The sequence below is a fragment of the Chiloscyllium punctatum genome, chromosome 10 (assembly GCF_047496795.1).
Source record: "Chiloscyllium punctatum isolate Juve2018m chromosome 10, sChiPun1.3, whole genome shotgun sequence".
NCBI lineage: Eukaryota > Metazoa > Chordata > Chondrichthyes > Orectolobiformes > Hemiscylliidae > Chiloscyllium > Chiloscyllium punctatum.
This window is the reverse complement of record NC_092748.1, coordinates 34,216,337-34,500,106: the sequence shown is the minus strand read 5'-3', so window position 1 is coordinate 34,500,106 and position 283,770 is coordinate 34,216,337. Positions and strand designations below refer to the sequence as shown.

General features: G+C 39.8%; 6 protein-coding genes across 20 annotated transcripts; 2 read left to right on the top strand and 4 right to left on the bottom strand.

The window, feature by feature from the left end:
* Positions 1–41,918: 41,918 nt before the first annotated feature.
* Positions 41,919–87,273, bottom strand: vps16 (VPS16 core subunit of CORVET and HOPS complexes). 2 transcript variants are annotated; one of them, XM_072578880.1, is made up of 24 exons: positions 87,126–87,273; positions 80,962–81,047; positions 80,741–80,838; positions 80,005–80,133; positions 79,062–79,206; positions 77,898–78,013; positions 76,458–76,580; positions 75,798–75,853; positions 74,608–74,697; positions 73,626–73,720; positions 72,043–72,119; positions 70,895–71,026; positions 68,520–68,647; positions 65,324–65,359; positions 64,875–64,983; positions 62,705–62,839; positions 57,342–57,450; positions 55,977–56,074; positions 52,995–53,102; positions 50,011–50,088; positions 49,219–49,388; positions 45,710–45,806; positions 45,505–45,608; positions 41,919–42,909 (listed from the first exon to the last, which is right to left on the bottom strand). In XM_072578880.1, the coding sequence occupies exons 1-24, from the start codon at positions 87,173–87,175 to the stop codon at positions 42,765–42,767; spliced, it is 2,514 nt and encodes an 837-aa protein (XP_072434981.1). In that variant the 5' UTR covers positions 87,176–87,273; the 3' UTR covers positions 41,919–42,764. The 2 variants fall into 2 exon arrangements, with proteins under 2 accessions (XP_072434981.1, XP_072434982.1); XM_072578881.1 differs by lacking the exon at positions 62,705–62,839.
* A 7,097-nt stretch (positions 87,274–94,370) lies between these two features.
* LOC140482027 (cyclin-dependent kinase 2-like) lies at positions 94,371–121,240 on the bottom strand. 10 transcript variants are annotated; one of them, XM_072578877.1, is made up of 8 exons: positions 121,089–121,225; positions 114,244–114,338; positions 109,444–109,521; positions 107,561–107,681; positions 103,769–103,939; positions 102,656–102,757; positions 99,764–99,967; positions 94,375–97,615 (listed from the first exon to the last, which is right to left on the bottom strand). In XM_072578877.1, the coding sequence occupies exons 3-8, from the start codon at positions 109,515–109,517 to the stop codon at positions 97,511–97,513; spliced, it is 777 nt and encodes a 258-aa protein (XP_072434978.1). In that variant the 5' UTR covers positions 109,518–109,521; positions 114,244–114,338; positions 121,089–121,225; the 3' UTR covers positions 94,375–97,510. The 10 variants fall into 10 exon arrangements, 8 of the variants coding, with proteins under 8 accessions (XP_072434980.1, XP_072434975.1, XP_072434976.1 ...); XM_072578874.1 differs by lacking the exons at positions 114,244–114,338; positions 121,089–121,225 and adding an exon at positions 120,513–120,665 and having other exon boundaries at positions 94,374–97,615; XM_072578873.1 differs by lacking the exon at positions 114,244–114,338 and having other exon boundaries at positions 103,769–103,924; positions 121,004–121,240.
* A 3,093-nt stretch (positions 121,241–124,333) lies between these two features.
* Positions 124,334–160,200, bottom strand: dnajb11 (DnaJ heat shock protein family (Hsp40) member B11). Its single transcript, XM_072578871.1, has 10 exons — positions 159,934–160,200; positions 159,498–159,654; positions 149,657–149,754; positions 148,998–149,130; positions 141,215–141,357; positions 139,481–139,563; positions 134,377–134,434; positions 133,305–133,416; positions 129,220–129,379; positions 124,334–126,215 (listed from the first exon to the last, which is right to left on the bottom strand). Exons 1-10 carry the CDS (start codon positions 159,996–159,998, stop codon positions 126,151–126,153), a joined length of 1,074 nt encoding a protein of 357 aa, XP_072434972.1. The 5' UTR covers positions 159,999–160,200; the 3' UTR covers positions 124,334–126,150.
* Positions 160,201–160,490: 290 nt separating this feature from the next.
* On the top strand, positions 160,491–196,702 carry tbccd1 (TBCC domain containing 1). 4 transcript variants are annotated; one of them, XM_072578868.1, is made up of 8 exons: positions 160,491–160,729; positions 175,864–175,961; positions 177,469–177,806; positions 182,475–182,624; positions 189,377–189,743; positions 192,001–192,187; positions 193,247–193,744; positions 195,475–196,702. In XM_072578868.1, exons 3-8 carry the CDS (start codon positions 177,471–177,473, stop codon positions 195,602–195,604), a joined length of 1,668 nt encoding a protein of 555 aa, XP_072434969.1. In that variant the 5' UTR covers positions 160,491–160,729; positions 175,864–175,961; positions 177,469–177,470; the 3' UTR covers positions 195,605–196,702. The 4 variants fall into 4 exon arrangements, with proteins under 4 accessions (XP_072434969.1, XP_072434967.1, XP_072434968.1 ...); XM_072578866.1 differs by lacking the exon at positions 160,491–160,729 and adding an exon at positions 173,306–173,461; XM_072578867.1 differs by lacking the exon at positions 160,491–160,729 and adding an exon at positions 173,527–173,699.
* Positions 196,703–200,516: 3,814 nt separating this feature from the next.
* LOC140482024 (gamma-crystallin S-like) lies at positions 200,517–209,773 on the top strand. Its single transcript, XM_072578865.1, has 3 exons — positions 200,517–200,632; positions 206,653–206,895; positions 208,494–209,773. Exons 1-3 carry the CDS (start codon positions 200,624–200,626, stop codon positions 208,764–208,766), a joined length of 525 nt encoding a protein of 174 aa, XP_072434966.1. The 5' UTR covers positions 200,517–200,623; the 3' UTR covers positions 208,767–209,773.
* Positions 209,774–211,797: 2,024 nt separating this feature from the next.
* lcmt2 (leucine carboxyl methyltransferase 2) lies at positions 211,798–243,203 on the bottom strand. Of its 2 annotated transcripts, XM_072578863.1 has the most exons (14): positions 243,091–243,203; positions 240,105–240,229; positions 232,964–233,045; positions 232,104–232,293; positions 231,220–231,376; positions 230,138–230,327; positions 229,675–229,782; positions 228,317–228,404; positions 225,114–225,374; positions 222,912–223,136; positions 221,135–221,232; positions 219,437–219,624; positions 218,496–218,631; positions 211,798–213,201 (listed from the first exon to the last, which is right to left on the bottom strand). In XM_072578863.1, the coding sequence occupies exons 1-14, from the start codon at positions 243,190–243,192 to the stop codon at positions 213,046–213,048; spliced, it is 2,106 nt and encodes a 701-aa protein (XP_072434964.1). In that variant the 5' UTR covers positions 243,193–243,203; the 3' UTR covers positions 211,798–213,045. The 2 variants fall into 2 exon arrangements, with proteins under 2 accessions (XP_072434964.1, XP_072434965.1); XM_072578864.1 differs by lacking the exon at positions 240,105–240,229 and having other exon boundaries at positions 243,091–243,202.
* Between the last annotated feature and the right edge of the window lie 40,567 nt (positions 243,204–283,770).

Below are 283,770 nucleotides of genomic sequence, written 5' to 3'. Positions count from 1 at the left end.
TTCTGTTTCTCACAAGAGTGTGTCTGGGTGGGATGCTCTTCAGAGGATTGGTCTGTACTTAATGGGCCAAATTGCCTCCTTCCATGAGAACATGAAAAGCAGGAGTAGGCCATCTGGCTCATTGAGCCTGCTCTGCCATTTAATACGATCATGGCAGATCTTTTCATGGACTCAGTTCCACTTAGGTGCCCACTCACCATAACTCTTAATTCCTTTACTGTTCAAAAATTTACCCTTCATTGTTCAGTATTTCCCAGGAGCTGAAAAACTACGCCATGTTCTTCGTGACCTGCAACTCATTATCAGTGAGGATGAGCACCTCACCAAGACTTTTCCCATACCTCCACTACTTGCCTTTAAACCACCGCCAAACCTCAAACAGATCATTGTTCTTAGCAAGCTGCCCAGCTCTCGGGACAACACCATACAACTCTATCATGATAGGCACTGCAAGACGTGTCAGAGTGTGGACACAGATACCACCATTACGTGTGGGGATACCTCCCACCTTGTATATGGCAGGTACTCATGTGATTCAGCCAACATTGTCTATCTTATACATTGCAGGCAAGGATGCCCTGAGGCATAGTACATTGGGAAAACCGAGCAAAGGCTACAAAGGATGAATGGGCACCGCACAACAATTAACAAACAATACATTAATTCATGTATTGCTGGATGTCGGAGTGCATCTGGGAAAATTAACAAACAATGAAATTCACAACTGACCTTGGAGGAACCTGTTTGGGAGAGGTCACAGCACAGAGACAGGTAAGTGAATATTTTTAAGTGTGGCCTTGGAACCGAGCTATCAGTCTGTAGTAGTGAGTAGAGTGGGTTCTTTTTTGATTATATGTTTATTGAGATATGTCTCTTGATTAAACTTAAAACTATATGTCATAAGTATTAAGTTAGCTTGGAGCAGTGTTTTGTAGAGGAATAAAACAATGCTATTTTCTGGTTCTGCAGATTGGAAGAAGCAAAAATGGCCCTTAGTAGAGTGATATGTTCTTCTTGTCAGATTTGGGAGTCTAGGGAGAGTTTACATGTTACTGCAGATTATATCTGCAATAAATGCCGATGGTTGCGAATCCTATCAGATCAAATGGATCGGCAATGAGGAATTTACAAGGGCAAGGGGGTGTGATGGATGGCAGTTAAAGGAAGGGAGAAAAGTTGCAGATACAGTCACATGGATCAGTTAACTCCAGAAAAGGCAAGGGAGGTGGCAGGTGGTGCAGGAATCTTCTGTAGCTATCCCCATTTCAAACAAGTCTGCTGTTTCGGAAAATGTAGGGGTTAATGGATTATCAGGGAAATGTAGCATGAGTAACCAAGTATTGAGGCTGGCTCTAATGCAATGAGGGGTACGTTGGGTTCCAGAGATCAATTGTATTTGATGATTCTCTAGTCCCAGTCACAGACAGACGTTTCTGTGACCAGCAGCAAAAAATCAGAATGGTGTGTTGCCTTCCTGTTGCCAGGATCAAGGATGTCTCAGAGAGGTTGCAGAATGTTCTCAAGGGGGAGCGGGCCGAGCAGGAAGTTATTGTACACATTGCAACCAAACACATGGGAATGGAAAATGACGCGATTCTGAGGGGAGAATATAGAGAGTTATGCAGGGATTTAAAAAGGAAGTCCTCGAGAGTAGTAATATCTGGAATACTCCTGGTGCTATGAGCTAGTGAGGGTAGGAATAGGAGAATAGAGCAGATGAATGCATGGCTGAGGAGCTGGTGTATGGGAGAAGGGTTCACATTTTTGGATGATCGGAATCTCTTCTGGAGTAGAAGTGACCTGTACAAGAAGGACAGATTGCACCTGAATTGGAAGGGGACTCATATACTGGCAGGGAGAAATGCTAGAGCTGTTTGGGAGGATTTAAACTATTAAGGTGTGGAGTGGGACCCAGGGAGATAGTGGGGAAAGAGATCAATCTGAGACTGGTACAGTTGAGAAAAGAAATGAGTCAAACAGTCAGGGCAGGCAGGGACAAAGCAGAGAACAAGGTAGGACTGATAAATTAAACTGCATTTATTTCAATGCAAGGAGCCCAACAGGCAAGGCAGATGAACTCAGGACAAGGTTAGGAACATGGGACTGGGATATCATAGCAATTACGGAAACATTAGATGAACAGGACTGGCAGTAAATGTTCCAGGATACAAATGCTACAGGAAGGACAGAAATGGAGGCAAGAGAGGAGGGGGAGTAGCGTTTTTGATAAGGGATAGCATGACAGCTGTACTGAGGGAGGGTATTCCCAGAAATATATCCAGGGAAGTTATTTGGGTGGAACTGAGAAATAAGAAAGGGCTGAATCACTTCATTGGGATTGTATTATAGACCCCTAATAGTCAGAGGGAAATTGAGAAACAAATTTGTAAGGAGATCTCAGTTATTTGTAAGAATAATAGGGTGGTTATGTTCAGGGATTTTAACTTTCCAAACGTAGACTGGGACTGGCATAGTGTTAAGGGCTTAGATGGAGAGGAAGTTGTTAAGCATGTACAAGAAAACTTTTCTGATTCAGAATGTGGATGTACGTACTAGAGAAAGTGCAAAATGTGACCTACTCTTGAGAAATAATGCAGGGCAGGTGACTGAGGTGTCAGTGGGGGAGCACTTTGGGGCAGTGACCATAATTCTATAAGTTTTAAAATAGTGATGGAAAAAGATAGACCAGATCGAAAAGTTGAAGTTCTAAATTGTACAAAGGCCAATTTTGACGGTATTAGGCAAGAACTTTCAAAAGCTGATTGGGAACAGATGTTCACAGGTAAAGGGATGGATGGAAAATGGGAAGCCTTCAGAAATGAGATAACAAGAGTGTAGACACAGTATATTCCTGTTAGGGTGAAAGGAAAGACTGGTAGGTCTGGGAATGTTGGATGATGAAAAAAATTGAAGGTGTGGTTAAGAAAAAGAAGGAGGCATATGTCTGACATGGACAAGAGAGATTGAGTGAATCCTTAGAAGAGTATAAAGACAGTAGGAGTATACTTAAGAGGGAAATCAGGAGGGCGAAAAGGGGACATGAGATAGCTTTGGCAAATAGGGTTGAGAAGAATCCAAAGGGTTTTTACAAATACATTGTGGTCAAAAGGGGCCCTATTCTCTCCTTAGTTACCCTCAAAGATCAGCAAGGCTGACTGTGTATGGAAGCACCAGCGATGGGGGAGATACTAAATGAGTATTTTGCATCAATATTTACTGTGGAAAAGGACATGGAAGATATAGAATGTAGGGAAATAAATGGTGACTTCTTGAAAAATGTCCATATTACAGAGGAGGAAGTGCTGGATGCCTTGAAATGCATAAAGGTGAATAAATCCCCAGGACCTGATCAGGTGTAAGCTAGATCAGGTGGGAAGCTAGAGAAGTGATTACTGGGCCTCGAACTGAAATATTTATTGATAGTCACAGGTGAGGTGCCGAAAGACTGGAGGTTGGCTAACGTGGTGCCACTGTTTAAGACGCGTGGTAAGGACAAGACAGGGAAATATAGACCAGTGAGCCTGATGTCAGTGATGGGCAAGTTGTTGGAGGGAATCCTTTGGGACAGTAGGTATATGTATTTGGAAAGGCAAGAACTGATTAGGGACAGTCAACATGGTTTTGCTCATGGGAAATCACATCTCTCGAACTTGATTGAGTGTTTTGAAGAAGTAACAAAGACGATTGATGAGGGCAGATCGGTAGACGTGATCTATATGGATTTCAGCAAGGCATTCAACAAGGTTCCCCATGGGAGACTGGTTAGCAAGGTTAGATCTCATGGAATACAGGGAGAACTAGCCATTTGGATGCAGAACTGGCTCAAAGGTAGAATACAGAGGGCGGTGATGGAGGGTTGTTTTTCAGACTGGAGGCCTGTGATCAGTGGAGTGCCACAAGGATCGGTGCTGGCTTCACTACTTTTCGTCATTTATATAAATGATTTGGATGTGAGCTTAAGAGGTACACATGGAGTTAGTAAGTTTGCAGATGACACCAAAATTGGAGGTGTAGTGGACAGCGAAGAGGGTTACATCAGATTACAACAGGATCTTGATCAGATGAGCCAATGGGCTGAGGAGTGCCAGATGGAGTTTAATTTAGATAAATGCAAGGTGCTGCATTTTGGGAAAGCAAATCTTAACAGGACTTATACACTTAATGGTAAGGTCCGAGCGAGTGTTGCTGAACAAAGAAGCCTTGGAGTCCAGGTTCATAGCTCCTTGAAAGTAGAGTGGCAGGTAGATAGGATAGTGAAGAAGGCGTTTGGTATACTTTCCGTTATTGGTCAGAGTATTGAGTACAGGAATTGGGAGGTCATGTTGCGGCTGTACAGGACATTGGTTCGGCCACTTTTGGAATATTGTGTGCAATTCTGGTCTCCTTCCTATCAGAAGGGTGTTGTGAAACTTGAAAGGGTTCAGAAAAGATTTACAAGGATGTTGCCAAGGTTGGAGGATTTGAGCTATCGGGAGAGGTTGAATAGTCTGGGGCTGTTTTCCCTGGAGTGTCGGATGCTGAGGGGTGACTTTGTAGTGGTTTATAAAATCATGGGGCATGGATAGGATAAATAGACAAAGTCTTTTCCCTGGGGTAGGGGAGTCCAGAACTAGAGGGCATAGGTTTAGGGCGAGAGGGGAAAGATATAAAAGGGACCTAAGGGGCAACTTTTTCATGCAGAGGGTGGTGCGTGTGTGGAATGGGCTGCCAGAGGAAGTGGTGGAGGCTGGTACAATTGCAACATTCAAAAGGCATCTGGATGGGTATATGAATAGGAAAGGTTTGGAGGGATATGGGCTGCGTGCTGGCAAGGTAGGACTAGATTGGGTTGGGATATCTGGTTGGCATGGACGAATTGAGCCGAAGGGTCAGTTTCTGTGCTGTATATCTCTGTGACTCTGTGACTGTATAATTATGAGTCACCCACATTGCTGTGGATCTAGAGGCACATGTTTACCAGACCTGGTCAGGACAGCAGTTTCCTTCACTGAAGTGCATAAGTGAACCAGATGTGTTTTTTTTTCAAACAAGAACTGACAATTGTTTCATGACTCTTAATTCCAGCTTTTCATCGGATTCAAAATACACCATGTACCATGAGGATTTGAACCCAAGTCTCCAGAATATAACTCCAGAATATCTCAATAATACCACTTTGCTATCACCTTCCCAAAATTCTGGAATATTCTCCCCAGTTCAAGAACAAGTTAAGAATAATAAACATATATCTGAATTATAAATTGATGATCATTTGGGCATAATTTATACAGCAACCTACCCTCCCAGACTATATATGGTTCATTACTGCTGACCTCAAGTGTTTCCATCAGCAACACAGTAAAAATGAATCCTGTGCACTGCGTGCAGAGCAAATATTAACTAGTATTTTCCTCAACACACAGGATTTCTGATGCCAAATGGTTATGTTACATCACTCGCAAGGTTGCAAAAGTGAAATGAAAGTTCCAATAGCTTCAAACTTAAATATTCAGCTGACTTTATCCTGCAGCACAGTGTTGAAGCTTTACTGCAACATTGTTTGAGCTAACCTCGGTTATCTGATTGCAGAAATCCACAACAGTAGAATAATAAATTGGCAAACTTGTAATTTAGTTTTCTGTTTGATGTATGATACCTTCTTTAGTCAGACTAGTTAAGTGAGGGAATTAACCAACAAACCTGTCAGCAGCCTGAAAACTACACAGTTATGTTTCCTTCAACAGAAATATTTCAATTGGTTGTGGGAGTCACTGTGGATGGCTGGATATTAATCTGACGCTGGTGTGAGTCTCAGGGTCTATTTTGTGGAGGTTAAACAAGTTTAAAAAAACACCAAATAAGGAACTTGGCAGTAAATTGGCATCTTCCACATTTAACTGTTGTGCCTTTCTGTTATTTGTCATTTGAAGTGAAGATGACCACATTCATTGCCTGGGCTGTTTGGTTGGGTTCCAGGTAGTATGTAGCTGTTTGCTGAGGTCAACGAGGATCTGGAAGGTTCTGCTGCACATAGGACACAATAGAACAAATCTTTAAATATCAGATAGGTTTCCAGTTTAAGACTTCTCTCCTTGTTTTTTTACCCATCTGCCTCTGATTCTCACCTGCTTTCAAAGGAGGAAGCACATTTCTTTTAATTTTGTTGTGCTAAGTGCAGCAATCCTGGATGGGTTTATCCCAGGACTCCACATCTATATCAAAACTCCCCCAAGGGAACCCTTCAGGGTGTCCTTATATCACTTCCTTTGTCTATCATGAGAGCGGATCCCTAACCCAAGCTCTCCATTAAACATTCCCCCTCGTAATTGAGTGTGGAAGCATTCCGGTTACACGACCATGATCAATGTCATGCTTGTTACTAAATATGTAGAAAGTCTCATTGGAACAGGAAGTTTTGAGATTTAAATGAACAGAAAAGATAACTGACTGCATCTTTGACCCTGGATTCTGGTTTTAACTGCCAGAACATTCCTGGGCTACTCGAAACTTGTCAGACAACACAGGAGCAGAGGAGGATTGACAGGGCTGACTTCATTGACAGGATGGAAATCCTTTAAATACTGAGTGAAGACTGATGCTTCTTTGCCTAAATGAAATACATTTGCTCACAGGGCTTGTTCTGATGTGGACTTTCCCTGCTTTCCAGAATATCTCCAAGACATTGAAGGTTATTCCTGTGAGCTTGCACTGCAGCTTATGCAGCAGGAGGGGCAATCTGCCATGGGTGTCTAAGGAAATAAGGCAGGCTATCAAAGTGAAAGAGAAGGCATACAAAGTGGCCAAAAACAGCAGGAATCTAGAATATTGGGAAAACTTTAAGGTCAACAGAAAGCCACAAAAAGAGCTATAAAGAAAAGAAATATAGAGTGTGAGAAAAAACTAGCACAGAATATAAAGACAGAAAGCAAAAGTTTCTATAAATATATAAATCAAAGAAGGGTGGCTAAAGTAAATGTTGGTCCTTTAGAGGATGAGGAGGGGCAGTTAGTTATGGAATATGATGAAATGGCTGAGGCATTGAACAGGTACTTTGCGTTGGTCTTCACAATGGTCTTATCATACTAACAACATGCCAGTAAGTGACGAAGAGACGAGGGTAGGTCAGGACCTGGAAACAATTATTATTATGGAAGAGTTAATGTTGGATATGGTAATGGAGCTAAGGATAGATAAGTCCCTGGCCCTGATGGAATGCATCCCATGGTACTAAAAAAGATGGCGGGAGAAATAGCAGGTGGACTGGTGGTAATTCTCAAAAATTCGCTTGACTCTGGGGCAATCCCATCAGTTTGGAAAATAGCAAATGTGACACCACTGTTTTAAAAGGGAAGCAGACAAAAGATGGGGAATTATAGACCAGTGAGCTTAACCTGTCATGGGGAAGATGCTTGAGTCTGATATCAAGGAAGAAATAGCAGTGCATCTCGAAAGAAATTAGAACTTAGAATATAGAAAAGTACAGCCCAGAACCGGCCCTTGGCCCATGATATTGGGCTGAGCATTAATCCTAATGTAAAGTAAAATAATTTAACCTACGCACCCCTCAATTCACTGCTATCCATGTGCATGTCCATCAGTCGCTTAAATATCCCTAATGACTCTGCTTCCACCACGACTGCTGGCAATGCATTCCATGAATTCACAACTCTCTGCGTAAAGAACCTTCCTCTGACGCCCCCTCTACACCTTTCTCCTAAAATCTTAAAACTATGACCACTCATGCCAGTCAATCCTGTCCTGGGGAAAAATCTCTGGCTATTGACTCTATTCATTCCTCTCATTATCTTGTATACCTCGATCAGGTCACCTCTCTTCCTCCTCCTCTCCAGAGAGAAACGTCGAGCTTAAAATTGTCCCATTGTACAGATGCAGCATGGGTTCATGAAGGGTAGGTCATGCTTCACAAATCTTTTGGAATTCTATGAAGACATTACAAGCAGGGTGAACAATGGAGACCCAGTGGATGTGGTGTACCAGATTTCCAAATGGCCTTTTACAGTGTGCTGCACATGAGGCTGCTGCATAAGATAAGGATGCATGGTGTTAAGGGTAGAGTATTAGCGTGGATAGTGAATTGGTTGACTAACAGGAAGCAAAGAGTGGGGATAAATGAGTGCTATTCTGGCTAGCAATCAGTGACTAGTGGTGTGCCTCAGGGATCAGTGTTGGGACCACAATTATTTACAACTTATATCGATGATTTGGAGTTGGGAACCCGTGTACGGTGTCAAAATTTGCTAACGACACTAAGATGAGTAGCAGAGCAAAGTGTGCAGATGACTGTGAAACTTTGCAGAGGAACATAGATACATTGAGTGAGTGGGCAAGGTCTGGCAGTTGGATTACAATGTTAGTAAATGTGAAGTCATACATTTAGGTAGGAATAACAGCAAAATAAATTATTACATGAATAGTAAAAAATTGCAGCATGCTGATTTGCAGAGGGACCTTGGTGTCCTTGTGCATGAATCACAGAGAGTTGGACTGCAGATACAACAAGTCATTAGGAAGGCAAATGGAATTTTGTCCTTCATTGCTAAAGGGGTTGAGTTTAAAAGCAGGGAGGTTATGTTACAGCTGTACAAGGTGCTAATGAGGCCACACCTGGAGTACTGTGTGCAGATTTGGTCTCCTTACTTCAGAAAAGATGTACTGGCACTGGAGGGGATGCAGAGGAGGTTCACTAGGTTGATTCTGGCATTGAGGGGGTTGGTTCATGAGGAGAGACTGAGTAGACTGGGGTTATATTCATTGGAATTCAGAAGAATGAGGTGGGATCTTATGGAAACATATAAAATTATGAAGGGAATCGATAAAATAGAAATAGATAGGTTGTTTCCACTGGTGGGTGAGACTAAGACAAGAGGGCGCGGCCTCAAGGTTAGAGGAAGCAGATTTAGAACTGAACTTAAAAGGAACTTCTTCACCCAGAGGGTCGTTAATCTATAGAATTCCTTGCCCAGGGAAGTAGTTGACGCTATTTCAGGAATTGCTTTTAAAGCTAAGATACATTTTTGAAAAGTAAAGGAACTAAGGGATTTGGTGAAAACGCAGGTAAGTGGAGCTGAGTCCATGAAAAGATCAACCATGATCTTACTGAGCGATGGAGCAGGCTCAAAGGGCTGATCGGCCTACTCCTGCTCCTAGTTCTCATGTTCTTATGTTCATTGGAGGGAGGGAATGGAGGGAATGAGTATTAAAAGTGGTGAAAAGGATGCTGGTTTGGGTGGTGTTGAACTTCTTGAGTGTTGTCAGAGTTGTACTCATCCTGACAAGTAAGACCATTCCAACACAATCCTGATTGGTATATTACAATTAGTGAATTGACTGTCAGGAGCAATGTTCACTTTAAGTTGTTCAGCTGCACAATCACTGGGATGTCCTGTGCACTCCGATCAGCATACTGACACACTGGCTTCCACTTCTAGAAACTACTCCCTGTGCACAGATCTTGGAAGTTCACATTGCAGCAAAAGAATTACAGGGAGCATAATTCTGGGGGTAAGATACTTAATGAATGGCAGGACAGCACAAATCTCAGAGGAACAGAGGGATCTTGGGGTGCTTGTTCTCAGATCTCTAAAGAAGGCAGCACAGGTTAATAGGGTAGTTACAAAGGCATACGACACACTTTCCTTTATCAGTTGAGGCACATAAAAAACAGGGAGATTATGTTGGAGCTATACAGAACATTGGGTTAGGGAACAGCTGGCATACTGTTTGCAGTTCTAGTACCACACTACATAAGGATGTGATTGCATGGAGGGAGTGCAAAGATTCACCGGGATTTTGCATGAAATAGAGCATTCCAACTATGAAGAAAGGCTGGATAAGTTTGGCTTGTTTTCGTTGGAGCAGAGGAGGTTGAGGAGGGAACCTGATTGAGGTTTATAAGAATATGAGGGGCATGGAAACATGGATAGGAAACAGTTGTTCCCCTTGGTTGAAGGGAAAAGGACAAGGTCACTTTTAAAGTGACCAAGGGTTTAGAGGGAATTTGTGGAAACCATCTTTGATCCAAAGAGTGATGGGGCTCTGGAATGCACTGGTTTTGTGTGTTGGGGGTGGGGGGTGGGAATAACTGAAGCAGGTAACCACACAACCTTCAAAAAGTTGGATGAGCATTTGAAGTTTCATAACATTTAAAGCTATGGGTCTAGTGTGAGAAAGTGGGACTAGTGTAGGGAGTAATGCATTTTCGGCTGGACAGATTCAATGAGCCAAACAATCTATTCTGTACTATATGATTCTCTGACCCCATAAGTTCTGAAGAATTCCAAACACCTGACTTGCTTTTTTAAGTTCATTATTTATGATTTTTCTGATTAAGTTCTGGTTAATTGAATGTCAAGAGGAGGTGGTTAAATTCTCTCCATTTGTCATAGCAGTTGACTAAGACAAATGATTTTTCAAGCCATTAACCACCAATTCAACAACATTTTAATTGATGCCTTATTGTTTGAAATTCATCAAAGGAGAATTAAACTTGACCCCAAGTGAAGGAAGGTAGCAGAGGTAATTGAGAAAGTGGTTAAAATGACATGAATGATCCTGGATTTTATCATTTAAAGCACTGAGTACAAAAGGTATGAAGTTATGATGAACTTTCATGAAATGGTGATTTGGCCGCATGTGAAGTAATGTGTCCAATTCTAGGCACCACACCTTTGGAAGAATATAAAGGATTTAAAGTTGATGCTGAAAACATTTATGAGATTGGTTTCAGGAATTAGAAACCTGAGTTTTGTGGATAGATTGGAGAAGCTATGGTTGTTCTCAAAGAGAAAGGGAGTTTGGGAGGAGATTTGATAATATTCAAAAATCACTTGAGGTTTCAAGAAAATAAATAGAAATTATTGTTATTGCTGGAATGATCTACCGCATGTAAGACTAGTTAATAAAGTAAGAGACTATGGTGTTAGAGGTAGTATATTGGCATGGATTAAGTATTGGCTAACTAATAGAAGACAGACAGTTGGGATAATAGAAGTATTTTCATGACCATAGCCTCTAAATAATGGAGTGTCACAAAAATAAGCGCTGAGGCCTCAATTATTCATAATATGTGTGAATGCCTTGGATGAGAATATTGGATATATTTTAGCCAATTTTGCAAATGTCACAAAAATGGGTGGGAAGACAAGTGATGAGAGTGACACAAATAGTCTGCAGAGAGAGATATAGACCAGTTAAGTGAGTTGGCAAAAAGTTGGGAGGTGGAACATAATGTGGGAAGATGTGATGTTATGCACTTTGGCATAAGAATAGAGGAGCTGAATATTATTTAAACGGAGAAACACTGCAGAAAGCCACAACACATAGATTTGGGAGCCCTTGTGTATAAATCACAAAAAGCTAGAATACAACCTCAGCAGAACTGGAATGTTTATTTCAAAGCAAAAATAGGGAAGTCTTGCTGAAAGTATACAAGGCACAAGTTAGATTACCCATGGAATACTATGAACAGTTTTAGACTCCTTATCTAAGGAGAGATACATTGGCAATGGAGGCAGTGCATTGAAAGCTCACTAGGTAGATCCTGGGTATATAGGAATTGTCTTATGAGGAGAGTTTGTGTAGTTTTAGCCTGTATTCATTGGAGTGTACATGAATAGGGGCAATCTTGTTAAAACATACAATTTTCTTTGTGGCCTTGACAGTGAAAGACTATTTTCCTTTGTGGGACAATCTAGGAACAGAGGGCATAATTGCAGAGAAAGGATTCACATATTTAAAACAACGATAAGAATGAATTTCTGATGGATCTGTGGAATTCATTTCTTGCAGAGATTTGTAGTGAGTGGGCCATTATATATATTTAAGACTGACTTGCACAATTTTGAATCAGAAAGGGAATCAAGGGTTATGGGAAAAAGGCAAGAAAGTGGAGTTGAACATTATCAGATCAGCCAGGATCTCATTGTTGGAGTAGATTCAATTGGCTGAATGGTCTACTTTCATCATATTCCTATGGTCTTAAGCGATTAGGATTGGGAATGGACTACTTGAGAGTATGGTGGAAGTAGATGCAATCATAGCTTTCAAAAGGAATTGGATAGTCCTTAAGAGAGAAACGAAAATGCAGGGATAAAGTGAAAGGGTGGAAAACTGACACTACCAAGCTACTCCTCTAGAAAATCAGCACAGACACACATGATGGGTCAATTGGCCTCCTTCCTTCAGTAACTAATCTAATATGAGGCTTCATGTTATGCTGCAGTCATTTGGTTATTGTTGCTATGACAATACTTGTGAATTGCTACAAAGATGTTGTTTAGCAAATTAGCACCCATGTTCAACATGTTGCTTGATCTCTTTTTGGATATACTTCTAATAATTACACTAGGGAGCATGCTTCCAACTGAGCTATCAAAAGCCTCATAAAGTTTTGAATGTTTTATTCACTTTTCTGTGAGAAGAGTTCTAACTTTAGCCACATACTCGCTTGCATGACCAACAGGATGGACTATTTGAACCACTGCCATTTCCCCCTTCACATATCAGTAATACTGTTTGTTGTTTATCTCTAATTGTGCTTCTTTTTTATATCAAATTATCCTAACAATTTTATTTGAAGACAACCATTAGTCACAATTTCTCTTCCTCTGTCTTTTCTCATATTGCCAGTGTGTCTAGAGAAACAAACATATGATATAATTTACTGCTGTTTTCTCATATTTTTGCACTGTCCTCAGGACATGTTGCATCTGAGACCTCAATCACTTCCTTGAAGACTTTCAGTTTATCAACATTGATCTGCCGGCCAAGAAGGCCATTGGATGCAGGGGTTGAGCATCAGTATGTTGTCATGGGCGACAATTAGATTCAACCACTCTTCTTCCTGCCTTCCGTCACCTCCCCCTGCCCCTATTCCCTTGTCCCTGACACCGCCTGGTCAATTCTGACACACTGGTCTGCAGAACCACTCTCTAAAGGACTAATAGTTTTCTGAACTCTTCATTCCAGTTTCCAAAGATTGCACCTCATTCATCTCAGCTACCTTCCCGTGGAAAAACCTGAAAGTGGAGCTGACTTCCTTTCAGGTGGTTCACCATCTCTCCATTTTTTTCTGTGACTGGTGTACAGACACTCACTGTGTTGTTAGGAACAAAGTTCCAGGATTTGGTCCCAGAGAAGAAACATCAATAGAATGACTTGTAGGAGAACTGGCTGAGGGGCAGCAGTGTATTGGAAGGCAGGAAGCCAAGTGGCAGTTCTGAACCTCAGCTGAAAAGTTTGCAATAAACTGTCAGGAGACACCGACAATGTGCAAGGTGCAGGTGAAATTTAGCATACAAAACTACGGTAGTAAAGGTGGAAGGACAAGTGGACAGAAAAGTAACTAAAATATAATAAGAGTATAGCGTACAAGAGTAAGGAGGTTGTGCCGAACTTGACTGGGTCAAAATTCCCTCTTAAAACATTATTATGCTTCTGTCTATCGCATATGCATTACAGTGGTTCAAGAAGATGGATCACTTTCTTAAGGACAATAAGGAACAGACAATAAATGCTGGGCCAGCCAGTGATGTCAATGTCTCACAAATGAATGAAAAAACATACAACTTCAGTTTCAACTTCAGAATATAGCATCTGATTCTAGGCAGTGCTCTTTAGGAAGAGTGTTAAAGCTGTGGAGAGAGTGCAGAAGAGATGTACAAGAATATTTCTAGGGATAAGGAACTTCAGTTATGAAGTTAGGCTGAAGAAATTGAAACTATTTTGTCTGAAATTGAGATAAGATAGTCATGTTCAAAATCATGACTCATCCAGACAGAGTAGGTAGGGAGAAACTATTTCAACTTGAGACATATTCAAAATGAGACAACACAGATTTAAAGTAATTGGCAAATGAAAAAAAAAAGATATGAGAGAAAAAATATTTCATGTAGTGAGTAGTTCAGGTCTTTAATGTGTTGCCTGAGAATGTGGTGCAGAATTGTTCAATCAGGGCTTTGACAAGGGAGTTAAACTATCATATGAGGAAAGAACAAAATCCAGGGTTACAGGGAGAAGGGAGACGAATGGCATTAAGTGATTTTTCCACCTGGAAAGGCAGCACAGACACAATGGGCAGAATGATTTCTTTCTGTGACAATTCTGTGGCATAAACAGCACTTTGAGTCTTGTAAGGTTCAGTAAGTAAAGATTTATTCAAGCACATGCTAGGAACAAGTTCTTCGGGTAACCCAGAAGAATGTCTCAAAAATACAAAGATTTTAGTGTAGTTTATAATTCTCAATTGAATACAGGCCTCCCTTTCATCTCAATCTCATACCTGGATCTCTTGCTTTCTGCGGCATCCCACCCTTTAGTTCCGCTGACTTCCTTGTTCTTTATAGCAATGGATATTTCTTATAATTGAAATTAAGCATATTTACCACTAAGAGTACCATGCACATTAATTTAAATGCCAATTGTGTTCATGCTATTGTCCCTATATCAGTGCTTCCTCCTGTTGGGTCTAGTCAGAACCCTCTGAGCTAGGAATGCCATCCACTTAAATATACCACTAGAAGGATTTCCAGGTATTTGTCTGTACCCGGCAGCCGTTGTTGACTCCATAAAGAAACAGAACAGTATAACCTCACAATCCTTTAATTAATTTGCATTTCACTGCAACTCTTTTTTTCCTTTTTGAGAATTGTAATAACACAATCTAATTCCTACGCAGATTAAAACCCAGAGATTCACAATTTACTTTACAAAATAGCAGTCACAGACTTAGCGCCTACCTGGGTGCTCAGAGCATCACTGCTTTGCCTATAAGTGGTCACACAACCAAGCAGTCCTCAGTCAAGATAGGGGGTGGTAGACATCTTTCTATAGTCTGCATGAGAAGCATTCAGAAGCAGAAAGTTTGCCTCACTAATTTGTGACATGAATTGTCTTATGAGGAAAGGTTGGGCAGGCTAGGCTTGTATCCGCTGGAGTTTAGAACAGAAGAAGTGACATGATTGAAACGTATAAGATTCTGAGGGGTCTTGACAGGATAATGGAGAGACTGTTTCCTCTTATCGAAGGATAAAAAACTAGGGGTCATTTATAAAAAAAAGGGTTGCCATTTAAAATATAAATGAGAGCAATGTTTTTTCTCAGAGTTGTGACCCTTTAGACCTCTGTTCTTGAAAAAACAGTAGAAACTGAGTCTTTAAATACTTTTAATGCCAAAATGGATAACTTCAAAGGTGCTTGGGAATAAAGATTTAAGGTTACAAGTAGATCAGCCATGATTTTATTTAATGGTGGAATAGTTTCAAGAGGCTGAATGGTTTACTGCTACTCCTTATTCAGATTTCCATGCACCAATAATACTTATTCTCATTCATTCCTCTTCATAGTAACAGCATTTTTGCCTTTGAAGAAATGTTCTCTAAACTACTAACCAACAACAGCCTTTTACAGCCAGAATTGAAAAAGGTCTTTGAGTTTTCATTGATAGACCTCACATTTTCTCTACCTCAGAGTTTCAGACTTTTTAAAATCTCCTCTTCCCTTTTCATCGTTCCTCACCCTTGTCTGGAGCTCATGGTGCATCCCAGCCTTGCTCTATCATTTGATTTAGGGTCTTTTTTATTTTTAATCTGCCAAAAATTCAGTGTTGTTCAATGTAAGGTTCTTCTTTGTCATAACTAATGTTATGTTTATAATCTGATCATTCTTTCTTCAATAAACAGTCTCTCCTGTTGTACTGTACTGGCTCTGTTTCCAGAAAATGGTCTCCCCCATTTTACCCAATGATCATTGGTCAACTCACTTTAGTTTGTTCTGAGAACAATCACAAAGGTATCTTCTTGTTGACCCAAGGAGCCAAACCAAGATAGTGGTGCCATATCATTTCTATTAACCACATCCACAGACCCATTCTCTGGTTTGGATTTTCAAATCAGCCTATTGGCAGTCCATTCAAATGTTGACCTCTTTGTCGAATGGATGGTAAAATTAGGGTACTCACTTGTCCTTTGATGTTAATGTGATGTTGATTTTACAAGGACCCTGCTCAAAGCACCAAATTATAGTGGCATAAACAGCTGCTTTGTATTTCATGAGGTTCAGCCACCAAATATTCATCTAAGCAGATTCTGGGGACCAGGGGTCTCCCTGATTTCACAGAAGAAATTCTCAATTTCTTTTTGATTTTTGATCCTATATTTGGGAATAAGTTATTAATTTGTTTTAAAACATTGTTTTCTTCTGCTGTTTTTTTTCTGTATCTTTGTATTTTACTTGATTTGATTGTAAAGCCTATCTTAATGACAGGATTGGCTTAAATGAGTAAAAATATTTGACAAATGAATGAATGAATGAATGGAACAGAGGAAGAGAAGTTATAACTTCTGCTGAATCCAATACACTGCAATGTATTATCACAGTAGAAAATGAACATGAAACTAAGATGCAATATGCTAGAGTAATTCCTGAGGAAGGGCTTCTGTCCGATTCTCCTGCTCCTCAGATGCTGCCTGACCTGTTGTGCTTTTCCAGTACCACACTCTCGACTCTAATCTCCAGCATCTGCAGTCCTTACTTTTGCCTAATATGTTAGTGTACTGAATCCAATAACAGGGCTTTCGTGGATATCAAAAATGATTGAACTCAGGAATATGGCAGAATTAGGAGAAAATACTCTGGAGGTGTTGTAGTTAATCAGTCTTCATTGGTAGGAAGATAGAAAAAGGAGTGGGTCATTTAGTCCATCAAGCCTGATCCATGTTTAACACGATTATAGCTAATTGAACACTTTAATGTCTTTTAACCACATATCACCATTACCCTTCACACTACTGGAAATCAGAAATCTAACAATCTCTACCTTAAAGATACTCAAAGACTGGACTTCCACAATCCTTTGGTTTAGAGATTGCCAAAGACTCACAACCCTCTGAGCAAATAAAAATACTTGCCACTTCAGTCCTAAATGGTACCCTGCTTATTTTTATTTTGTGTCACCAATCACTGGGGGCGTCTTTCAGTACAGAATGAGAATACAACAGCTTTCTTTGGTAACAATGACAGCTTGCATTGTAGCATCATTTCTTGACTCTCAATTTTTTAGACATTTAGCTTTTCCTTTGGAACTCATATAAGTAATTAGTCTTCCATCTGTAATGAGTTTACTTCCACCGTGCAGAAGTTTTATTGACCGCTTTGACCTGTTGTGTTGTGGAGAATCGTATTGGATAGGGATACGGTAAAGCGAACCTCTGGAACTGAATTTTCTACGTTTCCACAAAAAGATAATCGAATGCTGAGATTGTATGCTCCCTTATTGGCCTGGATACACGTTTTGGACTTATAGGATTTCCCTTCTTCATAAACTGCCTATATATCTGCCTCCTCACCGTTTATACAGAGCATATAGATATGTGTATTTCTATATCTGTTTGCGAATGCATTTGTATAAATCTGTAGTCAAGTATTAACAATTAAAATATTTGTAATCTAAGCACAGAGAGCACAATGTTTTATATTTGGTATATTGTTCCTTAACATCAGTTTGCAAATGTTTAGGTTTTGTACCACAGAGTCATACAGCACAGAAACAGACCCTTCTGTCCAACTTGCCTATGCTGACCAGATATCCTAAACTGATGTAATCCAATTTGCCAGCATTTGGCCAATATACCCCTAAGGGTTATCTCTCTAATCCTTTCTTATTCGTGTACACATCCAGATGCCTTTTAAATGTTGTAATTGTATCCACCTCCGCCACTTCCTATGGCAGCTTGTTCCATACATGGACCCCTCTCTATGTGGAAAAATTGCCCTTCACTTGAGTAAAAAGGATCTGAGCAAAAGCAGAATGGATCAATTTGACAATGGATCAGCATGTCTACTGATGAAGAATCAACTCTGTTGTCCTGGTTCTCTGAAGTAGCCCTGAAGAACATAGTAAAAAGTGAGGACTGCAAAAGTGATTTTGATGTCACAATGCATATTAAATTCATTGATGTGTGGACGGAGGGGGATAAAGGTAAGGCCTTTGATGAAGGGCTTTTGCCCGAAACATCGATTTTCCTGCTCCTCGGATGCTGCCTGACCTGATATGCTTTTCCAGCACCACTCTGATCTAAACTCTGAAGAACATAGTAGTCCTTGAACTGTAACCTGAAGAGAAATATTGTTCCCAGCAGAGATGAGGTAGAGGTCAAATAGGCATAGCTTCAGGTGTCTGAGGAGGTGAGGAGTGTGGTGCCTTGCTCACAGATACAGGTACTCAATAGATTCAAAGATATGATCAGAACAGATGCCTCATTCAAATGCCAATTCCACACTCTGATCTCACTGTCCTTATGCACAATGGTCCGCAAACCAACGCATGTTACTCCTCCACCCACTCCTCTCACATAAGTCACATCCTCATTTAAACAACACTGACATTCACCCTTATTCCAATGACATCTCATCGCTATCTTGCCACAAATATTGTCATCCCATTCATTCAACATATTCCATCTAATATTCATTATCTCATGTGGTTGCCACCGCCAAACCATTATCACACGATGCCTGGAGGAGGAACACCTCATTCTGCCTTGGTCCCTGCAACCACACAGGATAAATATAGATTTCAACAGCTTCCTCATTTCCCCTTCCCCCTCACATTATCCCAGTCCCAAGCCTCCAACAAAGCACCGCCCTGCAGACCTGCCCATCACTCCCCTCCTGACCTATCACCTTCTCCCTCATCTTCATCCACCTATCGCTTTCTCAGCTACCTTTCCTCAAACTCCACCACCTCCCACTTATTTTAGTCCTGACAAGCATCATTCCTGATGAAGGGCTAATGCCCGAAACATCGATTCTCCTGCTCCTCGGATGCTATGCTTTTCCAGCACTTCACTCTCGACTCTGATCTCCAGCATCTGCAGTCCTCACTTTCTCCTGGGAGGATGATGAAGGAAGGGCTGACTCTTCAGTCATTATTACCCTGACCACCCAGCAGAAAGTTATCAAGGAGATCGGCAAGGTGAAGAGCTACATGGCCATTGGAGATGAAGAGATAATAGCCTCTCAGAAAACCAGTGGCCCAACAGGACATCATTCTGCAACTCGACGCACCATAAACACTCATATTAATGTGATGAATTTAAGGAATTTTGTCCAGTAGTAAGTGAGCTAATCAAGCATAGCCTGTTTAAAGGTCTCAGGCAGGAACATTAACTAAAGAAAACAGCATTATGCAAATGCATTGTCAAGAAAACCCCCATTTAAAATATTCCAATTGGGCAAGGAATTTTAGCATGGAGAAGGAGTGACCATTTATTGAGTTTTGACTGTTTGTGAGGTTGTAGTTGGGATAAAAGGGTTGAACCTTTGTTTCATTTATTTGCAATTGCACAATTTCAAATAGTTCTTGTATATTGTAATATAGTTCATGGGCTTTTCTTTTCTTTGAAATAAACTTTTCTGTTCTTTTGTTAAGAATACATTAGCAGCCTATTGGGAATATTTTCAGTGACTGACCACCACACGAAACATATAGCAAATATAATTGATCAGTCCAGGTTTCACTCTGGGATCTGACCTATTTGGTGTTACTATAACAATCTCTGTGAAATGATTAACTGTCTGCATGGAGCATCAGATCTGAGGGTAACTATGCCTAGGCCGGCTTTGACTAGTAGGCTGCATACAGCTGGAGTTTCCATGATTCTCACAACTTGATCAATTGATTGATACCTTATTGATGCTGAGTCAATAGATAAAGTCATGAACTATTCTCTTTTTCTGCACTCATGTGACCTATACGTACCTGGTCTACCATATCAAATTGAAAAGTATGGCACTGGAAAAGCACAGCAGGTCAGGTAGCATCCAAGGAGCAAGAGAGTCAATGTTTCAGGCATAAGTCCTTCATCAGGACTGATGCCTGAAACATCGATTCTCCTACTTTAAGACTTTTCTCCTTGTTTTTTACTCATCTGCCACTTATTTGCACTTGATTTCAAAACAGGAAGTGCATTTCTTTTAATTTTGTTGTGCTAAGTGCAACAATCCTGGATGGGTTTATCCCAGGACTCCACATCTATATCAAAACTCCCCCAAGGGAACCCTGTCCTTATATCACTTCCTTTGTCTATCATGAGAGCGGATCCCTAACCCAAGCTCTCAATTGAACATTCCCCCTCGTAATTGAGTGTGGAAACACTCTGGTTACACGACCATGATCAATGTCATGCTTGTTACTAAATATGTACAACGTCTCATCGGAACAGGAAGTTTTGAGATTTAAATGAACAGAAAAGATAACTGACTGCATCTTTGACCCTGGATTCTGGTTTTAACTGCCAGAACATTCCTGGGCTACTCGAAACTTGTCAGACAACACAGGAGCATAGGAGGATTGACAGGGCTGACTTCATTGACAGAATGGAAATCCTTTAAATACTGAGTGAAGACTGATGCTTCTTTGCCTAAATGAAATACATTTGCTCACAGGGCTTGTTCTGATGTGGACTTTCCCTGCTTTCCAGAATATCTCCAAGATCTTGAAGGTTATTCCTGTGAGCTTGCACTGCAGCTTATGCAGCAGGAGGGGCAAGGCAAACAAGAGCATAACTTGCCTACTCATCAACCTCCTGCTGCTCCACAGGACAGAAGGGTAAAGAGTGTCACTATACAGGAGGCAATCTTCCAACAAAGGGCCTGCATCCAAAGGATCAGCTGTCTGGACACAACTGAGCACCATATGTTCAGAATGCTCAAGTTTTCAATGCAATACATTGTGAACCTTCTTAAAAGAGACCTTTCAAGTGGACCGTGTGGAACCGCATTGCCAGTGACAGTTAATGTATGTACAATCCTGAACTTTTGTCTTTGGGCGCTTCCAAGGACCTCTTGGTGTAATCTAAAGGATTCACAATCGGTTATGCACAAGTGCATCTCCGAGGTGACCAATGCTATCTGTTTACCGGACAGAGTTGCCAATTCTATCCATTTTGCTACTGGTGAGTACAGTCAGAAAACCTTTCATTTGCTGCGATGGCTTGGTTGAATTCCAATATGTGCAAAGAATGAAAGATTGGGCCCATGTGAGGATCGGGGCACCTTAAATCAATAGCACTTCACCATTTAAAAGGCAAAATTTAATTCCACTTGAAGAATGAGCAGCTGGCATATAACCACCTGAAGAGAATCTTGCATGTATGTCCAAGATATCTCACAGATTTTCCAATCTCCAACCAGACTTGGAGACAAGAGCTACCCTCTAGCTAATAACACTTATGAGGAGAGCTACCACTGATGCCAAGGACGTTGAATGGCCATTGAACATGTCGTTGGGCTACTGAAACTGTATTCAAGTAGCTGGACAGATCAGTGGATGGCATTATGAAGTGCCTACACCAGAAAGAACATTCTTGCTCAGGGACCTGCTCAGTGTGTTCAGGCCATTGCTGCTGCTGCTGCTGCTGCTGATCTTTTTGAGCATTTACAGCATATCATCAAAAGCAGGTTCAGAATGTGTTGTGCTTGGCTATAACCCAGGCATTTGAGATTGACACGAAGATTATCTTCTAGCACAAGTTCAATAATATCTGCTTGTAGGTCTGGAGGAATGTTTTTGGACTTAGCAGGGTTTGAAAGTTAGTAAAGAGCATCTGGAATAGTCATCAATGAACTTGACTTGTATTGCATTTCTAATTAGACCCTTAGATCTTCACAAACTGTTATTTGAATTGTGGAGGCTCACTTGTGTGTGGCTTCTGATAGATCATTTCCAATAGTAATGGTTCAAATCATGTATGAATCAATGAATCATACAATGCTTCCTCAGTAAGTCCATGTGGAACTAGGTAAGAGCAATAACTGCAGATGCTGGAAACCAAATACTGGATTAGTGGTGCTGGAAGAGCACAGCAGTTCAGGCATGAAGGGCCTTTGCCCGAAATGTCGATTTCGCTGCTCCTTGGATGCTGCCTGAACTGCTGTGCTCTTCCAGCACCACTAATCCACCATGTGGAACTATTCCTTTTCAAAACCTAGAACAAGTCATTGCAAGTTGAATAGTTTTCCTAATCTGTCATATAAACTTTACAACCAAATGCAACAGGCTTGTCATCCCATAAAAGACATGCTTCAAGGTGTTTCTGAGCTTTGTCTCCTTCCAACATGGTTAGCCTAGAACATAATATTGAACAACACATTGATAAAGATGGATGATAAAGCAGTTTAACTTATTGGGAAATATGCAGGTAATCGTTCAGCTAGACATATGGTGTCTCTGTGGAGAAGAACCTCTCAATGAGGAAAGACTTTGGTCACAAAGTTTGAAATACATTGGAATAAAATCTTGAAGAAACCAAGACACCTTCGTAACTCACCTTTGTCTTGTGGTGGAGGTCTTCTATTTTGTTCGGATCATGCTCAATACACTTATGAGCAGCATTATCGGAAAAAATAATTTGGCTCATGTTGATTTGATAACTTTCTGTTGAAAACAAGACAATGCTCCCTTCCCATTGTCATGAGCTGATGAGGGTTTGTATCATGTTTAGTTATTCTGAGGATTGCAATGTCATCTGTGACACGGGGCCAGCCAAGTAGATTCTTAATGATATGTCTCATAGGTTGCTGGGATATGTCTTGGCTGCCAGATAATCTGGAGAAATGATCCCAACCAAAATATGTTGTAAATATTTTTAGTTCCTGTGACTCTGGGGAAAGTTATATGGGTCATGTGAATTTTTGCAATTGAGTTTGAAATAATGTTTGGTATCAGAGTGCTTGAAATTAAGCTCTTCCAGGCTAGGAATCTTGTGTGGGCATCTCTTTCATGCAGTATTCAATTGTTTCAGAGGTAAACATGCTTTTGTAGTGCCAACTTTCCTCAGAATGTATGGTAGAGTTGCAAGTACCATGCATGACTGTGTGGATTATATTATTTTATACCATAAAATCCAGTTCTATTTTGAGTTTGTCCTGAATGTGAATTACTGTACTTACAATGATGGTCGATGCTGAGTTGAGCATTGTCTTTCAGAAGTACCATTTGCATAACATTTAAAATTGTGAATAGAATTAGACCTGTCTCGGTAAGGTTAGTGATAGAGTCATAGGGATGTACAGCACAGAAACAGACTCTTCAGTCTAACTCATCCATGCTGATCAGATAAACCTAAACTATTCTAGTATCATTTGCCAGTGTTTGGTCTATATCCCTCGAAACCCTTCCTATTCATACACCCATCCAGATGGCTTTTAAATGTTGCAATTGTACCAGCCTCCACCACATCCTCTGGCAGCTCATTCCATACACACACCACCCTCTGTGTGAAAAAGTTGCCCCTTTATGATCCTTTTAAATCTTTCCCCTCTCACCCTAAACCTATGCCCTCAGGTTCTGGACTCCCCCACCCCAGGGAAAAGACCTTGTCTATTTACCCTATTCATGCCCCTTATGATTTTATAAACCTCTATAAGGTCACCCCTCAGTCTCTGATACACTGCGGAAAACAGCTCCAGCCTTTCAGCCTCTTCCTCTACCTCAAACCCTCCAAGCCTGGGAACATTCTTGTAAATCTTTTCTGAACCCTTTTAAGTTTCACAACATCCTTCCTATAGGAGGTCATGGATAGACTCAAGGTTGCAATCTGGAATCAATGCTGTTGGAAATATTATTAGTGAATTTGAGTGAATTATGAGTGAATTTTCTGGAGGATCAATAATCCCCGATCCAGTTGTTTTAACAATATAAAAGGTTTTCAGTGTTCATCCTGCGAAGTCATATTGACATTTAAGATGAATAATGCCAATGAATACAATCTGTTTTAAGCAGTTAACTTACATTAAGGAGGCTACACCATATTGTGCCTTTTTTCTGAGTGCAATGTTTTGAGATGCGTAAAGGGTATTTGTAAAGCAACAATTTTAAAGTAGCCATAATAAAAAAGAGACAAGGGAAGAAACAAGCTATCAATACAAAGATAAGGAAAACATTACACAGAAATACAGACACAATTTTGGCAATGGCATTCCATTGATATTCTGTCAGAATTTCAGTTATTTAAAGAAAGGATATATCTTTATAAATCAACTTATAGCTGATAAAGAAACATAGGCAAACTCATCAGGGAAATGAAATATTAAGTAGACTAAACTCTGCTATTCGTATTGATGATCATAATGATCTTGACAAAATTTTCCAGTTTTTATAAAGATATTTTAATGTTCAAATCAATTTCAAGATTTACAGGTTTGTGTTTACGCTATACACACAAGAGCCAGGTGAAACAATTGAATCAAGCACACCATGGCTTCTCTTTTTGTAAATGAGAGAGTGTACTTACAAATGCTCATCCTTCATAGTGGTCATTATGCTTCTGTACAGGTTGTGGTACTTTGGTCTTGGCTGTTTGCTGCAAACTTCAGCCCTAAACTTATGTAGGTGGTGAAAGAGAGGGAAAAAGAACTCTACACAACTGTTGCTGCTGCTTGCAATAATCTTCTCAGCCTTTAGTACAAACCAGCTGCTATACCTTTTAGTGTTCACTCAAGGCCACCGCGATGGTTTCTTGGATCAAACATCATTGTCTGGACGATATGGTCTGTGTGCTTCCCCATATGTTAGCCATGTACACTTACCCTGAATACCAAGTTTTTTGATGCAGATTCTTGAAGCTTACTAACATAACTGTTTGCACTATTATAAAAGCTCAGACTTAAAAATAGTACACATACTGTTCTTATAGACCAGATTGAACCCCTTCAAAATATCTCAAGTAGATAGCCTAGACCTTAACTTTTATCTTATTTAAAGACAAGTGTAAGATGCTGTGAACCAGATGTAATTCAATTGGTTACACTATTAGGTTTTAAGTAAAGCATGTTATTCTTACACTATGATTATAATACAAACAAAAGAAAGAAGAATTGGTATAACTTTAACTCTATTGGAAAACTGAATAGAATATTTGTTTTTATTTACTACTAAACCACAACTGTTCCAATATAGTAACATTCCATAAATACTCTCTTGCCAAAGGTAAAGTCAGCAAAACAGTTTGTTTCACATGCAATTCTGGCAGCAGAAAGAGAACCCAAGCTTTTAACTTTGGCCAAGAGAGATGTATAGCTGCTTCAACAACCAATTTCAAACCCTCAACAACTACTAAAAGCTAAACTAAAACCCTGGTTCTGCGGGAGCCTGACTCCACCCATTCCTGCTGCTTCCATTGTTACAATTTTTAAAATAAACTCCCAAGGCCTCACAATTGTTTCAGACATATTACTGGCAATGTAAATGTTGCAATGCTAACACCAAACTCAAGGTCTCTTTCTCAATTGCGGAACATTTCTGTTGATGAATATTCAACCTTCTGGGAAAAATGTCCAATAAGTTTTTCTATCTTCTCATCACCTTCTTGTAAGATTAAAGCAGCAATACCTACATCACTGCAGCAATAGCCACCTTGAATGGCTTTGCATAATTAGTTGTGACTAACACTGGGATGGTGGTTAACACAGCTTCTAAGCTGTGAAATGCCTTCCGACATTCTTCCATCCACTGAAAAGTTCTGCACTACTTCAATAAGTCGGTCAGTGGAGCAACCATGCTGCTAAAATTTGGCATATATTTTTGACAAAAAAATCACTCAGTCCCAGGAATTGTAGTGCTTCTCTCTTTACTGATGTAATGGAAAATTCCCCAATAACCTTTGTCTTCACATTCTGTAGGGTCACCTGTCCATGCCCAATAGCATAGCCTAGGAACTGACTTGGGGTTTTGCAAACGCAGTCTAAGCCAGGTTTCTCATCAAGCCCGGCTTCTTAAGTCCACTGAGCAATTCCGATAGATGATCCAAATGTTCTTTCAATATGTAACTAAAAATCACTAGATCTTCTATGTACACCACACAATTCAGTAATCCTGAAACAACTTAATTAGTTAGTCTTTGAAATGTGAGTCTAGATTAGAGTGGTGCTGGAAAAGCACAGCAGGTCAGGCAGCATCCGAGGAGCAGGAAAATTGGCGTTTCAGGCAAAAGCCCTTCATCAGGAATAGCTCTTCATCATCTATTCCAGATGAAGGGCTTTTGCCCGAATCGTCAATTTTCCTGCTCCTCGGATGCTGCCTGACCTGCTGTGCTTTTCCAGCACCACTCTAATCTAGACTCTGGTTGCCAGCATCTGCAGTCCTTGTTTTTACCTAGACTTTGAAATGTGGCTGGTGTGTTTTTCATACCAAATGGAATAACTGTAAACTGGTAAAATCCATCCGGTATCACAAAAGCTGAAGTTTACTTCGCTGTCTCAGATGAAGGTACTTTAGTAAGTCCAGCTTTGAAATATAAATTGCTCATCCCACCTTCTCAATACAGTCTTCCAGCCATAGAATAGGATTCAAATCAGATTTTGTAACTGCATTGTCTTTGCCGTAATCAATTCACAAATGTTGGGTTCCATTTGGTTAAGGCACCATCACTATGCGTGAGCATCATTCGCTGCAACATGCCTCAATTATATTGTCTTTGAGCATGCCTTCAATCTGTTTTTCAACATGTGCCAATTTTAGAGGGTTAAGTCCATAAGAATATTGCTTAATTGGAACAGTTTTTCCTATCTCTATATCATGCATAAACATGTAAGTACTTCCCAGCTTATTCCCACATATCTCTCCATGTGATTGTAATAACTCTTTCAGGTAATTTCAATTTTCATCTGTAGGTTAACTGAGTAATTTATCCTAATTTTTGAGATCTTCTTCATTATGCAATTTAATTTGAGGAATATCAAACACAAATTTTACTGAATTTGACTCTTCACTTCAAGTTGGAACAAATATCACAGTCTCGGTTTGCTTTCCTTCCCTATTAAAATACCATTTGAGAATATTCACCTGACATGCTCTGTGAGTTTTCATTCTATTTGATGTTCTTATCAAATAATTCACCCCACTCAGTTTTCTCTCAATTTGATAAAATCCAGTAGACCTTGCTTTTAAAGGTTCACCTATCACTGGTAAATTACAGACATTTTATTTCCACTAGCAAAACTGCAAATATTTGTTTTCTTGTTTCCTTCCTTTTTCATCACATGCTGTGTTAGTTCCAAGTGCTGTCTAGCCCATGGACCCACTCTATTTAATCTTTCCCTAAAATTTTACATATATTCCAAATATGTTGTCACTGAACTCAGACTTATCAATTTTTGCTTAATTAATTTTGATGGTCCTCTCATCTGATGTTCAAAAACTAATTTATATGGACTGAATTTAGTTGATTCATAAGGTGCATCCTTAATTGCAAAAAGTATGAATAGAATTCCTTTATCCCAATTCTCTTGATAGTCATGAATAAAAGCCCTCAATTGGTCTTTAAAATTTAATGCCATCATTCTAAGGGCTCTTTGTCATTCTGGATGGTATGCAGTTGATTTAAATTGCAGTATTCCTAAGTTATGCATTACTTCCTTGAATAATTTTGATGTAAAATTTGACCCTTGATCTGATTGTATATCTGTGGGTAGTCCATATCTGGTTAAAAAAAACCTTCTACAATACTTTGAGCCATGATATTGCATAATGGAATGCCCTGCAGAAATCTAGTAGACATATCCATTATGGTCAACAAATATTGATTCCCAATTTTTATTTTAGGGAGGGGTCCTGCACAATTAATTAAGCCTTTTGTAAAAGGGTTTCAATTGCTGGATTAAGTGTTAATGGTGCTGGTTTTACCACTACCTAAGGTTTTCCTATTATCTGACATGTGTGACATGTCTGGTAAAATGTAACCACATCTCTAGGCAGTCCAGACCAATAAAAATGTTCTTGTATTTTGGCTTGAGTTTTCCTTGCTCCAAAATGACCTACTGAGACCTCAGGTGTTATCTATAACACTCCTTTCTATAACAAACTGATAATACGATTTGATGAACTTCTACTTATTTTTCATCTGCCTGAATACGTAATGGTCTCCATTTCCTCATCAAGGCTTCATTTTTGGGATAGTAACATTCTGGAATACACTCAGATTCTTCCTCTGTGTATACTTTTGTTACAACTCCTTTATTTTTTTCAACTTGTTGTTGTGATTCAGCTAGCTTCTCTGAACTAAAAAATATCCACTTTGTCCTTCACTTGCATTTTTGTTTCTCAACCATTTGATCAAACATAGTTTCTGATAACTGAACTTCAACTTCCTTATCGTTATTCTTTGATTTTTCCTCCTGCTTCAATCTGTAGCTTTGTAACCTTGTTACCACACTGTGAGGAAACATCCCATAACATCCCATTGTATCATCTTGCTTGCCTGACTTTCCACTGGCTTTCAACCACATTAGTCATCAGTCCTGCCTGTGATCCAGTGTCACTAAGCTGGTCTCTTTTTTCTAAAAGCTGTTCCTTTTCAGAGGCATCGTAAAACGGGCCGGGCTCTGATTAGACTAGTTTGGTACAGAGATGAAAAGCATTCTGAGAGGCCTTTTGTTTATATGTAAACAGATGAGACTTCAGGCCAAAGTGGTCATGTTTTAGAAGTGACCTGTATAATGGAAGGGGTGTGGTCAGCTCTCTAGCTGAGCAGAACGGTTCAGTCCAGAATTAGTTGGGATTTCAGCAGTTGACGGTGTGAACACACTCTTTCTCTCCTTCTGTCCTTCTAACGTCAATCTGTAAGCATCTGTTCCATGTTTTATTATGTTTTAAGGGGGTTTGCTTAGTGGGACTGTAGTGTATATTTGGAACAGCATAATTAAGTCTAGTTTGGATAGACTGAGTTCTGTAGGGGTTCTTTATTCTGTTCTTTGTGTTTCATTGTATAATTTTGAGAATAAATTTTTGTCTGTTTTAAAACCTGGTAGTCAACCTAGCTAACTTACTCTAGGCAATTTTCACTGTACACTTACCAAATCAAATTGCAAAGTTATGGCCTGGACTGCCCATTTACAAATGTTTTGAGTGGTCTGGCCTAATCAATAACATTCAGCTATATCATTCCTGAGGATAACCTGTATCTCTGGAACACAGAATTTCTCTATGACTCCAACCAACACTCCATCATGTTTCACCGGACTTTTCAACCTCAACTTATACAATAGAACAGTGTTCTTCTTACCACAAATTCCACATATTACCACCTTTCTGGCAATACTTCTTCCAAAGTACATACCTCCTCATCTCTCACCACCAAACATTGACTTACTCCTGTACCTTTAAACTTTTAATTTCTTTACCTGCTCATCCTTATACATATGAACAAACCTTACCCACACAGGTAAATTCCTCAAAGAGATCTGGTACTTCTTTTATCAACCAACTCCTGACCAGGCTCTACATTCTTTTGCAGCTCCTTATCTTCTACTGGGATCTCCTTTAGTACTTTAATATACCCCACTGGCTTACCTTGTTTTATCCGTCCATTCTCCCATTGCTTTTGTTAAACCACCAAAACTGCGACTTTGTGGGTTCTACTGTATTACAATGAAAACACTTGAGTTTTTTTTTACTTCTCTCCCCCCTTCATGGATTCCTTTCTAACCTGTAACAAACTATCTTTATATCTTCAACGAGATCACCTTTTCCTTTACTGTCAGTTTCCCCCAATTTCTATCCCGAACAAATTGAAATTGTTGTAGGAAACCAAATTTTGATTTATGAAGTACTTCATAACGATCTTTCTCTGCTGCTAATATTTCAGTTATAACACTCTGCTCTTCATATGAGTTCTCATTATTTTTGGGAAGTGATTTTTTGAACTCCTCCAAAATAACAGTCACTCCAAGAGAATCATATGTTTGATCTATTTTCAACACCCTTCTCCACTTATCCAAGTGACTTTGTTTGATCTTTTCAAACTCAATGTAATGAGGTCAAATACCGATTGACCAGATTCCATCTTTAGATTCCTAAATCATTGTCTGTAGGTGTTTGGCACTAGTTCATGTGCACTTAAGATGGCTTTTTACATTCATCATACTCCCCAGATACTTCTTCTGATAGCGATGAAAATACCTCACTTGCTCTACCTACCAACTTTATTTGAATTAATAATAACCATTTAGTTACCGGCCTATTCATGCTGCTTCTATTAAAAGTTATTCTATTAACTGTTAAAATAAGGGCTTCACAAGCTACTTTATTGACTTGGATGAGACAGCTCCGCTAAAAACCTTACCAAAGAAAAAGGACAAAATACACAGCTTAAAGTCAGCATCGTCACACTATGCTTGCTAATTTTACACCTACATTGTATGACTAATACTACACATGGCTGACTGTAATTGCTACACATTGCACTGACCTGACTGCAGCATGAGTACGGAAGGTGAGGCTGGAACATCAGATGATGTAATATAATTGAACTATTTAGTATGATTTCTGGGATCCTGGCAACAGGAAAGTTCAAAAGTTTTAATACTGTCCCTGTGCAATTACGCATCAAAGTTTCATCCAAGTGCTTTAATATCATAAAGACAAAATAACTTCTGTCTACAACAAAATCGTGATGAGTCAAATTGCAGAGAAATCAGCCAGAAATGATAGTGAAAGAGAGCTTTTTAGCTGAGGAGTGCCTATGTAACCCAATCTACCTATAAACATGATTTATATTAAATAAAATCTCTAATGAAAATACGGTAGATAGTAAATATGTCTTTATTTCTTGCACACATTAGAATGGCCTGATCTTGTACAGTAAAAGTCATATTAGAAATATTAGGAGTTAGTTCTAGAAAACCTCTAACCTTTTTCTCTAAAAGTGTATTATCTTTGGTCACTGATGTTAGATGCACAGGGTAGTTGACTGTGATGATACTAATCTTCTTTAATTCCGTTGATATATTTTGTCCACTTTTCTGATCCACAGCTCAGGCCATCGGGATGGTTCTATTAGCCTCACACAGTTTGGGTAGCATCTTGATATTTGCAAAGTAACATGGCTTCTTGGCCTTTCCCACCACCAGAAGCATCAACTTTTCAGTGCTATCCATGTTGCCGCAGTGACACATTCCTTTCTCCATTTACTATCAATACATTTTTACCTTTAATCATGAAACAGCAGTATGGTTTCACCTGAATTAAAATGGTGTATATTATGTGGGACCTGGCAAAACCATTTTGTAGTGAATCATCTGCTATTGCTGCCATAAGTGTTGCACCTCTACCATCTGCCATGTGGAAGACGTGCAGGACAGGGGGGTGGACACCTGCCTCATCAGCCTGGACCAGGAGAAAGCCTTTGACAGGATATCGCATACATATATGAGGGATGTCCTCTCCAAAATGGGCTTTGGGGAGGGAATCGGAAATTGGATCAGACTGCTCTACACCAACATTGTCAGTGCAGTCTCAATCAATGGGTGGGAATCAGATAGCTTCCCTGTAAGATCTGGAGTCAGGCAGGGATGCCCCCTCTCACCCGCCTTGTTTGTGTGTTGCATAGAGCCATTTGCTGAATCCATCAGGAAGGATGCGAGCCTGAGAGGGGTGACTATTCCTGGCAGCGGGGGCCTGCAGGTTAAGGCCTCCCTGTACATGGATGACGTCACTGTTTTCTGCTCGGATCCGCTGTCCGTGCACAGACTCGTGTGCATCTGTGACCAGTTCGAACGGGCTTCGGGGGCCAAGGTAAACCGAGGCAAGAGCGAGGCCATGCTCTTCGGGAACTGGGCCGACCAATCCTCTATCCCCTTCACCGTCAGGACTGACCACCTGAAGGTGCTGGGTATTTGGTTCGGGGGGGCTGGGGCGTGCACCAAGACCTGGGAGGAGCGGATCAGGAAGATGAGACAGAAACTAGGCAGATGGGGGCAACGGTCACTCTCCATCGCGGGAAAAAACCTGGTCATCAGGTGTGAGGTACTCTCAGTATTGCTATATGTGGCACAGGTCTGGCCTATCCCCAGGACCTGTGCCACCGCAGTCACCCGAGCCATCTTCTAATTCATTTGGAGATCAAAGATGGACCGGGTCCGAAGAGACTCTATGTACAAAGACCGGTGCAATGGGGGAAAAAACACGCCCAATGCCACCCTCACCCTGATGGCCACCTTTGTGTGTGGCTGCATCAAGCTGTGCGTGGATCCCCGGTACGCAAACACCAAGTGTCACTACGTACTGAGGTTCTACCTGTCCCCGGTGTTGCGAAGGATGGGCCTGGCCTCGCTGCCGCGGAACGCTCCGAGTAGTTGGACTGTTCCGTATCACCTGTCCTTCGTGGAGAAATTTATGAGGAAAAACACCTTTGACCACAAGTCCATCAGGAAGTGGTCAGTACGTAGCGTCCTTGAGACCCTTCGGGAAAAGGAGAGGGCGGATCCTGTCGAGCGGTTCCCTGAGCAGACTGTCAAAGCCATTTGGCAGAATGCCTCATCGCCAGAACTTTCCAACAAGCACCAAGACGTGGCTTGGCTGGTGGTGAGAAGGGCTCTGCCTGTGAGATCCTTTATGCACGCCCGGACTCTCTGCCGCACCGCACGCTGCCCTCGAAGTGGCTGCGGGGGGGACGAGACTGTCACACACCTCCTTCTGGAATGTGCCTATGCAGAGGAAGTCTGGAGAGGAATGCAGTGGTGCTTGTCGAGGTTCGTCCCGAGCAGCGCCGTGATGCGGGACTCCGTGCTCTACGGCCTGTTCCCTGGGACTCACACCGAGACGAACATTAACTGCGCCTGGAGGATCATCAACTCGGTGAAGGACGCTCTCTGGGCGGTCCGAAACCTGTTGATCTTCCAGCTGAAGGAGTTGACCCCGACCGAGTGTTGCAGACTGGCACATTCCAAGGTCCAAGACTACGTGCTGAGGGACGCACTGAAGCTTGGGGCAGCTGCTGCCAAGGCGCGGTGGGGAAAGACCACCGTGTAAGATCGGCCTGCCTAAAGAAGAACAGGGGGCCCATGCGGACGTTTTTTTGGGCTCTGCTGATGCCTCAGCCAAATAGATGTATATGTACAAGATTGAAAAATGCACAGGATTATAAATGCGAATGACAAGGATAAATGCGAATCTGTGTTTGTAAATATGGACATATGTATGGCATGATCAAATGTACAGACCATAAAATCATTCTATGAATAAAGTATATTTTTGAAATTAAAAAAAATCTGCCATGTGGAAGACGATGCCATCTGAATTGGTCCAGCTATCTCTCACTGCAGGTGAGTTACTTGTGGCCTAGTCTTTTTGCCAGGGTGACTCTCCTTTCCTGTAGGATTGGACTGGAGGTGGAAACTGTCTGTTTGGCTGCCTTGAACCACATTGACAGAGTTTTATTTAACATCAGGATAGGTGATCATTCTCATCTCTTCCTTGCTGGAGAAAATGCCTGCTTGTCAAAATATTCCAAGAATGTTCAGTTTATGCTTCAGAATAGTTGACAAATTTAAGATTGGCATTTTTTAGCAATGTCCGCTTTCTATTTTCTACTTGTTTAAAGCGTCAACTTTAATTTTCTCACATATTTGATCAAACTTGCAGGATTTGATTAATCTTCCTGTCGAGTGACAGCTCGCCCAGAGCTTTGTGATTTTGCATTCCAATGTGATCGACCATCATACCATTTGGTTGATATAGTCATATGATCAGCTTGCACAAGTTCAACTAATCCAAATTACCCATCTGGTGTTTTGACTTACCACAGGAATTATTTTATTGGATTTACTATTGAATTCCAGCAGCAATAGTTGAGAACTTCAACATGACTTTTGGTTTTGGTTATCTGCATTTAACTCATTGCAGTTTCACTGTATACAATAACTGAAGCAATTATAGAAAGAAAGACATGCAAGTTATTATTTCCAAAGGGCATCGCAAATTGCTTTACAGAAATTGAAGCACTTTTGAAGGGTATTCATTGTTTTAGGAAACTTTGTAGAAGGTTCAGTTCTGAGTACATTAGCTGTGATGTGGTCCAGACTCAGAACCTCTGCCACACTACAATTATCAGACCCTAACTTAATCTTTTGACCCTATATCTTTCCTTTCCCAAAGACCCCCTACTTCCATCTCTATAAAATCACCTGAATCAGAATTTCATTTTCTTTGTCTGCTGCCAAATCCTGTTTCTTTCTCAACTCCAGATTTTGCCACATCCAATGTATTTTTAGCAGATGCCCTTCACACTAGTTAAATATCAGTTAACACCCAAAACCTGTTATAAACCAAGTCTACTCAGCTTTGATCTGTGGGCTTCAAATCTTAAACACTTGAAATTTAAAGTGCTCATCCCCTCGCTTTCTCTATAATCTTTACCAGTTCTACAACTCTGAGAATTGCCCATAGTGTTAGGTGAAGGGATAAATGTAGGGGAATGGGTCTGGGTGGGTTGTGCTTCGGCGGGTCGGTGTGGACTTGTGGGAAGAAGGGCCTGTTTCCACACTGTAAGCAATTTAATCTAAAAAAAGTCTAAATGGTGGCCTTTTGCATCAACCAGTTCCTTCAACCATTAATGCCCTCGACACTAAGCTCTGGAACTACCTCCCTAAACTGCTCTTTCTCCTCTTTTCCTTTAAGATATTTTTAAAACCCATCTCTTTGACCAAATATTTCATCACAAATTGATCAAAAATCTTCTTCTTTGGCTTAGTATGTGAAGTTTCTTGGGATCTTCTGCAGTGTTAAATAGCAGTTACAAAGTTTTGACTAAAGCTGGTGCCTCAACCTTCATAAAAAAGTAATCACAAGTAAGTCATGGCATTGTATGATCTCATATATCAATGTACCAGAATTGTGTTTCAAAATACCAACATTAGATGTGATTCCACAACTGGACAATATTTGTTGAATACTCCTGAGTGTGTAAAGAATTATGCTGACAACCAATCTATTAGTATTGACAAGGTGGGTTCACAGTGTGGCGTAATTGCATGTATAAAATACTATGCAAATTAATAGACGGGACCAAGTTCTTTGCAAACAGAAATAACATATACACACACTGCACCTGTTTCAACCTCACAGAATAAATTGCAATTATTTGCTAGTTCATTTCTCAGGATAATACCTTGACCAATCAAAGCCTAATAACAAACTGTCAATCAACATTAACTGGTACATTCTTCATAGCAACACCATACCCATCTATAAGAACTCCCCTCTCATCCAATGTAAATATTGTTTTCCCCTTAAATTGGTTGAAAACTTGAGGGGTGTAAGACGAAAACTCTTTCCAGCAATACTCAAAATAGATTTAAGAATGACTTTACTAAATTTTAATACATGGTAAATGTGATTTTTTTTCCAATAAAAAGTTCCCAACAATTACATATTGAATTTCACTCTGGTCTTTCTTTCATTGCAATTGATAAAATTCAAAATGTGATGTGTCTGTCCTCATGGCTTCAAAAATACCATCACCATTTAAAGATTTTTCTAGTTAATATTCTCCTATGTTCAACATCATTAATTACTTCCATAAGTCAACCTCCCCTACAAACTATAATGCATCCTTTACTTTCCAATTTACAATTGAACAATAGCATGATCTAGGGATCATAAAAGAAATTGCTTCATATATAAATTAGTAATGCAATGCGGACTGAAAAGCAGTATAAAGCATTCCCCTATGTTCCTCCATTATGAAAATTAGTAAATTACTTACCATGGGCTCACCTCTCTAATTTTTCATGGAGTTATGGTCATATAGTACAGAAACAGACCCTTTGGTCCAACTTATCATATCTACCAGGTTCTCCAAGCTAAAGTAGTCCCATTTGCTTGCATTTGGCCCATATCCCTCTGTTCAAGTATCTGTTCAAATGTTTTTTAAACGTTGTAACTGTTTCTGCACTTACCACTTCCTCTGGCAAAGTTCAGTCAACATACGAACCACCCTCTGCGTGAAAAACTGGCCCCTCAGGTCTCTTTTATATCTTTCCTCTCTCACCTTAAACCTATGCCCTCTAGTTTTGAGCTTGCCCATTAATCTTGACCTTTGCAATTCACCTTATCTATGCCCATCAAGATTTTATAAGGTCATGTCTATAAGGTCACCCCTCAATCTCCTACACTCCAGTCAAATAAAAGTCCCAGCCTATCCAGCTCATCTAACTCAAACCCTCCAGTCCCAATAACATCCTTGAAAATCTTTTCTGCACTGTCTCTAATGCAATAATGCCCTTCCTATAAAAGGGCAACCAGAACTCTACACACAACTCCAAAAGTGCCTAATCCATGTCCTGTACAAATTCAACATGATGTCCCAACCCCTATACTCAGTAGTCTGGGCAATGAAGGCATGCATGCCAAATGTCTTCTTTACCAACCTGCAATGCAACTTTCAAGGAACTATGTGCCGGAACCCCTAGGTGTCTCTGTTCTACTCTGCTCTCCCCAGGGCCCTACCATTAACCGTACAAGTCCTGTTCATGTTTGTCTTATCAAAATGCAACACCTTGCATATATCTAAATTAAACACCATTTACCAATCCTCGGTCCAGTTGATCAAGACCCTTTTGTACTCTTAGATAACCTTCTTCACTGTCCACTATACCACCAATTTTGGCGTCATCCACAAACTTATGAACTACACTTCCTATATTATCAATGAAATCATTTATATATATGACAAACAATGTGAGCCCAGCACCGGTCCCTGTGGAACACCACTGGTCACAGGCCTCCAGTCCGAAAAACAATCGTTCACCACCATCTTCGGTATTCTACTGTCAAGTCAATTTTGTATCCAATTGGCAAGCTCTTCTTGAATCCCATGTGATCTAACTTTACTCACCAGTCTACCATGCTGAACCTTGTCAAAGAACTTGCTAAAGTCCACATAGACAACATCTACCACTCTGCTCTTATCTATTTTATTGGTCGCATCCTCAAAACACTTAATTGTGAGGCACAATTTCCCATTTTCAATGGCAAGTTGGCCCTTAAACACATTGAGTTACCTATTGCAATGAGAACACAGTTAACCCAGATGAACAATGGGGGGAGACAAAGAAAGGTTTGGAGAGGAAGAACTTACCTCAATGAACTGCTTTCTTTAATAGTAAGTTGCAAAGGAACAAGCAATGATGGTGTTAAGGGGAAGAAGAATGCAAAAAACCAGGGTCAGAGGAATTGAAGTACTGAAAATTGCAGATCTGCTGTTGGAAGAGATAAATATAGCAACAGGAAGCCCTCAAAGTGACTTCAACATGTAAGAAAAAGACCCAAGTTAGAGGTATAGTATTTTACACAAAGGTATATTAGATTGAACTCACTGTTCAGCTTAAAAACTTGTTACACAGCACTTCTAACACAAGACCTCTGGTAAGTCCATCTGGCAGTGGGTTCAGGACATTCCCAACAATGATGAGAGAGGAGTCTGGGCCTTTGCCTGCAAGTCATACTCAGATGAATGGCAGGCTAAATTCCGGCTGGTCTATGAGATCATTCTTTCAACTTTGGCACAGGACCCCATATGTGTGAGAAAGCCACTGCAGCATTGATAGGGCTGGGTCTGCTTTAGTTGTTTCCAGCATCTAATAGACTACATTGTAGCAGTTTGATACAACTTGCTAGAATATTTCAGAGTATACTGTCACATTATTGTGAATCCAGAGTTCCAGGCTAAGGCTGACAGATTTCCTTCTCTGAAACGTATTACTGTTTTATGTGCTCACCATTGCTGAGATCAGTTTTATATTCCAACTTATTGTAATTACCTGAATTTAAATTTCCTAGCTGACATCATAGGATTTAAAAGCAAGTCTTTGAAGCAGTGATCCAGATCTCTAGATTGCTAGAATTACGTAGAAAATTCAGGGAGAAAGTAAAAAAGGAGATAAGAAAGACAAAGAGGTGTGAGAAAAGACTAGTAATTAGGCAAGGAATGTCTATATGTCTTCTGCAGGCATATGATTAATAAAAGGGTAGCAACCGGGGGTGGGGGGGGGGGGGGGGGGGAAGAGTTGCATTCAACTCCTGAATAATTAAGTCATCAATGAAAAGAGGTGGTAATTGAGGAGAGCTAAACATTGTTAGAGGTATTAGAGGAATGGCCGTCTATTGAAGATTGCTAAGTAACCAGCACTAGATGGGATCCATCCAAGGATTTTGAGATAATGGCAATAATCTTTCAATCCTCCTTAGATATGAGAACATTCTTGAAGACTCAAGAATTACAAACGTCTTTTTGACAAAGCTGCAGCACATTTTTACGCACTTTTAAGTTTTAATGAAACATCCTAAAGGCTTTATAGGAACATTACAAGACAAAAAGGTATTAGGTGAGATGACTAAAGGCTTGTTTAAAGAGCTAGATTTTGAAAAGTGTCTTTAAAATGTATGGTGACAAAATGGCAGAGTAATTGTGGTTAGAAATGTACAAGAAACCAGAAATTACAAGACCATATCAACAGAAGAGGAGCAAGAGTAGTTCATTCAACTCCTCGAGCCTACTCCACTATTCAATATGAACATGGCAGATCATCAAGCTCGATACCTTAATCCTGCTTTCCCCTGAATCTCTTGATCACAATAGCTATACTGCCGACACTTTGAAAGCTCAATATTTTGACTTTCTGTGATAAGTAAATTTCACAGGTCCACCACTCTCTGGGTGAAGAAATTTCTTACCTCAGCCCGAAAAAATTTACCTTCTCTCGATAAACTATGACCCCTGGTTCTGGACTTTGCCACATTGGGAACATCTTTCCTGCATGTAATCTTTCTCGTCCTATTAGAATTTTGCAGGTTTCTATGAAATCACCTCTCATTCTTCTAATCTCCAAAGAATACAATCCTGAACAACTTTATCTCTCCCCATTCTTCAATCCTGCTATCTTAACAATCAATTTGGTAAGTCTTTGCTGTAGTCACCCTATAGCAAGAACGTCCTTTCTAAGCTGAAGAGATCAAAACTGCACACAATATTCCTGGTGTGGCTTCTCCAATGCCTTACACAATATCAGCAAGATATCAGTGTTCCTTTATTTGAATTGTCTCAGTATGAAGGCCAACATACTGTTTGACTTTACTGCCTGCTGCATCTGTGTGCTTACTTTCAGTGACTAGTGCACAAAGACATGCACGTCTTACTGAACATACCCCTCTCTCAAATTACAGCCAGTCAAATAATATTTTGGTAGCAACAAGAGGATGGCAAACTGGATAAGCTCACATTTATCCATATTATACTCCATTATGCACTTGTCCACTCACTCAGCCTGCCATAATCACACTGCAACATCTCTGTATCCATATCACGGCTCACCCTTCCATCCAGCTTTTTGTCATCTGCAAATTTTGAGACATTATGTATAGTTCCCTCATGTAAATCATTAAACTTATGGGACTTTGTCAAGTTTTCTGAATGTCCAATAAACACACCCACTGACTTCCCTGAATAACTCTACGAGTTATATCCTCAAAGTCGTCCAATACATTTGTCAAGCATGAATTCTCTTTTGTAAATCCACACTGTGTCTGATTCTACCAATGCTTTCAAAGTGCTCTGGGACAAAATCTTTGATAATGGACTCTGGCACCTTCACTATTGATGTCAGACTCACTGGTCTACAACTCTGTATTCTCTCTACTTCCCTTTTCAAATACTGGGGTTGCTTTACTACCCTCCAATTTGTAGAAACTGTTCAAGAGATTGAAGGATCTGAAAACATGACCACTAATGCATACAGCATTTCTAGCATCACTTCCTTAGGTGCTCTGCGAAGTAGAATATCAGGATAATCCAGACCATGGGGATTTATCAGCCTTCAATCCCATCACTTTCTCTAACACCATTTCTTTACTAAAACTGATTCGCATAGTCCCTTCCTCTCACTTCACCAGGTTCGCCATCATTTCTGGTACATTATTCATGTCCTCCTTTGTGAAGGCAGAAGTATTAATTTAGTTCATCAGCTATTCCTTGTTCTCCATTAAAAATTGCCCTGTTTCTGACTATAAGGGACCTACATTAGTTTTCACCACTCTTTTTCTCTTTACATACCTATAGAAACTGCATCAGTTATATTTCCACAAGTTTACTCTCATACAGATATCTCTGACGACTCTTACTTTTAAGTAATGATCCCTAATTCTAGATTTTCCTACAGTTTCCCATGCACCTGTTAATACCCATTAGAAATTTGCAAGTTTTAACCAAGCTATCTCTTATTCTTCCAAGGTCCAGCAGATTCAAGCCTAGCCTTCAGAAGACAACTCAACCACTCCAGACATTAGTCTAGTCAACCTTCTCTAAGCTGCTTCCAAAGCATTTACTTCTTCTTTAAATAAGGAACTATACATAGCACTCACGTGATCGCATTTTGAGTAGCTTTCCTATTTATTTGCTGTACCCGCATATTAACATTGGCAATTTATGCTCTAGGATACCCAGATATCTTTGCATCTGAACTCTGAAATCTCTCATCCATCAGATTTTTTTAATGCTACCTGCCAATGGAGTTTCACACTTCTCACATTATTTTCTATTTGCTAGGTATTTGCCAAACATTTACCATATATAGACCTCTTATAGCCCTACATCGTCTTCACAACTTACTTTCTGACTGATCCTCATGGTATCAGCAAATTTAGCAATCTTCTTCATCCAAGTAATTTTTATAAATTGTTAAACGTTGAGGCACCAGCACTGATCCTGTCATACCACTAGTTACATTTTGCCAACCTGAGAACATACGTTTATGCTTACTGTTACCTATTACCTAGCCAATCTTTTAATCAAGCCATATGTTACATCAATTCTACGAGCATTATTTTCCACAAATAGGGTTCCACAGGAGTCTGTGCTGGGATTCAATCTTTTATGATATATTTTAATGACTAAGATGAGGGAAACCAAGGCTAAATTTGCAGGTGACACAAACATGGTTTCCTACCTATGTTGTGAAGATATACTAAAGATGCAGACTCTCATGGATAATGTCAGTTGGCAAACTCTTGCAGATGGGGGTATAATGTGGGCAAATTTGAAGTTTTCAATTTGACTGCAAGAACAAAAATATCACTATTACCTAAATGATGAAAGACTGCAGAAATCTGGGCTGTAGTCTAATTTAGATATTCTAATGCCCAAGTTAACATGCAGGTATAGCATATAATCAAAGCGGGTTCTTTGATGCTGTTCTTTTATAGGACAGAAACTGATCATAAAAATAAGGATGTAATGCTTCAGTTATGCAGAGCATTTGTAGTGAGATCACAGTTTGAATACATTGTGCAGTTTTGGTTGATTATTTATCCATTTTGTTTTCTAAATCAACTTATTCAGGGCTGTTAATACATACCTCTGGAGCAGGAGGGATTTGAACTTGGGCCTCTTCGTCCAGAGGAAGGGATAGTAACTCTGCACCACAACAGCCTGGTACAATTATTTAAGCAAGGATATAACTATGTTGCAGCTGTTCAGAGCAGGTTTACTTGTTTGATACCTGGAATGAGTGGGTTGTCCCACAAGGAAAGATGTAGACTGAGCTTGTTTTCATTGCAGACTAAGAGTGGGGAGGTGATTTGATTGAAGTGTGTCAGATTCCATATGCTCTTAATAAAAGGGTGTGACATAGAAAGTATGCTTTCTCCTGTGGCTAAAACAATTTTAAAATTAGAGGGTCACCATTTTAGATGAGAGGATTTTTTTTTCCTCTGAGGGTGCTGAGACTTTGGAACTCTGTCTCAGAAAGCAGTGGAGCCAGAATATTTTTAAGACAGAGATAGATTGATTCTTGTTCGGCAAAATGAATCAAAAGGTACCAGATGTAGTTTGGAATGTGGGAATTCAGCCATGATCCTATTGAATGGTAGAGCAGACTTGAAGCAACAAATGATTTACTCCTGCTCACATGTCATATGTTCTAGTCAACAATGCATTTCAACTATAAACATGTACCCAATCATAGACAAAACTGTGGTCTTGCATTAACTTGAAGTTGCCCTCTGCTCACTGCTGAACCCAGGCATTTATTTTAATCAGCTGGAAACACTGAATTATTTTACACTCTTTTGATACAAAACTAAAAGACAAGAGTTATGTGGCAATATGTGCAATCATAGTGACAGAAAAATGTTTATTCAAATGGTTCCTTCATAATTACAGTAGAATAACTAACATACAAAAGTCTCTTATAACTGCAGTACTCCTCTCTTCATTGGATTGTCTGTCGTTATTTATTTACGAGTCAGTGCCATTGATGATTAAGCTGTTAAATACAATATAAGTTGTGTTTTACAAGCAAAATATCCTTGGTTTAGAGGCCTCTAATCAACTGGAATGAGTAAAGACGGTTATTAACCAAGTGAATTTCTTCAGGGACATGGCTAATATGCCACCATGTACTCTCCAAATGAAAGCAATATTCAATGAAGAAAAGAAGCAAATATAACAGTGCAGAGATATGTGATTTCTTTTACAATTGACACTTTTTACTTCTGTATGTGTTTCTCCAGATTTTGCAGAAATATGAAATTGTAATAATTTTGGTTACACTTTTAATCAACAAATATACCGCAAGTCCATGAAGAAATCTATAGTTTTAAACCAGAATAAATACAAACGTAATTAATGCACATTTAATCTCATTCATACTTCACTCATTTTTTTTGTTAACAGAGTAATGCAGTAATTTACATATCAGTGCAGTTCTGAAATTAAGTATCAGATTTAAAAATAATATTTTATCACAAGAAAACTTAAGCTAAAGTATTTCAATCTTTTCAGATTTCATTAATTTACCATTTTAGTACTCCTGTCCACGTGAGCATCTGTATGTCAAACATAACTGTACACAAGACTAGCAATAAACATCCTTAAACATATTTTAATATAATTAGAGAACATGATCAGACACTGAACTGGTCACCTTTGAAAAGTACTTTACTTCTTTAAAATCTGAGCTTTTGCTCGATTAATTTTTTCCACAATTGACTGATCAGTAGCTGCTGTACATTTTGAAAGAATAATGTTCAACTCGTTTTCATTCTTGCGTTCTGTTGCGGTTTCCACAGCTTGTTCTAGGTCTCTGTGTTAGTGAAAGTATAAAATAGATTAGAATGACATCAGGGAAACAATTCAGATGCTAACTGAAAGCCAAAATAACCATCCGTTTAAAGAATAAAAGTTGGTAATTTATAATAAGAACTGAAATGTTTAAAACATATGGCTGGTCAGTCAGTTCTTGGAAGAAAGGATGGGCTTATATTTTTTTAAGAGAACTCTAGTGAAAGTTATCCCTTGAAACGTTTTTGGATAAAATCCAGATCTATGGCTACATCTTACTAAAACTTTACAGCTGCCTATATGCCTATCTACAATACCTGAAATTCCAATGTCGCGTCTGTCAACTTCAACTATTAGAAATTCTTATTCTCCATTTATAATGGATATTTTATAATTAGTTATATGCCTTGGCAACGTGGGCAAAAGGAACTTATAAGCTATGGTTTCTGTCTAGCAACTTAAAAGTTTAGGGTTCAAATTCCATGATGGCAGGTTGGGACACAAATTCAATAATTCTGTTAATTTGTGGGTTTTAAACAGATAAAATGACTACAGAGGTAGTCCATGTTCAAATATAAGATCTGGACAATATCCAGGATTGGGCTTACAAGTGGCAAGTAACATTTGTGCCATAAAAATGCCAGGCAATGACCATCGCCAAAATGAGTCAATTTAACGACAATCTCTTGACATTCAATGGCATTACCATCAATGCATCCCCCACTACCAACTTCCTGGAGGGTTACCACTGACCAGAAACCTAACTGGATTAGCCACGTACAGTGGCTATAGGAGCAGGTCAGAAGCTGGAATATTGCAAATAAGTGACTCACCTGTCCACCATCTACAAAGCACAAGTCAGAAGTGTCATAGAATACACCTCATTTGCCTGGATGGGTGCAGCTCCAATACCACAAGAAGCTTGAAGTCATCCAGGACAAAGCAACCCCTTAATTATCACCACATCCACTCAATCACTTCCCCCCATCACTAACGTTCAGTAGCAGCAGTGTGTACCATCTGCAAGATGCACTGCAGAAATTCACCAAAGTTCCTCAGACAGTACCTTCCAAATTCACAACTACTTCCATCTCGAAGAACAAGGGCAACAGATGTATGGGAACACCGCCACCTGTGAGTCCCCTTCCAAGCCATCCCCCATCCTGACTTTGAGATATATCTCAACTCCTTGATTGTCACTGGGGCAAAATACTGGAAATCCCTCCCTAATAGCACCGTGGGTCAACCCACAGCACATGGCCTGCAGTGGTTCAAGAAGGCAGCTCACTATCACCTTCTCAAGGGCAACTAGGGATGGGCAAAAACTGCTGGCCAGCCAGCAACATCCATGTCGCATGAGAGGATAATAAAGTTGCCGCTGCATGGCTGTAAAAACCAAACTGGTTTATCATTGAACCTTGGGTATAAAAAGCTATTGTCATTATTTACTGTGGCAAAAACTACGACATCATGCAGTTGATCTTTAATGCCCTCCAGAAAAATAGAGCTGAGCAATAAACACATCTTACTCAATAATCAAATAAAACTTGGAATCTACTGCCAAAAATTGAAGAAACTTTCTGAATGTAATTCTTAAATGTTTAATTTGTTTATTGAATTTTCCACTGACCAAAAAAGGATCAAACAAAATAAAAATTAAACAAAATTACATTTCTGAGTAGTATTGCCAGATTTATCCACCGGATGAATTTGTTAAATAACTAGAGAAATTTTTACTTGACATCCTTAGTTATTGCCAAAAGTTAAGTTCCCTTCCTAATAGCACAATGCGTATACCTACACCCTAAGAACTATAGGGATTCAAGGTAACTCACCATCAAGAGTGCACAGTGATGGGCATCAAATCCTGGTTTATCCCATAAACAATGTGAAGGAAATGTGCTGTGTATCCAATTTTTTAGAAGGCACAAGTACCGCTCAGTTAGTTGTATTGTCACTTTTTAAAATTTCTAGCAGGTAGATGTCAGAGGTTTTAGAATCATAGAGGTTTTAGAGCATGAAAGAACATCATCCGTACAGTAATCACTTGAAAAAAATCAAATTAGTTCCACCCACTGTAAATCCTTTGTTTTCATGTTTATTAATGTTTTATTTATATTTCGGAAACTCAAGATCAGCTGTGATCACACTGAATCACTGAACAGGCTCAACCGGCCAAATGATTACTCCTGCCCCTATTTGTGCTTCTGCTTTCTTGAAGTGTATGAAAGAAAAACGTAATTACTATTTTCATACTTGTAAAGTTTACTTTATGTTCATAAAGTGCAGCAAGCACAAGAGTTGGGACAATTAAAACAGACACAGACAAGAGACTGAAAGGAACAGAGACAAAAGGATTCCAGTTCGACACAAAAACCTCAGTGTTTGGAAGGAAATGGAAAAGAGAATTAAAACATACTTGTCAATTTGGAATAGCTTTAGTGCTTAAAAATAACCAACCCTATGTCCGTTAACCTCGCAAAGCATACCTAAGTATGTCACAAAAGACAATTAATATAAGGTTTTGAAGGTGCCAGAAAGTTATAGCAGAGGGATCAGGGAAAACCACCGAAAGGTTTAGAATGATAAAGGTTGCAGTAAAATTCTTTCCACTTACCCAACCATAATATATCCTTTCACTTTCTGCTCTGGACTGACCTTTGCTACATATTTCTTAGCTTCATATTTGTTACGATGCTTTACACAGATTTCAACAAAAGGCTGGCAAATGAAAAAAAATTTAAAGCTTTAGAAATGCTAAACAAAAATTAGCAAATAAACATGTAAATACTACGTAGCGTTCAGGATCATAGAACACATACCATATATCCTATTGGGGATTTTTTGCTTTTAGAAAATTTCTCAAGTTCCTCCCAGTCTTGTTTCTCTGCCAGTGCAGAAATCTTCAGCCACCAAAACCTGAACATCATAAAAACAGTTGTTATCTCTCAAGGATTAGAATTTTTTCCTCGGAACATTCAAAATAAAACACTTTAAAGTATGTTGCCTGTTTTCAGAGCTGAGAGATACAGTGGCATCTCCTGAATTTTTAGAATCTATTTGTTGACAAAGTGTGGACTAAGCGAGCATTTATTGCCCAATCACTGTTCCCCATGAAAAGCTGCTTTTTTGAACAACTGAAATTCCAAAGTAGCGACAACCACACGTTTTGAGGAATGTAGTTCCAGGACTTCAATCCAATGACAATGAAGAAACAGCAATAGAATTCTAAGGCAGAATGCTGTGCACATTGGAGGGAAACTTGCAAATGGTGATGCTCCAATGTGTCCACAGTCCTTATCTTTGTTGATGGGACAAGCCATGGATTTGGAGGGTGCTGTCAAAGGGTTTCAGCGTGTTGTTGCAGTGCATCTTACAGATCATACACACTGCTGTTACCATAAAATGGTGGAGGAATTTAAAGCTTGAGGATGGAATGCCATTCTTGTAGCCTGCTTCTAGATGACGTCAAGTTGTAGTAATCCAGGCAAGTGAGCCTTGAATATGGCAGATAGGGGTTGGGAGTCAGAAAGCAAGTTACTCGCCACAGCATTCCCAGGCTTGGAGCTGCTATTGTAGCCACAGTATTTGTAAGCTGAACTAGTTAAGTATTTGGTCAATGATAACTGCCAGGATGTCAATAGTAGGGGATTCAGTGATGGCAATGACATCTCAAGGGAGGATAGTTGGACTCTGTCTTGTTGGAGATAGTTATTACTTAGCACCTATGTGATGCAAGTATTATGTGCCACCAATGAGACCAAGACTGGATATTGCCCAGTTCCTGCTGCTTTTCGACATGTACTGCTTCAGTATTTGAGGAATCACAAATGGTAAACATTGTGCAATTACATGAACATCTCCACTTTTGACCTTATATTGGAGGGAAGATCATTGATGAAGCAGCTGAAGATGGTTGGGCCTCAGATACCACTACCACTCAGATACCACAAACTTCAGTCAACTACTTTGATTCATTATTGTCAGATGTACTGAGATACAGTGAAATTATTATTTTAGGTGCTCTACGGGTAGATTGTTCCAGATAAAGTGCATCAGGTAGTACAGAATAGTGTTACAGCCACAGAGAAGGTGCGGATGGGGGGGGGGGGGGGGGGGGGGGCGGGGGGAGGAGGAGGAGAAGGAGAAGAGGGCAACATTAACATTTGTCAGGATCATTCACTGTTCTTTAATCTATTCATATATGCATTTGAACTTTTATATCTTCTGCCCAATGGAAGAGGGTGGAAGAGAATAGAACCAGGGTGGGAGGGATCTTTGATTATGTTCGTTGCTTTCCTGAGGCAGCAAAAAGTACAGATGGAAGGTTGGTTTGCATGATGGACTGAGTTGTGTTCACAACATGTGTTCTTGTCACACCACGCTGTGCTGTGCACCCAGATAGGATGTTTTCTATGGTGCATCTATAAAAATTGGTAAGAATCTTTGTGGACATTCTGAATTTCCTCAGCCTCCTGATGAATTAAAGGCATTGTGGTGCTGCCTTAATATGAAGAGCAACCTCGCTCATCTCTTTTATTTATGTTTGGTGCAAGGCTGTGAGGAGGTCAGGAGCAGGGTAGCTTGGCAGAATGCAAAACTTGTATTGGAGAAGCAGCTGCTGAGTAAAATACAGCCACCAATCCATCATTGAATCTAGTGTTTGTAGCTGTTCTGAAACAGTTTGGTTAGGGATGCGTCAAGTTCTGGACCACAAACTTTCTTTACTATTGTAGGTTCAAATCAATAAGCTTTTGTGTTTATCAAAATCAAAATTTATCAGCATGAATGCTGCATTAACAGAGGAACAGCAATGATTTTAAAATCAGTCTAAACAGGTAGACCTAAAGATGCTCCTTAGATTGTGTCCATTCTTAACACTGCAACAGTATTATTTCTCAAAACTAGTTAAAAGTGCAAACTACTTTTCCTATTTCTGGAACTTAATTAACATATTTGCTTCTCTCTCTCTCTCACAAAGGCTTTTACACTCTGTCTTTTGAATGATCACTACTTTACAGTTGAAATATTATGCGTAGCTTGCTGCAAATACATTTGTGAAATAATGAAAGAACTACGTAGTTTTTATAACAACACTTGTAAAGACACGTGAGTCTTCCTTCTGACTGCACTGCAGTGTTTTGGGTTTCAGGTATATTGCAAATGGATCAGTCAAGCTTCTCTGCACATGAGAAAGAGAAATTTTTTTAAATGTTCTAGCGTGTGCACCTTCTAGGCAGCAATTATCATGGCTCTCATTTCTAATATTCAATATTAAGGTGGATACTCAAGCTTCCTCTGGAGTACCTTGTGTATCCAACCCTGCAATCCTCATTTCTCACATGCCTTCTGGCAAAAGGTCATCGATCGGAAACATTATATTGATCCAAATTTTGCAGTTGTAATGAAAGTTGAGATCATCAACAATCACCATCATCACAACTGAGATACAGATGGTAACTTCTGGTACTCACACCAGCGCAAAGAAAAATGGTGTTTTCAGTTATTCTCTGCTCCACTGCAAGGTGTATTGTTGAAGCGCCGAGGGTGGAAATCTACAGAAATCTCCTGAACTGACATTAACATTTTAGACTCTAATTTTGCTGCGAAAACCCAATGTAAAAAGTTATGCATAATTGAATTAACTTTAATTGGGTCATTAACAGTGTATGAGTCATAATTATTCCTGAACAATCTTTCAGGAATCAAAGAAAAACAAATTTTACCTTTGCAGAATGTTGAATTTCTCCATTAAACTTCTATAATACAAATAGCTTTTTAAAAAAAAGATTGATATTTCAGCTTCTATTATAACCTATGTGTATGTTCCACTCTTTATTTCATTTTCTGTAAAATGACTAAAAAGTGAAGGATAATCACTTCCCAGTTTACACTCTAAGAATCTTCAATGTGACTGAGTGGTTAGTCTGTTTGATGTCCACTGTGGGATACTGGAAACTCACTATTGTTTGGGCCAGAATCAAATTATTGTCAGGACAGGCAAAATCTTTTGCTACAGGAATCACTAGAGCTGTGAGCACTTTGCTTCGAGACTAGGTGAGCATGCTGTGATTTCATTCATCACTCTAAAATCTAAGCTACTAATTTCTTTTGTTGCCGAATCCATTCGTTCCGGCATTTTCTGTTAATATATCAGATTCCCAGTATCCCACTACGTGCTATCATTTTACACTTGTTAAATTTTACACGGAACTGTTGGTGTATTTTATCCTGTTCAAACTTAAAATTCTAAAAAAAAATTCACTGTATAAATTGCTGCAACGATCTTAATGAACAATTTCAATGAGAACTACAAACAATTTGATCATACCTTTTGTCAGGAATTTTGAAGTCTTTGTAAAGTTGTTCAGCCTGTTTATGCTTGCTGTCCAGTAACAGTGCTTGAACAGTATCATGTAAGGATAAGTCTAAATATGTTTTACCAGATTCTTTCTGCAATCGAAACTGGTATCGCAACAATTTTATCTGTTCTTCTGTGATCTAGAATTTGATAGAGAAGTCAGTTTACATACACAACCATATTTTTGTTTGTAACTGTCACAATAAGGAGGCTTTTTCTGCAAATTAGCTCCACAAACTGAGAGGTGCAGGGCCATGAAGCGATTTAAATACAGGATTGAGAACATTTAAAGTTGTGTGGGATCAGCAGCCAATCAACAACCATGAAATAACCATAAAATCCATTTAAGTAAATATTTAAGTGATACTTTATTCATGATACTGATGGTTAACGGGCCTTAGAAAGTTGTTAAATGGCACATTGTGCAATGCAATAATAGAACACTGAAGCAATGATTTCTCTCATAATAGACTCCTGTCTTCAGCTGTATCATCTGTTTTTTTTGGGGGAGTGCGGATTGAGGTGAAAGAAAGAGGAATGTCCACAGCCTCTCACACCTGGAAGAAAATAAAAACTTAAGAAGGCATAAAGAATGTGCAAGAAGCTACATAGTAACCACAGTGCAAATTGCACGGCAGGTTTTGGTTTGAATTGTGCCGTCACAACGGCAGCAGTGGTGACTTTTTAAACTTTATGGCATTTGGACAAAGTCTGGCATAGTGTCACAGTGCTGAATATGATATTTGCCATTTCTTCACGTACCTTGGCAGCAAATTCATTCTTGGCTTTATTGTATTCATCCACAGCACTCTGCAAAGCAGCTACTCGTCCCTCGATTGTCTGATAAGCAAAGTGAGACAATTTAAAACCTGAAAAAGGAGGCTGCAATTTAAAATTTTTTTAAAAATCAATGATAAGAGACCATTTCAAAAACTAGAACATTGATAATTGACAAAGGATGCAAATTTGATAGAATAAATTACATTAACCACATTCATGCTTATCAAATGGTCAGCAACTTGACATGGTGACATGTAATTTGCATAGATCTCAGCTGCTTACTAAAACAGATTTTCGAGCAGTGACAATTTTTTTTTGCACAAGGGTGCAACTGTAACCTGTTTTGTATCAGCACACTTGGTCAGCCATTATCAATTCCACCACTGGAGAAGGATAATATAAGCATTAATACAAATACTATGGCGAATATAAACGTTGCAGAATGCACTGATATATAATTTTCGGTTGTGTGATATATTTATAAATATAATCCTGTGGAAAACAGGCAGATGGATGCTGGTTTGCAGCAGAGTCCTTCTGGAACAGTGACTAACTTCAACATTTATCACAACATCTGTAACTGCAAACCTCTAGAAAGATGTTTATACTGTTGGGCTGAAGGCAAGTGGTGTGAATATTTACGCTATGGTTTCAGTTCAGAAAACAACAGTGCAGAAGCAGGAGGAGTTCAAGGAACCAGTCATTTCAAGTGAAGTATTTAATTGTGAATTTTCCAAACCAGGGTAGTTTGGTTAGAAATTTACAGGTTATTAGCATTTTGAAAATATAGGCACAGATATATGAAAAGTTCATTTGAAGAGGCCTGAGAAGAACTCATGGAATTGTCTCCAAAGAATTTGGCAAAGAAAATGTAAGAAGTCAGTAGAAATTTTAGTTGAGTTAGGGATATAATTTCTCTAGACTTGAGTCTAGAGAAATTATAATGGATATTGTTGTGGAGAAAAGGTTGAAGGCTTATTTTGCCATGTATTTGAGATCTAACATGTTCTGTATTTAAATAGTTTGCTGGTTTTTCAGTTTTTGTGCAATAAGTTCTGTTTTGTTTCTAAAGAAAATCTGCAGCCTTGTGTGAATATGTTTCAGTGGCTAACCATCATGTTAACTAACTAAACAAAATAAACATATGATCTACCATTGTTTCAATGTGGGATCTGACTTGATCAGTAGCATTATCAGTTGAGAGGCTAACTATCAATAGGATTAACAAATAAACCAAACAGCTACGTTAAGCAATCTTTACTCCACATCAGACAAGTGAATGTGAAATTAACCAGTTTAATCGTTACCTTCAATTACAGTTGCTATCCTTTGTGCACTCAAACTAACAACTTTCTAAAAGGTCATTGCCAGACTGTCATGCAACTCTAATTTCAAATCACAACCTATGCTGCACAGATTTGAAAAAAAAATCATGCAATGACTAATGCATATTAGTCAGTAAACTAAACAATCATTGCTTTAATTCAATTTGGCATTGAAATTGATGGTTATTTAAATAAAACCCAGGTGAAATCCAGCCCACTTAATTCAAAGTACTTTACATTAAGGCCTAACTTAACATGAATCAAAGTGTCAGTAATTGAACATATTTTTTTCTGAAATTTTAATAAAAACAATACTCAGCCTGAGAATTACAACATTTTGGTTTTAACACCAATTTCCAGCAGATTTTTGGAGTCAAAAAAAAGTTCACCAAATGTGCTAGGCTCATTTCAACAGGAGTTGAATGCGTGTTGCTGGAAAAGCACAGCAGGTCAGACAGCATCTGAGGAACAGGAAAATCGACGTTTCGGACTGAAGCTCTTCATCAGGAATGAGGCTGGGAGTCTTGGGTTGAAGAAATAAATGGGGGTGGGGGGTGAAGAGATAAATGGGGGGGTGAAGACATAAATGGGGGGGTTGAAGAGATGAATGGGGGGGGTGAAGAGATGAATGGGGGGGTGGGAGGATGGTGGGGCTAGGGAGAAGGTAGCTAGGAGTGCAATAGTTGGATGTGGGTAAAGGTGATAGGTCAGAGAGGAGGGTGGAGCGGATAGGTGGGAAGGAAGATTGACAGGTGAGACAGGTCGTGAAAGCAGTGCTGAGCTGGAAGGAAACCATTAGGGTAGCTCTGTGTCGAGTTTTAATTCATGCTAACCAGAGAAATCCACAGCACTACAGGTACTGACTATGGTGGAGAGCAAGGACCCCAGCAAACCTTAAGTCACTCAGGTGGAAAATCTCTTCACTGGCTGAAAAAATACCTAGCACTCAGAAGGTGATTGTGGTTGTTAGGGGCCAATTATCTCAACATAAGTTCAAGGTGGCAGTTGGCCACAAGGCAGTGACAGGTCATAACATCATAGTCTTGATGCTTCAACCCCATGCAAGATGTATTCTTGTTAAAGCATCTAACCTGATCATTTGTGTCTGGGTGATATTGTTTCTCAATGCTTATGATTCTAGTGGCCAAGAAAGAGAGAGAGAGAGATGTCAGAGAGACAGAAAAATAAATTTACAATAGAGACTAAGAATGAGGGAGAGAAAAGGGAAACTGATAGAAATTAATGCAGAGTAAGACACAAAGGAGTGACTTTGAGTCACTCAGTTGGAAGAGAATTGTTTGTTTCAATTCAATAATTCAATTTGTTTTCACTGGAATTACTCTACAATTTGACTTAGTTAATATTGAATAAAAAATGGCCCATACTACAATGTAGGGCATTCACCAGCTGCATCAAAATAATCTGACTCATTATTTCCAAAGGTATGGGCATCCCTGATGGACGGGATGTGACCCCCCATTTCTATAGCTTTTGTGTACCTTGGCAGAGTCATCATTGTTTGCACATGCAGATGCTGCTGCGTAAGCGATCTTTACCAAATCCTCGCTGGTCATTAAGAAATTAAACTTTGGTTTGGAAAGGCCACACTGGATGCCATTGGATGGGGTATTTTGCCCTTACCGTTTCATTAGAGTAACTGGAACGCACATAGAAGTTCCCAAGCTCTTGGTGGTTGTCATCCTGGTTGAATAGGTCTTTGAGCGTCTCTGGTTCTTGGTGCTTACAAAACTGTGGGCATTAGGATAAAAACATAATATTGCAGATGCTGGAAACCTGAAACAATACACAGAGTGCTGCAGAAACTCAGCAGGTCTGACAGTTTCTGTGGAGAGAAAATGAGTTAATGTTTCAAATCTGATATGATTCCTCTTCAGCCTTGAAATGTTAACTGTTTCTCTCAGCATAGATGTTGTCAGACCAGCTGAGTTTGTTTCTGTGTTTGTTTGTGGACAAGCATTCACTAATCAAAGGCCTTCACAAGTAAAAACATTTACTATGTATTGAATACGAAATATTCAATATTTATACTACATGAATTAGAAATATTCTCTTATCATTGAACAGACAAAACAAAATGGAAACTATGAGATCTTTGTTAAAACCACAACATTTTGGTTCGAAGTAGAGAATCAAACGGCCAGAACATCTACAGGGTAAGGGTCAAAAATTGTAAAATTAAAAGCTACACAATCCTATCAGTATAACAATAACTGGGAACACTAAAAAAGAATTTCACCAAAGACCTTTCTACACTTTTATGGCTATTCTACAAAGTGTGATTATAAATAAACTAAGTTAACCATGAATGATAGTTTATCTACTAATCCTACAAAATTACAATACTTTTAATTAATTTGATTTGATTGAATGTGATTTATCATTGTCACATGTATCTAGGTACAATGAAAAGTTTTGTGCGCAGTATAGGCAGATCATAGTATACAAAGACTATTTTGGTAACGGAAACAGAGTGAAGATTATGATGTTACAGCTGTAGAGAAAGTGCACAAAAGACCAAGATCAACATTAAATTTAAAATTTGAGAAGTCTATTCAGAAGGCTAATAACAGCGAGGAACAAGCTGTATTTGGATCTAGTGGTACTTGTATACAAACTTTTATATTTTCTGAGGGTAATTTTTACTGTACCTAGATACACGTGACAATAATAAATCACATTCAATCAAATCAAATTAATTAAAAGTGATAGGGGAAAGATTTAAAAGGGACCTAAGGGGCAACCTTTTAATGCAGAGGGTGGTGTGTGTATGGAATGAGCTGCCAGAGGAAGTGGCGGAGGCTGGTACAATTATAATATTTAAAAGGCATCTGGATCAGTATATGAACAGGAAGTGTTTAGAGGGATATGGGTCAAAGGCTGGCAAAGAAGACTAGATTAATTTAGGATATCTAGTCAGCATGGACAAGTTGGACTGAAGGGTCTGTTTCCATGCTGCACAGCTCTATGACTCTAAGTAGAGACATTGTTGTGCTTTCTTGACCATTGCTATTTAGTATTGGTAAGAAAATAACTCAGGTGGTGCAATTTGCTCACTAGTGATTGTGTACCTATCACTGTTAGTTACGAATCAAAACACTTGGTGCCTGTGTCAATGGTGAAGGTAGCAAGTGAGCTGGGGTTGGGGTGTGAAGCAAATGACAGGTGAATACAACTGCGGGACAAGGGGAAAAGAGACAGAAAAAATAAAAACTTTACCCTAAAGCATGTACATGACAGATATTTTGCCATGATTTCCTTGACAAAATAATATTTACCCATAACAGTCCAATCATTATCCTGGCGGTTTAATCAAACCAACCCAAGGGACAGGAGGCAAACTACTGAGTGCCAGAAGGGTACTATATGAAACTGAACTTGTAGACTCAATCCAGTCATACTTTACACTATAAACTACTTTTTCACACCCTCAGCAAAATGCCTTTGAGTGGTGTTTGTGGGAAACAAAAAATACAAACACTGATGCAAGTAAGGAAGGCACCCCGAAGATTGGAATTAAGCTATATTGCTGGGCCAGATGGAATGCTTCTCTCACCTTTCCTGGATGAGTGCAGCTCCAACAACACTCAAGAAGTTAGACATCATCCAGGACAAAACAGCCTGCTTCATTGGCACCACATCCAAAAAACATTTACTTCCCCCATCTCTGACATTCAATTGCAGCAGCGTGTACCATCGACAAGATTAGATTAGATTAGATTAGATTAGATTACTTACAGTGTGGAAACAGGCCCTTCGGCCCAACAAGTCCACACTGCCCCGCCAAAGCGTACCCACCCATACCCCTACATCTACATCTACATCTACATCTACCCCTTACCTAACACTATGGGCAATTTAGCTTGGCCAATTCACCTAACCTGCACATCTTTGGACTGTGGGAGAAAACCGGAGCACCCGGAGGAAACCCACGCAGACACGGGGAGAACGTGCAAACTCCACACAGTCAGTCGCCTGAGGTGGGAATTGAACCCGGGTCTGTGGGGCAGCAGTGCTAACCACTGTGCCACCGTGCCGCCCAAGATGCACTGCAGAAATTCAAAGTCTCCTTAGACAGCATCTTCCAAACCCAAAATCAATTTCATTTAGATGGACAAGGACAATGATACATGGGAACAGCACCTTCTGCAAGATCTCCTCCAAGTCAGTCACTACCCTGACTTGGAAATGTGTTATCATTTCTTCACACTGGGTCAAAATCCTGCAACTGCCTTCCCTAATGGCACTGTGGGTCTACATACAGCACAGGGACTGCAACATATCCAGAAAGCAGCTCATCACCACCTTGTATTGGGCATCTAAGGATAGGAAATAATTACTGGCCCAACCAGCGATGCTCACATCCCGCAAAATAAAGAATAAAACAGCTATTGAAAATTATCTTATGCTACACCACGATTTTATGCATTGCTCCTGACATTAGACATAAGTACCCCTTTCCTTTCACCTTCATTCCAAAAGAAAATAGTAATAAAAAATTCCAAGAATACAACATTTAGAACCAGCAAGAAATAGCTAACACATGTAAAAATGTACTCAATTTCCAGAAATGACAAAATGCATAATATGGCATAAAGCTGATACCTGACGATAAAGACTTAGTGCAACTGGTTGATTCTGAAGTGTCATAAAGAAATCTCCCCTGTTCATCTCATTCTTCAAGTATGTCACAACAGTATACACTGAAATGCAGATAAGTACAACTCATCAGGAAAGGAATCAAATTCAGCAGTGCAGTTTTAAACATATTGACACTCCTTAACAACATAAATTGAATTTATCAAGTCATTCCTTCCGCGCCAAGAAACATTTAATTTAGCTGTCTAAAATATACATAGAACAATAATTTAATTTTCATAAACTTCGAATCTCCCAGATGCAGGAATTTGTATTGCTGCATGTACATCTGAATCTCATCCCAAACACTAATTACATTCAAAAGCCTCTTCAGAAACCAAAAGTAAATTTAGGGTCGACTATCTCCCTTTGCAGGTACTCAGAATTTTGCACTACATGCATTAACGAAAAGATTTGCAACTAGAACTCACCTCCTCTACATTTCACTTAAAACTAATTCCGGGTCCATGGAAATAAATCAAGGTTAAGCAACTGTTATATTGGTAGTAAGTGGATAATTTTGACCCTGATCACAATAATTGAATAAGGCATCAGTAAGACTGTCAGACAATTGCAAGTCCCACATTCAAAAGCATTGGCTCTTAAAAATAAAATGCCTCCAGCGACACAATGATCCAAGCAGCTGCTCTCCCCAAGAGCTCAGGACCAAATGGAGATTTTTGAAAAAAAGTGCTACCACAAAACAGTGAAAAAATTCTCCTCTTCTCCCAAAGGATGACCAGTCAAGAAACTGATAACTATTCCAAAACTATGGCAAATTGCATGCTGCTCCATTTTACCCTGCAAAATGTCCTTAGGTAACACATTGTCAGTTAGTTAAGTTCAGAACTTCTAGTTTTGTGTAGGTGAGAGTGCTGAATAAAGCATTAACCTGGTTTACTGACCTGTCCAATGCAACCTATCCCAGTGGTCCTGTTTTGGCTCAAAATGAAGGTACCCAGCTACAATGATTAAAATATGCTCCTCCCAGGATCCTACTGATTTTAGGATAGTGTGCACTGTACTTACAAATATAAATTAACTAACCAAGCCTTTGCAGCCTGTTTGCCACATTAGTCAAATAAAATCTCTTTCTGTTACTTCCTCATATTCTCCTCCTATTCAAAATAGAATTGAAAGGACAGAATTTATGGACAAAGTCTTTTCCCAAAAGCAGGATAGCCAACCATATTGACAAGTTTCTAGGAATGATCTCAGACATGAAAATTCGACTGTGATGATGAACAAATGAAAAAAATGTCCCAATATAATCAGGCGTCAGTTAAATGTGACAGTTGTTAGGTTTCACTTTTATTACAATATTTCAGTTACCTAAATCACTGTCTCCACTTTCTATTGCTTTAAGTAATGCTAACTGACTCCTTTTCATCTTCAACAGCAAGGGCACCTGCTCACCAGACCTTGGTTCGTACTCTAAAAGCTAGAACAAAGCAGAAATTATATATCTTCCAGAAATAATGTCAACCTTATTTTTCTCTTAGTACAGTTCCACATTAAATAAAGTAACAAATCTGTACATTGTAATAATGTGGAAATAAAAAATTACACTATATTTTGTTATATATTAGATCACAAACACCATCAAAGTAAGTTAACATTTGTCACTGTTAATTGTGCAAAAATCACACAGCAATTTTAAGTGAGAATAGATACATATTTAGACATGAAAATCCAGTGTTACCACCTAACCTACACTGCTCAGTATTAGCTGCCTGACTCACCTTTCAAATTCATTAAACAACATGATGTTCCTGTACTTGCATAGTGGATGCAAAATAAACTCCATATGTTTCAGTCTATCCTTTTCAATAGCATGTTAAGTTTAAATTATTGCCAAACAATCGTCTTGAAACAAAACATTTACTTTATCCATTTGGATTCTTACTCATCCTAGTATTTATTCAGAATGGTTCTTTTTAGTTTTACCTTTAATTCAGTCTTTCCTTTTATTTCACTTTATTGTGATTAACATTTTAATATATTATTATTTTGAAACTTGGACTCAAGACAGGAGGAAGAATAAATATTGGTTTTCGATCCTGAAGATTTCTTTTAAAAATAAAGGGTCATAAAGTTCTTCTGTACAGTGAACAAAGACAACTTAACAGGAAAGAACATGGAAGAACTTAAATGACTAGCAAGCTAACTTGGGAGCTACTTGATGAGGTGTACAGAGTTGAACGTTTATGATATCAGAAAAACAAATGGCCAGGGGTCACTCACAGTTTCAGTTGAGAAGTTCCTAACACTCAATTGAGAGAGTTTTATACCAGCAGGCCAGTTCAGTGTGCGGCAGTCTAAGCTTTCAAAGCTAGAAAGGTTTCACAAAACTGTTTTAGCAGTTCAAAAAGACAGAATTTTTCTAAAAAATTCATTTAGGAAATGTCAGTGATATCTAGTAGAATAATAGAGAGAATTAACAAAAGAAAATATGTGAGACCTCGTGAGTTAAGTAACAAAGCTGAAGAGTGAAGATTATATTTGGTGGGCTGAGAGTTTGTAATGAATACTGCTGGGAAAAAGGTTCAATTTTTCTTTTTACTGTTATGAAAAAAATCTTTCCAAACTGTCTTATATGTGCATACTTTGTACTTTTTCCCCTGTTTGGTGTAGTAAATTTATGACCCGCGTTAAAACTATACTGGAAGCCTCAGGTGAGCATGTGCAGCGAATGATCAACACGTTTACCAAACAAAAAAAACTGATGATCTAACAAGTCAGGTTACACTCTGGGTTCTGATGTGTTCAGTACTAACATCAGCTGTAATCTTAACACAGAAACTGATGTAACTTTGAGTTCACTACTCTAAACTTATAGTTTCTTGGTCTGACTTGACACTGCTTTTTAATGATTCTTCAACTGAAGTTGTTAGTAGGAAGTTACAATTGTTTACCCTGCTCATAAAGGTTCAAATTACCCTGCAGAAGGATGTTGGATTATTCAGACTTTCCATTAACAGCAATTTGCCATGCAAAAGCACATGTAAATCAACAACAATGAGGGTAAATATAGCAAATAGTGGATGTTTATTCATTAGCCACAGAAATGTTTGGGCTAATAAAACCTTAATGTTATTTCAACTTTGTTTGTGGCACTAACTTCACTATCATATGTGCACATTTATTGTCAAACTTCCCTTTGTTATGAATTCCTACATCTAATTGTATAATCCATTTTCTCAGATAAATTTAACATGCTGGTCATACATCACAGACAGTCTGGAATGGCTTTCTGTAGGCTGTACCATCTCAGCTGAAAGGTTACAGTTATAGTTCGATGGCTCTTTGCTAACTTAAAACCCTGTTTTTAAAATTATAGTTCTTAATATGCTTTCAGTTGAGTGCAGCAAACTGGGAAAGGAGCTTAGCAGAAAAGACAGGTGACGAATAATGGTAGAGGTTTAGGAAAATAGTTCATGACTCACAGTAAAGATACATATTAGTCAAGGAAAAGATTTCGAGGAAGAAGGTAAACATCCATGGCTAACCAAGTTATAGACAGTAGCAAATTGGAAGATTAAGCATACAACTTGGCAAAGATGAACAGCTCACCAGGGGATTGGTTAAGTTTTAAAAGCCACCAGAAGTTGCCAAACAAAAATGGAGAAAATAAACTTTAATGGTAAACTAGCAAGTAATAACAAAACAAATAGCAAGAGCTTCTTTGAATAAATAAGAAGAGAGGACAAAATGAACAGTGGACCCCTTAGAAAATGAGACTGAAGAAATAATAATCAAAAATCAGGAAATGAAATAAGAGTTGAATAAATACTTTGTATCAATCATCAACCTAGCAGAAAATAATAACATTTCAAAAATACTATATGATCAAAAGACAAAAGGAGGAGAGAAAAGTTTAAGGAAACTAAATGGGGCTAAAGACTGATAAGTCCCCTGGACCAGAAGGGCTCCATTCTAAGATATTAAAGGAGGATGCACTGGTAGTAATCATCGAAGGACCTTTAGATTCTGAAAAAGGCCAGAGGATTGGAAAACAGCCAACAAAATACTTTAATTCAAAAAAGGAAGGAGAAAAGAAAAAGCAAATAACAATAGGCCAGTTAGCGTAATATCTGTCATTGGGAGGATATGGGAGTCTATTATAAAAGAAGTAATAGCAGTGCATTTAGAAATATAATCAAGCAGATTCAACATGTCTTCATAAAAAGAATATTATTCTGACAAATGTATAAGAAGGGAATAGACAGGATAGATGAAAAGGAACCAACAGACATAAAATACATGAGTTTCCAAAAGGTGTTAAGTTGCCATACCCAAGGCTACATAATAAGATCCCATGGTGTTGAAAGTAGTATAATATGAATAAAGAATTGGCAAACTAATAGAAATCAGAGTTGGGATGGGGAGAGGTACTTTTTAGCATGGAAACCCATAATTAACTAGTGGAGTGTCACAGGGATCAGTGCTGGGGACACAATCATTTACAATACATGTTAATAACTTGATGAACGAAGTGAATGCACCATAGTCGAGTGAAAATAAAAATAGTGGGAATATGGGGGTACATATGCATATGTCACAAAAAAACATACACTTCAACAGGTTATAGGGAAGGCAAATGCAATATGGGCCTTTATTTCAATGGGAATGGAGTATAAAAATAGGAAGTATTGCTAAAACTATACAAGGCACTGGTTAGACCTCAACTAGAATACTATGCTAAAAAAATCATACAGCACCAGGTTATAGTCCAACAGGTTTAATTGGATTTGGAGATGCCGGTGTTGGACTGGGGTGTACAAAGTTAAAAATCACACAACACCAGATTATAGTCCAATAGGTTTAATTGGAAGCACACTAGCTTTCGAAGCGACGCTCCTTCATCAGGTGATTGTGGAGGGCTCGATCGTAACACAGAATTTATAGCAAAAACTTACAGTGTGATGTAACTGAAATTAAACATTGAAAAATTGATTGTCTGTTAAGCCTTTCATCTATTATAATACAGTGATAGTTTCACTTCTTTCATGTGTAAATCACAAAACCTTTTTTTAAAAGTTGCATTCTCGGGTTAGCTGTTAACAATGGTGATAGCTAGACAATATGTTGAAGGTCTTGGCCCCCTGTGTTCTCTGTCTATGCCACGATGTTTAGATTGATTCTAATCTAAAAAGTGAGATAACAGAGTTTTACATAAATTCATGCAGTTTTTGAGCTCAGAGTTCTACATGAATGCATGCAGTTTTTGAGCAAAGTGCAATGTAACTCTGCAAGTACAAATTCACCCCACAAAATATATGTGTGCATGTGGGTCTTTGTCTGTCTGTGTGTGAGTGTCTGTCTGGGGTGGGGGTTGTGAGTGTGAGAAAGTGTGTGTGTGTGTATGTGTGTAGTGAGTGCAGAGTGTCTTAAGTCTGTGAGGGGTTGCATGTGAGTGTGTGTGTCTATAACACACACACACACACACTCTCAACCCCCACCCCAGACAGACAGACATACACAGACAAAGACCAACATGCACACATATATTTTGTGGGGTGAATTTGTACTTGTAGAATTACATTGTACTTTGCTCAAAAACTGCATGAATTTATGTAAAACTCTGTTATCGCACTTTTTAGATTAGAATCAATCTAAACATCATGGCATAGTCAGAGAACACAGGGGGCTAACACCTTCAACATATTGTCTAGCAGCTAACCCGAGAATGCAACTTTTAAAAAAGGTTTTATGATTTACACATGAAAGAAGTGAAACTACACTGTATTCTAACAGATGAAAGGCTTAACAGACAATCAATTTTTCAATGTATAATTTCAGTTACATCACACTGTAAATTTTTGCTGTAAATTCTGTGTTACGATCGAGCCCTCCACAATCACCTGATGAAGGAGCATCGCTCCGAAAGCTAGTGTACTTCCAATTAAACCTGTTGGGCTATAACCTGGTGCTGTGTGATTTTTAAACTTTGTACACCCCAGTCCAACACCGGCATCTCCAAATCATAGAATACTATGAACAGTTTTGGGTCCTTTACTCAAGGATTCATATACTGGTATTGAAAGCAGCACAGAGAAAGTTCACAAGGTTGATCCCAGGAATGGAGGGAATTTCTTATGAAGAAGGTTGAATACATTGACCAATAGAGTTCAGTAGATCTACTGAAACATAAGATTCTTCAGGGGCTTGACAAGGTAGTTACTGAGAAATTGTTTTCTTTTGAGGGACAGAGTAGGTCCAGATGGCATGATCTTAGGTTAAGGAGTTGCCCATTTGGTGATGAGGAGAATTTTTTTCTCTTATTGGATAGTGGATTTGAAAATTTTTTACACTGAGAGAATATAGAAACCATGTCATTAAATATATTCAAGGCTGAGATAGATTTTTAATGAATAAGAAAATCAAGGGAAAGCAAATGGAATTGAGGGTTATCAGATCAGCTGTGATCTCACTGAATTGCAGATCAGACTTGATGAGCCGAATACCCTACTTCTTTGCTATGGTCTTACTTCGAGGGTTATCAGATCAGTAACTATCTATAAACATGTCCCATCTATTGATAAAGTGCTAAATTTAGTAGTCAGTCTGCCTGTCTGTCAGAATTTTGCAGAATTCCTTACTACAAGGTGCTTTGCAAGATATGCAGTGAATAGCTAACAGTTTTAAAATAGGGAATTATAACGAAGTTAGAGAAAAGATTGAATTGCATTCACCTTGATCGCTAGCTCTATTCTACCACATTCATAAGCCTTAGCAGCAATTTCAGAATAGGAAATACCAGGAGTGTCCCCAAGTTTGTGGTTGATTGCACGAGCAATGCTGTCATCAGGCTCGTCCTTCTGCTGAACCTGTGGATTAAAGATGGATAGAGGGCAATTGCTCATTGAAGGGCAATGCTTACACAAATCCCTTCCAAGTTATGTGTCCATTGCAGCACATGGCAAAGAGACTAATTAGCAAAGTTGTTTCCGAATAATGTATATGTTCAGGACTGTTGGGACGTTCACTAAAGAATTAAAATTACTCTGAATATTTACATTCTAACAATTAGAAACAAACTTGAAAAAGCCTGTATAATCTAAGCAAGTCAAGCAGCATTTGTGGAGAAAAGCAAAGCGAACGTTTCAGCTCCGTGACTACTTCAGACCCATCCCATGATGGAGTGAAGATGGAGTGAAGTTTTCCTTCTTTCTGATTGCAGAAGAGGTAGTGGGTGCCACTTCTGCTCTCAAGTGTGGGAACTAGCGAAATGCAAAAGTATAGGTAATGTGCCTGAGAGAAATGTGAAATAATCCAGCAAAGCTTTCCACTGGGGAAAGGGAGAGTCAGTTGAGAATGCAGCAGGTATAGGCAGGTATAACACAGCCTCTTGGACAAATAGGGACCTCTTCATGACGGACACATTTTACAGAATTAAAATTTCACCATCTGTTGTAATGATACTTGAACCCAAGTTCTTAGAACATTACCTAGATACCTGGGTTAATAGCCCATCAATACCATTAGGTAGTCACCTTTTTGATAACTATTCACTAGGTTGCACAGGGGAAATGTAACTGCAGTCCTGGCTCTTGGATGTCAAAAATGTTCTGTTGCTTAAAGTTTGGGTCTCAGATATAAAATACCATAGGTCAATAATATTTTGATGACTTTGGTAAGCTTACTCTGATTGATGGAGGTATTGTTATTCACCCCTTAATGCTGACTGACAGGTACAAACTGTGTTTAAATTTTATATCAGGTTGATTGACTTTGATCGGTCAGACCATTGCTGAGAAATGAACCACCAGCCAACAGTTTGATGAGTTGAATCAGACACAGTATGCACGTGCATGTTATTTCTGTCTGCAAAGTGCAGGGCTCTGAGCGTTAATACATGTAGCTTCCGTTATATGCAAGCGCACCACATTGTAAGCCCAACTGACAATCCTAAATTGGTTGTCAGCATAATCTTTCACCCACTCAGGATTATCCAGCATATGTTGTCCAACTGTAGAATTGAATTTAATGTTGGACACTGTGTTAAAGGTCTTGGAAGCGAGTTGCTTAGGTATTGGCAGTACCTAGCTTGTTGTGAACAGCCAAAAGATATGCTGTTTGATATGATCAGCCAATTGGACAAACAACCTACATGTCTGGCATCACACCAGCAGTGAAATTCATATACTACATTATGCACTGAATATTCAGGGCCCTCTTCATTACAGATAAAAAGAACACAACTGATTCAACTCAACATGATAGGTGACAGTTTTGTGCTGATTCATTTCTCAGGGCAATATCAATCAAGCCTGATAGTTAACTGTCAGCATGAACGGTACATTCTCCATGACAATGCCTCCACTTGATAATTAGCACTCTCCTCTCACACAGTATAAGTATGGGTTTTCCCCTTGAATTGGTATTCTTGTGAATTATCCTAAGGAGTGCAAGACATTCAGCTTTAACAAAATTTGTACTTTTCAGGTATACTCAAGTTCTGCACTACCAACCGACTCTTTAAAATGACCAGTGCAGGCTTAGCAAGCTGTTGAAAGCTGCATGACCATAAATAATAGAGATATTTAATTTCAATGGAGAAAGTGAGGACTGCAGATGCTGAAGATCAGAGCTGAAAATGTGTTGCTAGAAAAGCGCAGGTCAGGCAGCATCCAAGGAACAGGAGAATCGACGTTTCGGGCATAAGCCCTTCTTCAGGAAAGATTCCTGAAGAAGGGCTTATGACCGAAACGTCGATTCTCCTGTTCCTTGGATGCTGCCTGACCTGCTGCGCTTTTCCAGCAACACATTTTCAACTCAGTATTTAATTTCAATGAAGTGTAAAGATAAAGGAGATTTCTGATCACCTATTCCTGAGGAGAGAAACAAGGTTGTACCAGTTACCTTATAACAGGCCCAGTGAGCCAAGATCCGACTTGCTCCCTGCAATTCTGATATTTTCATGTATTTACAAATCCTTATTGCAAGAGGGTACAATCTACGCAAAATTAATCTGAGGAAAGGAAAAAAATAAATTGGACTGAAACCATACCATTCCCTAATAACATGTTGATAATTACAGAAATATCATATGCTACAAAGTGGTCAAATGTAGAACTGTATTCAACTATATGATATGACTTTGGTTAGCTATATCTCTGCGAAAACATTTGTAAAGTATAATAATTTTATTCCAATGTATTGTTATACATTGAACAGCCAGCTCAGCAGCAAATCTGAAGAAAGCTGTGATTAAAATTAATCAGCCACTATTTCCTTACAGCAAACAGGCTCACTGCACTTTTGAAGCAAATCATTCTAAATATAAACATGTTGAGTACTTTTCAAGATACCTGTCTATTAGAATTTCAATAGTGAGCTGTTTATATCTAAAATGATAAGTTGAGGAAAATTTGAAAAAAATATTCTTACCAGCTTTAATTTATAAAACTCACCCAAAACAAGAGGCTCTGAACAAATTATATTAAATACCATGAGTTTAGCACATATTAAAGATCGATAGATGAAACAAAAGAGAACCAAATGTAACAGATAACACCCCTTCACAAAATTCCAAAATCAGAGATATTCCACAGTTACATCCTGTTGAAAAGTGAGACATGTTACTAAACTGTTCATCATGCACTTAAGAGAAATGCAAGAAAGCAAACTTTAAAATAATCACAACAATTTATTCTACCGGAGTGATGAATAATTGGCAAGTCAACACTAACTGGCTGAGATGTTGCCATGAAGAATAAGAACTCTGACTCATGTTTTTTAGATATGCTTATGAATGCATGTCACTTATAAATGGGTACATTACAAAATCAACTGATTATCTTAAATTGTCTAATAGCATAGCCATTAGAGAACTCATGACTGATCAGCAAGTGCTTCCCAAATATAGAATCACATGAACAATATTTTTCGCTTCGTTATTAAATTAGCATAATCCAATATTCTCCTATTGCTGTTCTTCATAATAACTGGCAAAATACCAAAAACCTCAAAATATTAATGCTGTCAGCCCACATCAACAATTCTGATGTCTCATTACTACTGTTAAACGAAGAAAACACAAATAATTTCAATGCTATGACCTAATCTAGAGGATGAAATGACAGCTTTCTTCAATTGCTCATTTAAAAGGTCAATTAAATCAATCACAATCTTCCAAACACATACTCAAGTGATGGAAATCCATGAAATGTAAATTTTGCTTTATAACAGCTCTATATCGTGAGCTCATCAAAATATAAATTTCTTACAAATTTTGTTCAACTGGATGCTTTGCTTTTTTATTATCCTTGCTGATATCACTTATAGTATACTTCCTCCTAATGGTAAGACTAGATGCTTTGGAACATTACATTCTCCCAGACCATCAGCCTCATGATGGTGATCAGCGTATAGAAGCTTGGGTCCTAGACATCCTGAACGGTCAGGTCTTCACCCAAAAACAAACTCAATACATATCAATTAGCTCAGCAGCTTGCAGACTTTACCTACCAAAGGGAAACAACATCAAATGACAATCAAGACTGGCATGAAAGGCTAAGACCTGCAAATGAAAACAGTAAATGTTGCTATTACAGCGACAAGACTGCTCTATAACCTCTTATAATTCAAAATTTAACTTTGAATTTTTGATTCCATCTTGAAAATAACTTCTATTCTAATTGCCAAGCTGGGAATTTGCGTTGCAGACATTTCGTCCCCTGTCTAGGTGACATCCTCAGTGCTTGGGAGCCTCCTGCAAAGCGCTTCTGTGATGTTTCCTCCGGCATTTATAGTGCTTTGTCTCTGCCGCTTCCAGTTGTCAGTTCCAGCTGTCCGCTGCAGTGAGAACAGCCAGGGAATTCCTAGAAGCATGGCACTCATCCACAGATTCTATCAACAAACACATCGACCTGGACCCAATATACGGCCACTGCAGCGGACAGCTGGAACTGACAACCGGAAGTGGCAGAGACAAACCACTATCAATGCCGGAGGGAACAACACAGAAGCGCTTCACAGGAGGCTCCCAAGCACTGAGGATGTCACCTAGATAGGGGACGAAACGTCTGCAACACAAATTCTGTGAACAGAACCACAACGAGCACCCGAGCTACAAATCTTCTCACAAACTTTGAACTTCTATTCTAAATAAGGAATAAAAATTCTAGTAGGAATGATAACGAATGAAAATTGACAGATAATACATATATTTACAAACTTACAAAATAGAAGCAAAGATAGACTTCAACCCCTTGAGACTACGCTGTGATTTAATAAGATTATTTGTTTTGCACATTCCCAGCTACCCCTAATAACCTTTGATACCCTGGCTTGGACTGCTGCCTCCACTTCACTGTTTGTAAGAACTGTAAATCTGAACTTTATTTCTTTATTTTTCTAATTTATTCCGAAGAACGTGTACCTCGGTATCTCTGTACCTAAAATGAGGCTGTAAGTGGCAACTTTGCAAACTTTTCACTATATCCATGTGAGTACATGTGACAATGAACTTATATCTTGTTTTCTGCCTCCCTCCCTTTTTGAATTGAGGAGTTATATTTCCTACTTCACAGTCTGATGGAACCTTTCCTGAACCTGGGGAATTTTAGAAAATAAACACTTATGCATTTACATTGAGTCCTTGTTAATTGCAGATTCGCTACTGGTGGATCTGCAAACTCATGAGGGCAGGCTCAGATCCGATCTTTTATTTTTCTCAGACTCATCTGGTCTGATCATTTGGTCCATCACAGTAGACAGGAGAGTTACATAGTAGTGGTGTCTGCCTTTCTGTTATTTGCGGGAAATTCATGCCCCTATCCTACAGATAATGAAAATTTGGTGTTCCACCCCATTACCCATCGCTTTTAAAACCCTAGAGTGCAGTCCATCTGAAACCAGAAATTGGTCAGCCTACAGGTCCATAAGTTTGCTTGGTACCACTTCTCTGGTGATTTTAGATTCACTAAGTTTCTTCTTCTCCGTTTCACCTGATTTACAGCTATTATTGCATTGTATCCTTTACAGTGAAGACAGAAGCAAAATATTTGCTCATTTTATCCTCTACTTCCTTATTATCTATTATTAACTCCCCATTTCCATTTTCTAAAAGGTCCAACACTCTCATTACTTACTGGTTTTCTCAAGTATCTGTAGAAACTCTTGCTATTGTTTTTATATTTGTAGCTACATTCCTATCATGCTTTTAATTTCTTCATCCAGATTGAGATTTTAGTTATTCTCTGTTTTTAATATTCTGACCTATCACCTAATTTGCCATTCACCATTATGCAAATAATGGTGTTTTCCTAGAATCTGATATTTTTCTTAATAACTTTAGTTAACCACTGATGGTGGGTCCTCTCTGTCGAATTTTTAAATTTCTGCTTGTGAATTTTCAGACTATAACATATCTAATTAAATAAATAACTGGAAACGAAATAACAATCTTTTGTTAAAACATATGCAGATCCAAAAATGCCACATGTTTCATTAAAATCATTGTGCGACTAAACCACTCCAGTCATAGATCACATACAAGGATACTGGGGATAAGTAAGAGGAATGCCAACAATATAGTCTCGCATTGCATTCAATACACGTAGATCGCGGGCCATCTTCACAAATGTATCTGGTGGAAAGTTGCTGATGAAGCATTTTCCAAAAGAGGCTGCCTGTGAACAAAGTAAACAGCACCAAGCTCAGTATATATTGCACACTTTAACTTAAATTTAACACCTCTCATTTTGAGATTAAAGAAATAAATATGAAAGGCTTCTGAAATTTCAACCACCTCAGGGCCACAGAAGAAAAATATTTTGAAACAATACTCTTTGTTGGATAATCCTAAATTGATGCCACTATCCACATAACATGATGACATTATTTTCTAAGGCATGAAAATAAATTATTAACTTTATTATACCCTTATCAATATTCTCCTACTCAAGTGCTAATTTCTTACTGATGTACCCAATTATAACTACCTATGGTACTTTATTCAAAATAACTATCCTTAATTTGTGAATGTAATTGATGAATTTTGGCAGAGTTTAACTTACGTGAGTATCTCTACAGTAGCTGTCAATTTATGGATATTGAAATTCACCGGAGTATGTTACTTGTCATTCATGTAAAAGGAACTAGACATGAAATAGGAATGGAACATGGAACCCAAGTCCCCGTTAAACTCTGCACCCGCCAAGCAACTCAAAAGTTACCACACAAGCCAAGCACAGGTAGCCCTTTAAACTACAATGCATATATAGTTGTGAAAAAAAATTCAAGTGGCTGCACGCTTAAGCAAATCAATGACATAATCCAAAAGAATTTTGGAATTTATGTTACCAGTGAAATTTCTGGTTTGACATCTTATAATCATCTTAACGAGTTCATTCATTGATCAGAGAAATGCTTTATTCCAATAGTTTTCACTACCTCGCATTTGCGTGACTTTCTGCAAATTTACATATTTCTTTGCAGTCTTTAAAAATAATGAACCATGTCATGAGTTAACTTCAGAAAGGATGCCAGCTGCCCAAAGCAAAGTAAGGACCGTGATTACTGCTGAAATCTTTCCATTTAATATATAAAAGACCATGTTCATAAAAGACAGAAGTCAAATGACAGGCTCACAGAAACCCAAAATCCATATGGAACCCTTAGGATCTGAGAACACTCTAACCTGCTTTCTACTGTTACCTTCAGTTCAATAATGTTGATAATAAATAAGTTCATAGTTATTAATTTGCACATCAGAAATTAAAATTCCATGCTTGATTCAAAACTTTATGAGAACAAAACATGCATTGCTTCAAGAATACTGTTAATCTTATTAAAGTAGAACCAAAAGTTCACAATTGCCTAACTTCAAAGGTTTCATATGTAAATTTGGAAAGTCTACTAAGGCTGGATGATTTGAGCTTTAAAAACAAGAATGAAAATTTCCCCTTATTCAGTCACATATTTCCACCTAAATCATTTATAGGATTACTTGCAAAACCTGTGCATTAAAAACTGATGAAAAGGTGGCATTGGGAAGGCTACACTTTTACAAGTTGATAAGTTACCAAGATGGATGAGGTTCATCCTAGAATAATACGGAAAGCAAAGGCGGAAATTATGAAGTATTAGTCATAGTCTTCCAATTCCGTTTGGATACAGGGTAATGCCCAAAGACTGGAGAATTAGAAATATTATACACTGTCCCGGAACAGCACAAGAGGAAGCATGTCCCCCTGATTAGCGTGAGGGGAAACGAGTCCTGGAGATCCACGAGAGGAAAAGTGAGTCCCAGAGCAGCACAACTTACCTTGGTGTAGCTAAGTGTCTGACGGAGCAGACTGGAGGCTTTGAGTACAGCGAGACTGGGGCCTGGGACGGGAGGTCATATCATGTGCTCACTCAGCTGCTGCAATGTAATGTTGATCTGAAATTCATTACTGGACTGTAGTATCAATCCTTTAGCTATGTTATAACTATCTTGCTTCTAACTTTTTTTTAAAAAACACTAAGCAATGCTACTACTTTTCCGTTTAGTCCTCTTTTGTATCCAAGATTTGTACCTAGGTACTTGTGTCTAAGATGGCGCCATTAGAGGCAGCTATTGTAAAAACTTTTCACTGTACTCCTGTACCGGAGTGGATGCAACAATAAAGGATAGTCTATTCTACATTGTTCAAAAAAAGTAATATTGTTGCAAGAATAAACTCAACCTCTGCAGGTCAGTCAGCTTGACCCACAGCGGTGAGGAGACTTTTAGATACAAACTTCCAGGGTAAAATTAAGTTACTTGAACAAATGTGAATTGATAAAGTAAAGCCAGCAAATATTTTTCAAGGCATATCATGGTTAACCAAATTGATTGAGTTATTTGATTTCCTTTTAGTATATCTGCAAGATGTGTATTATTCCATTCTTACCCTCAGCAGAGACTTCTGCATCTCAGGTTCATATTCATTGCCTGCTGCCTCAATACACTGCTGCACAGCTTCAAACAAAAGGTTTTGCTCTTTGATCTCTCGTAAATACTCATCTGCCTTCTGACTCTCTTTCTATGAATAAAAATTAGGATTACATTTAATTTAACAGACAAAAAAATGACATTCTCTCCAAACATTTTTTCACAAGTTAATTCCAGCAAGATGTAAATAAAAATGCAACTTTTTTCCTCCAAAGAAGTGTCAAACCCCATTAATTCAAGGACATTATTTCATAATCCTGATCTCTCAAACCAGCTCCAAGGATTCAGGTTTGGTGCCAATTCTTAAAATGGAGCTTCAGACATAGCTGATCTTTATTTCACTTCACAAGTAAAAACCATCTGGCACAGACTGAGCTGAACCAAATAGAGAAATCGCACAAAGAACATGGGTTCAGTGTTTGGGGCACTTCTCAAAAAGGTACATATCATTTAAGTCAGTTCAGCATTAAGATTTCTAAACCACCCCCTCTGCCTGCATTCTGAACAGGAGGCATACAAAAGGATGCAAAAAAATAAAATTACAGCAGAAAGCGCCAGCCTTGGCATAGATACAGAGCATGCATTTGCCTGTGCTGTGGAGACTAAATCTAGGGAATGTTTCAGAAATATTGTTGCTGAATTGAGGTTTGGGTGGCCCTTATTTACTTACTGAGCAACAGGTTTGGGAAATCAATTTGCAATTCTGGTGGAGTCCTAGCAAAGAGTAGACAGCCCTGCTCAACACACATGAACACCTGGAAATGGAATTCCTGAGCATGCGGCCAACTCGATTGGAGGCAAATGGTGGAGTGGAGGATGAAAGAGGAAATTTTAGAGATAGAAGGGGTGAGTTCATGGAGTATTTAAGCAAAAGTGAACACTTTAAAAGCAATCATTCATCAAGATTAGGGTGATGGGGATAAAAGGGATTGGTCTATTATGGGATATGACAGGGGAGTTCTGGATTCCTTGAAGTTTACAGTGAAAGATAAAACATTCATGCATCAAATCCTCATTGTTTCTTTAACTTTGATCTGTCAAAATAGACAGTTTTGATTATTGAGCAATTATTCTATATGTAAAAGTAGAGACAACAGGACAACATACCTCATACTCTTTATGAGCTTCCAGCAGAAGTGCACCAGGTGCCATTGAGGCAATTTTGAAAATATCTTGACAAGCAGCTAAATGCAAAGCCAAAATTCAATCACAAGAGGTTAGTAGAATCATGTATCTATCACCAAATGATATTTAAAGAGATGCCAGCACCCCAAGTTAAAATGGTTACCTAATTCTAGAAGCATGAATATCTGCTCTGAAATGTTTCAAACCATGTGATTTTTTTTAAAGAAAGGGCATTTCTGATGAGTTGCTTATGAAATATACTGCCTACTTTGCCCAACATAACCTAGCAACAGATTGGCTCACACTTTTGAAGTTGCTAGTAAGCCATAGTATCAGCAATAATTTATACTTACATAGCATCATTATCATAATGTCCTTCCCTGCTTCACAGGGGTCTTATAAAACAATATATAACATCAAGTCAATAAAGAAACATCAGAGCAGATGACCAAAGGCTTGGTCAAAGTAGGGTTTAAGATGGACCTTAAAGAAAAAAGCAACATAGAGGGGCAAACAGGTGAAGGGAAAGTTATCCAAAGTTTGAGACATAGACAACAGATGACACAACCACTAATGGTGGAGCAATTTGGAATGCTCAAGAGACCAGAGTTGGGAGGAAAATATAACTCATATCAGAGGATAGTACACAAAAAGGGAAGGACACCAAGAATGGGAATTTTGGAATTAAGACCTTGTATGACTGGATGAAAATGTGGGTCAGCAAGCACAGAGATGATGTGGGACTTGTGCGGGGTATGGCACAGGCAAAAGAGCTTTTGAACACCTCAAATTTACTAAGGATAAAAATGGGAGAAAAGCCATGACTTCATTGGAATAACCAAGTTTTGAGGTAATGATGGCATGGAAAAGAGTCATAGTGTGCTTAGACTGGAAATGACCCTCCAGAAAGTGACATTGCCAGAGTCTTGTCTGGTAATCTTTACACCAATTACAGTGTAAATTTAATTACACATGGGGTACCAAGGATAATTTAGAAGCTTAAGATAGAGACATAAATTATGTTTTGAAATAACAGAAAATGCTAGAAATACAAATTAGGTCTGGAAGAATCGGAGAGATAAAATTTGAATAGCGTTCCAAACGAAGAACGTACATTACTCAAAACATTTTTTTTACATCTTACTGCTCTCCAGAAGTTGCATTTTTCCAGTATTTTGTTTCTATTAGAACGTTCCAGGATTACAAATAGTACACTTGCAAAGTTAGAGTACAAATATCTAATACCACCACTTTAAGGGTAGATTTCCTACAGGGTAGGAACAGGCCCTTTGGCCCAACAAGTCCACACCGACCCTCTAAAGAGTAACCCACCCAGACCCATTTCCCTCTGACTAATGCACTATAGGCAATCCACCTGAACTGCACATCTTTGGACTGTGGGAGGAAACCGGAGCACCCAGAGAAAACCCAGGCAGACATGGGGAGAATGCGCAAACTCTACACAAAATCGCCAGAGGCTGGAATCGAACCCAGCTCCCTGCACTGTGAGGCAGCAGTGCTGCCCATTACTGAATCATTTTTTACTGAATAAGTGCAGAACTTACGTGGGACTTCATGTAGAAATTCATGATTAGAAGAACTAATGATTCGAACACCATCGATCTCAGGCACTAAGTGAACATCCTCATCTTGATAAAATCTGAACTTCAGTTAAAGATTTAATTTTAAATGTTTAAAACACAACATTTATGGATTGTACAATGGACAGAAGGGCAAAACAAAAGTGACTGCAAACAAATACTTACTTTTCAGTAAGACAGCGACTGACCACTTTACTTGACAGCAAAGTAGATCCAACACAGATTATCATTCTCAATTTTTATTAAAATGTAAGAAAGAGGACGAGACCATTCAGCCCCTCAAGCCTGCTCTGCCTTTCAATACAGCGATGGTTGACCTTACATGTCAATTCCATTTTCTCACTTGCTTCCCATTCATTTTGAGTCCTGAAGAGACCATAATCTGTACATTTCATCCTTGTGTATATTCAGGAATGGATACTCGGGATAACCCAGAACATTTTTTGTTTCAACTTCATTTTTCTCAAGTCTTTGATTTTACCTTTGTCTCACTTTCCTGTTTTAGAGATAGAAACTTACTGCAACCATTTTGCAATAGCAGTTATGTTTTGTTGATTTTGTTCTGTCCTAGAACAACAGTATAGTGCTCACGTTTTTAAGCATGAAAAATGATAATGAGATTTCAACAATGATTTCTCCATGACTCGAATCAACGTTGTTCCACAAGAGAAAACACTGTTGCAGACATTTTTCTTGCTTCCTTCACACCAATCCTAAAAGTGTTCACTCTCAAAGACAAGTTCTAACAAAACTCTGGTGCTGAAATCACATGCAATTTCTGGAAAGTTGTGCTGATAAAGGTGAGAGTGTGGAATGGCTCATTGCTGTACGTCTTTGGACTTTCGTACTGACCTGATGGCCTATTATGGTCCTTTTGATACTATATTCTGACAGCAGAAGGTATTTATGATTATAGGAATCAATCCTAGTCACAAGATAAGGATACTTAATGGTCTCCTTTGTTTTCCCCGTTATAACAAGTAGTTTATCCCAAATACCAACTACAGTAGGATTGTCGCTTTTTGGTCTATCACACCTAAAAATGGAAAGGGAAAGGTTACCAAAATCAAGATGCATCTTCTGTTCTTTCACATGTGCAAACATTGTTAAATAAGGGGACTTTTAGGACTTACTCACCACTAGTTTACCATATTACAAAACACTGCACATCGCACTAGCAAAGATATTATTAAAGGCAGATACAAGCCCTTTCCTGCATAACTGTAAGTACCTACATTTTATTTGTAAATTGATATGATGAGAGAAAATGAAACAGTTTTTAAAAGATTTTAATGCACTTTGAATATAACTCAAAATTAGCTATTGAGAGGGAAGATTCAGCAAGGTTATTTGACTAATAAATTTCTGAAAGCCATCCCAGGGCTAATGAGGATTTTCACTAGAAGTATTAATGGAATGCAAACTTTGGGTCTGTGTCACTTTTACTCGGAGTAAATAACGTCAATAAAATAGATGTACACTAGTCTCTCCTGCTATTAAACAATCAGAACATTCCTAATGTCACCCTTCTCTCTAGAGCTCCTTCCCTCTGAGCATAGGGACATAACAGGCGGCGGCGGCGGCGGAGGAGGAGGAGGAGGAGGAGGAGGAGGGGGGGGGAGGGGGGGGGGAGGGGGGGGGAGGAGGCTGTCAAGCCTTAAGGCTGTTTTGCCATTCAATAATATCATGGCTAACGATCCTGTGGCTTTAACTCTACTTTCCTGCTTGACCCAGTGACCCTTGGCTCCCTTATAGAACTAAAATCTCTCACTTAGCCTTCAATATATTCAATGGCCCAGCCTCCCACGCTTTCTGAGAAAGAGGATTCCGAAGATTTGTGACCCTTAAATCGATTGCATTTCTCATCTGTTATAAATGGGAGATTCCTTATTTTTAAACTACACACCCCTAATTTCATCCTCCCATCCCTGACAAGAAGTATCTTTTCAGCATCTCCTTTTTTGGCAAGTGTTCTTTTAGAAAGTAACTTTGCTCTGTTTAGGAAATGAACCTGGGTTACTTATTCGGTTACTGGCAAATTTAGATATTCTCTACTATCCACAATTGTCTCATGTTGACATTAAAAAAAATGTGAAACTTAAATTCATTTGAATCAAAGCTACAACAACCACTTACCAGACAAACTGCTTAGGTGCTGTTTTGAAGTTTGTCTCAACTACACACAATTTGTCCTGGAAACAAAGCACTACACGTTTTAAATATTTAATACAGAAAACAAATTCAGTTTTCATAGCTTTGTACATCTAGATAAAAAGCGGCTACAATAAACATTATATAAGCACCACCCTTTTCAATCCCAAGAAGCTTCCCATCTTCCTCCCCATAATGTTTGAGTTCATCTAAAATTCAAATTCAATCCTCAATTCAAAAGTAGTCATTTCAGTTTTCAAATTCTTCCATGACTTTGCTCCCTCTTCATACATTCCTCCAACTCTGCAAACCTTCAAGATCTCTGCAAACTTCCACTTTGGGTCTCATGCACATTCCAGATTCTAATCTATCCACCAGCACACTTCAATTGTCTAAGCATGAAACTCAGATTCTCCCTGCCTCCTCAAACCAAATTTTTCATCATTTATTCTTTTTATTTTCTCTTATGGCTTGATCTCTGATTTCATTATCAAATGCTCCTGTGAAACGTGCAATTTTTAAAAGCTTTACATAAATAAAAGTTGTTGCAAAATGTTAAAATTATTATGTTAACCAATTAATTCATTTGCTCAGGTTACAGCAACTAAAACTTTATTACAATCAAGATTAGACTGTTCACATTACCTTGAATGATGAAGAACCCATCCAAATGTTACCAGCGTCTGTAAATAGAGCAAGCTTTTTATAATTGAATGAAACAGCAATTTGGGTAAATCCACAGACTTGCGGTCCAAGGCCAGGTGGAATCTATAAAAGAAAAAGATTTTTTTTAAATTAGTCAAATACCAATCAATATTTTTTTCCCTATTCCCTAAGAATGCAGAGACCTCATGCCTCTACTCCTCTTAACTGTTGTGATCTGTAAAAGTGTATCTGTTTCATCAGTACAGTCACCATTAAGATTAGAAAGTTACGTTTCTAATCTTAATGGTCTATGTTATATGAATTCATGTCTAAATATATAATTGGCTGTGCTACCAGGACTGCTTAGAAGGAGGCAATCTTAAGTTCTATGACTTTCCTAAATTGTTATCTGAAGTTTAGTAGACTGAACTATAACACATCAATTGGTTTAGGTTGATTCAGAAGAATCATGGAAACAAGTACTTCTTATTCCTACTTCCATTAATAACCATTAGATTTAGCAATGATCCAGCGGTAGCACTCTTGCCTTGAAGTCTGAGGTCATACGTTCAACCAAAAACGCTAGGCTGAGCCCCATGTTGAGTAAGTGCTGCAAGGTCTGAGGTGCTGCCTTGCAGATGCATTGTTAAACCAACACGCCTACTACCCTCTCAGGTGAGGGTAAACGATCCCAGGACATTAACTGAGGAGTACGGAATTTGCCCAGTGTCTTGGTCAACATTTATCTTTCAATCAATATGAACCAGATTATCCAATCGTCATATTCCAGTTAATGGAAACTTGCTGTGTGCAAATTAGCTTGAAAAGTACCTCACTGATTAGAATGTACTTTGATATGTCCTGAATCATGAAAGATGCTATGTAAAAATATCTTTCTTTTGTGCATATAGAGATGAGAAGGAATTAATAAAGTTATATTTATTGTACTTAAACTTTTAAAACTTTCCAATGGTCAATTAATTGCTTCTAACTGTCATCACTGTTACTTTGTAGGAAATTATTTTAAAATAGTAACGTTTAAAATAGAATCTTATTTGACTTACAAATCAGGAATCACAGTTACCACTGAGTATTTTCCTACATGTACATCTACCATGTTTCCTCTTCACAGCAGTCATTGCACATTCTACAGTCTTAAGGAGTTGTGAGTTTACCCTAATGATCTGTCATACCTCACTTCATGTTATGCTACATTAACTAGATATAGGGTGCTGCACCATTTGACAGCATCTCACTTCTTCAGGTCAATACACATACTAGTAAACTGTAACCATCTGACAAGTCGGAGTTTCCTATTGCTTGTTACTTAGTGTTAATGTGCCGATTTCTGAATAGACTTCACACTGTACTTTGTTTCTTGTATGAAATGAACTAACTGTTCAGTACTTGTTATTGCAATCAGGCAGATTTTATGCTCACCACAGATGTGCAGGAAGCGTTATCTAAGACATATACATCCTTCCCAGTAGCAAGAACAATTTTGGGTTGTCGATCTTGCATCAATACAGCCCAGCACGTTGGTGGGCGCAGCAATCCTGTTAGGGATGGAAAAGAAGCATAATACAATACTTATTGGTATATTTTCTATCAAAATTCCATCACCCTGTAATAGTTTGTCCTCTTTCATATCCTCTCATGATAATGGTCAAGCATTACATGTCAATATTGCTTGGCCAAATGGTATTACATTAGAAATATTTAAACCAAAAAATCAAAGCTGGCAAAGACAGTAATCACATCTAGCCTTTCTTGCTAATCTATCAGTTGCGTATTATAATGTGTCACTCTTCAAAACGTTTCTTTAATTTTGCTTTGGATCTCCTCCCTTGGTAGGTTGTTCGAAAAATCAACTCCTTTCAATATTTATTTGCAATCTTGCTGATTGTATATAATCTGAGTGTATCAATTTTACACTTGTATCAATTTCTATTAATACCGCAGTGAAGTACCCCTTTCTGTCACATACGAAAGAATGTCAATCATCAGTTTTTGGACCAGCACTGAATGTGCAGCAGTGCTCAATTATAGAAATGAAGAAAGATCATAAGAAATAAGAGTGGGAGGAAGTTATTCAGCCCTCTGAATATATTTATAATAGGATGACAGAACTCAGTTTTCTGCACAACTCATTTTTTCTAATGTAATATCAAGCCATTAATTTAAATCTCATGCACCTCCATTTAAATTACTCTCGAAAAGCAGAATCATAACTCCATTATGGGCTAAGAGACATTTTGGAGTGAATTTCACAATGGACATACCAGGCAGATTTACAACGATATAAACATTTTAGATGGTTAAAAAAAATGGGTAAAATGACATTATTAAGCTGTTGATAATATCACAAGTTGTCAGTAAAAAACAATAAATTCAATTGCACATCTTAACTGTCAACCCTCCAAAGGGGGTTGAATTTTCTATATAGACAATGATAATCTCAACAGATTTCATATAAATTATGGAAGTAGATGACATACTGTAAGAACAAATGTCCTACTTCTAATGTTTACATAAATCAGTAGCCTGGTTGAGAACTGTTACCCTGCAACAACTTAATTCCGTAACTGAACATCGAATATTTACCTGGAACTTCAGGAAATCGTCGGAGTTTGAGGTCGTCTATATTTGTGGCAAGTGTGAATCTAAAAGCACCAGTTAATATAACAACTCCTGAGCCATAAGCAGTGGGGAATACTTTGGCATCCACAACTCGGTTCTGTAACACTTCCTTCAAAATGGAGGCAAAAAGTTAATTATGTTACTAAGCTAGCAGACCTGTGACATGCAAGTCAACTCAACAATAAAACTCATTTTGGAGCTCACACTGGAAGGACAGCACTAAGTTCTTTGGCAAAGGCAGCAATGACTATTAGCTACAGGGAGACAAGCTGTGCAACAGAGAAAGATACTTAAATGCTATATCTGTGCAGAGAAAAGAAGTTATTTTCAACTAATATATCTCGACGTTTTCATTCATTATAAAAACTGTTTGAAATTTCAACCAAAGATCACGCATTAAAAACAATGTATTGTGCTCATGACAAGGGAAATAATGGTTGGTGAATGAATAGTTTACTAAACCATCACCATCAAGCCTGTCAGATTGCAGAAAGTTGCTTGGTTTGAAGCTTTCATATACCTGAGACCATGGCAACATTTCACAGTTATTTAAAATAATCTTAAATCTCTCTCATGTTTTCAACTGAGGGTTAAAATTTAGTGCAGATACTGCGAAGATGTCCTACTTTTCCTTGAAGAGAGTGATGAGATCTTTCCGGGCACTGGAATAACATTTCTCAGAGAGCTTATCTGAAATGTATTAACTGCCAGGATGATATTTTCCAAAAGGATAATCAATCTCCCAATTAACTTTCTTTTTTCATTTTTTGAAAGTGTTGTTGCATCATCATGAAGTAGAGCTTCATGAGTATCAAGCACACTCCACAACATAGGTAAACCAGCCAAATTGCAAATTCTTCTACAGGATGGTCTTATTTGTACAGTATAACTTTTGAAATGAACTCACATTTCCCATGCTGAAGTGCCTCTTAAATGTGCCAAAAATATCATGGATGAGAACAGTTCCATCGTCTTGTATACAGAGTAGATCCTCATTGGTAGTCCACCCAATGTGAACCACCTGACCACTTTTCCACTGTAGGGATGAAAAAAATACAGAAAGTGAAAGCATTATTCATTTCAAATTTATATGTTAGCTTTACTACACAAACAAAAGAACATAAATCGTGGTACGAGGTCACCTTGGCCAGTGTAAATGTTTTGCTGTACATATCCATCAACACCACTCACTGGTTATTTGTTTTTATACAACTACTCAACTTTAGTGCATACAACATTGCAGAAAAAAGATGGGCACTCATAGCCAGTTAAGAGATCAAGTGTTTCCTCAAATTTGTGACAAGGCTGACCTAATTAGTAACTTATAAATAAAAGGTATCCAGCAATACCTACCTCACTCTCGACTTGTATTAAGCTGCAACTTAATATTTCTAACCTGCACATTTTGTTTTTGGAAAGATTATTTCAGCATGGTTTAGATTATTCACGTGAGCTACTCTTGTCATTTTGAAGATCGGTCCTTGGACTTGAAATGCTAACTGTCCATCCTCTTAAGATGCTGCCAGTCCTAATTATAGCATTTCAATTTTTATTTTAGTTTTCCCATCGACAGTATTTGCCAATTCTTTGCCCATTGCACTTCAAGTTGGCGAAACAAGATATAACAGAAAAATCAAACTTACTGGCAAGGAAACAATCCGATTTCCTGATGAAGAGTAGATTTCCATTATAGGTCGTAAACTTGGAGATCTTTCTTTGTGTGATCCATTGATCATCAAAGCTGCAATAGACATGAATCACCATTTCATATTACCACCGGTCATGTCTAACTTTTCTTCTGGCAACATTGCACTTCTAATACTGGAAAAGTAGTAAAAAAATTAATAATCATGGAATATCTTACCTATTGGACCAGCATATGGTGCAGCTGCAATTAAACAGTTACTGAGGTCTTCTTTCATCTTCCAATCAGAATACAGGTTAAATTTCCTTTTCAGAGAGAGCAAAAATATATAATTACCAAAATAAAAAGTCTAAATGAAGTATTAAGTGATGAAATAGCAAAGATTTACATTCTCAGACTAATCCGTCAATTCCCTTTTCTATACGGGTACTCTGTGTATGGCAATGGTTCAATTAAATGATGACCTAGTCATATTATCACTAGACTATTAATCCAGAGATCCAGATAATGGCAGATGGTGGAACTTGAATTCAATAAAAATCTGGAAATAAAAGTCTAATAAAAACTATGAAATCATTGTTGAATGTCAGGAAAAAACAATCTAGTTTACTAGCATCCTTTAGGGAAGGCAACAGCTAGGGAAGGCAACAGCCATCCTTATCTGATCTGGCCTACCATCACCTCTGACCCACAGCAACTGTCCTCTAGGCAATTAGGGATGGGCAATAAGGCTGACACAAATATCCATGCCCACATCCTCTGAATGAACAAAAAGAAAAAAAAAGCTGATTATCCCCTGGCATTTTCTTTAGCTAATAAGGATCCCTCTATATTTTGTAGATCATGATGGTTAGCGACTATGTTGCAATGAAACTGCCGGGACATAAGACATGGTGAAAATGTGTACCTCTCCCTCATTACAGCGCCACTGAATCACAACTTATGCTTATCATTTGTCTACCATCATCTGTCACAAATCCAATGGTGAAAGGCCAAAATATCCTTCCCAAGTGAAACCTGTAGTATAGTGGTAGCATTCCTACCCCGGACAGGATTCAGAGGTGTGTATTTTAATGTAACATTTGGTTGTGAAATAGATACTTGAGTTGGTGGCTGTTTTGAAAACACTTCAAATTTAACCAGTTTAAATTATGGCCCAGGATACTAAAACCCAATCAAGCTTGAATTTATTGTTTTTGCCGACACTGAGATTTTGAAGTAACAAAGAGGATTGATGAGGCCAGAGCAGTAGATGTGATCTATGTGCACTTCAGTAAGGCAATCGACAAGGTTCCCCATGGGAGACCGGTTAGCAAGATTGGATCTCACGGAATACATGGAGAACTAGCCATTTGGATACGGAACTGGCTCAAAGGTAGAAGACAGAAGGTGGTGGTAGATAGTTGTTTTTCAGACGGGAGGCCTGTGACCAGTGGAGTGCCACAAGGATCGGTGCTGGGCCCACTACTTTTTGTCATTTATATAAATAATTTGGATGTGAGCATAAGAAGTATAGTTAGTAAGTTTGCAGATGACCCCAAATTTGGAAGTGCAGTGGACAGCAAAGGAGGTTACCTCAGAGTACAACAGGCTCTTGATCAGATGGGCCAATGGGCTGAGGATGGCAGATGAAGTTTAATTTAGATAAATGTGCGGTGCTGCATTTTGGGAAAGCAAATCTGAGCAGGATTTGCTAAACAAAGAGATCTTGGAGTGCAGGTTCATAGCTCCTTGAAAGTGGAGTCACAAGTAGATAGATAGTGAAGAAAGCATTTGGTATGCAGTTGAAATGGTGTCCTTACTCATCTGTATGCAAGGATACTAGTGAGAGAGGATCATGTCTTTTTGTTACTAGTTTTTTGCCTGTTTGTCCAATGTAGTGTTTGTTACAATCCTTGCACAGTATTTCGTAAATGACATTAGTTTTGCTTGTTGTCTGTATATTTTGACTGGGACAACACATCCATTCTAGGACAAGCCAAACGAAGACACGCATGAGAATTCCTTGAAGCATGGCTTTCCAACACGAACTCTATCAACAAACACATTGAGTTAGACCCCACCTACCACCCCCTGAGAAAAAGATCAGGAAGTGACTTCACCACAGGAAATGACATCACCAACCCTAACCTATAAATAGAAAGCAGGAATTATCAGCAGTGCTTAGCCTGAGGCCCACTGAAGATGTTACCTAGTAGGGTGACGAAATGTCTGGAAATGAACCTCCAGCTCCACAAACAAACCTACATCCAGAACTAAGAGGCAACCTTTTCACACCAAGGGTGGTACATGTATGGGATGGGCTGCTACTGAAAGGATGGGGCGGGCGGAGGATGGGACGGGCGGGCGGAGGATGGGACGGGCGGGCGGAGGATGGGACGGGCGGGCGGATGCGGAGGATTGGGCGGGTGGGGGGGGTGGAGGATGGGGCGGGTTGGGGGGGGCGGAGGATGGGGTGGGAGGATGGTGCGGGTGGGGGCGCGGCTGGGGGGGCACGCAGCTGGGGGTGGCGTGGTGTGTGGGGCGCGGCGGTTGGTGGGGGTGGGGGGCACGACGGGCAGGGCCGGCAGGCTGGGCAGGTGGGTGAGGCAGGGAGGCGGGTGAGGCGCCGCGCGGTGGGGGGGGGGGGTGTTGGGTGCGCGGCAGGGGGTGTGGAGGGTGGGGGGCACGGGGGGTAGCCGCGGAGGGTGGGGGGCACGGGGGGTGGCCGCGGACGGCGGGGGGGGTGGAGGAGGGTTGGGGGGAATGTTGGGGGTGGGGAATGTTGGGGGTGGGGAATGTTGGGGGTGGGGAATGTTGGGGGTGGGGAATGTTGGGGGTGGGGAATGTTGGGGGGGGGAGGAATGTTGGGGGGGGAGGAATGTTGGGGGGGGGGAGGAATGTTGGGGGGGGGGAGGAATGTTGGGGGGGGGGAGATTGGGGGGGGGGGAGATTGGGGGGGGGGGGGAATTGGGGGGGGGCGGAATGTGGGGGGGGGGGCGGAATGTGGGGGGGGGCGGAATGTGGGGGGGGGGGCGGAATGTGGGGGGGGGGGAATGTGGTGGGGGGGGAATGTGGTGGGGGGGGAATGTGGTGGGGGGGGGAATGTGGTGGGGGGGAATGGGGGGGGAATGTGGTGGGGGGAATGGGGGGGGAATGGGGGGGGGGGGGGTGGGGGGAATGTGGGGGGGGGGAATGTGGGGGGGGGGGGAATGTGGGGGGAGGGGGGGGGAATGTGGGGGGGGGGGGGAATGTGGGGGGGGGGGAATGTGTGGGGGGGGGGAATGTGGGGGGGGGGGGGAATGTGGGGGGGGGCGGAATGTGGGGGGGGGCGGAATGTGGGGGGGGGCGGAATGTGGGGGGGGGGCGGAATGTGGGGGGGGGCGGGAATGTGGGGGGGGGGGCGGAATGTGGGGGGGGGCGGAATGTGGGGGGGGGCGGAATGTGGGGGGGGGCGGAATGTGGGGGGGGGCGGAATGTGGGGGGGGGAATGTGGGGGGGGGGAATGTGGGGGGGGGGAATGTGGGGGGGGGGAATGTGGGGGGGGGGAATGTGGGGGGGGGGAATGTGGGGGGGGGGGAATGTGGGGGGGGGGGAATGTGGGGGGGGGGGGGGGAATGTGGGGGGGGGAATGTGGGGGGGGGGAATGTGGGGGGGGGAATGTGGGGGGGGGGGAGAATGTGGGGGTGGGAATGGGGGGGAATTGGGGGGAATGGGGGGAATTGGGGGAATTGGGGGGTGGGGGGAATTGGGGGGTGGGGGGAATGTGGGGTGGGGGAATGTGGGGGGGGGGGAATGTGGGGGGGGGGGAATGTGGGGGGGGGGGGAATGTGGGGGGGGGGGGAATGTGGGGGGGGGGGGAATGTGGGGGGGGGGGGATGTGGGGGGGGGGGGAATGTGGGGGGGGGGGAATGTGGGGGGGGGGGGAATGTGGGGGGGGGGGGGGAATGTGGGGGGGGGGAATGTGGGGGGGGGGGGGAATGTGGGGGGGGGGGGGAATGTGGGGGGGGATGTTGGGTGACAGGGAAGGGGGTGTTGGGGGGGGGAAGGGAAAGGGCTGATGGGGGGGGAACAGGGTAGGGGGAGGGTGTTGGGGGAGGGGGGAGTGTTGGGGGGAGGGGGGTGTTGGGGGGAGGGGGGTGATGGGGGGAGGGGGGGTGATGGGGGGAGGGGGGGTGTTGGTGGGGGAGGGGGGTGATGGTGGGGGAGGGGGGTGATGGGGGGAGGGGGGTGATGGGGGTGTTGGGGGGGGAGGGGTGATGGGGGGGTTGGTGGGGGAGGGGGGTGAAGGGGGGAGGGGGGTGAGGGGGGTGATGGGGGGAGGGGGGTGATGGGGGTGTTGGGGGGGAGAGGGGTGATGGGGGGAGGGGGGTGATGGGGGGAGGGGGGTGATGGGGGGAGGGGGGTGTTGGTGGGGGAGGGGGGTGTTGGTGGGGGAGGGGGGTGATGGGGGTGTTGGGGGGGGGGGTGGGGTGATGGGGGGGGAGGGGGTGATGGGGGGGAGGGGTGATGGGGGGAGGGGGGTGATGGGGGCAGGGGGGTGATGGGGGGAGGGGGGTGTGGGGGTGTTGGTGGGGGAGGGGGGGATGGGGGGTGTTGGGGGGGAGAGGGGAGGGGGGGGTGATGGGGGGAGGGGGGGTGATGGGGGTGTTGGTGGGGGAGGGGGGGTGATGGGGGGAGGGGGGTGATGGGGGTGTTGGGGGGGGGAGGGGGGTGATGGGGGGTGTTGGTGGGGGGAGGGGGGTGATGGGGGGAGGGGGGGTGATGGGGGGGAGGGGGGTGTGGGGGTGTTGGTGGGGGAGGGGGGTGATGGGGGGAGGGGGGTGATGGGGGTGTTGGGGGGGGAGGGGGGTGATGGGGGTGTTGGGGGGGGAGGGGGGTGATGGGGGTGTTGGGGGGGAGGGGGGTGATGGGGGGGGAGGGGGGTGATGGGGGGGGAGGGGGGGTGATGGGGGGGGGGAGGGGGGTGATGGGGGGGGGGAGGGGGGTGATGGGGGGGGGAGGGGGGTGATGGGGGGGGGGAGGGGGGGGTGATGGGGGGGGGGGGAGGGGGGTGATGGGGGGGGGGAGGGGGGTGATGGGGGGGGGAGGGGGGTGATGGGGGGAGGGGGGTGATGGGGGTGTTGGGGGGGGAGGGGGGTGATGGGGGTGTTGGGGGGGGAGGGGGGTGATGGGGGTGAGGGGGGTGATGGGGGTGTTGGGGGGGGGAGGGGGGTGATGGGGGTGTTGGGGGGGGGAGGGGGGGTGATGGGGGGAGGGGGGTGATGGGGGTGTTGGGGGGGGGGTGATGGGGGTGTTGGGGGGGGAGGGGGTGATGGGGGAGGAGGGGGATGGGGGTGTTGGGGGGAGGGGGGTGATGGGGGGAGGGGGGTGATGGGGGGAGGGGGGTGATGGGGGTGTTGGGGGGGAGGGGGGTGATGGGGGTGTTGGGGGAGGGGGGTGATGGGGGTGTTGGGGGGGGAGGGGGGTGATGGGGGTGTTGGGGGGGGAGGGGGGTGATGGGGGTGTTGGGGGGGGAGGGGGGGTGATGGGGGGGGAGGGGGGTGATGGGGGGGGAGGGGGGTGATGGGGGGTGATGGGGGTGATGGGGTGGAGGGGGGGATGGGGGGTGTTGGGGGGAGGGGGGTGATGGGGGGAGGGGGGTGATGGGGGTGTTGGGGGGAGGGAGGGGGGTGATGGGGGTGTTGGGGGAGGGGGGTGATGGGGGTGTTGGGGGGGGGAGGGGGGGTGATGGGGGTGTTGGGGGGGGAGGGGGGTGATGGGGGGTGATGGGGGGTGATGGGGGGAGGGGGGTGATGGGGGGAGGGGGTGATGGGGGTGTTGGTGGGGGAGGGGGGGTGATGGGGGGAGGGGGGTGATGGGGGTGTTGGGGGGGGAGGGGGGTGATGGGGGGGGAGGGTGGGGGAGGGGGGTGAGGGGGGTGTTGGGGGGGGGAGGGGGGTGTTGGGGGGGGGGAGGGGGGTGTTGGGGGGGGGGGAGGGGGGGTGATGGGGGGAGGGGGGTGATGGGGGTGTTGGGGGGGATGGGGGTGTTGGGGGGGGAGGGGGGTGTTGGGGGGGAGGGGGGTGTTGGGGGGGGAGGGGGGGTGATGGGGGGGGAGGGGGGTGATGGGGGTGTTGGGGGGGGAGGGGGGTGATGGGGGGAGGGGGGTGATGGGGGTGTTGGGGGGGGAGGGGGGTGATGGGGGGAGGGGGGTGATGGGGGGGAGGGGGAGAGTTGGGAGTAGGGGAGTGTTCGGGAGGTGGACGGGGGTGTTGAGGGAGGGGTGTGTGAGTTGTGAGGGATATTTGCGGCGGGGGGGGGGGGGGGCAGAGACAAGGCCCGGTCCGGTTTATATTAAATTACTAGTCACGGGATGTATCCATCGCCGCTGGGCGGACTCTCCCGGTCCCTCTGACACTAACCTGTAAAACACATCCCCGAAGGGATTCCAGCTGGCGGTGACGAACGCCATGTCTCCGGCTCGGGGCCCTGTCCCGGTTTCGGATCTGAGCGCAGCCGCCGCCCGTCAGCACCGCCCCCCGCTCCGCGAGCCACACACACTGCGCCACCTGTCAGTCACTGACAGTAATACACTCACTTCAACCCAACCTGCTCCCAGAGTCTACAACAACCTCACTCAGTCAGATAGGGTCCATTCTTTAAAATAATCCAGATTAAACCAAATTGTGCCTGGATTTTATTTCTCACCCTAAAAAACACACACATTAATTTTTTTTTAAAAATCAGAGAAGGTAGGCCTTGAACCCAGATCTGATTATGGGCTCTCGCCTGAAACGTCGACTCTCCTCTTCCTCGGATGCTGCCGTAACCTGTTATGCCTTTCCGGCAACCCACTCTCCACTCTTGAACCCAGACCTTCTGGCTCAGAGGTAGTGACACAACAACAGCAGCCAGGACTCTACCACCGCAGCACCCAAGCCCCCAATGAATTGCATTGGGGGCTTGGATGAGTGAGAAGTGGTATTATCCCTACCCTCAGCCAAGAGATCTCTTGAGAGCTGTCTTAACATCTCGAAACAGAGCTGAAAACAACAAATGCTGAAAATCACAGCAGGTCAAACAGCATCCATAGAGACAAAGCGCACTAACGTTTCAAGTCTAGGAGACTCTTCATCTCAGACCTGCTGTGATCTTCAGTAAGGAGTCCAAAACTAGATGGCATATGTTTAAGGTGAGAGGAGAAAGATTTAAAAGGGACTTCAGAGGCAACTTTTTCATGTAGGGGGTGGTGCATTAATGGAATGAGTGCCAGAGAAAGTGGTAGAGATTGGTACAATTACAACATTTAAAAGGAATCTGGATGAATAGATGAATAGGAAGGGTTTAGAGGGGTATGGGCCAAATGCTGGCAAATGACACTAGATTACTTTAGGGTATCTGGTCAGCATGGACATGTTAGACCGAAAAGTCTGTTTTGTGCTGCATATCTCTATGAGTCTATTTGTTGTTTCCATACAGGTTCCACAATCTGCAGTAATTTGCTCTTCTATTTTCTCTAAACTGAGGCAATTTTAGGTTTTTGTGGGATACTGCTAGTATCTCTACTCCTAGGCCAGGTAAACTTGGTTTGAGGCCCACCTGCTCTCAAGACATGTAATAACATCTCTGAACTAATTGGTCAAAAAACAATCTGAGTACGAGCTTGACCATTGATTTCAATGTTGATCTTAAAAAAAAAGAAGAGAACAGATGAAATTATTTAGTAAGGGAGTTCCAATGTGTAGAACCTATGTAGTTAAAGGTATGGCCATCAATGGCAGCAATAAGGGAGTGAGGAATGAGTAAGCAAACAGCGTTAGAGGAATAAATAATTTTCAAATAGTTGTTGGGCTGTAAATTACAAACATACCAAATAGCAAGGAATGAGTTCATGTTGGGATCTAATTTTGTTTTAGTAAGCTGATTAGCAGATCTATAACTGTGCACAAATGCTCCAACCCCAACTTAAGAGAAATGGCATGCTTGTTAATTAAGTACTTCATATCTACTTCCACAGCAGAGATGACAGAATGTCATTATCACAAGTGTGGACTTTTGTTGATTTAATATCAGTAAAAATCACTCAATAGGACTAAAGAGATCTTAATGATGTAATGTTTTTACCCTAGAATTTTGAAATATTTAAGAAAATCGAAGGTGCATACACCATAATCTTCCAAAGTGCTCTAGATTCAGGATTATGCCTATGGATTGTAAAATAGCATATGGAGTTGGAGTAATATATTAGTATGGAGAGAAGATTTGTTAATGGACAGGAAGCAAAGTGTAGAGACAAAAGAAGCATTTTCAAGTTGACAAGCTGTAACTACTGCAGAGCCATAAGAATCACTGCTGGGGGCTTTATTAATAGTAATATTAAGTAATATTACAAGTAATATTAATGACTTGGTTGAAAAAATAAAATATCTAAGTTTGTTAGTGATAAAAAGTGAAGTGGGAATGCAAACTGTGGTGAGGATACAAAGGCTGCAAATGGATATGGACAGGTGAAGTGAGTGAACATCAATATGGCAGACTAAATCATAATGTGTCAAGAGTGTGGTGCTGGAAAAGCATCCGAGAAGCAGGAGAATCGATGTTTCACGCAAAAGACCTACATCAGGAATGAGCTCAAAATTATTTGGAGGAAGTAGATTTGCAGGCAACCCTTTTTAAAAGATGAAAGATTTAACACCAATCTAGGTTTGTCCATTATATCTTTTTAAATTGCATGCCACTGATCTTTTGCAACAAATTTTGTGTGTTATAATCCTGCCCTACTAGTTACCTGATGAAGGAGCAGCAATCTGAAAGCTAGTACAGTTATTTCCAAGTAAACCTGTTGGACTATAACCTGGTGTTGTGTGATTTTTAACTTTGTCCGTCCCAGTCCAACACTGATACCTCCACATCAAATCTTTTGTAGTTTAATCTATCTTGTCTCCTGCACTACCATAGAACATCCCTCTCGTCCTTTTCCATCTTTTCACTTTTCACATGTTTAAAACCTTACATTTTAAATTATTCCCGGTTCGAATGTAAGATAATCAATCTGAATTGTTACCACATTTTTTTCTCTCCCCACAGATACTACCTAAATTAGAGTGGGTTCACCTTTATTTTTGATATGTCTGCAGATTCTAGTTTCATTATACTTATTTAATCTATTAATGATCATTGTGAAAGATGCAAATCAAAATCTTACTAGTAATTCATCCAATTTTGTCGTACTTTCATTCGTACATGTAATCCTATTTCCAAGATGGACAAATAATATAAAAATGTTAGAAATGTCTAAATTATCCTCTTGACAACTGATTCATAAATTTACTTATTATACATGGAATATTATGAATGCTTGTCTCCAAAATGTGAAGACTAAACACAATAAATAGGCACAAACTAAACATACACCATAAACTATTTATTAAAACTGGTACACTTTAGAACATGGAACAGTACAGCACATTACAGGCTCTTCGGCCCTCGGTGTTGTGCCAACTTTTATTCTCCTCTGAGATCAAACTAACCTACATACCCTTCAATTTACTATCATCCATATGCCTATCCAAGAGTCGCTTAAATGTCCCTAATGTATCTGAATCACCACTGCTGGCAATGCATTCCATACACCCACCACTTGCTGTGTAAAGAACTAACCTCTGTCATCTCCACAGAACCTTCCTTTAATTACCTTAAAATTATGCCCCCTTGTGATAGCCATTTCTGCCCTGGGAAAAAGTCTCTGATTATTCACTCTATGCCTCTCATCGTCTTGAACACCTCTATCAAGTCACCTCTCACCCTTCTTCGTTGCAATAAGTAAAGCCCTAGCACTGTCAACCTTTCTTCATATGACATATCCTCTAGTCGAGGCAGCATCCTGGTAAATCTCCACTGCACCCTCTCTAAAGCTTCCACATCCTTCCTATAATGGAGCAACCAGAACTGACCACAATATTCCAAGTATGGTCTAATTAGGGCTCTTTGGGCTGCAGCATAACGTTGTGGCTCTTAAACTCAATCCCCCTACTAATGAAAGTCAACATACCATATGCCTTCTTAACAACCCTATCAATTTGAGTGGCACCTTTGAGGGATCTATGGGCATGGACCCCAGGATCATTTTGTTCCTCCTGCCAAAAATCCTACTTTTAACCCTGTAATTGTATTCTGCATTCAAATTCAACCTTCCAAAATGAAATACTTCACACTTTTCCAGGTTGAACTCCATCTGCTACTTCAGCCCAGTTCTGCATCCTGTCAATTTCTCGTTGCAACCTATAAGAGCCCTCCACGCAATCCATCACTCCACCAACCTTCTAACTTACTAATCCACCCTTCCACTTCCTCATCCAAGTCAATTATAAAAATCACAAACAGCAGCGGTCCCAGAACAGATCCCTGCAGAGCACCCCTGGTCACAGAGCTCCAGGCTGAATACTCCCACCCTCTGACTTCTTTGGGTCAGCCAATTTTCTCGACATCCCATGCCTCCTTACTTTCTGAATAAGCCTACCATGGGGAACCTTATCAAAAGCCTTTACATTAGACTCACACTTGCATTACCAAATCAACTTTACTTTTAATCATTTGCAAACTCCACTATGTTGAATATACTTTGGTTCATTTTCTATACATGATGCCATTTGCTAAAATAACTGAATTGATCTTTTAACAAGATTGAAGCCTATACGGCTTATAGGGGCTGTACTGTGTGAATAGGAAATAGGCTAAGGAACAAAAAAAGAGAGGACTGTGAATTATTGTCTTTCAGATTGGAGCCAAGAGTGCATTTGTGTCTTGTAGGGATTGATGTCAGAACCACTGCTCTTTTTTATACAGTGTTTAAATTAATAATTGGAACCTGGCAATGAATAGCATAATTTCAAAGCTTCCAGATGACCTGAAACTTAGGGAAATACAGTAAATAGCACGTAAGATTGTAACAGACCTTAAGGGGACATAGGGCAGACCCATGACAGATGCAATTTAACACAGTTTAAGTTTTGTTAGGATGAATGAGAAGCAATGTAAACTAAATGTAACAATGTTAAATAAACTGCCGGAACATAGTGTCCTGGCAATGTACATACACAAGTCTTTGAAGATCACAGGCCAAGTAAAAAAGGCTGCCAATATGGAATACAGGATCCTTGCCTTTATAACTTGAGTTGTCCTGACAACAACTGAAAGAAAAATTGAAGGTAAAAACAGAAGAAAAAAATAAATTATATGACAGAAAACTTCGAGAAGTGAGTTGAGGGACCTTTGAAGAAACAATCTGATTCCAATAGCCTCACTCAGTACTAGCCACAAGTGAGAAGGAAAAAAGTTAGCTAAACTTTCACATATACAATGCTTAAAGTCCAGTGGGAGTACTGTGACCAGTTCTAGTCAAGGTCTGAGCAAGAAGGCAGTGGTTATACATTATAATGGCACCAGGGATGAAAGTGTGATACAACAACTGTAATACTGTTGAACAGAGTGTGTGGATGTTACATGACGCTCACATGCTTTTTTCCAACTGTGGCCAGCTAATATTCATTGTTAAAATATATTGAAAATGGAATACAGTTACAGAGAAAGAATAGAGAGATTTCTTGGAGCAGAGAAGGTGCAAGGGAATTGAGGATTAATAGGGACACTCAAAATTAGGAAGGGTTTTGATAAAAGTAAAGATAAATTGTTTCCAATCTTAGAAGAGTCAGTAGTCAAAAGACAGATTTAAGGTAACTGGTAAAGAAGCAAGGCATCATGAAAGGATATCTATCTGAAAAGGTAGGGAAGGCAGATTCAATAATGGCTTCCAAATAGAACTGGACAAATACTTGAAGAGGAAATATTTACAAGTCTATGGCTAAAAACCCATTTAGATAGCTCTTTCAAATAACTGGCACAAACCCAATGAGCCAACTGACTTCCTGCTGTGCTGTATCATTTTATTGCTGAACTAAAGTTCGATAAAAGTCACAAAGTACTGGAAATACCAGCAACTTTGGCAAGATCTGAAAAATATGCTAATAATCAGGAAGAATGTACAGCAGGTCAGGATCACTGTGAGGCAAACAGAATCACAATAAAGCAGATCAGAATCACTGCAAAGCAGTTGAGCAGGAGTATTCAGAAGGTCAGGATCACTATGAAGCGGGCCAGGAAGAGTATGAAGCAGACTGGGATAGCTGCTAAGCAGACAAGGAAGATGTGAAGCAGGTTGGGATTGCTGTGAACCAAACCAAGAGGAATATGAACCAGGTAATGGTCATTGAAGTAAAGGAGAGAAAAGAAAAAGTTAAATAAGATAGGAAGGCCGTGAGTTGATTGGCTGGTAAATATTTGAACTTTGTTTCCCTTTTGCCAAAGTTAGGAAGTTAATCTAAGGCACTGAGAAATTTAAAATTTGTTGGTAATAGGGTTTAATTAAAGTAACTCAATTAACCTCCCTATACTGAATTAATGAAGATATGTGAATCTTTTTTTAAGCAGTAAGTCTTACTATCCTGTAGGTAGAATGGCAGGGCAGCTCCAACCCTTGGAATGCACATTCTGTTCCACATAAGAACTCAAGTACGTTTCCTGCATCTTGGATAATATGCAGAAAATGTTATCTGTTGTAGCAGCTCAAACTCTGGGCTTTGGAGCATCATTGTGAGGTTGAGAGCTTTGTAGATGGCACATTTATAAACGTAGCCTCTCTGCACCTTAAAAGAAGGGTTAGAAGTAGAGAGGGAATGGATGATTGTCAGTGCAGGAGCCCATTGTGTGCATCTCACTCTTCAACCTGCATTCAATTCTTCTGGTATACAGCCACAGTGAAATTCATTGCTCCATGGCTGGCTCAGCTGTACAGTGGGCATTAGGGAGATCATGAGTAATAGTGAAAGGATATTCATTGGTTGTAGGAAGGCAAGGCATTTCTGCAACTGCAGACATAAATCCAGATGGTATGTTAATGATGTCACCAAATATATACAGAGCACCCTGAAAGAAGAAGGAACTAACAGTAGTCACGGTCTGCATTGATACCAATGATAGGTAGAAAGAGGAATATAGTGCTGCAATCAGAACTTAGGATCTTGGTAAGAAATTAGCAAACAGTTCTTCGAAAGTGTGCTGGATCACTTCCAATATAATGTGCAAATATAGGAATAGGAGGATGGAGCAGATAAATGCATAGCTGGAGAGATACTGCTGAAGGGAGGGCTTTAAATTCTTGGAGCAATGAGATCATTTCTGAGATAGCACCTTTTGAACCCAAGACCAATACTATCTAGAAGGGCAAAGGCAACAGACACATAGGTACATCTCACCTGCAAGTTTCCTTAAAGCCACTCACCATCTTGACTTGGAAATCCAACTTCCTTCAGTGTCACTGAGTCAAGATCTTGGAACTCCCTCCCTATGGCATTGCGGTTCTAACTTCACCAAATGGACTGCAAGAGTTTAAGAAGGTAACTCACCAATATTTTCTCAAAAGCAATTAGAAATGGGCAATAAATATTGGCCCAGGGAGTGACATCCACATTCCACAAGCAAAATTTTTAAAAATAATGTAAAACATCCAAAAGACATAGAAGGTTGGTGGAATCAGAGGACAAGTGGCAGATGAAATTTAATACAGAGAAATGTGAGGTGAATCATTTTAGTAAAAATAATGCAGCAAGACAATATAAAATGAGCTCAAAATGGGATGTAGGAGTAGCGGGTCCCACATGTATATGTTCATTAATTACTGAAGGTGGCAGGAGGCATTAAGAGAACAGTTAATGAAGCATGTCGCATCTCAGGCTTTATCAATGCAGGCAAAGAGTACAAATGCAAGAAAGATGTGTCAAGGCTGCGTAAAATATTGATTATGGGTTTCCTGGAATTATAGTGGAATTTAGAGGAATTAAAATGTTAATGTGTTGCCAAAAGCTGCATTAATCATCTGTTGCATGTTTCTCTTGGATTTTACATATTTTAATGAGGTCAAGCATATCCCCAAGTAAAACAAGTCGCACAGTTGCAAAGATAACTCCTCAGAGATACTGCTCCACCTAATACAGTTTAATGATTTAGTACAATATTTGTTATTATCCTAGTGCATGGCATTGATTCTTTGTAACCTCAACAGTTAACTTAATACACTATCCCCAGAGCATATTTATTGTATAAATAAAATCAAGGAATTGGACAGCATTTAAGAGGCATTAATTTTTCTTCTTGTACAATATGGTCATACTGCAGTCTGGAAAGTAAATTATTACAATTTGTTTTATTATTTAATAACCTGAATAAGGTTTTTTTTAATAAATCAGGTTTGATAATCATTATCTTTCATTTTTAAAACTATTCTCATATCAAAAACAATTGTTTTGCAGGAAACAACACGGTGAAAAACCATTGCAACATAACTTGCTGAACTTTTAAATTAAAAACACATTACATAATGGGAAACTATGAATTAAGGAAAACAAAGCAATATCATTATGAGATGCTAAACAGGATTTCAGTAGCATTCTTATAGATATGGAAACAAAAATATGAGGAAACAATCCCAACTACTCCATTCATACACTTTCTAAACATTGGTTTTATGCAAAAGCCTATCCTAGATCATGGGTTTGTTATTTAATTTTTCCCATTTATCTTTTTCCATTATCTTTTCACTAAGCATAGTAACTAATTTTAATTACAATTTTGCAGGTTCCAAGAGTCCTCTGCTACATCATCAAATCTTTTTGCATGTGACTTCATATGATCATTTGAAGGGCATATAAAATTTAAGCTTGTACTTGACCAGTGTCTACATATGTACTTTGGAACAATAGATTGGGAACAGGAGGATAAAGTCCATATGGATATCTCTTTTCCAAAATCTGTGAGGTCAACTGGAATGTCTCCATCATAGTCTGTTTAGTCACTTAATGCAACATAGAGTTCAGATTACACCAAGGATTTTTCTATCCTGTAGCTCAGTATAGGACTAGACAATGTTTCAATGCATTGAACCATCCATTTATCTAAGCCAACTTCAACATTTTATTATTAAATTACAAAAAAAAGGTTAATTGAATTAATTAAGTTAATGGAATTGCCACTAAAATAAAGACTACAGACATTTTTAAAGGGCTAGCACAGCACTGTGGTTTATTTTAAATAAAGGGAGACTAGGGTTATTTGACTAGATTAGATTACTTACAGTGTGGAAACAGGCCCTTTGGCTCAACAAGTCCACACCGCCCTGCCAAAGCGCAACCCACCCATACCCCTATATCTACCCCTTACCTAACACTACGGGCAATTTAGCATGGCCAATTCACCTGACCTGCACATTTTTGGACTATGGGAGGAAACCAGAGCACCCGGAGGAAACCCACACAGATACGGGGAGAATGTGCAAACTCCACACAGTCAGTCAACTGAGGCAGGAATTGAACCCGGGTCTCTGGCGCTGTGAGGCAGCAGTGTTAACCACTATGCCACCGTGCCGCCCATTTCTCTATTTGGATAGAGAAGCATTAGAATCAGTTAAAATTGAGTTACAGTTTAAGCATTTTGATTATGAAAAAGTGAAAAAGCTAGAGATGGAATTTCAAAGGGCAGAAAAAGTTATGGGAAAGGTAGATAGAATTTAAAAAAGAATTAAAATTCTAAAGTATTGGTAGAAACTTGAATACTTGTTGAAAATACTGATGAGGGCTCCAGTGGGGAGAATCCCAGTCATAATCTAAGGTCATATAAAGAAATGTTTAAGTTTGCGCAGGATCTACCAAAGTTTGATGAAAGGGATGTTAAGGAATGCTTAATGTCCTTTGAGAAAGTATCAAAACAAATGAATTGGCCATAGGAACACTGGATATTAGATTAGATTCCTTACTGTGTGGAAACAGGCAACTTCAGCCCAACAAGTCCACACCAATCCTCCAAAGAGAAACCCACCCCCCTATATTTACTCCTGACTAATCCACCTAACACTACGGTAAATTTAGCATGGCCAATTCACCTAACATGCACATCTTTGGACTGTGGGAGGAAACAGGAGCACCCAGACGAAACCTACGCAGACATGGGGAGAATGTGCAAACTCCACATAGGCAGCAGTGCTAACCACTGAGCCACCGTGCCACTCCTAAATGTACCACACAAAGCAAAGTGACAGGTCAAGGACAAAAATTAAGATTCACTGTCAAAGGAAGTTTCTAGGGATTATGATCTGAAAAAAAAAGGACTAGGTACATATGAGTTAGTTCCCAAGGTGAAACAAATTTGAATGTCAATGAGATTGAGAGCAGGTCTTTCAATTTGAAGTTGTGGTCTATGACCATGATTCTCAGGTTGCCATAAAAATACCTTTATTGAGGGAACAAGGAAAACCTCAGAAATTTTAAATTGTTACATGCCGTAAAATCTCAAGGGATCGTTGTGAAAAATACTTCTCTAAAGTAAATTCCTACATTCCATGTTGATTTATATCTGTTGTGAAATATCGACCTTTCACTTGTAATATTTCAAAACTTTCTACAAAAATGGGATTTCAAATCTAACAACAGATTCAACTGCACAGTGTCTAATAATCTATAACTGAAACTAAATCTATTAATCTATCTGTGTAGTATCATACATGTATTTACATGTCATCTTAAGCATTTATGACTAATTTTTAGTGATTTTATGACAGACTTGTCTAAGCTTTAGCCAAAACACTCTACAAATACAATTTTGCAAATTATGATAGTTAAGAAAATAATGTTTTCAAGTTGAAGTGATAAAGCAAGAAAACTGAGATGGTTCCTTTTTCTTCCAAGTGACCAGTGCCAAATATTTACAGCTGTAAATGTGGCAGTTGAATAGTGACATCACGGAAAAATCGATGACTTATAGCAACCTTTGCAGAAATCCGCTTGTTTGGATCATACTGGAGCATTTGCTACAAAGGAAAAGGAAACCTTTCAAAAACTTTATTTCCCCACAATGGTCACTAAAGATAACAGGAACACAGATAGATACAGATAGTGCTTGATTAATAATAGCACTTCTGATAATTAAAAAAATATATAATTCCCCATAGAGAGCTAATACTCAAGAACACAACACTCAACCTAAATCTATTACAAACAAGTAAGAAAAAGAATCAGGAATCTTATCATGTCAAGAACAGAAAAGCATGTTGTTAAACGCATGTGAACTCATTAAAAACATCTAAAAGTGTCAGAAAACTATTGTGAAACAACTTAACCACAAGAAATGTAAGTTGAGAAAAGTAATAAAATGCTTCCAACTGAATCAAACCAGCCTAATATTCTGAAGTAATTATGCACTCAATCTAGTTCCCCTGCTCTTTCTCCTTCCCCTTTAGAAGTTTACTTTTTTAAATACTAGGATATTTCCCTTTAAAAATTGTTAGCACAGTTTCTGCTTTACTGTTGTTGAATCAATCCTTTTCATAAAAATATATTCCAAACCCCTTTGGATTATTTGCTCATTGTAAATTCACTCATTCATTCACAAGCAGATAATTTTTTCCCCGATGCATTGGTTAAAACTCTTTTTGAATATATTATTTTGAATATATTTCAGATCAACTCTTAACATTCTGAAATGCTTTTATCCTAGTGTCATATTAGTCAATCTCTTCTCTAAACTTTTCATGCTCTGGACTTTCGTATGGGTACCAATTAATATATACAATTCTTACTGCAACCTGCCAAATGACCTGAACAAGTTCAAGGTCAATTATTTTTATACTCTATGGTACAGATGTTGAATATATAGAGCAAAATTTGGGAGATGTAAATGTGTAGCTATCAAACATGTATGATATCATTCAGTGTCAAATTCTACCCCTATTTATAAAACCTACAATCTCATGTGTCTTTTTAATATTTTGATAAATTTGACATTGTACTTTTTAAAAACAATTACAGATCTAAATGCTGTGTGTCTTTCCTATTTCGCTGTCCTCTTAAAAGCAAGAAATTCTGTAATTTGTTCTATTGAACCACAAGGAGAAAGAATGATACAATTCAAATTCCTGTACTTGGGTACTGGATCCATAATTTAGCATGTGAGACCCAATAGATCAAATATAAATCAGCCTGGCATATAAGACATCTAGTTTTTTGCCCAAGAAAATCATGTTCTTGCATAATTATATGTTTGACGTATAAGTCAAACCCCTCAACAGGTCATACTTGCATTAGTCAGCTTCAATTTTTCACCAAGAAATGAATGTTTTACTTACGGTATCTTACAACTAGGTATAAGGGATCAAGCAGATAATACGGGGTGTATTCTGAACCTGTGCAGGAGTTTAAGGTATGCTCACACATAGCAGGCCCCTCAGAACAAACAACAAACATGGTAACCATTCACACCCATGCATTTTTACTTGGCAAATAAGTTAACCCTGTTTTTGGAGGGATCTTTCCAGATGGCAAAGATCAACTTATATGCTGACATTTACATATGTTTTCAGTGGATCAGCAACAGGGTATTGATATAAAGCTATAGCTTAAAGTTTTGAGCCAATATCTACATCATTTTATAAATGTATATACCCCTTATTACAGGTCTTTATGCTCTGGAGGCTGTTCCCAAGACCAAAGGCCAACATAAACATCAATTGCTGTGACGAACCATCAGCTCAGTGAAACATGTTCTTTGGTCTGCCTGAAAAGTGCCATCTTCCAAAGCAAGCAGCTGTCCATGATTGAGAGTTGTATACTAAGATATTGCAACTTCAAGACTATTGAGGGACACTCTGAAGCTTGGGGTAGCAAACATAAAGACTGAATGTGGAAAGATTGCAGTCTAAGCCCTGTGGCCATGGTACACTGAGGAGGCTAGAACAAAATGTAAGATACCTTGGGCTAAATAATTAACATGGACTATATGTTATAAATTTAATCTGAAATTGTATGGGTAGTGAGGCAACACAACTGTATTGAAAGTAATTGAATTGTACTGTACTTTAATACTAACATCGAACTGTTATGTAATATACTTTTACAAATTATGTGAATAAAGTATTTTTTTGAAAATAAGTTATAATAATGTATTGAGATGTACTACTAACCATCAGTAGGTCTTTGCCATCTATGTCCAGATTGGGTAGTAACTTGTTGAAATCTTGTCTTACCCACTGAGGGAAATTTGCTTTGTAATCAGGTAGCTGTGTTACCCCAAGCCACACAGCCTCATTTGGTGTACCAAGTGTGCGAAAAATCCTGAAAAGTTGATCAATCTCAGAATCTCCAGGAAACAAAGGTTTTCTTGTGACCTTTAATTGAAGAAATAACTCATATAAATCTTATAGGTGATTGTTATAGGGCATAGATCTGTGAAATTATATTGATTTTATCCTCTTCATTTACTTTCTCTACTGAAAAATGAAATCTGACATTGGGACAAGGGCTCCAACTGCATCCTAGTTCTTCACCCAATTTCTTATACTTCATCCATGAGATTACATAGGTATTAACAAATTATTAGACTACAAAAGACACTTTATCCAAGGCCAAAATATTTTTACATAATGTCCAAATGAAAGATTTTGTATAAAAACAGAAAGTGCTGGAGAAACTCAATGTGTTTAGCAGTATCTATGATGAGAAACAGCTTAATATTTCAAGTTCAATATGGATCTTCTTTGGAACTTAATTTAAGGTCAAATTGCTTTCCCACTCAATACCAGCTCCCCAACCTCCATCCATAACAGTATTGAGGCTGACTGTAATGAACTGACTGAAGCTGCTGTTCTAACCAGCCAACATAGAAAGGACCTGGAATCAAATCTGGCTGTTTTCTCATCTGAGTGAATCACAAAAGCCTGATAAAGTATATAACCCAGACAAAATAATTAGCTAGCATTAGATCAAAGTAAGCTTATGAAATTTGTATGTCAAATATTTTTACACACAACAGGTTTTCTGCGTTATTGCTCACTGTCAGTCATAGTTTTATGAGAACAGAATGCTATGCTGAGTGGTAGTACCAAGAATACTTTGGAGTAGTCATTGCATTTTGGAACAGCAGGAAATGCACCATAGGGTCCTGAAGATTTTGAATATGTTTCCAGAGCCTTGAACTATTTGGAGTAGTGAAAGGGAAGGTCTGGGAACATTGGGCAGATCTTGGTATTAGGAACAGTGTCCAAGTTTATATAAAATATCTCCTTAGGTCTCATACTTACCTACAACTGTTCAAATAACAGAAATTGCTTGTGAATAGTACACGCTTGAAAGTTTGTTGATAATGTAAAGGTTGCTTGTATAAATAAATTCTTAGTTTCTTTAAAGTCTTTTTGGGCTCACAGCACCAGGGTCCCAGGTTCAATTCTAGCCTCGGGTGACTGTGTGGAGTTTACACATTCTCTCCGTGTCTGAAGGTTTCCTCCAGGTGCTCCAGTTTCCTCCCACAATCCAAATATATGAATTGGCCATGCTAAATTGCCCATACTGTTAGGTGCATTAGTCAGAGGGGAAATGGGTCTGGGTGGATTACGCTTCAGAGGGTTGGTGTGGACTGGTTGGGCTGAAGGGCCTGTTTCCACACTGTAGGGAATCTAATCTTTAAAAGGTAATGACTAAAATCTTCATGGAAGAAAAATCACTCCTGTTTTCAACTCATGCTTGTACACAAATTGCATTGCATGATATGTTGAAAATTACACACATGATACACGGGTTGCACACAGAGAAATTTTGTAATTGTTAACTGTTTAGAAATGCTGGAAGTGGTTTCCAACTATAGAAATATCCAGTCATGCATTAGCCATTTCAATTACTAAAAGTTTTTCAAGGATGACTTAATTTATCCAACAATAAAATGACAGGGAAACCTTAATGTGTTGGAACAGAAAATTCCCATTATAAATGCTGACATGGAATTTATACAATTTTCAATTGATCCCAGAGGCAGGTGAAGGCAGAAAAATTGCTGTCAGAGGCAGCACATTAATCGTCAGCATTTCCTGCCTCAGACCATTTTAAGGAGGCTCAGTTGGAGGTGCAGTGCTAGTTAGGCAACTACATTTAAAAGGCATCTGGATAGGTATATGAATAGGAAGTGTTTACAGGGACATGGGCCAAATGCAAACATATAGGACGAGATTAACTTAGGATAACTAGTTGGCATGGACAAGTTGGACCAAAGCGTCTGTTTCCTTGCTGTCCATCTCCAAGACTCTATGACTAAGGAGTCTACTTAATGCCCTTTTCCTTTACCAAGAGGAATTTTCCAGTTGGCATCTGGGGCCTGTCAGGTATCCAAATAATGCTCGGGATAGAAAATGGCCTCCTATTAGCCGTCTAATGGCTAGAGTTCCATAGTAAGCTAACCCACTTGCTCAACTCATCTCTGCACTGATGACAATGCACAAAGATGTGTCTGCAGTGCCCTCCACAGTAGTGGTCTTACAGTTGTGACCATTTTTGTTTTCAAAACGTTTAGAAATACTGAGAGGATGCTTCCATTGTGAGGTGTCCTCTCTCTCCCTGACTAGCAAGCTTCCTTTGTCTTTGTGCTGGAGAATCTGCTATTGGTCCTCCAGTGTCAAGAATTTGTCCAGCATGTTTAATGGGATGGCAAACATGCACTTTGGCTATTAATTTGTCATTCATCTAAAAATTATGTCAGATGACTATTTTTGACTTGATAGGCAGTCAGGACCCTGATCTCATAATCTCAAACCCAAAACAAAAATCCCATGCATGGTCTATTACAAAGTATAGGAAGCAACTTTGACATGGGAGGAGCAAAATGTATTCAAGACCTTTAACAGATACACTGGTGACATTTCAGCAATGAGATCCTTTGTCACATTTTTGTGTGTTTTTATTTTCCTCAAACTTTAAAAGGAAAAAAAATTCTTAAAATAGGAAGAAATAAATATATATTTCATACATACATATAAATACACGTAAAAACAACATATTTTACACATTAGTTGTATTTCTGATATAAATACCATTTCTGCAAAGATGCATCCTATGCTCCAAACATCTACTGCTGTTGAGTAAAATTTACATCCCATTAGAATTTCTGGTGCTCTGTACCACAAGGTTACAACCTAAAAATGAAATCAATCAGGATATATAATCAAAGATTAATAAAAATTTAGAAAGATTTATTCACAAATAATTGACATAAACGTGTTAAATATATATTTGACTGATCACTAGATTAGATTACATTCCCTACAGTAGGGAAACAGGCCTTCGGCACCCCCAAGTCCACACTGACCCTCTGAAGAGTAGCCCAACAAGACCCTTTTCCTTGTCCTATATTTACTAATGTACTTAACACTATGGCCAATTCACCTCATCTGCATATCTTTGGATTGTGGGAGGAAACCAGAGCACCCAGAGGAAACCCATGCAGACATGGGGAGAATGTACACACTCCACATAGAAGTTGCCTGAGGTGGGAAATTTTAAAAGTATTCAAGAGCCATAAACTATCAGCAGCTTTCAGTGATTACTTAGAAATGTAAATATTTATTGCTACTGAGGTCTGTATGTGGCTCAATAGTTGATACATAAATAAAATAATGAAGTCGGTCTTTGCACTACCTAGGGCAGGAAAACAAGACTGTAACAGATTTAGCATTATCTATCTAAATTTATGATAAACTGTTGCCGATTAACTGATCCCTGTGACTCAAAGCCTTTTGGTAATGAAGAAGTGGAGCCTGCTATTCTTTTACTATATTTTGGATTGATAAATAATAAAGTCACTTTTTATCTTTCTTGACCTGTTGGCTGAATTTTGAAACTAGAAATTAAGGTGTAATGCAATTCCCCTCATCCACACTATCTCACTGAATAGTTGATTCTGTGCAGTATATTATACATAGTGACCAATTAAAAGACTGACACCCAAACTGCTGTCCACTTAAGCTTCCAAATCAAAATCCTGCAGCATTCTGATATTGAAAAATGCACATTAATTGGTTGAGCAACCTTTTTAAAATGCCACATGTGAGAAAGGGCTAAATCCATAAAAGTTATACTGAGAGTAAAATTTCACCTCAAGTCTTAACTTTATTAACCACTTCCAAAACTGCACAGATCATAATTACCTCATGGGTATAAGTGCGCACAGGAACTCCAAAAGCCCTTGCCAATCCAAAATCTGCTAATTTGATTGCACCAGCATCATTAATGAGCAAATTTTGTGGTTTTAGATCTCGATGGAGGACTCTGTGAGAGTGACAGAAGGCGACACCTTGTAGAAGCTGGAACAGATAACTCTGACAAGAAGGTGTTTTGTTATGTGAACACTCAACATTCAGAAAAAGATTATTCAAACATTCTTAACAAGTTTCACAGTTTTATCATCCTGTCAATGCATTACAAATCTTAAGTAAATCTTACTGTGCATGTTCATAATTGAGGTAACAAAGTTGCTCCAATGGCTCCAGGATAAATGTATAATCTGTTGACAGAGGATGTTTTATTCCTGATGCCTGCAGACCTTAATGTCTTTTTTAAAAATCTGATGCCTGCATTAATTAGATACATTAGGCAGTCCTCTTCTCCAAAGAAAGTGTGAAATTCCCAACAACGTAGTCATTTTGATTCAGGCATTAATATTTGTGCCAATCGCAAAAAAGTTGTTAATTAACTGAAACATCGCATACAAAAAAAAATTCTCGGAAGTGGAATGACTGAATCGAACATTAAGTCTGAATGCTGTGAAGAAATTAACTGGAAGTTGGTACAATATGATGGTTTCAGCAACTGCCAGGCAATTGAATAGAAGAACAAAGAAATGCTTGAAAACGTCCTAATAATAAATTAATACTTCTCAAAACCATCCCTAATGATACTGAGGCTAGCTGTTACGAACTTATTGACAATAGCATTTTCTTGATGCTAGATGATAGGATAACTGGGCTATAGATTCCTGCTTTCTGACTGCTTCCTTTCTTGAATAGACGTGTGACATTTGTTATGTTTCAATTCTTTGAAATATTTCTGGAATCTAAAGAATACCAGAAACTTAAAAACAAATGCATCCGCTATCTTCACTGCCATTTTTATTTCAGACGCTAGGATGGAGTTCATCAGGTGCAGGTACTTTGTCAGTCTTTGGGTGAATATGATTTCTACATCTGTTCCTGGTGATAGTGATTCACTGTTTTGAGTTCCTTCCTCTCTTTTGCCTTTAATTTTCAACTATTCTTGGGGTGCTTTTTTTAGATTAGATTACTTACAGTGTGGAAACAGGCCCTTCGGCCCAACAAGTCCACACCGCCCCACCAAAGCGCAACCCACCCATACCCCTACATTTACCCCTTGCCTAACAATTTAGCATGGCCAATTCACCTGACCTGCACATCTTTGGACTGTGGGAGGAAACCGGAGCACCCGGAGGAAACCCACGCAGACACGGGGAGAACATGCAAACTCCACACAGTTAGTCGCCTGAGGCGGGAATTGAACCCGGATCTCTGGCGCTGTGAGGCAGCAGTGCTAACCACTGTGCCACCGTGCCGCTCATTTTTGTGTCTCCTGGGATGAAAAAAATATAAAACACTTGTTCTAAAGTCTTGCAATTTCTTTGTTTCCTATTACGATCACAAGTTTCATTCTAAGATGAAACAAAGCTTGGCTACTCTCTTTTTATATGCTTGTAAAAGCTCTCTGGCTGCTTTTATGTTTGCAGCAAGTCTACTTTAATATTCTAACTTCAGTCTCTTTGTATTCTTTTAATCATCTTTTGCTACTTTAAGATTTTCCTAATCTTCTAGTATTCTTCCGATCTTTGCAGCATTGACCAGCAGTAACAGAGGCAGGTAGTCACATTATCTGAGTAAAATGAGTGGTTTGAGCGCAAAGTCTCTCCTGCTTGGGCATCTGTGCTCAATGTGACTGGCTGGCAACAAGGGCTGCCTCGATAGGAAAACTGCATTCTTCTCTTTAAATTGGCTCTCCTTTGGACACCCGATTCCCATTGCAACTCCTGAACTACATGACTGGACCCAATGAGACTGCCAAGTTTACCTGGGATAAACCGGATTGCTCCTCCTCCGCGTGATAGCTATAGTCCTGGAAGAAGCCACTGTTCCTGTTGAAATTGCTAGTACTGTGAGCTTAGGCCAATGATTGACTAAGAATTCTGAGAGGTGGCGGTGTACTATCCACCATGCAGGACCTGGGAAACTGTGAAGCTGACCAGATGGGTGCCTGGATGGTTTTTAATTGTGTTCAGGCATTGGTGAATGGCAATGACAGGATTGCCAAAGGCTCCAAGCTACTGGATTGGCCTGACACAGTGACAATTAAATCAAATGCAAGTCTATGTCTTTACATAGTTCTTTACAAAATAGAATTCAGCCCACATGTATGCCTGACATTTGAGTTAAAACCAAATCAATATTAGTGTTTATTTGTCATTGAAACCTAGAAAGACTAAGATGATGGAACATTAGAGTTGATGCAAAACTTTGACAACACTCATGCTTGTTCTGATAAACTGCAAAGGATAAGCGTGCCACATAAATACCAATCAATGATCATTTCCGATAGGAGAGTTTCTAACCACTTCCCCTTGACATTATATTCTGGAGGTCATCATTAACTGGAAATGTACCTGGATCACCCTCATTAAGACTGTGGCTCCAAGAGTAGGTCAGAGGCTGAGTACTCTACAGCAAATGACTCATTTCCTGAAATCCAAGGCCTTTGTATAATTGTCAAGGGACAAGCTAGGAAAACTCTTCACTTAGCTCAATGAACTGCAATTCTAATAACACCCAGAAAACTCAACACCATTCAGGACATCTGCTTATTGGCATCTTTTCTACTATTTTAAACATTCAGTGTCTTCTTCACTGTTGAATTGTGTATCTACTGAAGGCGCATTCATGACGTGGACAAACAGATTGATTACCAACCTACAAACGCCGGGGCTAACAGTGGGAGAGTTTCATGGTCAGCCAGAACCATGTGGGAGCTGCAGTGCAATAACCTTCCAGTGTTAAAAGAACCACAGAGTCATAGAGATGTACAGCATGGAAACAGACCCTTCGGTCCAACCCGTCCATGCCGACCAGATATGCCAACCCAATCTAGTCCCACCTGCCAGTACCCGGCCCATATCCCTCCAAACACTTCCTATTCATATACCCATCCAAATGCCTCTTAAATGTTGCAATTGTACCAGCCTCGCCTATGTTCTTGTCATCAGCTATATTCTGTGCCAAGTATCCTCTTCATTTTGAGGGACTACTAGATGAAGAAGACACTATAAATCAGATGTGCTGCACCAAATTACCAAGGCTTATTCAGCTGAATACTACAGCTGAGAGTCCCATCTTTGTGAATTTGTCTCGCAGTCACACACCATTTTGACTTGGAAATATATTGCCAATTCTTCATCATCACTGAGTCAAAGTCCTGGAATTAACAACCTTTATACAAAGACTGCAGCAGTCCACAACAGTAATAAATATTACCCTTGCCAGTGATGCCTTTTCAAGAGAATAAAATAAAATTCTAAAGTGTGGTGCCACAGAATGTTATGTTATGGGTTTATTCTCATAATTCTCTATGTGCCAGATTCCACAATTTTATTCATTCTTGCATTTATGAAAATTGTGAGGCACAATAGTGTTTGAAAAAAGCAATCAAAACATCTCTACGCTTGTACTTCTGTTTGTGGTTGACGTAAGCTACATATTTGCAAAAGCTTGGGAAAATATCAACTGTATATGTTCTCAAAATGAACGTGGTGCCAGGTTTGAATCATGAAGAAGGGTTGGTAGGGAGAAGTTTGTCAAAAATGGTGGAACTGGCATTTGGTTCATGAAAAGCTGCATGATAATCTAAGTCTGCGTAAATTATGTCGAAGTTTAATTCTTAATTACCTTAACTAATTGCAAAGGGAGCCCAGTAGGAGGAGCAGAATCCATATACTTCTTCAGATCTTGATTCAGAAACTCAAACACTAGGTACAATTTCTTTTCACTGTGGATAACATCTAACAGTCTAAGACAAGAGTATACATATTAATTATGACTGCTTGTTACAATACTATGCTTCAGTCGATTCAAATTCATGCTATTGCGAATTTCAAATATAAAGTAGAAATTTACTATGATCTCAGTCTCCAATCAAAACGTTTAAACACTAGCAAATTTTAGAATTGCAGCATGGTACAAATTATATCATCCAACAATTAGCTTCTCTTGAATCTGTTATACCTGCTTTATTTTATTATTTTTATTTTGTTTTGTTTTATTCTGACTGATAATTAAAGAATATATGGAAACTTCGCAGAAAATAGACTTTTCCCCATCCATGCTCAGGTGTCTTTCCTTCTTTCCTGAAGTCATTAGCTCATCTCATTGTATATATCCAAAGGTAGCCTTCTGATTAGCAACCAGTCAAATACAAAACCATAGAATGTGCATCATCATGTAGTGCATTACAACTAAATCAGTTCTTAACTTGTGTCCACAAAATCAAATGATCTGGATAAAGTTAATGTGAATTCATTAGAATCAGGAATGCTGAAACAAAAACAGAAATTGCTGGAGAAACTCACAGGTCTGGTAGCATTTGTGTAAACAAAGCACAGTTAACATTTCAGGTTCAGTGAACTTTCATTGGAACTAATTAAGGGTCACTGTACCTGAAACATGGACGGTGCTTTCTTTGCACAGATGCTGTCAGGATTGCTGAATTTCTCCAGCAAATATTTTTTCAGATTTCTAGCATCCACAGTTCTTGATTTTATATCGGAAACTCTAGTTTAATTTCCCCTAAATGGTAGTCTTGCAGTCAATATATTCTAATCTGCTCATCAGCATCATTTAAACATGACTGCAAAACCAACCAATTGTTTTATCGGTTAAGTTCCTCCACAGTCAGGTGCGTGGGCACACACAAATAAAGCATTTCATATATAGTTCTAATTAAAATTGAATCCAGATGACTGATCAATGTGATGTGAAACACTTTCAGGATTTACGAGGACCAGAAACATCCCCATATGTGCCCTACGTACATGGCAAGTAAATCTTGGATCAAAGCATAGTGTGTAGCAGGAAAAGAAAATTGAATGTAAGAAAGAGAAAAACAGGCCTGGAGGAACAGCAATTACAGTAAAGTCAAGAAATTAAAGAGAGCTAAAAAAAAGTTTGGAATGGAGGGAGTTTGAAGCTGAGAGGACAACTGCAAAGCAGGCACAAGCCTATGTTCTTCTCTGCTAGAAGGGCATCTTGGGGTTATGACATTTATGTCTTATACTTTATGGAAACTTAAAACATTTTCACATAGAAAATAAATGCTGACACAAAAGGGATCACCATACCTCTTGGAGACAATATTGTCTCTCATACCCATATGCAAAACACAACACTTTTATTTTTTCTCAAATTGCTGACCTCAGTTGTTGCTGTTAATATTAATCATAGAACAAGTACTTGTGTGGCATTTCTTGAGCCATGCTAACAATACTTTGCTCCTTCCATAACATTGTTATCAATGAAGTTTGACTGGATTTAGTAATCTGAAAGAGATGTCTTCAACTTCTGATGTTGCCTAATATGCGTTAATAAAGGAGGGTTCAACAAATAATTGACTCCCACAAGTTACAGTCAAACATACAAAAATATTTAACGAAAAGTAAACAAAAAAGCTTACAATTTTTGAAAAATTTATAAATGCCTATTCTGAGCTATCTATATTTCCTTGTTGCACAGAACTTTGCCTATTCAAACTGAAAAACAAGAATAAGTTTTCTTACTTCACAATATTTGGATGATTTAATTCTTTTAACAAAGATATCTCCCGTATAGCAGTACTTGGCACGCCTTCCATTTCACTATAAAATATAAAAACATGTTTAAAAATGAGCACATCATCGTCAGCTTCAGATTCTGGTTTGATCTTCAGCAATCGTTTATTTGTTTTCTTGTACACCTTTTATTTGGAAAGAAAACTGATAGCATTAAAAAGAAATAAATCTGCAGGGTAATAGGAATATAGTGAGTCAATGAGACTGATGAGCTTCATCGATAGAGAACTCGCAAGGATTTAATCATCTGAATGTGCTTCTCTGTGCTATTATGTTTCTATATGAAATTCAGATGTTATAATTTACCCAACAAGCAGTACAGTGTGATCTAATGATTAATTTCCCAACTTTTTAATTATATTAATATTGGTTGGAACTTCCAATATGTTACAAAGATCAACCTGAATAGTGAGAAAAGTCATACAACATGGAAACAGACCCTTTAGTCCAACTCGTCCAATGCTGACTATGTTTCCACATTAAACTAGTCCAACCTGTCTGCGTTTGGCCCATATCCCTCCAAACATTTCCTATGTATGTACGTATCCAAATGTCTTTTAAACATGGTAACTGTATCTGCTGCATCCACCACTTGCTTTGACAGTTCATTTCACACACTGAACACTCTGTGTAAAACATTTGCCCCTCATATCCTTTATAAATCTTTCTCTTCTCACCTTAAAAATATGCCCCTTAGTTTTTTAACTCCCCTCACCTGAGGGAAAAGACATTTGCTATTCATTTATCTATGTCCTTCATGATTTTATAAACCTTTATAAAGTCACCCCTCAAACGCCTATGCTGAAGTGAAAGAAAGTCCCAGCTGATCCAGCCTATTTACATAACTCAACCCCTCCATTCCTGGCAACATTCTGGTAAATCTTTTCTGAACCCACTCCACTTTAATAATATCCTTCCTATCAGAGGCAACCAGACCTGCACATAATACTCTAAAAGAGGCCTCACCAACCTCAACATGACCTCCCAACTCCTATACTCAAAAGTCTAAGCAATGAAGGCAAGCGTGTTAAACCTTTTCTTAATCATCCTGTCCACATGCGATGCAAATTTCAAAGAATTATGTACCTGAACCCCTAGGTCTCTCTGCTCTACAACACTACTCTGGGCTGAACATGAGAACAAAATAAAATTATTCGATTCTTTCAGAAGTTGCAGTTTTTGTAAAAGTCAGAGAGATGTACAGAATGGAAACAAATCCTTCGGTCCAACCCATCCACGCCCACTAGATATCCTAAATTAATCTAATCCCATTTACCAGCACTTGGCCCATATCCCTCTAAACCCTTCCTATTCATATAACCATCGAGATGCCTTTTAAATGTTGCAATTGTACTTCCTCTGACAGCTCATTCCATACACATACCATCCTCTGCATGAAAGCACTGTCCCTTAGGTCCCTTTTAAATCTCTCCCCTCTCACCTTGAACCTATGCCCTCTAGTTTTGGGCTCGCACATCCCAGGGAAAAGATCTTGTCTATTTACCCTATCCATGCCCCTCATGATTTTATAAACCTCTATAAGGCCTCCCCTTAGCCTCCGATGCTCCAGGGAAAACAGCCCCAGCCTATTAAGCCTCTCCCTATAGCTCAAATCCTCCAACCTTGCCAACATCCTTGTAAATCTTTTCTGAATCCTTTCAAGTATCACAACATCTTTCCTATAGGAGGGAGACCAGAATTGCACACAATATTTTCAAAAGTGGCCTAATGGTGGCTCAGTGGTTAGCACTGCTTTGTCACAATGCCAGAGATCCGGGTTTGATTCCCGTCTTGGGTGACAGTGTGGAATTTGTACATTCTCCCTGTGTCTGCATGGGTTTCCTCGGGTGCTCTGGTTTCCTCTCACAGTCACAAAGGTGTGCAGGTCAGGTGAACTGGCCATGCTAAACTGCCCATAGTGTTTGGTACATTAACCAGAGGGAAATGGGTATGGGTGGGTTACTCTTCGGAGGGTCGGTGTGGACTGGTTGGGCCAAAGGCCTGTTTCCACACTGAAGGGAATCTAATCTAATCAATGTTCTATATAGCCGCAACATGACCTCCCAACTCTAATTAGATTAGATTAGATTACTTACAGTGTGGAAACAGGCCCTTCGACCCAACAAGTCCACACCGACCTGCCAAAGCGCAACCCACCAAACCCATTCCCTTACATTTTACCCCTTCACCTAACACTACGGGCAATTTAGCATGGCCAATCCACTTGACCTGCACATTTTTGGACTGTGGGAGGAAACCGGAGCACCCAGAGGAAACCCACGCAGACACGGGGAGAATGTGCAAACTCCACACAGTGAGTCGCCTGAGGCGGGAATTGAACTGGGGGTCTCTGGCACTGTGAGGCAACAGTGCTAACCACTGTGCCACCGTCACAATGGTCTGACCAATAAAGGCCTCTTTGCATTATGGGCAGCATGGTGGCACAGTGGTTAGCACTGCTGCCTCACAGCACCAGAGACCCGGGTTCAATTTCTGCCTCAGGCGACTCACTGTGTGGAGTTTGCACGTTGTCTACGTGGGTTTCCTCTCGATGCTCCGGTTTCCTCCCACAGTCCAAAGATGTGCAGGTTATGTGAATTGGCCATGCTAAATTGCCTGTAGTGTTAGGTGAAGAGGTAAATGTAAGGGAATGGGCCTGGGTGAGTTGCTCTTCGGAGGGTCGGTGTGGACTTGTTGGGCCGAAGGGCCTGCTTCCATACTGTAAGTAATCTAATCTAAAGGCAAACATACCAAATGCCTTCTTCACTATAATGGGCAATCATAGTGTATCATTTAGTTTAAATGCCTATACTCATTCTTTCTTCCAGAATGAATTTCCACGTTTCTCAGACTTGCTGTGTATTTATTGTTTTGTGGAGTCTATCTCCTCCTGAAGTTTGCTGTTCTCTTCCTCACTGTTTATTACATTTGCAAGTTATGTGTCATCTACAAATGTTTAAATTACACTCAGATTATTAATATACATTAGAAGAGCTGTGATCCTAATACTTATACCTAAAGGACACCACAATATATGTCCCTTCATTCTGCAAAATATTCATTCACCACCATTTCCTCTTTTCTGTCCCATAGTCAATATTGTATCAATACTATGACTGCCGGGACTTGTTAATCTAATGGACTTTGATTTTGGTAATATGTAAGAATAGAACAGGACACCTTATTAAATCCACATACATAACATCAACAGTACCATCTTCATCATTCACCTAATTTCAGCAACTCAATCATGTTTGCAAGTTTTTGTTTTTAATACAGCCACATAGAAAATCATGAGATAATAAATGACAACCTAACTGAAAATTAACTCTATTGCAGTCATGGTTTCAATAATGTTCACTGCCCCCCCACCCCCCCAAGGCTGACATTTGGATGACTGGTTCATGATTGCTTGATTATTTATTTTATTTTCAAAGATGTAATACCCTTCATTCATCTGTCACTACATCAGTATTGAAAGATTGTGTCTAGAATCTCATATTTTTATGCTTGCTTCTCTCATCAATCTAAAATGTATCCATTCTGGCTGGAAAATGACTACTTTGAGCCATTCCAATCATTTATTTATTTCTATCTTTTTTCCTCCTATCCAATTTCTCAAGCTCCTTCTTTACTGTAACATTAGCAACATCTTAATTCGTGAATACACAGCCAGCATGCTCATTCAGTTGCTGAGCTATGCCTACTATTTCCACCAATTTCCTTTTTGGTACCTAATTGGTCGGTTTGTTCCTCTAACTATTCTTTTCTTCATTCTTAAGACTTTAGTAGTTCCTTTTATGTTACTTATAGTGTAAATTGACCTGTTTTGATGAGCTAGCATGTCATTGCATACCTGAAGTCAAAAACAAGTGCAGTCTGTAGTTGAAGCTGAATGGGGACAACTGCCTATTTAATATTTCACCTTATTTCAAAGTCATGAATACCAACCCTATTCTTAATTCACATTTTTAATTTAATATTACTTTCATGGTTCAATAGAAATATTTAAGCCAAATTAACTTGCCAAGTTAATAGGAAATAGCATGTTCTATGCAGCACAAGCAGAGAAGCTCGTTGATGCAAAACTTAGTTTTGAAGGATCACTTTATTTGAACATTAACACTGTTTTCTCTGCTCAGATGCTGTCAGAACTGCTGATTTCTCCAGCAATTTCTGTTACTATTTAAAGTAAAATAGCTCCTCCAAATTTACAAGGTAGGTCCATTATAAATGTGGATACAACACATTATAGTAGCTAACAGTAGATGCTGGGAGTTAAAGAAGGCAAAATTGCAGCATGTCAATATTTTGACACAAACTCATTAACTTATGCATGGTTCAAGGCCTGCTAGCCCAGTGGGATAGGTAGATTTGAAAAAGGTTACCAAAATGTAATTAACTGAAGATATAAACCTGTATTTTGGGTCAAACTGCATAGTACAGAGGTTTCTCAGGCTATCTGAAACTCGCCAGGGGATTGCAGTGCAAGAATCGATGGGTCAATGAAATTCACATTGGAAAGCCTTCAAATACTGAATCAAGTTAAAAGCTTTTGCTCACGGGTCTTGTTCAGCATGCAATTTCACTGCTTTAGAGATAACTTTCAAGACCTTAGGTCATTTCAGACCTTTGTTTTACTTTATCTATACTTTCCAGCTGTTGGCCTTCACAACTTTAGTGCAGACCTTTGATAATAGGAACAGGTTGAGCAGTACTGATATCAAAATCACCACCATTATTGCTCACCAAAGATAGAGATGAACACAGAGCTCGAACTCACTGAAGGCAATATCCTCAACACAATGTACACTGACTGAGGATCAGCTTTCTGGATATGTCACCTGGAGAAAGATATGCACAGTTGGCCAGGTTGAGGTTAAGATCACAACAGCATTGCATTTCTTTGCTTCTGCCTCCTTTCAGGGATCTACAGGAGTGTCCTGCAAGATTTCAATCTCCTACACACATGGACATTTCCTACATAAGCAATGCACATTCTATAGGGAAGCCACTTATATTATTCAATTTGCAACTGATTTGAAACTATTCAGAATAAGACAGCCTTCAGATTCACAATGAAAATTTGATTCCAAAGTGCAGGAAGTCATAGATTACAATAATGTGACAATCAAGATGACCAAAGATCAAGTAGCAGGATTTAAGAATTCACCTCATTAATACAGTCAAAACACATGCCAGAGGTGGGCAAATTCATCTCCGAAAGACACCAAAACTCCCAGTAAAATTCAATCATGGTAACAACCAATCAGAGAAAGGTAATAGAATCTTTGATGAGCTTATCAGCAGCAAACATGTGAAACAAGCAGCCTGTAATTGAAGCAGCAGTGAGAAGATAAGGACCAACAGTCAGGAAGGCTGGAAGTAGTGGGGCAGTCAAGATTCAATGATAACTCAGGTGGATTATGAAGCAAAGCTGGCATGCCAGAAGGATAGAAAGCCATAAAGTTGGGAAAGTCAATGCAAAGGGAGACAGGAGGTACGTTGGAAGGAAAATGGTCAACAATGGGTAGAAGGTCAATAAAACGGGAGAGGGGTTGTTAAGAGGAGAGAGAGCATTTTGATACTTGTCAAAAACCAAGTGGGAATCAGCAAAACGTAGGTAATGAATTTGTTGCAGATGAAGGTGTAATCCATAGCCATGATGTAACTTGATGGGAGAAAAATGCTGTGTATGCTATTTCAATGAAAGCTGCGTTAACTGGATAATTTAATACTGAACAGTTTTATTTCATGAAGATTTCATTTTCTTTCTCCTGTCACCTTAAAAATATGCCCTCTAGTTTTGAACTCCCCTACCCTAGGAAAAGGACATTTGTTACTCACTTTACCTACGCTTCTCATGATTTTATAAATATCTAAAAGATCAGACTAAACCTCCTACACTCCACGTAAAAAAGTAATGGCCTATGCAGCCTCTTCTTGTAACTCAAACCCTCCAGTCCCAGAACATCCTTATAAATCTTTCTAATTTACGAATCTTCCTTGTATAGCAGGGTGACCAGAACTGTACATAGTACTCCAAAAGTGGCATAGGCTGGGGCTATTCTCCTTGGAACATATGAGGCTGATGGGTGACCGTATAGAGGTATTCAGCCTCTCCCGATAGCTCAAATCCTCCAACCCCGGCAACATCCTTGTAAATATTTTCTGAACCCTTTCAGGTTTCACAACATTCTTTGTATAGCAGGGAGATCAGAATTGAATGCAATATTCCAAAAGTAGCTGAACTGATGCCCTATACTGACGCAACACGATACCCCAACTTAATGAATAAAGGCAAGCATACCAAAGGCAAGCTTTCTTCACTACCCTCTCGACCTGCAAATCCACTGTCAAGGAACTATGAACCTGCACCTCTTTGTTTGCTTGAAGTACCACAAAGATCAGTGACAGGACTACAATTATTTATTTCATATATATTTATGACATAAATGAGGCAAATGAGTGTGGTATCACAAAAATTGGTGGGAAGATAAGTGGTGAAGATGACACAAAATATCTGCAGAGAAATATAGACAGGTTAAGTGAGTCAAAAATTTGGTATATGGAATATAATGTGGAAAATGAAGTTTTGCAGAAGAATGGAGGCAGTATTATTTAAATAGACTGCAGGAAGCTGCAGCACAAAGGCATTTGGGGGTCCTCATGCATAAATCACAAAAAGCTAGCATACAGGTTCAGTGGATAATGAGGAAGGTAACTGGAATAATAGTCTTTATCAATTTAAAAATCACACAACACCAGGTTATAGTACAACAGGTTTAATTAGAAGCACACTAGCTTTCGGAGCGACGCTCCTTTGTCAGGTGATAATGGAGGGCTCAATCCTAACACAGAATTTATAGCAAGAATTTACAGTGTGATGTAACTGAATTATACATTGAAAAACAGGCAGTTTTTCAATGTATAATTTCAGTTACATCATACTGTAAATTCTTGCCATAAATTCTGTGTTAGGATTGAGCCCTCCATTATCACCTGACGAAGGAGCGTCGCTCCAAAAGCTAGTGTGCTTCCAATTAAACCTGCTGTACTATAACCTGGTGTTGTGTGATTTTTAACTTTGTACACCCCAGTCCAACACCGGCATCTCCAAAGCAGTCTTTAACAAGGAAGTCTTGTAAAAAACTATACAAGCTACTACTTAGTCCACCTAGGATAATTTAGAATATAGAACATTACAGCACAGTACAGGCCCTTTGGCCCTCAATGTTGCATCGATCTGTGAAACAAATTTGAAGCACATTTAACCTATACTATTCCATTCTCATCCATATACCTATCTAGTGACCATTTAAATGCCCTTAAAGTTGGCGAGTCTATCACCCCCTTGATTTAAAGCTATGTCCCCACATGCTAACCATTGCCATCCGAGGAAAAAAAAGGCTCTCACTGTCCACCCTATCTAACCCTCTGATTATCTTATATGTTTCAATTAAGTCACCTCTTAACCTTCTTCTCTCTAATGAAAACAGCCTCAAGTCCCTCAGCCTTTCTTCGTAAGACCTTCCCTCCATACCAGGCAACACCCTAGTAAATTGTCTCCGAACCCTTTCCAAAGCTTCCATATTCTTTCAATAATGTGACGATCAAAACTGTACGCAATACTCCAAGTGTGGCTGCACCAGAGTTTTGTACATGTGCAACATGACCTCATGGTTCCGAAACTCAATGCCTCTACCAATAAAAGCTAAAACACCATATGCCTTCTTAACAGCCCTATCAAAGTGGGTGGCAACTTTCAAAGATTTATGTACATGGACACCGAGATCTCTCTGCTCATCTACACTACCAAGAATCTTACGATTTGCCCAGTACTCTGCATTTCTGTAACTTCTTCCAAAGTGAATCACCTCACACTTTTCTGCATTAAATTCCATTTGCCAACTCTCAGCCTAGCTCTGTAGCTTATCTATGTCCCTCTGTAACCTACAACAACCTTCGTCACTATCCACAACTCTACTGGCTTTAGTGTCATCCGCAAATTTACTAACCCACACTTCAATGCCCTCATCCAGGTAATTTATAAAAATGACAAACAGGAGTGGACCCAAAATAGATGACCTGTAACTGAACTCCAGGATGAATATTTCCCATCAATCACCACCTTCTTCTTTCAGCTAGCCAATTTCTGATCCAAACTGCTAAATCACCCTCAATCCCATGCCTCCATGTTCCGTGCAATAGCATAAAGTGGGCAACCTTATCTTACGCCTTGCTGAAATCCATATTCACCACATCAACTGCTTTACCCTCATTCATCTGCTTGGTCACTTTCTCAAAGAACTCAATAAGGTTTGTGAGGCAATGACCTACCATTCACAGAACCATGTTGACTAACTCTAATCAACTTATTTCTTTCTAGACTATCATAAATCCTATTTCTTAGGATTTCAACACTTTACCCACAACCGAAGTAAGGTTCACTGGTCTATAATGATCAGGGTTGTCTTTACTCCCCTTCTTGAACAAGGGAACAACATTTGCTATCCTCCAGTAAACAACAATGACATAAAGATCAAAGCCAAAGGCTCGGCAATCTCCTCTATGGCTTCCCAGAATCCTAGGATAAATCCTTTCCGGCCCAGAGAGGACTTATCTATTTTCACAATTTCCATAATTGCTAACACCTCCTTGTGAATTGCAATCCCATCTAGTCTAGTTGCCTGTATCTCCGTATTGTCAACAACATTGTCTTTTTCTAGTGTGAATATTGATGAAAAGTATTCATTTAGCGCTTCCCCATCTCCTCTAATTCCACAACTTCCCACTACTATCCTTGATTGGCCCTAATCTTACTGATTCCTGAAGAGCTTATGCCTGAAACGTCGATTCTCCTGCTCCTTTGATGCTGCCTGACCTGCTACGCTTTTCCAGCAACACATTTTTCAGCTCTGAGTTCCAGCATCTGCAGTCCTCACTTTCTCCTAATCTTACTCTTGTCATTCTTTTATTTTATTTCTGACATACCTATAGAAAGCCTTAGGATTTTCCTTCATCCTATCCGCCAATGTCTTCTCATGTCCCCTCATGGTTCTTCTTAGGACTCTTTCCTGGTTAACTTGTAACTCTCAAGTGCCCTAAATGAGTCATCACATCTCATCCTAACATAAGCCTTTTTTTTCCTCTTGACAAGAGATTCAGCTTCATTGGTAAACCACGATTCCCACTATTGACAACTTCCTCCCTGTCTGACAGGTACATACTTATCGAGGATCCGCAGTAGCTGTTCCTTGAATAAGCTCCACATTTCAATTGTGCCCATTACCTGCAGTTTTCCTCGCCATCCTATGCTTCTTAAATCTTGCCTAATAGCTTTGTAATTGCCTTTCCTCAGCTTTAAAACTCGTGCTAATGTGAACAGATTTGGGTCCCCTTATCGAAGGTAAGATATAACGGTAATGGAGGCAGTCTACAGAAGATTAATTGATCCCTTAGAAGAATGAGAAGTGACCTTATTGAAACATATACATTTCATAGAGGGCTTCACAGGATAGTATATTCAGTACCTGTAATGTATTAATGTTAATAGAGTGTTGCAGAACTGTAGAAAGTTAGAAAGCCTTACTGTAGGATAAGGACAAAGGGGGGATATCAGAGACCAAAGCAAGTAGTAAGGTGGTAAAAGGGTCCAGCCAGTGTGCGTAGACACGCCCAGTTCAAAGATGCTAAGATGTATATCTAAAAAATGATAGTGACATTGTTTGCAAAACATAATAAAAAAGCAATGTCTCTTTATAGACTCTATCCTAATGTTACTCCTATGCTGAACATAAAATTATTCTTAACTAAAAATTACGCCTGAAGATCTTTTTCAAATTATAACAGCATTTACAATAAGTAAATAAGGACCAAGGATCAGTGCTGGGTCCACTAGAGTCATAGAGATGGTCAGCATGGAAACTGACCCTTTGGTCCAAACCGTCACCCCTCAGCCTCCGATGCTCCAGGGAAAAAGCCCCGGCCTCTCCCTATAGTTCAAATGCTCCAACTCTGGCAACATCCTTGTAAATCTTTTCTGAACCCTTTCAAGTTTCACAACATCTTTCCAATTGGAAGGAGACTAGAGCATTGTTGGAATATTGCGTGTAATTCTGGTCTTCTTCCTATCAGGAAGATATTATGAAACTTGAAAGGGTTCAGAAAAGATTTACAAGGATGTTGCCAGGGTTGGAACATTTGAGCTATAGGGAGAGCTGAACAAGCTGGGGCTGTTTTCCCTGGAGAGCTGGAGGCTGAGGGGTGGCCTTATAGAGGTTTACAAAATTATGAAGGGCATGGATAGGATAAATAGACAAAATCTTTTCCCTGGGGTGGGGAAGTCCAGAACTAGAAGGCATAGGTTTAGGGTGAGTGGAAAAAGATATAAAAGAGACCTAAGGGGCAACGTTTTGACGCAGAGGGTGGTACGTGTATGGGGTAAGCTGCCAGAGGAAGTAGTGGAGGCTGGTACAATTGTAACATTTAAAAGGCATCTGGATGGGTATATGAATAGGAAGGGTTTGGAGGGATATGGGCCGGGTGCTGGCAGATGGGACTAGATTGGGTTGGGATATCTGGTCAGCATGGACGGGTTGGACCGAGGGGTCTGTTTCCGTGCTGCACATCTCTATGACTTTAAGTAATGAAGAATTTTCCAAAATACGTGACACTGTGATTTTTCTTTATAAACTGACTGTTCTTCAATGAGTCTTTCCATTATTTGGTTAGATGGCAGCTCATAATAAAAAAAGTGCCAACAGAATGATGGCTGCCTGGAATTAATTAGCAAGTAGGAATTGGTCTAAGTAATTCATATTGAAATCATTGATAGCAAAACTTCATTCAAATTATCTGTGACATTAAAATTGGAACATCAACTTCATATTCCCTTGCATTTACCGTTAGCTTTCAGAATTGTTATTCTGCTCTGTCTTAATTTGAATTGTTATCAATGTTTACAGAGCATGTGATATACTTCCATTTTAAAATATAACTTATTGCTACACACGTACCTTGTTGAATATGGTATGACTGGAATGAACCTGTTGTGTAGATCTGTAAACATCTTTGAAATGAAACTTGCAAATTTGCAACAAATTCCAAGCGAAGTTTGATTTTACACAACTGACTTTTCAAGAAAAAATATAATTATGCTAAGTTCAGAATGGAAACTTTATATAAAATATATCTGTCGTTCAGTGGATGCATATTGCTATAAAATGAACGTGTGTACACAATCATCTTCAGATGACAATTAATAATCTTTTTAGCACCATTTTCCTTTGTTGAAGGTACAGAAAATCAGATGAGCATGTCATTATGCAGGTATGTGTGTGTCTGTATAATGTGAGATTTTAAAAACTTAAGTGCGGGCAGCCAAATAGCCAAATAAGACACCGTGGCTTTGCATCAGCAGAAAATACTGGAGTCGAGACTTGACAAAAGTCACCTGTCAGCGAGTTACTTTTTATTAGTTTTCGTTTTGCTAATGGTCATAACTCACGCGTCCAGTCTTATTTTTTTCAGTGCCACCATCTCTCCTGTGACTTTATTCATTGCTTTGTAGACCACTCCATATGTACCCTCACCGATCTTCTCCACTTTCTGGAAATTGTCCATGGTTCCGCTGCTCTCACCACCGGAATTCAAGCTACCGCCACCGTTGTTGTTGTCAACAACGGCGAGAATCGACCGCCAACGCGCGACGCTCGCGCCCTACCATCCGAATCCCAACTGCCACTCTCCCTCGCGCGCGCTACTAATCTGCCCGGAGACACTCGCATTTTCCCGCCCATTCGCCGCAGAACGCGCAATCTATTGGCTCGCTGTGACGCCAACGTGGTGACGCCATCAAGGTCCCCATCATTTTGAAGTTCATCCTGTCCCAGCGTCCGGCCTCATATCAGAAGTTTGGAAGTTGGATAAGGTACTGCAAGGGGAAGTACGGTTTTGATGAATTAATGAATTTGTACAGTCCGACTAAAATAAAATCTCTATACAGGAACCCTCAAAGCATTTAAGAACAATTTAGACGAACAGGTGAAATGTCATAAACATGTGACGCTGCGGGAGAAATGCTGGAAGGTGGGAACAGAATACGCGTATGTTTGGTGACCGCTTATGGAGGAGTGAAGGAACTCTTTACATGCTGCAGAAAAAAAATCAGTATTAGAAATAGGAGAATAACATCTCTGAACAAATTGGTAGAAAGCTACATTTATTTTTTTAAAAAGTGATAAAAGTTCCTGGAACACTTCCAGATCATCAAACAAGGCGGAACAGGTGCTGGAGTTCTGAAACAAAGACAGAAACTCAGCAGGTTGGCAGCATCTGTGGGAAGAAAGCAAAGTTACCATTTTGAGTCTGGTGATTCTTCATCAGATGAAGAGGTTAGCGAGCGCAGGCGTGAATGCATGAACAGTGTTCAGAACACGAACAATAGAGTCTAATATATAGACCAGAGGCCATTGGAAGGGTCCTGCCTAGAGGTAACATAGGTACAGAAGAAACTTTCGACAGATGAGTTAAGGCAAGGGTACACTCGGATGTTAGGGTGGTAGAAATAGGCAGACCTTAGTGATATCCCAAACGGGTTTGTAGTATGGTTTTCAGACAAATGACAGGGAGAGGGGTGAAGTTTATAACTAGGGTGTGTTTCCAGTTTTTCCTTACCAATGTTCAACTGGAAGGAAGTTTTTGCTATACCAGTAATACAAAGGATATTGCATAATGAATCTTAAACAGCTGGATGCAAAAACAAAACCCTGGATTTAAATTAGGATATTCTCACTTACCCAAACTAGATTATTCCTCTACACTACTTAGGCCAGAGTACCTGTCTCCTGTATTACAACAGTAACCGTACTTAAAAGTACTTCATTTACTATAACATATTTTGGGATGCCTTGGCATCATGAAAGGGGCTATTCAGATGCAGATTCCTTTCATTTGTACAATCATCTTCAAATAAACTGAAACAGACATGTTTACAAAGGAAAGTTTGTTTAAATTAGGACAAGATAATTAGCATTTTTAAAAATCCTCATTTTTGGGCATTATAAATTGCACAAGATTGGAATTTAATAGACAGTAATAAGCATCTGTCATAAAAGTCTAAAAAATAACTTCTAAAGTTTTCCACTGACCAATTCTGAATAAAAACAAATCAAAAACTGCAGGCAGTAGTACAAAACCTATCACTGAAGACAATTTCAGATTACCAATTACACAATGTAACTTGAAACTGCCAGTTTTCAGCTATAAGACATGACGGGACTATATACTTGCATGCACACCTTGCCTTTGGCTGTTAGGTGCCAAATTTTGAATGTTGGGTTTTTTTCCCCATAATAAATCTATTTAACTCTATGAACAATCTAAATCTGGTCAGTAACAGAATCAAAAATTCCACACCTGGTAATTAAATTTCAACAAGAAAACTTCTTCAAAGAAAAAGAGCTGTCCACTAACACAATGGCAATAGTTTGGAAATTCTCCGCAAAGTTGAAGCACAAAATATGCATTGTAGCAACTGCATGGTTGGTATTGCAATCATTTTGAAGAAAGAAGTGAATTCTCTGAATGCAAGCACACAAAATTCCATCTCTATCAAATTTTAGTTTAAGTTTTTCTCTCATTCTTTCACAGTTCAATTCCATTCCACTCTGCAAAGTGGTGTCAACAGAAAATCAAACTTTCATTATACCTACACACACACACACACACACACACACACACACACACACTATCTACATGTTTGGTAATGGCTTGAATGATAGGAAAGTGAAGCAAATGAGATTCCCTCTTTCCTGGAATTTCTGTTTCATTCTGGTGTCAGAGAAGCCTCAACAGGAGCTGAAAATGTGTTGCTGGAAAAGCGCAGCAGGTCAGGCAGCATCCAAGGAGCAGGACAATCGACGGTTCGGGCAGAAGCCCTTCTTCATTCCTGAAGAAGGGCTTCCAGAAGAAGGGCTCATGCCTGAAACGTCGATTCTCCTGCTTTTTGGATGCTGCCTGACCTGCTGCGCTTTTCTAGCAACACATTTTCAGCTCTGATCTCCAGCATCTGCAGTCCTCACCTTCTCCAAGCCTCAGCAGTAGATCTAGCTGCATTAACATTATAGATTCATTTGGATGGCGGCAGCATAAATGAGCACTAGATAGACCAGGATTCACTGAAATGCATTCAGGGATTCATATTCTTTAGTCCATACATACCAAGCAGAGCTAGATGATACAAATTTAATTTATGCATATTTAAGGCAATCTTTGTTTTTTTTTTACACAGTTGTTTGTTGCTTACAAATGGAAACCTGCTTTCTTAACAAGTGACAACAAGATTTAATTTACTTTCCTTCCTCACCTCAAGTTCTCCTCTCAATCACAAGTTTATGGTACAGTTTAAATTAGCACATCCCAAATTTTTTCACATTGTGATCCCTTTTCAATGGCTAAATATGGCTGTCAATCAGGCCGAGAAGATGAGCCAGTTAGGCCACACTTCATTTAAAAAGTGAGGAATTGTAGGAACCATACAGCTGTAAGCACTCAGTTGGAGATTGTGCCCCCAAAATTTTGACAAGCCCTAGCTTAGGCTCACTCCTTTATAAAAGGTGAGAGTAATTGGCAACAAAGAGCTATGAATTAAGCATCTTAATGCAAAAAAAATTCTGACCCTTAGTTTCAATTATAAATACATTAGTTTCCCACCCCACCAAGGGTTCTTGTGTAATCTGTATGTTCATAAAACATCATTTAGAACAAATAGATTTGTACTTTTCCCTTTTGCTAACTGAGCTCTACTAGATTGATAATGATTTGCATTTGCAGCCAGTGCATTCAACTAGATTATATTTAACAAGGTAATCAGTCAGACATTTTATGCACGTTAGAAAGTGCCCAGTATGAGACAAAGCAAAATGTGTAGGTCTGCTCGTAACCATATATAAAGACTATTTGTATTATGTACACAGGCAATTTAGTGTTGGTATATTCACTCTGGTGACACCAAAAGCAACCCAGTTACATATTTATGGAAATATCTGCAGATTATCTAATATTCTGCACACCTTTTGTGGAGACATTTAAAAAGTTGCAAAATGTTCTATGCACATTAGTACTTGCCATTGTGAAAATATTAGCTTCTCAAAAAAATGCCTCAACTAATTTTTTTAATTTAGCTATATATACAAAAATGTTCCTTCTAAAACAATGTCTGCTTTTCACATCAAACCTTTTCAAATTAAAATTTTGTTGCATTTTTGTTTGGTACTATGAATTAATGAGAAAAACAATCAAACCTTGAATAGCAGAAGTTAAGAAAACTATTAACTCAATTTCGAAGTGCACAAATACAATTTTTTTGAAAAACATTGAACAGCAACATACAGCATTTTACTGATCCAGTAGCAGATCAATATTTTGTAATCCCAGACTATGAAAACAGGATGCTAAAAACAATTGCTTGCATGTTTCAATTAAATGAAAAGATACTATTTTGTTTAGGTTTAACACAATAAGTGGAGTATTACATGAAAATACAGTTAGACTGTATTTATCCTTGCATGCAGTGCACCTGCTATAACCAAACTAAGTCTGACTGAAGGATCTTTCTATCCCAACTATAGCATTGAAATGTGCAATCTAGACAATTGTCATTTTCTCATTGTTTTAGAATGGGTACAGTTGAGAAAAAAATATTAATTGCTGCTTTAAAAATTCCTCAGTATCCGTAGAGATCACATGAATCAGTACTCTTCTAATTTGGAAGAACTATGCTAGAATCCACTATGTTTCACACATTCAACATATTTTGTTGCATTTAATTTGAAATGATAGATGTCAGTACTCCAATCCTTCAATTGAAACAAATGCAAAAAATGAAATGCATAGGTCTTGCTATCTACAACAAGATGCATTTTCTTCCCAATCAATTTTAGCTGATGAATTGCACCTTATAACAACGTTGTTTACTGTTTAACTTTCCATTTGACAATGTACTGTGCACCAAGTCATTTTCAAACTGTGCCTTCCTTTCAAAACTTCATTGTCAATTTACAGCTCAAGTGACAAATTAAAATTAAATTATATATATCTGAGCAAACTTATGGTGTATTCTTCATATTCAGATATTACAGAGACCAAATTGTTTTGACCACTGAAGCAATATTTGGCCCCCACAGATCTCAAAAATAACAAGTCAAATTGAAAGTACTTCTGAACAATTTTTACAAAGTTTGACATTGCACTGAAATCAATACACTTGTTTCTTGAGACATTCAAAATTGAATTACCATAATACTTAACACTTTACAAGTAGCAGAACATGGTTAAAGAAATAGAGATGTTTACCTGTTGCCTTTTCAGTTTAGAATATAAAAACTGAAATATATCTAATCATCTTAAAATGCAAACATATTTTGCTATTCTGGCCAGAAGCAACCTTGGCTGGGGCCAGGGGCACAAAATTGAACAAGGGTCAAAATAAAAATTTCAAAAACATCTTGGTGTTGCTAAGAATCAAACATAGAGATTTCAGTTTTTCAAAAGGTTAGCAATTCCTTTCCAACCCCAAAAAATACAGTCAACATTAGAAACCTCATAATAAATAGTTAAATTTTCAGTATCACATGGAAGTCTGTTGTGTTTTCATCAATATCCCTGAAGTCCATTGTACACTTTCTTCACTGGTCCTTGTTTAAGCAGCTGCTTTATACCTACAAAGACAGAAACAAATATAGTTGTAAAGCCATTTCGTGTTCACAATCTACACTGATTTAAGCAAACCATGTTTGCAGAATGTTATTCAACCCATGCACAGCTCCAGACTAATGTGATTGTGCCCCCCCCATTTCTCTACATAGGTTGATCTTTGTAGGCAAATAAGTCTAAAATCCCATGTCTAAAAGGATTAAAAGGTCTGTGTTAATTAATTTAAAACTTGACTTTATTCTAAACAAAGTATTACATCTAAATTACTGATGAAATTCAGATTTGTTTTATAAACGATTGCAAAGACTATCAGCAGCTTTGGTTTTTTAAATACAGAATTAGATAGGATAAAGATGTATTGTAAAGGCACCGCACAGAGGAGGACCAGGCAACTTAAAAAAAACACATGAAAAGTGGCAGAGGCTTCACAGCAAAAGGAATGCAGAGAATAGGTCCTGATGAGTTGAGTGTATGAACAGCAGTGGAAGCTTGATGGTAAAAGCAGCGCAAAGAGAAGACAATCCAGCAAGTTTAAGAGCTAGGAATTCAGTCTGCAGACTGGTTTTAATAGTAGTATTCAGGTTCATTGGAAGCAATAAAGCTGATTAACAAGTATGGTTTATTAAATCACATTCAGACAAAAATAAACTAACATAAAAAGATGACAGGGGTTGGGGGGCGGGGGGGGGGGGAGGTTGGTGCTGTGTTTTGGCAGTAGCATGTGGCTCATGATGTGTGGTTGTGCGCTCCAAGGCAGTTAACATCTGCAGTGCCTGTATGTCAAGTAGCTTTGGCTAAAAGTTGATAAACTGGGGGCTGAGCTACACATACCATAATAAATCAAAGAGTATCCAGTAACCTGGACATTTTGTTTCAGAAGGGAGAAAGTGAGGACTGCAGATCAGAGCTGAAAATGTGTTGCTGGAAAAGTGCAGCAGGTCAGGCAGCATCCAAGAAACAGGAGAATCAACATTTCGGGCATAAGCCCTTCTTTAGGGCTTATGCCCGAAACCTTGATTCTTCTGTTCCTTGGATGCTGCCTGACCTGCTGCGCTTTTCCAGCAACACATTTTCAGAATTTTGTTTCAGAAGGCAATCACATTGCTCAACTTGGTCAATGAAAAGAAACAGGATGGTGAGACTACAAGTTAGATAGTTCAGGGGATTGAGAAGGTGAGGAGCGTCACCTCTTTCAGTAGGTTTGAGACTTAGCAGTTTGTAAGCCTGAGAGCAGGGGCTGCAAATTGCATGAGTGAAATGACCATTGCAGTGAAATACATCTGCAATGAGTGAAGAGCTGCAGGATCAGTGTAAATAGTTGAGGCCCCTGCCATTTATATCAATTACATAAAGGGACTGAATGTACGGTTGCTAAATTTACTGACAGCACAAGATAGGTAGCAAACTTAGCTATGAAGAGGACCTAAGGAGTCTGCAAAGAGAGAGAGATGTTTTTGAGTTGGTTAAACTTTAGTAGCTTAAGTATAATGTGAGAAAATGTGAAATTGTCTTTTTAGCAGGAAGAGAGAAGCAGCATGTTAATTAAATGGAGAAAGATCATGGAACACTAACTAAGAGGGATCCAAATGCCCTGGCACATGAATCACAAATGTTAGCTAGTAGGTACAGCCATTGACTAAAAGGAAAATAGAATGCTGTTTATTTAGAATCCTCCTTCCAATAAAAAGCACATTGTTTTGCTACTGTTGTACAGGGTACTAGTTTTTGATCATATTTGGACGACTGTCTACAAAATAAAGACATAACATTAGAAACAGTGTACAGAAGATCATTCAATTGATCCCAGAGATGAGGTGGTTTATCTTATGAGGAAAGTGATCGAGACTTCATACACTGGAATTTAGACTGGGAGGCAGATTAATTGAAGCATACAAAACCTTAGGGGACTTGAGAGGGTGGTTGCTGAAAGGAGGTTTCTCTTGCATGGAAGGCTAGAACTAGGGATTTTTTTTAAAATGAGGGGTGACCCCTTGGAAAACGACGAGGATTAGAGTCAGAGATGTACAGCATGGAAACAGACCCTTCGGTCCAACCCGTCCATACCGACCAGATATCACAACCCAATCTAGTCCCATCTGCCAAAACCCAGCCCATATCCCTCCAAAACCCTTCCTATTCATATACCCATCCAAATGCCTTTTAAATGTTGCAATTGTACCAGCCTCCACCACTTCCTCTTCTTTTTGAAAGATGGGGCATTTATTTGTGGAATTCTCTACCCAGGAAGCAGTGTCATTGACTATTTCTATGACAGTGGTAGATATATTGTTGACTAACAAGGAAGATAAAAAATGTATAAAATAAGGTCTGTTGGAAAATGGAGTGAGGTCTTTCAGATCGCAGTGGTCTTATAGCACATGGTGGAGGCAGGTTTGGTGGCTACTTCTATTTCCAGTTTATATGTCTGTCATAGTAGGTAACACAACAAAGCTTTTAAGCAGATGAATTTTATCATTCCAGCGTAAGCAAAATGGACCAATAGTTCCGTAAAAGATCTGAAAAGTCAATAAATCAGATTTTCCTCACACCATTGTGGTGAGGTCACTGGGTTGAAGGTGCTCCTAGAATCGATTGAGTGCCATACTGATCAACTTCATTATCAAATGCAATTATCAATATCTAGACATTAAACAACATGGATCATGAGCCTTCGCTAATACCAACCTCATGGTGGGCCTTGTTGTTTTGTGAATGATTTTGGGACAGATTTGCATGCAAATATCAATGGCACTGAAGACAGTAAGGAAAGAAAAACAGACGTAATGGAATGGGGAAGGGAAGTAAAGAATATCACTAGAATCAAAATGACAACAAAGGCCTGACTGTTGGGTTTTTCCCTCCTTTTCCCATTTGGTGACAGGAATATTTATTGCTGTGAACAATGAATGCAGTGCAATAACAATAATCCATCATAGGTGCATTCAGAATGTAGCAATGTTGAAAGCTTGACAGCAGAAAAGACACCATTTATGAAATTAATGTACTTGCCTTCCTTCTGATCACCAGTAAGTTGTTCCCTGGGGAAGTCTACATCAAATGTTATTATGAGTGAACCTCTAATGTTGTTGTTGTCAAAGTTTGGCAAACCTTCTCCTTTTTTCCATACTTTTGCACCTGGCTTTGTAATCTTGTCTCTAACTATTTGGACCTAAGAGAGGCAAAATGGAATCAGAAATAAAATGTTTGAAAGTGCTAAACATCAAACATACAAAATGTTGGCTATGTAAATTTTTTACCTTTCAGAAATTAGCTTCATTATAGATTTTATGAACATTATAATATTCCATCATGCGAATATTTGACAGAATGGTCTACAATTTTACAATATTTGCTAGAACTGCTTGGGAAGATTTAAACTAGTAAGGTGGGGGTGTGGGACCCAGGGAGATAGTGAGGAAAGAGATCGATCTGGAACGGGTATAGCTGAGAACAGAAGTGAGTCAAACAAACAGTCAGGGCAGGCAGGAACAAGGTAGAACTAATAAATTAAACTGCATTTGTTTCATTGCAAGGGGCCTAACAGGGAAGGCAGATGAACTCAGGACATGGTTAGGAACATGCGACTGGGGTAGAGTCAGATGTACAGTATGGAAACAGACCCTTCGGTCCAATCCGTCCATGCCGACCAGATATCCCAACCCAATCTAGTCCCACCTGCCAGCGCCCGGCCCATATCCCTCCAAACCCTTCCTATTCATATACCCATCCAAATGTCTCTTAAATATTGCAATTGTACCAGCCTCCACCACATCCTCTGGCAGCTCATTCCATACTTGTACCACCCTCTGCGTGAAAAAGTTGCCTCTTCGGTCTCTCATATCTTTCCCCTCTCACCTTAAAACTATGCCCTTTAATTCTGGACTCCCCGACCCCAGGGAAAAGACTTTGCCTATTTATCCTATCCATGCCCCTCATAATTTTGTAAACCTCTATAAAGGTCACCCCTCAGCCTCCAACGCTCCAGGGAAAACAGCCCTAGCCTTTTCAGCCTCTCCCTGTAGCTCAGAACCTCCAACCCTAGCAACATCCTTGTAAATCTTTTCGGAACCCTTTCAAGTTTCACAACATCTTTCCGAGGGGAAGGAGACCAGAATTGCATGCAATATTCCAACCGTGGCCAAACCAATGTCCTGTACAGTCGCAACATGACCTCCCAACTCCTGTACTCAATACTCTGACCAATAAAGGAAAGCATACCAAACGCTGCCTTCACCATCCTATCTACCTGCACTCCAAGGTCTCTTTGTTCAGCAACACTCCCTAGGACCTTACCATTTGTGTCATCTGCAAACTTACTAACTGTACCTCTTATGCTCGCATCCAAATCATTTATGTAAATGACAAAAAGTAGAGGGCCCAGCACCGATCCTTGTGGCACTCCACTGGTCACAGGCCTCCAGTCTGAAAACCAACCCTCCACAACCACCCTGTCTTCTACCTTCGAGCCAGTTCTGTATCCAAATGGCTAGTTCTCCCTGTATTCCATGAGATCTAACCTTGACAATCAATCAATCTCCCATGGGGAACCATGTCGAACGCCTCACTGAAGTCCATATAGATCACATCTATTACTCTCAATCATCTTCGTTACTTCTTCAAAGTGTGTAGAAGACAATTTTCTGATTCAGTATGTGGATGTACCTACTAGAGAAGGTGCAAAACTTGACCTACTCTTGGGAAATGAAGCAGGGCAGGTGACTGAGGTGTCAGTGGGGGAGCATTTTGGGGCCAGCGACCATAATTCTATTTGTTTTAAAATAGTGATGGAAAAGGATAGACCAGATCTAAAAGTTGAAGTTCTAAATTTGGAGAAAGGCCAATTTTGATGGTATTAGGCAAGAACTTTCAAAAGCTGATTGGAGGCAGATGTTCACAGGTAAAGGGACAGCTGGAAAATGGGAAGCCTTCAGAAATAAGATAACAAGAATCCAGAGAAAGTATATTCCTGTCAGGGTGAAAGGGAAGGCTGGTAGGCATAGGGAATGCTGTATGACTAAAGAAATTGAGGGTTTGGTTAAAAAAAAGAAGGAAGCATATGTCAGGTATAGACAGGATAGATCAAGTGAATCCTTAGAAGAGTGTAAAGAAAGTAGGAGTATTCTTAAGAGGGAAATCAGGAGGGCAAAATGGGGACATGAGGTAGCTTTGGATTCTCCTTTATTCTATTTGCCAAAGGGATTTCGCAAATATATTAAGGACAAAAGGGTAACTAGGGAGAGAATAGGGCCCCTCAAAGATCAGAAAGGCAGCCTTTGTGTGGAGCCACAGGAAAATTGGGGATACACTAAATGAATATTTTGCATCAGTATTTACTGTGAAAAAGGATATGGAAGATATAGACTGTATGGAAATAGATGGTGACATCTTGCAAAATGTCCAGATTACAGAGGAGGAAGTGCTGGATGTCTTGAAATGGTTAAAAGTGGATAAATCGCCAGGACCTGATCAGGTGTACCTGAGAACTCTGTGGGAAGCTAGAGAAGTGATTGCTGGGCCTCTTGCTGAGATATTCGTATCATCAATAGTCACAGGTGAGGTGCCGGAAGATTGGAGGTTGACAAACGTGGTGCCACTGTTTAAGAAGGGTGGTAAAGACAAGCCAGGGAACTATAGACCGGTGAGCCTGACCTCGGTTGTGGGCAAGTTGTTGGAGGAATCCTGAGGGACAGGATGTACATGTATTTGGAAAGGCAAAGACTGATTCAGGATAGTCAGCATGGCTTTGTGCATGGGAAATCCTGTCTCACAAACTTGATTGAGTTTTTTGAAGTAACAAAGAAGATTGACGAGGGCAGAGCAGTAGATGTGATTTATATGGACTTCAGTAAAGTGTTCGACAAGGTTACCCATGGGAGACCGATTAGCAAGGTTAGATCTCATGGAATACAAGGAGAACTAGCCATTTGGATACAGAACTGGCTCAAAGGTAGAAGACAGAGGGTGGTGGTGGAGGGTTGTTTTTGAGACTGGAAGCCTGTGACCAGTGGAGTGCCACAAGGATTGGTGCTGGGCCCTCTACTTTTTGTCATTTACATAAATGATTTGATGCGAGCATTAGAGGTACAGTTAGTAAGTTTGCAGATGACACCAAAATTGGAGGTGTAGTGGACAGCAAAGAGGGTTACATCAGATTACAACAGGATCTGGACCAGATAGGCCAATGGGCTGAGAAGTGGCAGATGGAGTTTAATTCAAATAAATGAGAGTGCTGCATTTTGGGAAAGCAAATCTTAGCAGGATTTATACATTTAATGGTAAGGTCCTAGGGAGTGTTGCTAAAGAAAGAGACCTTGGAGTGCAGGTTCATAGCTCCTTGAAAGTGGAGTCACAGTTAGATAGGATAGTGAAGGCGGCATTTGGTATGCTTTCCTTTATTGGTCAGAGTATTGAGTACAGGAGTTGAGAAGTCATGTTGCGGCTGTACAGGACATTGGTTAGGCCACTGTTGGAATATTGTGTGCAATTCTGGTCTCCTTCCAATCGGAAAGATGTTGTGAAACTTGAAAGGGTTCAGAAAAGATTTACAAGGATGTTGCTAGGGTTGGAGGATCTGAGCTACAGGAAGAGGCTGAACAGGCTGGAGCTGTTATCCCTGGAGCGTCAGAGGCTGAGGGGTGACGTTATAGAGGTTTACAAAATGATGAGGAGCACGGATAGGATAAATAGACAAAGTCTTTTCCCTGGGGTCGGGGAGTCCAGAACTAGAGGTTATAGGTTTAGGGTGAGAGGAGAAAGATATAAAAAGAGACCCAAGGGACAACGTTTTCACGCAGAGGGTGGTACGTGCATGGAATGAGTTGCCAGAGGATGCAGTGGAGGCTGGTACAATTGCAACATTTAAGAGACATTTGGATGGGCGTGTGAATAGGAAGGGTTTGGAGGGATCTGGGCCGGGTGCTGGCAAGTGGGACTAGATTGGGTTGGGATATCTGGTCTGCGCGGACGGGTTGGACCAAAGGGTCTGTTATACATCTCTACGACTCCATGACATGCACAACATTCTCCATTCTCAATAAAGGCATTTTTGCCTAATGTTAGGAAATAAAGTCGTATATGAATTGCAATCCTCTTACCTTGTGACCATCCAAATGAGAGATAACCATTTCAAAACCTATCAGTGCTTCCACTAATGAAATTGTGACATTAGTATAGAGATCATCACCACGTCTCTCAAATATTGGGTGCCTACAACAAATGACAGTAATGTGAAAACTAATCAAATATTTTCTTGTACAAATTGCTACCTTAAATCAATGACAACAGTGTCCCCCACCAAGACTGGCTCAGCAGCAACACCACTGATCAATCCAGTCACGTCCTAAAGGACGTAGATACTCGGCTGGTGGGGAGAGACCTAATGAGGGGGAAATACATATATGATCTCACGGTTGCAGATACACCTGTCCATGAGTTAGAGATGAGTGATTCCCAACAAAATCTGCAATCTCATGACCCAGCATATCATCCCTGCACTACCATTACATCAAGCCAAGAAATTAACCCTGGTTCAAAGAACAGTGCAGAAGGACATGCTAAGAACAGCACTAAACATACATAAAAATGAGGTGTCAACTTGATGAAGCTACACAAGCAAGACTATTTGCATGCAAAACACCAAAAGCAGCAAATGATAAACAGACCTAAGCAATCCCACAATGAATGGATAAGATCTCTGCAGTCCTGCCCCATGCAGTTTTGAATAGTGGTGAAGAATTAAACAACTGACTGTACGAGACTCCATAAATATCCTCAATGATGGAGAAGCCTCGCAGACAGATGCAAAAGTTGAGGCCCAAGCATTCCAAATCTTAATACAGACAAATGGATGATCCACCTTGGCATCACCTCATGGTTCCCAGCACATATGTCAAGCTTCAGCCAATTTGATTCACTTCACATGACGACAAGAAATGTTGTGGGCACTAGATTCCGAAAAAGCTAAAAGGGCCCTGACAATATTCAGCAATCATACTGAAGACTTATGCTCCAGAACTTGCCACATCCCTAGTCAAATTATTTCTGTGCAGCGACAGCATTGGCATTGCCCAACAATGGATAAGTAGATATCTTTGACCAAAACAAAATGGAAATTCACGACTTGGGTCATTAGTCTTAGATAGAGAAATAAATGAAATAATTTCTTACTTTAAAACCTTGATTCTGAATTTCAGATCTCCAGGTTCTCCATCTATGTGAGGTTCACCTGTAAGACAGCACAACATACAACTTAATCCTTTACACATGAAAAAGGTACCCATTTTATAAGTAGAAAATCCACTTGCTGAAACTGATATGGTTCCTGGCAACATTATACAAAACCAGGCAAGCTGCCAAATCCTCATTTTAATACCTGCATATATATCTTTGTCCCTGTGAAAATGACATACAGTTGAAGTGCCAGCCTGTTCAGCAATACCACATTCAACAGAGACAGGTCACAGGTGCAAATCCCATTTCAGTTTGTAAACCATGATGACACTTCAAGGACTGTCAGAAGGTTTATCTTTCGATGAGACATTTAACAGATGCTCTACCTGCCTCTTCAGGTGTCTGTTAAAGATCTTGTGGCACTGTTCAAATATGAGCAGGTAAGATCTCCTATGTCCTAGCCCACACTTATCATGCATAATACACAAGAGGAAATGATTTCATATCCTAATTCATTACAGCTTGTGGGAACCTACTGTATGTAGATTGGTTGCCAGGTAACCAACAAAATCAGAGACTACTTAGAAGTATTAAATTCACAAGCATGTGAAAAGTCATATAGATGCAACTAACTTTGTTACTGCAACATCATATAACTACATGACTACCTTTGTATTCACCTACAAAAAGAATCAGAACTTGAACCTCATTGTAGGTTACGAGTACGAGAAGCCCAGAACTGGAAGCAATGCAGCACCAAATTTTCTACCAGCACATGATGATTGGTGCTTTAAGTGAATATTCAACCTTCCTCCCTCATTTTTGCCAGATCTCAATAGGTCAAGACAATGCTACAATGTAATGAAGCATCACATCTCAAAAAGGTGGAATATGGCGTGAAGATATTCGCTAGCTGTCAATAATCAGTACCATTACAAACACGATAGGAAACATTTGTGGTTCAGAATTCCTGTAACTCAAGCAGACAATTGAGTTTGGTGCCATTTTTTTTTAGGGAGGAGCAGGAGTTAAAAACATTTCAGAACAACTTCTCAGATTGTTATTTTAGTCTTTGATAGGCTGGTATATAAAAATATCAATTGTTATGACCTCTGATGATATTATTATAACACAAGTAATAATCCCCAGACTGAAATCTGGTTTGATACATCATGTTTATTGTTTTAACAACAGTCTTTCCCTGAAACACAACCACACAATGCTGTAGTTTCAGGTTTAACAATAAACCAGAAGTTTTAGAAATTAAGAACAATAGAATGATCCAAACTATAATGAAATGAAGATTTTGGACACAGGAAAATACAATTCCATTCATGCCAACAACACTTCTTTACAGTACTCAAACCAGAGAGAATTACCTTCTCTTTGAAATCTAGAGATTAAATTTAACTTTGGCTTCAATTCCAGGTCTTGAGAATTGGACAGTTTTTTTCTGGAGCCCTCACACAATTGAGCTAAGCCTCTCAGCTTCACACAATTCTTCAGGGTTAAGTAAATACGTCTGGTGTGGAGTCTTTAAACTAAATTCCGTATACTCTGGTAACCGCTTTGTAAGTAGTCCCAAAACTACCTCCCTTTCTAAGGTACAGCTTCAACACTGCAGCAAACTAAAATTTACTTTTCCCCTTCAAGCAGTGGGTATTTCCCTAACCAAAAAAAAATCAAACCCCAACCTTCTAAACTGAACCCATGCACAACAGTTGACTTTGTTTGTTTGTAAACTTTCCAAATGTAACATCCAATTACTCTCCAAGAAGGCTCTCTAAAAAATATTTAAAAGAAATCACAATGACTGCAGAAATACAAATTAACTAAGCCTTTTCAGCCACACAAACCCATGTGATATTTGTTAATAACTCAAAATTCCAAAAAGAAATATTAAAATCTACAAATCACACACCTTACATCACATAAGCAAATAGTAAAAACTATAAAAGAGGTGAAGAATGGAAGTGTAAACATTTGACTTTTTTCTGTCAAATTGGATCGGATTTCAACCTCTTAGGCAAAGTAGTTTCCATTAATCCATTGTTAATCAGGTGACAATTCCTTTCTATGGTGCCATCTTTACTGGAGCTAGTAAATGTAATCTGTAATTTTGGCTTATTATTGACTTTAGTTGGGAAGGGGAGAGAAAGGGGAACATATCCATAAATGATGGGCAAGTGGAGAAGGAAATCAAGAATGGGCCAGTCATCACATAAAAGATTGTTATGCCAGGAAGAGCATGAATACTTCTGAATTTTAATAAAAGCAAAAACCTGACTTTTATCTCTGGCATGAAATAGCTACTTTAATCTTAATTGGTTAGGCAGAGGACAAGCATATACTGTCCATTTTTACCAATTTCTCTTATGAAATTTCTAACTGGGGATTTACAATGAGCATTGAAATCAATTTGCATCTTTGAACAGTCACCCAGTTGTCTGAAGCAGAAATGGTAGGATATACTTAAAGGCCTGTAAGGTGAGGAGTAAAAAGGGAAAAAAAAAAGAGGATCCCCAAATTGGTTTAGCTGGTTGTAATTTTTCCAAAAAGAAATAGAATTATATTCCCTCTGCTACATTAGCTATGTGACCACATTGAACCCTTGAATTCATGCCAAAGCTATGGGCAAGCCAATCTGTTCAACCATGAAAGCCATCAACCACTTCAAATGTTGTTAACTCAGCTAGAAAACAGAAGGTTATCTTTTGCTTGGATAACAGCAACACTTGGTGTCAAATTTATATTTGTTTATAGAAGTGTTTAGTCATATATTGTCTTTATCAAGTAAAATATGTAAAAGCATGCCACAGAGTAGAAATAGATACCAAAACAGCAAGAGGTGACCTATAAGAATAGTTGGGAAATAAGGAGTTTTGGAAGCAAAGTAGTATGGCAAAACATTAAGGCAGGGAACACTAGAAAATAATCAAGGCAAGATCAACATACATCTCTATGACTCGAAGAGCTAAAGACAAAGGGGCTGACAACTGCTGGCAGATAACCAGATTGAAGTGAGCCAGAGGATTAAGGCAAAGGCAAACTACAGTTGATTTGTTAATTCAGTACATGAAGGAAGCAAACAAAGACACGATGGGCACAGAAACAAGCAAGCAGAATGGCATTTGAGAGGTTAAATAGAGAATTCATGAGAGAAAGATTTCGAAAACAGAATGGGTAAAAGTACAAGTGATTAAAGTTGTGCAAGGTATTTTAGCAACAGACAGGCTATGGGGTGGAATCTGAGCTCCCCTGTGTTATAAACTATCAGGTTTTACCTTAGCATTGCAGCTGGAGAAAACAAAGTTTACTTTGTGAAAGTGACTGTCTCCAATATTAGATTGGAGGAGCATAAACAGAAATTGCGGAGGAAACTCAGCAAGTGTGGCAACATCTGTCGAAAGAAAGTGGAGATAACACTGAATCCAGTGACCTTTCTTCAGAAAAGAAGGGTCACTGGACTCTAAACATTATCTCTCACTGTTCCAGACCTGCTGAATTTCCTTCAGTAATTTCTGTTTTTGTTTAAGACTTCCAGCATCTGCAGTTCCGTCTTTTATTTTAGATCGGAGGAGACAGTGTTCATTTACAATCTGAGGTCAGAGACCATGATATAAAATTCTTCATCAAGATGGAGGGTGAAATAGTTGAATCCAAATCTAAAGTCCTGAATCGAAACAAAAAGGAACTATGAGGATATGAAGCAAGAATTCAAGAATCAATTGCGAACTAAAAAGGGGTTGATGGTAGATAGGCAATAGTTCATATTTAAAGAATGTGTGTGGGTGAATTACACATATTCTGGCCTGCTGCGAAAATTTAAAAGGTAGGTGGCTTAATTATGACTTACAAAATAAATTTTGGATAATATTATATCAAAAGAGGAGGTATACCAAATTTCCAGAAAAAGCAACATACCCAAGGATTGGGAGCATTTCAGAATTCAGTAAAAATGCACAAAAGTTTCAAAAGGTTGGGGTGGTGGGAAATGATAACAAAATTGCTAGCAACATAGAAGCTGACCATAAAAGCTTCTGTATAACATGACGACGAAAAGATTAGTAAAAACAAATGTAGCTCCCTTACAGTCAGACGCTGGGGAAATTATAATGGAACAATTGAAAAGCAGAATTGAATACATACTTTAGATCTGGTTCACAAGAGGGGACAAGTAATCTTTCAGAAATAGTAGGGAACCAAGGATCAGCAACAGGGTAGAAATGAAGGAAATCAGTATTACAACAAAAATGGTGCTGGGGAAATTAGTGGGGTTAAAAGACTGATAAATCTAATCACAGAGTACTATAGGAATTGACCCTGAAAATACTGGACGACCACCACTAATGCATCCAAAGTCCAAGAGACTTTGTAGGAGCAGTTCCTACAGATTGGAGCATGTCAATTGATATTCCACTATTTTAAAAAGGGAGGGAGATAAGAGAATTACAGTCTACTATAAAAAAATAACAGAATACTTGGAAAGCATTAAAAGGATTAATAAAAATTAGCATGGATTTATGATTAATCATGCACAACAAATTGACTGGAGTTTTTTTGAGAATCTAACAGCTGGAATAGTTCAGGGAGTACCAGTCATAATCGTACTGAATGGAGGAGTAGGTTTAAAGGACCAAATGGCTTCCACTTTCTACGTCAGGCAACTAATACCTCAAGTCGGTTCAGATAAGTAGGAGATAAGTAGATCTAGGTGTTATCAGCATGTGGGTGACTGCTGAACTAATCAGTTAATGTACCTTGGTAAATTATGGAATACAGAATGGTTGGGGAAAGAGGATACAATCACAGGATATTCTACAGGCTGCATCGAAGTGGAAAGGTAGGCTAAGCTGTTTAATGATTTGACCAACCTTTCAAGCAGCTCCTGTTCCTCTTCTTTAAAGGCGAAGTGACAGGAAAATGTACAGATAAGATTTGCTTGGCATCAGGAAGCCTAAAGTATCAACTGAGTATAGGCTATTTACTTTCAAACAAAGGAAACCCACTTGTCAGCATAAGATCCTCTTATCCCTAAATTATAATAGCCAGCAAACTCCTGTGCAGCCTGATGTTTGACAATAACTTGAATAGGACATACCTTCTCCAATGAAAGGATATTCCATTCCATCCCGAACACCAGGTTCTATTTCCACTTCAAGTGTCCTCTCCTCATTTACAAGCCTAAATATTTCAATGAAAACAGAATGAGACAGAACTCCATTTAAGTAATATCTGTACTTCTGTATGTGATGACACCTTTCGATGGTAAATGTGGTAAATGTTATTGATAGCTCACTCAAATAATAGAGTTGAAATTAGTTATGCATAACTCTAGAACTGCCAAAAAAATGATTTGAAGTTTTTTGCTTTGCAATGAACGGGAGTAAGAAATATTAATGTAAAGACTGCATAAAAAAAGGAGGATGCACATTTGTACGATATCTACTCAGTCATTGCAAAGAATTATGTTGACAACTAATTTGGGACAGTCATTCAGGATCGAGTATGGCATACTTAAAATGTACTGGAAGCTATATATAATGGGTCAGTCTGTTATAACACATGTTTCGTTAATTGGAATTCACTAACACAATTGACGAAATGGGGTCATTGTTTCTACAGCGCTAAGTTTTAAAATGTGTGTTGGCTGTAACGCAATTATGTTGCCAACACTTTAAGCACTGTTTCTAAAGCACGATTTTTCTATAACACAGGATTGTACAAGGACACAACCATCATGTTATAGAAGAACTCCCTGTACACAGTGTCCTGTTCTTTGCAGGCAGAACATGTACAAGGACTGTGCCCGTTTCAACTCAAGAAAAGGTAATAGTACTCTCCTTTCAGTTCAGAGCAAATGACCTGTCAGAATGCTCGGCTGCTGTAGGTTGGCATTAACTGGTATATGCTCCATGGCAACACCTCTTACCACTCCTAAGTAGACTTGCCAACTAGTCAGCACATTCCTCCCAGTATAACTGTTGTTTTCCCTTTGACAATTTAACTTTCAGAACTTTAGTAATTTAATGGATTGAAAAAAAAACTTAGCAATAACTCATTCTGGAATAAGTGGTTTCTTGAGATGAAAGGGACAAGGATAAGCGGTTATATAGGAATTAAAAGCAACTTGCTCATCAACCGTCCATGGAAAGACGTTGAAACAGCATTAACAAGCTGTTTCCTGGAAAAGAGGAGATAACACTGCTGCTTCATGACAATTGGGCAATTAAGTCTGCTTGCAGAAGGAAGATCCTGAAGTAAAGAGGTTAATTACAGGAAAAGCAGTGTTTTAAACAAAAACAGTAACATGGAACAGGGGAGCTACTTCTGGTAAGAAGGCAAGCTACAGGCTCAAGTCTCCAGGAAAATAATCAATATTGGGGATGAAAGAATCTATTAAATCATCAATGATTCACACCTCAAACATGAAAGACAGACACTGTAAAAGAATCCAACACCAGAACAATTTAGTAATAGAACTTTGAAGATCAACACTGCACAAGGATTGAACCCTGGACATTTCCGGAGACCGATACTGTTGGTTGGAATCCTGGTTCAATTCCACCATTAATTGGCAATAGTCAAGTTGAGTTGCGAGGCTTAAACTTGCTCGAGTGGTCTTATTTTGATGCTACATGCAATAAAATATAAATCGTTATTTCAATATTTGATTGCCTGAGATTTCTTAATACGCAGCCGATTAAAGGTAACTGGTGGGAATTTACAAAAACACTTTTACTTTTTCCTTGTGTGAGTTGTCCAAATGAGTGCAAGACAAAAAGCTTTGACAAATGCATTTCTCCAGCAAGTTAATGTTGAAACTAATACTCACTTAACGTTGGGACACTCATCACAAACCATTTCCTGGGTCATCTGGAATCTTCCAGGGCCTAATTGTGTGGTTCTCATTTCCTGTCTGCAGTTGCATTTCCTCTTTCCAGGAGCTTGCTTTGCCACTGGCTTGTTTCTTACAACCTGTAAAGTTCACAGAATTGCTTTCCAGTTGTATTTAAGTAGTCCTTGAAATACTAGTCATGCATTTAAAAGGCATTATGTTATGTACCAATGTGTTGTTTTACAAGCATATGAAGTCGGAGCAAAACTTGGCCATTAGGTCATTCAAGCCTGTTCAAACATGCAATGAGATCATGACAGATCTGCTGTGTTCTGACTTCCACCTTCCAATCTACCTCGGATTGCTTTCAATACCCAACAAGAATCAAAAGTTATCTACCGCTACCTTGAAAACATTCAGTACCCCCCAGCTTCTAAATAGAGGGTTCCAATGTCATACAGCCCCCAAGAAACATTTCCCCATATCTGTTCTAAAAGGGCAACTCTAATTTTAAAAATACAGTGTCCCCTGGTCTTTACTCACCCAATAAGAGGAAACATCCTTTCCAAATTTACCTTGTCTAGGCCAGCCAGGATCCAATAAAATCTCACCTCACATTTCTAAGTCTGATGAAAACAAGTTCAGGCTTTCCTCCTAAGACAAGCCACTCATCCCAGATATCAATCCAGTAAATCTCCTGTGAACTGCCTCTAAAGCATTTACATAGTTTCTTAGATAAGGAGACAGTTCTGCAAACGGCATTCAAGATATGTCCTCATCAATTCCTTGTATAACTAAAGCATATCCTTCTTCCTTTATATCCAATTCTTCTCATAATAAAGGATAACATCCCATGAACCTTCTTAATCATTTTCTTTACCTGCATACAGCATTCCCTGTAAGCTGTGCATCTGCTTGGACAATCCATGCATACCAATGTACAGACGCACTGACTTCCAGTTCTAGAAGCTGCTGCCGCTCATTGACCATGGAAATGCACAGAGTGGCAGCTAAATTTAAGGGACCATAGCCTGCACACTAACTTTTTGTGATTCATGCATTAAAATGAGACTGTCTACACCTCTGAATTGTGCAGTTCTTCTCCATTTCAATAATGCTCTGATTTTTATGGTCCCTGCCAAAGTGAACAATTTTACATTTTCCAACATTATATTCCATCTGCTAGATTTTTGGCCAATCTACATCCAGCTGTATTCCCATAATCATCTTTACAATATATTTTACTACTATTGTCACATGCACTTTCGCTTATCATTTTTATTGCAAATTGGTTTTCTCTTTAAAGTACATCAGTATGTATTTTGCAGATAATGAAGTCAACTGCTTCTTCGCTCATTGACCCAATGGATAAGTGAACTATAATTTAGCCAGACTGACCAGGAAAGTTACATCTGTCAATTTAGCTACATCCAGTCAGTGAAAGTTGGGCAGGAGTACAATTGACCTCTCATCCCCCACAATTATCTCTTGGAATGGGTAGCAGAAGAGTAGGAAATAGAAATGATAGTGAGAACCTAACCTATTGCCTTCCAGAACAACTGCTGGATTACAATCTTTCAAATATTTTCTGATCCAAGATGTTACAGCAAACCTATGAAGCTGGTGGGTCCTGAATCCATGCCTCCTGGTTCAGGAGGTAGGGACGTAGCTCGTGCACCACAAGACCGGGCTACAAAACATGGTTATAAATATGTACAAAATAAAACCTTACTGAAATGCTAGTTGATTTTTTCCCCCCCAGGAGTCACTGAATCATACAGCATGGAAACAGACGCTTCAGTCTAACAAGTCCACAGCAACCATGTTCCCAAACTAAACTAGTCCTTCTGCCTGTCTTTGGCTCATATCCCTCCAAACATTTCCTATTCATGTATTTATCCAAATGTCTTTTAAATATTCCAACTGTACCTACATCTACCACTTCCTTTGGCAGTTTATTCCACACTAACTACTGTGTAAATTATAAAAAAAAAATTGCCCCATATCTCCTTTTTTAATCTTCCTCCACTCATCTTAAAAATATGTCCCCTAGTTTTGAACTTCCCAACTGTAAGGAAAAGACTTTTGCTATTCACCTTATCTATACTGTTCATTATTTTATAAACCTTTTGGGGGAAGAAAAAAATGTGATTAAATTTTTTTAAAGGCTTACACTATTTAGGAAATACACATTTTTAAAAATAAATTTAGTAACTATAAAGATATAATTCCTCATATCCGAGAAAACACTTGTTAAATTTTCACTGAAATTCGCAAGAGTGATGAGTGATGAATGATAAATTCACAATAGTGGTACAATAATACCGAATATGTTCCAGTTGGCAGTTAACTTAATTACATATTTGCCTTTGTGTGTTCCTAATTTATATTGTGAAGCATGTCTATCAAGTTACAGTATAAAACAGGCCGAGTGTCCCAACAGAAAATGTAGACTAATAGTGTACAATAATATTTTGTTCCAAGTCAAAATCATTTATGCTCAAATTAATTTCATGATCAAATAATTATTTCCTTCAAACCTGCTAAAGTATTAGTGACATTAATGTCAAGATGTAATTTTGCAACCTAATAGTAGTTCACAGGTGCAACAATAATTTCCACTCAATTATGTCTACCACAGCAATACTTTAAGGATACATGTAGTGACATTTTGTTCTTTTGATTAATGTATTTTAAGAGGAAGTAGAAGCAGAAAATGCTGGAAGTACTGAGCAGCTCTGGCCAGATCAGTGGAGACAGAAACCAAGCTAACATTTCAACAGAAAGGCAAACTCTTATTAATTGAGTAACCATGGTAGAGACAAGACTATGTTCATGCTTTTCACACTCTACTCCATTCTAATGAAGGAATAAATAGTGATATAAATTGTTTTACTTTAAACAGTTTTATCTCCATTTTTTGAAACATCTATAGAATTTTAAAAATTATTTTTAAATGAGGAATTGAAGATTAGCTATCACTTAAATAGGGCTAGCAATAATCTAAACACTCATTTTAGTCACTTTTCAATAGAAAGTAATTCGTCCTACATAGTTTTTATTAGGTTTTACTTGATGTCTGGATTAGTCTGCTCTGTCAACAGTTTTAAATTAGGTAGATAAATTCATTATTTTCAATTTAAACTAATGGGGCCCTCTCATAAGGACACTTAATATTTTAGGATTAACCCTGATATGAATACATAGACGTAGCATCACTATTCTCAGTTCGGTATTCAGGTCTATAGTCAAATGTTCGATTTGTGTTGGTTTGTACATTTTGACACTGACTACATACAACTACAGGGTTACTTTATCGGCACGCATGAGGGGTGGAGGGAGGGAAGGGAAGGAAGCAAGGAAGGAAGCAAGGAAGGAATCCAGCTCCTTCAATCCAGCTCCGCTATTCAATAAAAGGTTATGGTGAACAGATTTTAACCTCAACTCTACATTCCTGCATATCCCCAATAATCTTTCCTCCCTTCAGTAATCAAGAATTTACCTCTGCCTTAAAAATATTTCAAGGTTCTGCACCCAATGCCTTGAGTAAGTGAATTTCAAAGACTCTTAACTCTCAAGAAAAAAAAAGTTTCATCCTCTGTTTTAAATAGGCATCATTTTTAAACTATAACCCCTAGCTCTAGATTCTCACACGAGAAAATTTCCCTTTAGTATCCACCTGCTCAGGTCCCCCCCAGAATTTTATGTATTTCAAGTAAATCACATGACTTTTCTAAACTCCAAAGGATACAGGCCTAGCCTATCCGACCTTTAAGGCAATCCACTCATTCCAAATATTAGTTGAGCAAAGCTTCTCAACTTTTTTTCAAAGCATTAACATCCTTCCATAAGTACGGTAACCAGTACCATACATAGCACTCCAGATGCAGTCTCACCAATGCTCCATATAACTGAAGCAAAACCTCCTTACCCTTGCATTTAATTTCCCTTGTAATAAAACAAAATATTGTATTAACTTTCCTGGTATTTGCATACTAACCTTCTGGAATTCATGCACCAAGACACCCTCTGCATCTCAGAGCTCTTCAGCCTCACCATTTAGATTTTTTTTATTCTTTCTGCCAAAAATGGGCAATTTCATATTTTTACCACATTAGGCTTCATTTGCCAAATAATTTTGTACTCATTTAGCTTATCTTATATCCTTTATAGGCTCCTTATGTCTTCTTCACAACTCAAATTGCTGCCTATCTTTGTGTCAAATTTAGCTACCTACCTTCGATCCTTTAATCCAAGTCATTTATATAAATTGTAAAGAGTTGAGGCTCCAGCACACACCCTGTGGCACTCCACTGGTGACATCCTACCAGGCTGGAAAAGACCTATTTATTCCTACTGCCTGCCTCTGATTAACAAACTGATCTAATGTTAATGTTACTACCAACGCTGTGAACTTTTGTTTTCCATAATATTTGATGTGGCACCTTACCAAATGCATTTTGGAAATAAAAATACAATACATCTGCTGGCACCCCTTTATCTACAGCACAAGTTACTCCTTCATTTTTGTATTTTCTAATCAACCTGTTCACAGCTATTATTACACACCTCGGAAGCAGATGGGCCTTGAACCTGAACCTCCTGCTTAGCAGAAGGAACACTACCATTGCACCATAAGACCACCAATAAATTAGTTGTTAAATACGATTTCCCTATCACAAAACCATATTGATTATACCTTGAGCTTATAAAAGTGCGTATTTTGACATCTTTAATAATAATTTCTGACATTTTTCTCTACAACAGATAAAAGCTAACTCATTTGTAGTTTTCTGGTTTCTGCATCCTTCTCTTTTTGATGAAAGGGAGTTACATTAACTAATTTCCAATCTATCATTGGATAGAATGAGTTTTGGAAAATTAAAACCAATTAAAAATTAAAAACTATTTCAGTGGTTACTTCTTTTAAGACTGTAGGCTGAAATCCATCAAGACCTGGGAATTTATTAACTTGGAGTTCAAACTTTTTACTCAGTATTCCTTCCCTGGTAGTCATTGTAATTTTCTGGAATTCCTTTGTTCTTTCCAATTCCCGATTTATAGCTGTTTGCAGGATGCTATTTGTATCCTCGAGTGAAGACCAATGCAATATACATGTTCAGTTTGTTACCATCCCTTTATTCTGTATTACTAATTGCTCAGATCTATTTCTATAGCACCAATATTCACTCTGTAAACGTCTTTGAATATCTGATAACTTTCCTATCTGTTGATGTAATTTTGGCTGACTTTCTTATATTAAATTTTTCTCTCCTTAAACTTCTAGTAATTTTTTTGTTTTCAAAATGCTGTCTAATTTTTTGACCTGTCACTTATCGCTGTGCAATTTTTTTTTTCGACTTCAATGTTATCTTCAATTAAGTACAGATGGTGGGTTAATCCCTTAAAATTCTTATTTTTTGGAATGCACCTACTCTGCACTTTCTAGAATATCCCCATAATTTGTTGCCACTGCATCTCTAATGACCTATCCCTTAATCTAAATTGTCAGTTCACTTTCAGTAATTCTGCTTTTGTGGATTCATTGTTACCCTTGTTTAAAGTCAAGCTAGTAGCCCTGAACCGACACTTCTTTCCCCTATACTGCCTGTAAAATTCAGCCATATTATGGTCACTGTTACCCAGGGGTGCTTTCACTAAGAGGTCAGTAATTAATCCAATCGCTGATCAAAACCAGATCTCATATAGCCTGCTCTCTGGTTGGTGCCATAACAATGCTAATCTAAAAAACTGTCTAGAAAACAAACAAAGAGTTTCTCCTCTGGACTACTTACTCCTTATCTGATTTTTCCAGTCTACATGTAGGTAGAAATCTGTGTCTATTAACAAGCTCCCATTGTTTCTTCCTTGATATCTTGTGCTACCATGTGCTTTTGGGGAGCCTGCATACAATACCCACAAGTGACCTCGTGCCTTGATCATTCCTTATCTCCACCCAAATTGTTCCGATAACCTAAATTCAGGAAACCAGGCTAACCTTCTGTATTTTGCTAATATCATCTTTAATTAACAGAGCCACCCCCACCCTTTCCTACCTTCCTGCCTTTTCTAAAAGGTACGAGCTGAAAACGTTTTGCTGGAAAAGCGCAGTAGGTCAGGCAGCATCCAAGAAGCAGGAGAATAGATGATTTGGGCATGAGCCCTTCTTCAGGAATGAAGAAGGGCTCATGCCCGAAACATCGATTCTCCTGCTCCTTGGATGCTGCCTGACCTGCTGTGCTTTTCCAGCAACACATTTTCAGCTCTGATCTCCAGCATCTGCAGTCCTCACTTTCTCCTTTTCTAAAAAAGATACCATAGTCAATATTCAGGACCCAATTTAAGTCAACCTACAGCCATATGTCAGTTATGGCCACTAGGTAATAATTATTTATCGCAATTCAATTTGAGTTAAATCTATTTGAGTTCATCTATTTTGTTTTGAATACTATGTGCATTCAAATGCACTGCCTTCAGTTTTGTTTTCTTATTTTTATAATCTCATGTTGTATTTGTTTCTTTACTCTTCAATCTGCATTCTCTATCGTTTCCGGTCATCGTTTGTTTGTTATTTCCCACATTAATTCCTTCCTCGGTTGCATCTTCCCCATTCTGATTCACCACAACTTCCCACAATTAGGATCTTGCGCCCACCATTTAGTTTAAAACCCTACATCCCTAATTGTGTGGTTTTGAAGACCGCCAATCCCAGGACAATTCAGGTGTAGACAATCCACTGGTACAAATCCCACTTTGTCCAGCATTGGTGCCAGTACCCCATGATCCAGAACCTACTTCTCCCACACCAGCTTTTCAGCCATTCATTCATCTCTTTAATGTTGTGTACCCTAATGCAGAGATTACCACCTTTGAGATTCTGCTTCTTAAATGGTGCTCCCACAGCTGGCTATGCAGAACTTCCTTCCTAATTCTACCAATGTTACTGGTGTCTACATGGACCATGACATCCGAACCTCCACCATCCCATCCCACCCCCACCCCCCGCCTCCCCCGACCCCCGCACCATTACAAGTTCTTCTGTAGCCCAGAACACACATCTTGACTCGTGACCTTTGCTTCAGAGAACATTGTCAATTCCACTGACTATTCGGTCCTCTAGAACTATATTCCTTTTGCCTCCCCCACTTGAATGACTTCCAGTACTAAGGTGCCATGGTCATTTCACTCATCCATCCGACAGCCCCCACTCTCACCCAAACAAAAGAACGTTAGACCAGATGGATAATCACACAGGCTGACACTCCTGCACTCCGGGTCCCTTTATCTACAAATAAGCATTGTAGCAGAAAGTCTGCAAAACAATGGCACTTCAGAAGTCTGAATACTGCATAACTAAACGTGTAATATTTAAACAATGGCAGCTCAACCTTCACAACTGATTTCAAGTTAAATTAATAAAATATGCCAATCTTGTGGTCATTTCAATATAATACCTTGATGATTCTGTCATTCTACTATTAAAATTAACAATATGGCCATTACTCATAATCCATTCCTTACGGAAAGCAGTCACATGGAGATCAAAGATCATTGATCTTTGTTCTTAATTTATTTTAGAGAAAGAATTTATAAAGCATCGTCTTCTAAATTAACAGTCGAGCTTTTGCACCAGATAGAATGAACATGCTACCAGGAGTGACATGACCACGTTGATACATGGATTAGAACAAAGTGTTCTAAGGTAATCAACAAACAAAAAATATTTAGACAGATACAGAATAGTGCACAAGGCAATATTTCTGTTTTAATTAATACTTACTTCCACAAAGTTTCCCGAATACACTTCTTCAAGTGTAACTTCAAGGTCCACAATAATGTCACTTCCTCGAGGAATGTTCCGGTCTTGATGCCGTGGGCCGCCTCCAAACATAAAACCAAAATCTCCAAAGAAGCTGCATGAAAAACAATGATTTGATAAGATCAAGCAACAGCAATGTGAAAGTAAAATATATTTGGAGATTTATTTTAAATACTCAAACTTATCATCACATTTACAGGCATAGCAGTCTCTCCAGAAAGAATATAGGCGAAGTTATCATTTCTGATCCATTAAGACCAAGGAGTTTCCAAGTTCAATGCTTCAATGTTGCTAAATTATTTGATGTTAACTAGAAGAGTAGGGATACTGCACAAACATCCATTGTGCTGCTAGATGAAGACAGTGAAGGGGGAAAAATACTGTCAATTCTCATTTGGTAGATACACAATAACCCCTAGTTTAAAGATTAGTCCTGTATTTTAACTTTGTACTGTGACAAAGCAAAACATGTTTCCTTGGCAAGTGAAAATAAATTCTTCGGAATACCAGAGAAGATTACATTTATCAGAGTAGAGTGCAGAACAGGTCACAAACAATTGATATAAATATTAAAATTTATCTAAAAATGTACTAAGTTAGATACTCAGCCATCTACTTACTGTGAAAATATGTCATCATGGGAACCTTGACGACCTTCCTTTAAACCCTCTTCACCATACATGTCATATTGTTTCCTCTTCTCTTCATCAGACAAAACCTAAAATATAATTCAGAGTGCTCATTAAATTAATCATTTAGTCCAAGAGACCTTCAGGCACTTTAGTCACAAGACTACACAATCACACAAGACACTTTCTTCCAAAATGAACACTCCATTCAGCACTACCCAAAACCATAGAACCAAACTCTGGAAAAAGTCAAGATCACGTTTAAATAGGCTTTGAATCAAAGTAGATAGACTTGTGACATCCCACTTTTGTATGACAGATCACGTTACAGAAAATCAGTTTTCAAACTTTTGCACTGCAATTGCACAAGTCCAGGATTAAAAACGAAGTCTTGTTTTCAATAGCACCTTTCACAATCATTAGATCTCTGCAAGCACTTTACAACTGATGTAGTACTTTGGAAGTGTAGTCACTCTTGTAGGAAACGTGGCAACCAACTTGAATCACAGAAGCCCTACTGTGTGGAAACAGGCCGTTTGGCCCAAATTGTCCACACTGACCTTCCAAAGAGTAACCCACCCAGACCCATTCCCCTTTCCTGTGACATTACATTTACCCTGACCAATGTACCTAACCGATACATCCCTGAACACTATGGGCAATTTAGCATGGCCAATTCAACAAAAACGCATATCTTTGGATTGTGGGAGGAAACCAGAACAAACCCACAGAGACATGGGGAGTACATGCAAATTCCAAACAAACAGTCACCTGAGGGTGGAATTGAACCTGGGTTCCTGGTGCTGCGAGGCAGCAGAGCTAGCCACTGACCCACCGTGCCGCTCCAGCAAAACTTCCACAAACAACACCGTGACAATAATAAAAACTCTGATCTGCCTATTAATTGACAGATAAATATCGCCAAAGACACTGCATACAATTTCCTTGTTCTTCTTGAAATTAGTGTTGTAAGATCATCCAAGGAAGGGAGGTCAGTTTATTGTCTCCTCGAAAAGACAGCATCTCTGATCAGTGCAGCACTCTCAGTAAAAACCTGGAGTGAGCATAGACTTGTCTTCTCTGCTCAGGCACTGGAATAGAACTTTAATCTGGGACCTTGTGGATTCAGAGGTGAGAGTGCCACCTACTAAGCCATCATTGATACAGTGCAATCTGGACTTTACAAACACAACCTAGACTAGATTTTAGTCAAATCTGAGGCATTTAATTTTACAATTACCTTCCCACAACATTTACAATCCTCTGCCCAAAAGATACAGATGGACTTTTAAAGTGAACATAACTTTTCCTATCTTGTAGATCATCAAGAAATTTTCCAGAGGTTCCACATGGTAGACCGGCTAATAAGGTTAGGTCAACGTGAACAAATGCAAGGTCTCGCACTGTGGCAAAAAGAATAAAAGCACAGACTACTTTCTAAACGGTGAGAAAATTTGTAAAGCCAAAGTACAAAGGGATCTGGGAGTGCTAGTTGAGGATTCTCTAAAGGTCAGCATGTAGGTTGAGTCTGTGATTAAGAAAGCGAATGCAATGTTGTCACTTATCTCAAGAGGGTTGGAATATAAAAACACCGTTGTGCTACTGAGACTTTGTAAAGCTCTGGTTAGACCCCATTTGGAGTACTGTGTCCAGTTTTGGTCCCCACACCTCAGGAAGGACATACTGGCACTGGAATGTGTCCAGCGGAGATTCACATGGATGATCCCTGGAATGGTAGGTCTAACATTATGAGGAACGGCTGAGGATCCTGGGATTGTACTCATTGGAGTTTAGAAGATTAAGGGGAGACTTAATAGAGACGTACAAGATAATACATCACTTGGAAAGGGTGGACGCTAGGAAATTGTTTCGTTAGGTGAGGAGACTAGGACCCGTGGACACAGCCTGAGAATTAGAGGAGGTAAATTCAGAACAGAAATGCGGAGACATTTCTTCAGCCAGAGAGTGGTGGGCCTGTGGAATTCATTGCCGTAGAGTGCAGTGGAGGCCGGGACGCTAAATGTCTTCAAGGCAGAGATTGATAGATTCTTGTTGTCTCGGGGAATTAAGGGCTACGGGGAGAATGCAGGTAAGTGGAGTTGAAGTTCCCAGCAGCCATGATTGAATGGCGGAGTGGACTCGATGGGCCGAATGGCCTTACTTCCACTCCTATGTCTTATGGTCTTATCACATTGGATCCAGGGGAAGTTAACCACTGGATACCAATTGACTTGAAGGTAGGAGACAGAGTGGTGGTACAGGATTGCTTCTTGGACTGGAGGCCTATGACCAGTGGTGTGCCACTAGGATCGGTGCTGAGTCCAGTTTTTTGTCAATTATATAATTGGTCTGGATGTGAATATAGGAGGCATGTTTAGTAAGTTTGCAGATGACATGAAAATTGTCAGTGTGGTGGACAGTGAAAAAAGATTATCTCAAAGGACAACAGGACCTTGATCAGACAGGTCAGTAGGCTGAGGAGTGGCAGATAGATCTAAATTGAGATAAATGAGAGATGTTGTATTATCATAAGGCAAACCAAGGCAGGATGGTTGATGGTAGGGCCTTGGGGAGTGTTGCCAAACAAAGACCTGGGGCGCAGGTGCATAGTTCCTTAAAAGTGACGCTGCAGGTAGACATGGTGGTGAAGACGGCATTTAGCACACTTACCTTCATTGGTCAGAGCGTTGAGTATAGGAGTTGGGACGTCATGTTGCGGCCATATAGGACATTGGTGTGGCCAGTTTTAGAATATGGAGTTCAGTTCCAGTCACCCTGCTATAGGAAGGATGTTGGTAAACTTAAGTGGGTGTAGAAAAGATCTACAACAATGTTGCCGGAATTGGAGGATTTGAGCCATAGGGAAAGGCTGACTTTTTTCCCTGAAATGTCAGAGGCTAAGGGGTAACCTTATAGAGGTTTATAAAATCAAGAGGGGCACGGAATGGGTGAACAGGCAAGGTCCTTTCCCCAGGGTGGGGAATCCAAAACTAGAGGACATAGGTTTAAGGAGAGAGGGGAAGGATTTAAAAGGAACCAAAAAAGGGATATATTTTTCAGGTAGAGGGTGGTTTGTGCATGGAATGATCTGCGGGGGGGAAGTGGTGGAGGCTGGTACAATCACAATATTTAAAAGGCATCTGGATGGGTATATGAATAGGAAAAGTTTAGAGGAATATGGCCCAAATGCTGGCAAATGGGGACTAGGTCAGATTGGGGTGTTTGGCTGGCACATAAGTTGGACCGAAGGGTCTGTTTCCATGCTGTATGACTCTATGGGCTTTGCTGGAGACATGATGATCATAAAACAACAACTGTTGTGGTTCTGTTCGCCGAGCTGGGAATTTGTCTTGCAAACGTTTCGTCCCCTGTCTAGGTGACATCCTCAGTGCTTGGGAGCCTCCTGTGAAACGCTTTTGTGCTGTTTTCTCCAGTATTTATAGTGGCCTGTCTCTGCCGCTTCCGGTTGTCAGTTGGAGCTGCCCACTGCAGTGGCCAGTATATTGGGTCCAGGTCGATGTGTTTGTTGATAGAGTCTGTGGATGAGTGCCATGCCTCTAGGAATACCCTGGCTGTTCTCTATTTGGCTTGCCCTATAATGGTAGTGTTGTCCCAGTCGAATTCATGTTGCTTGTCGTGTGTGTGTGTGTGGCTACTAAGGATAGCTGGTCGTGTCGTTTCGTGGCTAGTTGGTGTTCATGTATACGGATCGTTAACTGTCTTCCTGTTTGTCCGATGTAGTGTTTTCTGCAGTCCTTGCATGGGATTTTGTACAATACATTAGTTTTGCTCATGTTGCGCGCCAAAAATCGTTAATTTCAAAAACCACCAATCAGGAATGGACACGGACCATAGAACAGGCCGTCACCATAGGACAGAACAGGACCACACACCGCAAAAAAACGGCACTAAAAGAAAAAATGGCCAAACTAACACACAAAGAAGAGGACACCACAACACACACCTGGGTTAAAAACCTCTCCCACAGACAGCTCACAGACACGGAAAGAACAATACTGGCCAAGGGACTCAACCACAACCACAGGGACGCCAAGACAGCAGACTTCCTAGCAGCACTAGAATGCACACTCAGGAACAATGGACTGACAGAAGAGACACAACAAACTGTGAGACAAAGTATCGTACCGCTGATAACAAGAGAAAAACAAACACATAACCTCAACACCAAGGAGAGGGAAGCACTAAAATCACTAAGAAACGATAAGAACATAATTATACTACCAGCAGACAAAGGCAGAATGACGGTCATCCTGGACAAAGCAAAGTACATGCAAAAAGCACAACAACTACTTGCAGATACCAACACCTACCAAAAGAGGGAGTTTGACCCCACCCCACAGCTCACCAATAGGATAAACAACACACTGAGGAATCTACAATAAAAAACGGACAGATAACCAGGTCTGACCTACAAAAGAATGAAACCTGAAAGCAACAACACCCCCAGATTCTATGGACTACCCAAAGTGCACAAACCAGACATCCCACTCAGACCCATAGTATCACTACCAGGGACACCATCACACAAACTGGCCAAAGAACTACAGCAGAAACTGAAACACCTGATCAGCGGATCCAGACAATCCATACAATCGACACAGGAATTCTTGGACATCAGAAATATACACATAGACAAGGAAGAAACTATGATCTCATTCGATGTAATGGCACTGTTCACCTCCATCGACAAAACACTAGCCAAAGAAACAATAGCCAACCTGCTGGACAGACATAACAGACAACAGGACGTTGAACCTATCAACAAAGACGGCATACTTAAACTACTGGACTTGTGCCTCACAACACACTTCACATTCAATAACCAAATATACGAACAAATCAACGGAACACCCATGGGCTCACCGATCTCTGGACTCATAGCAGAAGCAGTAATGCAAAGGTTAGAACAAACAGTCTTACCACAACTTCAACCCAAACTCTGGGTCAGATACGTGGATAACACCTTTGTAATAATTAAAAACACAGAAATAGAGAACACACACCAGATCATCAACACCACACTCACAGGAATCCGATTCACTAGAGAGGAAGAAAAGGACAACCAACTCCCATTCCTAGACGTGATGGTACAGAGAACACTGAACGGAGAATTCACCACAAATGTTTACAGGAAAGCCACACACACAGACCAAGTCCTAAACTATGAAAGCAACCACCCCAACACACACAAACGAAGTTGCATCAGGACACTATTCAAAAGGGCCACAACACACTGCAGCACACCAGAACTACTAAAAGAGGAAGAGGAACACCTATACAAAGTATTCGCCAAAAACGGATACCCTCGCAATTTCATCAACAGATGCCTAAGGGAGAGACAACGGAACGAGGACATGCCGCAACCCAAAGGACTAGCCACACTACCATACATCAGGAGCATTTCTGAACTGACAGCCAGACTACTGCGACCACTAGGACTCATAACAGCACACAAACCAACAGCCACGCTTAGACAACAACTCACCAGAACAAAGGACCCGATACCCAACATGAGCAAAACTAATGTATTGTACAAAATCCCATGCAAGGACTGCAGAAAATACTACATCGGACAAACAGGAAGACAGTTAACGATCCGTATACACGAACACCAACTAGCCACGAAACGACACAACCAGCTATCCTTAGTAGCCACACACACACACGACAAGCAACATGAATTCGACTGGGACAACACTACCATTATAGGGCAAGCCAAATAGAGAACAGCCAGGGAATTCCTAGAGGCATGGCACTCATCCACAGACTCTATCAACAAACACATCGACCTGGACCCAATATACCGGCCACCGCAGTGGACAGCTCAAACTGACAACCGAAAGCGGCAGAGACAGGCCACTATAAATACCGGAGAAAACAGCACAGAAGCGCTTCACAGGAGTCTCCCAAGCACTGAGGATGTCACCGAGACAGGGGACGAAACGTTTGCAAGACAAATTCCCAGCTCAGCGAACAGAACCACAACAACGAGCACCCGAGCTACAAATCTTCTACCAAACTTTGAAAACAACTGTACCAATTAAAGTCGTTTATGACTGGGTGTGGCAAGAGGAAGAAAACTAACTTTTCTCAGGGGTGAAACAGCACGTCAAATCCAATAACAGGATTTAAGATTACTCTTGCCATTTCAATTAGGAGTTTGAAATTAAGGCTGGTACCTTCAAATTAACATTAGATCATGCTCCTAATAAGCACACAAAACGTTGCTAATGGATATTCTAGTTGGCCATCTTTCAAATTCGATTGAAGGTATTAATTAGCAAAAGCTCAGATGATACATATTCAAGTTATATATGTGAATGAGCTACAAACATGTTTTGAATTCTCATTCATTCCTCTGGTTTCAGTCTTTCCACGGGATATGCCAAATTCAGGCAAGGTGATTGGTAATACTATTATGCAAGCATGTTTGCTTTCAGAGAAGTTCAATTTTGTATTTAAATTTCGACCTCAAGGGCAAGGTGCTAGTTTTAAAAATACTCCCCAAATATGCAAACTAAACTGTAGCAAAAAAGTGGAAAATGATCACTTTATTAAAAAAAAGTTGCTGGCCTGAGTTCAATAAAAAGTTGATCTCTATTTCAGCACATGATGTGATCCATTTTGTAGATGTTAAGATACATTGTACCTTTATGTAATTAGAATTTGTTTTCACAATACAAGTCTCCTTCACAGACACCCTTCAAGGGAACCCTTGAGTGACGATTAATTACGTGATGCATGCACAAACATTATATAAAGTTTCTCTGTGTTAAGGCAGCTTAGAGATAACTTGAAGAGAAACAGTTTGGACCAAAAATCGATCAAGACTCAATAGCTCAACATTTAAAATCAGGAACATTCAATATGATCAGGTTAGTTTCAGACTGAGTCACTAATGAAAGTTGACAGGTTAGGCTTGTCACTGGTTCTGGAATCCTTACTACCCAACTCCAGATAAGCCTACAAATTAATGCCACAATCCATAAGGCTAGCCTAGCTGAACAGATTGCAGAAAGCTTAAAAGAAAACAAAGAAAAGCTGAAAATACTGTCTACAGGTATAACCACTGCCACTAATAAAAATCACTGAAGTCAGCTCTTTGTAGTTTTAAAATTATTTTTAAAAATGAGGAGAGAAAGCATAAAAAAAGTGGGTCATTGAAATACTTTGTTGCAGAATACATTATAATGAATGACAAGTGATAAAGCAGGCATTAGGAAATTCAAAAAGACATATACAAGAAACAAAAGAAAACGTGAATAATTAAAAGTTAAAAGGAATCATGAAAAATATCAAGGTCAAGCAGGTTCCTGGGAGGATACTAGGGGAAAATAATAAGATCAGGATAAAGTGGACAAATCCCTCCCTAAATATCAACTTGCTCCTTCCCCCAGTCCTGGAAATGTCAGCACACCCATTGCACAGATGCCTTATGGCAGCCACAGTTAAAATTGTGAAACTGTAGGTCAGTGTAAAAGCCAGAGGGCTGCAAATTACATGCAAGTCAATTTAACTTCTGCACAGAGGAAACTTTGAAGAGATAATTCTGCACAAAATTAATGGTCACATAAGCATATACAAGTTAATTAAGAAAATCCAAAGTGGAATTGTTAAATGCAAATTATGTTTATCCAACTTGAGTTGGTAAGAGTGATCGTGAGGATAATGCTGTTTTTATGGTGTAAATCAGCTTCTAAAATGCAATTGTAAAAATGCCACACATTCACTTATGATCAAAGTTAGAACTTGTGGATTGAAAGGGTTAATAGAAACATGGATCTAAAATTGGCTGAGTGACAAGAAACAAAGATGAATGGTTGTTTTCAGATAGGAGGAAGATTTAAGATAGAAGGAAGATTTAAGATAGATTTCCATAGGAATTTATGTTAGGACCCCTACTGTGCCTAACAAATTAGTAACCTATACAAGGTACAATTTCCAAATCTGCAGATGACACAAAGCTTGAAACATTGTGAACAATTAAAATAATGGTTTGGACAGCAAGGTTATAGGCATGGTGAAATGGACAGACAAGATGAAATGTAATGCAGAAATGAGTGAAATTATGAATTGGCATGAAGGTGGCAGAGAAACAATTTAAAAAAAGATAATTTAAAAGGGAGAGCAGGAGCAGAGGGACCAAGTCTATACAGTCAGTTCTGTATAGACTTGACTATATAGAAGTTGCATTCTTGTGCAACCCCATTATAATCCAGTACAGCCAACACGTTTTAAAAATTTCACGCTGTAGAAAGTGACCCCAAATTGTCAATTGCATTACAGCAAATGTGTGTTGTAACAGAACAACCTGTCCACAGAAAATTCCTAAAAGGTGGCAGGACACATCAAGTGAGCAATGAATAAAGCATGTGGCATTCTAGGCTTTTGTTAAAAAAAAGGGGTGTAAAGTCTAAAAGCAATACATTTGTTAAACCTCTACAAAACATTGACTCAACCTCACCTGGAATGTTGCATCCATTTCTGGACACCACATTTTAGGATGAGGGGATGCAGAAAGAATGGTTCCAGGGCTGGGAACCTTTAGTTACATAAAGAAAGACTAGAGAGGATGGACTCTGTCCTTGAAGAGAAAATTAATAGAAGTATTCAAAATTTCAGGGTACAGATAGGGACAAGTCATCCACAATGGTGCAATGATCAAGAACCAAAAAGAGAACAGATTTAAGATATTCAGCAACAGAAGCAATGGTGACATAAAGAAAAACTTCTGCATGCAGTGAATGATCAGGGTCTGGTATGCACTGCTGAAAATTGCAATGGAAACAGGGTCAATTTAGATTGTCAAGAGGAAACTGGATCATTATCTAAAAAATAAAACCTTGCAGGGCTACACAGAAAACACACGAGTAATGGCTCTAGATGAAGTGCTCCTTTGGAGGACCAGCAGACATGACAGATCAAATTACCTCTTTCTATGCTATAACCATTCCATACTTCTAGAAAGAAAGTTCAGATTCAGTGTCTTGAGCTTAATTTAAAAAAAAACAGAGCCAAAGACAAATGTCAAACTGGGAAAATGAATTGAAATAGCAAGAAACTGGGAGCTCAGGATTGCACCTTCAGACAAAGCAGAGGACTGTTAGCAAAAGTTACCTAATTGATGTCCAGTTTCCAGACTATAGAAAAGGCCCCACCAAGGTAAAGGAATACAGAACTGCATTTGTTTAAGGAATATTGGGATGTCCTGTGGTCATGGTAGGCCTTTCTTCCTGAAATTGGAAGAAGTTCACATAAATTGTTGCTTTACTGGTGTTGCGAAGGTCAATGGACAATCATTGCACCTAAACTTAAGCTTCTTAAATTGGTTTTGCCAGCTAAACTCCAGCACACGCTTGGAGGCCCTAAACTATTAAACGCACTGTGAATTTACTTTCTTACCGTTCATAAATACATCTCAGTTATAAAACAGACAGACAATCTAGAAAAATTGTTAAGAGAAACACCTCGACAATTGTATTGTTTTAGGAAGTGCAGACATTGAACTATAAAGTGTACGAGTCCTACAAAAGTGTGACTGAAACAATATGTAAATTGAGAATCTTATAGGAGCTGCTCCAGCAGTCTGTTGGATTAGATTATAGTGTGACCTTTCACCCGTTAACCAACAACCAATGAGCTGAAGCCACACAGTCTCCCTGATTTGTCATCACTAGAACTCAGAAGTGAAAAAAAAAGTGACTGAGACTTCACAGGGAAAGGCCGAAATGTACCTGAAGCGAACCCTCTCTCCCAGCGCTACACGGGCATTGCACACACTCACACAGCCTACACTGCCCCTGCTCAGTACCTCATAAGCAGCACCCAAATCCTGGAACTTATCCTGCGCTGCCGGGTCGTCGGGGTTTCTGTCGGGGTGTAGCTGCAGTGCCAGCTTGCGGTAAGCCTTCTTGATATCCTTCACCGAGGCGCTTTTGGATACCCCCAGAATCTTGTAGAAATCCCGCCTGTCCTCAGACACACACAAAATAAAAACAAGAGATGTAAAGAAAATAACACACAACTGAAATAAGACTTTACAACAGCTTCATTTACTGATGAAGCAACACACTGGGCAATCCCAGCAATGTTACAGAGAGAGCTGAGTAAGTTCCCATCCCCGGTGATCACACAGTGGGTCAGTCTAACGTGTTAATATCCAGGATATTCATTCAGAGTAGGGAAGGAAGAGCGGCAGGAACCCGAGCTGGAGCTCTCTTTCCGCCCCCCCCTGCCTCCCCACTTACCCTGTCAGCACCTCTCCGCTCAGACACAGCAGTACAATACACACAGAGCGCACACCCGCCGCCATGCTGCACACTTTTCCTCCTTCCTTGTTCTTTTTTTAAATGTTTTGGCGTTTTGGCTCCGCTCTCCACGTTGCTCGCTACGAGCTAGTGAGCGGCAACTACCGGCAGAGGCAGCCTGGCTTCCTCATGCCTGACGCTTTCAGGAGGGAGGAGTCCAAGCCTTTTAGTCCGGCTACTAGACCTTCTCATTCGTTTGCATTCGCACCGACACACACTTTACAAGAAAGGGGTTGGACAAAGGAAGAGGAGGGCATAGGGGTGGAGCTGTGAGTGAAGGAATATATGCATAGAATTCTAATAAGTCAAAAATGGAACTAAAAATAATAAAGGCGGGAAATCTCATTTATATTTTCGCCTTCATTTTTTAAAAATAAAATGCTTATTGACAGTGCGTTAGATGTTTTATAAGTTAAAAATACTGAGCTAAAGTTAAATGATAAAATATTATTGCGTTAGGTAAGGGACAGTCCTGTGTAAGTTTTTATTTCACTTCGCCTTTTAGTTGCTATACAGTGCATTAGTCCCAGAAGTGTTAAAGGCTTCTCCCCGGAAAATGGAAAATACCGTTATGGGATAAATGAGGGAAAATTGAAAAAATATTTGAGGGAGAGTAAGATACGAATTTTGAGAAGAAATGTGTGCGGTGGGATTTGTTTTGCATTTCTCCATGAAAGAGATAACGTAGATGGTCACCTGTGCTGGACGTGTTCTGTGATTCGAAATAAATTTAAAGGTAATCACAGCTCATTTATTGTTTGAGGTATATTTATAACACACTTTATAATAACATGCCGTGCTAACTCTTCTCCACCTTCAAAAGCATCTTGCTATGTTCGGCTCTATTTACTTTTCTTACTCCAACATTGTGAAGCATCTTGGGAGATTTTACTCAGCTGTAACATTCATGCAAGTTGTTATACTTGAAATGTTCTGGAGATCGTACTCTTTGGTGGTCTGGAATTTTTAAAAATCTCTTACAGACAGTTTAGTTTAATTTTAATCATTCCCTTCATTTACTAACAGCATCACTGTTACAACATAACACTGATACCTATAAGCCAGGCTAACTGGATTCTAATAATCCAGGAGAGTAGAAATCGCTCTTCTTTCAAGACCCCTGGCCACTACTCCGTCGTACTATCAAAAACAGAATACTTTTATACACAGGTTTACAAAGGCATTACTGTCACAAACATAAAAGTTAACGAAAACACTGCATGTTCTGAACTAGACAGATAATAACAAAGGCAGAAGTTGGTACTGCAGATGCTGGAGATGAGAGTCAAGATTAGAGTGGTGCTGGAAAAGCTCAGCAGATCAGGCAGCATCCGAGAAGCAGGAAAATCGACATTTCGGGCAAAAGCCCTCCATCAGATAATAGCGAGGGACAATAATTCTGGAGAGAAGTTAATTTGATACCGAGTTTCATTCCGAGGTCAGAATTAAACATTGTTTATTAATTTCACAAAGGAACAGCCTTGAATGTTATCACATGTGAGGACCAAGCAATTAAAAAGAAGCAGAATACTGCAATGTGGATATAGAATTAAACAGAAAATGTTGGGAAGGTAAAACTCAGCAAGTAAGACAGTATTATGAAGATGTGGGTGAACCATATCTTTTAAGAGACTTAAAAGCTAGCAGTGACAGCACCAAGTGTTCTCAATAAGGCACAATGTAACATATGCTCCAGCTACAGGAGTAGCTGGTTGCCTGGAGATGACAAAAAACAGATTTGAATTTGCCCAATCAGTTTAAATTATTCCCCGAAAAATACCAATTTCCAATCAAGTTTGAATTGAGTATATTGACAATCTTAAAAGCCAATGACACAGTCTGATGTTCTGGGGTATAAGACCGGGAACAAATTGAACAGTTGGGAGGAGAACTGCTAAGCACCAATGATTAAAAGAATGCCTGATAAAAGCTGTCTTAAAAGTACCCTTTTTGATCAGTAACCTGTGAAGCAGAATCCCTAAGAAGAAAAGAAGATCCAAATAGAAGAACCAAAAGCTGCCTGGTTTTGAGATAAGAAGTGTTGTCTTGTAAATCTTAATTGGAGTTTTATCAGATTAGTATTATAGAAGGGAAGGTAAAAAATAGATTAGAGTAAGGATTTGTACATAGCTGTTGGTTAATTATTCTCTGTTATACATTAAGAAATAAAGTTGTTAATTTTTACTTTAAATACTTCTTGGCCACTCAAATTTTTACAGATAAATCTTTTCTGTGTTGCTGGTTTTAAATGAAGCAGGAGAGTTTACCCCTGCTTAACAGTTTGAGATGTAACAGTTTGGGATCTCGGGTTCATAATCTGAACTGGTTAAGTCAGATTTGAATACATTTGGGGGTACAAAAAATTCATAAGATTTAAACACTTGCAGGTTAATGTCCTAGATTTTTAAATATAACGTAGGTAAGACAATATGTTTGATTTCAGTGACTTGTAGTTGATTAAATTAAAAGTGAGAGAAATGGCTCTTAAAATTGCTTAAGGGGTTCGGGGATTTGAAGATAATTCTCAAATTTGCCAGAGAAGTTTAGAAGGAAAGAAAAAGGCCATACTTTTAGAATTAGCAAATAAGTTAGATTTGGGTTTAACCAAGAACAAAAGCAAAGCTGAAATTGTAAAGGGGTTACTCAAACACTGAGGTGTGTCAGAGAAACAGACAAGTGCAGTAGAGGTAGAAAAACTTAAATTACAATTGAGGAAAATGGAGTTAGAAGATAGAGAGAAAGGGAACGAGAAAGAGAGAGAGGAAAGGAGAGAGAAGGTTTTTAGCTAAGCAAAGAGAGAGAAGAAAGGGAGAGACAAAAATAGAGAGAATGTGAACTTGTGACTTAGTTAACAAAGTCAAGTTAACAGGATAAAGAGAAGGTAGTAATATATAAAAATATGTCAAAACTCTGCACATTTTGATCAGAAAGATGTTGAAGCCTTCTTTATTTTATTTGAAAGATTGGCTAGGCAGATGGAGTGGTGCAAGGATTTATGGGTACTGCTAGTTCAGACTAAACTGGTAAGCAGAGCTAGTGGGGTATTTGCCGCACTGTCAGATGAGAGGTCAAAGATTATGAAGAGGTTAAACAGGCTATTTTAAGTGCTTATGAATTAGTACCAGAAGCATATTGACAGCAGTTTAGAAACACAAAAAAGGAACCAGGTTAGACTTCAAAAGAATTAAACATAGTCATTTTGATTGATGGGTTTGAGGCATTAAGAGCGATTATTCTGCTGAAGGAGTTTAAAAACTCACTTCTAGAGATGGTTAAAAACTCACGTAGAGGAACAGGAAGTTCAGGAAGTGAGAAGGGCAGCAGAATTAGTAGATCAGTACATGTTGGTGTATAAGACAAGCTTCCAGCCAGAACTTTGTCCTGTGAGAGATAGAAGTTGGGAGAAGGGGAGATCTTACACTAATAAACCAAGAGTAGAGAGCACTGGTAAGAGTTTACAACAGGATAAAGAAGAAGCCTAAGAGGGCAGAAAGGAGGTGAAAGGCCTCAGGTGTTTCCACTGTGGTAAAGTGGGAAATATAAAGTCACAGAGGTAGTCATTAAAGAAAGGCACTGTGGGAAAGAAGCAAAGCCAGTGGCATTAGTGAAGGTAGTAAAAGAGACCCCAAGCACAGCCTCGGCAGGGGCTGGGTATGGAGTTAGTACCTGATCTCTACAAAGAATTCGCCTCTGTGGGTAAAGTTTACTCAGAAAGAAAAGTGGGAGAAGGACAAGAAGTTATAATTTTGAGAGATACAGATCTAACCAGTCCCTGATAGTAAGGGATGAGCGAATATGCACTCTTTCTGATCTGTTACCCGAGAGTGTGGTAATTTGTGGGATAGATGGACAGAAATTTAGACTTCCCCTCTGTAAGATCAGGTTGGAGTGCCAACTTAAGACTGGGGAAGTTACAGTGGGAGTGATACACAATGTAAGTTCCAGGTATTCATTTTGTCTTGGGAATGACTTGGCAGGATCCAAGGTGGGAGTGACACCCCTTGTTGTGGAGAAGCCCAAGGAAGACTAAGAAACTGAGGAGTTAAAACAGAAATATCCTGTTATCTTCCCAGACTGTGTGGTAAGCAGATCCCACTATCATAAGTCACAGCAGAAAGCAAAAAGTAGAGAAAGACGAAGAAGTTGAGGTTCAGTTAGTGGATACCCTGTTTGACGTAATGGTGCAGGAAAAACCTCAACAGGCAGAGGGTCAGACAGAAACGTTTAGCCCTGAAAGGCTAAGAGGCTTGCAATAGCAAGACAAGACAATAAAAGATATATATATGTGGATGCGTACTCTGAAAAGGAGGCAGAGACGATTCAGGTTATTACCTGAAAGATAGAATCATAAGGCAGAAATTGAGACCACAGCAAGTTACTGCAGAGGAAAAATGGGCCGAAGTGCACCAGATTGTGTTGCTGGTACAGACAGGAGGTGTTACGGGTACCACACACAAATTACCTGTGGGAGGTCACCTAGGTCTACGAAAGACTCAGGCTAAGGTACAAAAACATTTTTAATGGCCTGGAATGCACAAGATGTGGTTAACCTTTGCCGTAAATGTCATACATGCCAAATGGTAAGTAAGCCACAGATGGTAATAAAACCAGCACCTTTGTTGCCAATTCCCACATTTGAAGAACTTTTCACGTGGTTATAACTGATTATGTAGGTCTCCTCCTGAGAATTAAAAATGGGAACCAGTACTTGTTACTCGTAATGGATGTGTCTACCAGATATCTGGAGGCAATTCCATTACGGAGTATCAATGCAAAAAGGGTAGGAGAGGATTAGTAGCTTTCTTCGCATGTATGGGCCACCCAGAGAGATTCAGTTGGACCAAGGGTCAAATTTTACTGCTAGGCTGTTTAAGGAAGTTATGGATAGCTTAGGTATACAGCACTTTAAATCCAGTGTGTATCATCTTGAATCCCAGGGAGCTTTAGAAAGGTGGCATCAGTTCTTGGAGACCATGTTCAGAGCATACTGTCGGGATTACCCAAATGATTGGGATAAAGGCATCCTATTTGATTTGCCATTAGAGATGCCCAAACAAATCCACTCAATTTACTCCTTTTGAGTTAATATTCAGTCATGAAGTGAGAGGCCCTTTGAAATAAATTAAAGAAAAATTGAGAGGACCAAAGTCAGAGATCTCACACTTAGATTATGTCTTGGAGGTGAAGGAGAGGTAATCCAAGATGGAAGTATGGGAAAAATTTCTGGCTGTAATAGGCTGCTCCTTTTTTTGAGGTATTTTATGTGTTGGAGATGATTTCCTCGAATTCCAGAAGCAGCAATTATTGTTTGGAACTTTGGAGAAAAAAATTCAAAACAACAGTACTTTTAAAAGGGAGAAGATCAGACAAAGGCAGCACATGGTGAGGTCAGTGCAGGAGAGAGTGAGAGAAAAAAAGAAACCCGCAATGCTAATTGACACAGCAGTGAACATGCTCAGTTTCTGCCTTTGCTGTTTGAATTCATGTAGTGCTGAATATTGGAGTACATCTGGGAAAATGAACAAACAGTGAAATTCACAATTGACCTTGGAGGAACCTGTTTGGGGGAAGTTACACCATACAAACAGATAAATTAATTTTTTAAGTGTGGCCTTACAGTAAGTCTGCAGTAATGAGTAGAGTAGGTTCTTTCTTGATTATATGTTTTATTGATATATGCCTCTTGATTAAACTTAAAAATATAAGTCAAAAGTATTAAGTTAGCCTGGAGCAGTGTTTTGTAGAGGAATAAGACAGTGTTACTTTCTGGGTCTGTAGATTGGAAGAAGTAAAAATGGCCTTTAGTAGAGTGATATGCTTTTCTTGTTGGACATGGGAGCTCAGGGAGAGTTTACATGTTACTGGGGATTTTATCTGCAATAAATCCCGATGGTTGCGAATACTATCAGATCAAATAGATTGCTAGGAGAGACAGTTAGAAGCAAAGAGGAATTGACAAGAGCAAGGGGATATGATGGCTGGCAGTTAAAGTGAGGGAAAAAAGTTGTAGATACAGCCACATGGATCAGTTAACTCCAGGAAAGGTAAGAGAGGTAGTCAGGTAGTGCAAGAATCTTCTGTGGCTATCCCCACTTCAAACAAGCGTGCTGTTTTGGAAAATGTAGGGAGTGATGGATACTTAGGGAAACCGTAGCACAAACAGCCAAGTTTCTGGTATTGAAACTGGCTCTAATGCAATGATGAGTATGTTGAGTCCCCAGAGATCAATTGTGTTAGGGGACTTTCTAGTCAGAGGCACAGACAGACGTTTCTGTGGCCAGCAGCAAAAATTCTGAATGGTGTGTTGCCTCCCTGGTGCCAGGATCAAGGATGTCTCAGAGAGGGTGCAGAATGTTCTCAAGGGGAAGAGGGAACAGCAGGAGGTCATTGTACACATTGGAACCAATGACATAGGAAAAGGATGAGATTCTGAAGGGAGAACATAGAGAGTTAGGCAGGAGTTTAAAAAGGAGGTCCTCAAGGCTAGTAATGTAAGGATTAATCCAGGTGCTACGAACTAGTGAGGGTAGGAATAGGAGGATAGAGCAGATGAATGCATGACTGAGGTGATGGTGTATGGGGGAAGGATTCACATTTTGGATCATTGGAAACTCCTGGGTAGAAGTGACCTGTACAAGAAGGATGGATTGCAACTGAATTGGAAGGGGACTGATATACTGACAGGGAGATTTGCTAATGCTGCTCAGGAGGATTTAAACTATTAAGGTGTGGGGTAGGACCCAGGGAGATATGAAGAAAGAGATCAATCTGAGACTGGTACAGTTGAGAAAAGAAGCGAATCAGTCAGGGCAGGCAGGGACAAAGCAGAGAACAAGGCAGGACTGATAAATTAAACTGCATTTATTTCGATGTAAAACTCCTAACGGGGAAGGCAGATGAACTCGGGACAGGGTTAGAAACATAGAACTGGGATATCGTAGCAATTACAGAAACGTGGCTCAGGGATGGACAGGACTGGCAACTTAATGTTCCAGGATACAAATGCTACAGGAAGGACAGAAGAGGAAGCAAGTGAGGAGGGGGAGTGGTGCTTTTGATAAGGGATAACATTACAGCTGTACTGAGGGAGGATATTTCTGGAAATACGTCCAGGGAAGTTATTTGGGCGGAACTGAGAAATAACAAAGGGCTGATCATCTTATTGGGATCGTATTATAGTCAGACCCCTAATGCTCAGAGGGAAATTGAGAAACAAATTTGTAAGGAGATCTCACCTGTCTGTAAGAATAATACGATGGTTATGGTTGGAGATTTTAACTTTCCAAACATAGATCGGGACTGCCATAGTGTTAAGGGTTTAGATGGAGAGGAATTTGTTAAGCATGTACAAGAAAATTTTCTGATTCAATATGTGGATGTACCTACTCGAGAAGGTGCAAAACTTGACCTATTCTTTGGAAGTAAGGCAGGGCAGGTGGCTGAGATATCAGTGGGGGAGCACTTTGAGGCCAGTGACCATAATTCTATTAGTTTTAAAACTGTGATGGAAAAGGATAGACCAGATCAAAAATTGAAATTCTAAATTGGAGGAAGGCTAATTTTGACAGTATTAGGCAAGAACTTTCAAAAACTGATTGGGGGCAGATGTATGCAGGTAGACAGACGGCTGGAAAATGGGAAGCCTTCAGAAATGAGATAACGAGAGTCCAGAGACAGTATATTCCTGTTAGGTTGAAAAGAAAGGTTGGTAGGTGTAGGGAATGCTGGATGACTAGAGAAAATGAGGGTTTGATTAAGATAAAAAAGGAAGCATATGACAAGTATAGACAAGAGAGATCAAATGAATCCTTAGAAAAGTATAAAGGCAATTGGAGTATACTCAAGAGTGAAATCAGGAGGGCAAAAAAGGAACATGAGATAGCTTTGGCAAATAGAGTTAAGGAGAATCTAAAGGGTTTTTATAAATACATTAAGGACAAAAGGGTAACTAGGGAGAGAATAGGGGCCTCAAAGATCAGCAAAGCCGCCTTTTTGTGGAGCCGGAGAGATGTGGGAGATACTAAACAAGTACTTTGCATCAGTGTTTACTGTGGAAGAGGACATGGAAGATATAGAATGTAGGGAACAAGATGGTGATATTTTGAAAAAAACGTCTATATTACAGAGCAGGAATTGCTGGATGTCTTGAAACACGTAAAAGTGGATAAATCCCCAGGACCTGATCAGGTGTACCCTAGAACTCTGTGAGAAGCTAGAGAAGTGATTGCTGGGCCCCTTGCTGAGATATTTGTCACAGGTAGTCATCAATAGTCACAGCTGAGGTGCCGGAAGACTGGACGTTGGCTAACATGGTGCCACTGTTTAAGACGGGTGGTAAGGACAAGCCAGGGAACTATAGACCAGTGAGCCTGACGTCAGTGATGGGCAGGTTGTTGGAGGGAATCCTGAGGGACAGGATGTATTTGGAAAGGCAAGGACTGATTCGGGATAGTCAACATGGCTTTGTGAGTGGAAAATTATGTCTCACAAACTTGATTGAGTTTTTTGAAGAAGTAACAAAGAATATTGAAGAGGGCAGAGCGGTAGATGTGATCGATATGGACTTTAGTAAGGCATTCGACAAGGTTCCCCATGGGAGACTGGTTAGCAAGGTTAGAGCTCATAGAATACAGGGAGAACTAGCCATTTGGATACAGAACTGGTTCAAAGGTAGAAGACAGAGGGTGGTGGTGTGGTGGAGGATTGTTTTTCAGATTGGAGGCCTGTGACCACTGGAGTGCCACAAGGATCAGTGCTGGATCCACTACTTTTCGTCATTTATACAGGTGATTTGGATGTGAGCATAAGAGATATAGTTATTATTGGAGGTGTAGAGGACCTCAGATTACAATGGGATCTTGATCAGATGGGCCAATGAGCTGAGAACTGGCAGATGGAGTTTAATTTATTAATATATTAATCTATTTAATTTTTAATCTATTTTCAGGCAGCTCAAAATCCACATCATCTGGATTTGATTCCGCACTCTGCAGAGCAGTAACAAACACCTGTTTCTCCATTTCTTTCTCTCAAATATAACATGGTTTCAACATGTTCACATGACATACTCAATACCTTTCTTTTCTATCTGGTATCTTGACTAAATAGTTCACCTGACTCAACTTTATCTCAATTAGATAGAGACCACTATACCTGGCTTTGAAGGGTTCTGTAATCACTGGTAACAGTACTAACATGTTATCCCCTCAGGAAAATGTCCAGTCTCAGAGTTTTTACATGCCACCTGCTTTTTTTCTATACTGTGCCCTCTTTAGGTGCTGTTTAGCTAACTCACCTACTTGGTTAAATCTCTCATTGAGTCATAGAGATGTACAACAGCATGGAAACAGACCCTTTGGTCCAAGTTGTCCATGCTGACCAGATATCCCATCCCAATCTAGTCCCACCTGCCAGCATCCGGCCCAAATCCCTCCAAACCCATCCAGATGCCTTTTAAATGTTGCAATTGTACTAGCCTCCACTACTTCTTCTGGCAGCTCATTCCACACATATACCATTTAGATAAATGTGAGGTGCTGCATTTTAGGAAAGCAAATTTTACCAGAACTTATACACGTAATGGTAAGGTCCTAGGAAGTATTGCTGAACAAAGAGACCTTGGAGTGCAGCTTCATAGCTCCTTGAAAGTAGAACTGCAGGTAAATAGGATAGTGAAGAAGGCATTTGGTATGCTTCTGTTATTGGTCAGAGTATTGAGTACTTGAGTTGGGAGATCATGTTGCGGCTGTACAGGACATTGGTTAGGACACTTTTGGAATATTGCATGCAATTCTGGTCTCCTTCCTATCGGAACGATGTTGTGAAACTTGAAAGGGTTCAGAAAAGATTTACAAGGATGTTGCCAGGGTTAGAGGATTTGAGCTGTAGGGAGAGGTTGAATAGGCTGGGCTGTTTTCCTTGGAGCTTCGGATGCTGAGGGGTGACCTTATAGAGGTTTATAAAATCAAGAGGGGCATGGATAGGGTAAATAGACAAGGTCTCTTCCTTGGGGTGGTGGAGTCCAGAACAAGAGGGCATAGGTTTAGTGTGAGAGGGGAAAGATATAAAAGAGACCTAAGGACAACTTTTTCAGGCATAGGGTGGTATGTGTGTGGAATAAACTGCCAGAGGAAGTGGTGAAAGCTAGTACAATTGCAACATTTAAAAGGCATCTGGATGGGTTTATGAATAGGAAGGGTTTGGAGGGATATGGGCCGGGTGCTGGCAGGTGGGACTAGATTGGGTTGGGATATCTGGTCAGCATGGATGAGTTAGGCCAAAGGGTCTGTTTCCATGCTGTACATCTCTATGACTCAATGAGAGATTTAACCGAGTAGGTGAGTTAGCTAAACCGCATCTAAAGAGGGCACAGTTTAGAAAAAAAGCAGGTGGCAGATAAAAACTCTGAGACCGGGACATTTTCCTGAGGGGATAATATGTTAGTACTGTTACCAGTGATTAGACAACCCTTATAGTTGTCCCTATCTAATTGAGATAAAGTTGAGTCAGGTGAACTATTTAGTCAAGATGCCAGATAGAAAAGAAAGGTATCGTGCACTTTGTGTCTTTCACTGTGTCTCACACCTGCACACACACACCATGGGTGCTGGGGAAAAAATAAGCACTAGCACAGTTAGGCAGTAGTGTGGGGGTTAAAAAAGAAAAAAAAAGAAAGAAAAAAAAGCAGGAATTACCCTCCCCTTCACTGTTTAAAAAAAAGAAAAGAAAGGTATTGAGTATGTCATGTGAACACGTTGAAACCATATTATACTTGAAAGAAAGAACTGGAGGAACAAATGTCTGTCACTATCCTGCAGAGTGCGGAATCAAATCCAGATAATGTGGATTTTGAGCTGCCTGAAAATAGATTAAAAAAATGAAGAAGCCCTTGAGGAGTGGGATAGGTTAGTAAGCCACTGTCTCAGGAGAATAGAATGCAGTTGAAAGATTTGTTACTGCAGTATAAGGACATATGTTAGAATTAGATGGGGAGGACTAATGCTGTTGTACATGAAGTAGATGTAGGAAATACTGTTCCGATAAAACAACACCTCTATCGGCTTAATCCTTTCAAAGCCAGACAGGTCCAGATCGAGGTGGAGGCCATGCTCGATGAGGACATCATCGAACCAAGCCAGAGCGAGTGGTTTTCACTGATCATCTTAGTTCCAAACTGGATAGGACTCAATGATTCTTGGTGGACTATTGTAAGGTCAACGCTGTTACAAAATCTGACTCATATCCAATTCCTAGATTAGAGGACTGTATCGAGAAAGTCGGACAAGCCAGTTACATCACCAAGTTGGACTTAATGTGTGGTTACTGGCAGGTACCTTTATCAAAGTTGGCAAAAGAAGTTTCTGCATTTGTAACCCCGGAAATGGGCTATATCAGTTTAAAGTGAATCGATTTGGAATGAAGGACGCACCTGCCACATTCCAAAAACTCATGAAGAGAGTTCTGGTTGGGTTAACAAACTGTGCAGTCTATTTGGACAATGTAGTGATCTTTAGTAAGTCCTGGAAAGATCACATGGTAAAGTTGGCAAAGCACAACTACGAGAAGCAAAACTGGTGATAAATAAGACGGAATTCGCGAAAGTAGAGGTGACATTTTTGGGACATAACATCGGTCATGGAAGGTTGACCCCATGGATCTCAAAGACAAAGGCCATCGAGAAATTTCCACGACCAACTGCGAAGAAAGAGATGCTTCAATTCTTAGGACTCAGCAGGTTTTATCGGAAGTTTGTTCCAAACTTCAGCAGTGTCGTGGCACCATTAACCGATTTGCTGAAGAAGAACACAAAGTTTCGGTGGACAGAACCATGCCAAGAGGCATTCGATGACTTGAAATCAATATTAACCACGAAACCAGTTTTAGCTACACCAAACCTTTCAAAACATTCTAAAGTCGCCATCAATGCTAGTGACATAACTGTACTCCTATAGGAAGATAAGGATGGGATTGAACTGCCAGTTAGTTGCTTTTCAAAGATGATCAACATCCACCAGAAGAAATACTCCACATTCGAAAAGGAACTATTGAGTTTGGTACTAGCCTTACAACATTTTAATGTGTATGTCATGAACAATGTGTTGGAGACGGTTGTACATAGATCACAATCCGCTTACACTCTTTAAATACAAGAATATGAGACTATTTCATTATGTTACAGACTTTTAGTTTAATCATCATACATATTGTAGGTCGGAAGAATATAATCGCAGATGGGTTATCGCGGATTTAACAGAGAGTTTAGATGAGATTTTTCTTCATTTATATATATATAAGTATATGGAAAGAAATTAAGGTGAACTTATATTAAAAGTTATCTGTATGTTAGGATAATGTGTTTAAAAAGTAGAGAAAAAAATGAAGCCATCTTTTCATTATGATGGTTCATTTTTTTCTTAAGGGGGGAGATGTTATGAAGATATGGGTGAACTATTATACCTTTTAAGAGAGTTAAAAGCTAGCAGTGACAGCACCGGGTGTTCTCAATAAGACACAATGTCTTATTACCAGAGTAGCTGGTTGCCCGGAAACGACAAAAAAATTTTGAATTAGGCCAATTGGTTTAAATTATTCCCCGAAAAATACAAATTTCCAATCAAGTTTGAATTGAGTATATTAACAATCTTAAAAGTCAATGTCACAATCGGATGCGATGGGGAAAAATGGAACAGTTGGAAGGAGAACTGCCAAGCCATAGTGGGTAAAAGACAGCCTGAAAAATCACTCTTTTAAAAGTACTGTTTTCAATCAGTAACTTGTGAAGCAGAATCCCTAAGACACAGGAAGATCTAAATAGAACCAAAAGCTGCCTGGCTTTGAGGTAAGAAGTGTTGTTTTGTAAATCTTAATTGGGAGTTTTATCTGATTAGTATTGTAGAAGGGGAGGTAAAAGATAGGTTGGAGTAAGGACTTGTACATAGTTGTTAGTTAATCATTCTCTGTTATACTTTAAAAAATAAAGTTGTGATTTTTACTTTAACTAGTTTTTGGGCACTCGAATTTTTACAGATTACTGCACGGGATAAATTAGATTAGATTACTTACAGTGTGGAAACAGGCCCTTCGGCCCAACAAGTCCACACCGCCCCGCCGAAGCGCAACTCACCCATACCCCTACATTTACCCCTTACCTAACACTACGGGCAATTTAGCATGGCCAATTCACCTGACCTGCACATCTTTGGACTGTGGGAGGAAACCGGAGCATCCGGACGAAACCCACGCAGACACGGGGAGAACGTGCAAACTCCACACAGTCGGTTGCCTGAGGCGGGAATTGAACCCGGATCTCTGGCGCTGTGAGGCAGCAGTGCTAACCACTGCTATGTTGCTGGTTTTAAATTAAGCAAGAAAGTTTACCCCGTGTCGTAACAACAGCATTTGTGATAAAACAGAATTAAGGGTTCAGGTTTTTTGGAACAGGGTTTGAGCTCGGAAGACCTATGATAAGGTAGAACAACTTTTCCTAGTTCTGACGAATAGTCCCGTACCAGCCACGTTCAAGGTCTGTCGCCTCTCCAAAGAAGCACCTAAACCTCTTCCCCTAGCATTTTCTGTGTTTATTCCAAGAACCTGGAGAATGTGTAAACACTGAAAATGCAGTACTGCCCATAGACGTCCAGCAAGAGAAGGCCATTCAGTAAGATCGGGGCCGACCAACTGCAAGAATGCGCCCGAGAGAAGCTAGAGTAAGGCGAATGTTGGTTGAGTTTAAGCCAACGCCCAGGGTTCGAAAAAGAACTGTGTTCTTTTTTAAACAGCCCCGATTAGCGAAATGGCCAGGTGTTGAGAGAATTGCACAACGTTATGTGTTGTTGTACTTTTGTAAATGTGCAAATGTGTGTGAGATAATATCGATGGACAGTCTATCCTTTTGCAACCGCGTTGACATGCAACAGGCTGCAATCTTGTTGCAAGCGGCAGTGAGTATTGAGGATGCCGCCGCCACGCCTGGCCCTGATGGGCTGAGGCCCGCCTTCCCGCCGCAATCTCGAGCTGGGAGTTGCGCAGCTGCACACCGTGAGCAGCGGCGGCGGCGGAGAGACTGCAGGGAGAGAGGCGCCGTCTGGCCCGGCCAGCGGGCCCTGCTAAAGGAGCACTGGGTTGATGGTCTGACTTCTGGAGGGATTGCAGTGACTGAGGGGCCGGATAGCCTTCGCTTCTCTGATCCAGGCAGGCTCAACGGGGAGGAAGAAAACTGCTTCGCTGCTGCAAGGAAAGACGGTGTCCTAACTGCTGTTTAGTATTTGCTCACCCCCTCCCTGTTGCTGCTGCTCAACTTTCTCTCTTGCTTCTGAACTGCATGTGTTTATAGGCACCTTCATGCCTTTTTCCCTCTAAATTTGCAGAGTTGAAACGAATTAATTCGCTCTCTTCCCCCACCCCCCCTCTTAAATGCACGTTGATTCATAAACAAGGTAGCCTCTGGAATATATTTAAAAAGTAAAGTGGAAAGTCGTCAAGAGTTAGATTAAAATGTTGTTGCTGCCCTACTCTTCTCTCTTTCCCCCTCCCCCCCCAATTACCGAACGGTACCTAAATGTCTCATTGAGCCCTTCGACCTCAAAAAGTGTAGATAGCAGGCACTACCTCAAGGGCTGCTGCGTTGACCAGTTGATGGCCACCTTTAGCCAGGCCCAAGGGCCATCTCACAAAGGGGTCCTCTGATTTGACCACCTCTTCTTCTCTCAAGGTGGTCATAGATCAGGAGCGTGGGGCATAAGTGCAACCAGAAATTTAAAAGCAACCCCTTTTAAAAATAAACAAAACAGTTGTCTCAACACAAATATTCAAAAAGTGAACATGAAAAGTTTATTCCCGCAGGTCACAAAAACAAAGCGTAGCCTGTAAAACTTACTTGACATTTTAATTGTATGAGACTGCTGCAGGTAGCAGACTCCGTCCTAGATCCTTGATGGAAAGGGAACTTCCTAACAAAAGAGCCATCCACGGAGTATATCTGCTGGAAGGTAGAACATAACGCGAGGCTGTATCCTGGGAGTTGTCAAAAACGAGGAATTGGAAATTGTGCAGCAGTCTGTGCAGGAAAACACTCTTGTTTGGAAGGGAATTTCCTTGGGATGGGAAAATGTGTCCCAAGGGAGGGTTTGCTTTCTGTCAACAATGTCAAATTCCAAGTAGACAGAACTAAGTTCACCCGGAAACTCACCCTGCACTCCAGCTACCTCATCCTCCTGTGTGCTGTCAGAGTACTGCAGCCATGAGGTTCTGGGTGGCATTGGCTGCATAGTGGTTGTTAGATAACACTCTAGCATCCATTGCAATGGTGTCATTCAGCCCAGTCCTCCACCATCCAAGTCACCCCAGCCTCCTGTACCAGTCACCTAAAATCCTGCTAACAGACAGCCCTGTTCCTGAGCAGCATCTCCCTCACGACAGCTGCCGCTCCAACTAAAGTATAAAGGCTATATTATGTCAGATAAATTGTATGTTTAGCCAGAGGAACCAAAGCAAAGCACTTTGCAGACTGTATTTGAGCTCAAAATGGCAAATGCCAAATAATTTAAAATCCCAAGCGGCTGTGGATGGATTTAAATTCTCATTTAGGAAATAGTAGTCTAGCCTCAATATTGCTAGCCCACTTAGATAACCATGATGCTACCATAATCCCTGGAATTTATTTCTAATCTAACTCTTTTGACCCTCTATTGAAGACATTTATCAGTTTTTTTTCCTCCTTCACACAATCTCTAACCTTTTAAATAAGCCATTACCTAATTTATATAGTTGTTTTTGATATTTGTATTTTACAGTTTTAATCTTTGTTTTGTTTTCTTTGCTTAGAAAGAATGTAATATTTACAGATTGTCTCTGAATCTCTTTAATACATAGGTACAGAAATACAGAGAAGTTCACATAACCTGGAGTCACAGTGGAAGAACTTGAACAAATTTATTGGATTAATCCTGACTACGGTTTAGAAATTTCAGGTTAGTATTATTCACTCCAAGTAAACAAGATCTGTATACAATCTCCTTCCAAAGGTTAGTATTTACCTCATATCAAAGTTTCACTTTTTATTAGCTTAGCTCTCAGAGTAGGAGACCGGGGAGGTATAAAGGCTAATCGAAGCATTGCAATTTTAATGTTGTCAGTCATGCTACTAGCTATTAATATCAAGGCCCAATATTACCGATATGGACACTACAGTTTCAGTGCGTCTGAGGGGGTTTTGCATTACAGAGATGCAATGAACAATAATAAACTAGTGAATGATTAATTTTTCCTGTTTTTGGTGGTTGAGGATTATTTTAGTGTACGGTGACTCCAATTCTTATCTCAATGTAGAGCTTATTACTTTATATTGGATTCATGAAGATAATTTTTCTTCACTGGGAGAATGTGAATGTTTTCAATGAGCAAGTCTTTTGAATATCATTAAGTTTTATTTATTGGAATCACATTGAGATGGTAGTTCTATTTTAATTAAATTTATATTTTCTATCAAAAATAATGTTCACAAATGTAAGAAGATTCTTCATAGTAAACTATTTTTGTGTGTTTTTGTATGAGTATTCTTGCTTAAAACTGAGAATAAATTTGATAATAGATAAGGTCATGAAAATTTAAAACTACAGACAGTAAGTCCTCATTTGATGTCACGTTCCTGAACAAGTGCAATTTTATTCAAACAACTTTAAGCAAATCCAACTTACCCATTAAAACGGATGTAAAAGCTGCAGTTAATTTCTATAGGATCTTTCTCATCAGGAAAAAGTAAAAATTATACCCCATTAATTGAAATACCAATAACAATTTAGCAATGTAAAGTAACTTCTAAAAACAATAATTTTATCCTAACTTGCTAATCACCTCCCACTTGTTGCCTCTCCTTTTAGCCATCCATCCTGCTTGCTGAACCTCATGCTCACTACTTCCCCCTCCATCTTGCTGACCCTCTTCTCCTTATCTCCTTAGCTTATGTCTAATTCTTCCAACTACTGTGGACAGTCCTTCTTGATGACCCTAACTCTCTGCCTCTCCCACACACCACTTCCCTCTGCTGAACCCTTGCTGTGAGGGCTCCGGACATAAATAGCACAAGTCAAGAAGAGCAGCTTTAACTTGTGGGAATTAAGCAAGTCAGAGGGTTGACACCTAGAGAAAGGATCAGGGAGCAGCATAATCCCCAAACTAGAGGGATAACATTGAGAAGAGGGATAAGGGATTGGGAGAGAAACATAAAAGATGCCATCAGTCAAGTTACTCGGCCCTATGTCAACCAGCTCAAAACAATTTTAAAATGAAACTCCTGTTGATAAAGGCAAATAGGGGAGCCAGTCACTCACTAGCATGGAAACAGAACACTGAAACAGGAATTTACTTCAGCTGACTCCATCTGATGCATCTGAATGAAGTCACATTATCAATGAAAATTATTGGCTTCTATTGCTATCATTAAACCAACACTGAAGTAAACTATTTTCTTTTCTGCAGAAATGGAGCAGCCAAGTGTTCATCTTTGGGTAAAACATGAAACCTTCATTGTTGGGGTATTGCAGATCACACCTCCTTCAAAATTCAGTATGCACTACCTTCGAAAAATGGCAACATATGTTCGAACAAAGGGAGGAGATGGTGGTTATCCCAGACTTACTTGGCCGATGTGGAGGCACATTGCTTGTGGAAAGTTGCAACTGGCTGAATATTTGGCTTGGCTGTATTTTGAAACGTTTGACGGTCTTCTAGAGAGAAGTTCAGAGGAGAGGCTGGAGTGGGCTGAGGCAGTATCTCATTGCAGGTCAGAAGAGGAAGTTGACAAACTGAAAAGTAAGGTATTGACTTTAATTTTGGTGAATTCTTCATTTTACTCTGCAAAAGAAAAAAAAAGTATCATCTAAAAATTCCCTGCAGTATATTACTGACTGGCTTTGTGAACCTTGAATAGTGATTATAGATAGTTTTTTATCAAGAGCACTGATGAGGTATGCTGGCACATGACCACCTCCACATAGACCCCAAGTTGTGGATGTTTTATTAAAAAGGAACCCAGTGAGTGATTTCACATCTATATCAGAATGACAGTTATCAATGCAAATCTATCATAGATCTTTGTGATTTCTAATACTATCAGGTATATTTGTTTAGAAAGTCCCCTTATTAATATTTCACGTCATTTATTCTATACGCTAGTTAGCATTAGATTTATGAAACAAAACAATAAATTTAAATGGAATGACAACTAAACACCCCTAATTTAAGAATTATGACTGCAAACTCTGGTAAGCAATTCATTTTTAATATCAGCCATTAATATTAACATTAAAATAATATAATATAATGTTAAGCTGCCTTCATTCAGTCTTGGTCAGAAAATGGAACAGTAAGTCCAGGAATACAGCTGTGGAAATATTTGTCCCAATGCAAAAGATAAACTAGATTTGGTATCCATTGGAGGAGGACCAAAAACTCTGACAACTGGATATATTTTTGATCAAGCATGCTGCCATTTTAGCTAAAGAAACATAGTGAAAGGATGGCACAGTGACAGTCACGTTCACACGAGTTTTACTTGCTTTAGTGAGAGTTGCATTATTGAAAAATTGCATTTTAAAACTGTTTAGTTAGCACTATAAATTTCAAATAGTGTTTCCGTTGAACTATTCAGCTGGGTTTGTAAAATATAATTTTCTTTCCTCACTTTAATTCCCTTGAATTGAATTCTTGAGTAAAGTACAAAGTTAGTGATCAAAGATTAACTTAATCATTCTTCCAGCATTTAAAAAAACTAATTTACAATAAATCTATTGTATTGATGTACAATATCCCTAGCTAACTCTTTGCATCGTAACTGCTTCCACACTAACCAAATTTTGTGCTTGCGATTTTGGAAACGATTTGTAGCTCGGTTGTGGATCAGGTTGTAAGTTTACTCGCTGAGCCGGTGGATTTGTTCTCAGATGTTTCGTCATCATACTAGGTAACATCAGTGAGCCACCAATGAAGTATTGGTGTTCTGTCCTGCTTGCTATTTCTGTGTCTTGATCTGTTATGGTAGGTGATATCACTTCTGGTTCTTTTTCTGAAAGGTTGGTAAATGAGGTCCTATTCGATAAGTTTGTTAATGGAGTTCTGGTGTGAATGCCAGGACTCTAGGAATTCCCGTGTGTGTCATTGTTTAGCCTGTCCCAGGATGGATGCATTGTCCCAGTCAAACTGGAGTCCTTCTTCATATGTTGTATGGATACTAGTGATAGTTAGTCATGTCTTTTGGTGGCTAGCTGGTACTCATGTATCCTGGTGGCTAGTTTCCTCCTGTCTGTCCAATATAATGTTTGTTGCAGTCCTTCCAGGGTATTTTATATATGACGTTTGTTCTGCTGGTTGTTGGTACGGAGTACTACAAATTCATCAGGAGCTGTTTCAGTGTGGTGGTAGGTTTGTGGGGCTACCATGATGCCATAGGGCCAGAGTAGACTGGTTGTCATCTCCACAATGTCTTTAATGTATGGGAGGGTGGCTAGAGTCTCTGGGCGAGTTGTCTTCTTGATAAGGTCTGTTGTGTAGGAATCGGTGGACTGTGCTTTTCAGGTACCTGTTATTCCTCATTACGTTGTATAGGTATTTTTTCTCAGCTTCTCATAGTTCTAGGTACTGCAGTGTGTTGTGGCTCATTTAAATAATGTCCCAATGCTGTTCTGTTTGTGGATGTTGGGATGATTGCTCCTGTAGTTGAGTATCTGGTCAGTGTGTATGGCTTTCCTTTAGTTGCTGGTCTGCAGCTCTCCATTGGCTTTTCATTCTATTTTGACGTCTAGGAAGGGGCGTCTGTTGTTCTCTTTCTCTTTGGTGAATTTTATACCAGCAAGAATGTTGCTTATGGGTTTCTTCTAATTCGTTGAATTTGGTGATGACAAAGATGTCATCAACATCGTGGACCCAAAGTTTGGGCTGGACCTTGGGAAGGGCTGTTTGTTCTAACCTCTGCATAACTGCCTACCCAAGAGCCCTGATATTAGTGATCCCATAGACATCCCATTGATTTGTTTGTAGATCTTGTCTTTGATGGTGAATTGGGTTGTGAGGCACAGGTCTACTAGTTTGAGGATGCTGTTCTTGCTGATGGAGTTGGTGCTGTCAGGTGTTTGTGTCTTTGGTTCATCTAGCAGTGAGGCCAGTGTTTCTTCGGCTAGGGTAATGCTTAATGATGTGAATAGGGCCATCACGTAGAAGGAAACCATGACCTCAGCATTCTCTACCTTGGTGTCTTTGATGTGAAGGAATTCCTTGGAGTGGATGGAGTGGCTTGAGCCTTCTCATAGGCATTTCAGTTTGAGTTGTAGTTCCTTTGTCAGTCTGTATGTTGATGTACCACGAAGTGAGACTATGGGTCTGAAGGGGAGCCCCTTGTTTATATACCTTTGGTAATCTGTAGAAACTGGATGTGTTGTGTCTTTCGGATTTCATTCTTTGGAGGTCTTTTTTGTTAATTTCACCTGTCTTGTGAAGTTTCCTCAGGGATGCTTTAATATGGTTTTCTAGCTGTGGAGTTGGATCCAGTGCCACCTGTTGGTAGGTGTCAGTATCGGCAAGTAATGTGTTTGCTTTTTCAATGTATTGTGTTCTGTTCAGGATGATGGTCATGTGCCCTTTGTCTGCTGGTAGGATTATGATATTTCTGTCTTTTCTGAGTCCATTCCACGGCTTTCCCTTCCAGTGTGTCAAGAGTGTTCCCTTGTTTCTTTCTGCTTAGTGTTAGTGCTGCTGTCTGTCTGATGGCCTGCTGGGTTTCTTCAGCAAGTCTGTTGTCTTTCAGGGTGGATTCCAGTGCTGCTAGGAAGTCCTTTTTGTCTGCGTCCCTGTGTTGAAGTGCATCCCTTATGCTAGGACCGCTGTTCTTGTATCTGGAAATGATTGGTCCAACAGGTTCTTTATCCGAATGTCCGAATTGTCTATGTTATCATTGTGCGTGAGCTTGGCCACTTTTTCTTGTAGGGCTGTCTTTTCTTTGTCTTGGTTTGCTGTTGTTTAGTGTTGAAAGCTCGCTCTAGTGTTCTTGTCCATTCATGGTTAGTTGCATTCGTGTACTGAGTTTTTTGGCGTGAAATTTCTCATCTGTATTTGTGGGGAGAAGCAGACCACAACAAGAAGACAACTTGCCCAGAGATTCTAACCACCTTGCCATATCTCAAACATGATGACTGGATTATTCTGGCCCCTAGGCATCATGGTAGCCCATAAACCTGCCACCACACTGAAACAGCTATTGATGAATTTAAAGGACCCCGTACCAATAACCAGCAGAATGAGTCGTATACAAAATACCCTGCAAGAACTGCAACAAACATTACATTGGGCAATTGGGCTGAAGCTAGCCACCAGGATACATGAGCACCAACTAGCCACCAAAAGGCATGACCAACTATCACTGGTATCCATATACACAGATGAAGAAGGACTCCAGTTTGACTGGGACACTACATCCATCCTGAAACAGGCTAAACAAAGATATGCACGGGAATTCCAAGAGTCCTGGCATTCAAATGGAAACTCCATTAACAAACATAGCGATCTGGACCCCATTTACAATCCTCTCAGAAACAGAACCAGAAGTAATATCACCCACCACAACAGACCAAGGCACACAAATAGCAAGAGGGACAGAACACCAGTGCTTCATTGGAGGCTCACTGATGATGTTACCAGCATGGTGATGAAACATCTGAGAATAAATCTACCAGATCAGCAAGCAAACGTCCAACCAAATTTTGTGCTTCATGCAGATTAAGGTTGGTTTTTGAGAAACACCTGATCTGTTTAGAACTACTCCTTACCATGTGAGGCATTTTCTGACTGAACGTTTGGGTAGTTGGAAGTATTTTTAATTACCTTTGGCACATTTTAATAATGTATTTATACAAGTGGTTGTCACTGAACTATATTAGTATCTCATAACCTTATTGATTATCAATTGGTGTTTGTATTTAATAAAAAGCACATTTCGGAAAACTTTCATTACAAAAATAATGCAGGTTAATAATTAATTGAACTGGGAGATTTTCTAATCTCATCCATCGTAATGATTGACAGGAATGAATTGGTATCATTGGATAGGTGTTTTGACACAAGGTCAAATGCAGATAATTAGAAAGCTAGGAAATCAGATGACATCCTTAACACCAGGTGTGAGGAAATTCAGAAAAGATAAAGGATAAGTCGTCTTGAGGCTATACAGACTTGTATCCTAGTTGAAGAGAAGGCTTTTACAATGGATCTTTTAATGATAACTCTAAATGAAATTAATGATATGCTTTCGATAAAGCCTCAATGTTAACTACATTAGTATTATTAATAGTATTTTAATAGATTTTATGTTGAGCTTATTAAAATGATCAGTTTACTTTTTAATGCATTCTATTTCTGCAAAATACTTTGAAGGATTTATATGTTCTGTAATTTTTAAACAAATACTAATTTAAATTGAGCCATTTCTTTCCTCTCAGCTGTCAGTAGACACACTGCAGTTTCTGCTGTTTCTGTACGTACAGCAGCTGAACAAAGTTTCTCTCCGAACATCCTTGATTGGTGAGGAATGGCCAAGTCCCAGGTCACGATCACCTGATCTAGATGGTAAATCTAATTCTCAGAACAAGGTGGGTTTTTGTATGATGAATAAAATGCAGTCTGACCATTAAGAGACAGTACACAAACTTTGATTATTTTACTGCCGTTTAAAAAGTTATTCAACACACTCTATAATTCTCACTTTATTGAACTTGATTTTCTAGTTGATGAGCAGAAAATAAGTCTGTTAATTCTGCACATCCCTATCTCAAAACGAATTTGTAAATAATTACACTGGAGTTTTAGGAATTATATGGAAAAAATGTTAATTTTGTAAGTAGGAACAAGGTTATCAAATCTGTATTTTTCACAAATGGAACATTCTAGTTTACTGCTGATATCTTCTATCAGTACCTGATTAAGTGTCAGTTTAGATACATTTTTGCAGTTAGCTTAACTTTCAAATATAACAGTTCACAAAGCTAACATTTTCATGTATTGTAAAAGCTCTACTTTGGATTAAGTCAGTTTCATGGTTATTAAAACGTTAATTTGATTGAATTGTGTTGTACAGTTTTAAGATGTAATTTTAAATCTTCACAAAGATAGTTTAATAAATTGATTTTTAACATTAACTCAATTCCTGAGTGGTTTTGAGTTTTAAGCTTTTTTTTGTGTATAAAAGACCCAGAAGCTGTCATAAGGCCCATTGTGCTTGCCTGTTATCACTTCCTATAGCTGATTTGAGTTTCCTCACCAAAAAAACTAAATTATTCCCATACCTGCGCCAGACCTGTTAATTATTGTCCAAAAATGATCTATTACTTGCCTTCCATGTGTTGTAACTGACTCCTATTCCAGCAGTTCATCTATTTCTACCATAAGGACCTTTAAAGAATCAGTCTGGAATCCAGTGCCATTGGTTTAGTCATTTTTGAGAATAAAAAACTTCCAAATCTGGTTTCTTCCAAGGTTCCTCCATTTATGTGGTAGGCCTTATCCTAATTATCTCAATCAAGTCATTGATCTTATCTTTATAAGCTTCTAAACAGCTAGATCAGACTGCTTTAATCGCCACATTTTTCTAATGAACACACATTTGCTGCATCAGGTATTTGTTTATAACTCAGTGCTTCCAGGTTGGAGTTTGTACATGTTGCACTGCTAGGACCTAATTACCTCCCTCTGCTGGAAGTATCAATGGTTCTTAAAATTCAGAATATTCTTCATGAAGTAGGTGAGACAGAATGAAAAATATTGAGGTTCACTTTAAACTTCAATTTTAAAACCTTATGTCAATTACAGTTCTAAATTGGATCCCTCAAACTCAATCTAAAAGTTTGCTAGTCCTGATTAGTTACAATTTCCATTTCGGGTACAAATAGATTTCAAAAAGTTTTACAGAATTTATTAAATTTACTGTAACAAGTTCAAAATAAATAATAATTGATAAAAACAGTGGTTTTCAGTTGATTCAGTATGATATCAGTTGTCCATGCATATGTCTCTCATTCTGTTCTGTTGACTGAAGTTTCCTTTCTGTCTTCAGTGTTCCCTTGTATATTAAACCCCTAAGAAGCAGCACCTGTTAATCCTTGCTAGCCTCTTGTCCTGGTCATGATCAGAGACACCCCAATTTTTCATTAACTTACTGGTGTAGCTCAGTCATTTTTGAACTGGCAAGCATGTCTGCTCCATTCCTCATTGGTTTCTTTAAAAATAATGTGCCATTACTTCCCACTGTCACCTGATTTCATTCTTGATATGCTAATCACTTTGTTAGATGATTTTCTAACAGCTTCTTTCTCCTAGCTTGCTAACTTCATGAAGTTCTGCAGGATAAGGTCACACTGGTAGAACAGTGAATATGTTTGCCGCCTTTAAAATTCATTCATGGGATGTGGGCGTTGCTGGCTGGCCAACATTTATTGCCCAGCCTAGTTGCCCCGAGAGAAGTGAGCTGCCTTCATGAACCGCTGCAGTCCATCTTCTGTGAATAGACCCACAATGGCAGGAATTAGGGAGGGAATTCCAAGATGTTGACCCAGCCTAGAACACGCAGTACCACCTCCCAGCTCAGATGTCCCAACTCATATGTCAGAATGTTCTTCAAAACCTATCAATATCCTTTAACCAGAAGAACTGCATGTGACTCCACAACAACTATAGATGCCTAAAACAAATTTAAGCTCCAAATAACTATACACATCTAATATACATAGGCCTGTTGTACACTTACCAAATTACAAAACAAAACATTTTAACACACAGTTGTGTCTTAGAGTAAAAGTTGCACAGATTTCAAAAGCACTTTCATATTTTTTAGTCTAATTTTACATCATAAACAAATGACTTTAGTTTTTACCTGGGCCATATGACATTTTTCCTTACACAGTGTTTGCAGTTAACATACTCAAACAAAATATAATTTACTTCCCTATTTGCTAATTCGTCAATAATTTTATTTATTGAAAATTTACTCATCCAACAAAATCGGACGCTAAATTAAAGAAATTCTTTTAAAAACCTATTATTATTATTATCATGATCCTAATTTTTGTTTTTATTTATTCTTGGGATATAGGTGTGCTGGCTGGGAGGCAGCAGTTATTGCCTTTCCTAGTTGCCCTTGAGAAGTGGTGTGCTGTCTTTTTGAACCGTTGCAGCCTATTTAGTGTATAGGGACACCCACAATGTTAGGGAGGAAGTGCCATTCTTTCAATGACTCTCTAGGTCAGAATCCTGGAAATGTATTTCCAAGTCAGGATGGTGAGTGGCTTGAAGGAAAACTTGCACTGGAGGTTTTCCCATGTGTCTGCTCCCTTGTTCTTCTAGATAATAGTGGTCATGGGTTTAGAAGGGGCTGTCCAAGGAGCTTTGATGAATTCCTGCAGTGCATCTTGTAGATAGTGCACACTCCCTGCTGCTGTGTGCTAGGAGTCGATGGAGTGAGTGTGGATTTGAGCTAATCATGTGGGCTGCTTTGTCCTGAATGGTGTCAAGTTTCTCTAGTGCTGATGGAGCTGCTGTCTTCCAGGCAAGTTGACATCCACTCCTGACTTGTGCTTTGCAGTTTATAGATAGGCTTCAGGGAGTCAGGAGGTGAGTTAACCACTGCAGGATGTCAGTCTCTGACCTATTACTGTAGCCACTGTATTTTATATTGCTAGTCCAGTTCATTATTACTAGCCTCTAGAATGTTGATAGTGGGGGATTCAGTTGTGATGATATCATTGAATTTCAAAGGCTGATGGTTAGTTTCTCTCTCCCTGGACATGATCATGCTCTTTCATTGTTTGGCATGAATGTTACTTGCCACTTGTTGCCCAAACCTGAATGTTATTCAGGTCTCATTGTATTCAGAAATGGACTGCTTCAGTGTCTGAGGAATCACAAATGATGCTGAACGTTGTGCAGTCTTCAGCAAATGTCTGACCTTTTATGATGGAGGGAGAGTCTTTGAAGCAGCGAAAGTTGGCTAGGCCTAGGATATTACCCTGAGGAACTTCTGCAGAGATGTCCAAGAATTGAAATGACTGACCTCCAGCAACCAGAACTATTCCTTTAGGTGCTAGGTATGATTTCAATCAGTTGAGAGTTTTCACCCTGATTACCAATGGTTCTTGGTTTTGCTAGGCTCCCTGATGCCATTCAGATAAATGCAACCTTGATGTCAAGAGCAATCACTCTATCCTCACCTCTGAATTTAAGCTTCTTTGCCAGTCTTTTACCGAAAACTCTAATGAGGCCATGAGAAAGGTGCACCTGGCAGAACTCAAACTGAACATGAGTGAGTAAGTTATTGCCAAATAAGATTGTTTGATAGCACAGTTCATGGTCCCATCAATCACTTTTTATGGATGATTGAGTGAACAGATGGGGTGGTCCTTGGCTGAGTTGGATTTGTCCTGTTTTTTTGTGTACAAGGCCAGTTTTCCACATTTGTCCAATAGTTGACAATGTTGTTGCTGTACTGAAACAGTGACTGACTAGAGGTGTGTCTTCAGTACTATTGCTGGAATAGATTGATGGGCCCCATAGCCTCTGCAGTTCTCAGTGCTTTTAACAGTTTCTTGCTGTTCCATGGAGGAAGATGAAATTGGCTGAAGACATGCATCTGTAAAGCTGAGAACCTCCAGAGTAGGCTATAACTGATCATTGGCTTGGCACTTCTGGCTGAAGATTGTTGTAAATGCTTCAGTCTTTTGCACTGAAGTGTCGGCTCCCCATCTTGAAGATGGGGATGTTTATGGACCTTCCTCCTCCAGTGAATTGCTTAATCATCAACCACTACTTGCAACTGGATGTATTAGAACTGCAGAACTTAGATCTGATTGTGGAATCACTTAGCCCTGACTGTCTCTTGCTGCTTGTGCTGTCTGGCATGCCAGCAGTCCTGTGTTGTAACTACACCAGGTTGATGCCTCGTTTTTAGGAGTATTTGGTACTGCCCCTTGCTTAGTTTTCTTGTAGCTTCATTGAATTCGGGTTCATCGCCTGGCTTGTTAGTAATGGTAGAGTGGGTATACTGAGCCATGAGATTGCAGGTTGTGTCTGAATACAATCCTGCTGCATTCAATGGCCTACAGTGCCACACATACCCTGTCTTGAGTTACTACATCTGTTCAAAGTTTAGCCTGTTTTTGCACGGTGCTAGTACTACACACCAAATGGACGGAATCCTCATTGTGAAGATGGGATTTTGTCTCCACAAAGACTGTCTCATGGTTATTGATGGTTTGGCTCTTACTGATACTGTCTTGGACAGGCAAATTGGTGAGGATAGGATGAATGTCAGCTATGTTTCCCTGTTGTTGGCTCCTTTGCTACCTGCCATAGACCCAGTCTAGTAGCTGTATGCTATAGGACTTGACAAGCCCTGTTAGCAGTACCGCTGTTAAACCACTCTTGTTAGTGGCCATTGAAATTTACCACCCAAACTGCATTTTGTCACCCTTGCCACTTGGCTTTTCCTCCAAGTGGTATTCAACTTTGAACAGTGCTTCATCAGCTGCAGAGGGTTGTGCAAGGTAATCAGTCTGAAGTTTGCTTGCTCATGTTTGACCCAATGCCTTGAGATGACATGAGGTTTGAAGTCAATATCGAAGATTCCTAAAGCAACTCCCTTCCAACTGTATGCCACTGTGCCACCACTTCTGTTCTGTCTGTATTCCTGATGGGACAAGGAGGGCAATGGGGTTTGTTGGGACATTGAGCCAATGGTATGATGCAATAATGATATAACATATGATTCCATGAGAAATACTATGTCAGGTTGTTGCTTGACTAGTCTGTGAGCAGGCCCAAATGTTTGTAAGGAAGACTTTGCAGTGTTTGTTGTTTCCAGGTTGTCTGTCTGGTTTCATTCCTTTTTGAGACATTTTAAGTGACCTCAATGTGGTTTCTTTTAAGTGGCTTGTTTGACTATTTCACAGGCCATTTAAGAGTTAACCACATTGCTGTGGGTGTAGAGTCACATGTAGGCCAGACTTCTTAATCATTTCCAAATGGTCTTTAGTTAGAGGAGTTTTTATAACAACTGACAATTACTATCATTAGATTTTTAATTCTGTATTTTTTGAATTGCACCACCTTTTGCACATGGCTCCCCAGAACATTACCTTAGTATCTGGATTACTAGTCCATTATCAATGCCCCAGTGGAGCAAGAGATGCTGTCTGAACTGCTGTTCTTTTCCAGCACCACTCTAATCCAGAATCTGTATTCCAGCATCTGCAGTCATTGTTTTTACCTCAATGCCCCCGTGTTATCGTCTCTATTTTCCGACAGATAAATAAATGAGACTCAGCCAAGCCAAACCAAGAATGTTTGCCTGAGAAGATTTGATGGAGCAGAGTGATTACTGTCATAGTTTTCACTCTCATTTTAAACAATACCCACCCGCATTATGTTCTATGCTGCCAATTAAGTGCACTTAACCAAATATGAAGTTATTAGCTTATATTGGAAGCTGTTTACAAAAATATATCTCCAGGCTTTTCAAATTTTTCTTATCTTTTTTCTTGATTTTCTGTATAATTTGGTATAATTATTTTTGGCAGTTATTGTGTTCTGAAGAAGGGTCATTGGACCAAAACGTTAACTCTGCTTTACAGATGCTGCCAGACCCACTGAGTTTTTCTATCAATTTCTGTTTGTGTTTATAATTGAGTGCCCAATGATCTCATTCAGATTACTAATGAGTAGTTAAAAGAAGCAAAAACAGAATATAACAAGACTTCTTGAACACTCTACTTATGATAGCATTTGATTAGAAAATCTGCATATTTAAAAGTACCCTTGCTTTCTGTCTTATGGCCAATTTTAGTTTCTATTCCAACCTCACAATGTGAAACCTAATTTTGGCACATAATGTCATGTCTAATGAAACACTCACTGGATGTACATCAACATAATACATTTGAATTGTTTTTTTTCTAGTCATGGAGGTGGAAAATATCTCTCCTTGGAAATAGATATTTGAATTTTTCAATGTTACCTAAAGTCAGAAAAGTACTTTCATGTCTGGTGCCACTGGCCTGTTACTCAATTTATTCTACTCAGTATGGTAATTGGTCTAAAGATAATCCTAATTTTCTTTGAGCTAGATCTATCGATCTTTACAGCTTTTTTTAAAGTTCCAATATAAATTGATCTGCACCAAATTACTTGATTATAATTTAACAAATCAAATGTTTTTCAGCTGTAACCAGTGATAATTTCTATTCCTAGTTTTTTACTAAAATGTTTTACTTGTTTATTTATATTGCATAAATGTTTCAGTACTCAATGTTTCATAATAAATTACTGAAAATTGACATTTTGTCTTTGTACAATCCAGAATATGGATGACCACAACCATTTGGCATTTGTTCTGAACCGCTTGTCAGAGTTGCTGGAGCTTCTACTCGACCCTGAACAACTCACTGCTTCAAACAACACAACCCATGACAGTATGATATCTGTAGAAGCAGTGAAAGCAATGAACTTTCTCATTGAAGGAAGTGTTGGTCAGAATGAAGTAGTTTATCCTGTGCACGAACTGGCTCTCTGGCAACCGGTTCTAGCCACATCTGGCTACTCCAGACTCTCCAAGATGTTCTGTTTCCGTAAACTACAGAGCTGGTTGAGAAGTGTGCTAGGACCAAATCCATTTGGTACTGCAGTCTGCTTCCGGAAAGGAAAGAAACTGGCATGGGCACAGCAAGGTAATTAACTACATCTTGAAAGTAAAAGCTGTAGAACTCATTGTAATCTGAATTTCAAATAGTCCACGACATCAAAAATATTTATGACTAGGAACTGTTTCGTGTATGGGATTGGTGTTGGCATTTGGGAGCTAGATAGTAATTGTGGATTCTGTTCTTTTTCCTGAAGCTCATGTAGCAATTCATATAGCTTCTCACTAGCCCATAAAAATAGCTGCTGCATTAAAAAAATACCACAAGAGTTTTGCTACATGTTCCTGAAAACACTTGCTGTTTTTTCAGGGCTGCCAGGATTCTGTTTTTCAACTCTTTACTCCCTGCTCCCCCTCATTAATATACACATCATACTAAGGAAGTGAAAACAAGAGATCATTCTCAAGAATTTAGTGACAGGATAAGCAAGCTTATGGGAGTGACTTTTTTTTAAAACTATTTTTGGCTTAATGGGTGCATTTCTTGCCCTCTGCCTATCAGCACACTTTAACATCTCTGAAAATTGGAAATATCATTTAAGATGATAATTAGCATCTGTGATTCCCAAATGGTCCATTGTCCAATATATTAAACATTGTACAGCCTTCCTGGTCTTTCAAAAAGAGACCGGTTGTACAATCGGTGGGGGAAAGGACTTTATTACAGGGGCTGTCTAAAGTTGATCATTTAAGCACTGCACTTCTTCTCACACTCATAGTACTTCAGTTTATGGTGATAGGTTTTTTGTTGACCAAATTGACTCAATTAATATATTTTATCAGTTTAAGCTAATGATTTTTGATCTGCCTTTTTGAATTGGTAAAGTCCAATTTTAGCTGTGTTACTCTAAGTGAATGGATTTGGATTGAATTAAGATCGAGCCCTTTGAGTCATTGATGCATGAAACATAAGTTGAACAATATCAAAAGCTGTCAAATGCATATCACCAGCATTTATTTGAGTAGCAGGCAGGTTGAAAACAATAATATTTTAGGTTTAGAAGGAAATAATTTTGGAATTGTTTTGGCAAACATTATGTCACCTTACATATTGGCATGGTATTACAGTTTTTTTTCAACTTTGAAGGGAAAGCTGCCCTACTGAATAAATGGTTCACTTGACATTGTACTAAGCTATGAAAGGTACAGATAAAAACCCTCATACAAGATAGCTTCCATCAAAATCTGATGTGAACAGGCTCAATTTTACAGAAGAAATCCTTAATATAGAAGGAAGCTAAAGGCACCATTCATCCTTCATTTACAATCATGTTACAAAGGTCAAAATATTGTTTGCTTTTAGAGGAATTGTTTAGAAAGTTTTTTTCAAGGTTTACTTTTTGGTTTTCAGGGGTACTTTTTCACTAACTCACTCATTAGCCTTCTCCACTTTCACTTGATGCCTGCACATCTCTTGCAGTTTCCTCTCGCCTCCAAAGCTTGATCCATCCTCTTCAAACTGTCCTGTAGTTGCCTTCTCCTTGTACCCTTGCCCTCCTCTGGTTGATGCGCACACTCTGGACCCAGCAGACTGAATTCCTACATCCAACGAAAGGCCTTTCTGGCCTCAACGGAAGGCCCTGCCTCCTGGTCACAAAGTGGCTTTCAGCCTCTCGAAATGACACACTGCAACAAGTCAACACATACCAAACCTGTGGTCTACCTTTTAGAAGGAGAAATGTACCAAGTACTTAACACCACCAATTCTAATTTCCTTTTAAATCTCTCACCATTTTGATTTTGATAAAATTTCCCTTTTCTTCATTGTTGTTGAGTAGATGCCCACTTAACAGTACTGTGGGAGTACCTTTAACAGCAGCAGTTCACCAGCAATTTCAAGGAAAATTGGAGATTGGAAGCTTTCTGAATGAAGCCCACAACATAAGATGAATTTCTATTTCAAAGAAAATGTCTCTGTATTTATTGGAGTTGCCAGGTTCATAATCATTCGTTTTTTGCTTCAGTGGTGACAACTAAATCAACCTGGAATCAACATATTATTGATTTAAGATTTGGAATTGTGCAATCTTTAGTGAAAGTTCTGATGCTCAAATTAGCTGGAATAACTATATTATAACCACACGATTTCAGAAACAAGTTTAAATTTGCAAGTTTTCTCTGTTACATTTCAACTCATTTATGGTCGATTTAATTATTAGATCAGTAATTTAGATTGTGCTGTTGAATTTGCTCTTATGGTTTTGCTCCAGCCAGCCACTGACTTTTGACATTTAGACTTTTAACAATTCCGACAATACCACTGAGCTATTTTCTCTGCTTCTAAGTTGAAGGTACGACAAAACGGGCAAAGATTGCATGCAATATTTATACAGCACCTAAAGGCCACAAGGTGGTGGTAATGACACAAGTATACAAGCAAACCCTGGCTAAGAGCTCAGATCAACTGGTTGGAGCTCATGTTAAAATTCATCGCTGCAATGACTGCTATATATATCTCTTATCTCCTTTAAGGTGAGATTTACATTTACAGAAGAAAAATATTGAGGAATTGGTATTAGTTTTAAATTTAAAAATAAAGCTGACAATTAATGGTTTTGCTTGTAATATTATATATGTGTATTTCAGTATGAAACTCTGGATTTTCTTTTTGATTTTTAGTAAGGTTTCAATGATATAGATTTTGCAAAAAAATCACTGTCATGTACTATACTACGGGCAGTATTGTTCCTACTTCACTGTAGGGAACTTTGTACTGTTTCTTTGTTATCAAGAATTATTAATTTTAAGTAGACTATCTAAACAGCAACAATTTATATTTGTATTGTGTCTTTAAAGTGTTAAAATGTCCTGACATATTCACTAGATCAGTGTAAAATGAATTGTGACACTGAGACACATGATATTTTAGGGCAGATGAGCAAAAGCTTGATCAAAGAGAGGCTTTAAGGAGTGTTGTACAGGAGGAAATAAGAAATTCCTAGCTTTGAACTATAGGAACTGAAGATATTGCCACAAATAGCAGAGTGATTAAATTTGGCATTGCTCAAGAGGTCAGTTTGGTAAGTGCAAGATGATAGTGATAGAAAGGGACAAGGCCACCGTGAAGTACTAACATGCTGCAGCTTGAAGTCAAACAATTTAGGTCTGTGCCTGTTGTTGTGATTCGAGTTGAGAGTGTGCTGCTGGGAAAGCACAGCAGGTCAGGCAGCATCCAAGGAGCAGGAAAATCGACGTTTCAGGCATAAACCCTTCATCATCACTTTCTCCTGTCATTGTGATTCCCCTTATTGTGACTCACAGATACCTGGTTTGACTGATGGAGGCACATAATGGAGTCCAAACATTTCCTCTCAGGAACGCATAACTTTCAACTGACTACTTAAGACAGCAGCACTGGTAAGGGTCTTGGATTGAGTTGCCTCCTCAAACTCGACAAAAATGGTGCAATAAAGCAGGGATTCAGATCTTTAGTAAGGGAAGCAGAAAATAAAGTTTGAAGTGAGGTAAATATATATAAAGAATTTTTGTATGTGTATATTTTCCTTATGTAATATTGCTTTCTCATTGCAGGTCTGTCAGTATTGAAAATTGCCGAAATACAACCTTTGTTCTCGGTCCTGTTCAAACAACCATCCACATCCATAGCTGTGATGATGTGAAAGTAATAGCTATCTGCCATAGACTTTCAGTCTCATCATCATCATCATGCACTTTTCACTGTCTCACGCCCACCAACCCTCTCATCATGTCTGGAAACATGAGCTTAACATTTGCTCCATACCATACTTACTATCCAATGTTGGAGGATCACATGGCAAGGACAGGGATAGCTACGATCCCCAATTACTGGAATAAGCCATTATGCATTGGTGTGGACAACAATGAAATGCCCGTCTATCAGCTGCTGTCCCCCAAAGAATTTCATCCTTTTGTGATCCCATTTGAAATAGAGGGGGATACGATGGAGATCCCTGGAGGACTACCACCACAATATGAAAAAGCTGTAAGACAGAGAGAGCAGAAGATTCAGAATTGGCAGAAGACTATTAAGGAGGCCGGTCTTAGCAAGTTAGTAAATATATACTCAAAATGCTGGGATTGCTGTTTCTTCCATCTCCTTTCTGGAAGGCATTAACTTACCTGGATATGATTTTGTATATGGCAAGAACTCATCTATTTGTTGCTTAGACAACCATTTTGCATATGTTAATCTAAGACAGTGATCTTGAAGAATCTTTGTCCATTAGGGTCATCTGAACTAACCCGTATTCTAATTTGGTGTTCACACTGGCAATCAGGAGTTGGGTCCTCATTGTTTTTCTGCCCTCCCTGGCCACCTAGGGACAGTGAGGCTGCTTGTATTATCTAATGTGTTATTCCAGCTGAGGTCAGCTATTTCACGGCAAATTGATATTGAACTGAAACCCCCAAATCAGTGTAGCTTGCTAGATGCAGGGGAGTTATTTGTTTACTGCACCCTGTGATACAATTACCCTTTCAGTTCTGACAAAGAGCAGAATATTGATTGTGGCAACATCACATTGAAATCTATTTCAGATTCACCCTTGACCTGGAGGGAATAGGCCAGACTCAGTTGGGATCAGGAAAGGTTTCACTGTTGCCTTCAGTGTCATAAACTACAAGAATGTTGGTTAGCTTTCCCACTTGGGACTGCTGTACAGTGAGCGTGCTGTGTTTTACGTGAAATTGGTAAATGATCATAGACCTTTTGGTAAAATACCACCCGTGGGCTGGAAAGCCCATCTCCTTGGAATGGTCCTCGATTCATTAGTGTCATTTTTTGGTAAATCTCCTGTACAAAGATTAATTTTAAGATTTAAACTATAGGTATATATTACCAATAGAGGAGGGTTGTATAGTACAATATCTATGCTAGTTATAGACATTCCGATAAATTTGTAGTTTCTCAACCTGTAGAGCACAGTTGTCTAATCTTTTCATATAAGCTCCATCTCTCAAACAAGAAGAGTTTTTTTTTCTCAATACTGGCAGCAGCTATAAAGTAATTAAATCACCTCTCAGCATTTTTGATGCCATGAGACAAATATAGAATTTTCTGAGCTTCAGAACGCTGTTATCATTGTTCTAGTTCTAGCTTCCTGGCCCTTCCATTAATTTCAATTAGTAATCATTCTCAGGTAACCATTCTATAGTTTATCTCTCTCTAGTTATATGAAACATCAAATACTTGATTTCTTGTAATAAGTTATTCGGTCCAAAGAAGTGCTGTGTTAACAGGGCATGGAACTGCATAATCAAATTTGTAATGGGAGGTATTTGGACTTGGATACTGACAATAGAATTTTGTATGCCTACCGCATTGCACCAACATGATAGTGAAGGTGGCAAACTACTGAGTTTCTGGTATGTTAAGTTTGAAGGATGTTAAGTGTACATCCACCTTCTTTAACAATAAAGATTGAATTAAATTCAAGAGCATAAACAAATTACATTCCTACTAGAAAGCAGGTGTGAATTTGTTTTAAGTGATTGAAGAAAATATTTTAACTTTTTATTCTTTCCATGATGGAAGATAACAATAAAATGCTTAATCTCTGAAGACTAGCCACACGGTAGTACAACTTTAATTTTGATTCAAGTAAAACTTCACATTTGCAGGTGGGCAAAAACAATAGAACAAAGAGATTTTCTTGTTGATCAGTTGCTCAGCTGGCAGATACTGACCAGATTCTTCATTTCTGGTCAGTGAATTTGTACTGGTTGAAGGCTTAAAATGTTTTCAGGATTTTGCTGATATTTTCATTTCTATCTTCCAGAGAACAACGCAAGCTGTTTCAAAACCTAGTGGAGCAGGAGTTCTGTGAATGGCTTGATCAAACTGGACATCGTCAGCAACTGGACAGTCTCATCCCAGCACCTGCTTCCTCAAAACAGACTACATGTTGAAGATTAAGAATTTGTTTGGGTGATTATACTCATTGCTATAATTGAAACAAATGTGAGCTCCTATTATTGCATGTCTTTCAAATATACATTTTTGTAGATCTTTGTCATTCAATTGCGGTTAAACTACACATTTCACAAAGATGTAATACAAGAAACTTTTGGTGCATATTTGAGACATTAGTGCCATTAAGTTTTGTAACTGGGTCAACTGGGACAGTCTTATAATTAGATTGTTTAAGATACATTTCACTTTTGTTCCTAAAACCATTGTGTTTTTTTTAAGAGATTCATGCAATATAGATTTATACTTGGCCCGAATGAAAATTCATTTTCCATACAAGGAGCTTGACCCCTCACTGTGGATGTAGCTTTAAGGTCAGAGAGATAGGGAAATAATCCCTATTTGAGATGTGTGTGTCTCTCTTATCTTCTACCATCTCCAGCCCCCAACCTCCCAAAACAAAATCTCTTTCTCATTTGTGTTGGCAGGTTCAAAAGCTTTAACTGTGTTCTGACACGATTGGGATCTTTAAGAAATTTTGAGATGTAATTCCTTAACCTTCTCAAGGGCAATGAGGAATTGACAAGAAATGCTGGCTTAACCAGCAATGCCCACATCCCACAAATGAATTGTTTAAAAAGAGTTTTTGGACTGAATGAAAGCTTTCAGTTCCACCTTGTGTTTGTATTTTTTGTTTTAAGTCCAAGTGATTTATCACTCCAACCGCTCTCACTACAGTAAGTGATTTAAAGTTGCTGATCCAACAGAGGAAGCACCTTTGAAATTAAAGATTGTGAAAATCAAAATTGTTCAGTAATTATCTTGATTTAAACATGACATCCATTTTCTGGAGGTATTAAAGTGTAACTGTTGATGTGTTGCAGTGATTTTGCCACTTTTGGAAATATTTGTATTATCCATGATGAGTAACATTCTGTAAACAGTATGGAATAATATGAAAAAAAAATCCTTTATTGCTAATTGGATAATAAATTTATCATTTCAACCATTTCAACAACTAAAATGTTGAATCCCAACTGTATTATGTTCCTCTGGTTTATTGTGCATTATATTAAACATTGCTATTGATTTAAAAATATTTTTGTTCATTTTTAAACAACATTTCTATTTTAGGAAAGTTGTAGGATATTTTTAAATTGTGAAGTTAATACTAGATAATTTTGTTTTGATTTTAAGCTATTTCCATCTCCCTGAGAGCATATGATTTTCTCATACATTTCTGCAAGCAGTATTGGTCAGCTAAGGAGAGCCAAACACAGTCCATAGAATACTATTAAATGTTTCACTAGAGGAGATATTTGTCTTCAATTGGCATTTCCCTGCAGCTACATAAATTCATAAGTCACTCCTGCCATCCCAGAAATTAGTCTGGTAAACTTTCATAGCACTGTCTCTAGAGCAGCAATCTTAAATGGATCAAGACTGCACACTATATTGCAGATGTGTTCTCACCAAGGCCCTGTGCAAATGCACAAAGTATTACTGCTCTTGTACTTGAATCCTCTGCTATGAAGGCCAACATACAATTCACTGCCTTCACCACCTGTTTCAATTGCATGCTTACTTTCAGCAACTGGTATACAAGGACACCCATATGTCATTAAACCAAATCTATCACTGTTCAGGTAGTAGTTTGCTTTCCAGTTTTTGTTATCAAAGTGGATAACCTCTCACTTATTGTAAATTAACTGTTACGTAGGGCATGAGTGTAGGCAAGCTGTCATGTTTTGTACACAAAATCCTGGGAAGATGTGTTCAAGTTCTTAATTGCAAAGGGTGAGATCAATGCCAATTATTCTATAGAGGGGCTACAGGAGCTACTCTTTTTCTTTTTAGTTTGTTGGCAGAACACCTATGAAATATTGTTACAACTAATCCATAAAATATGTGGCAGAGGGAATTCACAATGATTTCTGGAGACAGAAATGTTGTGCAACATAGTAATAAGAGGCTGGAATGATAAAATGGTGAATATCCAATCATACTATCTTCATTTAAAAGACAACTACCTTCTTTTTCCTCCCTATCCCCAGTTCACTGCTTATATTATCAGAAATCTAAATTCCTCCAATAATATCAGGGAATACTAAAATTTTATAACGTGTGCATTCTGTAAATTGCTTGTATTAGTAATAGGCCGAAGAATGGTACACTAGCAGGTACATACACTCTTCCAGAGGGCCAGATGAATAAAGGGTGTTAAAGAGGTAGGCATACATTGGAACGTTGAAAGAATGAAATAGAGTTACCATTTAAAGGAGTATGCTTTTTGACCATCAAATCAAGTATTTTTCGTGGCTTAGGAACCTTCTGTTTTTTGGTGACTGGATTTAATAGAATGTTACAGTGCAGTACAGGCCTTTCGGCCCTCAATGTTGCACTGCCCTATGAAACCAATCTGAAGCCATCCTAACCTAGACTATTCCATATGCCTATCCAATGACCATTTAAATGCCCATAAAGTTGGTGAGTCTAAACTGTTGCAGGCAGTGCGAACCATGCCCCTACTACTCTGAGTAAAGAAACTACCTCTGACCTATGTCCTATATCTATCACCCCTCAATTTGAAGCTATGCTAACCATCACCAGCCTTGGAAAAAGGCTCTTACTGTCCACCCAACATAATCTTCTGATTATGTTATATGTCTCAATTAAGTCATCTCTCAATCTCCTTCTCTGTAACAAAAACAACCTCAAGTCCCTCAACCTTTCCTCGTAAGACCTTCCTTCCATACCAGGCAACATCCTAGTAAATCTCTGAACCCTTTGAAATTTCTGAACATTTTTCCTATAATGAGGTGACCAGAACTGCACACAATTCTCCAAGTGCGGCCATAAGAGTTTGTACAGCTGCAGCATAACCTCATGGTTCTGAAACTCAATCCCTCTACTAATAAAAGCTAATACACCATATGCCTTCTTAACAGCCCTATCAACCTGGGTGGTAGCTTTGAGGGATCTTGTACATGGACACTGAGATCTCTTTGCTCGTTTACACTACCCAAGAATCTTACCATTCGCCCAATACTCTGCATTCCTGTTACTCCTTCCAAAGTGAATCACCTCACTTTTCTGCATTAAATTCCATTTGCCACAACTGTACTGACCTTCGTGTTGTCTGCAAATGTACTAACCCATCCTTCCATGCTCTCATCCAGGTTGTTTATAAAATTGACAAACAGCAGTGGACCCAAAACAGATCCTTGTGGTACACCACTAGTAACTGAACTCCAGGATGAATATTTCCTATCAAACACCACACTTTTTTTTCAGTTAGCCAATCTCTGATCCAAACCGCTAAATCGCCCTCAATCCCATGCCTCTGTATTTTGTGCAGGAGCCTACCATGAGGAACCTTATCAAATGCCTTACTGAAATCCATATACACATCAACCACTTTACCCTCAACCACCCTCAAAGAGCTCAATGAGGTTTGTGAGGCACAACCTACCATTCACAAAACCGTGTTGACTATCCCTAATCAACTTATTCCTATCGAGATGATTATAAATCCTATCTCTTATAACCTTTTCCAACACTTTCTCCAAAACTGAAGTAAGGTTCACTGGTCTATAATTACCTGGGTTGTCTCTACTCCCCTTCTTGAACAAGGGAACATTTGCTATCCTCCAGTCTTCTGGTACTATTCCTGTAGACATTGACCCCATAGATATCAAAGCCAAAGGCTTGGCAATCTCCTCCATGGCTTCCCAGAGAATCCTAGGATAAATCCCATCCGGCCCAGGGGACTTAGCAATTCTGGCAAGTGTGAAAATAGATAATACCACCTCCACATGAACTGAAATCCCATCTAGTCTAGTAGCCTATTTATCAGTATTTACTTGACAACATTGTGTTTTTCCAGAGTGAATATTGATGAAAAATATTAATTTAGCACTTGCCTATCTCCTCTGACTCCAAGCTCAACTTCCCACTACTGTCCTTGATTGACCCTAATCTTACTCCATTCATTCCTTTATCCCTTACATACCTTAATGTTTAATAATATTCCATTTAAAACATATCAGACACAAGAAATTGGTTAAGGATAGTTAATTTGTAAGAACAAATAGATGTAGCATAATTACCACAAGTCTTTGTCAACTGAGCGCTGTCTGAAATCAGAAAACTAAATTAAGGATCTGCAAAATAAGAGGCAAGAATCTATTTTGATCACTAGCTTTAGCGTAATATAAGAACTAACCTAACAAAAGCCACTGTTTATTCCGCATCTGTGTTTTGTTTTTCCCCCTTTCTTGAAGCTGTTGACTTTCTTATGAAATATAATTACACTGTCTTTCAGTATTTATCAAGGTCTTGTTCTACTGCTACTAAGCTTGACCCTGTCCCATTCAGGGATGAACACACTACTTGTTATTTATCAGGATGATGCAATGTTTAATAGATTGTCTTTACAATGTCCCAATGATAAATACAACAAACAATATGCAATACATTTTTTCAGATTTTTGCAGTTAATGATAATAAGCTAAACTCCCCACCTTCCCCCCCCCTCCCCCGGCCACCCTGTCCAGGTCTCCAAGGCCAATTTTTTTCCTCTGCTGAAGACAAGCAGCTCCCCACAGACCAACTAGAATTTGAAATTGAGAGTTTCATTGATGGAATTTTTACCGAAGAGTTTACCAAGACATCTGTTCAGAGTTTTGTTTTTGATCAGCAGCTTGATTGAAACAAATTGCTCCAATTATTTTTATCCTGGATTGTCGGCATGCTTTTATTTGACTGATTCAGCAGAGCTGGTAAATTTATCCGTAACAATAGTCCAATGGACCGAACAAACGGTTAAGGGGAATTCACGCTCTAGTTATTTTATTATCCCATCAGATTTTCTAGAAAGTTTGCTGGATTCGAAATGACTGACTCGATATTTTGATCTGATTTCCATGACAAAAGGGTGATATCCTGTAAATCCGGCAGTGTATAAAAGCAGTTTCCATGATTTTCATAGACACAACGATTAAACAGGGACATCCAAAATGGGGAAAGTAAGTAACACTGAACTACAATTTTGCCTGTTTTATTTTGCTTAGGTTATTAATCATAAATTACGTAATGATTAGATATATCAGTGGTCTCTGAAACAGATGGAAACATCTGATTTGAATTATTCAAATTGTGAGGGGTCTGGTCGGTGTAAATGCAGAGAAAATGTTCCCACTAGTGAACAGTAAGGGCACAGATTTACAGCATTTTAGTAAAAGGATTAAAAAAAATTAAAGAAAATCTTTTTCCATACAGGGAATGGTTAGCATGTGGAATGCATGCCTTAGAATGTGGAGTAGGCAGTTTTGATTGATGGATATAAAGAGGAATTTGTTGGTTATTTGAGAAGGAACAATGTGTAAGATAATGGCAATCTGCTTACTCAAAGAGCCAACACTGAGACGGTGGGCTGAATGGCCTCCTGAACTGTAATAATACTGTGATTCTGACAAACTGTTTTCAATGTGGTCACCCCTTAGCTGAGGTGTAATCAGGTAACAACGCTGAAGAAGACAAAGAACTGTAGATGCTGGAAAACTGAAACAAAAAACAGAAATTGCTGGAAAAACTCACCAGGTCTGGCAGTTTCGGTGCAGAGAAAACAATTAAATATTTTGGTCAAATGACCCTTCTTCAGACCTATCAGCAGTTAGGAAAAGATGGTATGTATGCTGAAGATGGAATGGGAAAAGGAGTAAGCCAATAGATGGGGACAAAACACAGACAGAGGGAAAGACAGGCAAAGGAATGAATAAGGGTAAGTGAGGGAGAAAAAAGGCTGATAATGGGGGCAATACGTAGATGAAAATGGTTTGGTTTTGCTGAATACAGTCCATGTCATAACAGGACCAGCTGTGTTGGGATGGATAAAAGGACATAGAGGATGGTGTTCAGATTGTAAAAAGGTTGAACTCCATATTGAGTCCAGAAAACTGTAGGGTCCCATGTGGAAAATGAGATTGGATTAACAGAGCAAACACTTTCCTTTTCCTTGTCCCATGACAAATTGAGCTTGCTGACAGTTAAAGCAGTATTTGAAAACATGCTGACACGTTCCTTTTTGTAAGGATTAGAACCTACAATAGCTAACTAAGATGTTTTGATGGGATTCAGGTAAGAATGGAACCGTTGGTGCACATGTTGTCTAGCATGTGAATGGCTGTAAAAAAGACAACCGTTCACGTTTTATCCACAAATGCACAGACAAGTGGGGCAGTAATGACAGTATTAAGTCTAAAACTTATCAGAAAGAATGTATGCAGGGGAGAAAAGGATTGTGTTCAGTGGAATGCCCATCAGAGGAGGCCAGCCTGCTTCCATTCACATGAGAAATAATGGATAGGATTAGCAACCGTTGCTTTGATCTCAGGATCCAAAAAGTTAAGGATTGGGATTCATTGTTCTGATTTCTTTCTAATTTAAGAGGCTTTGTCTCTTGTGATTTTACTTTTAGTGATTTCTAAACTGCCAGACAGGATTGCAGTACAATATTGAGCAAGACTACCTCCGAAGGATCTAAACCAGTTGTTCCAAAAATGTGTTTTTCTTTAATCTCTTTCTTGTACTCTGCAGTTTGAATCAGGCTGACAAAGGTTGAAAGCTTCAACTTGCTGCAGTTCACTTCTGTGCAGTCAAGCAAGAGTGAATGCCAGCAAAGAAGGTGGAGAAGTAAAGTAGAAAATTGAAGAGGAGAAAAAGGAAAATATCGAAGCAGCTCTTCATCCCCATATCCATACTTTCCTTTTGGAATCATTATCTGGATTTTGCACTATTTAAAGATAGAGTTTTAACTTTCAAGTGACAACTCTGCTCTTTCATTGGTTGTCTATAGAAGGTCCCATGCCACATTTTCAGTTTCCTGACTAAAGTTTACCACTCAATCATGATCAATAAAACAGGCATCGAGTCCTGATAACAAAAGTATAGTGGACGCCCAGAGATCTGAAATGAAGAGTGTTGGAGGAACTCAACGTGGAGAAAGTGAGGACTGTAGATGCTGGAGATCAGAGTCAAAAAGTGTGTCACTGGAAAAACACAGCTGGTCAGGCAGCATTCGAGGAGCAGGAGAGTTGATGTTTCGAGCATAAGCTCATCCTGATGAAGAGATTATGCTTGAAACGTTGACTCTCCTGCTCCTCGGATGCTGCCTGACCAGCTGTACTTTTCCAGTACCACACCTTTTGACAAGGAACTCAACATGTCTGTCAATCTCTGTGAAAAGGAGAACAAAATTGGTGTTTTGAATCCAATAATACTCTTCTTTGGAACTAATCTATTCACGATTACATTGCTGCTTTAAGGGAGCTTGTATGTAAACTGTGCATTTCCTATATTGACATTAACAATAGTATACATCAAAAGTATTTAATTTGGCTGGAAAGCACCTTTGGATTCCCTGAGGATGAATTCAAGTCTTCATTTTCTTTTAATACAAAGAGACCTACATGCATGCAAAATAAAGATTTTAAAATAGCACAAGACAGAGGTATAGAATGTAAAAGCCAGACAGTGATAGCATAAATCATCAGGTAGACCTCATCTTGCATTTAATTCAGATTACCACTCTTCAGAAATGATTTTAAAGCCTTGGATGCAGAGATTTAATAGAAATGTGCCAGGAATCAGGAATTTGGTTCAATGAAGGTTATAGACTATCTGAAACTATTCTATTTAGTCATTTTTAAAGTTATAATATAAAGTTTGTGAGGATTGTGTGGTTCCTGTTGTGCACGTGGAATTTCAAAAGGTCTTTGATAAGGTATCACTTGCTAGGCTTATTAGCAGTATTGAATCTGATGTTCGTATAGTGCTGCATGGACACAAAGTGAAGGAATGTTTTCCAAATTGGAAGGAAGCATGTGCAGTCATATAGTCCAGGGGCTATAGTTAGATGAACAGGCATCTACTAAAAGTTCTCAGATGGCATGCAACTTGGAACTACAGCAAGCAGTGATCTGGAAATAGAATTCAGAAAGTCATTGCCATGAGCCTACCCATTTCACCTGTCTAACAGAATTTAACGTAAAGGAGTGATTCATTTGGGCAGTAAGAATGAGGTGGGGTAGTTTAATCTAAACAATCATGTGTTAAAGTAGATTCAGAAAGGAGTGACCCTGGGATGTGTATACACAGGTCTTTGAAAGTGACAAGACAAATTGAAACGTTCGATTAGATTAGATTAGATTACTTACAGTGTGGAAACAGACCCTTCGGCCCAACATGTTAGAAAAGAATATACAAGATCCATGGCTTTATAAATAAAGGTCCAGAATTGCAAGGATGTTATATTAAACTGTTATAAAACATTAAATTTGCCCTACCTCCAGAAATGTGACCAATTCTGGACAATGCAGTTAAGGAAGAATGTCAGGAGATGCTTAGAGGTGATTTACTAGAATGGTACTAGGGACTAACAGAGACTTCAATAAAATGTTGTTTTCTTAAAAGCAGAAAAGGTTAAGAGAAGATCTGTTTTCTAAGTCTTGAAGGTTTGATAAACAGTAACTCAGAAGAAATTGTTTCCAGTGGCAGTAAAGCCAGTGTCTAGTGGTCACAGATATGACAAAATCAGCAAAAGAATGAGAGGCAATATAAGGAAAAATATTTATAAACTTCACAATATGATCTAGAAGGCAGGTTCAATATAAATTTCAAATGAATATACTGGACAAGGGAAAGAGCTGGGAGACAGCACTGATCACAGATATCATTCTGAATCTATGAAATTGAACTCTACCTGAAAAGCTGAGAGAAGTTGATTCAACAATAAACTTCAAAATTGTATTGGATCAACATTTTTAAAAGAGAATTTTCTTTAAGGCTACAGGGATAGAGGAGGGCAGTGGGACTAATTGAATAATTATTTCAAGCAGTATAAACCCAAATTGTGTCTTTTAATTCAGTTGTAGGATGTCGGTATTGTTGGCAAAACTAATATTTATTGCCATTTCCTAATTGCCCCTGAGAAGAAGGTGATGAGCTGCCTTCTTGAACTGCTGCAGTCCATATGATGGGATAGGGGAGCCCACAATGCTGTGAGGGATAGAACTCCAAGATATTGGCTCAATTACAGTGAAGGAATGACAATATAGTTTCAAATTTGGATCAAAATTCCTTGTAATTTCTTTGGCTGTGCAGACCTCTGTGGTTCATGCATGGTGATGGTTTCTGGAAGCAGAAGCCATTCTTTAATGATTTACATGAAGATTCCCAGTGCCTGTCCAGTCAAACAGCTTAAAGGGAATGTTGGTCAGAATAGTGTGTACCTTGGTGGGAACTTGCAAGTGATCGTGTTTCCATTGTATCTACTATCCTTCTGGATGGTAGAGGTAATCACTTTTTGTGAATTGTTAAAGTGAAACTTGTAGCTAGTATACAATGCTGCCACTGTGCATTGGTGAAAATTGAAGGTGTCAGATGGGGCACCAAATCAAGTGGGCTGCTTTGTTCTGAATGGTATCGAGCTTGAGTGTTACAACTGCAGTCAAGTGGAAAGTAATCTATCACACTCCTGATTGTGTCTTTTAGATGATGGACAAGCTTTAAGGAGGCAGGAGGTAAATTAAACACTGCAAAACTTCCCACCTCTGACCTGCTTCTATAGCCAGAGTGTTTATATTGTTTGTCTAGTTCAGTTTCTGGTCAATGGTAAACCCCAAGGAAGTTGATAGGTAAAAATTCAGAGATTGTAATGCAATTAATTGTCAAGGATTGATGTTTGGATTCTCCCTTGTTGAAGATGGACATAATTTGATACTTACGAGCTACTTTTCGTCCAAACTTGGATGTTGTCTGGACCCTGCTGTAATTGACCATTGACCATTTCCATATTTGAGGAGCCATGCAAGATGTTGAATACTGAGTAATTAAAATGGAGAAAATGTTTGTGATGAAGCAGGTCAAGGATGAAACAATTGGTGATAGTTGAGCCCAGGACACCACCCTGAGGAAATCCTGCTGAAATGTCCTCTGGCTGAGATGATTGACCTCTAGTAACCATAGTCACCTTCGTTTGCATTATGTATGAATCCAAATCAGTGGATAGTTGACTCTTTGACCTCATTTACTCCAATTTCACGAGGACTCCTTGATGCCACACTCAAATGCTGTCTTTATGTGAACAACAGTTTTTTGTCTGTGTTTGGACCAGGGGTGTAATGGTGTCAGATGCTGAGTGGCACTGACAGAACTCAATCTGGCCATCAATGAGCACTGATCCTTGAGTAAGTTTACCTTGATAAAGCAGTCAGTGACCTCTTTCATTACTTTGCTGATGATCTAGAGTAGACCAGTGTGGCAGTAATTAGCTCCTTAATGTGGATAGGACATATCTGGGCAATTTTCCACATTACTGGGTCGATGTTTATTTTGTTGCTGTACTGGACCATCATATCTAATGGTGTGGCTAGTTTGCACAAGCCTTCAGCACTATTTCTGGAATGCTGTCATGGCCCATTGCTTTTGCCTTATCCAGTATCTTCATCCATTTCTTGGTATCTCATGGAGTGAATCAAGTTGGCTGAAGGTTGCCTCCTGTGATATTTGGAACGATAGTAGGAAGCTGAAGAGACTTCTGTGTTGTTTGATTCTATAACAAACCATGTTGATCTTAGAGAGCTACATCTGCAGTGAGCGGTAGTAACTACCTGTGAGCCAGGAGACCCAGGTTCAAGTCCCTTCTGCTCCAGAGGCATCGTAACAAGTCTGAGCAGGTTGATGAAAAAAAACCATTTCTGGAGTGTTGTCCCAGGTTCATTTCAATATATTCCAGAGTAAATATAAAAGTAGTAACTTTTTAAATGAAAGCCTGTAATATCTTAGAATATAAAAAGAATTGTATTCAATAAAGATAAATATTGTGAGTTTCAAACACTTGCATATCTTTTATTTAGGCATGTTATATTCATAGAAATTATACAAGACTCTTCAATGGTTTTGAATAACTGTTACTAAACATTGAACTGGAAAAGAAATCATCTTAATGAAAACAAGTTCAATTATTCTTTTTAATCCGCAAATCTAGATCACTTTCTTTGAAGAGAAGAACTTCCAGGGCCATCACTATGAATGTGACAGCGATTGTTCAGATTTTCACACCTCCATAGCCCATTGTAACTCAATCAAAATTGAGGATGGGGCCTGGGCAGTGTACGAGAAACCAAACTTCACAGGGTACTTGTACGTTCTTACCAAGAAGGAGTATCCCGACTATAAGACCTGGATGGGGTTTAATGATCGTATTGCTTCATGCCACAAGATCCAACTAGTAAGTTTGTTCATTAATGTGCAACTACTAAACATTTGACCTACATTTACAACAGTGGGCTAGTTGAAATATATGTCTTAAACTCAAATACTCTATTCACTGCATATAACTAAACAAATACGCAACTAAGCTAGTTTTAGAATACTGTGATACAGGTTTTGTTTGCCTTCTCTCAATGTACAAGTTGAGAATTAAATGTTATGCCCAATAATTTTTAATCTTTGAAAACACAAATACCATGTTTAACTGCAAATAGACAAGACCATGCCATTTGTCTATTAGAAAGAACGGCTTTAAGTCAAGTATTTTTAATGTATATAATGAGTGATATATTTAATATATAATTCAACAGAAAATGTTTTTAGATTTAACCAACTTTTACATTGAGAGCTGATCAAAGCATGAGGAAAATTGATTTACATTCATCTTGTTTGTGGTGTGCCTAATTTTGCATAAAATTACAACCAGTATATCAGTAAAATCCTGTGAATGTTGAAAATCTTAAATACAAACAGATATTACTTGAAACAATCAATTGGGCTGGCATTCTTTTCCCTGGGGTGGGGGAGTCAGAAAAGAGACCTAAGGGGCAACTTTTTCACGCAAAAGGTGGTGCGTGTATGATATGAGTTGCCAGAGGAAGTGGTGGAGGCTGGTAGTGTTGGAATCCCAGACAGAAAACACTTAACCTGCATACTATTCTTCTGGACAAAGTTTTGATCGAGTGCTCCTTCACCATGGGAATCCTCAGAGTACCCAAGGAAATTTGCATAGAAAACACAGCCACTTTTTATGGCACCAGCTGCTATTTTCTGGCAAGGTTTTAAAGGTCCTAAAGCTTTTGAGTGTTGATTAAATGAGTAAAGAGAATGGGTGAATGTGCTGGTGTGTAGTGGTAGGTAAGTAATGTGGATTGGGGTAGTAAATTGGCCAAGGGGTGAGATGAGGGGATGCTGGGAGTTTGAGAGACTTAATAATATTGTAATCCAGGAGATGGACTAAGATTTTCTACATTTGGTGGGTAACTAACCAGATAGGTATGTTGGAACAGTACAAACTCTCTGACTCCAGCTGAATTGGAGACTTTTTTTGAAGGGCTTGTGAAGTGGGGAACTGTGTAACTGAAGTTCAAACTTCCATAAAGTTCCAATATACACCTTGGGAAATTTGTACCTGATCTCTGACAATGGAGGCTGGGAAATATGAACCAATAATTTTGGAAATGCAAATTTATTATTCCAATGTCATTGCTAGTCCAGGTGATGTACTAACACAATACAGACAGTGAGGTTCTGGTACAATTCCAGTTTGTATTGACTTCTGAGTGAGCCAGAGCAACAGTAGAGATACTATACTCACCTCAGTGTTCTGGATAAAGAAGGATAAAATCAACAGATTTTTGCTGTTGATTCCTACAGAATCTCTGCTGTTAGATAAGAATAAGATCAGTTGTGCTATAATGTCCTTCATGTTTGGATAACCACGCTTACAGAAAAAATGAACCTGAGCAGGAGGGAAAGTGCGTTAAACCAAGCCTTAAAGAGAGAAAGGGACAAACTGAGGTATTGTATTCATGATACTTGCTTTGTGTTTTACAGACAGGCACAGGCAATTACAAGATCAGAATCTGCAATAAGGGTGATTATGAAACACAAACTATAGAATATACAGACGACTGTCCATCTGTCTTTGAACAATTCCACATTCAAGATATTGATTCCTGCAGTGTCTTGGAGGGTGCATGGGTTTTCTACGAACTTCCAAATTATCGTGGAAGGCAATACCTCCTTGAGAAGGGTGCATATCAGAAAGCTGCAGACTGGGGAGCAAGCACCTCAACAGTGCAGTCTTTCCATCGAATCATTGTGTAATTAAAGAATCAGTGTTTTTCTTTTGCAGGTTTCAATTTATCGATTTAACTCTAAAGAACTTTTAAATAACAGTAAAATAGTACATTAGATGTCTTTATCTTAGAGGAAACCTTGCTGAACATAAAATGGGTCAAGTTTTCATTTTGGGTATAACTAGGAAATTCTACCCAAAACGTGCTCGCAATTGCACTAGTTTGGTTTCACCTCAAATTTCTGTTAAAATTTATTTGTATGATCACAAATGCAAAATCTTCCATGAAGCAGCACAAGGGTTTCTTTTCCATTTGCTGGAATTCCTACATAGATTGAACCCAGTGTATCTTTTGCAAAATGACTGAACCCGCAAAGCAAGCTCACTACCACCTGCTCAGTGCTCGTGTTGCCAGTGATGCTCACATCCCAGGAATAAATATATTAAGAAGTTCTCCACCTGTGAGTAAACATAGTTAAAAATGACAAAATGGCATTTAAATGCCAGATCAAATTCATTTTTTACTCGTACACCTACTCAGAAAATGTTGGATTGGATTGATATGAATTTTTCTTTAAACATGCTAAGCAATAAATCAATGCCTGAGAAAATAAGTGCTACATGAAGAGTCTTCCTGACCCAATGCATTTGGCAGAATCTCTCACTTTTAATTTAGAAGCAGGCTGGATTGAGGGAACGTCCTGATGCAGGCAAATCGAATGTTGAGACAGCATGAAAAGATGTAGCAACCAGGGGCTTAGTGCTTTGTGATACAACAAATGTTAATCATTTCATAGTTTTGCATAGCTTGTAAAAATGAATGGAAACTACCATGGTGTTCATTTTTTGGAACACAACTAAACCAATATCCTAATGTTTTGACTCTTAAAAGTGCATGCCATTCTATCTGCTAGATAAGTGCCTATTTAAGCAACACCAGGATCAACAACCTGCAATAGTAATGATGGGGTTTACTGAAATCAAAAAGCAAAGTTTGGACTAATATATTGACAAATTAAAAAGTGTTTTCCCTGAATTAGGTTCTGTGCCTTTATTATTGTTAAGAATAGAATATATGCTCACCAGGTAATCTGATTTGACTCATTGTAGCAATCTGGACAAAGCTTCATAGCACATTTTTCTGTCAATGGAGTTTATTACATGGAACTAAGCCACCTGTAACCAGTCGCTCTCAATTCATTCTGAAAAGCTTACTGATAGCCAAGCCCTACTGCTCCAAGGATTGTCACAAAAATTTAATCAAATAAGTTCTAAACTCTCCTGCCAGATTACCTCAGGCTAATGAAAACACTGACCAGGTGCCTGTATTTAATATAATACTTAAAATATTACAAATAAACCATTTTTAACCACATGGAAACAAAAAACAAAGTATCAATTATAACTCAACTTAAACTTTACCCCTTCTTAAATCCTAACACAGACATGCAGACAAACAAAAAATGTTATTGGAAAGCATTTTTTTTAAAAGGGAACATAGTTCAACAGCTTGAGCTCACAGAATTCAATAAGGTGCCCCTATGCCTCTTCAGAGTGCTTCTGATCTCTAATCATTATCTTTTCAAATCCTATCAGTTCTGTGCTGCAAACGCAGAGCAGTTAGCACACCAATTGCTCAGATTCTGAGTCACTTACTGGAAGCAACAGCTCACACGCAAAGAGTGAGTGGGAACAGTTAGCTATCTTCTACCTCTGCTATTTTTCTACAAGGAGAGAGAGGATACTTTCTTTTTAAAAGTCTAGAGGTGTAGCAGACAAAGGATTGCAATGAATTTCTGCAGGCAACAAAATTTGAACAGGATATTCCTTAGTACCTTTCAGCTGAATCAAAAGCTTTTGAAAGGTCAAAGGAGGCTACGCAGACATGGCTACGGCTCCCTGCACTTTTAAAATAAAATTGTCTTGCAATGAGGATCGTGTCCATTATGCATCTTGAAGTGTTGAAATGGAATCTGCTCTGATCAGATGTCTTCAGACACTGGGAGAAGGCAATTGAGAGGGATTTCTGCAATGACGTTGCTTAAAATGAACAACAGCAATAACCCTCTCTAGATAATGCAATCAGTCTCATCTCCTTTCTTAAAGATAGTCACAATTATGAATCTTGATATCTGCTGACATACTCTCAATTCATAGAATAGGGAGATGTTATCATGTACATGAGCTGCATTCCAGCAGGAATTCCTTCTGCACTGGTGGCCTTGTTGATTCTTACCTGCCAGATTGCCTTTATAAGATCAAATCATGTTGGGCTATACTGAGATACTGTGGAGTGCAGTTGATGGCACTAATATTAAAGACTGAACTTTGGTTGAGGAAATCACAGAGTCATACAGCATAGAAACAGACCTTTTGGTCCAACCAGTCCACGCTGACCATAATCCCAATCTAAACTGGCCCCGCCTGCCTGTGTTTGGCCCACATCCCTCCAAACATTTCTTATTCATGTACTTATCAAAATGCCTTTTAAACATTGTAACTGTACCTGAATCCACCACTTCCTCTGGAACCACTAAAAAAAATGCCCTTCATATCATTTTAAAATCTTTCTCCTCTTACCTTAAAAATACGTCCCCTAGTCTTGTAATCCCTCCCCCTCAGGAAATGACACCTGCCATTCACCTTATCTATACCCCTCATTACTTTATATATCTCCATAAAGGTCACTTCTTGACCTCCTGTGGTCTTGTGAAAAAAAATCCAGGTTGTCCAGCCTCTTGTTATAACTGAAACCCTTCAATTTCAACAACATTCTGGTAAATCTTTACTGAACCCTCTCCAGCTTAATGATATCCTTCCTATAATAGGGAGACCAGAAGTGGACACAGTGCTCCTTCAAATGAGTGTGTTGCCACAAGGCTTCTTCAATATATCCCCAGTTATGCAGATCTTTTCAAGTCAACTTGTTCCATTAGTACACAAATGAATGTTCTGTGAATCTTATCACTAACTGTTAGTGTCAAAACCTGTCATTTAAAATGTTGATTTATTTCAAATATCAGAAAACATGCAATTATTGATGAGACGTCCACAAAAATAGATAAGATAATGAATTTAATATCTTGCTTTGATGTGAAGCGCCCCCTCCATGGAATGCCCATAATATTTACAAATTGGCCAACATTTTAAATAAATTAGGAATCAATTATCGTGGATAAATACATACATTATCGTAGAGTACAAAATAATATTATTCCTATAACAATATTTGGATTTTAAAAGATACACTTTCTAGAAATAGACATAGTAGACATAACAATTTTATTTGGCTTGAGAAGCACTGTAACCTGAGCCAGCGACTGACCCTGGAGAACACCAAGGAAGGACGCAAAATGTTCACTTCAGCTTAGGAAATATTTGAAAATATTTTAACACATTTTATAATGTTAGTGTATGTGTAGACAAACTAACTGGATTACCAGCTGACTTTGAGGTAGAGGTTAGAAAAACAAAGTTCATTTTTAAACTTACACTGTGATGAATAGCAAAGTAACAGTTATCCTGATTGAGCTGTATAGTCTCCATGACCAATGCTTTCTTAGATAATACTGATTTATTTCATGTATAAAAGAGTTAATATACCATGTGTAATTGTGCAATGATATTCAAAAGGTGTTCAATCTACTTGCAATTTGCAAGTATGTCCCTGTTGGGTGAAATTGAACCCAACATTCATCTGTTAGACTTAGATGAAACCATAAAGGTTCAATTTTGTTAAAGAACATTTCTTAGAATTGGGAAATGACTACAAAACATAAATTATCTTTTGCATAATTTTCAAATTGCCAAAATCCTGGATTCTCCTGCCTTTTTACCTGCTAAGGTTACCAGGCAAAGTTACTTTTTAATTACCTGCAAACTGAGGCAGCAATTCATCTGTTCGGTCATTATCCTTATAGAGGCAGAGCAGGTGTTCAGATCACTATTAACTCTCCTGGGAGTAATTACGAAATTATGGAGAAATTCACTTGCCAATCATCATCCATAATTAACAAATATTTTTGTGCTAACCAAAAACTAACTTTTATATTTAAAATTTACATTGATCCTTTAAAATGGAAAAAGTATGTAAAAAAATGCTAAAATTGGAAGAATATACATTTTGCTGATAACAACCAAGGTTATTTGTAAATATCACTGGCATTTAAGCTCGTAATAGCTTACATGAAGCTTTCAACAAATTCAACAGGGCAGCTGATCAAAAATCTCACAGAGATCATATGTCACAAATGAAGCTTCTCTGATTGCAATCTGGCTATGTTTTGTGCCTCTAAATGCATAGGTTCATCAGAGCTCAGGTAGCTGCAATAGAACTGGTTGGTGATTCAGGTGAGTTCCAAATGAGAAACAATTGCCTCCTCCTCCTATAACCAACACTTGGCGTTCCTTCATCAACAGCACACTACTGTGATTATGCAACATTAGAGGCCACTTCACAAGGTTCTGCAAGGAAGGAGGAAATAATTAACAATCCATCTCAGCATCTATATCATTACAAAAACTTTGCAACAGATGTAGTTTCACCTGATTTCATTCTTATTGACTTGAGTACAGCCTTTGACCAAATCTGTACTCAAAATTTTAAGCAAAGTTTAATGCAAACTACTGGCTGTCAGAGTGAGGCTGCAAGCCTGTGACTTGTAGACTGATCGAGGTCTCATCACTGTTGGATTTGGACCTACCCAATCCCTACATCTATACAGATACCTTACTTTCCTTTCTGTTTGGAGCTTTCAGTTTCATACTGTACAAACCAACAGATTTTAGAAACCCTTTGATTATACTAAACATTATCTAATTAAGTTAAAAATCACAACACCAGGTTATAGCCCAACAGGTTTATTTGGAAGCACTAACTTTCGGGATCTTGCTCCTTTATCAGGTAGATGTAGAGCTGCATCATAAAACACAGAGTCTATAGCAAAAGATTACAGGGTCATGCAACTGAAATGATATACTTAACAATCTAGATTGCTGTTAAGTCTTTCATCTTTTAGAATGGGTTGCGGGTTTTGGTCCGTTAATATGTAAATCCCAGAAGTTCTTTAAGGTAATATTCTGAAGATAACTTAAGGTTTTACAAAAAAAAGTGGCATCTCAGCTCAGACAATGCATTAAAGGTGTGAGGTTAGAGTCTGTCTGTATCCCAATCAGACTGGTTCTACTTCCAAAGTAGGAATTCATAAAATATTATACGGATTGACTGCCTACAGATTGTGTACGTTTTGTGCAAAATAGAATGTATCTGCAAATGCAAATGCAACTCATAAACGTATGTGTGCGTGTGTGCGCATGAGAGAGAGATAGTGGGTGTGCATGTGTGTGTGAGTGCACATTTACATGTCTGCATGAGTGTGACAGTATAAGCCTGTGAGAAGGTGTGTCTGTGGGTGAGAGTGTAGGGGGTGTATATGTATGAGAGAGAACGTGTGTATGAGAGAGGGTCTGCATGAGTGTGAGAGTATGTAAGAGTGCATGTGTGTGAGAGAGTGAGCACATAGTGTAGTGGGGTCACCGACAGTGTGACATAAACCCAAGTCACCCATTCTAAAAGATGGAAGACTTAACTGCAATTAGGTTTGTTTGTTTCAGTTGCATGACACTGTAATCTTTTCCTATAAATTGTGTCTTATTATCCTGCTCCACAGCTGCCTGATGAAGGAGCAGTGCTCCAAAAGCTAATACTTCCAAATAAACCTGTTGGACTATAACCTGGTGTTGTGTCATTTTTAACTATGTCCACTCCTGTCTAACACCGGCATCTCCAAAACATTATCTAATTAATAATCTTTAATAAGTGACTGGTCCTTTTTAACATCAATAACGAGGATTTTAAAAAAAAGTCTCACAGTGAGTCTCATTTAGAATTGTTCTGTTTAATGAAGTTTCAGTTTAAGGTCTGTATTTTAATGGGGCCTGTGTTCCCATTAAGTGTCACAATTTATTTTTAATGTTGCATCCTGTCAACCTAACCTGCACCTCCTTTGCTCCCCAGTGTGCAAGCTGTGAACTCTTCTCCACTTGCTGCTTCCCTCTCCAGGAGGTGTGCTCCTGTTCAAGATCCAGATCTGGAGTCTGATGTTGTGAAAGCACATGTTCTGATGGTTAGGAAGTGCTGGGGCTAAAGGACATTCAAAGTTGCTCTGCTTTGCTGTTTTTCTCCTAAGTCTTTGCTCACAACAAGGGTTCAGGATAAAGGAGCAATCAGCAGGATTGTTAGAAAATGAAAGGACTGTAAAAGCCCCAGTGCTTCTGAACCATTGGGTTTTACACTTCTAGAGCACTGGAGCTTCTTTTGGAACTTGTGGAGCGGGTAGTGAGGTGAGACCACAATTCAGAGGGTTTATGAGCAGGAAGGCTCTGTAGTAACAAGCATGGTCACAGCATAGACGGCTTAGGAAGCAAGATCATCAGCAAAGAGGTGGCACCATAGCAAATTACACTGTTCTTTCAATTTCGTTTATCAATGTCAGAATTTAATGATGCAAATCATTTCAAATTCAAGGGTGTAATGTTTTAATTTTTTTCATAAGGAACACCTGACAGATCCTAACAACTTTAACATTGGTTGCTATGGGAACGATAAGTGAGAGCTTACTGTACTGGCCTTTCATTTAAGTGCATAGTGACACTTATTAAGGAAAGACCATTTATAAAGTTATGGGAATATCAAAACAGTGTACTGTCTAACACACCATGAGAAATAACATGGAAGATTTGCTAGCATTTAACTGTCAAGTCAAAAAACTAACATTTTACATTGATTTTTAACAATATGAATAACCAATTTCATCACAATTGCATCTTAATTTAAAAAACAAAATCAGCTGATCCACATTATTGTGGATAATGAAAACTATACCAAAAGGGTCCTGCTGTACGCAGTGTAGTATCCCTAACCTGGACCTGGAGGCTGAGGTGCAAGGTCCATCTGCTCCAGATGTGTTTAACAAAATCGCTGAACAGGTTGAAAGGAGAAATTGGGTTGTTAAGCAAATAAAAAAAAACTTTCAGATAAATCTGAATACATACAGTTTTTCTATTTATCCAACGATGATTAACTCTGGGGTTTTAGAGTGGGACCCTGATTTACAAGTGTCCATATTAGGAATGCTTATAATTACAAACTTTTTTTAAAAAATGGGACATAATTTTAAGTCACAAGATAAGAACATTTCCTGTACTTACATACGGGTCCTTTATGAGTCCTTGGAGAAGATTTGTAGCTCAGATTGTGGATCTACTTGTTGGTTTGCTTGCTGAGTTAAGTGGGTTTGTTACCAGACGTTTCGCCACCATGCTAGGTAACATCATCAGTGAGCCTCCGGTGAAGCGTTGGTGTTCTGTCCTGCTTTCTATTTATATGCCTTGGTTTGCTGTGGTGGGTGGTATCATTTCCATTTGTTTCCGAGAGGTTGGTAAATGGGGTCCAAATCTGAATGTTAATGGAGTTCTGGTTTGAATGCTAGGCCTCTAGGAATTTAAAATGACCCCGTAACCACAGTCAGCAGAACAAACATTATATACAAAATAACCTGCAAGGACTGCAACAAATTTTACATTGGACAAATGGGCAGGAAGCTCGCCTCCAGGATACATGAGCATTAACTAGCCACCAAAAGACATGACCAACTATCACTTATATCCATACACACAGACGAAGAGGGACACCAGATTGGTATAAAGCATCCATCCTGGGACAGGCTAAACAAAGAAGCGTGGGAATTCCTAGAGGCCTGACATTCAAACTGAAGCTCCATGTACATAGATTTGGACCCAATTTACCAACATCTCAGAAACAGAACCAGAAATTATATCATGTACCACAACAAACCAAGACACAAATAGCAAGCGGAACAGGACACCAATGCTTCAATGGAGGCTCACTGATGATGTTACCTACCATGGTGACAAAACATCTGAAAACAAACCCACCAGCTCAGCGAGCAAATCGACAACCTGTCAGCTCCTTTATATTGTCCTGCATTGTGTTGCAACTGGCATACAAATTGATTTACGAAGGGACTCCAGAATGGAACCGATTCACAATGTGGAGATGCCTGTACATTCAAAAATGACATATCCTAGAGAATATACATTCTCAGTCCTCTTTGTAAAATTCGCCTCCTGTTTTATTTTGTCAATAATCTTAAATCTCAGGATAAGAAACCAAGTTTGCTTTAAGTTTCACTTACTTAATTTCTGAGCTTGAAATAATAGGAATTTCTAAACAAAGCACCAAGTTAAAAGCCTATTTTGAGCTTGGATTTAGATGTTGAAATGAGAGCAAAATAGTCGACATTCATTGTCACTATTCTATGAAACTGATAGAGATTCTGGGCATCTGCATATAAACAGTTAGGTGTAGAAATCCAAGAAGTTTCAGTCAGAGTCATCCTGTCCTACCCAACTTCAATGGATGAAGTCATTCTTAAAAATGGAAATCATTTTGAAGTCACTTTTCACAAACTCTTAAACCCTTGTATTGAGCAATAGCAATGTTTTTTTTATTGAGATGCAACTCTTGCTTTAAAAAACAGGCAATACAGGGGAATGTAAGAAAGAATTGATCAGGGAGTGCTAATGACCTGCTGCACACATGAGTGGCAGAAACAAAGGCAATTAATAATTTCAAAAGAAACCTAGATAGATAGTAGAGGGAGATAATTTTGTAGGAGCACAAGGATTTTTTTTTCACGCACTTGTGGAACCTGCTGGGCCAACTGTTATTACCCATCTTTACCAACCTTTATTGCCCTTGGCAAAGTGGTGATGTGTTGCCTTTTTGAACTGCTGTAAGGACACTCACAATGCCATTTAGGAGAGAATCCAGTATTTTGAACCAGTGACAGGGAATAAACTGCAATATATTTCCAAGTCAGGATGATAAATGGCTTAGAATGAACTTACAGATGGTGGTGTTCCCATGTATCTGCTGCCTATGTGGAGGTAGTCATGTATTTGCAAAGTGCTGTCCAAGGATCTTTGGTGAATTTCTGTGGTGCATGTTGCAGATAGTACATACTGCTGCTACTGAGCATTAGTGCTGAGGGAGCGGATGTTTGTGGATGTGGTGCCAATCAAGTGGGCTGCTTTGAGCTGAATGGTATCAGGTTTATTGAGTGTTCTTGGAGATGGACCCATCCAGGCAAGTGGGGAGTGTTCACACTCCTGACTTGTGGCTTGTAGACAGTGGACAGGCTCTGGGGAGTCAGGTGGTGAGTTACTCTCTGCATATTCCTAGCCTCTGACCTGTGCTTGTAGCTACTGTATTTATATGGCAAGTCCAGTTGAGTTTCTGAAGATCAATGGTAACCCCCAGGAAGTTGATAGTGGGGATTCAGTGACAGTGAATGTCAGAGGGTGGTGGTTAGATTGCCTCAAAATTGGAGATGGGTCACTGTCAAGCATTTGTGATTGAAAAAAGCAGAGAAAAGTGAGAAACTATGGTGCTATACAGATAGCCAGTATGGACTTTAGGCCAAATGGTCTCCTTCTGTGCAATTATGACTCTGTCGTTCCATTTATGTGTGACTAATGATCTGTCTTCAGACTTATGGAACAAACATCTTTGAAAGTAGAAAACAACTAGTCAGCTGTCAAATGAAATTTGCCCACAAACACATGTCAATCATTGGTACCAAAAAGCATAAAATATGCAAAAGTGCTGAAAAAGTAAATTTGTAAACCAAATTTCAGAGGGTTTTTGATATTTTCTTTAAACAGTTATTACTCACTGTGTCAATGTGGTAGTCAAGACTTTCTCCTGTCTTTAGGTCAATAACAGTTACTTCAGGGATTGAATCCGTGTAGATTGTCACTCCTCCCAATAAAAAAAGTTTATCACCAAGAATATGGGCTGTGTGAGAGTATCTGTAAAGTAATTGCAAATGGTCAAATATGGACAAGCTCTTTATGCACCCTCCCAAAACTGGCATGGTCTTTCTTTATATCCAGAATTCAACTGCTTCTCTTGACTAATTTCTTAAGTTCTGAGCAGGGAGTGGATTAATAGCATTTTAATGAAGCCTAGAAATTAAAATACCCCAGTCCACCTCTCACCCACCTAGCCACCCAAACTGTTGAATTAAAATCAGGCCCTCATGCACCCATACAATTTTCTTAAAGTTTTCCCAGGCTACAGTGCATATTTAAAAGGGAAGGATTACTACATAACTATTTTTTTGTACAGAACGTAGCTGTGGTTAATGCCCTTTAAAGTATTTAAAAAACATACAATTTCACAGTAGAGACAGTTCACTGTATTTAACCATAGTGTTACTTAATGAGCCTGTACCTATTCTACAGTTTTAGAGGGATAATAAAGTATGCTTAACTAAAATTAAAAAGTGAATACAAGATTAAAAGTAAAATATTAATCATTTTAATACACATAACTAAACAAATCTGAAATTTCTCCAGGAACTACGCAGCTAAATAGAATATAATCAGCATTGAAATTTTACGGTATTCTTTACTATATTGTTTGTCAAAATTTAAACACTTTGGGGCAACTCAGGTGATTGACAATGAGCAGGCAAGTCACTTGGATTACTTAAATGTGTCACTTTACAGATGACCCAAAGAATTATATTGATCATGTTTGGTTGTATCAATGTAGGGGTTTACTGGATACACAAAAAAAAAGAGAAAATTACATATCAATTTTTGTGTGTACCGTGGAATGAAAGAATCTGTTACTTGTATCCTATCCCAGAAAAATCCAGACTGCATTGGTCTAAGATGGAAGACAGATGCTAAAGGGATCTGTGTTGCCCCTAATCCTCCAGCAATTAGTACACCACCTCTCCATGAACAGGCACTGTGGGAATGGCGGCTTTCTGGAGTAGGTCCAATAACTAGAATCTGCAAGGGGAAGAACAGCACGCACATCATTTAGTTGAGATTGGGGCAGCAAGATGTAATTTTAGGATTTTAAACAGCAACTTTTTTCAGTTAATCTTAAAGGGATATTTCTACATTTAGCATGCTATAAATGTTTTGTTACGTCCTCTTTCAGAATGTCTTATACATTACTCACAAGAGATACCTACCTGACTGGACTGTTGTGGCCTGGGTTGTCTTCATGCATCCATTTAATGATATTTCACAATATTATGTCACCCATGCCTAAATATTTTCTGAATCTGACCTGCTTGAATGTCTTCTCAACGTTAGTTAATGTTAGATCCAATAACAGCTTCCTTCACAAATTCTTCTATGCTAATGGTTCATGTAACAATCTATTATTCTAGGAGAAACTGAGGACTGCAGATGCTGGAGATCAGAGTCAAGAATGTGGTGCTGGAAAAGCACAGCAGGTTAGGTAGCATCTGAGGAACAGGAGAATCGATATTTCGAGCATAAGCTCTTCATCAGGAATCTATTATTCTGTCTTGTATCCTGGCTAATTTCTTGCCCCTCAATCATATACACATGGTTTTCACCTTCGCTGTCCTTGGAATAGATAGACCAAACTCTATTATAATCAAATTCCCCTTCGTGCATAGGGTTTCATATTCCCCTGCGTTTTTCCTCTACCTGCAAAATAATACTCATTTCTGTTGAATATTGAACCTTTGATCCTCATCAATTTGGTTTGCCTATCCAGCAAAGATCTTGAAAGTTTCCCAAATTAATCTTAAGACTTCTAACATTTTCATACAGAATTTGGAAGCATTCACTTATTTGAAGTATTTCTTATTTTTCTAAATTATACTATGAATAACTGTAAGGTAATATAATGTTTTTTTTCTTTATTTCTCGATTTGGTGTCTAAAATTTGTATCTAGGTACTCTGTACCTAACGTGACGCTGTGTGGGGCGACATTTTAAATTTTTCATCGTACTCCTGTACTTCAGTACACACAATAATAAACCTTATTCTAATTCTCTCCTCATCCTTAATATTGTCATTTCTTTGCCTAGTTATATTCTTACAGGTATTGATTTTACAGAGAACAAATATTAAGAATTACTATAATGAGGAGAGATTTGAGATACTGGGATTATTTCCATTGGAGCACAGGAAGTAGAGGTGAGCCTCACTAAATGCTCCCAACACAATGAAAAACATTGACACAAACAACAGGAAAAATAGGATTTCTCTTATTACTGAGTCAGTAGGGAGTATCACCAACTTAAAAATTCTCAAAATCAGAGTGCTAAGTTAGGAGAAATGTCTTTACATAGAGGGTGATTAGAACTATGGAAAGCTTAATAACAGGTAGTGATTGATACATAAAACACTATCATTTAAGGGAACATGAGAAAATATTTGAAAGACGGAAACTCTCTCCTGAAAGCACAAATAACAAAATAGGAAAATAAGGTGCAGCACGCTAAGAAATTTTTAAACAACTATAATTTCGCTTACATCTGCCCAGCTGTAGTCTTCCAGGTTCAGGAAATGCCAATCATTTAGTACCAAGTCTTTGGGAGAACGACCACCATAGATGAACAGATATCTCTGACCTTTCAAAAAGAACGTTCCCCAGTTACTTACAAACCATGACAGTCCTAAATAATGTACATATCTAAAAGTTGAACAGTGAATGCTGGAAATCAGAAATAAAGACACAAAATTTAAAAAACTCAGCAGGTTGGGCAGCATCTATGTGGACAGAGAAACAAAGTTAATGTTTCAGGTTTGTGACCTTGCAAAAGAACTGAGAAAAGTTAGCGGTAATAACAGGGTCTGACCAACAAAGAGTAGAAAAAGGGCAAGGGGAAGGTGTGTGATAGAGTGCAAGACAGAAGAGATAGAACGACTGAAAAGTTAGCTGTCCAGGGGCAAATAGAATGGAGATGGTGCAAGGATGAAACAAACGATGTGCCAAGTGCTGCTGTGCCGTTAACTAAAAAAAAATGAAACAAATGGGAAAAGGTATACCGTATGAAATTGTTGAACTCACTACAGAGTTGGAAGGTTGTAGAGTACCTAATTGAAACAGGAGATGCTGTTCTTGAATCTTAAGTTGAGCCTCTCTGGAAAGTCCAGTAGGCCAAGGGAAGAGAAGACAGCATTTCAGCAAATGCTTACATTCACACCTGCTTTACCATTGCATTGTTTTCAAAATGCTGTCACAAATTAAAAGTAAAAGCAGAACCTACAACCCGTTTGGTAACACCAGCAGTAAACTAGTGAACTTTCAGGAGAGGGTGAGTCCAACACCCATTGACAGGGTATACATGACAAAATAGTCACCACAGGTGGTGAATTTATAGCATGTTCTGAAAGAAATAACATTTTGGTCAATATTTTGCATAGATTGAAGAGGATTAACATAGCTTCTGGAAAAGAAGCACAACAATGCAATGGCATTTAGTCCTTTGGCAGATATGGTTTAACAAAAATAAAATTATGATGAAATACAAATCACACCTCAGTTCACGGCATTTCCTCAAAACAGCAAACAAGTCTGATTTTAATTCAGGTGCTGAAATTACAGAATCCCTACAGCATGGAAGCAGGCCAATCTACCCATTGAGTTCACAATGATCCTCCAAACAGCATCCCACCGAGAGGCATTACCCTACCCTATTCCTGTGACCCCTGCATTTCCCACCTAGCCTGCACATCCCTGGATAATATGGGCAATTTACCATGGTCAATCCATCTAACCTGCACACTTTCAGATTGAGAGAAGAAACCGAGGTACCCTGAGAAAACCCAGCCAGACATGGGGAGAACGTACAAACTCCACAGAGACCATTGCCTGAAGATGGAATCAAACCCAGGTTCCTGGCTCTGTGAGGCAGCAGTACTAACCACTGAGACATGTGCCACTCCAATGTTGCTCCATCAAATGGAAATATTTTTCAAAATCGATTAATGTTAGTTTTGTTGCTCTGTAACGCCCATCAAACTTACATCTCCTCCACAAAATCTGATGCATGGATAAACTTTACATAATGTTATGATTCTGCCCAGGTAGATAGATATCAAATAATCAGAATGAAGTTGTAATTAACATTTGTCAAAATGTCAAAACTGGCAGTTCCTTTCAAGTTTTGTTTCTCCATTTGCTAGTATGCATTTATAATGCCAGAATTATAATGCTAGAATTTTGATTAATCCTTTATAATAAATTTTGTTTTTCAATTAATGAAAACTTTTGTGTAAAACTTTGTTCCGGTCTATTGTTTTTTACCTTTGTAAATTACTTCTGTTCCTGTGTGTCTCCAGCGTGGTGTGGGTGCAGTGCCGATGCACTCTACCTCTTTTACTGACAAGTTGATGCTAGAGATGATACTGTCGCCAACCTCACATTTCAACAAAAGGATACTGGTGACTGGCTTCAGTGGAGACGTGCGGCCACCAAAGATTACACAATGACTGTCACAAAATGACGTCATGCTGTGAAACATTCGTTCAGCTAAAGCATGAACAAAAAGTTTCAAGTTTAGTTAACCAAGTACAATAGATTACAGATTGGAGTTAACATTTCCAAAGAGGTTTTTTGAGAACTTAAAGTCTCAAATAGATTTCAGCGCAAGCAAATCAATTCGCAGACTGATACTAAATATTTTTCTGTTAAATTATTCCCATCTTTTATTTTCGTCAACTGTTTGTGAATTGCAGGAAGTCAAAATATTACAGAAATAAAAACAAAGATCTGGAGAAATTCTCCAAGTCTAAATGGAGAGATGCCAATCTCCAGCATCCAAAGTCCTTTGCTCTTAAATGAAATATTACTAAAAGCTGTTCTCCTCTGATTAAGACCATAAGAAATAGGAGCAGGAGAAGGCCACTTGGCTCCTTCAGCCTGTTCCACCATTCAACAGGATCATGGTTTCGAAATTCTTCACATCCCATTTTCCTGCCCTTTACCCTGTGGTTCCCCTACTGTCCAAAGATATACCTACCTCAGCCTTAAACATACACAGAGACTCTGCCTCTGATATGCTGTTTGCAATAGATATTTGATAAAACAGATCGGATGCACAAGAACAAGGGTTCTTTCTTTTCCATTCTAATGTTTATTGCTTAAATGGTTTAGTTTTGACATTGTTGCCAACCTCTCCAATATCAAGGAGTGTCACAGCTAATCCCAATCAAGATCTCAAGTAACATCCACACACTCAATTGCAGCAAGGTGCAATGGATAGCAATGAGGTTTGACATCTGATGCCAACTGTTCACTGAAATCAAGCAATGGGACAGAGGGTGGACACTGAAACTGCTCTATTTTAAACTTATCAAACCGTAGCGTAGTGAAACAATATATTTAAAAGTAAATATTTACACACATACAGGGGCATCAGAACCTTTAGTGCAAAAGTAGTAATGATTAAAAAAAAATCAACATATGCCCCAAGAAAAGGTACATTTCATCTGGCTCCACAACCTCCCCAAATCTTATCATCTTATACCCTGTCAAACACAGGAGCAAGTGTAGGCCTTTCAGACCTGCAAAAGCCTGTTCTGCTATTCTAAATCATGGCCAATCATCTACTTCAACATAGCATTGTAAAATTATCTCCATGTCTCTTGATGTCATTTCTATTTAGAAATCTAGCCACCTTGTCTTGAACATACTCAAATGACAGCGATAGCCTTCTGGAGTACAGAACTGCAAAGATTCACGATCATCTGGGTTAAGCAATACCTTAGTCTTTCAGTTGCTAAATAACTTGCCTCTTATGCTAAATTTGAGTCTCTGGTTTTAGATGTTATGTTTATATTCCAAGAGGAAATATCTTTTTCACAATAACCCTGTCTAGCATAAACAAGATTTATGACTGAAAGGAGGGACAGGCAAGCTGCTTTCACTCGTTGTCTCAGGCTGAAGGTTTGAGACTGATGTCTTCCTAATTAATATCATAATTAAAGAAATATATTTATTGTTTTAAATTAACGTTCATGGCAGTACTGAATTGGTTCGTGGGATCCTAAAAATTTAACACATATAAGATCATAATGTCTTCTCCTGATTACTTCCAATCTTCCTAGCTGGTTGGACATGCATGTAGGTATCTAACTAGAAAATGATTGAGTGGCAATGTTGTAATGCATCACTTAATTTAATAGCTGTTGACATTCATTGTCTAAATTCACACATGAAGAATAAACACTAGGACAAAGCACGATGGTTTGTCAGCATCTGTGAAGCTGTACCTCAACATTATCTGCTATTTACAGAAGAAAAAGGGAACAAGTGGACAAAATATAGAACAGCAACGCTTCTGCAACACTTAGCAGATTGTAAGCAGGGTGAAAGGAGAATTATTATTGCTTTTCAGCAGCTAAAACTTTTATTGTAGCTATGCCAAATGTTTCACAGTATTCAAAGCTGAAATTCAGAATTTAATTTCAAAGTATTGAATATGACTACAGCTATTTGTAAACTTACTCAAAAGATGGATTGACCCCTCATTGTTAACAGAGCCACATTTCCAAACTGGTCCACTTTTAACCATTAGCATTGCATCCCTGAGGCGTCCATGTTGGCCAACTCTGCTGCCAAATCCTCCACTGATAAGGACTACATTTGGGGCAATAAGTGATGAACAATGGGCAAACCTCTTAAAAAGAGGATTCTCCGTTTCAATGTCACATGGAGACACAGAGATCCGCAGTGGATCATAAGTATCTAGTTTATTAGGGTGGAAATCTGTAGAGAGAAAATACAAAATTACTTTTCAAAAGAGCATAAAGTTTAGCAGTATTTACAAAAGACAGCATTTCCACTGCACATAGTGGTCTAGGATAAGCTGATCTCCAGCTTATCCTAGGTAAGCTTTATTACTCACATTTTTCAATATTTGAAATTGATTTCCTATTCTTGAACATAATAACTAGGGTTCTTCTGCACATATATACAGCAAACCAAATACAACAATTTAACGTAAAGACTGAAGGAAAACAATTTTGCTTGGAGTTGTTAAAGACAGAGAAAGGCAGTCGTAGGTGGACATTGGAAACACAGGTCTCATCCTAAACAACTAGAAGAGGAATTGAGAACAAGAAACAGAAAGGAAAGAAGAAAAAAATCAGACTGAGACTTGGCTTAAGGGAGACTTAAAGAAAACCAGAAAGTAAAAGAATGAGGTATACTGCAACTGCATGTTCTAAAATAAATGCAGGATCATCCAGACATGAATGTTTTCCCTGTAGAACTTGAAACAAAGAAAGACGTGGCAAATTATTTCACTGATATTGTTAAATCTGTGGTGTTTATTTCTTGTAATATAAAAATGCAACCAATTATTTAGTTGCCATTGTCAATGTTGGCAGATTTCTAATGGACTGGCTGTGATTAAGGTATAGTTGTTGTTACAAAGTAATGTCATGTATGTTGGGGTGTGACTGTGTGTTGAATGAAACAGATCAAAAGACAATCTTATTTCCTCCCTGCAGCAAATCAATTTTTAAAAACAGAGCTAGTAAGTAATGCAAGGAGAAGCTATATTTCAGAAAAGACAAAAGGCAATTAGGTCTAGTTCAAAATTAAATATACCAAGAACTTAAATTTAAAAAAAAGGTTAAGTTGCCAGAGTTCAGACAATAGGGAAAAAAAAGTCAACATAAGTGGATGTCTGATTCCACTTGGTTATAAAAGAAAGTGGATAAAGCGTTCAAGAGGAACCAGAGACAATGCTGAATACAGAACTATCATTTGTGGAGAGATACAAGTGTTCGATTACACTTGCTAGAACACAAAAGCAGTTAATCAGCCAGTCCACAAACAAACAAGTCACAGGCACAAAAGATGTGACTGGTAATCAAGTGAGTCAAAATAGAATCAGAATTAAAAATAAATCACCTCCCCAATACAATAACACAGAAATATAGCTTGTGCATGACTTTACAACAATTTCAATGGCTATAACTTTACATAAACTGTTAGCACAGGTTCTGTTGGACATTATAATAGTTGGTACAGATGCTGCTGCATTTGACAAAATGCTTTTAGTTAAAAGTGTTGAGGAAGGAGGTTCATCAATTATATCCAGAACCAAAAGTAGTAAGTTTCGGATTGCTACTTCTGACCCAGCAGTTTATGTATGCTTGCCAGTTACATGTGGTTAAAATGGTTAAGCAACATTTTTACAAGCACAACTTTTTTCTAGTTTGCAACTAACTCAACTTAGTTGCAAATATCCTAGCTTTCCTCTCTTGTGGTGGTACAAAATAGCTTCAGGCAATGATTTTCAAAGTGGGGCATGTGTACTCCTGGGGGTACAGCAGATGTCTCGAGAGACATTTTTCTCTTAATTGCACAACAGCAGATTTACAGAGATATGATCGTTTTTCTAACTCTGCCTTCCCCTCTGGATGTTAGAAGCTCTCCAACCTAAGCCTTGGGTGTGCATCCTCACACACTGGTAATTACCTATGCACTGCTCCCCGAATAATTTTTTTTCTCTCTTCCATGATAACCACTTCTGATTGGAAGAGCAGGTCAGTGGTGACAGATTCACGTGAGCACAGTAATGGGAGTGGGGTAAGGGCAGCAGCTATTAACTAAACATTGCTGTAGTAGGAGAGCAAGCTCCTTGCTCTGCAGGCCAGCAGACTGCTGAATGGACATAATCTGCTTAGTCAACATCATTAGTCCTGGTGGATTTGATTTATAAAGGTACAAATAGGTGTGTTGGGATAAGGAAGTTTGGAAGAAGAAGGGCTGCTGACTTAGTGATTCCATAAAGGGTGCGTTTAAGATGTGTTTGTGAGCCAGTGAACAAGTTAGTGAGAAACAAAAACAGAAACTGTTGGAAAAACTCAGCAGATCTGGCAGAATCTGTGGAGGGAAAGCAAAGTTAACGTTTTAGGTATAGTGACACTTCTTCAGAACTCTTTTCAATGAGTTGGTGGGGTTGGGAAGAGAGATTGCTTTGTGAGCAGGGTAAAAATGGGATTGACATTAGGGTCTGCTGATTGCGATTCTTTGTTTTGTCTGATTATTAATATATTTCTCTCTCAAAGGAACATACGAGCAGAAATAGCCCAAATGGCTCTAAACCTGCTTACCACTCCACAAGATCGTGATTGATCTGGTTGAGGTTTTTCTATCGGCGCCACATAATTGCTGACTCCTTTGCCTATCAAAACTCTAGCTCAATCATCATTAAATTAATTTGTAAACCAAGTCTTCTACTTTAAAATACAGAACACTGCATTCAAAAGACCCTTTGAGAGAAAACAAAATTCTCACTGATGTTAAAAGGGAGTCCTCTTATTCAAAAGCTACTTCTTTACATACAGTCTCTCTTACTCAAATGCTTATGCCTAGTTCATCCATCACTAATAGCATCTAAGGAATTATCATAGACTTATTGTGCCATTATAATTTATAAAATAATGGTAATTTGAGGAGTAGTTTAAAAAAATCTAATGCATTATGGGACATTCAAAAAGTTTGTAAATCTGAATAGAGGTACACAACCAAAAATGTTTGGGAACCAAAGGCTTAAGATGAATCAATTTAATTAGATGCCACCAAGCAAAATGTCAGGAACTCCCTGGCTTCAGATCACTTTGGTAACACTATTAAACTTTAGTGGCTTCCCAAAGCCCAATTACCTAGTTCAGTTTACTTTTTGTTTGACTTACCTGGAAGAGAATGGAAAAACAGACAGGTTTTCAGGTCTCCTTTTGATGCACTCAGAATTAAATAGTGAGAACACTTCAAATGCCATTCCTTTGTGAAAAGTAAATAAGTTGAGGTCGGGAGGGAAAAAGAGATAAGTAATATTTCTCAAATGAATTTAAATATTAAGTATTTATCTATTTGAAATAGTACGAAGTGAGACAAATTTATGAAATAAGGAAATACTTGCTTTAATTATTAATTGTTGGTATTCAGCATGGAAATTTGCATCTTTAATAAATGTATCTACTTACTCTAGTTAATAAGTACAGTAAATGATTTAAAGCTAAGATAATTAATAGCACAGATTTCCCGTCATCTGCCTAATTTTCCATTCTGGGCAAAAAAAGAACTTTGTCTGACATTTTAAAATAAAAGTGGGCAAAAAAAAGTCGCTTTTGAAACTGTTTGATGCCTTTCTCAAACAAACAAAGAATGCTGGAGAAACTCAGCAGAATATTGCATGCAATCCTGGTCTCCATCCTACTGGAAGGATGTTGTAAAACTTGAAAGGGTTCAGAAAAGATTTACAAGGATGTTGCCAGGGTTGCAGGATTTCAGCTATCAGGAGAGGCTGAAATCTCTCTGGAGTTTTCCCTGGAGTGTCGGAGGCTGAGGGGTGACTTTAGAGGTTTATAAAATCATGAGGGGCATGGATAGGATAAATTGACACGGTCTTTTCTTTGGGTTGGGGGAGTCCAGAACTACAGGGCATAGGTTTATGGTAACAGGGAAAAAATTTTAAAAAGGGGCCTAATGAGCAACTTTTTCTTGCAGAGGGTGGTGCATGATTGGAACGGGCTGCCAGAGGAAGTGCTGGAGGCCAGTATGATTACAACAGTTAAAAGGCATCTGGACAGGTATATGATTAAGAAGAGTTTCGAGGGATATGGGCCAAGTGCTGGCAAATGGAACTGGATTAGGTTAGGATACCTGATCGGCACGAACGAGTTGAACCAAAGGGTCAGTTTCCGTGTTCTACATCTATGACTCTATACGGTAGCATCTGCGGAGACAGAAACAGAGTTAATATTTCAAACCCAATATGATTCTTCTTCACAACAGTTGGGAAGAGGTCATATTGGATTTGAACATTAACTCTTTCGCTTCCTACAGATGCCACTAGATCTCCAGAGTCTCTCCAGTATTATTTGCATTTGTTTCAGATTTCCAGCATCTGCACTATTTTGTTTTTATGTCTTTCTCAAATTTAACTTAAGAATAACTTTCCCATAAGTTACAAAATAGACTGGATATATTTTCCAAGTTTGAAAGATTGTCCCACTACTTAGTTAGATAAATTGAAATATGTCAAATTTACCTCATACTCGTCAAAGGGTTCTAACATTTCAATTCTTTGTTTCTCCTGTTCTGGAATAAATCCAGTATAAAACTCATTCATGTCAATACAATGACATTCCTCCCAGCCCTAGAAGAGTAAAGATTATAGTTAGATACATTTGTTATCTGTATGTTTTAAAATTTGCCCATGGTGATTGAAACATCTTCTCTTCCCAAGTATGTGGCCTCCATTTTGAAGAGACATCTGAGATTGGGAGCAAGATATATTCATTTCATATATGAAAGAAACAAGGATAATTCAACTGGGAGATCACTTAAAGAAATGATCTAAAAGCTTTCAGTTTAATCACAGACCATGGCAGCTAAGTAATATTTTACAATTATAGAATGAAACAGCACAGGAGGAGTTCACTGTAGCTGGGCTGGTGTCTGAAATTACAGCATGGTTGTAACACATAAAATATCTGTGATATTAAACTGACCTCATTTAAAAAACGTTTCCGTTGAGCTTCCTTTCCAGGAAACTGAGTAAGTGCATGCAGAGTGGAGTTCAACTGAGTAAAATGCTGCTGCATAACCTGACCAAAGGGGTCATCTGGCCGTATCTGTTCGTAGACAACAAACACTGCAGACGAAAATCTGTTCGCTGCCCAATGGATTACAGCTGAAGAACTAGACAGAAGTTTCACTTTGTCATAAACTAATCAGAAAATATCGGACTCATTACTTAAAATATAGCTCAATTTCAAAGGAAAAAAATATAAGGTTTTACTTCACAATTAGCTAACTTCTCCAACAGCCAGGATTCTGAACTGTTAGTAATGCAACACAGTGCTGATAGATACTTAGAGGCATTATTGATAACGGGAAAGGCAATTTTTTTGTCCCCCTCAGGATAACAGAGGATCTTTATTATACTTCATCTACACCATTTAATGATCTTTCAGATTAACAGACAATGTACACCAGTTTGAAGCTTCTTTTCAGCAGTCACTTAAACTTTAAACTTTTGCAGTGTTTTTAAATAGTTGAAAATTTTAGACTTTTGCATCTTATGAACAGGTCTTTATTTTTAAGTGTTTTAGAACAATTCCTTCTCCATGGCAATCAGATCGTTACCTTTAGTTAACAGAGCAGAAGTGGCAGTTTGAGAGTACATCTTGTGCAGTGTTAAAGCAGAGACTTGGTTACCAATTAGTAACTGCAAATTAAAATAAATTCTATCTATTCCCATGGCAGGTTTTCTCTATGTGCCCCAAATTATGCAGAACGCCTTAACAAACTAACACTCTGCTGAAATGTAAGCTATGGCTTTAAACTTATAAACACTGACAATCCCCAGGCTAAAAATCCAACTGTAATGCTCAAATATTTCAACTATGAAGCAAACAATAATTATTCCCTTTCATCTGAAATTTCTAAGGAGTGCTCTCAATCTAGATTTACTTGATTATCACTGTGCAAGTTGGAATAGCTCCACAGCTTGTCTCATTACCCAGACATTATCCACACCCAGTAGATTAACTAGCTCAATTAATCAATCCCACAAATTGGGTCTTGTTACCTTGCATCTTTCATATACGTCAGTACAACTTCTGATAGCAACAGGGTTGGATATGCAGGATTTAGGCCAGTCTCCATCAGTAGGTTATCTAACTCTGCTATTTCAGTCAGGTCAATGCCAAGTAATTTGTAATCCAAACCACAAAGATATAAATGATCTGCAATTTCAAAAAGGAAATATAACCTGGCAATCAGAATAAGGTTTGCAGCGTACTGCAATTTGAGTATAATGCTTTTATAATCTCTATATATGGCTAATAGTTTTGTTTGTAGCATATACAAGTTGCAACCATTATTATAACAATATAAAAGGAAATTAAAATGAACATTCATGGTCTGCACAGATATCTATGTTTAATATTATTTCTAAAATGTTTAATGGTCTTCAGCAATCTTAAGTTTGCCAACAGTACGGTGAGCGGCACGGTGGCACAGTGGTTAGCACTGCTGCCTCACAGCACCAGAGACCCGGGTTCAGTTCCCGCCTCAGGTGACTGACTGTGTGGAGTTTGCACGTTCTCCCCGTGTCTGCGTGGGTTTCCTCCGGGTGCTCCGGTTTCCTCCCACAGTCCAAAGATGTGCAGGTCAGGTGAATTGGCCACGCTAAATTGCCCCTAGTGTTAGGTAAGGGGTAAATGTAGGGGTATGGGTGGGTTGCACTTCGGCGGGGTGGTGTGGACTTGTTGGGCCGAAGGGCCTGTTTCCACACTGTAAGTAATCTAATCTAAAAAAAGCAATTGAGACAGAAATGAGTCGTCCTTCAATGCAAATTAAAATCTTAATTTGCAGATGGTTTGATATCATTTGCCTATTATATCACTGTCAAAAGCCTTGCTAAAGTCAGGCAGCATTTTCAATGAATCATGCATTTCAAAAAAAACATACCCATCTGGGCTGGTTTAATTTCATTCATGCAGCCAATGAGTTCCATGAATTCCTGCTTGTTTTTAATAAGAGTTGCTTTGCGTTGAACAACATCTGGAAAATCCACCTCGTACACAATGACATTTTTCAGCTCCCCACTTGCCTTTAGCCGAAAGTACAAGGAATCAAAGCCAGCTCCAAGTGAAAGGATCTGGAGAAACAGAAATATATACTAACAGAAATATATGCTAACAGAAAGTATTAAGCTTTTAATGTGCTTTTATTTTCCTGGCAGAACATAAACATTCAAGTATGATCTTCACTATATGCATACAGGTACTCACAGCCCAGATAACAAATTTCAAAACATTTAAAAGAAATTCAATTTAGGCTTAATGCAAAACTTGACAAATAGTACAGGAGTGTGCAGGCAGACTTTGCATTCAAAGCTGATGAAGCACTAGGTACTGTGACAAGGTACAAATTTGTGTTTGTGGTTAAAAACTGACTGCAGATGCTGGAAACCAGATTCTGGATTAGTGGTGCTGGAAGAGCACAGCAGTTCAGACAGCATCCGAAGAGCAGTAAAATCAACGTTTCGGGCAAAAGCCCTTCATCAGGAATGAAGGGCTTTTGCCCAAAATGTCAATTTTACTGCTCCTCGGATGCTGCCTGAACTGCTGTGCTCTTCCAGCAATACTAATCCAGAATTTGTGTTTGTGGTGTCTACTCAAATTCCCAATCTTGATTTGCCGGCTGAGCATTCTTCATAGGAAAGGAGGGGAGAATCACACCCACTCAGGGAAGTTAAACACAGTTAATAATTATTTTCATGTACAAAATGACAGGAGCAGAGCAAGGCAAAACTCCAACATTCTCACCTGTCTCTGTGAGTAACTTGCTGTATGTTGCAAGAAACGATGCAGACTATAATCCACTGCCTTTGCCCTCACGTAGTAACCACTTCAGAGAGAAACAAAATAAAATTAGAGTCCTATTGATTTTAGTGCAAATCTCAGCCTACTCCAAGATACAACATTTCTATTAAAATACAACTCAGTGGTTAAGTTGCTCATGTTCATCAATTTCAAGACTCTGGATAGAATTCTTAGCCTACACAGAAAATCAAATACCCTAAATCAGTAGATATGTTATCATTACTTATTGACTGGAAGGCATGAAACATTTCTGTTAGGTGACACAACTTTCAAAAATTTGCAAGATGTTGCAGTACTTGCGATGGGTTCCACTGTTACAACAGACAAAATAGGCCCTTTGAACAAGTTCAGTGTCAAAGCCATTTTTGTTTTGGTACTCAAGTAATTTTGATTCCATTTAGTATCTGTCAACTGGCTCCATTACTCCGTTAGAAACTTTAAAGTTTTATTTTATAGTTACCTCTTAGACTCATAGCACAAAGAGACCAATAGATCAATATTGTTATAACTGTCTCTGGAAGAGCAATTTAGCCAGTCCCACTTTCCAGTGCTTTCCCTGCAGCCCACTATTTTTTCCCCTGTTACTTGTCTTATTCCCTTTTGAAAGCCACAACTGAATCTGTCAAGAACTCTCTTGATTTTTGAACACTGTCAAATTTCCTCCCAAACTAATCTTCTCTGAGGAAAGGTCATCATTTAAATTTCTCATTCCTATATTCTTTTCCTGATATTTTAATGCATGATCTCTTAAGCTTCACACCCTTCCTAAAATGTAATATCCAGATTTTAACATAATTCTCCAGCTGAAGCTGAACTAGTCCTATTGTCATAGAGTCCTACAGCACAGAGACAGGCCTTCTAGCCCAAACTGGTCCATGCTGGCCAAAATGTCCATCCAGGCTAACCCCATTTCCCTGCACTTGGCCGATATTCTTCTGAACCTCTCCCATCCATGTATTTATCCAAATGCCTTTTAAATGTTGTTAATGCACCTGCCTCAACCACTTCCACTAGCAGCTCACTCCATGTGTGAACCACCCTGTGTGAAAAAAGTTGCCATCAGGTTCCCTTTTATTCTTTCCCCTCTAACCTTAAACTGATGCCTTCGATTCCCCAACTCTGGAAAAAAGAGGAGTGTGTTCACCCTTATCCATGCCTCTCATGGTCTTATACATGTCAATAAGATCCCCCCTCAGTCTCCTACACTCTAAAGAAAAAAGTTCTAGTTTGTCCAACCTCTCCCTATAATTCAGACTCTAGAGTCTTGGCAACATCATTGTAAATTTTTTCTGCATTCTTTCCAGATTAATAAACATCCTTCCTTTGGCAAGGTGACCAAACTAAACACAATACTCCAAGTGCGGCCTCACCAACGTCCTATACAACTGCAACATAACTTCCCAACTTCTGTACTCAATGCCCTGACTAATGTGTCAAAAGCCTTCTTCACTGCCCTGTCTACCTGTAACTCCACTTTCAGAGAACTATGCACCTGAACTCCAAGGTCCCTTTGTTCCACGACACTCCTTAAGGCCTATCATTCACCATGAAACTCCTACCCTGATTTGACTTTCCAAAATGCAAGACCTCACACTTACCTATATTAAACTCCATTTGCCATTTCTCAGCCCACTTTGCCAGCTGATCAAAGTCCTGCTGCAATTTCTGGTAACCTTCCTCACTGTCCATGATACTGCCTATTTTAGTATTATCTGCAAACTTACTAATCATGCCTTGTACATTCTCATCCAACTCATTTATGTAGATAACAAACAGCAACTGACCCAGCATCGACCTGAGACACTGTATTAGTCACAGGCTTCCAGTCTGACGGGTATCCTTTCACTATTACCCTCTACTTCCTACCATCAAGTCAATTGTGTATCCAGTTTGCCAGCTACCCCTGGATTCCATGCAAACTAACCTTCCACAGCAGTCTACCACATGGGACTTTATCAAATGCCTTAGTGAAATCCATGTAGACTACGTCTACCTCCCTGCCCTAGTCAACCTTTCTGGTCCCTTCATCAAAGAACTCTAACAAATTTGTGAGGCATGATCTCCCATGCACAAAGCCATGCTGACTATTCCTAATCAAACCCTGTCTTTCCAAATGCATGTATATCTTATCTCAGAATCTTCTCAAGTAACTTACCTACCACAGAGGTAAGGCTTACTGGTCTACAATTCGCAGGCTTTTCTTTGCAGCCATTCTTGAAGAATGGTACAACATTCACTACCCTCCAGACTTCCGGGACCTCATCCATGTCTAATGATAATGCAAAAATATCAGCCAGGGCCCTCACAATTTCTTCTCTGGCCTCTGGCAGTATTCTTGGATATACAGTGTTTTACACAAGCTACTTTCTTTTTCAAATCTACCACTATCTTGCTAATAGTTCACTGTAGTGCCGTCTAGAACTTAAAAAAGAAAATCTCTAATATTGATTAGTAATAATACTAATTGATATCATTTGGAAGGTGCAAGATTAGATAAAGCAACAAAAGAATCTCAAAAGTATGAAATAAGTCAAACATGAAACATTGCATCATAGATTAGTAAGGCCATTTAAAAGAGTCAAGCATTGGGCTTGAACTGTAAAGTAGTTATGTAATGCTGACCTGTATCGAACCTTGATTAGGCCGCACTTAATTGTCTGCAGTTCTGGTCAGCATATTATAAAGAATATAGAGACTCTGGAAAGGGTGCAAAGGTTTACATGGATAATAGCAGAAGTGCATAGTTAAATATCTCATTAAAGGATTGTCAGACTCTGTTTCTTTTCCCTCAAAAAAAAGCTGGGGTTGCCAGAGTATCATACAGCATGGAAACAGATCCTTCAATCCAACTCATTCATGCCAACCGCGTTTTCCAAACTAAACTTGCCCCACTTGCCTACGTTTCAACCAAAGCCCTTTAAACCTTTCCTATTCATGTACCTATCCAAACATCTTTTCAATGTTGTTACTGTACTTGCATCTATCACTTCTTCTGGCAGTTCATTCTACATAAGAAACACCCTGTGTGAAACAATTGTTCCTCAGGTCTCTTTTAAATCTTTCTCCTCGCATCTTAAAAATATGTTCCCTAGTTTTGAACTCCCCCACCTTGGGGAAAAGACCTCTGCTATTCACCTTATCTATGCTCCTCATGATTTTATAAATCTCTATAAAGTCAACCTCAATCTCCTACTCTCCAGTGAAAAACATTCCAGCTTATCCAGCTTCTCCCTATTCATATTCTTCAGTCCTGGCAACATCCTGGGAAGTACAGATTGTCAAAATTATAGTGGGTTTTAATAAAAATAGATAGATTTTTTTCTTTTGTGGGGAACAGCATAACCAGAGGTCATGAATATGAACAGTCACCAAGAAATCTAATTGGGAATTCAAAAATTCCCAAAGGAGTAGTAAAAATATTGAACTCACTACCAAGTACAACATAGGGTGACACGGTGGCTCTGTGGTTAGCACTACTGCCTCACAGCACCAGGACCTGGGTTTAAATCCAGCCTCAGGCGACTGTGGAGTTTGCACATTCTCCCCGTGTCTACGTGGGTTTCCTCTGGGTGCTCCGATTTCCTTCCACAGTCCAAAGATGCATAGGTCAAATGTATTGGCCATGCTAAATTGCCCACAGCGTTAGGTGCATTACTCAGAGGGAAATGGGGCTGAGTGGGTTACTCTTCGGAGGGTCGGTGTGGACTTGTTGGGCCGAAGGGCCTGTTTCCACACTGTAGGGAATCAAATCTAATCTAATCATGATCCCAATGGAAAGAGTATGCTGTTAATCAAGGTGCACTATTTCACAGGCTGTCACAAATATGTAAGTGCCCAAATGAATTGCTAGAATGGTTCATTTGTTTGACTTTGACTGCTTTCTAGCACAAAAGAAACTCACACCAGGTTTCATCAATAAATAAGAAAACTTACTTACTGTATTATAAACAAACTAACCCTTTAGCAAATAGCAAAACTAATTAACGATTAAATTCAATCATTTCTAGCATGCAGATGCAAACTGTATCCCATTAAACCAAATGTGCACTCACTCAAGTAGGTAAATGAAAGACAGCTCTGCAAAAACACCATGGGTGAAAAACAATCAAAAATTAACAAGTATGATGGATTAAGAGTCCAAACCACAGACGTGATTTACTCACAGTTCTTTTGGATAATTGGTGATGTTATGACATTGCTGTTGACTACAGAAGATCCTCAATTCAGCAGCTGGTCAACTGTACCTAGGTCTTTGCTTCAATTAGAAGTTCTTATTTTCAGAGCGAGGGTCAGTGCTTTCCACTCTCAAGAGGGTGAGAAAGTGAGAGATCTATCTTTGTTGAAAGGCTTTCAGGAGGTCTGAATGCAATTATTTCCTCAGGTCTGTGACAAACTGCAACTTAAAAATCCAACAGGCTGTTGCTAGGCTGCTTTTCAAACCAAAGGCATATGGTGCCAACTAGCTTCTTAAAACTACCAAATCTAACTTCTCCAGAGTTGTACGCCTTTGTATAACCATTAAGTGAATACCACCAATGCATTTTAGACCTTCAAGTTGTGGGTAAACAAAATAGGCATTACATATTCTGCAAGTGTAATGTCAAACTTTCCATTTTTCCCAGTTAATATTCCAAAAAAAACACAAAGCTATCACAGGTAATTAATTATAAATAGTATAAGTGTACTGACGTGAAGTTAAACAAGCATTGATGGAGAGAATGCGAAGGATGGTTATTAAGGTCAATTCAAATAAAGAATGATGGGAGAAGGCTTGAGTCAAATATAAACAATACAGATTGGTTGGGTCAAACAGTCTGCTTCTGTGCTGTATACCTTATATAATGTTAATATGTAAATTCTTTCCCCCTCTGACCTTTACACTCTTACTACCTCAGTCCATAATGTTATGACCACACGAAGTGGCATGAATCTACTTTTTTCAAACTTACTTGAATCCCAATAAGGATTGAAATCTTTTTAGTACATGGCTATACATATCCCCAATTTAAACACAATTAACTGTTTTCACCAGAAACAACGAAGATGTTTTCTTCGTTCAAAAAGCAATTTTGTTACCAACTAACCTGAGGAAAATGATGATGTGACATCAAACATATGGCCCCTGAAAAATCACATGGGCCGACACGCACTCACATACTGGATTAGTGGTGCTGGAAGAGCACAGCAGTTCAGGCAGCATCCAACGAGCAGCAAAATTGACGTTTCGGGCAAAAGCCCTTCATCAGGAATAAAGGCAGTGAGCCTGAAGCGTGGAGAGATAAGCTAGAGGAGGGTGGGGGTGGGGAGAGAGTAAATGACCTGGGAGTTGCAGTGGGAGAGAGACTCCACATACACACACAGGTGAAATAGTTTCAAGTCTTTTGAGTGTTCTTGAGGCATGATGTTTAAACCTCAGATGACTATTGTTTAGGTGGTGTTTTGAACCATACAATTATTCTTCAAGTTTTATGTGCTCTCAAGTTTCTTTTTAATTGTCATCTCCTCCAGAGACACAGTTCTCAGGCTGTGTTCACAGCTTTGTCCTTAGTTTCATTTTCTCTCTGCCAAAGTCATCTTCTTGAAATACCAGCTTGTTTGTTTAATTGTCTCTGTTAGGTGAAGTTCCATCTCGAATATGTGAACACACAAAGTGTAAAGCAAATAGGAGATGTGGGACTTTTCACATCTCCTCAGCGGGAGTTTTCTACGTGGTTGCATTGCCTTTGAATAAAATATTAATTCAGTTTAGCGGTCTGTCATATAATCCAGAAACAAAAAAGTTAAATTTCTGGAAATGCTCAGCAGGTCTAGCAGCATCTGTGAGGAGGAAGTCAGAGTTAATTTTTCAGGTCTAGTGACCCTTCCTGGTGATTTTACCAGACTTGAAACGTTAACTCTGATTTCTCTTCACAGTTGCTGCCAGACCTGCTGAGCTTCTCTAGCAATTTCTGTTTTTGTTTCCGATTTACAGCATCCACAGTTCAAATGGTTTTTATGCCACCTATCCATGTTGGTTTCTTGAAACTTGCGGGGTTAGGTGATACCTGTGATAATTTTAAGGGAGCTTTTTAGGTCCCTTTCTAAACTAAATTCAGTCCATGACTGTTCCATTAATATTAAATGGTGTAATGAAATTTGAAAACCAATAGCCCACATTTTATACCATTGTGACAATATTACAATAATTAAAATGGTGAAAAGTTAGGGATATGAGAGGATTAAAGAAAAGTAGGGATCCACACACACAGATTACTAGAATGTGTGGTTAAATCTAAAAAGTAATTTAATCGATCAATCAAACGTAACCTTTAAAACTATAAAGGCTAAAATATTAAGATGACAAAGTTTTGCTACGATTATATAAAGATATGGTCAGAACATATCTAAAATATTGTGTATAGGTTCAGGCACTTTGTAAAGGATATATTGATCTTGGAAGGAGTACAGTGAAACTTAACAGTAAACTACCAGAATTATCAGGACAGATTACTTAAACCAGCCTTGCATTCCCCAGAATACAACATAATTGGGGGTGATTCAATATAATTTTTTAGGATTTTGAAAGGATTTGACAGAGTAGATATAAAATAATTCCACTAGTGGAGGAAATTTAGTACAAGGAGAACTGTACTGCCTAATGTAATTATGCTATCACATTGAACAGCTAACCTGATATTTGAGTTATTAGATCTTGCACATGAAATGCACAAGTGGTTTCAGCAGTTCCGGACAATGGAAATCTGGGCAGGGGATCATCCATGGTTTCCTCTCCTATGGGATTAGGGACAGAAAGATGGGGCACAACTCTGATCACTTTGTCTTTGTCCATCTCTAGAATAACGGACCACTGTTATCATCGGAGCTCATAACTGAACACTGGCCACGTGAACGAGCTGTGTTTCTCAAGGAACTACATCCAATGTAAGTCATTGCTTTGCAATGAGCACAGAAATTAACATTTCCCATGACATAAGTGACAATACTGAAACACATAATTCAAAGTAATCTTTCTTTAAAATGCAAGATGTAACAATTTCACAAGTAATTTTCACAACACACCAAAATAATTGGATGCATATCATACCGATTGATAAGTGGAGCTCTTCTGGTGGTTTTATTTACAAATCCCTTCAGAAAGCAATCATTGAAGTAGCCTAAACTGGCCATGGAACACTTGCTAACAATACTGCTGTCATTTGTACCTTGGACCTGCAAACAGGTTCAACAAAACAATGCTAATGTAAATAGGCAACATTTTTGTACTGTAGTGGATAACAACACTTCTACACACAAAAAAGAATATTTTCACTTAACTTTAAATTCCTTTGATCTTTGCTCCTTTTTAAAAAATTATGCTTGAATAATTTGAATGAGAGGGCATTAACACTGCCCAGCAAGAGAATTTCTACATTTCAGAGGCAGAGAAACTGAAGCAAGGTTTAAATAAAGTTACAGAGGGAATCAATGATAGTTTGACAAGGCAGAATTAACTAACTTACCCACATTAGAGGTAAAATAAACTATTAGGAAAGAATAGAGAAAAGAATGGAGTTACGACCAAGAGTTTCTTTTTAATTCATTCATGTGATGTGGGCATCACTGGCTATGCCAGCAGTCTTTTAAAATGGTATTAGTAGACTTGCTTTGAAGGGAGTTTTATGGTTCAGTAAAACTTACCAAAGTCATTTTCAAATAATGGATTAGCATGGGAACATTATTTCTATGTAGTTTGACCTCACTTATGCTGAATTTTAAAATTAAACAGAATCTTGGTTAAGTCACTATACTAGCGGTAAGTTATACACTGTATTTCAGTCATTCTTTTCACTAAATGTAAACTACAACATCTAACCTTGCTGTAGTTTTTTCAGTCGTTGTAATTTCTTTTTTAAATAAAAACAAAAGCAAAGGCATACTTTCTTACAAGAATCTGGAAATCGTTCAACTTTCTTTAGCTGCAAAACTTCTATATTTCTATCTCCCTCTCTCTTATATAAATCCATTATTCAATGCAGTATAATCATGGGAGATTGGATGAAATGAAGAGAATTTCAGTTGTGAACCATTTCATAAATGGATGTTTTTAAACACAACTGGATCACTACATAAAAAAGTAAATATGAGGTACAGTCAATATGGACAGTCTGATCACCTCCCACAATTACAGACCATTACTAACACAGGCTAGTAATGTACTCAGTTGCTCCCTCAAGTGGAGAATGGCACATGGCATTCAGAAATCCAAAAGGGATTTAATTTGAAAAAAAATCAAACTAGGAGGATCAGGGGTAATAACACAAACTACATTGGATTCAGGTTTCTGTTAGATCTACTGGGATGAAATGAAGATACTGAAGAAATACACATCAGATACTTGTAACAACAGCCATCTAACTGATTGATAATTTTGTGCAATCCAGTAAAGTTTTCAACACGAATGCTTCATTGCACCAGATACTTAAAAAACTAAATTCCAATAAGCACTGTACATGGGTGGCACAGAGACCCGGGTTCAACTCCCACCTCAGGCAACTGTCTGTGTGGAGTTTGCACATTCTCCCCGTGTCTGCATGGGTTTCCTCCGGGTGCTCCGGTTTCCTCCCACAGTCCAAAAATGTGCAGGTTAGGTGAACTGACCATGCTAAATTGCCCGGAGTATTAGGTGAAGGGGTAAATGTAGGGGAATGGGTCTGGGTGGGTTGCTTTCAGTGTGGACTTGTTGTGCCTAAGGGCCTGTTTCCACACCGTAAGTAATCTAATCATACTAGAACAAACAGAACACTGAAGAACTAAGAAGATCTTTCTGAAGAACAGCCATCCCAAACTCAAAACATTAGTTGTTTTTCTCTCCACAGATGCTGATAAACCTGTTGTGTTTCTCTAACATTTTCTGTGTTTCAGATTTCCAGCAATTATAGAATTTTAGTTTTATTCAAGCAATGTGCAATTATTTTAAATGCACCTTTCTACATGACCACTGTAATACTTCAGCAGCACTCCAACAGCAAATGTTTTGGAGTTGTTCTGAGGTCACGAAAGATGTTATTCAAATTTGTTTTGTATCTTCACATCTTATGAATGAATTTAAAAGAAAAAAATATATTTAGGGAATAGTAGGTAAGAGTTGTAAGGATTAACAAACTGGTTATCAATGAAAGGTTGAACTGTGCCCTGAATTGCAGCAAACAAGTAACCAGAGCTTCCACACAAGTAAAAATGCTCATCATCCACAATTACTCCCTAATCTCACCTCTACCAGTTTTACATCTCATGCTAAAGTAAAATATTGTAGATGCTGGAATTCTGAACTAGAAGCTGAAAAGGTTGTACAAAGTTAAAAAAATCTTACAACACCAGATTATAGTCCAACAGATTTATGTGGAAGCACTAGCTTTCACAACGCTGCTCCTTCATCAGGTGGTTGCAGAGTATCATATCATAAGACAGAATTTATAGCAAAAGTTTACAGTGTGATGCAACTGAAATTATATATATGTATAAAAGCTAGTGCTTCCAAACAAGACTGTTGGGCTATAACCTGGTGTTGTGTGATTTTTAACTTTGTACACCCCAGTCCAACACCGGCTCTTCCAAATCAGAAAAGGTTGGAAATACTCAGGTCGGGCAGGCAACTTTATAGACAGAGAAAAGCAGAAGAACGTAACATTTCTAATGTAAAAAAATCACAATTTAAACATCGACTTTGTATCTCTTCCCTGAAAAATGCTGCCTGACCCCGCCGAACATCTCCAGCATTTTCTACTTTAATTTAATCTCATGCTTCGGGATTGGCTTCACTACAGTGATCCTGGCAGCAACATCAGCTCGCCAACCTTAAACGCAAATTATTCGAGGGTTCACGAATTTCAGGTAGTCGCCGCTTTAGGGGATGCTAATGTAAACGGTTGCTATATAAATGCATCAGGTCGTTGCTGCGAGTAGGTTCAATGTGTTCAGGATAATGGCGGTGGCCAAGCCCGACTCCGGGCCATCCTCACTATAATTCCGCTTTGGCTTGAGATGAAGACCTTCCTCACCCCAATCCCTGACCAAGAGGAACTCTTACTTACAGCCACATCCTTCCCAGCCTGTTTCTTATTCCTACACCGTTTATTTCTGGCGCTGAAAGCCACATTCCCTCCGTCCTCCTCCATCATCATCATCATCATCATCCTACCGGCCACCGGCACAGACTGCCCCCCTACGCATGCGCAAGGCCCGGCAGGCCGGTACTACACAGCTACGCATGCGTAGGACAACTTGCTCTGTTTGGCTAAATGGTCTGTTTTCCTCAATCACCTGAAAACCTTTCAAAGTGGGTAGTGATAGCAATGTTATACCATCCCTTAAAAAGGGTGAAAAGGATACCTCAGGGTATCCTTTGTCTTTACATTTGCATCAGTATTCACAAAGCAGAAGGACAAGGTGAATGGTGTGTCTTGAGGGGGGAAGGGTATACAGTATTAATATTCTAGGGCACGTCCATATTAAAAAAAAGTTATTGGGTGTCTTAGATTAGATTACTTACAGTGTGGAAACAGCCCTTCAGCCCAACAAATATACACCGACCCGCTGAAGCGCACCCACTCATACCCATTCCCCTACATTTACCCCTACATCTAACACTACGGACAATTTAGCGTGGCCAATTCACCTAAAGTAGATAAGATCCCAGGAAGTGACCTATCCCAGAATATTGAGGGAAGAAATTGGTGTGGCCTTTAACAAAATTCTTGTATCCTCTTAGTTGCAGGAGAAGTCCCAGAGGACTGGAAAATAGCCAATATTGTTTCTTTGGTTGAGAAGGGCAAAAGGGATAGGGAAATTGTTGGAAAATATTTTTAGGGACAGTGTTTATTCAAATTTGGAAAAAAAACCTGACTTATTGGTGACAAGCAGCAAGGCTTTGTGAGGGAAAAGTCGTCTCTCACCAACTTGATTGAGCTTTCTGAGGAAGTGACAAGGTTGGTGGTGATAGCGGAGTGGTGGATGTTGTTTACAGGGACTTTAGTAAGGCCTTTGACAAGGTCCCTCGTGGCAGGCTGAGATGGAAAGTGAAGTCACATGGGATCTGTAGTGAGCTGGTAAGATGGATACAGAATTGGTCATAAAAGACAAAGAGTAGTGGTGGAAGTGTATTTGTCTGACTGGAGACCACCACTGTGCTCTGAAAGGATCAGTGTTTGGACCCTGTTGCTTGTAATATATATATATATTTGGAGGAGAATGTAGGTGGCTTGAATTAGTAAGTTTGCAGATGACACAAAGGTTAGGGGGTCTGTGGATAGTAAGGATGATTGCCAGAGGAAACAGCAGGGTATAGATAGGCTGAAGACTCGGGCAGAGAAATGTGATATGGAATTTAATCTAGACAAATGTGAGATGATGCATTATGGAAGGTCTAATGCAGGAGGGAAATATATGATATGCCCTTAGAAGCATTAACATACAGAAGGATTGAAGTGTACAGACCTACAGATCCCTGAAAGTGGTAATACAAGTGGAAGTGGAGGCCAGCGCAGGGAGGTGAATCCCAGAGAATACTGACATCAGAGCACCTGAGAACTAGTGTGGAGTGGACTGGAGGTTTGGAGTGGAGTGGAGGACGGTTGTTAGACTGGGATTTGGCGCAGTGGGTTGGACCACATATGGAAGTGTCTGTGCTGATCAACTGCAATGTAATAGGTGAAAGTGAGTACTGCAGGTGCTGGAGATTAGAGTCAAGAGTGTGGTGCTGGATAAGCACAGCAGGTCAGGCAGCATCTGAGGAGCAGGAAAATTGACGTTTTGGGCAAAAGCCCTTCATCAGGAATGAGGCTAGGAGCCTCAGGAGTGGAGAGATAACTGGAATTGGGGGGAGGGGAGGTGCTGGCGGGAAGGCAGCTGAGAATGCATAAGGTCAATGGAGTGGGGTAAAGGTGATAGATTGAAGGGGAGGGTGGAGTGGTTAGATGGAAAGGAAGCTGGACAGGTCATGAGGACGATGCTGAGCTGGAAGGTTGGAACTGGGGTAAGGTGGGGGGGTGGGGAAAATGAGGAAACTGGTGAAATCCACATTGATGCCATAGGGTTGGAGGGTCCCGAGGTGGAAGATGAGATGTTCTTCCTCCAGGCGTTGGGTGGTAAAGGAGTGGCAATGGAGGAGTGGCAGAGAGGGAAGGGGAGTGAAAGTGTTCAGCCATGGGGTGGTGGGGTTGATTGGTGCAGGTTTAACAGATATATGATAGGTAGCAAATAATGGGACATGGACCACGTAGAGACAAAAGTTTTTTAGTCTAGAAACACATCGTGTGTTTGTGCAGGCTTGCTGGGACTTTTCTTGTGCTGAGTCCCCCTAGTCCAGGAACTCCCCACATACGTTCGAGACACCACCCATGCCCTCCACCTCCTCCAAGACCTCCGTTTCCCCGGCCCCCAATGCCTCATCTTCACCATGGATATCCAATCCCTCTACACCTCCATCCGCCATGACCAGGGCCTCCAAGCCCTCCGTTTTCTCCTCTCCAGACGTCCCCAAAGTACCCTTCCACTGACACACTCATTCGTTTGGCCGAACTGGTCCTCACCCTTAACAATTTCTCCTTTGAATCCTCTCACTTCCTCCAGACCAAAGGCATAGCCATGGGCACCAGCTATGTCTCTTTGTTGGCTATGTAGAACAGTTGATCTTCCGTAATTACACCGGCACCACTCCCCACCTCTTCCTCCGCTACATTGATGACTGCATTGGCGCCACCTCGTGCTCCCGCGAGGAGGTTGAGCAATTCATCAACTTCACCAACACATTCCACCCTGACCTTAAATTTACCTGGACCATCTCTGACACCTCGCTCCCCTTCCTGGACCTCTCCACCTCCATTAGTGACGACCGACTTGACACTGACATTTTTTACAAACCCACCGACTCCCATAGCTACCTGGATTACACCTCTTCCCACCCTATCTCTTGCAAAAATGCCATCCCGTATTCCCAATTTCTCCGCCTCCGCCGTATCTGCTCCCAGGAGGACCAGTTCCACTATAGAACACACCAGATGGCTTCCTTTTTTAGAGACCGCAATTTCCCTTCCCACGTGGTAAAAGATGCCCTTCAACGCATCTCGTCCACATCCCGCACCTCCACCCTCAGACCCCACCCCTCCAACCGTAACAAGGACAGAACGCCCCTGGTGCTCACCTTCCACCCTACAAACCTTCGCATAAACCAAATCATCCGCCGACATTTCCGCCACCTCAAAAAAGACCCCACCACCAGGGATATATTTCCCTCCCCACCCCTTTCTGCCTTCCGCAAAGACCGTTCCCTCCGTGACTACCTGGTCAGGTCCACACCCCCCTACGACCCACCCTCCCATTCTGGCACTTTCCCCCGCCACCGCAGGAACTGTAAAACCTGTGCCCACACCTCCTCCCTCACCTCTATCCAAGGCCCTAAAGGAGCCTTCCACATCCATCAAAGTTTTACCTGCACATCCACTAATATCATTTATTATATCCATTGCTCTCGATGTGGTCTCCTCTACATTGGGGAGACTGGGCGCCTCCTAGCAGAGCGCTTTAGGGAACATCTCCGAGACACCCGCACCAATCAACCAAACTGCCCCGTAGCCCAACATTTCAACTCCCCCTCCCACTCTGCCGAGGACATGGAGGTCCTGGGCCTCCTTCACCGCCGCTCCCTCACCACCAGACGCCTGGAGGAAGAACGCTTCATCTTCCGCCTCGGAACACTTCAACCCCAGGGCATCAATGTGGACTTCAACAGTTTCCTCATTTCCCCTTCCCCCACCTCATCCTAGTTTCAAACTTCCAGCTCAGCACTGTCTCCTTGACTTGTCCGACCTGCCTATCTCCTTTTCCACCTATCCACTCCACCCTCTCCTCCTTGACCTATCACCTTCATCTCCTCCCCCACTCACCCATTGTACTCTGTGCTACTCTCTCCACACCCCCACCCTCCTCTAGCTTATCTCTCCACGCTTCAGGCTCACTGCCTTTATTCCTGATGAAGGGCTTTTGCCCGAAACGTCGATTTCGCTGCTCGTTGGATACTGCCTGAACTGCTGTGCTCTTCCAGCACCACTATTCCTGAACTGTTCTTTGTCAGTCAGCCAAAATTTTTGGTGATGGGCAGATTGTTAGAAAACGTCTGAGAGAACACATAATCATTTAGAAAGATTAATTAAGGGCAGTAATCATGAATTTGTTAAATGTTAAGTTGTTTATGACTGTCCTTCATTGATTTTTATAAGGAGGTGACAAGAAAAGTTGATGAAAGCCAAGTAGTAACACATTTGATTCTGTTGACACGAATTTTCAACCAGTTTCTCTGACTTGGCAGACAATTCAGAAAATCAAAAGCTCATGGAATTTAAGAAAAAGGAGAAGGTGGTTCCAAAATTATGTAATGGGTATTGGTCGACAGGTGTTTTTATAATGAGAATGTTCTGCAGGGCTCAGGACTGAAATAATGAAAAGGTTTGCAGATGATATGAAAACTGGCTGTATGATAGTGAAAAGGGAAGATGTAGATAGTGGGCAGCTTTCAAGAGAATGGTATGGGAGGCAACAAAATGACAAACAGAATTCAATCTGGAGAAGTAAAAAATGCATTTGGAGAGGAAAATTAAGAATTCATACTTAATTATAGGATTCTGAGAAATGTAAAGGTACAAGGGAATCTTAGAGCATTTGCCCACAGATTTCTGAAGGTAGAAGGACAGGTAGCTAACTTAAACAAAAAAGCAAATGGGAATCTTTATTTTATTAGCTGAGGCCGAGAGTTATGCCAGAACTCTAAAAAATACTTGTTGGACCTCAGTTGCAATAAAGCTTACGATTCTAGTTATTCTTTCGAGGAAAGTTGTGATTGCACAAGCAAGAAGATATATAGAGCTGAAAATGTGTTGCTGGAAAAGCGCAGCAGGTCAGGCAGCATCCAAGGAGCAGGAGAATCGATGTTTCGGGCATAAGCCCTTCTTCAGGCTTATGATTCCTGAAACGTCGATGCCCGAAACGTCGATGCTCCTGCTCCTTGGATGCTGCCTGACCTGCTGCGCTTTTCCAGCAACACATTTTCAGCTCTGATCTCCAGCATCTGCAGTCCTCACTTTCTCCCCTAAGAAGATATATAGGAGATTTAAGACAATATTGCCAGGAATGGAGAATTTTAGCTGAGGACAGATTGGATAGCATGGAGCTCTTTTCTTAAGAAAGCAGAGATTTAACTGAAATTATGAGAGTCCTAGACAGAATAGATAGGAAAAACTTTCATGTTCACCCGACAGGTCAATAATCAGGGGCATAGATTGAAAGTGATTAATCAAGAATTAGAGAGGAGTAGACACATGGACAAACCTCTACCTACCTGCCCATCCACCGACCTACCTGGAACTCACTGTCTGAAAAGATTGCAGCATAGACAGGCAGGAGGCTGCAAGAACACAGCAAGCCAGGCAGCATCAGGAGGTGGAAACGTCGATGTTTTGGGTGTAACCTTTCTTCAGGATTGCAGCAGCAAACACTCTCATCGCAGTACTGTATACATTATCTAAAAGATTTGCTCAATAATAATATTTAAAGTTCACCAATACCCAACATGCCAGAGAGTGTTTGTACCCTCAGCTGTCTATCAAGTGCATATCTAAAAGCACTACACTGAAACAAAGTGGATCAATCCAAAGGTCACATTTTCCTGGCTGCAACATGGAGATCCATTAAGGAGGTGACCTATTAAAGAGGGACAATGAATTCATTCACTTCACAGCTGATGCTGATACCCTGGCTGCAATATCAATGGGTTTTATAACTATTGCATGGGGCTCCCAAAGAACACAGAATAATTAAGTTCGCTCATGTGGTCATTACAGCTAACAGGAACAGCCAGCTGCATTTATGAATTCCAAGGAGTTTTGCTCCCTTAACAATCAAATAGTCTATGAGCACAGTATGCTAACTATGCAGGTTAGTGCTCATTTCCCAGGAAACTTTCATGATTCCTATACATCTCATAATTTTATCTCCCAGAGTTATTTGAGGCTGTTGCGGCACGGTGGCATAGTGGTTAGCATTGCTGCCTCACAGCGCCAGAGACCCGGGTTCATTTCCCACCTCAGGTGATTGACTGTGTGGAGTTTGTACGTTCTCCCCGTGTCTGCGTGGGTTTCCTCCGGGTGCTCCGGTTTCCTCCCACAGTCCAAAAGATGTGCAGGTCAGGTGAATTGGCCATGCTAAATTGCCCGTAGTGTTAGGTAGGGGTAAATGTAGGGGTATAGGTGGGTTATGCTTTGGCGGGTCGGTGTGGACTTGTTGTGCCGAAGGGCCTGTTTCCACACTGTAATGTAATCTAATCTTCATGGCTCATAGATGGCCAGAACTACACCCTTGGGACATTGATGATGATATTAGTGGGCCATATCCACAGACTTACAAAGGATTGTTACAATGGCTTGGCAAGGATGGACACTAGGAAATTGTTTCCGTTAGGCAAGGAGACTAGGACCCGTGGACACTGCCTTAGAATTAGAGGGGGTAAATTCAGAACAGAAATGCGGAGACATTTCTTCAGCCAGAGAGTGGTGGGCCTGTGGAATTCATTGCCGCAGAGTGCAGTGGAGGCCGGGACGCTAAATGTCTTCAAGGCAGAGATTGATAAATTCTTGATGTCGCAAGGAATTAAGGACTACGGGGAGAATGCGGGTAAGTGCAGTTGAAATGCCCATCAGCCATGATTGACTGGCGGAGTGGACTCGATGGGCCGAATGGCCTTACTTCCACTCCTATGTCTTATGGTCTTAATGTAGCACAAGGATCAACCAGGGCAGTCAGAGAGCAGACCATTGGCTTGCTGAAAATACATCTTGATTGCCTTGACTTGTCTGGTTGAGTATTGCGTGATCTGTCCCAGAGGGTGTCCAGGATTGTCATAGCTTGGACTGCATTGCATAATTTGATGTTGCAATGGGGAGGGGAATTGCTAATCAAGGAGCTGCACTGTTGTCAGTTGAGGATAACTGTTCAGAATATGAGGGAGAGGACAGACATATCACAGCTTCTTTCTAAATTCTAATCTCAACAACAACTAGGGACTTCATCCTACAAGTGAATTTTAAAAAGATGGTTTCATTATATTCCTTTATTCAGTTATTACTAATTATTGTCTAAACTTCTATGAACTTGAAAACATTGAACAAAAGTGAAACGAAATGCAAGTCGAGGTGTAGTGTAGATATGATGTAGAGTGATCTCATCGACCTGTTTAGAGATGTTATTACATACCTCTGGAGGAGGTGGGGCTTGAACCCAGACCTCTGCACTCCAAGAGATGTAAATCACAGCAAGATTGGTGATCCTGAGACAATGTGTTGGAAATTAGAGCATCCATTTAGGAAAGGCCCAATTCCTGAGGTAAAAGGGACAAAATTGAAGCAGTAAGTCAAACAATAATTAAAATCTTGAGCTGCCAGTGGCTTGCTTCTGATACACTCATCGCTTTACTAATTTCCAATTAAACTTTCCAAAACCTCACACATAGCCAACAATTCTTTGCCACAAATCTCTTGCTCCAATGTGGAGCACATTCTTTCTTTTTACTGTGTAATCTGATTTTCAGCAGTCAAACAAAGCAGTCATTGTTATTTGGGGACAGCACTACTCTCTGCATTGTTTTTCAGTCATGCTCATGAAAGTGGTTTATGAAGCATTATTGAAGTTCCTACTTAGTTTTGACACTATGTCTACTATGGATACCTTGATCCCTGCATCTAAATGACATGTCCGTGTTCCGAATGGGAATGTTTTTAAAGGATCCACCTAGAGCAGGTGGCACCTGACACCTTTGCCAGCACCTTCCATATTTAACCACCTGGAGGAAAACTACCACACACAAATCCCATTGAAGTCACACACCATCCTGCCTTGGAAACATATCATAATTTCTTTTGTCGCTGGGTGAAAAATCTGGAACTGCCTGTACTTACACCAACCACCCTGCAGCAGATCCAGAGGACAGTTCACCGTCCATTAGAGATGGGAAATGAATGTCATCAAAATTGAGACCCCTTGAACAAATGAGAAAGGAATTACCTAATAAAATTCAACTTGTTTCATGAAATTTTAGGTATCATTTTGAATTATTTAGGTATCAATCCAGTGGACATATAATTAAGAAACATGTAGATGAATTGAATCCCGAACAGAAGAAGCTGCTGTGTTGGTTTGTACATTGCTGTCTGGTGAACAAATCTACATGAAGAAAACAAGCTCATGAGTTCTGGTGCCTTGAACAATTATCTTTTCATAAAAATAGAAACAAAATCAAATTGAATATTTGTGGCATAATTTCTATTTACAGTGAAATATTAGTTGCAAGGTATAAAATCCATTGGTCTATTCACTATCCCTAACTTTACAGTCAAGATTTCCCTGCACATGTCTCTTCAATTTTCTCATTTAGTTGTGCAGTGTATCAATAATTGACATTATCCAGAATCCATCATTTTTAATTTAAAAATGTTTAAGTTTCCCATGAAAACTTAATTTGAAATCCCCAACAAATGTTATAGCACAGTGTAAGGATTTCCGATTCAGGCTTTTGTGTACTCACAATTAATTTCTTTCAATGGTAACACATATATCTTGACCTTATCTTGAGTTTAAGTTATTTCATTTACAAAACTTGTATAACTATTGGCTCGAAAGCAAAATAGACTTCTATTTATATAGAGCCTTTCACAACTTCAGGATGTCCCAAAGCACTTTATAGCCATTGAAGCATAGTCACTTGTATAATGTAGGAAACACTACTTATTCTTGTGTAGTGAGCTATTTGTGATTGTCAGCTTTTATCAGACTAGTCATAGATTGATGGAAATCTACAACACAGAAAAAGGCCCTTCAGCCCATAATGTCTGCACCAGTCATAAACAATCACCTATTCTAATCCCATTTTCCTGCACTTAGCCCATAGCCTTGTTTGCCTTGACACCATAAGTGCATATCTTAATACCTGAGTGTTACAAGCCCCTATCATCCTTACAAGCAGTGAGTTTCACATCCCCACCATCCTCTGGTTGAAAAATATCTTTAAACCTTCTTCCCCTTAAATCTCTCTTAGCTTTTTTTTGATTATATTGTATATTTTAGATTGAAAGTATGCACCAACTCTGATAAATATCTGAGCTGTCGGATTGTGAATATTTCAGTAATGACCTGTTACTTATGTTTTGATACAAAATAAATTTAAAAAGCAACTTAAAATCATTCAAAAATGTTTGCAATGCATGAATGCTTAAAAGATTTCAGAAGAATTCTACAAATGATCTAACAATAACATGACCCATTGACAGTCATGTTGCTCAATATACCATCAAAAGGGCAAAATACTTCTTAACCTTTCCCAGTTTTCGTCTCCTTTCTCCTCACCTATCCCTTAGGTGCTGACTTCTTGATACATTGCAATTCTGTCGTAGTACCTTAGGTACATTGTCCATTAGGTTCATTATTTGTGTGTGACCCTCTGCAATGAAAGTTGGGGCACCAGTTAACATTACAGCTGAGCTTTTTGTTCATAATTGTTGTTTGTCCTGCTGCATTTCTAACAAGAATAATCAGAAATATGAATATTAGTGACTTAGCTTTCCCTAATGCATAGCCATTTTTGTAAATTATAATGATCCAATTACCACCCCGGCTAATTCAGAAAAGATTGAGATTCAAACCTCAAACTTTGTTGACTTTTATGGGCTCAGCCTATGGATAGCTTTGGCAAATAGTTTTCATATAGCATTCTGTATGTCATCCTATGTAAGAAAATGAATACTGTTCCAATGGCTCTATGGGAACTCAGCTGTGGAAATCAGTTAGATCCGAGCAATGCAGATTTTTAATATTGGCTTGATATTACAAATACTTAGGTTTGATCAGAAAATCAAGTAAAAACTTCAGAGTGCATCCTTTGAAAGGTTTTAGAGATATATTTACCTCATGTGGAAGATTAGACTGGACGGTATTTGATCTTGAATTGATGGCAGGTTTGACACTTGGGCTAGGAGATCAGAGTGGGAACCCCTTTTGCAGAATCCCTGCCCAATGTAAAAGGTAGTTTTTGACTTTTTGATTTGATTTATTATTGTCACATGGACCTAGGGTACAGTGAAAAGTTTTGTTTTGCATGTAGTACAGGTATATCATACCATGTAAAGTGCATTAAGATAATAGAACAGAGCGAGGAATACAATGTTATGGCTGCAGAGAAGGTGCAGAAAGAGCAAGATTAGCATTAAATTTAAAATTTAAAAGGTCCGTTCAGAAGTCTAATAACAGTGAAGCTTGAATCTGTTGGTTCGTGTTTTTAAGCTTTTGTATTAGATTAGATTACTTACAGTGTGGAAACAGGCCCTTCGGCCCGCACCCGCCAAAGCGCAACCCACCCATACCCCTTCATCTACCCCTTACCTAACAATTTAGCATGGCCAATTCACCTGACCTGCATATCTTTGGAATGTGGGAGGAAACCGGAGCACCCGGAGGAAACCCACGCAGACACGGGGAGAATGTGCAAACTCCACACAGAGAGTCGCCTGAGGCAGGAATTGAACCCAGATCTCTGGCGCTGTGAGGCAGCACTGCTAACCACTGTGCCACCGTGCCGCCCACTGTATCTTCTAACCGATGGAAGAGAGTATAATTGGGGTGGATGATGTTGGCTGCCTTTCAGAGACAGCAAGAAATGTAGATGGAGTCAATGAATGAATGGCTGGCTTGCATGATGGACTGGGTTGTGTTCACAATTCTCTATAGTTTCTTTTGAACAGCGCAGTTGCCATACTACATCCATGATGCATCCAGATAGACTACTTTCTATGGTGCATCAATAAAAATAGCTAAGAGTTGTTTAGACAGCCTAAAGTACTGTACTCTTGCCCTGAATGTGAAAACATAAATAGTTCCATCAGATAAAATCAACAGAAATTAAATGTTATGAGTACAGTTTAATTTTCTTAGGGAATGCATGTGTTCAAACTGTATGCATTTGAAGATCAAGAATGTTGTGGGCCTACAATTGGTTATTGCTTGAAGGAAGTCTTGAACAGAATTTTCTGGGCTCTTTCTGGCATATCTGAAGGTAAGGGTGGCTAATAAAATTCCACTGGAGGCCTTCCCACTGTTCTTGCACAATAATGGAAGTGAATGATGATTAGGCTGTTCTACCCATGCCTATTTAGGAATATGCTCAATGATCACTTAAAAGCTGCTACCTGCCCTGACTTCAATGTTGATGTTGGCTGCTTCAAGGTTGGGCAGTGCCAGGTAGGTTATTCTGCTTGGACCACAGACAGAGGCACCTCCATTACAGATCCTGTTTTGAGAATTGGTGCTTCCTATTCTAAGGTGAGGGAACCTGTACGCTGTCTCCTCAATGACAGAGCACAAGATACTAGGACAGATGGCCTAAAGATTGTTCAATGAGGCAGGTTTTAAGGAGCCTCTTAAATGATGAAAGAGAAGTAACAAAGTTTAAAGAGGGGATTCCAGAAGAAAACATAGCTAAACTTCATGGAGTGACTTACTGAACTCAGTGATGCACACACAGCTAGAATTCCAGAGAGTTACAAAGATAAGGAGAAGTAACGCTCTGAAATGATAAAAAAATGCTGAGAATTTAAAAACTGGACCAATTGTTGCTCAACCAGAAGTCAACATAGATCGCCAAACACAGGGTGCTGGGGCAAACCTTGGATAAGCTCAAGTTTATAGATGGGGACGTTGGCATGGTCAATCAGGAGAGTGTTGAAATAATCAAATCTAAAAGCAACAAATGGTTGGATGAGGGTTTCAGCAGCAAATGAGCCAAGGGAAGGTTTGAGTTGGGTGATGGTATGGAGGGAGTATTTTCTCCAAATGGCTGTGGATGTTGAGCCATTTGCAGCTAGATTATAATTGTTATAGATTAGACTAGACCCCCTCAAAATATTTTAAGAAGGTAGTCTAGACCATAACGTTTTCTTATTTTAAAGGTCAATATGCAGATGCAATGTTCCAGATGCAATGCAACTGGTCAAACTACTCAACATGAAGCAGAGCACAAAAAGAGGAGGAATTTAGGATAACATAACTATTAGAAAACATAATCGAATGATAGATACATTACCTTTTACTAATTAAATATTCCAAAATAGTAACATCTCATAAACGGACCCTTTGGCAAAAATGCAGGTTCTTACATGCAGTTCTCTAATCCAGGGAGGAAACAACATCAAGAGAAGGTTCAGAGAGTATAGCAGCTAGGAATCATTCACTGAAGCTTCCAACTCTTTTGAGACCCTAAAGGCTCCTGACGCTACTAAAAAAGACAAAACCCAGAAATCAGCGTGCTTCTATTGTTCCAGCTTTAAAAAAATATAATGAGAATGTAACAGATATGGTCATAGGAATATTGATGTTGCAATTTCATTCAAATATATGACGCATGTTTATGTTCATGCATATATAGCTGAATGTGTGTAATTTGCTCTATTATTGGATAAAAAGTGTTTTATTTGTACTGCAACCTGGTAACGAAAATTTTAATTTTGTGAATAGAGAGGCAGCAGAGAGGTAATTGCTCTTTCTTGGTCTTTTTTTCTCAATTTTTTTGGCTATGTATTTATGTGATTAACAAAGCAATTAAGTAACAAGTACTCCCGTGTTGGTCCTACTTGGGCCTATATTAGCCATGAAATGAACACAAATTGCTCAGGGATGACTCTATATTTTTTCACTCATAAACCAAGGGAGGTTCTAAGGAAAGTTAGTACTTCTCCAAGTCAATGGCTGGAATTTGCAACTCTGAATAAAGATGGAGAGAAAATGCCGTAACATTCAATTACTCCAAGGCAGTATGTTTGTGACTTAAGCATGAGCCTCATCTTACAGGGCGGTTTTTGTTTTGCCTCAGCTGCATGGGCCATAAGAACAGAAGAGGTAGAAACAGGAATAGATTGTAGTTTGAGCTGGTGACCTGACAGTTCAGGTGCATAATTCTTTGAAGTTTGCATCACACAAAGATAGGGTATTCCAGAAGGCATTTAGCGTACTTGTTTTCATTGCTCAGACCTTTGAGTATAGGAGTTGGGAAGCTAAGTTGAGGTTATAAAGGATGTTGGTGAGGTCTCTTCTGGAGTATTGGTCTGGTCTCCCTGTTATAAAAAGGATAATATTCAGCTGGAGAGGGTTCAGAAGAGATTTACCAGAATGTTGCTGGGATTGGAGGGTTTGAGTTGTAAGGAGAGGCTGGATAGGTTGGGACTTTTTTCTTTGGAGTGCAAGAGGTTGAGAAGTGACCTTATAGAGCTTTATAAAATTATAGACAAGGTGAATGGCAAGTGTCTTTTCCTAGGGCGGGATTTCTCAGGACTAGGGGGCATATTTTTAAGGTAAGAAGGAAAGATTTAAAAAAGACACGAGGGGCAAATTTTTTATGCAGAGTGTGGTTAGTGTGTGGAATGAACTTCCAGAGGAAGTGCGTACAATTATAACATTTAAAAGATATTTAGATATGTATGTGAATAAGAAATGTTTGGAGAGATATGAGCCAAGCACAGGCAGGCGGGACTAGTTTCGTTTAGGATTATGATAGGCATGGACTAGTTGGACTGAAAGGTCTGTTTCGATGCTGCATGAGTCTATGACTCTATGACATATAAAGCCTGCTGTATGTAACTGAAGAAGGTTATTGCTAATGTTGGGCTTCATTTCCATTTTCTTGTCTGTTTCCCTGTTCCTGTTGATTTCCAGAAAGACCAAAGATCTGCTTATTCTAGTCTTAAATATATTAAGTGAAAAAACCACCCTAAACCCTAAAAAAAGTAGGGAATTCGAAAAATTCACATGCTTTGAGTGAAGAAATCTTTCCTTATTTCAGTGGTAAATGACTGACCTCTTATGCTGAGATTATGTCCTGGGTTTTAGATTTTGCAACAAACTGAAACAACATTTGTACCTACTCTGTGAAACCCACTCAGAATCTCATCTTCAGAAATTCAGAGACTATAGGCTAATTTAGCATATTACCTCAATTATAAGAAATTTGGAAAAGAGGAGGCAAATTAAAGAAATAGCACTGTTTCTGATAATGAAAACTATGAAACAGAAATAGAGAAATGAATTTCTTGGAATTTCAGAGCATTGTAAAGGGATATTTTCATGATGCAATTGAAGCTTCTCGGAGATTTTACAGTACATGCATATCAATGATATGCAACTGTGGAGAAATATGACAACAATCTGGAATGATATCTCCACAATAATTGTATTACATCTACTTACATCTGTTACAGGATTTTTTTCTTGTGGGTTATTTCTGGATATTTGTAGAATTGGGTCTGCGTGAGAACCATGATGGTGGTTCTTTAATTCTAATAATTCTTTGAAGATGGTATGATTTGATTTGCTTGCTTTACTTGAAGAAATGCCACTATAGACTTTGAAATATTTAATTGTGTGGACTCCTGCTGGGTTCATTGCTATAAAGGAACGATATCAGAATTATAATGCAGTACTGTAAGCAACAGGCCTATTAATTGCTACTGCCAGTGACATCTAAATCATACCCTGTCACTGGTATTTTATACCTAACTAGATCATGCTCACTTGTCAGCTATACCAGAGATTCCTGGAAATTTAACAGTTTCAGTTTAGCAGGCCTGTTCACTATGTTTGATAAATATTAAAGTAGGTTACATCAAGCTGTGCTAACTCCAGGTGAAGTATGAGTAGTTTTAACAAGTCACCAGAAAATGGACTGAACACAAGCACCACAAAATCTGGCACATTAATTCACACTTTCAGCTGTGCTTCACAAGTCAGTGTTTGTTATGCTGTATTTACAGTGAACAAAGCAGTAAAAATGCCTGGGGGTATGTTGTGATAATGGGTAGATAGAATAGAAAGTGCTAATCTCTGCACCCAAATTCCTGATGACCATTCCCATTATGTGACACACACTCCAGAATGTTAAATCATAAATCGCACATGAATAGTCCCTTTGTATTCCTTGGTTTCACAGTTCATGTCTGTGAAACCTATTGGTGGATTCTCCAAATAATTGCTGGCAGGTGATAAATATGTAAACATTGAGGAAGGATGCTCACCTTGACTATAATTGGTGGTTCCATTCTTATGAGTCTTTGGTGATATTTGACTGAAAGCATTGCTGAAATTTCCCGAGGTTATTGCATGACTAAGACTGAAGCTACGTGCCCTAGGCAAATGATCAATGTAGATAGTTTAATAACATCTAAGATTTGTCATCACTTACAATGTACAATCCTGTTTCAATTATGACTCAGCAGAAGCATTTTTGCCTGTGAATCAGGAGGTTATGTATTCAAGTTCTATTCCAGAGATTAAACACAAAAATCTAGGTTGATCTGTCGTGTGCTGAAGGAGTTCTGCACTGTTGGAGCTGTTGCTTTTATGATGCAATGGAAGAATGAAGCTTCCTCTACATTCTCAGGTGGATATATCAGATCCCGTAATACCATTTCAAAAGAGACACCCTGCTGGCTTGACCAGTATTTGACATAGAGATTAGCTGTTTATTATCACATTGCCCTTGTGAGAGCTGACTGTAAGCAAATTGGTTGCTGTATTTAGTGTAGGGGCTAACATTTCAGAAGCATTTTGTTGGCTGTAATGGTAAATTCTGAGGCCACGGAAAACACTACATAAATTGACTTCTTCCCTATTGTACTTAGGATGCTGTTCAACCAACCACAGTTATTTATACTACATCGAGTTGAGAATTAACACATAACTTTTGCCTGTACTTACATGTAGTGTTCATTGGCGATTTGGTTCCAAGCTGTGTCATTGCAAAAGCTTTGCAATGCTGCTATGCAATGCCTAAAGAATCAGGTGTAATGCATACTAATGTTGTTTTGTTCAAAATCATGTTTTGTGTCTTTTCATTTCTCAGTTCCATTTCCTGCCAAAGTGCAGTAAATTGTTCAATTACAATTCACTGTGAATTTTAGGTATTACATAAACATACAATTCTACGGTCACTTTTATTCAAATAAAAACACTTGCTAAAATCTCTGAAATAGTGATGGTTCAGCATGTCTATTTTGTTCACTTAACGTGAAATCCACAAAAATATATTCTAAAAGCATCCTGTCCAATTTAAAAAATAAAAATTGAATTTTAAAAAGCTTAACACCTTTAAAGTCCCTCACTGCATGAGCAGCTTATCTCAAACCAAGTTCAAGTTTGCTGAATGAATTGCTGAGCATAATATTACCTTAAATCAGATACAAATGTGTTCTAATTTAATAAAGATCAAAAGGCAGTTTTAAGGCACCTCAAAGTACCAGGAGCATAGCCAAAATCACCTTTAATTTTTGCACGCTGCAGGCAGATGTTTTCAGATCCCACCACTGAACAAGTCGGTGGGAAATGCACCCCTGCTCCTGGTGGCTAACTTTAATTGGCTGGAGGTGGATCTCTGAACTCCATTGGTGAGGAAGTCCTGCCTCAGAGAGCCCTCTCGCTCTAACAATTGGCTTCTGCTGGGGAAATACTGACTCCAGTAGAGTAGGTACCAGGAGCCCAGGAAGTAAACAAGTGTGGGAATCTCTTTGCAGGGGCACTAGAGGAGATCATGGGTGGCAGGGTGTTGGGATACCTTGAAAAAGCAAAGGCAGGAATGGACACATGGTGGGACAGTAAGGTAGTCCTTTGTGGATCTCCTTTTCTGGAAAAAGGGACCATCAATGAGGTGCAACCCACTTGCTTTGCAACCTGGCCTCAAGCAGGCTAATGTGCTTATATCCCATGCTGTTGCTGTCCTGCTCCCACTGGTTTAGAGGTTGTATTCGGGCAGAAGGTAACTTTTTTGGTAACTTAGGCACCTTATTGGGCTGGGAGATGGTGATGGCCTAGTGGTATTACCACTGAACTGTTAATCCAGAGACCCAGGGAATTTCTGGGAGACCAGGATTCAAATCTGTCATGACAGAGGGTGGAATTTGAATCCAATAAAAGTCTGGAATTAATGAGTCTAATGATGACCATAAAACCATTGTCAGGACAAACCCTTCTGGTTCACTAATATCGTTGAGGAAAGGAAATTGCCATCCTTACCTGGTCTGGCCTACATGTGACTCCAGACCCACAGCAATATGGTTGACTTGTAACTGCCCTCTAGGGATTAGGGATGGGCAATAAATGCTGGCCTACATCCTATGAATGGAGAAGGGAGAAAAAAAGGGTAGGCAGGTCCCTTTAATCCTCACCTGCCCCATTCTCCCTCAGTAATAAGGCTGCTAAGTTGGAGCTGGGCATCTAAGCTGTGGGAAGGACACTTGCAGAATTTTATGGTCTTTTTTCCTGTGATCAGATCAGTGGGAGATCATAGGGACTGGAATCATATTGGTCTGTATTTTGTGGTCATTAGCAAAGGGCTCATCATTGATCTTGCTCTAATTTGGCATCTGGTCTAGCACATGCCATCTCCAAGCTACCTATGGCATTTGTGAATAAGGCAAGAGACAAAAGACACTTCAACTAAAGTAAGTGAAGTATTCTCCTTGAGAGAAAGACAGCAATTTTATAGGATTGACCTGTGGTCTGCAGTGAGAAAGTCCAGTAACAGGTCGGCACACTGGTACTATGTTGGTATGCATTGTTGCAGCACTCTGTTTCCAGATTTGCTGAGCTATTGTGTCATGTGGATGTAATGATAACCTACTCATCTCAATTAAAGGGAGAATATGAACATGCAGGTGTCACTTGTGAATGAGATGATGTGTTTATTGTCTAAGGCCTTGGAGTGATTCAGTTACAGGTCAGTGAAGTTAGAACAAGCAAAGAGACAAAGGTGCAATACCTCAAACACCATTCCACTCCCCTCAACCTCCCACAGCTCCACTTCTCTGGAAGTTGTGTTACAATCTGTGGCCAGAACAGATGTGCTGCTCTCTGCAGATGTGGGGAAGACATAGAGCTTAAATTGAACAGGCATGGCGAGAATTGACAGGTAGTCAGTAGCAGCCATGTGGTACTTTGTGCTGCTGTGGAGGTTCAATTACTGTACCTCATCAGAGCAGTGGTGACTGGCATCCTTGTCCATGTGTTCGAGGAGAAAGTGAGGACTGCAGATGCTGGAGATCAGAGCTGATAATGTGTTGCTGGAAAAGCGCAGCAGGTCAGGCAGCATCCAAGGAGCAGGAGAATCGACGTTTCAGGCATGAACCCTTCTTCAGGAATGAGGAAAGTGTGTCCAGCAGGCTAAGATAAAAGGTAGGGAGGAGGGAGTTGGGGGAGGGGCATTGGGAATGCGATACATGGAAGGAGGTCAAGGTGAGGGTGATAGGACGGAGTGGGGGTGGAGGCGGAGAGGTCAGGAAGAAGATTGCAGGTTAGGAAGGCGGTGCTGAGTTCGAGGGATTTGACTGAGACAAGGTGGGGGGAGAGGAAATGAGGAAACTGGAGAAATCTGAGTTCATCCCTTGTGTTTGGAGGGTTCCTCGGCGGAAGATGAGGCGCTCTTCCTCCAGCCATCTTGTTGCTATGGTCTGGCGATGAGGAGTCCACAGACCTGCATGTCCTTGGTGGAGTGGCAGGGGGAGTTGAAGTGTTGAGCCACGGGGTGGTTGGGTTGGTTGGTCTGGGTGTCCCAGAGGTGTTCTCTGGAATGTTCCGCAAGTAGGCGGCCTGTCTCCCCAATATAGAGGAGGCCACACCGGGTGTAACGGATGCAGTAAATGATGTGTGTGGAGGTGCTCGGCGCTGCCTCGTGCTCCCATGAGAAGGTTGAACAGTTCATCCACTTTACCAACACCTTCCACCCCGACCTCAAATTTACCTGGACCATCTCAGACTCCTCCCTCCCCTTCCTAGACCTCTCCATTTCTATCTCGGGTGACCAAATCAACATGGACATTTACTATAAACTGACCAACTCCCACAGCTACCTAGACTACACCTCCTCCCACCCTGCCCCCTCTAAAAATGCCATCCCATATTCCCAATCCCTGCTACATCTGCTTCCAGGAGGACCAGTTCCAATACCGTACAACCCAGATGGCCTCCTTCTTCAAAGACCGCAATATCCCCCCAGACATGATCGACGATGCCCTCCACCACATCTCCTCCACTTCCCGCTCCTCCGCCCTTGAGACCCGCCCCTCCAATCACCACCAGGACAGAACTCCACTGGTCCTCACCTACCACCCTACCAACCTCCATATACATCGCATATTCCGTCGTCATTTCTTCCACCTCCAAACGGACACCACAACCAGGGATATATATTCCCTCCCCTCCCCTCCCCTATCAGCGTTCCGAAAAGACCACTCCCTCCGTGACTCCCTCGTCAGGTCCACACCCCCCACCAACCCAACCTCCACTCCCGGCACCTTCCCCTGCAACCGCAAGAAATGCAAACCTTGTGTCCACACCTCCTCCCTTACTTCCCTCCAAGGCCCCAAGTGATCCTTCCATATCTGCCAAAAATTCACCTGCACCTCTACACACATCATTTACTGCATCCGCTGCACCCGGTGTGGCCTCCTCTATTTTGGGTAGACCGGCCGCCTACTTGCGGAACGTTTCCCTCACCCCCACTCCGGCCTATCACCCTCACCTTGACCTCCTTCCACTTATTGCATTCCCAACACTCCTCCCCCAAGTCCCTCCTCCCTACCTTTTATCTTAGCCTGCTGGACACACTTTCCTCATTCCTGAAGACGGGCTCATGCCCGAAACGTCGATTCTCCTGCTCCTTGGATGCTGCCTAACCTGCTGCGCTTTTCCAGCAACATATTATCATCCTTGTCCATGTGCCAATCCCCACACTGAATTCTTTCCCCATTTCCCACATATGCCTCCGCAGATGAACGCCTGATAGTTCCACTCATTCCTTTCTCTCAAGACACCATCCCATTTCCATCTGAACAGTTGTGCCATCTCACACCCATCTCTTGTCATTTGCACAGACATTGTCCTCCCATCCTCTCTGGGCATTCCATCTCTTGTACTCATTATTCTTTCTCTTCCTGTGAAAATAGCCCTAGATGTTGTTAATTCTCACAGAGGTGTTTGAAGGAACCCAATCTGATCCTCCTGTCTTTGCTGTTAAATGAATATCTTCACATCACGTTAAGTGGTGGAAAGAGGTGCTGACAAAAGTCAACATAAACTAGGCCTCTCACATATTTGTGCCACTCTTATCAGATATGTTGCAAATGGAAGCAAAACAATGTTAATGTTGGAGGTGGGACTTATCAACAGAACTATTTTTCCTTTGTAGGGTATTCAGCTGCTTGAATTATTTTCATTCACAAAAGCACTTGAGTAAAAAGACCAATGAAGGGAGAGACAAAAAGATTCATCAATGTCAATAAGGTAAATGGTGAAATGAAAATAAAGGGAGTGGTTTTGGATGTAGGCTTGCTCGCTGAGCTGAAAGGTTCTTTTCCAGACGTTTCATTACCCTACTAGGTAACATCTTCAGTGGGCCTCATGCAAAGCAATGCTGAAAATTCCTGCTTCCTATTTATATGTTTGAGTTTCTTTGGGTTGGTGATGTTATTTCCTGTGGTGAAGTCACTTCCTGTTCCTTTTCTCAGGAGGTAGAAGATAGGGTCTAACTCGATGTGTTTGTTGATAGAGTTCTGGTTGGAATGCCATGCTTCTAGGAATTCCCGTGTGTGTCTTTGTTTGGCTTGTCCTAGGATGGATGTGTTGTCCCAGTTGAAGTGGTGTCCTTCCTCATCCGTATGTGGGATACTAGTGAGAGAGGGTTATGTCTTTTTGTGCTGAAAATCTGTTGCTGGAAAAGCGCAGCAGGTCAGGCAGCATCCAAGGAGCAGGAGAATCAACGTTTCGGGCATGAGCCCTTCTTCATTCCTGAAGAAGGGCTCATGCCGGAAACGTTGATTCTCCTGCTCCTTGGATGTTGCCTGACCTGCTGTGCTTTTCCAGCAACACATTTTCAGCTCTGATCTCCAGCGTCTGCAGTCCTCACTTTCTCTACTTATGTCTTTTTGTGGCTACTTGGTGTTCATGTATCCTGGTGGCTAGTTTTCTGCCTGTTTTTCCAATGTAGTATTTGTTAGTGTCCTTGCACAGTATTTTGTAAATTGCGTTAGTTTTACTCATTGTCTGTGTAGGGTCTTTCAAGTGCATTAGCTGCTGTTTTAGTGTGTTGGTGGTTTTGTGGGCTACCATGATGCCAAGGGGTCTAAGTAGTCTGGCAGTCATTTCCGAGATGTCTTTTACGTAGGGAAGAGTGGCTAGGGTTTCTGGGTGTGCTTGTCTGCTTGTTTGGGTTTGTTGCTGAGAAATCAGTGGACTGTGTTCATTGGGTATCCATTCTTTTTGAATACACGGTAAAGGTGACTTTCCTCTGCTCAAGTCTCTGCATTACTGCCTATGCTAACAACCCTGATATTGGAGATCCCATGGGTATTTCATTGGTTTGTCTGTAGGTGTTGTTGTTGAAGGTGAAGTGGGTGGTAAGGCATAAGTCCACTATCTTGATGATATTCTCCTTGTTGATGAAGTTAGTCGTGTTTGGTGTATGTGTCTTTGGGTCTTCTAATAGCGTAGTCAGTGTTTCCTTGGCCAATTTAATGTTGATTGAAATACACAGGGCTGTTACATCAAAGGCGACCATTATTTCATCCTCTTTTATCTTAGTGTCTTTGATGGTCTTCAGGGATTCTTGGGTGGAGTGGATGGAGTGGTGTGAGTCTTCTACTAAGTGTTTTAGTCTTTGTTGTGGCTCCTTGGTCAATCTGTAAGTTGGTGTTCAAGGTAGTGAGACTATGGGTCTGAGGGAGGATCCTGGTTTGTGAATTTTGGGTAATCTGTAGAAGTATGGTGTGTTGGATCTATCTGGTTTCATTTTTTGAAAGTCAGTCTTATTTATTTGTCCAGATTTCTAAAGTTTTTTGAGTAGGGCTGTGATTCGGTTCTCGCATTGTGGGGTTGGGTCTATCGCCACAAGTTGGTAAGTGTTGGCATCTGTAAGTAGTGCGTTTGCTTTTTCAATGTAGTCTCTTCGATTTAGAATGACTGTCGAGCGTCCTTTGTCTGCAGGTAGAATAACAATGTTTTTATCTTTTTTTTAATCTTTCCAGTACTTTTCTTTCTTGCATATTGAGTGTGTTTCCTTCCTATTATCTGCTTAATGTTGGTATGGCTATCTGTCTGATGGTTTGTTGGGTTTCTTCTGTGAGTTGGTTGTCTTTTAGTGTTGTTTCTAACGCTGCTATGAAATCTTTCTTGTCCGTATCCTAGCAGTTGTAATTTAATCCTTTTACTAAGATGGCTTTTTCAGTGTCTGTTAAGTGTTGGTCAGATAAGTTTTTTATCCATGCTTTTGTGTTGACATTGTTGTTACTTTGTGAAAGTTTGTCTAGTTTTTTTCTGCAGGTCTAGTTTTCTCATTTTCTGTGTTTGTCGCTGTCTAATACCTATGGCTTGTTGTACTGTATCTGTCCATTCATGGTCTGTTGCATGACTGAGGAAAGATTTTTGATGCAAAATTTCCCGGTTGTATTTACGGAGTCTGTTGTGGGCATCATTAATCAATTCTCTAAGCATTCTGTGGCCATTTTGCTCTGCTAGTCTTATGGCTGGTGGAGTGTTAAGGGTTTAGGTAGTACCAGTTTCCTATGGCATTCGTGCAGGAAGTACAGCTGTTCACAGATGGCACTCTTGTCCGATGGCATTCGTTTCCCATTTTCGGGCCAGTTTTAGCGTATTGCGCCCACAGGTCTTAGCGAGTTTTGAGAAGATTTGTAGCTCAGGTTGAGGTTTTGGATGTAGGTTTGCTCGCTGAGCTGAAAGGTTCATTTCCAGATGTTTCGTTACCTTACTAGGTAACATCTTCAATGGGCCTCATGTGAAGCAACAAAACCTACAGACAAACCAATGGAACATCCATGGGATCTCCGATATCAGGGTTGCTAGCAGAGGCAGTAATGCAGAGACTTGAGCAAACAGCTCTGCCAACTATCCAACCCAAACTCTGGGTCCGCTACGTGGATGACACCTTTGTCATTACTAAACGAAACAAGTTAGAGGAAACCTTGAAGACCATCAATAATACCCTTACTGGCATAAAATTCACTAAAGAGAAGGAAAACAACAACAAACTACCATTCCTAGATGTCACATTAGAGCGAAGAGCCAATGGGAACTTCAAACCAGCGTCTATAGAAAAGTAACACATACAGACCAAATATTGAACTACAGAAGCAATCATCCCAACACCCACAAACGAAGCTGCATCAGAACATTATTTCAACGAGCCAACACGCACTGCGGCAGAAAGGACCTATGCAGAGCAGAGGGAAATCACCTATACCTTGTATTCAAAAAGAATGGATAACCAATGAACACAGTCCACTGATTTCTCAGCAACAAACCCAAACAAGCAGACAAAACATGTCCAGAAACCCTAGCCACTCTTCCCTCCGTCAAAGCCATCTCGGAAAAGACTGCCAGACTACTTAGACCCCTTGGCATCATGGTAGCCCACAAACCCACCAACACACTAAAGCAGCAGCTAATGAACTTGAAAGACCCTATACAGACAATGAGCAAAACTAACATAATTTACAAAGTACTGTGCAAGATCACTAACAAACACTACATTGGAAAAACAGGCAGAAAACTAGCCACCAGGATACATGAACACCAACTAGCCACAAAAAGACATGAGGAGAAAGTGAGGGCTGCAGATGCTGGAGATCAGAGCTGAAAACGTGTTGCTGGAAAAGCGCAGCAGGTCAGGCAGCATCCAAGGAGCAGGAGAATCGATGTTTCGGGCATCAGCCCTTCTTCAAGGCTGATGCCCGAAATGTCAATTCTCCTGTTCCTTGGATGCTACCTGACCTGCTGCGCTTTTCCAGCAACAGATTTTCAGCACAAAAAGACATGACCCTCTCTCACTAGTATCCTCACATAGGGATGAGGAAGAACACTATTTTGACTGGGACAACACATCCATCTGAGGACAAGCCAAACAAAGACATGCAGGAGAATTCCTAGAAGAATGGCATTCCAACCGAAACTCTATCACAAACACATCGATTTAGACTCCATCTACCACCCCCTGAGAAAAGGAACAGAAAGTGACTTCACCACAGGAAATAAAATCGCCACCGGAAATGACATCACCAACCCAAAGAAACCCAAACATATAAATAGAAAGCAGGAATTTTCAGCATTGCTCCGCATGAGGCCCACTGAAGATGTTACCTAGTAGGGTAACAAAATGTCTGGAAAAGAATCTTTCAGCTCAGCAAGCAAACCTACATCCAAAACCTCAACCTGAGTTACAAATCTTCTCAAAACTCTCAAAGGGAGTGTTTTGGTAATGAAGGGCTGAGGCGAGCCAGTAATGGATGACGAAAAAGAACTCTGGAACCATATCACAGGAAGAGAAGAACACAAGAATGAATGTAGGAGCATCATCTGGGAGAGTTTTAGTATTCAATCACAGGCTCTCCAGAGCATCCATTGGTGACCCACTCACTGAAGTGAGTACTAGAATGGATGGATTCTTGTAAGTGGTAAGCAGTGGTACAAACATTATCAACATTCTGGGGGGTTACCTTTGGCTAGAAAATGAATTAGCCACAACAACACGTCAGAGGCTAGGAATCCAGGGGCGATTAACTCATCTCCTGACTCCCTGAAGCTTTCTACCACCTACAAGTCAGAAGTGAGATGGAATACTCCACACCTATCCGGATGAACACAGCTCTGATAACATTCAAGAAGCTTAATGTCATCCAGGACAACGCAGCTCCCTTGAATGTCACCATATCAACTCCCTTCACCACTGATGAAGAGAAACAGTACATGTAGTGGTTGCCAATTTAAGAATCTTATGGAATCAGTCATAGAACAGGCAGTCCCTACCAGAAGCTTGTTTCTCATTTAGTCTTTCTGTCTTTGTAAGGAACACTTCTTCGTGGCCAGAGAGTGCGGCAAACAAAGATAATAGCCAAGGAGAATCGTGCTCTCAGGGGTCTCATGCTGAAGTCTCCTTAATGCTTCCAGACATTCCTTAGTTGATAGAATAGTGCTTTGCACCCTCTTATCAAGTCTAGTGTCTCAAACGAATTAGCAGACGGCTCCCAGAGTGAGATAAATTGAAGGATAACCTTGAGGCAAAGTCACGAATGGGAAATGTTTACCTTGGGTACCTGATCTCCTGTCATTGGTCAAACGGTATTAACCATGCTTAACATGGAGTAAGCCACCATTTGCTCAAAACAAAGTATTTAAAAAGGTATATGTAAGGCTAGTTGGTATCCTTTTACACACAATACAAATCTGGAGAAAAGCTTCCGGAAAAATCAGTTTAGAATTACAAAGGGTTGTCACCTTCTCATGAGGAGACAAGCACTCAGTCTGTCATTCGTCTGTTGGTTCTGTGGAACTGACTCCTACCTGTCATGAGTCATTTTTTTCTGACTACAGTAAAACCAATATTGGTCGAATAGTTGGGGGCCCACCTGCAAATAATTAAGTGGAGCTTTGAGATAGCCGAGGAAGCCCTTACGTACTCCGATTTGCCTATGATTGCATTCTGCATTTAAAAAATGAAAACGCATTGATGCAATATGTGAAAAATGTCTTTGTTTTCAATTTATGTGTAGCTTACAATGTCATGACCCTATACGTTAAAAGTTATTGAAATATTTTTGGAGTTAGCTCTGGAAAATCTCAGTTCTCTTCCTTGATTAAGCATGCTGTCTTCAATTGAGTCCGCCATGTCAATAACGCAGTAAAATGTGTTTGTGTACTGCAGTACGAAATCCCTGAGTATTTCTATTTGCAGGCACAATTGATTGGCGCTGTTGTATGAGCATAAGCACATGTTTGGCTAATCTAGAATTACCAGTCCACAACTCCGGTTTATCATGGGCATCCTTCTATCGGATTCCCTATTATATCGGTAGGAATGGCTAACAACTCTGCCACAACCGAAATTTTGGGCTATCCAAATTTGACTCATTGTAATTTCACTATATTTAGATTCTGCATACTATTTAAAGTGTTGTTTCTTAATAAGCTACGTTAAAATCATTAATGAGATCAAATGCCATTTTACTTGTGACTCCCAAACTCAAATCTTATACTATTCTGTGTTATCAGCCTTTGTGATAACTTGTGATAATTTTGCCTTCAATGTGTTGCATAGAATTGCATGGAGTATAAATCACACAAAAGGCCACTTGACACAATTGATCTATATTAGTGCTCCACACAAGTCTCCATCCAGCCAACTTCATTTACCCCTACCAATAAAACATAGTATTCCCTTTTCTCACACACAACTAAAAATATCATTTTAAAAAAATCGACCAATTTTTCAGATTGGAAAATGTATTGATTTGAAGTGCAGTATGTGCTGCAGTGAGTATTGATTGCTTCTGGGATTAACAACTACATCTTGCTCTTCTCAATCTGGCCACATGGTGAAGCCCTTGGATCACATGAGCATGGAAGGTTGGGAAATTGGACCTTCTTTGCACTTGTTCACCTTTGTGGTATGGCTGGATTTCTGTTTACTGTACTTCTGAGTCCACTGCTGGTGAACTTTCCAGACCATCAATCATTACAAGTCTGTAAGAATCCAACTCACTTTAGGAAGTGTCCAATGTGTTTACTTTATAATTTTCTAACTAGATTGGCAGAAGAGGAAAGGTGTTTTGATTGCCAAATAATATAAACAGACACAAGACAATGAAAGAAAAAGCTACCTTGGGGAAACATCCAATTTTTAATGTAGAAATCCGAGCCAGATAATTAGACTCAAGATAATTATAAGGCAGTGCTCCAGCCATAGCATTTATGCAGTAACGATAATGCAAGCCAGACAGACATATGCACTTTTCCAGACAGGAAGATCAAGTTTGCAGGTTGTGGTGAGTAAAATTGCTGTGAATTGTACAAACTACTTCAACTGAAATGGGGCAAAACAGAATTTATTATTTGGTAGCCATTCTCAAACTCAGTATAAACAAGAGAGACATTTTCTAGCCCTCTCTGAATTCATTCATCGCTCTAAATTACTTTTCCATATACCTCACCGAACATTCCTCCACACTTCCATTTTTGTTTCCTTTTCCACTCTCCTGAATACGTTGCTATCCTAAACTACTTTCTACTTTTATTCATCAGAAAAGTTGCACTGTTTCTCTTTCTATATAAAATATTGTGCTGCAGGGATTCAGCTGGGTTGTGCTCTAGGTGCAAGCTCCTTCGATGCTTACTGATGACCTTCTCTTCATCATAAAATCAGAAGTGGGGGGATGGATGCTGAAGATGTACTGAAGCAGTTGTGCCCCCATGCTGCAAGACCTGGATAACATTGAGGCCTGGGCAGAGGAAATGACCTGGGAGTAGCAGTGGGAGAGGGACTCCCTGAGTTTCTTGTAGAGAGAGGAGGAAAACTTCTTCAAGGCAGGCATCCTTGCAAGAGGTTTCGCAGTAGGGTTAGAATCAACTCGGTAAAAACAATGACTGCAGATGCTGGAAACCAGATTCTGGATTAGTGGTGCTGGAAGAGCACAGCAGTTCAGGCAGCATCCAAGTAGCTTCAAAATCGACGTTTTGGGCAAAAGCCCATTCTTGATGAAGGGCTTTTGCCCAAAACATCGATTTCGAAGCTACTTGGATGCTGCCTGAACTGCTGTGCTCTTCCAGCACCACTAATCCAGAATCTGGTTTCCAGTATCTGCAGTCATTGTTTTTACCAACATTGAGGCCTGGCCTGATAAGTGACAAATATCAGTTTAACCTCACCACTTCCATGTGACATGCAATACTATTGGATCTGCTGTTTAAATACTGTAGCCACAAGACAGTTCGGAGGCTGAATATCTTGTAATGTATAGCTACCTTTGAATTCACAATGTCTCCACATCTCCAAGGGACGTTTCAGGAGTTTGATGGAATATTCTCTATTTGACTGGATGAGTGCAGCTCCAATAGCATTCAGGATACTCAGTAACATCAAGGACAAAGTAAAGCATTTGATTGGTGCCCCATCCACCGCTTTAAATGCTATTTCTGCAGAAAATGTTGCTGAACATGGTAATCATCAGTGAACACCGCCATGTCTGACCATATGATGGAGGGAAGCAGCTGAAAATGGTTGGATCTTGGCCCTGAGGAACTTGTACAATGTCTGGGCTTTATATGCACTTAGCGGGATAGACGGACATTACACTTATGTCTGAAATGCACAGTAGAAACTAAATTGTGGTTTTCTCATCCTGCCAGGACACCACATAGAAGGAAGCATTGTACCAAACTTTGCATATGGTTTTCTGTTATTGTGGAAGATGGATAGACAGATGACAGTTAGGAAGGTGGGCAAAACATACATTTTAAAAAATGTGGAGTACAGGCACAGAACCTTGTCAGAACGTATGAAGGGTTCAGCAATATACATCAGAATGAAAAGAGCCTATTGACCTACAGAGATAAATGGGAGAGTGTTTCTGACAGAGAACAGTGTCGTTTCCTACCTTCTATTTTTGTCAGCTGTTTCTTAGAGTTTATTGGATGCCATTGACCGTGTGAACAATAATACCATGGAATGGGATTTCTGCCATTTGCTATTTGTAGTGAAATCATAGCCACAAATATATGTAAAGTGCTTACAATTTTATTATAGCAAAGTGGGACAATCTTTCTCCTGTAAGATTAACATGTGATAAGATTAACAAGCTAACAAGTGATACAAAAATAAATTGACATTTACCAAATTTGTGAAAGTATCTTGGATTTGAAAGTATTGAAAGCAAATAAATTTTAGTATTAGAATATATAAATAACTGTGAAATAAATATTGAAATATCAAAAACACTTGCATTGCTGCATAGTGATACTATGACCAGACCCCAGGTGAGATTCCCCAAGTTATTACAGTTCTAGATGCAATATGTCAAAGCTTTAGCTCCCAGGTGAGGGAGGGTGAACTGGTTCACTTCTTTATTCACCCACCTCCTGGCATGATTGCAACAAGGTCAGTTAAAACAGGAATCCTTTCCTTGTGATTGCCTTTCTCCCAGACCAAATAAATTTGGTCTTTAAAAAAAGTTAATTTTGCTAAGGTTTCCTGACTTAACAAAAGTGTGAGTTTATTAGTTACTAAACATGAAAATAATTAATGTTGCAACATACATACAGATAGAGTAGGAATAAGAAGTGATTTCAACAAAAGATAAAATTTGGATCAGTCTCTCTCAGTCATCTGTGAAGAATGAATGCTGTTAACTGAACTGTCGATTTTGGGGTGCTTGACTCATGCAAATTAGTTGAAATCCTTTCTGTCCAGTTTTCTTCTGAGGGTAGTTGGTTAACAGCACTCAGAATGAGAGAATCCTTCTGTTGTTCAGTTTCCATTTAACTGGCTTGTTAACTAATTGGCTTCTAACTCTCATTGTATTATGGAGGACAGTAATTAAGTGTGATTTGCTTTTGCTGAGACCACTGACTGACCATGTTACTAAGGAGCTGCTTTGTTTCAATAATCCTTACATTGAGTCGTTGGAACTGTCATCAATGAATCAAAGCACAGAATTTATTGTCATCTCTGTTAACATGCATTGTGATTGGTTACAGAAAAGTTTGAGGGACATGTGTTTAGAAGGCTAGGACCAACAAAAATTTCACAGTGAATGTGGAAAAGCCTTCAAGTACTGAGCTTGCAGAATATGGTCCCTTCATAATACAGAGTGCATGAGTTCCCATTGTCTTTTCTCTTTGTTGGAGTGTCCTCTGGGTGAGTCATGCATACCACCCTGTCTCCTTGTGGGGAAGGGGTATCATACAGAATGGGTTCAAAGTCTCTCATCCCCCTGCTGTAATCAACGACTACATTAATGGTGTGCATTTCTGCTAGCTGATGACTGTTCTGGTGTACCTATCTCTCAATGGCAACCACCATCCTGTCTACAAAGGTAGACAAATGCATGCATTCTGGATCCAGCATGGTATAGATAGCATGGCGGACACCTCCAACCTTTGATCCAGCTATCTCAGTGAAAGCTGCCTGTTGCTCCTGTGCCCATTCGTGCACTTTTGACAGAATTATTATGGTTGACACCATTGCATTCTGTCCTGCCTGGCGCTGAACAGGTGCCAGGTCTCCAACAACCCTCTCAGTTCCAGTGTCTCTGGGGCATTTCTTCCTTGACTATAAATGTGGCCATGACCAGAATATGCTCTCGACTGTCATCTAGCCAAACATACTCATTGATGTGTCAGTCTATGGGTTTGTGGAGGGTGCAGCAGGCAGTATAGCCAGTAAGGGATCTATGGCTTCTTCCTCAGAGGTGGAGGAGGAGGTAATATCTGGTGGGATGGTCTCTTCATGATGGAGGCTTTGTGGGTATTGTTCATGCCTACAGGAGACAAGTGGAGGAACTAATTGCAAAATAGAAGCTTGGGCATGTTACAAACATATACACTGTGATGTTAATGGAAGAGTGTAGCTGCACCTGACAATGAATCTTTCTCGGTTGCTGGGACATAAACTAGGCATTACTATGGGAAGTGACAGTTCTCTCCCTATATGGGAAAGGTTGTCTTCTCATAGGGGAAAGGCAGATGAATATTAGGCACCCCACCATCCATCTTGGCTCTCTGTCCTATTGTGGGCTGTTTTCTCCTGGATTGAGACAAGGGATTGAGTAAGATGGAAGTGGTTGGCAAAGCTGTTGGTGCTGGCACAGGTAGATGATAGGTGGTGAGTTAACCCAAGTAATAGGGCAGGAAGGGTCAGTAATTTTTGAGGCTTGAATGGTTGAGAGCAACTGAGAGAAGATTCTGCATGCAATAAGGGTAGTAGACCATGAGCCATGGTGGGAGGTAGGTGCAGTGGCAGCGTTAGCTGAGTGTGAAGTAGCAGAGAGAAGGTGATGACACTTACTGTAGTGAAGCACAGAATGTCATTAACCTTCTGGCAGCACTGCTGGATGCTCCTCTGGAATATGGACACAGCACTGCCTGGGATGCCCAAGCTGGCAGGGACTGATTCTTTAATTTCCTCTCGTGCCTGAGGAAGGAAGATGGCCATCCTGTTTAGCAGGACCTCCAGGTTCCTGTCAGCCAGGTGGTGTGCCAATATGTCTCTATCTGCCATCTTCTTATCAAATATTCACACTGGAACTGTGAAGTCCAATTCCTGACTTGCAGCTTTATACAGGGAAACAACTGGGCTTTAAAGTTGGCATTGGCACCAGGACTGCCAAAAGGTCCTGGCAGTGATGAGTACTTCCCCTGCTGCTGAGCATGAGAGTGGGGTATGATGCATTTTCAATAGGATCAGCATTGTAACATTGTGTGAGAAAACTCACTGGAGATCAGAGGAGACAAACCCTCCTTTAAACTCCTCAAAATTTACACAGTTACATTTTGGGAAAATTCTACTTATTGTCTTTGTACATTCAGATAATGCTTTGGATATATGACAAGTCCAGATCTAGCCCTTATCCAGTTATTATTACTTGGTGTAGCTTCACTTTATGGTGTGCTATCTGTTATCTTAGGTGAATGTGTATCTAGATGTATATGTAAGTATGTGACTGTTGCTGGCGAGATACTGTCAGTATCTGAAGCATCTTCCTATGGGATGGGTTGTCAGTTTCTTTGCAGGATTTGACCATTATAACATCAAATGATCTTGGCTGGACACAACTACGTTACTGTCTTTCCATGAATCCGTGTATTCATACGAAAGTCTCAAACTTATACACTTTGTCATGGTTCACTTTGGGAAAACTATCTATGTACTCATTGATCATGCGGTTGCCCCATTTTCTCCATTCTTACCAATGGTGTGTTGTGCATGTGCAGTTGGACAATGAGTGTATGGGAGGGGAGAACTGTGTAGAGCCGTCTCCCAAACATGCAAGCTACTGTTAAGGTAAACTGTGCCTAAAGGAGCAGATGTGAATCTAACATAGCTATCTGAAAATCTTGGTGAGCCACTTTGGAATTAGTGATCATGGATTTTTCAGGACAAGCAAAATAATATGCAAGACTATTCAACAAGAGGATTGATGAGGGCAGAGCAATAGATGTGATCTATATGGACTTCAGTAAGGCGTTCGACAAGGTTCCCCATGGGAGACTGATTAGCAAGGTTAAATCTCATGGAATACAGGGACAACTAGCCATTTGGATACAGATACTGGATTAGTGGTGCTGGAAGAGCACAGCAGTTCAGGCAGCATCCAACGAGCAGCAAAATCGACGTTTCGGGCAAAAGCCCTTCATCAGGAATAAAGGCAGTGAGCCTGAAGCATGGAGAGATAAGCTAGAGGAGGGTGGGGGTGGGGAGAAAGTAGCATAGAGTACAATGGGTGAGTGGGGGAGGAGATGAAGGTGATAGGTCAAGGACGAGAGGGTGGAGTGGATAGGTGGAAAAGGAGATAGGCAGGTAGGACATGTCCGGACAAGTCAAGGAGACAGTGCTGAGCTGGAAGTTTGAAACTAGGATGAGGTGGGGGAAGGGGGAATGAGGAAGCTGTTAAAGTCCACATTGATGCCCTGGGGTTGAAGTGCTCCAAGGCGGAAGATGAGGTGTTCTTCCTCCAGGCATCTGGTGGTGAGGGAGCAGCGGTGAAGGAGGCCCAGGACCTCCATGTCCTCGGCAGAGTGGGAGGGGGTGTTGAAATGTTGGGCCACGGGGCAGTTTGGTTGATTGGTGCGGGTGTCTCGGAGATGTTCCCTAAAGCGCTCTGCTAGGAGGCGCCCAGTCTCCCCAATGTAGAGGAGACCACATCGGGAGCAACGGATACAATAAATGATATTAGTCGATGTGCAGGTAAAACTTTGATGGATGTGGAAGGCTCCTTTAGGGCCTTGGATAGAGGTGAGGGAGGAGGTGTGGGCACAGGTTTTATAGTTCCTGCGGTGGCCGGGGAAAGTGCCAGAATGGGAGGGTGGGTCGTAGGGGGGTGTGGACCTGACTAGGTAGTCGCGGAGGGAACGGTCTTTGTGGAAGGCGGAAAGGGGGGGGGGGAGGGAAATATATCCCTGGTGATGGGGTCTTTTTGGAGGTGGCAGAAAAGTCAACGGATGATTTGGTTTATGCAAAGGTTTGTAGGGTGGAAGGTGAGCACCAGGGGCTCACAGAACTGGATACAGAACTGACTCAAAGGTAGAAGACAGAGGGTGGTGGTGGAGGGTTGTTTTTCAGACTGGAGGCCTACGACCAGTGGAGTGCCTCAAGGATCGGTGCTGGGTCCTCTACTTTTTGTCATTTACATGAATGATTTGGATGCAAGCATAAGAGGTACAGTTAGTAAGTTTGCAGATGACACCAAAATAGGAGGTGTAGTGCACAGCGAAGAGGGTTACCTCAGATTACAACAGGATCTGGACCAGATGGGCCAATGGGCTGAGAAGTGGCAGATGGAGTTTAATTCAGATAAATGCGAGGTGCTGCATTTTGGGAAAGCAAATCTTAGCAGGACTTATACACTAAATGGTAAGGTCCTAGAGAGTGTTGCTGAACAAAGAGACCTTGGAGTGCAGGTTCATAGCTCCTTGAAAGTGGAGTTGCAGGTAGATAGGATAGTTAAGGCAGCATTTGGTATGCTTTCCTTTATTGGTCAGAGTATTGAGTACAGGAGTTGGGAGGTCATGTTGCAGCTGTACAGAACATTGGTTAGGCCACTGTTGGAATATTGCATGCAATTCTGGTCTCCTTCCTATTGGAAAGATATTGTGATACTTGAAAGGGTTCAGAAAAGATTTACAAGGATGTTGCCAGAGTTGGAGGATTTGAGCTACAGGGAGAGGCTGAATAGGCTGGGGCTGTTTTCCCTGGAGTGTCAGAGGCTGAGGGGTAACCTTATAGAGGTTTACAAAATTATGAGGAGCATGGATAGGATAAATAAACAAAGTCTTTTCCCTGGGGTTGGGGAGTCAAGAACTAGAGGACATAGGTTTAGGGTGAGAGGGGAAAGATATAAAAGAGATCTTAGGGGCAACGTTTTCACGCAGAGGGTGGTAGGTGTATGGAATGAGCTGCCAGAGGATGTGGTGGAGGCTGGTACAATTGCAACATTTAAGAGGCATTTCGATGGGTATATGAATAGGAAGGGTTTGGAGGGATATGGGCCGGGTGCTGGCAAGTGAGACTAGATTGGGTTGGGATATCTGGTCAGTGCGGACGGGTTGAACTGAAGGGTCTGTTTCCATGCTGTACATCTCTATGACTCTATGACTCTAAAAGGTTAGTGAGGAGAATAAGTAACATGTTGACACCCTGTTTGCGCAATGTAATGGAAGGGTGCACGAGTATCCTGCCAACTGCTGTCAGATGCAATTGGTTGAACTCCACTAAACACTCTGAATATGACAGGAATCGACTGGTGGATCCATTGACTTTTCAAGGCCAGAACTGACGTTTCCAAAACTTAAAACAAAATAGAAAATGCAATTTTTTAAATGTTTTGCAAAATCTGCACTAATTTTAAAAATGGTCCTTTGATTGCAATAGACAAAGCCCCGGAACAGCAAAGAATAGTTGCGGTTTTTGTCCTTTGAAAGAAAGGAAGTATTTTGAAAACAAAGATCTCAAGCATCATCAAGGTTAAATTCAAGGTAAGTTCCTGAAGATGGATAAATATATATTGAGGATTACACAACATTAAAACAACTCAGAACTGTTCTGAATAAACAGTACGTTACTAAAGACTAATGAGCCCAACAAAGATTGCCTGGGGTTTTCATGTTAAGGGTACCACTGGTCTAATTTGGATGCCGTGCCATTGTAAATTATTTTATTGCCTATTTCTAGTTCTCTGGTTTGCTCAGGGGAGGAGCAACTTCCGTCATTTTATTGCTGTTCAAGTGATTCATGGTAAATAATATGTGCTGATGACAGTTCTTCCTTTCAGAGAAATTTTAAGCAGTTGGAAAGTGAAATGCCTTAATGAAGCACAGTTTGTGCTGTGCTGTTTTTAAAACTGTAATTCAATCTGCACAGAACATCTGACTGACACAACTCATCAGCCAGTAAGGAGCAGGTGACAAGCAGCTTCAGAAATGCCTGGCAGCTTCTGTTGTTTCACACTGAGGTTATTGCAGGCTTGTTCAGTCCACAGGATGTTTTTGGGTAGAAAACACAGGATGATAGTGTTTTACCAGCACAGACTGGAATACATGCTACGGAGAACATCACAAAGAAGCTAAATGAGACATGGACCCTGAGGCACCAACTCCCACGAGAAAATGGGAATACTTAGATGTGCATTATTGGCCACTGCCATGAAGACTGGAAAGTGTCTGGGTGCTTAGTAGACTTGGAAGGCCTAAGGTTAATGAAAGTGCCACTTTGGTGCTTGAAACATAAATTAACACAAATGCAAAAAAATCTGATCTACAGAGTCTGTTTTTTCATTTTAATGCTATGGCTGCCATTTTGTCTTTAAAGTGGTGTTTGAGACACATGCAGCAGACATCGTTTTTGTGAGGGTGTTTGCGTGCAAGCAACAGTTTAATGCCAACACTGTTATTTTTGAACTCAATTTTCCAGCTACAACCCATTTCTTAACCTAACACAGCTGCAGGAAGGACCTCCCCCAACTTGCTATTTAAAAGAGTCATCAGACACTTTTAGGTTAGTTGCTGATTCATTTTGCTGGCTTTTGGTATGACGGTTGAAATGTTTGAAAGTTCCAGAACTGTTTAAAGTTGCTGAAATCAATGGGCCCTATGCTGAAGGACTTTGACCTGACTTCCAGGATTCTCCACAGGACACTTGCTTCCAAAAATGGATGCAATAGTTTGCATCCTTTTCTACAGAATGATGGGGAGAATGTTTATAAGCAACACAGAACAACATGAGCTGCTTAAATGAAGAGGGGTGAAGGGCTGTCAACTGGAGGCAATGTCGACTGAAGTGTTCAGAAACCAACCCTCCTTCCTAAACTTCAGCAGGGAATAGAGACTCACATACTTCCTCTTTATGAAGGAAAGCCAACACAAATTCTTCCACCAATTCCAGCCACAACTGCAATCTCAAAGCAGGGCGAGGGCAGTATTACCACTGGCTCTGAAGATAGCTATGATCTTGAACCTTTAAGCATCTGGTGCCTTCCGTATTTGGAGCAGCTGATGTCTATAATATCGCTCAACCAGGGAGAAGCAGGCAAGTGAGCATGGAGTTCTGTAAAAGTGCAGCCTTCCTCAAGGCACAGGATATTGCTGACTGCACAGATATTATTCTACAGGCACTGCATTATCACCTTTGAGATGGATTGCAGCTGGAATACATTCTCCTCAGCAACGAGCTAAGCTGCGATCAGAGGCAGAGTATCATGCAGGTCAATGTCCTGTATCCTGTCAGCAGCCAGGATGCCTTCAGAACCGTACACACACACACGCTCACTCACTCACTCACTCTTATTCCTTGGATCAGTGAGGGTCATAGAGTCATAGAGATGTACAACATGGAAACAAACCCTTTGGTCCAACTCACCCATGATGACCAGATATCCCAACCCAATTTATTCCCATCTGCCAGCACTTAGCCCATATCCATCCAAACCCTTCCTATTCGTGTAGCCATCCTGATGCCATTTAAATGTTGCAATTGTACCAGCCTCCTCTGGCAGCCCATTCCATACATACATGACCCTCTGCGTGAAAACGTGGCCCCTTAGGTCTCTTTTATATCTTCCCCCTCTCACCCTAAACCTATGCCCTCTAGTTCTGGACTCCCCCACTCCAGGAAAAAGACCTTGTCTATTTATCCTATCCATGCCCCTCATGATTTTATAAGCCTCTATAAGGTCCTAGCCTGTTCAACCTCTCCCTATAGCTCAAATCTTCCAACCTTGGCAACATCCTTGTAAATCTTTTCTGAACCCTTTCAAGTATCACAACATCCTTCTGATAGGAAGGAACCAGAATTGCACGCAATATTACAAAAGTGGCATAACCAATCTCAGGTGCTTACTCAGAGCTAACTCAGATGCATGTGTTATGGACAAGATCAACCACACTGCAAATATATCAGGCAGATAGCCTGTACATTAACTCTTATTTAAAGACAAGTGTAAGGTGCTGTCTTCTAAATGTGATTTGATTGGTCACACTACTCAGCTTTAAGCAAAACACACTTCAACCTTACTCCCAGTTAAAATATATAAAAAAAGGAAAAATTGGTATATCTTTAACTCTGTTGGAAAACTTAACAGAATAATAGATTATTTAACTGCTAAATGGCGACTGTTCCAATACAGTAACATTGCATAAACACACCCTTGACAAAGGCAAATTCTGTAATATAGATAGTTTCACATGCATTTCTGGCAGCAGAGAGAGAACCCAAGCTGTAGCAAAGAGATGAATAACAATTTCCACATCCAACTTCAAAACCCCAGCAACTGCTGAAAGCTAAACTAAAACCCTGGTTCTGTGGGTGGCTGATTCTGCCCATTCACATGGTTCTATTGTTCCAACTTTTAGGAAAAAACCCAAGGCCTCACAAGTTGCTTACTTTATTGGCTTGAACCAGCCAGCTCCTCACCCAAAACCTCTCTTCAAAGAAATTGACAAAATATACCTCTTAAAGCCATAGTATCGGCACACATGTCATTCAGCCCTTGAACTTATCAACTTTAAGTACAAACTAGCTTCATTCCTCCTCTTTATCAATTTCTATCCACCAAGTCTCTCAACCTCTACTTTGACTATGAATTAGGCAACATTGTCCTTGGTAAAGACTGGTGAATGTACTTATTTGTTACTCAATTGTAGTCTTTGCCACCGTGCATTATATTCCCGTTTTGGTCATAATTGCTCCCACTTGTCCATTTGCTAATCTTACTTTGGAATTACTTTTATATTAGTTTCCAATGTATTCTGATACTCTCTTGAACCTTTTCTCATTTGTTTTGTCACTCCTCCTCTGAATCATCTGTATTTAGCCTGGGGTTCATGACAGTATTATTCACCTGTCATCTATCATGTGCATATTTTTCGTATGTCGCTAATCTCTTTCATCCTCCATCAAGTTCTGGACTTGTTTGATTTACCTTTCATTCTCATGAGAAAGTACCTTGCACATAGGGCGGTTCGTGGCTTAGTCCAAAGATGTGCAGGATAAATGATTGCTATGCTAAATTGCCCATAGTGTCCTGGGATATACAAGCTAGGTGATTTAGCCATGGGAAATGCAGGGTTATGGGGATAGGATAGGGAGGTGTGTCTAGTAGGATGCTTTTTGGAGGGTTGGTCTGGACTTCAGTGGCTTGCTTCCACATTGTAGGGAATCTATGATGATTCATATCTGAACTATCTTCTCTTTTGAGGCACCTCATTGTTCCATTATAGTTTGCTTGCCAACCTTTGATTCCAGTTAATCTAGTGCAGATTTCCTCTCACCTCACTAAAATTGGTCCTGTCCTATTGATTTTCTTTTTGCTTTGGATTAATAGCAGTGCTTTTCCTTGGCCAATAAAACTTCATAATTTTATGATCTGTTATATGTTCCCCTACTGATGCTGAACCCACTTGACTGATCTCATTCCTCAGAACCAAATCCAGCAAAACATTCTACCTTGATGGACTGTAAATCCACTGTACACTCTCTAAAAACTCTTAATCTTCTTTACTCTATTGCTACCTCAGTCATCGTTGGGATAACTGGAAACAACAGCCAAAACATACCTTTGCATAGTATATTATTTAAACATAGTATATTATTTAAACTGTTGACTTAATATGATGAAATTGTTGGACAGAAATACTTCCTGACTGAGGAACTCTGTTATCCATATCCCTGTATATATCTATTTGCTTTTTTATCTGTATCAAAATTCTGAGTAAGAAAAGGATAATGTTTCCATTGGATCATGTAGACATGGAATCACACAGTTAGTCTGGATTACTGCATGAACAGTCTATTAAACACAGTATCAGGAATTATTTGGTAGCACATTTCATTGAGATTTGCCGATGTGTATAAATAGCCTGTCTTTGGTGCTTATATCACTTCATATTAAAGTGCTTTGTGGATGTCCAATCAATTATAAAATGCCAAAAGAAACTGAATGCCAACTAACCAGCTGATGAGTTGTAAGCAGAATTACATTGTGCAGCGTTACCTTTGTAATTGTGAGTTGCTTTGTTTGGAAGCAGTGTTAACATGTCATTGTGCTTAATGTGAATCCAGACTTCTGAAATCTAAACTGAAAGCAAATCCCTTGATTACAGACACCCTAATGACTTTCTCTTTCACGAACCATGGGTTAATCAATACAACTGACAATGAAAGTTTGTCTTTAAGTCTACAGAAGGTTAGAGAATAGTGTCATTTATTGACAGATGGTGCAGGTGCTATGCAGGGGTAACTGTTAACATAGGAAATTATTGGACCATTTTAGGAAAACCCTGCAGGATTGTAAACAATCAGCAAAGGACAAAGTTTTTTTGGGCTGTAAAATTACACTGGTAACTTTGCTGCAGAACCCCTCACAAGCCAAATGTTGTGCAGATCATGCTTCTGGCCATTAATGGTGAGACCAACTGAAACATTGTGGAACAGGCAGTAGGTGTTTTAAAGAACTGCCTCTGGTTCCAGATTGCTTGAGGGGAGTTCTTCACTGTGTGTCCGAGTGGGTGTCATGGTGATTTGTTTGTTCACTCTATGATGTTTCCACTGTGGCTATTGTCACCAGGACTCCTGGGGCCAAACAAAGCAAGAGGAGGATGAGGAAGTAATGACAGTGAATCCTGGAGCCCTGTGCTATGCTCAGGCTATGAGAGTATCTGCTGATCCTATGGATCCCATAAGACAACCTTCCTTTTACCATCTTGTGTCTACCATTCCCCATTCTTTATTGTTACAATTTTTAGGTTTGGGAGTATATGTTTTGGGATGAATTTAGTGGCATCATTGTGATCTGGTCAGCTGTGTGACAATTTGCCCTGATTGTTAGATGTTTAAGCAAGGTCAGATAGCTTTGCAGGGAAGAAGGTCAGGGTGTTTACACTTTGATGCAATAGCAGCAGCCCATGTGCCAACTTTGACTGTGTTGTAAAAATCCCAGAATGGTGTTGTGAATCCTGTTACCATGTACAATGGTGTGTGTGTGTGTGTGTGTGTGGTGGAGAGGGTGCAGGGATGTGAAGGTGCCATGGGATGGGAGTCAGGGAAAGGGAGGAGAAAGTGGTTGTGCAGTGGTGGAATTCACACCTGCCATGCTGGAGGCCCAGATTCCACTCCTGTTGAATACATCTCCATTCTTAAAAAGTTTACAAGAATGCTTCCAGGGATGAAGGGCTTGTCATATTGAGGAAAGGTTGAGGACTCTGGGTCTGTACTCAGTGGGAGTTTAGAGGGGGTATCTGATTGAAATGAAACTTATAGAATATTGAGAGGCCTGACCAAAATGGTCATGGAGAGGATGTTTCCATGAGGAGGAGAGTCTAGGACCTGACGATACAGCCTCAGTGAAGGGTCGACCCTTTAAAACTGAGATGAGGAGGAATTTCTTTAGCCAGCAGGTGGTGAATCTATGGAACCCATTGTAACAGAAGGCTGTGGAGGCCTAGTCATTGAGTGGATGTAGGACAGAGATAGATAAGCTTTGATTGGTAAGGGAGTCAAGGGTTTTGTGGAGAAGGCAGGTGAATGAGGTTGAGAAACACATCAACCATGAACGAATGACAGAGGAGACTTGATGGGTTGAATGACCTAATTCTGC

Coding starts and splice junctions, on each gene's coding strand:
- lcmt2 (XM_072578863.1), bottom strand. CDS start 243,192: ATGATGATGATGATGATGATGGAGGAGGACGGAGGGAATGTGGCTTTC. Junction 229,783..230,137: donor GGAAACGTTTTTTAAATGAG/GTCAGTTTAATA, acceptor TTACTCTTCTAG/GGCTGGGAGGAATGTCATTG. Junction 228,405..229,674: donor AACCCTTTGACGAGTATGAG/GTAAATTTGACA, acceptor CTTTTCACAAAG/GAATGGCATTTGAAGTGTTC.
- LOC140482024 (XM_072578865.1), top strand. Junction 206,896..208,493: donor CATGCCACAAGATCCAACTA/GTAAGTTTGTTC, acceptor TGTGTTTTACAG/ACAGGCACAGGCAATTACAA.
- tbccd1 (XM_072578868.1), top strand. CDS start 177,471: ATGGAGCAGCCAAGTGTTCATCTTTGGGTAAAACATGAAACCTTCATT. Junction 177,807..182,474: donor TTGACAAACTGAAAAGTAAG/GTATTGACTTTA, acceptor CTTTCCTCTCAG/CTGTCAGTAGACACACTGCA. Junction 193,745..195,474: donor AAGGAGGCCGGTCTTAGCAA/GTTAGTAAATAT, acceptor TCTATCTTCCAG/AGAACAACGCAAGCTGTTTC.
- dnajb11 (XM_072578871.1), bottom strand. CDS start 159,998: ATGGCGGCGGGTGTGCGCTCTGTGTGTATTGTACTGCTGTGTCTGAGC. Junction 149,131..149,656: donor CATGATGACATATTTTCACA/GTAAGTAGATGG, acceptor TTTTTCATGCAG/CTTCTTTGGAGATTTTGGTT. Junction 129,380..133,304: donor CTCATTTGGATGGTCACAAG/GTAAGAGGATTG, acceptor TGCCTCTCTTAG/GTCCAAATAGTTAGAGACAA.
- vps16 (XM_072578880.1), bottom strand. CDS start 87,175: ATGGCGTTCGTCACCGCCAGCTGGAATCCCTTCGGGGATGTGTTTTAC. Junction 80,134..80,740: donor ATCGGATTGTTTCCTTGCCA/GTAAGTTTGATT, acceptor TCATCCCTACAG/TGGAAAAGTGGTCAGGTGGT. Junction 65,360..68,519: donor ATTCCTCTTACTTATCCCCA/GTATCCTTGTAT, acceptor TTATCATTTTAG/ATATAAACAGCTCACTATTG.
- LOC140482027 (XM_072578872.1), bottom strand. CDS start 121,119: ATGGACAATTTCCAGAAAGTGGAGAAGATCGGTGAGGGTACATATGGA. Junction 107,682..109,443: donor AATCATCCAAATATTGTGAA/GTAAGAAAACTT, acceptor CTCTTGTCTTAG/ACTGTTAGATGTTATCCACA. Junction 99,968..102,655: donor GATGCATCTTTGCAGAAATG/GTATTTATATCA, acceptor CTTCAATTAAAG/GTCACAAGAAAACCTTTGTT.